Source organism: Python bivittatus, unplaced genomic scaffold, assembly GCF_059951505.1.
Source record: "Python bivittatus isolate LINGU-HERP-01145 unplaced genomic scaffold, Pbiv_v1 ctg000020_np1212, whole genome shotgun sequence".
Lineage (NCBI taxonomy): Eukaryota > Metazoa > Chordata > Lepidosauria > Squamata > Pythonidae > Python > Python bivittatus.
In genome coordinates, this window is record NW_028277030.1 from 87,939,516 (window position 1) to 88,204,270 (window position 264,755).

At 38.8% G+C, this 264,755-nt stretch overlaps 2 protein-coding genes across 11 annotated transcripts; both read left to right on the plus strand.

Annotated features, from left to right (window-relative positions):
* Window positions 1-578: 578 nt before the first annotated feature.
* TSNAX (translin associated factor X) lies at window positions 579-17,058 on the plus strand. 2 transcript variants are annotated; one of them, XM_025164527.2, is made up of 6 exons: window positions 579-682; window positions 1,934-2,035; window positions 2,522-2,636; window positions 3,397-3,527; window positions 13,434-13,558; window positions 15,386-17,058. In XM_025164527.2, exons 2-6 carry the CDS (start codon window positions 2,020-2,022, stop codon window positions 15,761-15,763), a joined length of 765 nt encoding a protein of 254 aa, XP_025020295.1. In that variant the 5' UTR covers window positions 579-682; window positions 1,934-2,019; the 3' UTR covers window positions 15,764-17,058. The 2 variants fall into 2 exon arrangements, with proteins under 2 accessions (XP_025020295.1, XP_015742985.1); XM_015887499.3 differs by having other exon boundaries at window positions 588-782.
* Window positions 17,059-25,459: 8,401 nt separating this feature from the next.
* On the plus strand, window positions 25,460-203,946 carry DISC1 (DISC1 scaffold protein). 9 transcript variants are annotated; one of them, XM_088143504.1, is made up of 16 exons: window positions 25,460-26,008; window positions 29,337-29,433; window positions 30,452-30,632; window positions 39,031-39,163; window positions 42,965-43,891; window positions 44,623-44,692; window positions 60,818-60,965; window positions 67,949-68,066; window positions 72,285-72,520; window positions 78,140-78,194; window positions 80,687-80,789; window positions 90,957-91,145; window positions 140,592-140,652; window positions 163,463-163,736; window positions 191,880-191,996; window positions 202,325-203,946. In XM_088143504.1, the coding sequence occupies exons 5-16, from the start codon at window positions 43,184-43,186 to the stop codon at window positions 202,472-202,474; spliced, it is 2,229 nt and encodes a 742-aa protein (XP_087999630.1). In that variant the 5' UTR covers window positions 25,460-26,008; window positions 29,337-29,433; window positions 30,452-30,632; window positions 39,031-39,163; window positions 42,965-43,183; the 3' UTR covers window positions 202,475-203,946. The 9 variants fall into 9 exon arrangements, 8 of the variants coding, with proteins under 8 accessions (XP_087999630.1, XP_087999629.1, XP_087999625.1 ...); XM_088143503.1 differs by having other exon boundaries at window positions 30,545-30,632; XR_015796634.1 differs by lacking the exon at window positions 39,031-39,163 and having other exon boundaries at window positions 30,545-30,632; window positions 191,902-191,996; window positions 202,325-202,460.
* Window positions 203,947-264,755: the final 60,809 nt, after the last annotated feature.

Here is a 264,755-nt window from a genome sequence, read left to right on the forward strand (position 1 = left end):
CATAGGAATAGTCTATTTATTCTTCATGATCTTGTCTAAATTCATTAGCCTTCCTGCTTACTATTAATTTTACTGCTCCAGCACACTGTTCATCATCTGTTTTAGAAACCAAGGAAACAAATCTATCTTCTAAATATTTAAATTTAATCTAGATCTTTCACTTTCCATTTTTATTTTCATAGCGAAAACCTTTTTTACTTTTGACTAACAAATTGTCATAATCTGCATATCCCACGTTTGTAAGTGTTTCAGACTCCCAGACTCCCATTCTGATTCCAGTTCTCATTCCTTCCAATCCTGCAGTTCTTAGATTCACTGTACACGCCTCACCCGAAGAAAAACTACGTTTCCCATAAGGTCTTGCGCGATTGTAGGCCTTAAAGAAGCACTACAGCATACAGGATATACCTCACGCTAATGCCTGATTCGGGAAATGAATGAATTCCGCTGCCCGCCAAAATACTTCAGTATGGGCTGATAAAAAGCCTAGCTCTTTCTCTGCCTTGGCGGAGTGGAAGTGTTAGTCCCAGCGGGGTTCGGCTTCGCAAAATTAAATGCTGCTATCAGGGATTGGAATAGACACCCCGAGAGTCTTGGGCGGGAGGGGGTCGAGGAAAATCGAGGTCCTGACAGCCACGGCGACCAAATTGGAGTGAGGGAGCACCGTTGAATCTCAGCTGAGGTCTTGACTGCGTCGCGCGTGTCGGTCACAGAATTCGAGTCTGGCCGAACTGGAGCTGCTGTCTCGGGGGACAGCGCGGACAAAATGAGCGGGAAAGAAGGTGGCGGTGGGACACGGGGAAGGGAGGGGCCCTCGCCTGAGGATCAAGAGCAAGGGTGCGGGGAAGGCCAGCGGCCCCTTTCCCCACCTGCTGCCTTTCCCAGGCTCTTTATTTTAGCCTCGGTTCTTCATTTCACATTGCTGCATTTTCTCGCCTTCTGTAATCCTACTCTTGTTCCCCCTAGTACAGTGTTTCATCCCCAACGGTTGTTAGGAAGTTTAGGCAGCAGTAACAACAACAAGAAAAAAAGCTTGCTGACCTTAAAAATGCATACAAGCCCAATTTCCAAAGGTTGCTTTTTGTGGGGGAGCTCTTGTGCCTGTAACAAATATGATGATCAAACACATCATGTAATGGGAGAGGCAGACACCTACCATGTGCAATATCATTCCTGTTTATACCTTCAGTCTAGGAGTTCACATGTCAGAGCAGTGTTTCTCAACCTTGGCCACTTGGAGATGTGTGGACTTCAACTCCCAGAATTCCCCAGCCAGCATGGCTGACTGGGGAATTCTGGGAGTTGAAGTCCACACATCTTCAAGCATCAGGGTTGAGAAACACTGTGTCAGAGCATAGCACTGCCTTTTCTGCCCTTCATTTACACAAGAATCATAGGGCAAGATTGGGCAACATGTATTTCTCCAGAAAGCAGATTTTAACCCTTATTCTGTTTTAATGGCCATTTCACTTGGAATGTATAGAAGTTAAATAATACTTGGAGAGGAGCATGCATTGCCCATGAAAGTGGGGAAAAAACATGAAATGCAATTAATATTACATTACTTTTATGATGCTTCAGTCAAATGAATTTAATAAATTAAAAGAACTATTAGTTGACCTTTTGAAACAACCAAAATCAGCTGACTCTGTTGCCTCATTCTTTTGAATGGTAAGCTATATCTGCTATATATGAAGTACCATTGCCTTGTTGGCAGTTAGCTCTCATCTTAAAAATACCATGAAACCTATCATTTCCAGATCGGTAGGCTGAATCCAGTTTTCTGTGTAAAACAGTGAATGGAACTGTGGACAGTTTTCTAGTTTCTTAAATGCCCATGATACAGATAACTCATGAAAAGTTGTGAATATTTGGTTTTTTGAGAAATATATTACAATTTGATAATACTTTCTTTTTAATCTTACACAAACAGGTGGCTTCAGAAAAAGGAAACATGACAGTTTTCCACATGGTCATAGGAGGGAAGAAAAAGACAGCATTAACTTTTCTTCATCTGTGATGACATCCTTCAGGAGTAAGTAATTTTAGAGGCATGAAGTTGTGGCTCACATATGTGAACTGATTACCTTGTCTCCATGCAGTTCCTCTTAAGCTATGATAGAAACATTCTGCACCATTTCTATAGTACAGTACTGTATTTGCAGACGTGGTTCCAGATGTCTCTGTGTATTGACTGCTTCATATTGTGAGTACTTCCATAAAAATTGGGAATTGCACTGCTTCTTTTCTCTATGCGTGTGAACTGGATATGATTGTTTAAATGTTTAAGTCAGAATTTTTGCAAAACGAATGAAGCTTATTAAACTATTTAGCAAACTATTAACATTTTAAACAGTAAAATTGTATTTAAATAAAGGATTAGAATTTATCTTAGTAGCCTTGTGAGTTTCTTAGAACACAAGAAGTCTGCTTTTGAACAGCTGTATGTTCTGTTGAGCTTGCACGTTCATATCTGTATTTCTAATATTGTTCCTTTATGCTTACCTGCATTCTTTTTCAGTATTTCAGCTGGAACTTGATACAAGACATGATAAATATGAGAGGCTTGTGAAACTTAGTCGTGACATAACTATTGAAAGTAAAAGGACCATATTCTTACTGCATAGAATTACCAAGTGGGTATCCTGTAATACTTAACATAAAACAAAGAGTTAGGGATGAAGGGAAGAAACTTTCTTCTGTATATTTTCAGACATACAGCAGGCCAACATTTTATTCCCTGACTTTATTTTTGGATGAGGGTTTCATCCCTTCCCCAACAGTGGTCAGTATTCTACTAAACATACTAATGGAGTGTTTTTTCTAAAAAAAATTAAAATTCATGCAAATCTTATCATCATTTATTCAAACCTTATCATTACATCATTTCATTCTTGTGTATGGATGGTGCTCTTGGAATATGTTATCTCTGATTTTGGAAAAAGAGGGAATGATGTTAATTCTCTTTCCCATTATTATAACTTATATGAGCTTTGGTATAGATCAAAACTGCACTTTCAAGATAATGCTATTATTTTGATTAGTATTTGGAATAACTAATAGATTGTTTTTAAAGTCATATGCATAACATTATTTAGAAGCAGCTTTTCTCCACTGAATTACTGTGGTAGTAATAGAAAATAGTAGCCGAAGTTTATACTGTAAAGGACAGCTACTCTCTGTTAATCCCAAGCATGTTTGCCAAGTGGTCTAACTCTTCATTAGAGAGACTTGGTTTATATATAGACAGATGCTTATTGTGGTGTTTGAAAAGGATGAATGTGATGCGTTTAAAGCAAACAGAGAATGGTCTTTGCATAGTATATATCTTATTGCTTCTTTGCTGTTGTTTTAACAATGGTCACTTTTTAATTTGATTGTATTCTGTGATTACAGTGCTTCCAATGTAGAAGAAATACTGACAGAATCTGAAGTCAAACTAGATCTTGTGAGACAGAAGATAAAACAAGTAGCACAAGAATTGATGGGAGAGGATGTGTATCAATACCATAGAGCTATTTCTCCAGGTATGTGTAAGAAATAAAAACAAAGCAAATGAAACTTGCAAGAGGGGTAATTCTAGATATTTCATCAGTCCTGATTTTATTCCATCAGGTAACATACTGATGACAGCTTTTGATTCTGTTACCCAGGGATAATGTTTGTTTTGATTGCCTTAAAATATTTGGATATAGGAATTTATTATATTGAACTAGGGAGAGACTTTGCATTGTACAGAAATCAGCTGGAATTGTTCTGTGCTAGCTAATTATTGGGTTACATTAATAATTTAATTTCTGCTGGTACTTACTTTATGTTGTCTAGTCCAAGAGCTGCAAAAACCAGAATATTTATTTAATTATTTAAAAGATTTAAATGACTGCCCATCTTATAAAACAGAACTCTGGGCAGCTCACAACAATAATAAAAACCACAGCGGTAATAAAAAAACCAAAGACAGTAAAACCAGGCATCTGACCTACAGTCTCCAGTCCAACAAACAATGCAGTCCTCAGGCTCCAGCCACACCCTATCCCAGTGACTTGGGGAAAAGCTGACCCTTTATGGCCTTCTGGAAGGCTAAAAGTGTGGGAGCCTGTCGGATCCCAGGGGGGAAGGTGTTCCACATGGTAGGGGCTGGTATGGAAAAGGCATGCTTCCTGAGTCCCACCAGATTTATGGGGTGGGACCTGGAGCATGCCTACCCTATTTAGCCTGATGGGACAAGCAGATACCCTCAGGGAGAGCTGGTCCTACAGATAACCTGGCCTCATGCCATGTAGGACTTTAAAGGTAATAGACAAGACCTTGCATTGCATCTGGAAAGAAACCAGGAACCCAGAGCCACTCTATCTTGCTAGGGTTCAGTTGGAGACAGTTTCTCCCCATCATCCTCACAGCTTCCAGGAACTGGGTCAGCAATGCCACCTTGGGTGGAGATATGTAACTGGGTATCATCAGTATACTGATGGTACTGTACTGTGTGCGCTGAACAGCCTCACCCAGCGGTTTCATGTAGATGTTAAAGTGGAATGGTGAGAGACCCGAGCCCTGAGGCACCCTGCACTGCAGGGGCCTAGGGCTTGACCTCTCTCCCCTCCCCAAAACTGAGTGTAACCAGCCATGGAGGAAGGAGGAGAACCACAGCAAAACAGTGCTTTCCACTCCCAGTCCCCAAAGCCAGTCCAAAAGATACCATGGTTGGATACTATGCCTTTTTGCAACTGAGCAAATTGTAACACAGTATAAAAATCAAGTGATTATTATGAAAGATAAGGCTGTGCAGAATAATCCATGGGAAAAAAGCCAGATGAGTGAATTCTAGGATATCCTTCTGTGAACCTGTGTAACAGCAAAAGCATCATACTTCTGTTGACATCAGTTGATACAAACATTTGATCCTAATCTAGGGACCTTCCAGGGAAACTAATTAAAAAGTAGAGTGATAAATCTGAAGCTCTCTGTGGGAGAAGCTGCAGAAGAACACTACATGGTTTCATAGTTTTACAGCTTCCACAAGTGGATTTATTTGATCAAGGAGAGCAAGTGTTTTTATAAGAAATAAATATGTAGACATTAAGGTGATTTAGCTGTTCACCTGTTCAATGCTACAAAAGGAAAGGGCTTCTCACAAATAAAAGCCAGATCCTGGGTCTGCACACAATTACTAATCACACAACAATTATTTCAGTTTGCTTTATATTTTTAACTTTGTAAACTACCTAAATTGGAAATGGGTTCAGCCAATACCAAAAAAATAAAAATACAGCAGGTCACCATAGTCAAGTCTCAATAAAGTACCAGGACTGCTACTTTTATACTTGGTGGAAAATAGTATAGTTAAATGTTGTCAATATGTAGCTTCTCACAGTATCTCTTACTAATTTAGTGATACTGTTAAATACTAGCACTTTATAATAAAATTCTAGGGTGTTCACTTAGTTCTTCTTCAGGAGTAGAAGGGCAATTTTCCCAAATTAATCTGTGTGAACGATTCAGCAATGCAATTATTCTAATACTTGGAATCTGTACAAAGTGCTTCTTCAAATACTTTTGCAGGATTTGATGAACAGCTGTATTATAATAATTAATAGATTCAGAAATAGGGAAATATCACCTCTGTATCAGTCTCAAACTACTAACATGATCTTAATTCCACACTGAGCAAAATCATGGCATTTCACAGAAATTCTTAGAAAAATACATTTGGGAAAGCACGATAAGGTACTAATTATCCAAACTGCCAGAACTAAATGAGTCTGATATTTACTTTGGAAAGCAGTAGAGTGCTTACAATAAATCCAAGGGTTTGTAGGCAGAGGTTAAAAGGTCACATTGTTAAGCAGTTTTTCAGGCCACAAGGCAGTATCATAGAAACTGACAGCGATTCAAGAAATGTGGCAAGAAGTTACTATTGGTACCTCTGTATTTGGTGTTTCGTATGTAACTTGTGCTCCCATATAGGAAGTTTTAGCTACAAATTTTAATCACAGGTAGATCAAGTAAGTTGATACTGATGAATGAATACCCAGAAGTCTAGGGACATAATTGATTTCTACTCAAACAGCTTGTAGGTAGAGTGCAGATTACTGCAGTGTCGCATAATTCTGTGTGTGTACACTTATCACTGTGCATCATACAAGATACAAGGCTCTTGCTGCAGACTTGAAATCTAATAAAACAGGACTCATGAGAGAAGGGGAACTGGAGAAGAAAAACAACAATATGCCAGATGTCAACTAGAAGTAGGCAAGGAAGACCATAAACAAATGAATAAGTAGATGAATTTTTATGTCTTATTTAATTAAAAAAAAAAAAAACAGATCACTAGGGAAAGATTGTTATAGGCCTGTGAGGTATTAAAGTAGAAGCCATAAAGTAAGAAATATAGTAGGACTTGGAAGATGAGGCTTAAAAATACTGATATTTTAGGATGAAACATATAGCAGGAAAATACAGACATTTAAAAAATGAAGTTTGTGCTTTAACACCTAGGACTATGTAACTGAAAGCAACTTGTTTTGCTGCTACTCATAGTAATTCAGTTTAATAGAATGTACTACCAGGTCCTAACATAATTCATTGGTTTTCCACCTGAGTTTTTCATAGCCCATTGAGGCCCTTTACAGGTACTTCCCAATGAATAGTCTGCTTACAATTGTATTTTGACATAAAACTATAAATTAGTCCTCAGTCTTTCATCAGAGTTGCAACATGTCAGACAGCATGTGAAAATTCAAGAGATTCAGCCCAGGGATCAAAGACTTCACTTAGACCAGGATGAGATAGACAGTTTCACAATAAGATTATCATCAAAGTTGTTCCAACCAGGAATTTGCTTTTTGAGGCAGTCTTAAATACCAGTGTCTTGCACTACCCATCTAGATGCCGTTGAAGCTATGCAGCCTTAATTTGCTAGGATCCATATCTGCAAAGTTTCAGCTGTTGTCAGCTTTCCCTGTTAATGGCTGTTGCTTTGCTAGCTTCTGGCTTTCTCCTTTGTTTCTGTACGTGTTTCCAATTTCAGGTCAGTGGTCTGTATTGGGTTTGGGAATGGAGATGCCCACATTTGGTCTTTCAGTGCTGGTATGATGTTTAGTTTATCAGGCTCTGAATTGCTAGGTTCATTACCTTGCTCCTCTTGTGAGAAAGACAATGTGTCCTAATGGTGCTCTAGTTACTGTCCTTTATCTTTCAGATATTTTAGTTACTTGGAAAAGACAAAAGAGAACATTGAGAATCAGTTATATTAGTAGACAAGGTCAAAGGAACTCATTTGGAACTGATAGTGACATCTAAAGATGAATCCCCCACAATGTTTGAGTGGGGAGAAAAGGGCCAGTATCTGCCATTACATTATGTAAAAAGTATTAACGAGATACAGGCTTTTATTGGTTTAAGCATTCATTTGTTGTAATATTACAATACATTTGTATTTTAATGCTTAGTTGCTGTTGAGTTAGGCTTGACTCCTGATTCCTGTATGGACAAATGCTCACCATTTTCATATCTTTTTTTAAATACTTGGTTTTATTTCTTCCATCTCCAATAGGGTCATTTGCAAAAATCCAGAAGATCACTAGATACAGGTAGTCCTTGACTTATGACCACAATAGGAACTGGAAAATTTGTTGTTAAGTGGTGCAATCTTTAAGTGAGTCATCACATGATGACCTGATTTTATGACCTTTTTGCCACAGTCATTAAATGAATATGTGGTCGTTAAGTGAGACATCACGTGACTGTGACTTGTGACCTTCCCTGCCCCTTCCCCATTGACCTTGCTTGTTGAAAGCTGGCTGGGAAGGTTGCAAATAGTGATCACATGACCACAGGAAGCTGCACCCGTTGTAAATGTACAACAGTTGGCCAGCGCCTGAACCATAATCATGTGACTGTGGGGACCTGCAATGGTCTTAAGTGTGAGGACCAGTCATAAGCGCCGTTGTAATTTCAAACGGTTGCTACATGAATGGTCATAAGTCGAGGTCTACCTGTAACAGCATAGAGTAACAATTTTCTGTATGCCATCTAATGGTTATCTGTATGTTTGTAGCCTATATATGGTAGCCCAGTCCACATATAAAGTGCCTGTGCATGCTTACAGTGTGGTATCCTTAAACAGGCATAAATATTTTATTAAGTTCAAAGAAATCCAAGAAGTATGTCTCACAATCATGTTGTCCTGTTGTTTTTAGATTTCCTAGAATGTTTTTCACTGGAGCCAGCAATGTAATATCCTCCTTCCTTTCAAATAGTTCAAAGGGCACAGTATTCAAACTATACGTTTTGTTGCTGAAATTATTTTGAGGGCCATCTGAAGCATTGAAAAGGTTCTATTTTGTATTCTTTGCAAGCAACAGCTGCAGCTTTTTGGAAAATAAGCATTTAAAGGTTTGATTTCGGAAGTCTTAGGGCCAACTTTTAATGAATAGTGTCTGAACTTTTAATGGTCAGCAACTGTAGCAAGACCATATTGGACTTCAGATATTTTGTATAGTATGTTACCCATTTTATGGTATGACAGTCAAACTTTCCAGAATCAACAAGACATTGTAAGATTTTGCTGACCTGCTGAGAAAAAGTAATTGAAGGTCTTACTTTGTACATACTAACTAAATTGGTTGTATTTAATGGCTTTATTTTATTTAGACTTTATCAGAAAATGGTGTAATAATAAAGATTAAAGAATTGGGTAATCTATTTAATTTTTTTTTAATGTAGTTACAGTAGTGACTGTAACAAAAAAATCTAACAAGGATGTGCAAATGTTTAGTGTAATAATCATGTATCTATAAATAGAAGTGCCATAAATATGATTCCTGGGAATATTGTTTGGCGTTGGTAGTTACGAAATGCTTTTTTTGGGGTTACTCCAAGCCACTGTTCTTTGACTTAAAGATAAAATAATTCTGGCAAAGCACTAAAGAAGTTCCACGTTTTCCCTCATTAAGACTAGTGCTAATGGCATGCAGAACATTTCCCCTAAGGATACTCGTATGAGCTCAAATGCTGAGTATAGTACTAATAATTGAACAATAACAAAAATGATGGCTGTTCTCTACACATTTCTTAAAGTACAGATTGTCCCAAGGGATAATTAAACAAGCAAACAAAGATATACTGAAATAACTAGTTAAAAAACAAAGGCAGGCCAACTTTTGCACATTGTTATTGTTATCTTTTTGTGGTTACTTTTGAAGTAGGTCTGTAATAAAAGATCTGTCTTTCCTACTATGTAAAGGATACATATCCTTTGGAATATATGAATAATTTGCCTTTAAAACTGCAATAGTGGCAGGAAAACATAAGAGTTATTTTGTACACTAGTTACTTTTGTTATTTTAATAGAGTTACACTGGTTGAAAAGGAAATTTTATTCAACAAAGGGAATTCCCATATAGTTCAATTCAGCGTCTTACATTAAAATAAGAAACCCAACTCTTCCGTAATGTAATGAGCCTCTATCATGAAACATGTGAATAAAAATGTGAAGATGACTGTTCTTTGAGTTGAATTCTGCTTTTGCTTATTCAGTGCTTGTTTATTTGGAAGTAAATCCTACGAAATTCAATAGAAAATCTGTTGTATAGTAAGTATGCATATGATTTTACCTCTGTAGCCTTATATAAGTCTTCCATAATCCATATACTGTAGCACCATTTCCATTTCTATGTACTACAAAGTACAAGAAAAACATAGTCTAGAATTTGACACAGGAAAAACAACAGAGGGAACTTGCTGATATAATTGAGCAGGAAATTGGTATCTGTGTTTGAATTATAGAAGGACATAAAAATGAGATTTTGTCAAGGTTTCATGAAAAACAGGTTTTGATAGAAATCTGAATGATGTAAGAGAAGTGGTGCCATACAGGTGCTTTGGGAAGCAGCTCTAAGCATACAGTATGAGCAGAAAAGGAGAAGGGGCAGAAGACCTTTGGAAGGTGTGTTGTGGAGCTGAAGAAGTAGAGATCTAGGCAAGGATGTATTATGATAGAAGAGAAAAAGGTGGGTGGCTTTTGAAAGTAAGCACTATCATGTCACAAAGAGATTTATGGAGGGGTATACTATGTGACAGCAGAATGACAGCCCAGACTGGATTAAGATCAGAGAATAGAGAAGAAATTCATTCTTTGAATTATGCGCAATTATCATCTTTTGAGGATTTTGTGGTGGCTGTGATGAACATATGGCAGGTGAGTCTGGATCTTTTTCTAAAAAAACAAATCATGATACAAGTTGCTTACATTCCTGTGAATAGACCAGGCATAGTAATATGATTGGGTTTCTTTCTCATTGACTTCTTTGCCTCTCCTAAAGTAGATGGATTTAATAAGTAAATCTTCACTAATGTTATATATACAGTATGTACATATTATAATGTGACCCTTCTAGGTAGCTTGTAGATGAGATTCAAGTTACTAAATAATTTGCCCTTACCAATAAAATCAAGTGGTGATTACTTTTATAGGAAAAGAAAATTTTAAAAAATGCTTTCCTAATCAAGAGGAATACTTTTTGTGTTATACTTCAGTAGAACTTGTGGCAAAAATAACTTGTCCTTCTAAGAAGCTTACAGCAGTTAATTTTACAAATTTAAATTAGGCTGAAAAAGAATGGTTTGTGCAAACTAAGCACCAACTTTGAAGTGCAAGTAATAATTTGAGCTTTGTTTCTTGCATTCAAACATTGCGAGCACAGTTCCATGTTAAAATAGAAGAAGAAATATTTAATGGCAAGGAAAACCTGTCAGTATTAACAATAGAACAAGGTTGCTAAAAAACCTCTGGATTACTTATTCTTCAGTATCTTATCAGAGTGGCAGTGGATTGACAAATGAATGCATTCCCAATTCTGATGTTCTAATAAGCTTTACAAAATTAGTGTCATATCTTTTTACCCTTTCCTGCTAATTTTCTTTCTTTAACTTTCTGAAAGCTGAAGAGAATAGGGCCAAGCTGCAAAACAACGATCAAGTTCTAAACAGGCCAGATTGGGGCAGGGACTGTGGGAAAAAAATCCAGAAAAAAATTCCCCAATGTATCCTTTTGGGACAGAGAGTTGGACACCTGCTCAGAATGTTCCTGAAGGGTTTGTTCTAAGGAACTCTCCCCCTCCTGGTCACATGACCCAGAGCAGAGCTACTATTAAGGGATGGAAAAAATTCCAGAAATCTGTTTTGCATGCTTTCCCTGCCTTGTTCTTTCCAACCTGGCGTAATATTGGAAACTGTAATCTGGATCAAGACTCTGCCTCTGGTCCTAGCATCTAGATAATTCTCTGAAAACTGGACAGAACAGGACCAAATTTGGGGTGCGGGAGAAGCTGGCAAAAGAAAGGTTGAGTTTGAAAAGGAGCTGAATCTGGCCAGGGGTTACAGAGCAAAACATTCCAGAAAAGAATGGTGGAGCCCTACGGGAGACACAGTTGGGCAGCAGACTGGAATGCTGCCAGCTGTTCCATCCTAAGTTCTACCCCCAACTCCACCCAGTCATGTGACCAGAAGATAGTATATGCAGCCTACTCAGTGTTTTCCAGTGCACACATACAGAAACAAACACAAAGATGTAACACTTTACTCTGTTATGCAGAAGAACATATAGATGCTTCCTATGACCACTTCTGAAAAGGCACTGGAAAGAATTCTAGAAGTCATACTCTGCATGCTTTCCTTATTTGTATACTAATTTTGTATTAAAAATAGATATGAGAGGTAAAAGAAAAAACCGTTGGGCAGTATAAATGTAACACATGTTAACACTTTGATTCAGTGTATCTGAAAGGATCTCCATTCTAAAACAGCATTTCTCCTTGCTGAGGAGGCGTTGGGAGATGCAATCATGGATTTTTAATTAGGTTCTCAACGTTTAGTCAGCAAATACAAACTATACATAAGTAGCCTTATAAACTACTCTTCCCAGCAGTGAGATTCTTAAGTAATTTTTTTCTTGGAAGCAACCCAAAACTAAGAGCAGGAAGATGTTGGATAAAATAGTGAAGTGGGATAGGGATTTTTTTTTTCACCTTGGGGATTATTTGTGAAAGTAACGGATGTCCTTCCATTAAAGCTATAATATATTTAAACATCCTTTTACCTGCTTAGCAAAAACACCTTATGTCAAGGTCTTGGGTCATTTTAAATGGCATTCCAAGCTGCTTTTTGTGGAGAACTTCTGAAATGCACGTATTCAATGTGAAACATTTAGTGTAATGAGGAGAATACTGTTAAATAATTCTCAGTGTAATCTAGGACTGCTCTGTGTGGAATATGGACAGTCTGTTTAACTGTGGGCACAGCTCATTACACTCATGCGACACTACTACTCCGTGAGTTGTACTGGCTTCCAGTAGGTTTCTGGGTGTGATGCAAGGTGCTGGTTACCACCTTCAGTGCTCTGCCTGGCATCGGATCTGCTCCTCCCCAGGGGGAAGGCATGTTCCCTCATTTAAACATTCCTATCTTATGGGACCTAGGAAGCTTGCCTTTTCGGTGGCTGCTCCTGTGCTCTGAAATAATCACCCTCCTCCCACCTGATATACAACAGGGCCCAACCTTGCTGGCCCTTAAAAACCAGGAGTTGGGGTCTAGTTGAGTGGAGTCCCCTTTTTATTGTTTTAAATTATCCTGTTCATTTTGCTGTTTTATATATTGGACTTTTTAAAAAAATGATGTATGGTTAGTTCTTTTTTGCTAATACTTATTTTTGTTGTACACTGCCCAGTCACATTGATTGATTGATTGATTGTCTTTGTCTCTCTCTCTCTCCCCCCCCCCCGCTTTCCTATTGTGAATTCAGTGAAATTATGAATGTAACATTACTTATATATTATCTAATGGCTGAATCCCTCACATTTTAAATTGTGTCTTATATACAGATTATATCTTCAGAAAAATGGAGGGGCAACCATCAATGAGCACCTATCTCCAGAATATTAAGATTCAGATAATTAAATTTGTATTTATAAAAACAAACTGAATAAACTGAATTTTGTTATATTGTTGTTTAAGTTCCTAAGCTAAGAACTGAAGACCAGCATTCAAATTTTTTCAAGAACTCAAAAGACATGCAGCAATTTATGTTAACTGCTTTTTTTCCATAGGGTCTCTTACTACTTTTCTCATGGTCTCTGTACTTGAGAATCTTTCAGTTATGCTAATTTTACTTCCAAGATACTTTACTTAGCTTGGGTAGAGAGCTTGGGTAGAGAGAAACAAACATTTGGATAGCGTGCTTTTCTATGAATTACTGCAATAAAGACTTTAAAATACTAATCATTGCAACTAAAATTGTCATATACATAACCTAAAAGAGTCTGCATCAACCAAAAAGTGGTTAAAAGCTGACATCCCTAAAATAGCATTTACATTCTTATTTTTATTGTGAGTCTCTACAATATAATAATATAGTTTACATTTTCCATTTCAATCAGGTCTTCAAGAATATGTGGAAGCTGTTTCATTTCAGTATTTTATCAAAACCCGGTCATTAATTAGCTTAGAGGACGTCAATAGACAACTGATATTTACAGAAGATAATAAAGAGGAAGAAAAGAAGGTATTATAAATAATCTTAACCACAACTTTCATGTTTCATTCATCATTTGTAAATGGGTATTATAAAGAATTGCTGTAGAGGATGGACAATAGGATAACGACGTGATTATGAAAGGTCTCCTTGTAGTTCTACTTTCTGCAAGTCTTTTTTTTTTCCCCCTCCCTGTTTCAGAGGTGGTTGGAAAAGCCTCACTTTTTTGTTTTAGAGTCAGGGAGAAACTGAAGTTTTGAATCTCTGATATCATAAAAATCTTTTTATTTTGTCACTATAACTCCTAGCATAATCTTAGGCTGTTTTCCTCCAAAATGCTACAGAGGCATAAAAGAATAGGAGCACTGGGAATGTATTAGGAGTGCAGCTGATATTGTGGTCCTGTGACAAATAGCATGAAGAAAAGAAAGATTCCTTTGGGATGATGCCTTTGGTATTTGAAACCTGACATGCAAAAACTTCTTTTTCTCAGTTTAATTCATTTTCTCTTGTCTGAAGGTTGGAATTATTTTTCCACTTACAAAATTGACATAAAACTTAAAAAAGACGCTTATGGGACTTATACTAGGGATACTATATTTGGGCTCCAGAAGTACAGGAAACTCTAATTCTTGTCTGCCAACTCATTGTCATCTGGTATGTCTCAGCCCATGTATGGAATCTCTAGCTTGCACTAGCACCAGCCATGGATGTGTTAGGCTAGCCAGCAGCTGCTAGCCCTTTCCTCTTCTCAAAATGAGTAACCATCCTTGCATCATTCTTGCAGAGCCTGGCAGAACAGTTCTCAGCTTCTCCTTTCTGTCCTTAAGAGTTAAATGTCTTTTGCCCTTCACATTTGAGATTTCCAGTCAATCAGATCTTGCTGCTTATAAACTGCATATGTCTAATCTCTTTTCTGATGAGAGCTAAGAATGAAAATTTCCATTCTCCTTTAGTTTCCTCCTTCATTGGCTCATGTAAACTTCCTCTGTGAAATTGACAAATTGTTGATCTTGCTTATATCTAAGTGTCTGCCAAAGTGACCAGTTTCTTGAGATATCACAGTCTCTCCCATAGTTGATCCTTGGATAATGAGTGCATCTTGAGGATCTGGATGAAATTTGTGGATATTTGTTGATTATGGGGTTAATGTTTTTTAGTTTAGCTCATTAAACGGTTAAACAGACAGTAATATGCATATAAGCACTGAAGATGTTACCTAGCCGGGTAATGAAACGTTTGCAAGAAAAGAACCAAGCTTAGAGAACCCCAAGGACTCCATAAACAGTAATATATAGAAGTTTACTACACAGTGATGATGATAAATATATAATAGTAGCAAAGTATTTATTGTTTTCAAAATATAAATAATGCAAGATAGAACTAGAAAACATACACGGATATACAACATAATAAGTAGCTTCTATTTGATTTAGAGACTCTAGCCTACTGCCTATTGGAATGAAGGGTTTCTGTAAAAGTTGTTGCAATCATTCTTTTCTAGCTGAGCTAATATTCCTTACTGTATGGTTGACAGTAAGATAATACTTACCTAGAGTAGAGATGATTATTCATGCCATGTAATTGTTGATGGCACAGGAGACTTACTATGTAAAAAGAAAGACTATTAATATTATGCCACCCAAAATAGACTTAATTTAGGTCCAGTGTAAAAGAGATGAATTAAGTTAAAAAACTGCAAGCCTTCCATCAAGGACAGTCATCCATTAAAAGGTTCCAAAGCCAGGCCACTTTCTTTCTAAAAATGCTTTTATTGAATTAATTTCCTGAATTATGTTTTACAAATTGCAGTTTCTCTCTGTTCTAAGCCGTTTTTGTATTCTGTTGTATTACTAGCTATCTTCGGATTCTCCCAGTAAGCAAAAAAACACCTGGAACATAAAAGTGACACCTGTGGATTATCTTCTGGGAGTGGCTGATCTAACTGGAGAATTAATGCGGATGTGTATTAATAGTGTTGGCAATGGTGATATAGATACACCATTTGAGCTGAGCCAGTTCCTGTGTCAGATTTATGATGGCTTTTCTTACATTGGTAACACTGGACCTTATGAAGTTTCTAAGAAACTCTATACTTTGAAACAGAGTTTAGCTAAAGTGGAGAATGCCTGTTATACATTGAAAGTCAGGGGTTCTGAGATACCAAAGCATATGTTAGCTGATGTGTTCTCCAGTAAAACAGAAATAATTGACCAAGAGGATGGGCTTTCCTAACCATACTTGGAATCTCACAACCCACAAGGATCAAGAACTACAGGATCAGGACAAAGCAAAGCCCTGGATTTGCTTATTAGAAATCTTAGCCATAATATATGTTTTAAAATTAGCTGAAGTAGAATATGTTGTATTCTAAAACTGTTACTGCATAATGATTTAACATGCCTATCAAACTCATTGCCAGTGAAAACGGTGTTTTTTTGTACAAAGGCCACCTCTTATATTCTGTACTTTATTATTGTAGGCATACTGCAGGTTACCTTAAACCAGATATCAGTGAAGGACCATAGTCCAGAATATACATTCAATATTACAACTATTTTGTTTTGTTGTTGCTTTTATCTAAGTGGTTAAAGTCTTTGATGTATAAATTTCAGAATGTTCTGGTGTTAAAATTAGTATGTTACGTTTCAAATGACTGAAAAGAAAGAGAAAGTTGGTTGAGTGGGAAAGAACCTGGGGGAAACTAACAAACTTAGCTTATATTATACTTTGGGTACTTTCATATCCCTGTTTGAATATCTTAATGATGGCTTTCTGTAGATAAGTTAATATTAACACCCTGCAAATTAAGCCAAGCAAAACCTAAACATGTGTAAAGAGTTTTAGCATAAGTAAGATCAGTGTGCATACCCAATTAATATAGATTTCATGGAAGGATTTGGATGAGCAAGCTTGAGAAGATAAAATAAGAAAAATATTTGAAATATGGTTTAAAACTGAAGTTGCCAGTATTTGCAAATTATGTATCTGTTCTATGTATGTTCTTCAGAAGATTACTGTTCTGTGTATTTAGTTAATCTCTTGCTTCAAATTCAGAAGGTTTCTTGATTAGCAACTCTGGCTTAGACCTTGACTTCCTTTCTGTGAATAGAATAGAATTAAATTTATAGAACAGGCTTTCCTGCTTCCCTTTTCTCTCTGTAAATCTGTTCCTGAGAACAGGGAACTCTTGGGCATGATGTGGAATAAATTATAAGAGGCCTATTGGTAGAAATTCCATGTATGAATTCAGAATCCGAGTCATTGTGTTCTGGGGGAAGTGTAAAACATAAAAGTAGCTGAGGACCCAGGCCCTCCACTATGCATGAACACATTGGAATTTTTACCACAGTTCTTGTTTCTATATTGCTGATATTTTAGCATGGCCTATAGATTCACAGTATAGCATTTTTTCCCCTAGCATCACCAAATTTCTCGTGATAAAAATTTAGAAAGCAGTGTTTTCCTCCCCTTATAAGGCTTAATGATGTTTCTACAGTTTATACAATAAACAAATGAATCTTGTAAAAGTATTGTTTGCCATCTGCTTTTTCTGACAAGACAGTCTATCCTTTTCTATGTCATACTTTAATGAAAACATTTTTTCCCTGACACTTTCCAGTTTGCCACCTAGTGAATTTGCCATGTAACTAATTTTTTTGCAGAAAAAAATAAAACTGTTTCTAGTGATAGTGTTGCTCTGAATGCTCATAACTTTGGATCAGCTTGCCAACCAAGATAAAAGAGGTATTTGCAGTTTGTTGCTTGTTCTCTTTGCAGTACATTATTTGAGGAGACATCAAAAGAAATACTTTTGTCTGATTTTTTTAATAGGTCAGAGGCATCTGTGGTTCCTCCTTTGGCAGTCACAAGGTTCCCTGCTTTGTCTGATTTTAATATTTATTTAGAATTTTTACCCCACCCACACAGGGATGGTGGCAGTGGCATGTTGCAAACAAAATGCCAAAATTTAGCATCTTTACAGGAATTCCTCTAGACCCCTCATAGATCCCATAAGCAATATTAGAAATGAAAATGGTGGGTAGCTGCAGTCAAGTGCTTTGTTTTGAAATCTGCCATCTACCAGAAAATAATAATAGTGTGCTAGGGAGGCAAAAGCTATTTTGGGGTCTAGAGGGGGTAATGATTAATCACTTTGCTAATTTGCTTTCTGGCAAATAGGTATTTTGTGTCTTGATACATCTTCCATAAGAGTCCTCAAACTTCCAAATTGCTCACTGACTCAAAACGTCCTACTCTTGAATTAGGTTGTTTGACATACATTTACCTAGGCAATAGGTAGTTATCTAGGCATAATTAAATACTGCCTTCCTGAATCTGATGTTTTCTAGATGTGTTAGATTAAAAATGTATTAAGCACAGCCAATATAGCTAAATACATGCTGGATTGATAGGAACTGCAGTCCAGTGTATAGGAGGCACCAGCCAGAGATTGGTAGTCTAAAACCTATGTAGAAGTTGTGAAATTCAAATTATTCTGTGAGGTGATGAGCAAACATTCCTTATGGAACCATGAGGTCTTTGGAAAAAGAAAGACAGTGTATACCTGAAAATTCTGTTCCGGATATATTGACTATGTCTGATTATTGCACGCATAGTTGGTAAAATATTCTTAGTGGTTCTCCACACAACCTATGTGGAGTTTCCACAATACAAGTTGATCGCTATCAGTAATAGCTAGGGAAGAGCACCAAGCATTCCTAGAAATACATCTGTCATACATATGCCTGCATCTGAGGTCAAAATAATGGTTGAAAGAAGGTGTTTTTTTTTTAAAAAAAGATTTTATTGAAGTTTTTAATAAACATAGTAAAAACTAATACAAACTAAACTAGAAGAAAAAAAATTCAGAAGGTGCAGAAAAGGGAAAAACAGAAAAAGACAACAAGGACAATAATAAAAAGTGGCTTCTAGCTTTCATTACACCGAGCACAAGCTAATATAACTCTTCACCCCTTTTAAAGTTACAAATAAAAAAAAACTCTTCTCCCCATAGCATAACTTTTATCTATACACAACCCAGAAATCATTACCTTTTCAGTCCTGGTTCAGCAAAAAGTCCATTAGGAGTTACCAGAAATATCAAACAAATAGTTTACCCCGGTCAAATAGTCCAACTTTATATTCCTTATTTTTGCTGTGCACAATCTTGACCTTTAAATCATTCCTATGGCATTGCAGGATTTGATCTTACATCACTCTTTGGCATTTACAAGGAGTCTTCAAAGCTTTCACCAGCCTACTTTGTAAATGCCATAAAGAGGCATCGTCCAGGATTTCTTGTCACAACTGTTCCATGTCCAGATCCTTTTCTTGATTCATCTTTTGTATTCCCATTTTGGTAATCTCAGTTTTGTCTTCCATGCCTTCAAACTCTATAATGTCTATTCCAGGTAAAAGTTTTTTAAAGTTTTTCTCATCATCTTCTAAAAGTTTATCCATTGAAATCTCTATCCTTTCTGAGATATTAATTATTAATATATCAGTCCATGTTTCAAAAAACTTTCTAAGATACGAAAAAGTTATAGCCGGCTTAGCCATTTTAACTCTTTTCTGTCTGCTCTTTCAGTTTCCTCTAGTTTCCTCTAGGTTCCTCTAGTGCAACCTTCATCAAGCCTCAATTCCTAATATAGGTTTAGTTCCATTTCAGTCATTTCCAATGCATATATTATTTAATTATATACTTTTTAAAATCTTACAGCAAAAATAACCAATATTCCAAATTTCTCTGGTCTCCCAATCCATTTAAAACTTTCTTAAATGAAAATCATTTTTTGCTTTTTGCCAATTGTATATTATTTTAAATTCATAAGCCACTATTAAAATTTCTTAAATCCAAAGAAGAAGGTAAAACTCACCAGGTATCAAGTTAAGCTCACTGTTTTGAAGGTTTCTAATATCAATAAAGTGGTTAAATTGAACATTTCCGAATGTGATTGGAAAGTGAGTTTGGCTGGCTTAGTGTCCTTATGAAAGGCTCCACTGCTACTGAGAGCAAAGATGTTGTCTCCCTCGGCTCCTGGCGCTCAAACCCATGGGAGACTGCTGTTTTACGGTTTCCTCACAAGAAGCTGCCATTCACAATGCTGATGGGCAATCTCCTGACCTCTCCTTCTCTGGAGAGATTTGAAGGACTGATCAACTTGCTGGTCTTTTGTTCTTCAAAGCAGTCGTCTCTGCTCATGCGTGGAGACGTCTTCAGTCAGCCATGACTCACACCAGTAGCTGAAAGAAAATGTTTTTGGAAACACTTTTCCAAAAAAGGTTTTCCATGGAAGAAATGAAATCCTTTGCCCTCCCCAGTCCAACCCTCAGGGCATGGCAACTGAAGCCCCCCAATACCAGAAGGCTGAAGAGACACCAGTCCCAAGATCAGGTCCAGAAGTTCAGGCAACAAAATGGCTGGTACACAAGTAAGCTCTTCATCTTGTTCCAATGTCCAACTTAACCATGTGGTCCAACAAAAGCTCTCACATCTCTCGCATCAAAGCAGAATCCCTGGTCACAGGCAAGATATCTCTATATATCAGCACCACCTCTCTTTCCCAGCCTTGGCATCTTGGCTGTTTCAGGATCCGATATCTTGGAGGGTAAATTTTTGACAGGGTAACATCTCTGCCCTCACCCAACTAGGTTTTGGGAAGAGCAGATTTGCCCACTCACCCACTGCCCATTCATAGATGAGCATGGATTTTGCTTTCATCAGCCTTTGGTCAAGATTCACAACAATCTTGCAACCAAGATGCCTGGAACAGCAGATCCTCATCCAGCTATTCCTTCCAACTATAACAACAACTTACCTTGGATAGAAATGGGCTTAAAAAGAAAAGTATGAAGAACAGATGTTTTTACTACATTCGTTTGATTTGGATTTTATTTCACATTTAGATCGTCGATGTGGAATTTGCATTTTTAAACTGGTTGGCCATATTTAGTGGCCCTAAAGGAGCCCATAATACTTTTTAAAAAGATGATTTACAAATGGAAAATGGCACAAGAGTTTTCCAGCTACATTAAACAAAAATAATGATAGAGAAGGAAGATCCACTCCTGATCACCAACGTCTCATTTATTTGGCCCTTCCTATACATGTTACAGGAACTTAAATGCATTTCAAATTTACATGACTGCTGTGAATATTTGGAAAAACGACATTTAAGTCACAAAACAATAAGTGGCAAAATGCCTATTTCTTAGCTTGTTTAAGTCTGAGGTTGATCATATGCTTGGTATTGGGCCAAAATCTAAGCATTGTTTAAACAGATGTTCTGCAAAAGTTCCCTTGTACTGTAACATTCTATATATTGGGAGCTGTTTCCTTTTAAGGAAATCAGTTACTTTGGGCTGCTAGAGCACTTTTATTTTAGAAGTAGTGAATTGAATGAAGCACATAACATAGCCTTCTGCCCACGCCCATTCTGTCTACTTAACTACTTCCTTGGGAATCAGTGTAAGTATAATCAGAGCCAAAACCCAAGCAACATCTTTCTTGCACGGCAACTGCTGAAATCTAGGGATTCTTTCTGAAAGTTACGTAGGTTACCTGGAATTTCATGTCTATAAATAGAATATGAAAAACATAATCTGAGAAAGCACTGGCATTCCCAAATTGTTCCTTGGAAAGTGCTTCCAGGAAAGTATTTTCTCTGATGCTTCGATTATATTTATATTTTACTAGTGGAACCTGGGAAGTAGCTTCAACATGGATAAACCATACAGTAGCTTGCTTTTTGCAGGCCATCTACTGTGTGGTTCACGACCACCTCCAGGGACGTTTAATCTCTCTATCTTTTTTGTAAAAAATTACCCTCCCATTCTTGGTTTTAAAATTCTGCAGCTTTTTTGCTGGGATAAACCACAGTATAATACTGTACAGTTTGAGTTTTATCTGTGGCAAACTAAGTAAAATTTCATCTCAAGAGGGTTCAGAATGAAAGATTTCCTGAAATGTTTTGAAATAATTTGTGGGCACCTTGAGAAAAAGATGCCACATAACATGAAGTCCATATTACACATATTTTTCCCTGGAAATTTTATATGTGTGTTTATATCAGTGTTTCTCAGCCTTGGAATTTTAAGTTGTGTGGACTTCAATCCCAGAATTCCTCAGCCAACATGCTAGCTGGGGAATCTTAAAGTTGCCAAGGTTAAAAAACACTGGTTTATATATTCATTCCATCTCTACATTTTTCCTTTAGTGCATATATGCAATAGTATATTGTTTTTAAATGGAACATTTTTGAGATGGACAAGCTTCTAAGCAGGAACCTCATTTTCTTCCATGAAAGTCTGAAAAATATGTTCTGTGTGTTTATTTTGCGCTGTCTATTCTGTGCCTTTTCTATGAGAAGCCCACATTGTTTCCAGTCATTCTGATCATCTCCTCTGGTCATATCACTGGGCAAAAGTGTGAAATGGACAACCTCAAACTCTTACATCGACTGGGTACAAAATGTGACGTTAGGTCTGCTTTTTAGATTAGTGGATATACTAGCACATTATTAGCAATAATTACTAATATTAGCACATACTAATCCATTGTTTGCTTAATCATGGCTTTAACAAGTCTTAATTAGTTGAGTTTGAACAATATGCTAATCTGTGAACTATGATTTACAAACCATAATGGCTGAGCTTATACAATATGAAAAACCCAAATCAAACAAACTACATTATGGCTTTGCATGATATATGATCCCTAGCCTATCCGAACAACAACAAAAAAGCGAATTATTTTCTTTACAACTTTAAACTCAAGAATTGGAAGTGAAATCCTATAAAAGAAAAAGAAAATTTACAGGAGTCTCATTATGTTGCCATGAAACTCTTTTTTTCAAAAACACCTCCCCTTTTCTTGCCATCTATAAGGCATTGCAGGGGTTTCTGATGCAGTCCAATAGTGACATCATGTGGACACTATTGTCTATTTCTTCAAGCTATTCTGTTTCAGCCTGCCTGGGATTTTAATTTTATTTTTTTTGCATAACTCCAATAAATATGCCAACTCCAATAAACATTTATGGTTCAACAGTCACAAACAAATTACAGGTAGTCCTTGTTTAGCAACTGCCTCATTTAGCAACCATTTGCAGTTATAACAGTGATGAAAAAGTAACTGCGACCAATCCTCACATTTATGATCTTTGCAGATTTATAAAGCAAAGGAAAGCTGAAGTAAGATCATAAGCATAGTTGTGGTTTCACTTAGTGACCACTTTGCTTAATGACTAAGTTACTGGTCCCAATTGTAGTTGCCAAATGAGGACTACCTGTATTTGTTTTTCATAAATAATGGAGTTTTCCATTCAATGCTGAAGAGAAACCACCAAGGCCAATTCCCTCACGATACAACTTCTCTTTTGTTTATGCAGTGTGAGCATAAAGTCCTGCCTACAGACCTACAGAATATCTGCCATAAGCCAGTAAAGCTACAAATTTCAGCCATTTAAATATACCTGAATATTTAATCCCCTTTTTTTCATTTCTTCTACCTTTTGGTTATAATATCCTCCTGCTGGCAATCTATGGTTAACAATAATTGCAAATGAACACTGTTGATATATAACACAAGCAAGATCATTACGGAGCTGTCTTACTTCAAGTCTTATATTGTACCATTAGTTCATAGGAAAACAATGTCCTGGTGAGAAATCAATTATTGGCCACAATAGAATAAAACACCTCCAGTCTCTGCTGTGGTCTGCAGAGCTGTGGGGCTGCTGGTTTCCAGCTACTACTTGCAGTGGGCAAATGGAGATCTGTTCCTCAGCGGCCTGTTGATCAACTTGACCATCTGATCTGTGAGGAACAGACTGGTGGTTTCCGTCTGCTAATGGCAATGGGAAGTCAGCAAGCTTGGGCCGTACTGCTGAGGAGGATGAGGAAGAGCCTTGCCCCGTCTCAGCAATTCTACTCTAAATCCAGGGCTTCCTGCAACAGGAAACCAGCCATCTGGAAGTAGAATCACCCACCAGAGGTGGGGTGCTGATTGACCACATACATTTTAGTTACTAAAACCTGTATTACTTGCCTAAGCTTTTTAAATGGTGGGAGTTCTACAACATCTGTGATCCTAAGGAACACTTTTTCCATTCAGCTCCATTGATTCCTCTCTCCTTCTGCTAGAGAAAGACCCATTTTTACTAATTTTCCTTCCCTTTTGTTGCCTTCTGCATACCAACTTTGTTTCAAAATATCCCCTACCTCAGTATTTCTCAACCTTGGCAACTTTAACGTATGTGGACTTCAACTCCCAGAATTCCCTAGCTGGCATGGCTGGGAGTTGAAGTCCACACATCTTAAAGTTGCTAAGGTTGAGAAACACTGCCCTACTTCCTGGGGCTGCAGTCAAGAAAAGGAAATCAGAGAACATGAATCCTGATAAAGGAACTAAACCTGAGAAGAAGCTCCTGCCAAGAGGGATTTAGGATCCGAGGCAGTGTCTCATTCTAGCTTGAGATGACGTCTGTGCATGACATGCTAATCACAAGTGTGCATGTCAGCATGATGTTGTCAGTTTCTTTATGTGCTGTGCGTCATGTCAACACCAAGAAACTGCTCTTTCAGGTTAGCATAAACTGCAAGCTGGAAATCAACAACCAAGATTTCAACCTCTATTGAACTATATACTCTTAGGATAGCATTAGCTTTAATCCTTTTATCCTCTCTCTCTCTCTCTCTCTCCCTCCCTCCTTCAAGTCCGTCTTGACTCCTGGCAACTACTGGACAAGTCCCTATATCCACAATATGGATATACTAATATGAATGCAAGACTCTGGACCTGAAAAGTTCCCAGAAACGAAAACTTAATACAAACAGAAAATGTGTAACTATATCCTTGCAACAGCTGTTACAGAACTATTGACAGAATGTTTGTGAAGCACATTGGAATACAGTATTTTTATCAATAAACAAAGGATGAACACCTTATACAAAATCTCCAGTACTGAACCCTCAAAATCCTGTTACAAACCTCCGAGAGTTATGCCCATTACTACTTTTAAGCTTTCCAGAAAGATTTAGATCAGGGTTTCCCAAAATGTGAGGTGTACCTCTCTTGGGGAGGCGCAGACAGAGTCCAGGGGAGGTGTGAAGAACCTTTTAGTTGTACATTGTAACAATAAATCCACCTTTCCCAAAATACTAGTTTCAAGTGAGTAACGTGGTGGAGGAGGCACAGACTTTGATTTTTTATTTTTTTATGCCTTTATTAAAAATAGGGTATCATTGTATTGTTCTCATCATTTATTTGTGTTCATTTTGGTGTTTGGATTTTTAGGGGAGCTGTGTACATTAAGATTAAGCTAAAGAGAGGGGTGATGGTGAAAAGTTTAGGAACCCCTGAGCTAGATGGCTAAAAAAATGTTGGATGGGTTGATCTTTATTGCTGTGGAAAAGGCAAGATTCTGCTTCATAATATGCATTTAAGCACCACCCAAAAAATAACTCTGCTAAGTATTTGGATTTATTCCTTTTACTTTGAAAATAAGGAAAAGTGAGAAATAATATTTGAATCAGTTCTGAGCAGAACAATTACGCAATACAGACAGGCTCACTTTTGCATACAACATTATTGCCAAGCAGGACTTAGGCCCTATATATTTTTCTTGTCAGTCTGGATACAATCTAACTTTCATGATTAATTTTAGTGATTGATCCTATGGATTCAGAATGCCCACATTTAGTTTTTTATCCCACCTTATTTTTATAAATAACTCAAGTTGGTGAACATACCTAATACGCTTTCCTCCTCCTATTTTCCCCACAACCACCACCTTGTGAGGTGGGTTGGGCTGAGAGAGAGTGACTGGACCAAAGTCACCCAGCCGGCTTTCATGCCTAAGGCGGGACTAGAACTCACCTTCACCACTAGACCAAACTGGCTCTAGTTTCACTAAAGTGTCCCTCTTCTTCACATGGTCAGAGTCCAGTCCAAGCCCTGGAAAATAGGTTGAAGGATGATTCCAGATCCTGGAATTCAAACTGGCTTTTAAACCTGGGAGGAATTCCTGTATGTGATGTGATGATGTACCAAAGATTAATGTGTGATGTTGAGGACCTCAACGAATCCCCAGCCCCAGGCAGTCAGAAACTCAACAGGAGCAGTCGCCTCCAGCAAAAAGAGAATTTCTAACCGTGCGGTTACTAAAAGCCTGGAAACCCTGGGACGGGGCGAGAGAGAAAAAAGGCGACAAGTTTGGGAAGGGCTGCGACCAGAAAGGGCTCTTCCTCTCCAGCCCCGGCGGAGACAGATTGGACGGCACGGCCTCCACCCAGCATTTGGCTGCCGCCCTGGGCCTTCCCGCCTGCTCCAGCGGATGCGAGCGGTTGTCCAGGGGCGGGGAAGGAGCTAAGGCCGAGCCTGGGATGGCCGGAGCGCGCCAGCCGCAGAGCATCTGCGGGGCCGGAAAGAGGTTCCAGCGCGCCCCAGCTCGGGCAGGACGCAGCCGATTCAACCAGGTGAGGATTTGGGCTTTCCTGGGGCGAAGGGAGGCAGGTTGGCAGCAACCGCGCCGTCGCCCCGCTGCCTCCCGAGCCACGTCGGTGGGCGTGGGAAACAAAATCGCCTTCTCCCCCGGCGACCCCGCTGCCTTCCTGGGCTCTCAGCGAGCGCCTGCCATGGGCGCAGCGCCGCCTCTCTTTCTCCCGCGGCGGTGAGAACAGCTGAAAACGGGACGCCGCCCTTCGCAGTAACGGCGGGAAGGGGAGGCTGGAGGGAAGCTTTCAGACGTTTGCTTTGCCACCGTCACTTTCCGTGGTCGTCCTCCGGTCGCTCCACCGCCTGACCGTCCGCTCCGCTGCCACCTCCCGTCCCTCCTGGGGCTAGAAGAGGGGCGCCAACGCAACCCTGCCTGGTGTGAAGAAGACGCGAAAGGATGTTGGGGGCAAAATAAACAGGGCGGCTTGCCGCTTTCTGCCCGTAGGGCTCCTGTCTCTCTAACAGTTACTGTGTTTTCAGGCAGCCTCGACCAACAGTTGCTAGCGGAAGCGCTCCACTTGTTGGATTTCAGCATTTAAAAGGATTTTAAAAGCATTTTATAGGCGCCTGGCTATAGAAAAGAAATGCTTTGTACATCCTAACAGGCCAGTCATTGCATTCTGCACCAATTTATCCAGGAATAAGTCCATCCTAGTTATTCGGATCTGTTTCCCTTTCCGTTTCAACAGAAAATGTTAATGTGTGGCTGGTACCAGGGAATGTTTGTGAAAAATAATGACAGTCTCTTTCATGCCAGGTAAATAGTTGAAAGCCTAACCTGTGAGGGCCTTTCTTTAACCTCTTTCTCCTCTTTACTGTTGTATGGTACAGTTGTCATATGAAAAATTTCCCAGAATGTAATGTCTAAGCCTTTCCGAATCTGGTGCAGCCAACCCCTAAAAATCAAGATGCATGAAAGGCTGGCCTGGACAAATTTGTTTGTACTCTTTCTTGCCCTAAACCACCAATGAGAATAACCAAGTGTGTAATAAGAATTGTACAGATAGAAAATATGCCTTACTACCATTCAGAGGAAATCAAGAATTTAGATATGTAGAAAAATATTTTTAGTATCTGTATCTTTTCCTCTATAAAGCTGACTTCAACTTAAAGCTGTGATTTTAGGCGTGGGAAGTGGCACACTAGAGGGAACTGAAATACTTTCTCCAATCTACTTCCGTTGTTTTCACAGCAGTGTCATGAAACTGTTTGTCAGGGAAAAAGAAAGTGCAAGATATGAGTCATGGATCTTATACATCATCTTTGATCTTAGATCAAGCTAAATCAGACAGGTCTTCAGCTGGCCTTGAGAAAAATATACAGATATCATTTCAGATGCAGCTTATGAACTTTTGCCGTGTGATCTGGTGTACAATTATGTCTCTTCTGTTATTGCCAAAAATATTTATCTGGAACACAGAGACAAATATGTCCACAAGAACTGTTTAAATCAGTGTTTCTCAACCTTGGTGACTTTAAGATGTGTGGACTTCAACTCCCAGAATTCCCCAGCCAGCCATAATCTGTGAAATTATACAATGCAGTCGAAAAGGACCTTGATCTTGCAGAGGCCAACTCTACTGATCATGTCAAATTCCTTGGTGAGGTAATCAAGTATTGATTTATATTGCCCTTTGCATTCTTAAAGTAACTAGTTCTTACCCTTGATTTAAATACTAAATATATGTTAACTGATTGCCTTGAGATCAATTTTTCTGTTGTCTAGTTGGAAGTGGTAAAAACTAAATTACAAAGTAGTATGTTCATCACAAAAAGTAGGGTTAATCAATTTCACAGAGTTTTCTGAAAGCGATTGCTGGATAGCTGTAAAATAGAACTGGTATTTCTGTTCCTGATATATGTATTCTCTCCCACCCTTTTTTTTATTCATGCCAAACAGTCCATAGAATCAAATTTGGAAGGGTCCAAGTATGGTTCCCTGCTCAGAGCAGGACATTCAGCTTCCATTTGAATATGTGCAGTGAAGGAGAATCCACAACTTTTTTGAGATCAACCTACTTTTACTGCCACAAAGTTCTTTTCCCCAACATTAAGTAATAATCTGCCTTCCTTTAACTTAAATCCATGATTTTGTTTCCTGCACTGTAGAATAATGGAGGATCTTTCTGATCTTTTGTGGATGATTGTCTCCACCTGTCCTTCTGAATGTTGATCTGCAAATTGTGGTAATAGGTTGAGTTCTCCCTCCCTCCCTCCCTCTCTCTCTCTTAAAAAAGAAATGCAACAGTTTCAGTGTTGAAATACAGCCTTTATTGGCTGCCTATCTTACTTTTCAGTTAGAAGCAAACCCTGATTATCAAAATTCTAGAACTCTGATATGATGGATACAAATTCCAAACATGAATTACTGGCTTCTAGAAGGTACTCCCTTTCTTATTCTCCCTCCATTTTGGCTTCCTTGCCCTAAGCCAGCAAGGGAGGGATTTTTTTCTCCTTTCTACCCATATTTTGTCTCAATGGGCTTCCTCCAGGTGGATAAAATTGGGCTGAGCACCCTGTAAAATTAGGCTGAGGACTACAGGTTGTTTTATATTTCTGTTAGTGTTGTCTCAATCCTACAGAGGGCATTCTAACCTTAGAATTACACTGAACTCTGCAGGTTTAGTTCTTGGATTAAATGTTCTGCTTTATGGATCTTGAACATTTATTTAGCATATCTCAGTGCAGGAAGCAGAAGTAATCACGTGATATTCTTATTAAAAAAAACTTTTGACACAGCCATCACAAATTGTAGCCAATATCTTTTGAAAATGTCCCGAAACATTTGAGTTTTTACATCTTCCTGTTTGGGTAGTCATGTGAACTGTGCTTATGGAGTGAAGAATTCTTCAAATAGTGGAGTCTTTACAGCTCGTTTTAAGCTTCTTTTCTCTGCTGCTCTTTCAGTTTCATTAATAGTTCCCTCAAGAGTCAAAAGGCTTTCATTTTGACAATAATGCCTACACTGTTCCTTTGGAATTAAAAAGTCTCTATCAATAGACTCCTTTGTATCTTCAGTGGAAAATGTTCCAGAAAGTCTGTAAGTCAGACAGATATTTTATGAAATCTCCATCATCTTATCTGATTAATAATCTAGTTTCTTTGGATAGTTTCATACCAAAATATCGCTTGGTTGAATAGTCATATTCAAATGAGTGATTAAGAGTCTTATCCACTGCATTCTAATTTAGAAGTAAATTCTATCATATTCAGTATTTGTTCCCAAATAAGTTTCTATAAGGTTGAAACTGGGATAAAAGGGTATTGTAAGTAGACCTTTATTGTACATTTGATCTGCCTTATTCTCAGGTTGGAGGTAGTGATCCAGACATCATCTTCTGATGAACCTGTACTTTCCCATTGCAGTTCCTTCCATATTTCTTCTTGCAACCAAGAATTTACTAAGGTAGGAAAGAAGAAGTAACAGAACTATTTTTAAACTTATAGTGCTAGAAGTTCTCTGTTTAGAAGCATACTTGATTCAGGTGAGGTATTTATACGGAGCTGAAAAATAAATTACAAATGTTTGTTATTGATAGAAGAAGAATCCATGACAATTGTATTTTTATTCTATTTAAAAACTTTCTTCTTCCATCTGAATATTTAACATTTACTTAGGATCTTAAGCCAGCCACCAGCAAAAAATTAGACACTTAACACTTTAAAATATTCATAATTTAAAATAAAAAACTGAAATCTGGAAAGAGCAGCATGTTATAATTACCACAATAAAATATGTAAGACATTCAAAAGCAGATTAAGAACCTGATTAAAAACTACACGTTAAGTATTAAATGCATTCTAAAAAGAAAGGTCTTTATCAGCTTCTGGAAGGCCACTCATGAGAAAATGACCTAGGCAAAATGTAAATGTTCTCTACAGATGAAGGCAGTAAATATATCTGTCTGATTTCAGAGTTTTTGCTTCATCTTATCTACTTAGATGGACCACTTTTGGGGATGCTAACTTCTCAGCTTCTCACTTGGTAGTATTGCTGTGTTTCAAAATGAGCCTTCATGACTTGTGATTTGCCAGATCCAGCTCCTTATCAGCCTTATATAGAGTTGCATGAGAAATTTGACCAATACTGATTTTTTGCTACTTATGTGGGACTGCATTGATTGGGGGGGGGCATCTGGGTGTGAGATAAAGCATGATTGGTTATCTGTGATCTGGCTTTTGATCTGCATAATGTGCAGGTTTGCCTTAAAGTATCTGAAAGAAAGAATAGCTTTTTGTTAATCTGTGTATAAACTGTGAAAATAGACTGTTATTATTTGCTATGTACAAATAAAGAACTGAAGCTAAAACGTGGGATATCATAAGGGTAAATAAAAACAACTACTTCACAAATTTTCTATGTGGTTTAGGAAAAAAAATCAATTTCCCTGGATTATGTGTATTGTGTTGGTTTCTCTTTACAGTATTGCATAATTTCCAAACTTGCGTGCCGAAGGCAAAGTAGACACGAATAATTGATGTGGATAATGAGTCCGCATCACTTCCCTCTTACCTAGGTAGCTGAGAGACTTCATGGGAAAAGGCCGTGTGGAGCAGAATTTAGATTCAAGCCCGCTAATTCATCTGCTGGACTGGCTTTCAGAGGTAGGTGCTGTTAAAGGGTGATGCCAAATGAACTTGTTGGTATTGATCTTCGCATTGTAAAGGTAGGCATAACATGGAAGACAATATGAAATGCTTGAATGTATAGCAAGAGATTTCATAAGACTTCTGTTCTTGTGTGGCACTTTTTGAGAAACTGCATACAAACAGCCTCAGAAGAGGTGATTGCAAACAAATAACCACAAACAACTGCTGCTAGCTTTTGTGTGTAAGGAAAAACAAACAATTAGCTATTGCTTTATTTGTCCTGCAGCTCAAGTGAAAGTGGTGGGATAGGAACAAGAGATAAAAGATTTAGGAACTGTAGCTGGGCAATTTTAAGTTCAATACCCTTGACTGGCAATTTATTTTTAACAATGGCAATATATTTTGAGCTGAATAAATATTGAAAGCGCAGTGAGGTTAACGTTAGTTACCTACTCTTAAAAATAATGAACTGATTCTAATTGGCCCTTCTATGTCTATCTTGTCCAGATGTCCAAATCTACAGTATAACCTCAGGGAACCCATATTCTCATTCAGTAATTCATATCTTTCTGTGATCTTTCTATAACTTGCTACTTAGGTACTGAAAAAATTGTTTAAACATAAATAAATAAAACATACTAGCTTGCAGCTAAAACAGCAAGTCTTTCATAAGCATCTAAAAACCTTTTGTCTATGCAAAGAATATGATGGTGAAGTCTTCTGCACTGTCTCCACATTCCTTCTTGTCATGGTAGATATATTCTCTGAGACAAAAAGGTAGTTCTGATGTTTGTAGATTTCTGTTTGATTCTTTCTATAAGTCTGAAGGACATCTGAATAAGTATGTGAGGGATGCAAAACTCCAGCCTCCCACAATGCTGGGTTTATAGGCAGATCTAATAAAGATTGAATCTAAGGCCTGAATGAGGATAGTTACCTTTGGGCTAAAACTGAATTTTTGACATTGGTGCATCCCTTTGAAGCATCTTGGAAACAAAGTAGAGCAAAACGTGCTGCAGAGTGGGCTTTCTCTCCCAAGGCTTGTGGGAATGGCTAACAGCAAGCATGGGAGATGCCGAAGCAGAGGCTTACTATGCAGGAAAATTGAGAAAGACTCACCGCAAGTCCCATAACCAGAATTTGGTTACATAATCTGCAGGCGGTGTGATATCTCAGACAGCCTAGTCTCCCAACGTATTGGACATGTTCACCCTGGCATGTTTTAACATCCTCCCTTCCGTGGTTCTTCAGAACACTCCACTCAAGGAAGAATTCAGCTCATACAGGCCAGGTATGATAGAAACATTGGCCCATTTCTTTCTGTACTGTCTCTTCTGTAGGGACATTGGTACCACCATTATTGATACAAAAGTGCCAGATGCTCCAGACGATTTTTACGTAAGCTATTTCCTTGCAGATAAAGACTCTAAAGTCATGTGGAGAGGCACAAAATTTTGTTTGGTAGCCAGCCTGCCATCATGATTTTGCAGGAAAGAGTAGAAACAGTGTGAAGATATAAAAGGGTTGCTACTATTCCATATTATTGCACTTTGCACTGATTTTATGTAACCTGTAAAATCTCTTATATTTTTTATTATGATTTGAAGCAATGTAATTCCTTTTTTATATAAACCTGAGACCATAATACAGCTTATTGAGTGGGGCCAACAATTTGCTGCCTTTTTGCATTTTTTGGGGTGGTTGAGAAATATTCTTATGCACATGTTAAAAGTAGGAATCACAGAATCACATGTATTAATTGTGTTTCTATGATACCAGTGATGCCCCTAGGAATTTTTAAAGAATTAAAAGATAGATAAGGACATGAGGGAGATAACAGTGGAAGGGAATGGAAATGAAGGTCAGGGTAACAATGGGAAAATATAGAGTATTTAGTTATAGTAAAGTGTTGAGTTTGATCAAATTCCATGGGCATAGTGGGCTTGGGGTAAGGACATAAGGGAGGTGGCCTCTTGGAGACATTCTCCAGGCATAAGATGCAGCAAAAAATAATGAGTCTTTTGTGACTGATCATCTTAAATAGCTGATACACTAGTATACAAATATAATATACAAATACACTCAGTATAAGCAAAGGTGTTTGGAGATAAGTGAAGTATCTTTGAAAAATGATGAAGAAGCTCATGAAAGATGATAAAGGAAAGAAGTTAGTAAAAGATTAAGAACAGAAAATAAGCCATTCTAAGATTTTAAGAGTCATGATATGGCCACAGTAACAAGAAAGGCAAATATATATATTTTTTACAAACTACATATTATTATAAATAATATAATTGGAAGGTTAGATTTATATATCTAATGGAGGAGAGAAAATAAAAATGGACACCCACAACAGAAAACTTAGAAAAAGAAAAAGAGTTATTTTTGGAGAAATTAGTTCAAGGGGATTTTTAGGACTTTTTCTCTCTCAAGGAACAGGTAAACTGCTTGGCAAGCTACTTTTGAAATTCTCTCAGATTTAAAAAAATTGCACAAAGATATCACCCATGTCACTTTCATAAGGTAAGTTTTTTGGAACTAGGTTAGATGCTCACATGGTTGTAGTAGCTGAGCAAAACCTAGTTTTTCAAGGATGCATGAAGTATTGTCCAAGTTGTTCATAATCCATATTCTCACCACAGTAATTACAAATACATGACTATTATATTAATAATGGTTATTCTCAAGGTCATTTAATTTTGTAACTGCTGATTTCTTTTATGTAGAGCAGCAGGGTTCAACTCAGGATCATGCATTAAATGGAGTGTTGTATTAATTAAATTTAGGTTTAATTTTAAGCCAAATTACTACCCAGGAAGTTATAATACAATCAAAATAGAAACAAAGAGAAGATGACTATCAAGTCTTGCTAAACTACTCCCACACTGGAGTGGCACAACTGTTAGCATGATGTCCAGGCAAAGTTGAGCCCTAACTTCTCTTACTTTTGGAAAGTAACTTCCCATTTTTAGTATATAATGTTGCCAAAGCAAGCATATTTAGAAAGCAATTACTGACCTTGTTTAGTGCTGTCAGCATATCGTGTCTTGGATGATGTAAAATCATGAGCATACTGTAAAAGTAAGTTTCAACTCAAGGCAACTGAAAACCTCTGAGTTAGGAAAAAGGCCTAGACATTAAGTCATACAAAGAGGAAGGAAAAGAAGGCCTTACAATATTGCTAGCAGCTGGAACACTTGTAAGGGTAGGACTCAGTTGTGATAACATAAGCTGTATCACCAACATTGCTCTAAGAAAGGAATCTAATAAACGACAGAAGGGATTTCTGGTAGCAGTTGGGATGCATTAGGATGGGACTGATGTTTTGTTCTGGAACTAGGACAAGTGACAATAATAGAGGCACATTTTTGGATATTGTTTACAGTATAATCCAGAGTCTTAATGGAGACGTCCAACTGAACTCAGTGAAGCTTACTTCTAAGTACAGTACTGTAAATATGGGTAGAGCTACAATTCCCTATGTGGAGCCATAGAAAATCTCTGTTCTTAATTTTTTTTTCATTATGTGTTTATTTGTGAATTCATATGACTCCTTCAATATAAAACTTCCAGAGTGATATAACAATTACAATAATGACTAGTATAAAAATCACAGGAAACACAGCTCTTATATTCCAATAGAACATTATTAGTTAAAATGTGCTATAAAACATGCTGAAATGTGAGGTTGGCAATTTCTTACAGTTTCCAAAGCACGGTATATTACAATCACTCCAAATCTGTCAAGTAATGTACATTGTCCAGAACTCTATTTAAAAAGATCAATTTCTGGATGTTTAGGAATAATTTCATAACCTTACACATATCAGTGTCTTTAATGGCATGTACTTTTATTGCAAACTCTCGTAAGTAATTAACATTGGAAATAATCACATAACATTTTAAAGGTAAATGTGCATGCCATCCACATGATTAACTATCAGGACTGTGGATCAAGTTCATTGGAAATTTCTTTTCTGGACTAAGTGTGAAAAGAAACTCTTTTTCAAGAGTATTTAATAGATATTAAATGATACTGTGAATACATACTTTTCTTCCTTCCAAAGAGGGGTCCTTAGCCTGCTTGGGCCAGTGAGCACATTTCAAATGTTAAGTACAAAAATGACTGCCAAGGTGGGCATGGCCAGTTATGAGACATCCACTAACCAGAGGGTAAGCTGGTGAGATGTTCCTGTCTATCTCTTTTAGCCTCTAAGGATACTATTTCAGCTTTCTCCTTCTGGGCAGGTAGGCAGGCTTACAGTCAAGAGCTTTGACTGTAACTCCCTTCTTTCTTATTTCTAAGAATGCCTTAGCGATATAAGCGAGGCTGAGAAACATGTTTGGAAATAAAGATTTTTGCTTGAGGATGGCACTTGCTTTATGGCATCTTATGTCCCTATTCTTTTTTTTTTAATTACAGGAATTTAAAGAGAGAGAGAGGTAGGTAGGTAGTAGGTAGGTAGGTAGGTATGCAGCCTAGTAGATGCCAAGGATGTGTTCATAAACCTGTTAGATTTTCAGGGCATCACATGGAGGATTCAGGTCTCCAAAAGTCTGTATAATGTACAGTTAGACTACCATATACTTTTATAAATGACATTCTGAAGTTTTATTTTATTTTATTATTTATAATAATATAATATATATTATATTATATATAATAATATAATATATAATAAAAATAAAATAATATTTTATTATATTAAAACTATAGTTTTATATTCTGAAAAAACTAATAGTTTTATATCCTGAAAAAAACCAAAGTATTTTCTTAATGATAAAGAGGAGGAGGAGGAGGAGATGGTTAACATCCTGCGAGAACCAAAGTTTTGGACACTGTCTAGGATTTGGATTTTAATTAAACTGAACTGCCAAACTTAGAGATATTTGACATATTGTCCTTGGTGAATGGTGGTTGCTGTGCTTGTCTTATTCTCATTACGTGCAATCACTATTGAGTTGCTAAGAGAAAATTACTTTCTATTTTGGTAAACTGAATTGTGGTTCCAAATGGACTGTATGTCAGATACTTAATTTGCAATATATTCCCTGGTGAAATTAAAAATTCAGATGGTTGAACTGAAGCCTGCTTCTTAAATTGATTATTGTCAGTGTGTTATCATGCTGCCCATTATCTGACTGATAAGCCTTCCACTGAAGTTCTTACCAGAGATTTTGACCACAGTGTATGTGCATGTGTGTTGTGTGTACATTTGTATATATGTGTATATGTGTAGGTATTGGAAACAGATGTGTCACTTATCAAACAGAGTGAGATAAGTGTGAATTCTTAAATGACCTATCATAACAGTGAGCCATACAAGCAAGCACATTCTACCACACAGACTTTTCTTTATTCATATTAATATTGCCTCTTAAAACATGGTTAAAAGTCCATTTTAAGCTCTGTCAAAACAATTTGTTCAGGTGTAGAGATCCTTGAGAGATTTTGAATTTGATTATCAAAACTCTCTGAAATAAGAGACTCCAATGGGCTTTGTGAAAAGTAGGCACTATATACAAAATAGGAAGTTGAACCCTTAAATTATTTTATATCAAGATGGAATTGGGAGCCAAAGCAGGATACAACAGAGGCTGGAGTATCATTATCTCCCAATAAAACTAAAGCAAAAAGCTCTTCAAGGTTCTTCCTTCATAAACCAGAATTTAAGAACACCTAATTTGTCAAGGAGATTATCCAGGGTTGCTCTATAGAGAATCGGGGATCCCCAGCTCGGTTCCTGATAGCTCCAAGCAGTCTTAAAGCATCAGTGTTCCGACTGTATTTTAATAATTCATGGAAAGGTCCAAACCATTGATATGAACACCTGTCCTTTAGTATGTTTGGTACCATTAAGTTGGGTTGATTCTGGTAAGTTTATGGATAAATGCTTTCCATCTTGACTTCTTCTCATGAAGTTCCAGTAATCTTTTTGATCCTGTCCCTCAAGCTTATTCACTGTCTTACCTTTGCCAAGCGCAATCATTTTTCTAATCCATCACCTGTTTCAACATATGCCCAAAGTGTGTTTCTACTTGCTGATCATTGCCACAAGGGATCAGTCTGCCTTTATCTGGTCCAAGATAGATTTATTGATACTCTCACAATCAATCATAGTGTTAGCTTAGTAATCAAATCCTTAATTTAGAGGCATCTGATTTTCTCTCACTATTTCTCAGGATCCAGATTTCACAAAAATTCTTTGACACTGGAAAGACCATTTCATTAACCATTCTGATTTTTCTTAAAACTGAAATGTAATTATCCTTCATGATCTTGTCTAAATTTGTCCTGACAATTAATAATTTCCTTTCTGCTTCTGTGGCACATTTTGTCTTTATTCTTGAATCAAAGAAAAATATCTACAACCTTTGCTTCTTCACTAACAACTATAAATTCACAAAGCAAGTTGTTTGATATTACCATTGTTTTCTTAGTGTTTAATATGAACCCAGATTATTCACTTACCATTTTTATTTTAACAATAGGCTCTTCTTTACTCTCAGCTAACAAAATAGCACCATCTGCATATTTCAAATAATTCCTAATTTCAGTCTCCAATTCTGATTCCCAACTGTACCTTTTTCCCAGCTTGCCATTCTTGTAACATACTCACTATATACATTAAGCAAATGTGAGGAGTCTCACTCCTTTCCCAATTCTGAACCATTCCTTTCTACTAATTTAATTCTTATAGTAGTTTTTTGTTCATTATAAAGATTCCTCAGAAATGTATTGTTGAAGGCTTTCACGGCCGGCATACGATGGCTGGTGTGGGTCTTCCGGGCTATGTGGCCGTGTTCTGGAAGTTTTGTTTCCTAACGTTTCGCCACCCCCAATCCCCCCCTTCCCCCCCCCGATCTCTATAAATACCCACAGAAGGGTCACATCACCCTGGGCACAGAGAGAACTGCTCCTGTCTGTGCTCCTGCACTCTGAAGATGCCGGTCACAGGTGCTTGCGAAACGTTAGGAAACAAAACTTCCAGAACACCGGCACATAGCCCGGAAGACCCACACCAGCCATTCCTCAGAAAAATAATTAGATGTTTTGGCATACGAAGTAGCTTTAACGTACTTCACATTCTGGCATGATGTACAGTCCAAAGGCTTGATAGTCAGTGAAGCAAAGGTAATTCTCCATCTTCTGTTTCCTACTGTGTTGTCCAGAGGTTTTCAAACTGTGGGTTGTGACACTCCTGGGGGGTTATCAAATTTATAAGGGGGTCATAATTGGGTGGTGCTTGCGTATGAAAAGCAGGATCGTTGTCAGTGCTCATTCCCACTTTGCCTGGACAAGATGGCATCTATTCTGTCCAAGCAAAGTCTAGAGAAAGCTGAATTGCTATCAGAATTTGTTCCCACTCTCCTGATTGTCCAAGCAAAGCCCACAGCAAATTCTAACTGGGCTTCAGCTTTGGGTGTGGAAGTCTCATGGCAAAAGCATCCCCAACTGGATTGCTATCTGAATTTGCTCCTGTTCTCCCTGGATAAGTTGGCAGCAAACTCAGAATTTTCTATAGATGTCACTATAAGGAGCAAATATTGATCCAAATACATGTGGCATGAGAAATGAGAGTAGCTGTTTCAAAAACAGGATTTCAGGAATTAAGCAAAACTAAGGAAGCTCATGTTTCCCTTTGAATATGGTTTTAAATTTATGTGTTGCTTATTTCTAATGAAAAGGTTTTGTTTTATAAAGTTACGAAGTTATGTCATTGTTTTATTTGATATATATAGTTTCAATTTAATGAATTGATTAAATTGATGATTTAATTATTAATCAATGAGAGCCACTTTGGTTTAGTGGTTAAGGCTCCAGGCTAGAAACCAGGAGACTGTGAATTCTAGTCTTGCCTTAGTCATGAAAGCTGGCTGGGTGACTTTGGTTGGTCCAAAAAAAGCAGACCCTGCTCATGCGGGAAAAATGCTAGGAAGAAAAAAAATCAATTTAATTACAAAAAGTAAATAATATGTTTATTTCTTACCCGACCCTAACTCCAACAAAATTATTCGTTTTATTAATGGGAGGAGGGAGGTCACAGAAATTCATTTATCATTTTAGGGGGGCAGGGGTTGGTATTGCAAAGTTTGACAACCTCTGATGTAATTTATTTGATTCTGGTGTTGCTCATTTGGTGATGTTTATATAGAATCTGCACTTATGAAGCAGATGTTGACAACAAGCAAAGAGTTGTCTTTGCAAACTTGATTAACCTATATTCTGAATCCAGTTCAGTTTCCTGTGATTCCAGGTTCCTCTAGTTCTCCAAATGTTGCATTCAAGTCACCTGTTTAAGTCACCTGTTTGGCTCATTTAAATGTTACAACCATGTCTGTACAATTTTATTGAGAGAAGTAGTTTGCTGTTGACTTCTTTTGCATCTGATTTTGGAGTTCCTTTTCCCAGGTGCATTGGCATCCCTCATCTCTGCAGAGCCCCACCTGCTTCACACCTACTGTGAATACTCTTAACTCCCCTCCCCTTCCTGACAAGGATAACTCTACCAGGAGTTCCTGTTCCTGCCAGCATTGCTCTCGAGGTCAGTGAAGCTACTGAGCCCTCCTACCACATCAAGATGCAGTCTCTGGAAAGGATCTATACTTCAAACTTGAATATTTATTTCCTAATTATATCTGAAGGAGTCTGATAGCACCTTTTCTGACTAACACATTTTATTAAAAGGTATAAGCTTTTGTGGGCTGTAACACGCTTCATCAGATGAATCACAAAAGCTTATGCCTTTCAATAAAATGTGTTAGTCGGAAAAGGTACTATCAGATTTCTCCTGATTTTTTTGGCTACCATAGACTAACACGGCTCTCCTCTTACAAATTCTAATTATATCTCTAATTCTATGTCAGTGTATGGTATTTCCTTCCAAAAAGTTAAGTGCTTTGGTCTCTCTTTCCTGGTACGTATAATATTTTGTTAAAAAGAATAACAACTGTTGTTGCTATTGAAAAAGGAGCTGAGACCTATGTGTGTTATTTGTGAGCAAACACCAACCTATTCCTTATACCCTATAGATTATTAGGACTATGAGGAAGGGATATTATATCTGGTATTCTGGCAAGTGGGCCACACTGTAGTTGCAAAATCTTGTGTCTTATTCTGAGAAATGGTAGAAAAACTGCACTTGTTAAGGTATGTTGTAGTATGTGAAGCTGATGTAATTTAGCAATTTTATTTGAAAATTCCAGTTGTTCACTGATGTGAACCAAATTGTTCCTTTCTTGTGATAAATTGGTCTTGCAGAGCCCTATATCCATTGCCCATGTCTCTGATGCCACTCCTTTTTTTATTATGAATTCTTCATCTTTTACTTTACTGCTCTTACTTTATTAAGAACTATTTGTTGAACTAGTATTAGTGGATATTTCAGCAATCTGATAGAAGGGCTGGGCATAATTTAGTTATGTTAATTATGTATTTTAAAACAAATAGCCCACAGATACTCTAATGAGTGAAGTTGTTATTGTTCATATTTTTTTTTGCAATTAAATAGTAAAGAAAACAATAAAAGTACACTATCACTGCACAAATAGTTATGTTTTAGCTGTTCGTAAATCCTGTATACATTTGTGTTTAGAAAATGGAAAGAGATTTGGAAGAATATGAGGAGTCTAGCATTAAAAATGTAGGCCACACAAGAATAAAAATTGCATTCTTTTTATTGGGTTGTAGATAAGAGCTACTTCAAACATGTACATTTAATTTATAATTCACCCTTCCTCCATGGATCTCAGAGTAACTTATATAGCCTTCCCAAGTGCTCTTCCATCTAAGTGCTAATCAGTCCAGATCTGTCGCATCATGTGTCTTCAGACTATGGCCTGCATTGCTGCTGTTGCACAAACCAGCAGGTTTGGATGAATCAATCAACACTGACAACTCTGTGCTTTTTTCCAAAGATTTTAATGTTTAATGTTGTGCTTAAATTCCATGGAAACAGGGGAACGAACTGGGAAGAAATGATTAGAGGATGAATGCATTTCTATGTTTCATGCCAGTTCCTGGTGTAGATGCTGTTTCTCACTAAAGTCTTGAATTCTGTTAAGTATTTAGAGGTCAGCACAATAAAATGAGCCTACAATTAAAACCAAAACATTCAATTGGCTTGCTTACACTAAAGCTAATTACAGCAGATGGTATCTTCTGGGAATAGGAAACTTACAGAAGGATCTTTCTTCTAGTTACAGTAGCGTGAAAAACATGAAGCCACTTACCAGCTGGTGTTTCTCCTGCTTCCAAAATATCCAGTGTCATTGCTTTTCTGAATGTGCATGTTGCTATTATAGCAGCCGTTAGGACATGGTTCAAGGGAACCTAAATTAAAGGAGCAAAAAAATTTTCAGGCAAGAATAAAGGGATGAATTCTTATATTTTACAGACATGAAGGGAAGTAATTGTTTAATTTCCTTTTGGTATGTGTGATCTTAAAAAAACAAACCTGAAGTAGTATAACAGTGGTCTCTGGAACAGCATCTGTATACTGTATTGACTCATAGCAAGCCTACATCTGATTTTATTGAATGCACTAATTCAATTCATTCATTTGCTGACTTCATTCTATAACTTGACTCTGAAGCTCTCTTAAGGGGAATTTCAGTTTAATTGGTGGTGTTTATATTTGAGAATAGATGGTATCCAGCAAGCCTGCCTACCTCTTAATGGAGTCATGTGGTAAGGGAAGTTTCTATAGCACCAGGCATTTGAAAATAAGGGGAGACTGTGCAAAGTTGAGGAAAAGATACTTTAAAAAAATTAGATATGACAATATTTTTCCCTTTTCTATCGCAGCCATGACAAGAAAGTGATGACTCAAGTTTGTCAGATGTTCATTGTTTGCTTCTTAGAGATATTTCATCCAAGTTCTATGACAAAGAATATTGTTGAAATGGTAGGAATTATAGAAGTTGCTGCAGCTGGAGGAATGGCCCAGTGACTCTCTAACTGGGGCTATTGAGAAGGATGAATTGAGGTGATGGGAGAATTGGAGATGGCTGGGTGTATATGCCTAGCAGTTTGTATGTCTGAGGTTGGAGGCATTTGGACTGCCTGGAAGCCAGCAGGATGAGGGTTTAAGGCTGTTAAAAAGACCTCTACCAGGTTAAATCATCTTTGTGGAACCCTGGAGAGAGACTAGCATTTATCACACAGGTTGGGATTCCGTGATAAGGCAGATTTGTGTTCACATGCCTAAAAGGTTTGGAGAAGCCCTAAAATGATGGTAAAGAGGCACATTGAAGCCTTGGGTAGAAATTGATTTATTTGTACTCTGTGAGTTGGGGCAGATCTTCAAATTTGGCCTTATATGCCTTTACAAAGAAGGAAGCTTGAATCATCTCCATTTGTTGTAACCGTCACACTTTTGTGGGCTACAGTCCACTTCTAAGGCTTCCATCAGGTATGTTAGTGTATGTGTAGATTATTATAATACAATACAATAATATAATATAGCTTATTATAATGCAATATCCTTGCTTCAAATTGTATTGTAAGGAATGTCTATGCATATGAATCAAATTCTTTTAATCTCACATCACACTGATGTTAATACCATAGTTTACATATAACAAAATAGATCATGTGGATAATTCTTTGATTTACAATCCAAAAATGTCAGTCAGAATATTGCAGTGCTTGCTATCAATCTCTTTAAACCCATTATTTCAAATCTTTATTTTGCACAATAGTTTTGCTTATGTAGGACACAGTCAGGATAAAATGGGTATTCAGACTATTTAGAATTAGTTTCATTGGTTTATTACCTGTCATGTTGTTTCTGTAAGTTCCATTTGCAGTGCATGATAAGAAGCAGCTTAAAATATATATATGTCTGTTGATATGCTTGATAATAGTACAAATGAATTGTGAACTGAATGTGAACAATTGAAAATGGAAAATTCTGGGGAAAAGCATAGCGCAATCCATTAGAACAAGGAGATATAGCTTTTTCCAGGCTGAGGCCTTGAAGTGATATGCTGGGAACCAAATCCCCAAAAGTAGTGAGTGAGACCAGAGCAAGTACATTTTATTTGGCTTTAAATATAATAAAAATTAAAGAATTAAATTATCATTGTCAGGACCTGTTTTTAATAATGTCCCCTTTCTATCTCATTAAAAAACACATTTTATTAATTACTAATTTTGAAGTCTCTATAACCCCGGGACCTCAATTCTGCAGTCCTGCTTTTTTTCCAACAGAATACAAGAAGATCTAATGTGTGCAGTTCCACTGAGTATGGTGTGACTTTCTCAAGTTAGTAATGGTTTTGAAGGCTGCCCTCTTATGTGGCAAAATACATTTGTGACCATTTTCCCATTCTATTTATTTTAGAGATCCAAGATTTTTCAACGCCTGTAGGTTTAAGAGAAGGTGGCAAAGGCAACCAGGGTCCTGCAAGAAGTTTAATTTCATCCTCCTTCTGACAGTGAACCAGCACAGCACACAATAAGGAACTTGTCCTGTTGTTTGAAGATACAATGTGAAACTGTCTTGGGATTATTCTATTTCTTGTGTGCTGTTTAGACTTCTTGCTGCCAGAAATACAACAGAATGTCTCAGGCCCATGCAGCAATCTTAACTGATTATCCTGCGATTGCCAACCATAAAGGAGATGTCTCACCTGCACGTAGCTTATCTGCATGGCCGGGCAAGTTGCTAGACCCTGTGGAGGAGACTTCTGAGGGTACTACTTCACAGAAGAAAGAAAGATTGTGTGCTCTGCATCAAGAGGAAGAGAACAACCAGGAGCCTGAAAGCAAAGACATGTCCTATGGCCCTTCCTGTCTTCAGGATTCTTTTCATTCAAATTTTAGTTTCATCCAGCTCTCACTAAATTCAGCCTCTGAAGCACGTGGTATTGCAGGTGCATCAGGAGGTAGGGAACTTAAAGAAACTGTGCAACTATGTGGAGTAGAGAAAACAGAAAGTATTAATGTCCACGTACCTGGAGAAGGCCTAAGAACTTCACAAACAGAACTGTGGGCTTCATATAGCTCTCGGTGTGATGAAGTTTGCACATGTCCCTGGGAAGCTGCAGAGGATGACAGCTTGCAGGACGGTGGGAGGCTCTCACCTTTCCATGCAAATAATGCATTTTCCTGTTCCATGGATTCTTTAGAGGCAACATCTGCTGATTCTTCTGTGACTTCAGGCTATGAGAGTTGTGGCATTGCTAGTGACCACAGTTGGGATTTTCTGATGAAGGAGTATGAACCAGTATTACAGGAATGTTTGATGGGCAATCAACGTTTAATAAAGGTTAGAGTACTCTTTGTGCCTATTTTGTGCGATAGAATTTTAAACAAATGTATACATTCAACGTAAAGCAATGCAGTAGCTGTTGTAATGCTTATTTTCGGGAGTGTTTCTACTGGGGATTTGAGAAGATGGTTATGAAAATGTTGGTTGGTTATAATTAGCAAGCAAAATAAGTTCTCTAATGCCTCCTTGACTTGTCTTCCAAATATCTTGAGCCTTGCTACTCTCTTTCTGCCAGTAGTTTATAATATTTGCTGCCCTTCAAGCTCATTTTAGTTTTCTCCCAGTCTCCTTGCTGTATATTTTCCTCCATCGCTTTTGTATCCCACCTGCCCAGTCTTATAGAAGGCTGCCTCTGCTGCTGGTGAACCTACTTAAATGGAATTATTACCTTTTGACCTAAGATTTCCTGGTTGATGCCTGCAAGTCTCAAGATGTGCAAAATAAGCAGTTTGCCCTATGTTTGATTTTGTGAATTTGTGAATAATGGGAAACTTGATTGATTTTTACATCTTCATATAAATATATTATGTTATTATATCATTATGTCTATTCTGTGTGCTCTTGAAACCTGTGTGTTCTGTGGGTGACAGAAATGTCCTCAGAAATAGGTGGGCCAAGTGGGATAAAATCAAAGCATTTGAACTGTTACGATCAGATATGCAATGTTAGATCACAATTTTTCAAAGCAACATACAGGAATTTTGCTCATGATCTTTTAATTAATACAGATAAAATCCTTAATGAGAAAACTTCAGAAGCTTCAGGAGAAAGCAGTAGCTGAGGATGACTATGAGAAAGGTATGTTTCTGACAACCAGTTGCTGTTATAAGTTGTTGTGGGCAGGCGAAGACCAGGATTCACCTCATGGCTCAGGCTGGTTTACAATAATTTGTTATTTGCACAACAGTTATGCAAGGTAGGTTAAAGAAGAAAATGATTTGCCTATTCCAGTGTGACCTCAGTCTGAATTCTCCATGCCTCAGAAGTAAGATCCTTAGTGTGTGAAAAACGTTTTTTTAATCATATCAAATTTATTCCATCTTACATGCACACGTCTATAGTGGACTTGAATTAATTAAACTAGTTTTGGGATTAAGAGCCAGTAAGGGTCAGGGTAGATGGGGGACCTTTTACTTGCCCATGATTTCTGTGGTCCAAATCACCGTCTTCCTATATGGCCTTTATTTTAAAAAGCATGTGTAGGTTCTGCATGTGCTAATCACAGTATGACAGCTGAAGGTAGTACCTAAAGGCACATCTGCAATTTACAGTGGGACAATCTGGCAGTGGGAGAGACACGAGGAAAGGCTGACATCCATTTCTACCCTCAGAAAATAGTTGCTGTCCTGTTCTGGCAGTGAGACAATCTGGCAGTGTGGATAAGCTGTGAGTCTCATGCAAGCCTAAAGGCTACTGGTATCAGAACCATAGTTTGTGTACTTGCAGATATTTAAAGGAACACTTGGAGTAACTTAGATTCTGGTTACTTTCCAAATAATACTTACAATCTAGATAAGTGAGTGAGAAATTCAAAAGGGATAGATTTCTTTCCCTGTTCTCAGCTCTACCAGTCTCTAAATCCATGTCTATTTGTGTTACCATGAAACCATTGTGTTCCCATGATCCTTTGGGAGGATTTTTTTCCCCCAATGGCAGTTGTTTGCATTCTGGAGTCTCACCTCTGTCTAAAGATCCATGCAAAATAGTGGCTCTATCTAATGCAAGTGTCTATTTGGAGCAGAATTATGTATAATTTCCAGAATTACTTTTGCCGCTTCATTTTTCCTGTGTCTTCAAGACTGATAAATGTGTTAATATTCTGACATTAAATTTTTATGTATTGTTTTATTGGAACGTACGCTACTTGAAGCACCATTAATGTTTAGTTTTTCCTAATGTTTTAACTCCTTAATCTACTTCTTTCTTTTCCTTCCTTCTCCTAATCTTGTTCTCAGTTTTTGTGACTGTTTTTGGATATTCTGTATCAGATGAGCAGAGTTCTCAAAATCTTTTGTGAAATCCACTGTTTGTTTTCAAGAGTAAGTGCTTTTCTTTAACAGAGCAGTATGAAGTATTAAAATGTTGCATTATTTTCCATATTCTCTGAACTTTCTTTAAAAATTGGTTAAACATTTAACAAATTTGTTTAAAATAGCAAAGTCACACTCGGAGGAAAAGTTGTTTGTTCAATTAAATAAGGTATGAATGAATCATTTGTCATCACTCTTTTGTGCACACTGCCTCACATTGACATAATCTACCTCTTGTCTTTCTTGAAGAGCAAGTCAGTATATAAAATCAGTATATATCCTTGCTACATTTAGAAAATCCATCAGATTTTTTTTTTTTTTTACAAAATGGACAGAAGCAAACTCTTATATAGCTATTTTTCTTCTTTTGGTAAACATTCATTTCTTTAGCAGACTAAATGCTACTTAGTAGTTTTCTCCCAGTACTTGCACATCTTAACACTTGTCTATCTGTTCTCCATCTTTAAGAAATATTCTATGAAGGTACAGCAGTTCATCTACTTGTTCTGATATTTTGCAATTTATGTAAAATTTGCAATCATTCACTCTTATTTTTCATATCAAACACAACTACCTTTATCTTTGATAACATTAATTTTCAGATCCATGCTCCTTGTTTTATCAAAGATTCCATCTAATATTTTTTGCAAATCATTCACATTCTTAGCCAACAACATACTGCATACAAAATATGCACACCTTCTTGTCTCCAAGAATTCATTATAAATTTACCCATGAATATAAGAAACAACCAAGAGGTCATCACATATTTTTGCTTTACTCTATGTTCAGAGTTGAACACTGGCAACTCCTATAGCCTTACTATTTTTCAACATTCTTATAGCTCCTCTGACTTCCTTTTCTTCCTTTTCTTCCTGAGCACTAACATTTATGGCATTTACTCTTTGATATATCAGTATTATTTCCTACAAATTCTAAAATACTCCTTCCACCATCCCCTCACTTCAGTTTCATCCCAAATAATTCCCTATTCTTCTTAGGACTTAGTTGCTCACACTGACGTTTTTATAGTAATAGATCATGAATAGAATACATAAAAGGATCTTTCGTGCATTTGTTAAAAAGCCTGGTTGGAGCTCTCTTAGCTTTGAGGCAATCTAAGTCAAACCAATACTGTGTGTGAAAAGTCTGATCTCTGGTCTTTGGGGCTGTGGCTGCTATAACAGCAGGTTGAAGTAGGTGGATTACATTAGAGAGATAGCTTGAAATTGGCTCCCCAGAGCAGATGACAATTGTGGAGTAAATCTGATGAGCTGGCTCAGATTTTAAAATGTTAAAAACCATTTCTCCCTGTCGGGGTGACTGTTTCATATGGATAGGGCAAAGGTCATCTTCCTCTATGATAATAGGGGTCAAATCAAGAAATAGTATTATCAGGAATTTGAATAGTAAATAAAATTCCTGGAAAGTGATCACTACCAGGACTATCTATAAACATATTCTGAATAAAAGGGATAATTTTTTGCCAAATTGTTATATAATCTATTAGGGAGAGATCAGAGCCAAGCCAGTGAGAAAATTCTGTTGGATAATCAGCAAGCATAGAACCATTCAGTAAGTTTAAATTCAGATTATTAAGGGATTGGAGCAAACACAAACATTTCCCACAGTGTCCTTATAATTTCATCACTTTTATTTTTAGTTCTATTCACTTGGTTGGTGCTCCTTGATTAGCCTTTTTCACCCATACTTCCATCAAAATTTGCTCTGCATTTTCTCTGCCTGTTTTAAGCTTAATGTTCCCTGCTTTCTTTGACTATATTCTTTGACACTTTTTCTGTCTGTGCACATAATGCAGTATTTTACTTTTATCCTCACTTTTTGCTGTAATTTTTATATATACGCATGCGTGCACGCAAACACATATTGCACATCCTCTTTTGTTATTCTGTCTTTTTCATCCTTTTTGTCCTTCCATTTAGTGCTACTGTACCTCTGTGGCACTCTGTAATATAATTATTTTCACTTTGTTCCAAGCAACTTCCACATCCTCTTTCCTTGTATCACTTTCCATTCATTATGTTGGAAAGGCATATTTCCTCTATTTTCTAACTTTTTTTTCATACAAGACGTGCACTTTTTTGCAGTCATATGTCTTTGACCCTCCTTCTCCTTCTCCTTCTCCTTCTCCTTCTCCTTCTCCTACTCCTTCTCCTTCTCCTTCTCCTTCTCCTTCTCCTTCTCCTTCTCCTCCTCCTTCTCCTTCTCCTTCTCCTTCTCCTTCTCCTTCTCCTTCTCTCCTTTTCTTCCATGTCCTTCTTCCCCACAAATATTCACTTTTGACCCTACTAAATAATGGTCTGCCTTACATTCAGTACCTCTCACCACTCTTGTATCCTTTTTTTCTTTCATTATAAATGACATAAATAAATTGAAATAAACCATGCCTTTTAATGCATTGTCTTTCCATATACATGTATGAATAGGCTGAGGCTTAACCCATATAGGCAAAACAAATGGGCCTTGTTCTGAGCATATAGCCAAGTATGTCAAATAGTAAGCATACTCATTCTCTGCATTCTCAGATTTCCAAATAGCCTAATCATACCTTCTGTACTCCCTTGTTCCACCCACCTCTTCATGTCACCCAAATAATAATTTTCTCCCTGGATTGTATTCATTCGGAATATTGCATTTTTACCCAAACTCATCACTGTTTTTTCCATTATCGTGGTTCACTGGAGTATAACATGCAGCTATTACCACCCTATAGATTTCTACTTTCCTTTGCCCTAACAATAACCTAGATGGCACCAATTCATACTTTCTGACCTATATTTCAGCCCTTTCATAATGAAATCTATACTTTTATTTCCTTGCATGTATTCATCAGTTGCATTCCACAAGATCAGGCCACCTTCCTTTGGTTCTATTTCATCCCTCGTCTTTCTCTTAGTTTCACAAACATTCAACATAACTATTTTCTTTCCTTTCATCTGGTAATTCATGCTCCTTAGCATTCAATTCTTTTCTCTTCTAAGTTGTAATTCTCCATATGCCTTAGTTTTCACCAGGTGTTCATAATCTTTTTGTCAATTGAGGCTTTCACATATTGTTTTGGGGAAGATAAAAAAGGTATAGACTAGTTTACCAGCCTTAGAGGCACCCTTGCTATGTGGTACATTCCCTGCCAATAGAAAAGACCATTTTGGAACATTTGAGAGTATGTCACAAAGGCAATCAGAGCTCCTTTTTACCCCAAACAAACTCATGGTATTCTGTGCAAACTAAGATCTCTAATGTAGAGACTACATTGCCAGCTCTATACTTTGACATACACTTTGGATACTAATACACTACCATTGGTTAATTTAGTTTTATAGGAAACCTATTTTGTCACAAACTTCATAAGAGTGATATTTTCACCTCATGTTTGTTCCTTCACTCACAGTTGTTTCTTTTCTTTTTTTCTTTTCTAGTAATATTTGGTATAATTAGCCCAGTGTTATCTAAATCACAGCTAAACGAGATGCCTACTGCTAAGAGAGATATATGTGTGTGGATGTCAATCATCATGCCTCTAATGCCTCTAACAATCTGGCTTACAACAGGCTACAAATTGCCAGTGGCTTAGTACTAGGGAAATCTTGCCTTTTCCTCCCCAAAGATATTATATTACTTAGAGATTGAATTAATCTACCTTCATGAATATTTATGACAGTTAGGAGGTATATAATCATCACACCCAAATCATTTTAATAGATAGGTTGACTGATTAGACATCAGTAATTCTTTAATTGATTATGTATAAGTGTGTTTGTGCACATGCAAGTTTGTATGTATATATCTTTTTTTCAGTCAACACGTGGTTTAATTAAAATGAATTGCACATTACCATGCTGAATGGTGCCCATGAACTCATTATCACTAATATGTGTAACAGCTTCGATCCTTTCCCTGAGCTTTGCTTCTTTGGAAAACAGTTAAGATTTTTCATATGCAGATATTTTCTTGCTATTGTATATGGAGTTCAGAGCATTAGGGGAAATTGATTTTTCTGCTCCTTCAATTTTAAATACAACCTATTTCATACATTTTCTTGGCAGGTAAAGTTCTATAAGAAAATGGGAACAACATTGTGCCTTGCTTAGCATAGAGGAGATTTTTTTTCTGTTGTCCAAGGATGTTGGAATGTTGTCATGGTTCATTATTCATGACAGAATCTGACAGCTCCAAGGTTAAACTCACCACTGAGATATATATATATTTTAATCAGAATATCTGTGGAAGGTGCCTGGAAAAGGTAGCTTGCATTTTTATATCAACTTGGAAGCTTATGCTTTTAGAGGCATATTTTAAAGTTTTCTTTTCACTTGGATTCTGACAATAAATGGATCTTAAAGAGCTATCATTTAAATGCTGGATATTTGTTATATTTTATACCAGAAATAATGTTAGCTAAAAAGCATTGATTATTGCCAGAAAGCATGGCTTAGTACTTACTTTATGAAGAAGGAATTATATGAAACAACGTATGCTCGCAGATGTAACAAATCTTAGCCAAATTTTCAGGGTTTTGCACAGAACTATTAGTTATAGTATCTCGACTCTTCCTCCCCACACTTTTCTTTTCAAATAAAACTAATTAAATAACCTTTATTTGCATCTTAGATAGTTCTGCATGGGAAATCCTTTGTGGTGATCAGATTTAAAAAAAAATCTGCTTCTATTATCAAATGCTTCAAAGATACTGTATTCTAATGATAGGATTTTCTGTCATGTACTAAGCCATAAATACTTTGGGGACCAAAAGTACCATTTTTTATTTTTATTTTTAATGAGAGAGAGAGAGAGAGAGAGAGAGAGAGAGAGAGAGAGAGAATATGAATGATTGAATGAGAATATCAGTCCTGGCAAAGGTATAGTGGTTAGTGTCTGGCCATATGTAAAAACAGAAGGGATGTAATTTATATGCTGCACTGCTGCTTCTAACAACAACTAAAACTAGGTTATAGTTCCTAAGAAGCTTGATCCATTGCTTTCTACTTTTCTGTGAAGCGAGAATGAAATGAAGTAAAATGGCCTCTTTAAAATATAAACTTGTAACCATTTGAGAAACAGATATCTGTGAGCAGCTAGGTCCTTATTGGCAGGTCTGCTCGTGAGGAAGAAGCTACGTATAATAGAAGTAGGAAAGCAGATGTCAGGAGGCTAATAGCTGGTTCAGATATCATGCTGAACCACAATTTGTTAACTATATTTGATCAGCACCACATATCATCCTAATCCATAAATTATGGCTTGTAAACCACAGAGGTTGGGTTCTCAAATACATTAAGGCAAAACCAGATATACAACGGTGTGGCTTTGCAAACCCAACAGTTGTTAGTCTAGGGGTAGTTGGTCTTCTGCATCTGATGCTGCTTCCTTAGCCTGCTGCTTGTTGTTCAAGCTCTCTGAAGGTACAGGATAACTCCAGCAAGAAATTCATTCCATGGATTCCTCTATTTATATTAATGACTGCCCTCTGAGTTAACCCACATAACTGATTAAAGCACTTACTGTCTGATTTAAAGAGAGGTTAGGCTCTGCTGTATGTTACAATAATTTGGCTTATCCACCTCTTAGTGGGTCCCTCTCCAGCAACCTCAGGACCACATTTTTGTCTTCCAAAAACTGGGTGAGTGAAAAAGAAACTCCTGGTACATTATAGCAGGTAAACATTGACTTGATTGTATACATTATTTACAGCGTTGATTTATTTCATCCTGCTGTTAAATATTTTTCTGTGTATTTTTTATATATAGCTCATATGATTGTAATCCTGAGGGAAATGGAGTTTCCAGATACAGTATCTGTATTTCTGAATACAGCATGTGAACTTTGGGTATGATCCCAAGTTCTATATATAAACTAACTGGTATCTATATAACCTCATGGTTGAATTTTGAAAATGTATTTGTGGGTTTTCTATGAATGCTGATCTAGCCTACACGGCTGAAATTCTGTTGGAAGAAAAACCCTGATGGATCAGGTCCATTTAATCATGTTTCTGATCATATCACTCAGTAGCTGAATGCAGTTGGTGGGATACAGTTTTGAGAAAGAAGCTCCTGAGAACACTGTCATATTGTATCTTTTGGGGGTGTAAATGGGTCAAAAAAGTCAAGAGGATGCCCAAGACCTCACAATTGTAAAAAGGAATGAAGCTTTGATTGTGTTTTTTGACCCTCCTGCAGATACCCCTGGTGCCCTTGAAGATTGTATTGATACTAAACCAGGTAGCAATGGAATATTAAGATGATTTATTTTAGTTATGTACTGGGTCATGCTACTCCAGGAATTTAATGCTGTGCCTTACATAGTTGGTTATTGCCCCCTGCAATTTGCTAGGATTATTTTATCAGTTTTACTACTCTTGATATTTACAGTTCACAATTTAGGGATGTCAGCTCACAGCTTGAAGGAGTTTAGATTGAAATTCCCACTGCTAGCTTCATGCAGACTGTCATACAAATAGACTAGCTTAATTGCTAGCATTGTTTTTCTTTGAAATGTTAAACTGTGAAATCTTATTTCTGCTTCAGGCTGGATACAGAATTAGAATGACCCAAAATCTGATTTAGAATGGCACCTCCTGTCATTATAGGACTACAGTGTTTTGATCTTGTCCTTGCTTAAATGCATACACTTATCCTAGTTCCAATAGAAAAGAATATATGTAGCTCAGGCTTGAACTGATGATGTTACCTAGGTGGGTAATGAAGCGTCTGCAAGCAAACAACCAAGCTCAGAGAACACCAAGGACTCCACTTATCCTAATTTATTCTTATGCTATGATGATGCAAATGTATGAATGGAAAAAATGTCTGCCTGCATCCTGATCATTTGTTTTATTTTAAAATAATAATGCTGTACAAATAAGTATGAACATGAATGTATTGAAATTGATTGCAGTGTGTGAAATGGTGTAATAAAAAAAAAAGCCATCCATGTTTGCAGAGTTCTAGGTGAATTTTGTTTTTGTTTTTAAATGTGTGGAGAATATATGCCTATTGATATCTTGATTCCTAAATTTTAACAGGTGCTTGGCACCTGAATTACTTGAATCCACTTGAAATTTGGTGTGCTCAGCACTATAAAATCTTAAAGTAGAATATCTAATTATTAAACATTATCAGAATGTTTAAGTTTGAAAATGTTTCCTCAAGGGACGTTTTCTTTATTGGAAAAAGTATTTTATTTAATCATGCCCACAGGGAAATCTTGATTATGTCACCAGAGTAAAGAATAATGATGTTTTGCAGAGGTAGTACTGCTGTTGTAACCTGCTCTTCCACCACCGTATCTCTAGGGAAATTTTGCAAATGCAATTATAAGAGAACTTATAAAATCAGCAAGTTTCTCAGGAAAATGCTATCCTTCTACCATGGTAAATCAGAGGAGAAAAGAAAAGGTTTTAATTTTGTGAGTGCTGGAGCTGCACACATGATACTTAGCTGTCTAATCAGAGCTGTTTCAGAGGATAGAAAATGGCAGCTTCTTACATAAGTTTCAGTTTGACAGCAGAATGCAGGTGCTGTAAATGATATTCCTTGAAGATGTAAGAGATGACCTTCAATAATATATGTTGATGACACAGTGTTTGACTTTAGGGAAACATCTTTGTTTATTGATGTCGACAGTCTCTTGTTCGTTTGATTAAACCACATGAAAACAAGGATATGGATGGGCAGACTCAGTAGTGCAGAGCAGTAATTTTATATTTGGGGTTTATGGGGATCATGGATATTAACCTCAGTTATGAAGCATACCATTACAATTTGTCTTCTCTTCAACAATTTTTTTTTAATCTTACAGTTACATCTACATACCAGTATGTGCAGTCAAACATCAAATGAAAGAGATTTTCCAAGTCTTAAAACAAGAAATACTTGAAATGTGTAGTTTTCTGTATTGAATTCAATTCAATCACCACCTTGGTTACAATAATTATTTTTGCTGTCTTGAAAAATACGCTTATTTGGAAATAAACACTAGTTTATTGTAGGGTAATTTAAAAGTAAAAAATAATAAAATGAGCTGGGGGTTTAATCATGTATACATGCCATGTTTGTTGCCCTTACCATCACATGGCTTTAAATCTGAAAGAAAGGAAAATAAACCATGGTACTCTTCATTATATGGAAAAGAAATCTGGATTGAAGTGTTGACTTGGTCCTGAACAAACATTTAGATGAGGCAAAAAATGGCGGATAACTTCCTTATCCTGTAAACGTTTGTTTTCGTTAGCAACAATTATTGGGTGGAACAACCTTTAGCAACTGAGGATGATGGCGTAGTGGAAGGGACTTTTTTCTGTTTGACCTTTACATAATGTGTCATCTCGTCCTAGAGAGCAATAAGAAGACACATTTGACAGATTTGATGGAACAGTAACCTGAGAGAAGTTTATTGTTTGGAAAGATGCTTTTGTTAAAATGGCAATCTTTTCATGTTATCAGTCATGACAAGATGGTTGATGGCACAGAAATGGCAACTGGATATGTTATTTGGAGACATTTTGTTTTAGTTAATAAGTTATCTCTGTTTTTAAATTGAAGCTCAGTTATTGTTTGCCAATATATTTGATGGTATTTCTTTTATTCAGAATGTTAGTGGAGGTGAGCCATGTTCATAGCATATTGGTCTGAATCTGTGGTAAATTCAGATTGCTTTATGGGCTCAGTACAAGATGTTGGTTTTGATTTGGGAACATAAGACTTTAAATACAAGCTTTTCTCTTACTATCTTAACTACACAATAAAGTTGTCCTCTCAGTTACAGTGGCAATGGGTGCACTGTTAGAAGACCTGCATATGACAGATTGCATGGAGAAAATCTATCTATATATGCTAGGAGTCAACACTTGATGGCATGTAATCAATCCATCAATCAAAGTTGTTACCATCTGGGCCTGCTTAGACTATGACAGCTTGCTTTGCTTTGTCCCAAGTAGTTTTTAGATACGTTAAAAAAATTTAAAAGTTATTTTGCTAATTGTAGAGCTGCAAGAAACAGCATGCAGCACTGTTGCGGAAACCAGTCCTACAGACTTGCCATGGTCCAGAGCTACAAAAGTAGACACTTTTATTTTATTTTTCAGAGTCATGCTTCTTTTGGGGGCTTAAGGTGGCTTGCATAATCACTGCAGCTTCCATAATTGCTGTGAAGATAACATTTCCCCATTTTATCTTCACAGCAATCCTATGAGGTAAGGTAGACAGAAGGATAGCAATCACCCAAGAGTAGGTTAACCGTGTGGCTTGAACCTCATTAGAGCCTTATGTTGCTCTCATTTTGATTAGGAAGATGCCAGATGGTAATTGTCTTCTAAGAGATTAAGTTAAGCCTTTTTTCTACCTTTTATGTGACTGTTTGTTGAATTCTTGATTGGTTTTTCCAGGCTAAGATCTCAACACCATTCATTTTCAGGAGGAACTATACGGGATTTATATTACGTTGAAATGATGTGGGAAAAAGATGGGTGGGTGACTTTAAATCATCAAGGATGACTACATCTCCTTGAAACAGGCAAGTTTTCATGACAGGAGAGAGGATGGGGGCATATGCATGGAGGTAAAGCTGGCATCTTGTAAGTGGTGAATTTGTAGGGATTTTGTTGAGCGAGAGAAAGAGAGAGGGGGAATGATCACAGTAAAATATGCAGGTCCCTACAACTGCACTTGTGCTTTAAAAAAACATGAAAGCTTTCTTAGGAGTCTTCTATAGTTATCTGTCTGCACAGTGTTACTCTCTTTTGATGTTTTCTCTAGCACTAACAGATCAGGGCTGCAAAAATCACAAAGACAATTAGATGGCAGTAAAAAGAACAGAAAACTCTTTTCTGCCAACTAAAGGTCATCAAATTTCTGCACCTTAGATCTGTTAATCCTAGTTACTTTCAATTTCTTGGAGATACTTCATGTATCTAATGAAAATGTTCACAAGCATATGATTTTCCATTTGGATCAGCCTTAGTTCAGATTATATTTTCATTTTCCTTAGCAGCTGGGCAGATTTGCCTTTTAAGATGTAATAATAATAGTAGATCTGAGTATATTTGCACAGCTGAGAGGATAAGCATATATTGTCAGAATGAAAACCAGTGATTGTGCTTGTAAGTGATGAAAGCATTGAGGATCTTTTGTCACTCAGTGGAAACAAGTATTAAATTTTACTTTGAAGAGTGCATATTAAAATGCTCTTTATAAAATTGTAATACTTCTGTAAAAGAAGAAAATGACACTTTTTAAATTGTAAGTTACTAATGCAAATATAAGTCTTTTTTAATTCAATGAAGAACTAATAATTGTTTTGAGGTTGCTCTTTATTCAGGCTCTTATGGTCATCAAATGCAAATCCAGTATAACTGATAATAATCTAAATAGATAATAATTTATTATTACTAATATCATCTAAATCTAAAGTATTCAGAGGAGGAATTTAGAATTAACCTGCTTAGAATATGTGGAATAGAATAGATTTTTGGTCTAAAGCAGCCTTCCTCAATCTGATACTGTCTATACATATTGAGCTGCGATTCTCTAGTCAGAATGGCCATCATGGGGCTTCTAGTCCAACTCTTCTGAAAAACATCAGATTAGGAGAACATTGGCCTGCCAAAGCAAAACTGAAAATAACTGACATTAAAAGTAACAAGGGCCACAGTTCATAAATGCTGGTTGCAAGGTTTTAGGGAACCTTGGGCAAGGCAAGTGCAGAAGCTGAAAATTCTTAATATTCTATTTCTGATCTTACACTCTTCAAAGAAAGAATTACAGGTAGTCCTTGACTTACTACCATTCCTTTAATGACTGTTCAAAGTTACAACGGTGCTGAGAAAAGTGGCTATGACCCGTCCTCGCACTTACAACTGTTGCAACGTCTCTGGTGTCATGTGATCAAAATTTGGATGGTTGGCAACTGGCATGTATTTATGATAGTTGCAGCATCCCAGGGTCATGTGACTGTCTTTTGTGACCTTCCCAGGGGGCTTCTGACAAACAAAGTCAATGGGGGAAGCTGGATTTGCTTAACGACCACATTATTTGCTTAATGACCACGGCAAAAAAGGTAATAAAATCAGGCACAACTCACTTAACAACCACATCACTTAGTGACAGAAGTTCTGGTCCCAATTGTGGTCATAAGTCGAGGACTACCTGTATGCTGTAGGGTCTTTGCTGGACTTGTGGTTCTGTCTTCCTCTGTGCCTGCCTTGAATGTCATGTTGGGCTCTGGGTTTAGGGATTGTCTGAGGTCCAGTGGCAGCCTTTCCCCCCAGGACCATTCTGGGTACCTTAGGCCTAGATGCCAGATGTCCGAACAGGCAAAGGAGGGAAAAGAGGACAAATGAGGGAAGCATGCACCATGTTTAATTCGGCCTAGGAGTTTGCTGGTGAAAAACTGTCATGAGTCAAGTGATTATGGAGGTATAATTAGGGTTGCCAGATGTCCGAACAGGCAAAGGAGGGAAAAGAGGACAAATGAGGGAAAAGGAGGACACACTAACTTTTTAGCTTTCTCGGTATCCATGACAAAAATTACAGCCAAAAAAACTGCAAAAAAAAGAAAAAAAGTACTCAGGCCTACATGTATATGAAATTACTTTTTCCAGTGTAAGGAGGACTCGTTTCCAATCGCAATATTTTTCCAACAAATCTTTATTTTCAAGAACATACATTAGCTTTTGTGAGGGCATATGTGTGCCCACCAAAAACATACATATATATAATAACAACAAGCCGTGGTTCACAGCAAAGCTTAAACAGCTGCATCATGACAAGGAGGAGGCCCATAGGAATGGGGACAGGATTATGTACAATCGGACTAGAAATGTACTCACGAGGGAGATTAAGGCGGCAAAGAGAAACTACTCAGTAAAGCTGAAAAGTCAGTTTTCAGCAAATGATCCTGCGACTGTGTGGAAAAGCCTGAAGAACATAATTGGCTATAACAACCCACCTCTCCTGATTGAAGAGAGTCATCAACTGGCAGACGACTCAACAGGTTTTATTGCAGGTTTGAGAATGAACAACTGTTATCTGCTGCTGCCAATTGTATCTCAGATACATCATCAGCATTAAATTTCTCTACACCTGTCCCCAATCCCCCGGGTCCCTTACCTCTGGTGATCTTAGAAAAAGAAGTGTGAGGTCTGTTTCAAAAGCAAAAGATTGGAAAAGCTCCAGGTCCAGACGATGTGACCACCTCGTGTCTGAAAGTTTGTGCGGAACAACTGGCCCCCGTTTTCACACATATTTTTAATAAATCGCTGGAGATGGGTTATGTCCCTTCTTGTTTTAAGAGCTCTACAATCATCCCAGTTCCTAAGAAATCCCCCATTGGTGAGCTGAATGACTACAGACCAGTTGCACTGACATCTGTGGTCATGAAGACCTTTGAGAGGTTAATGTTGGCTCACTTGAAAGCCATCACGGATCCCCTGCTAGATCCACTGCAGTTTGCTTACCGTGGAAACAGGTCAGTGGATGATGCTGTTAATATGGCCTCGCACTATATTCTGCAACACCTTGAATTTCCGGGGTCTTATGCACGAGTTCTTTTTGTGGCCTTCAGTTCAGCATTTAATACTATTGTACCAGAAATTCTTTACAACAAACTGATCCAGCTTACTGTGCCTGAGCATACCTGTAGCTGGATAATCAGTTTTCTAACAGGTAGGAAACAACACGTGAGGTTAGGCAAAATTACATCCAGTACCCGGTTAATCAGTACAGGTGCCCCTCAGGGATGTGTGCTCTCCCCATTGCTTTTCTCCCTTTATACCAATGACTGCATTTCAAAAGATTCTTCTGTTAAAATCTTGAAATATGCAAATGATACAACTGTCATTGGTCTAATTCAAAATGGAAATGAGTCAGCATATAGACGGGAGGTTCAACAACTGGTCTTGTGGTGTGGTTGTAATAACTTGGAATTGAATACATTTAAAACCGTGGAGATGATTGTGGACTTTAGGAAGAATCCTTCTAATACTCCTCCCTTTACCATACTTAACAGCCTAGTATCAGTGGTAGAGTCCTTCAAGTTCCTGGGCTCTATACTTTCCCAAGACCTGAAATGGACGTTTAACATTACAGCCATTATTAAAAAGGCACAGCAAAGGATGTTTTTCCTGCGGCAACTTAGGAAGTTTAAATTATCCCAGGAGCTCTTGGTACAGTTTTACAGGGGAATCATTGAGTCTGTTATCTGCTCCTCTATAACTGTCTGGTTTGATTCCGCAACCAAACAGGACAGACTCAGACTCCAACGGATAGTTAAGTCTGCAGAAAGGATAATTGCAACCCGCCTGCCTTCTACAGAAGAACTATATACTGTGAGGGTCAAAAGGAGGGCAGAGAGGATATCTGCAGACTCTTCTCATCCTGGATATAATTTTTTCCAACTTCTTCCTTCAGGACGGTGCTATAGAGCTCCATATGTTAAAACATCTAGACATCGGAATAGTTTTTTCCCTTGTGCCATTGCTCTGTTAAATACTACAGTGGAACCTCGGTTCACGAACTTAATTCGTTCCGTGACTCTGGTCGCAACCTGAATTGGTCGCAACCTGAAGCAAATTTTCCCATAAGGTTCAATGTAATTACCGTTAATCCGTTCTGGCGTGGAGGACAGGGGGGCAGCTATTGCTTGAAGGGAGAGTCCCCCTCCCTATGACCACGTGTCAGGGGCGGAAAATGGCCGCGGACCACGTGTCGGGCGGAAAAATGGCCGCGGACCACGTGTCAGGGGCGGAAAAATGGCCGCGGACCACGTGTCAGGGGCGGAAAAATGGCCGCGGACCACGTGTCAGGGGCGGAAAAATGGCCGCGGACCGTGTCACGGGAGGGAAAATGGCCGCGGATCCTGTTCGTGACCCAAGGCAGAGTTCGCGAATCGAAGCAAAATTTTGCAGCCGGAGCTGGTCGTCACCCAAAAGTTCATGAACAGAAGCGTTCGTAACCTGAGGTTCCACTGTATATGATTTGATATGTACTGGACAGTGGCTCTTTCTTTTGGAAAAGTTATTTTACTGGGCAGTGTTATTGTTACTGTTTATTAATTTTCTGTCATTATCCAAACGCACCGTTGATCTTGCTGTTCATCACCGAAGACAAATTCCTTGTATATATTTTAAACTTGGTCATTAAAGTATTTGTATTTGTATTGTATTGTATATGCTAGTGATAATATAGAAGCGACAATGACCTGACAGTTTCACCATTGAAAGGTATGGTGAGTCATGTGATCTATGGACTAGAGGGATCATATATTTTCATGGGCTGGATTGAAGCTGATTGCTGGAATTAGGAAATAAATAACATAAATCTAGGCTGTCGAGTCTGTCAACAGACAAGAAAAAGAAAGAAGCAGACAATTTACAAGGTCACAATACACAAAAGTTTGAATGACTACTGTTGTGAAAACAGTCCAAAATAAATAAAACAAACAAACAAACAAGGGACTCAAAAACTTTTGATTTTAAGGCTATGCCTGCCGGATGGAGGACATGAGGACCAAAGACATCTGGTAGCCCTAAGTATAGTAAAGTACAATACACTTACTCTTATAGTACAAATGTTTTTGTTTCATAGTTAGTGTGGACCATATGGAACAAAGGCAGCAAGTATTTTAAAGGATGGTTGCCAGCTGATAGGGCATCTATGCATCTATATATGTAAGTGTGTATGAGACAAAATAGCACGGTGTCCATATTTTTCAGCTCCGTTTTTAAAATTGCATCCATTTTTTAAAATAAAATCAGTTAAAATATTTCATGAATAAATGTTTTCTGCATATCTAATATCTCTTTATCATTTGATTTCAGACAAATTTTAACATACTGTATAGTATTTGATAATGCATTTCTCCCTTGTTTTCCTAGCTGATAAATTTAGAAGAAGACTTGAGGAACTGCACAAACAGAAATGTTCGCTAAACTTTCAACTTCCTTCACGGCATCCTTTGGTTAGCAGGTTCTTGGACAAATTCAGAGCCCACGTTCAAATGATGTTGTATGAGCGAATTCATAAGTAAGTGTGCAAAAACCTGATGCCTTTCCATATAATTATGTTGGAATTTGTGAATTCAGGATTTTAAGTAAGCATATGGTTGAAAACAGTGGGACATTGCACATGTTTGTGTGTATTGATCTATACTGTATATGCAAATAAATTTAATACAATATGTATATAGGAATCTGAGCTGGGAACTAAGATCTTACTTTTGCCATGAACTGCTTTAAGGCAGAGTACAACATCCAGCTTAATTTTCCTTTCCTGTCATATATAAATAACTCTCATCCACTTCTTGAGCGTTAATGGAGGCGAACTGTTTTGAATAGTATACAAATTTTGTGTAAATGCCAAGTGTTTAATGATGATTACGCTTTGGGGGCACAGTCCAGTGGGAACAATTTATTTGCAATCTTTATTGGAATATATATGCAAGTCCTAGAGATTTTAAAGTGACTTGTATAGTAGAGCATACCAATGGATTGTATTTTTACTAATTTACTGTTGTACAAATAGTTAAAGAACTTATTCTATAGAGCTGTCTTCTTCAATCAATTGCCAGACAGTTCTGTTAAGGCTATAGCTTCCATAATTACCAGCCAGCAAATCTAAAAGTTGCATTCCTGACACTTGTGAAAAACTGCTTTAGAGTAATTTTTAGATTAGTATCCATAGCAAAGTCCTGAATTTATTTTTTGTTGTACTTCTCCTTAACTGCCTGTGCCAGAAATGATAACACTGCAGTCCACTATAACTGCTTCAGTTCTTTCCCTCTCACTCTGAAAAATTAATAGTTGCAGTGAGAAAAGCAAGCAACCAGACATTTTTCATTGTGTCCATCCTTCTGCTGGATTTGCTGTGTGGTAGTCTGTGGACAAGTGAGGCCCTGAATATCAGAAAACCTTAAACTAAACACTTTTTCCATATGAATTTCCTAAATAATTTCTCCTGGCATAGGACTGAATGTTGAAAATCACTGAATTAAATACTGGAGAAATAGACCACTTAATTGCAAAGGTGTAACATTTTGTAAAAGGTACTCTGGAAATCATATGCGTGTATTGCAGCCTAATTTACTCTGAAAAACTTTTAGTTTCAAATATTCTCAGCAAATCTGGGGAATTCTGATGAAGAAATAATGGTTTTTCACTAGTTTAAGCTAAGCGTGCTCAAGTTAAAATGTTCTTTGACAGAACTCTTTGGCAATTATTATTTGTTTTATTGGCAATAACATTATGAGAAAAGTAAGAGAACTAGGATTCTCTATTTGTTTCCCTCAGAAAAAGAAATACTTGCTGTCATGGCCATGAAATATGGGTGTCCATGTAGGGCACAGGCTTGTGTGTGATAGTTTAAGGTAGATATTTTGGCTTTTCTATTTGGTTATTGGAGAAATGTCCAAAACTGGGAATCTGCCACTGAGTTTATACCTGTATTTTTTAAAATTTGTTGACTAGCCCATAAATATTTTCTTACTTACTGATATGAAGATTATAAATAAGGAGAGCTTCCTTAAATATTGAGAACATTGGGGTGGGATAAGTATATGTAAGGGACTCAAATAGATGAACTCATGTGTATAACAGGCAAGTGAACTTGTGGCTTCCTGCCCTGACTCCAAGCACACCCATTCTGCCTGAAAGACTACTGGATGTATCCAACTGTTGCCAGAATGCTTGAATCATACAATTAATTATGAATTGTATCTGGAATGATTTTTGCTCTTTTCAGGCCTTTGTGTGTTGGATTTTAGAATAGTGTATCTTATTCAATGGCATGGATATACAGTATAAGTGGAATATTTTGCCCAGTAGGTGATGGTAGAAAGTGTGATTATGCTACCAATTGGTATGTAAAGAATAATTAGATTATTTATCTGGCTGCATTAAATGAAACTAACAGTCTTTCTTGAGAGAAGATTTATTGGCATGATGGATTTCCCTCAATTAAAAAAGGCAACTATATCTTACTGTGTAACTCTGACATTGATCATCTACACAGAAGTACCACAGAATTGATTAGGCATGTTTAAAGCTATTGCATACAGCTCTGCAGCCTTACTCTTAATCAGAGACTTCTACTTTTTGCCACAGGACAAACCACTGGCACATACAGCATGGCATTGTGCCATGATTTAAGAAGCAATAAGTTATTGCTAAATGATAGATGGATAAATATATCAGGGTAAGCACTATAATTTGGCATGGTAATTATTATATTGATTTTTCTCAGTGGGAATAAGTTGCATTTATTCATTTGCCTGGGGTCACTAATTGGCATATTTTAGGCAAAGAAAATGGTACGGTGTACACAGAAGCAAAGCTCCTCTAGAGGGCATATAGGGAATGGCCTTGAAGGGGAGGAGGACAAGCCACTACCAAGGCTACTAGGGGCCTGAGCCTGGGCCAAGAAAGTAACTTGAGAAAATGTCTCAGACAAGCCCCTCCCGAGTTCACATGGAGATAAAGGGAGGGAAGGGGAAGCACATTCAGACTTGCAAGATTCTGTTACTGTAGCTGCTCTAATAAAAGTAGTCATGACCTACGTGGCATTGGTTTCTTAGTCTGGTCTACGTTATAGGGCTAACAGCTTCTTAGGTATCATGTTTATATATTTTATATAAAATATATTTATATATTTTTATTAGAACTTTTTACATAGATAAAAGATAAGCTTGAAAAAATATATAAAGAGTAAGAAAGAAAAAAAGATGAAAGAAAAAAGTGCAGAAAACAATATAGATAGAAAAGGAAAAAAGTATTTAAAGAAACGACTTTCGATCTTCTTTATAGCCATTAAAAACTTATTATCTCTCATCCCCCTTTAAGATTACATAAAAAGTCATTTTTATCCAGTTTCAACAAAAAATCATAAAGGGTTTCCAGCCTTTTATGAAAGTAATTCTTGTTTTATCCCTGGCTATCCCAACAGAGTAGTATCTTTTTCTGTTTAAATCTAATCACTCCTTCCAATTTGTCCATTGGAATGGTATCTTCTTCTGTTTGAGTTTATCAATCAGGAAGATGTGTTCTTTTCTCTCTTGCAGTTGTTGTAAAGCCTGGTCTCTTGTCTTCTTCTTGACAAAGTGCACAATCTCTCTTGGTACATTTCTTGATTTTACTTACCTTGTATTAATTTGGCTCACCTTGTCCATTTCTGCATCCAAGTCTTCTTCGTCCCACTCCAAAAATGTTGTTAAGACTTCAGCAACCCTCTCCTTCACCAGGTTGTTCTTTTTCCATTCCTTGGCTTGTTGTTTCTGTCTCAGTTTCCAATGTTTCTATTTTTCCCTTCATTGTTCAAATTTTTAATTTATCTTTTCTTCCATATTTGCAAATCTTCCTCCGATCTCCCTTCAACTGTAAGCAAATCTCTCTTAACAAATTCAGTCACTGACGCTGTGACACTCCCTCCAATTCTTCAAACATCCTTTGTAGAATCTCTGGTGCACAGATAGTTGCCGGTTAAGAACACCCAATTTAAGAATGAACCATAGTTAAGCATAGAGCCTATTGTAGCAACAGTTGACTTAAATACACAATGTTTTGAGTTAAATACACAATGGTTCGAGTTAATTACACAATACTACTTATACAGTATTATACAACAATAGTGTTCTGGCTTACATACAAATTCAATTTAAGGACAGACCTTGGGAACGGAACTTGCTCTTAAACTGAGGTCTAGCTGTAATCCTTATTGTTTGCTCTGTAATAATCCTCTCCCCTTCTTTCGCTACTTTCCCAGTGATAACCATTTCTCTCTTTTAATTTATAATCCAGAAAAGGAAAACAACAAACAAAAGACAGCCTTTTTTCCCCTTTTCTCTATATCCTTAACTCTTTGGTCCCCTTCAGCACTCCGTAGCTCTATAGTCTATAATCTTTTGTAATTTTCCATATCTCTCTGTTTAAAAAAGTCAACCAATCATTTCTCTTGAAAAATTTAAACAGATCTCTTCCCAATGAGATATGTAATATTTATTTAATTCAAGAATACTTTAAAGTAAACAATTTTCCAAATTTAACTTATTCCTTTATCCATTTTAAATTTTCATAGTTCAAATCTTGATAAGCTTTTTGCTTTTAATTATTTTTAAATCCTTATAGCTGTTTCTTTGTGTTTCACTTTAATCACATCCCTGGCCAAAGGAACACTCACCAGGCAGTCTAGTTGCTCTGCTGTTTAGAAGATCTCTGTAGCTTTTAAATTACTTGTAATGCAAATGTGCTTTAGAAAGTGGAGTTTGGGCGAACCCAGTATCCTTTAGCAGGCTGCACTTGAGGCTGGGAGCTTTATGTTTTTTCCATGTCTCCCAGTGCTCTTATCTGCAGGTTGCCCGCAGATTCCCTCTGGATCCTGTGGGTTTCCTTGCAAGGAGCTACCTTCAAGAGCACATGTGGGTGATCTCTTGGCATCTCCTTATCTGGAAAAGCTCTGATGAACCGGGCTTGCCACCTGGTCACAAGTCCCCACCTCAGCATCCTCTATGCTCTTTGGAGATATGTCACTTCACCATTTTTCTCTACCCAGAAGCCCCTTAGGTATCATGTTTTAGCTGGGGAATCACACCTTTTGTCTAACTCCAACTCCTAAGACAATTTACAACATTCGCCTCCTAAAGTACTATAATATATATATACATGTTCAGTCTTGGTCATTTTCTCTGCTAAACCTTTAAGAAATAATTACTTATTTAGCCTTTCCTAACCCCATCCTGGCATCTTCCAGATATGTCTGTCAGGTTCAGCCCAAGAACCTCCATGGGATGATTCTGGAATTGCTTAGTTACTTTATTAGCTTTTACCTGCTAGACAGAATCTCACCAGACTAACTCTAAGTCCCAAAGTCTGCAACTAAACACTATGAATTCCTTAGGGTGGTGCCAGTCTCATCCTCTTTGCTTTCACATGCTCAGGCTGTGGGCTGAGGAGATGCTTCTCCCCATGACCTTCTCATCCAAGTCCTCCATCACATCACCCCTCCCTCCACCTTCATCCTCCCCCTCTGAGTTCTCATGAGAGCTGGGCAGTGGTGATAGAGATGAAAGGGCAGGTGATGAGGCTCTGTCTGTGTCTCCTGATGCCTCCCCCAATCCATCTGATTGGTCCTGCAAAACAGCTACAGCATTAGTAGAATCAGCCCCCCTCCCCCCTATAAAATGCAAACTGGAAGTGGAAGGCTGCGGGCTCTGTGCTCCAGCCCTCTCCTCCCTGAAGGCCCCCACCAAACCTTCCTCTAGCATGCTGTCGATGCCCTCTGCTTGCTGTTTAACCACTGGCACCCCGAGCACCCCGTGAGGCTTCGGCTTGCTAGGATAACGCTGATGGAAGTCACTGACCAGCTCCAGGGTGTGGACGTTTTTCACATTCTCCCAGGGACACTCTGCCTCAGGATAGCCCTTCCAATGAACCAGATACTGAACTCCCCTTCCTCTCCTGTGAGAGTCCAAAAATTGCCTCCACCTCTATCTTGGAGCCAGAATCCAAGGTTACTGTGATGGGCACTAGTATGAACATCTGCCTGTCATCACCAGAATGAGCTCTCCTTAATTGCTTGATGCCCCCCCCCCCCCGTGAGCTCTGAAGAGAGGGGCTCTGCAAGTTTCCTTGCTGTGGCTCTGGGACTGAACCTGTGCGCTTGGTGGAGGATTGCTGCGTGTGCTTGGTCCCCGCTGGTAGATTCCTCACCAGACGTTTCTCACCATATGCCCTGGGACTCCACAGTAAAAACAGAGGTTCAGATCTCTCTTCTTTTGCCTCTCCTCTCCCGAAACTGCCTTTCTAGCAGCTCCTATTTGCATTGGCTCCCCCTCTGCCAATTCTGCTGTTGTGACACAAGGAGGAGATAGAACTGCCAGAGGAGACTGCAAGGCAGCAAGAGGATTGGAAGGCAAATATTGCTTTAAGTCCTCCAGCCTGGCATCAATTACTATACGGAGCTGATAGAGATCATCCAGAGTATTTGGAATGCCCTGATTTATCAGCTCACACCGAAGTTTGGGGTCCAACCCCTCCCGAAATTGGTCAGTGAGAGCCGTGTCATTCCACTCGACATCCCCCACCAACAACTTGAAATCTGCAATGTGCAACCTTACCAGTCTGCCGCCCTGCTTGAGCTTGTGAATATCCCAACAGGTAGTTAGTCTCCTTACTGGATCCCTGAAATGCCCCCTAAAGACACTGATGAAATTCTGACAGTTGTTGAGCGCCGTATCGCCTGCCTCTATTAGGGGGGTCGCCCACTTGGCAGCAGCTGCCTTCAATAAACTCAGCACAAAGGACACCCTCGTGCGGTCCGTAGGAAACTCCGCTGGTCTGCCATCCATGAACAACTCACACTGTGCCAGGAAGGTTCTCATCAGTTCCACCTCACCTCCATACTTTTCAGACATGCTTCCAGGAGAACACAACAACACCGGCGGTGGAGGGGGAAGCTGCTGGCCAACTTGTCCGAACTGCTGTGCTAATTGATCCATGGCTTCTTGTAGATTATTAATTTGCACATTGACTTGTTGATGTTGTAATAATGCCGCCGCCAAAAGTTGGGGGGTTAAATTGGCCCCCTGGGGATCTGTTGCCATACTTCAAAATTCCTCCCTCACGACGGGAGTAAGAGTCTGGCGAAACTGGTGTCAGGTTCAGCCCAAGAAACTCCACGAGACAGTACTGGAACAGCTCAGTTACTTTATTAGTTTGCACCTGCTAGAAAGAATCTTGCCAGACTAACTCTAAGTCCCAAAGTCTGCAACTAAACACTATGAATTCCTTAGGGTGGTGCTAGTCTCATCCTCTTTGCTTTCACATGCTCAGGCTGTGGGGTGAGGAGATGCTTCTCCCCATGACCTTGAACCTCCTCATCCAAGTCCTCCATCACAGTATTGGGCTGTATGTTGGGTTCATGGTCATTGTAATCCAATATATTTGAAAGTCATCAGATTGTTCAAAATTGTAACAAATATCCGTATGTGTATTAATTAATATTTTTGAACACTGTAACAGGGAAAGGAAACTTCTAGAAAAAAGTGATCAGAAGATATTAAGTCTTCCCTACGATGAAAAGATACAGGTTCCAGTTACAAAACGGGACCAGCTGCTTGAGGAAAAGAAGTGGATACAGGTAAGAATAATATGACGTACCTTGTGGGATAGTGTTGTGGAGATGTGTATGCATAGATAAGCAAATATGCTCCATAGTACGTATTTGTTGTTATATGATAAAAATCTTGAGTATGATCTATCTGTTAATTCAAAAAAACGGGGGGGGGGGGAGTTGTGACCACAGGAGTTATACAAATCTTTTGAAAGATATGTGATTGCTCAAAATTGAGGTCAGTGTCAGTTCAGCAAACTTGTTTTTATCTTACTATTTTTTAAACGTATTTATTAGTCTCTCTGTATTTTTTTTTAAAAAGTCTCCTGGTGGCTTGATAGACAGAACCATGCAGTTTTCTTGGAACATTATGAAGTAGTTTTCCATTGCCATCTTCTGGGATGTTCTTTTTTTTTTTTTTTTAATGTTTTTTTTTATTTTTACCACAAACACAAAACAAACATGAACAAACAAAAACATAAAAAGGCATAAAAAAGCATCTTCCATTTTATACCGTGTGTCAACCAGTTAAACTCGTTGGTGCCCCTTTCATAATCTTAAATTCTCATATCATCTATTCAAAATATACTTGTATACTTATCAATTAACAATTATTAATCATTCATAGCTAATCTATAAAATCATATATTACAAAAAATTTTAACTTTCAATAGGATTAGTAATACATTTCCATCTATCTATATCTAATCATTAATAAAAGCAAATCCCGTGTCATATAAAATTACTTATCTTCTTACTCTAGTTTCAAATCTCAGTTTAACTCATCTCTGCACATTCCATAATTTTCAATAACTTCCTCCTGCATAAGTACTTTTTAATTTTTCCAATTCTTAAGAGTTACAGTTCTAACCAATATCAGTTACAGTATCAATTACAGTTCTAACCAGGTTACAGTTCTAACCAGATTCTTCACTACATGTTATACAATTTTTAACTATATATCTCAGATTTATACTTTATTCCAGCGCTTGCATAATTTTGAGTTCACCCTTTTCATTCAATATCCCAAAATATCTAACTGTTCATTCCTTTTTCTATATTATTGGATAAGAGAAAGCAATAATAAATGTCCTTTTGAACATTCTGCTTTTGGAAGCTTCTGTCAGTTCCATCATTGTTGTATTCCCCTGATTTTTTCTTTAAACATCTCCAGTAGTTTCTTTCAATATTGTTTTACTTCTTCTTTTTGTGCATTCTCTTAGTACAATTTTCCATTATGATCTTGTATAATCTTTTTCTCACCCTCAGTGCCAAGAACAAATCTGTCTCTCTTCATTTATCAGTTGATTAACCCTTTTAATTCTCAGTTTATAGGCCTCACAATAATTCTGTTTAATGTTTCTGATTTCTTGTACTATTTCTTCCTTTTCCAATGATCCCGGTTTATGTTTAATTAAGTCCATTTTAGCTTTAATATCTTTTTTCTTTTTCTTTTTTTTTTTTGAGAATTTCTGCAGCTCTTCTTCCAATTTTTTATAGTCATCCTCAATAGTTTAAAGATCTTTTTCTGCATTGTGTTTCTCGTATAGTCTGTTATCTTGATAAACCTTCATTGAGTCAAAGGATTCTTTATCTTTGTTCTTGCCAAAAATAAGAGAAAAAAAGAAGCAAAAGGAGAAAAAAAAAAAAGGAAAAATAAAAAGAAAAGGAAAAGAAGGGAAAGGCTAAGCCTCTTTAAAAAAAAATCCATCTGGGGGGGGAATAGAGAGCAAAGCAGAGCTTCTAGCAGAAAAAAGAGCTACTGCCACTAATCAAGGCTCTTGTGACTAGCTCAAACTTTCCATCTTAATATTTTCAAAATCGCTTTCAACTCCACTTTCTTGTTTATAGTTACGGATGGCACCTGTATAAACATGCACATCCCACTATCTTTTTAGAAAGCACAGAGTCCTTGAGCGTGCGTCACAATGAAAAAAGAAAGCACTAAATCGAGCCTCTAGATGGCAGTGCAACTTTCTTTCATTTACTTTCTCTTAACTCCACTTTCCCCATTTCAAAGTCAAAAGATATAAATTTCTTATAACAATAAAGAAATCTTAGTAAAAAAAAAAAAAGGCTTAAAATAAAGAGTTATTGAGTATTAAAAAGAGAAAGCCAATCCAGTTAAAAATATTTTTTTTTTAAAAGAAAAACATCTTATCAATTCCACTAAAAAGGGAAAGTTGAAAAGAAAAATTTTCTCCCCCTTCTTTTTTTTAATAGGGTTCAATCTCGCCGCTTAATCCACTTTTCTTCACTTTTAAAAATCTCTTTAAGTTACTTAAGGTGTTCTCTAAGAATAGTTGAATAGTAAAAGTCCATCTCACCCAGTTGACACCCCTCTCTTCCATCTTCCTTTGGAGCTGTCCCGGCTTTCGCAGCCATTTTTGGCTGCCTCTCCTCCGCCGGCTTCAAGAGCTTCTCCTGGGATCGATCTGGGACTTGCGGCGTCCCTGAGATCCGCGGGACGCGCCCTTTGCATTCGCCATCTCTACGGAACGGCTTAGGTCCATCGGGACCGTCCGGGGGAGGAGATATCAGCTGCGATCCTGGGAGCCCAGGATTGCCCGCCGTATCGCCGCGACGCCAGCTCCGCCCTCCCCTTCTGGGATGTTCTTCAATTGCCTACAAGCACCCAAAAACCTTGGGATTGGTTGATTGAACTTTGATTGATTGAGCCTTGGGATTCTCTGCTAAGCTTCATCCAAGTACTAACCAAACCAAACTTTCTTTGTTTTGGAGACTAGATAAGGTCAACCAGATGCTGCTACCTTTTGAGATATTATTTATTTATTTTCCCTAAATTCAGTTGGCAATCAGTAATTAGCTAATAAGGGAAGCGGGAGGGGGGTTGAATATTGCTTGACTACTTTTTGTTAAATTTGATCTATTGTGTTTGTTATTCATTAATTATTTGAAAATTAGTGGAAAGATTCTTATCAAAATGGTATTGTTACCACCAGCATAGCTTCTACAACAGCAATCACCTTTCTATTCTTCTGGCAGAATTGGCAGTATCTTAAAGTTCATTAACAATAAATTTAAGCTAGAAGAATTGATTCAAAATATAAGCTTATGTTTTAATAAATGAGTATTTAAAAATACAGATGGAATTTCAGGGTTTTTTTTTGTTATTGAAGAAAAAGAAACCGCAAAATAAACAAACAAATAAATATCAGTTTATCTATTGGTCTGATGGCCAGTGCATTGTCTGCCCTTCATCATGAGCCACAGAATCCTACATTTTCTTCCTTTTTTGACATGAATAATGATTATCATCACCTAATCATTATTGGATGTTCAACTGTAACCATAGCTTTTTAGCTCATAAAAATAAGCACAGTAGGGTTTATAAATATATTTTCTATTAACTGAAGATTATTGAATTTCTGACAGAATTCCCAGATTGATAGTACAGAGAATGAATTGTTTGTGTTACAAGCCTGATTTTAGACTCAAAGTAGCAGACCTGATGTTGTCCTGATGACCTCTGTTATCTCCCTGACAGATGTTGAAGCATTAGCTAGTCTGTTCTCTTCCTGCTGAATCTTACAGGCAGGAGAATAAATAGCATATATCTGAGGCTACATAAGCGTAAATTGAATTTCTTCAGCCAGTTCATTGAATAAAGAATGAAAGTGGTTCATCCTGAGATACTGAGTATAACTGCAAAGTTAAATTAGGTTTTAAGATTTGGCGTGACTTCAACAATGTGCTTTTTCAGAGTAACTGCCTGTTGCTACTTTGAATTCATGACTTTTATCTTGTTATTTATATAACAAATAATCTACAGTCCTAAAAAAGTAGGCCACACAGAAGTCCTTATAAAAATTAGTGGATTTTGCATTAACAATACCCAGCAGTGTTAAATTCAGTCAGCAGAAGTGCAATTTTGGTCCTTTAAAGGATTGTTGAATCATTTATGAACTCCTTGGCTTGATGGTGAATCTGAATATTTACACAATCTGTTGTGTCATTTTAAAAGCATGATTTGATTATGGATTTGGATTTTTGTCTCAGAGTCTTGTGCCATCTGGCAGTACATACTGCCCATCAGGTGAAGAGGGCTGATTTGATTGATTGGCCTGATCTGTAAATGCTTTCCAGTCATATGGGACAGCAATGTGGTCTCATGTAGCTCAAGTGTATGTGAAAAAGATTTGAGTTTCTCTTACACATTCTGTATCATTCATTGATCAGTTTTTTCTATGATAAAGATATATAGTATATTCCTTCTCCATGCAGAAAGAAATTGAAGTTCTTAGAGCAAAGCTGGTTGTTCTGGAAGCTAAAGATCAACAGTTAAGGATAGAAATTCAAGAACAAGATTGCCTCATTCAGGACCAGGATTATGAACTGTCTACTTTGCTCAGCTGGGTATCACTCAAAGAACTGCAAACAATAGGCAAAGCCTTGGCTGATATTTTGGCAGCCTCCCATAAAATTCCATGCAGGTTGGATTTTTCGGAATCTGTCAAAAGGTACTCATTTTGTGGATTATTATTTTTTTTTGATAAACTCTGACTTATTCTTTTGCCTCATATTTTTCATTGTCAATTTTTAGGGTGCTACATTTAATGCAGTAACATATATAGGAGAAATATAGTCTTTAATTTTAGATTCCAATTCTCAGAAAATTGTTGTATGCATTGGAGTAATATTGATGTCAAATTATGTTTTATCTGGAATTGAGTTTTCTTTACTGGTAACCCCGTGAAATCATTCATTTATTAGAATAATAGAATCCTAGAGTTAGAAGGGTCCATTAGGCCACTGAGTCAAACCCCCTACTCAGTACAGTAACCCAAGTTAAATTATCCCAGGTAGATGTCTGTCTAGCCTTCACTTGGATCCATGCAATGAAGAGTTGCCCACTATCTCTCTGGGAAACTGTTTCTATCATCAAACAGCTCTTACAGGTAGTATTTGGTTAACAACCACTCGTTCAGCGACCATTTGAAGATTCAGCAGCGCTGAATGAGCGGTACTTACAACCAGTCTTTGAAATTCCAGGCATCCCAGCACCCCCACAGTCACGTGATCATGATCCAGGCACTTGGCAACTAGCTTGCACTTATGACAGTTGCAGCAACAAGCAAAGTCAATGGGGAAGCTGGCAGGGAAGGTCGCAAGATGCTCCTGTAAGTCACTCGAACTCTTGTGGCTTTTTCTCCCGAGGGGCCTGACTACGGAGTACAAGATCCCAGAGAGGTGGGCACCTGTGCACCCTCCCTCACACAGCAGCAGCCATCCCCAGCCCCACCATGTTCACACCTCACTGCAGCAGCCACCTGCCTGCCTGCCAGCCTGCTTGCAAACTTCCTGGGACTTGCGACTTCCTGCTGGCTTCCCCATTGACTTTGCTTGTTGGAAGCCAGCAGGAAATTGAGAGGAGGTGCTCACTTAACAACACGTGATCCTCGCTTAAAGATGGCAATGGGAACTGCTGGGATTGCTGTCACTAAACAATGTGGTCATGTGACATCACAGTTTTTGACTGCATTGCTTAGTGATGGAAATTCCAGTCCCAATTACCATCATTAAGCAAGGACTACTTGCATTGTTAAAAAGTGTTTTGTTTTTTTTAAAGCATGCAATCAGAATATGCTTTCCTGTAGCTTAAATCCATTATTCCATGTCTTAGGAGTGAGAGAGAACAGGTCTTGACTTGGCTGTCCTGCACTGAGCAATCTCCTTGTGGTTGAGAAAACTTGATTGTATTTTCAAATGCAACCAAGGCCCCCATATTATATGCATAGAGGAAGATATCGTTACTTCATTTTTCCCCTAACTGTGCTACCTTGTGGTAAAACAAATTGACGCAACATACAAAGACCAAACACAGCTAACTTTTTGAATCAACGTTTAAGAATGCTGGCAATACTCCAAACAATACAGCTCTTCAAAGTACATCAGCAGCAGTGATCCAAAAGGTATTACTCATACAAAACACACTCCTTCGTTTAGTGAGGGGGAACTTGCTCTGTTTGGATGTAAAAAGTAGAAACCACTTCTGAAAATCTTGCCCAGCAAATGGAAGAGATCAGTCCAGGCAGTTGTCAGGAATGAGGACTGACTTAAAAGCACACACAAAACACCCAGTGAAGCTACCCAATATTGCTTTAGAGGTAGGCACCTAGCAATTCAATTAATAAACGTTATAACACTTGAAAATGAAATTCTATTGGAACCCCTCCAACAACCTCCTTTTTGTTCCATTTTCATACACTGTATGTAGATTTGGGGCATGGATAGTATGGGGATATGAGGATTGGCCCATCCAAACACACTGAACACATACTTTTATGCCTTGACAGTAGTTTCAAGTTTGGGAGTATAGTAGTCACCAAACAAGAAAATAATGTCTTTTCTCTGCTGCTAGACATGTAGTGATGTTTCTAGCCCAAACATTGCATGGCCATATGTTTGGAATATTCAGGCAGTTAGAGCTGTATTCAATTTTTGTGGCTTTCTCTTTCTGCAAGAACTCTCTGCAACTGTTTTCCTTGATAGCTTGCTGTCATCTCTCTCTTTGTTTAATAGGGCTTTGCAGTTGTCTTTTCTGTTAACTTGTCCTTGAGATGTGATTGTTTCTGTTTTTGCTAATTCATGTTGAAGCACAGTAATGTTGACCGTTTTGCCTTTCCTTTGAAGCCACTGCATTCTCCATCAAGACATATACTAATAAGTGTCTTTAAGCTCCCTTCCTCCCCAGCTCCATTTGTTCAACTTTTGGATGCTCTATTTTTTGTTTGATTTAATGACTTTGATACATGACTTGCATACCTAATTCATCACACTGTGAAGCAACTAGACCAACACGGATACATCCCATAGGGAACCAATAATCTTTGAACGGCAGAAAAAAGAAAAGAATATTCTCTGCAATTATTCTCTGCGCATGCTATATCAATTGAAATAGCCACAAGTACTTAAATCTGGACAGATTTTCTAGGGAAAAAACCCCCATCCAGCTCTGAACATGAGTAAGAGAAAAGGGTATATACAATAAACAGTCAATAGCACCCATAACTTTAACTTGGAGAATGATATGCAAACTATTATTTGCACTTTTAATTTTATTGTAAACATTTTTTAAATATTTCCTATCGGTCACTTCTTGATCTGGGAATTCAAAGGATATTTCCAAAAGCTGCAATTTTCACCCTGAAATCCTGTAAAATAATTTAAAACCCATCAGTGGTGTTCTCACTGCTACTTGATATGCCACATCAGCTAGTCTAGTGGCGTTCCCCTTGTGCCTCTTTGACATCCGGCGCTTGCAAAGGGGTGCCAAGCCACCAAGCTGCTCCTTGTACTGATCATTTAAAATGAACTGTGGGGAGCTAGTATGATACAAAGTGGCTTACTCTGTTAGTGGAGGAGAAGGCTCATGCCAACGAGTGACAGAAGTCCAGTGCTTCCACTGGAAAATGCCATGTGTTTTTCCACCTGAAAGGCAGCAGGAAATAAATGGCTTCAGCTGCCCAACAGAGATGGAGGTATGGAGTCAAATGAGTGCAGAGCCAGTCTGGGAGCCATAGGAATGCTGCATGTGGAAGTCCTCAGGAGACATTTCTTGTGCTCTCAGCACCTTTTAAGATGCCCATGTTACTACTGACATCTGAAACACAGAACACAATACCCTGATATTTTCTTCTGTATCCCGAATTTATCTAGAAAATCACTGACTCACAGAATCTTGCTTAAATTTAGGAACCCAAATACATTTTTGTTATTTTTCACTTCATCTCTTCAAGGAGTCAAAATGATACAATATTCATCAAAATACATTATTTAATTTAATAATGTATTAAATTTGTATGCTGCCCAACTTTCAGTGACTCTGGCTTATAGTAATCAAAGAAATTACAATGAAATCAATAAAAGATAGATAAAAGATGGCAAGCCCAATGAAGCGAGGGGTCTCATTATCCCTTGCCAAAGGCCTGGGGGAAGAATAACAAAAACATCATGATGATGATGATGATGATGATGATGATGATGATGATGATGATGAATAACAACAATATAATCTTAAAAAGCTACTCCTTAATCTATGCAGTAGTGATTGATAGCAAAAGTGAATACTCTGGTATTGAGCCTAGAGTGGGTTCCCCCCACCCCCATGTTTTCTGTTTATTCACAAGATATAATTTATCCAACAAGTCTTTTTGTTATTATTTAATCAGTAAGGTACAAAAATAGACCAAATGGTACTATAGTTAAACAGTTTTCTTGTTAAAATATGAGAAAATGCAAGAGATTCACAGGTAGAAACTGAAAGTGCCAAGGAATTACTTGATGCCCTGATGGATTCACGTCGTGTTGCTGAAGGGCAAAGAAATCATTTCGTTCTTAATAGAATTTTGCTATATACTTTTCATTGAAGTAAGTTTCAGCAGAGAGAATCCCCTGGAGTATTGAACTTGTCTTCTTTCAAAGGAGTTGGATTAGATCTATTTTGAAGGTCATGCCTTTTAATGACATTTGGCGAAAGATTTCAAGTCTCTGGTAGAATCAAGAGTCCTCATTCCCATTCTGGAGTCTCTTGATAAGTAAAGTCCAATCCCTTTCTCAGTCTTCACCAGTCTCTTCCCATTCACCAACTGCTTATAGTTGCGTTATTTAGTATATGCAAAAGTTGGTTCCCAGATTGATAAAGATTTCAGGTGACCTTTATAAAAACAGCCAGTGACAAGCTTCCCTGTTACCACTATAGAGAAAGCCTCCTTGCTGCATTATAGGAAGGCTGTAAAACAAAATCCAAAAGTCTCTACCATAATCTATAGGGGAATATATTAGTTCTAAATTGAAAATAATTTAGTTGCTGAAATCCTTATATCCTCATCCTATTCATCTCAATAAATCTTGCTAAGGAGAACTTGTGCATGGAAAAAAATCACTTTCATTTTGGGGCAGCTGCCAAAAAGCCTGACAGTATATGTGGGGTGGGGAGAAGAAGAAGTATGATGGTCCCTACACTTTTGCTTACTTCTCCTTCCCCCTGCTATTAGGTTGGTATGATTTCTAGTGGCTCTAGGATAGGGAAAAAATCTTGATTAGGGAGGACAGGGATTGTATGTGATCAGAGGAGAGTAAATTGCTGCTTTCTAGCTTTGCCCCACACAGTGAGTTATTACCATGGCTTTGGCTTTCATTGCCTTTTTATCCTGCTTTTCCTTTAAAGAGCTTGAAACAGCAGAAAAGGCTGCCAAATTATTCCCTATCTGTAATGGTATGTGGGAATGACCTTGTGAGACAGGAGGCAGCACCACAGACTAGACAATGGTCAGATAAGAGGCAGCTGAGCCCGCAGAAGGAATGGAGGCGTGGCAAACATCTCAGAAGGGACCCTCCCTATTTTCTTAGACTGTAAAGGCAAGCGGGGAGAGATGTACTTTCGGACTTGCAAGATTCTGTTGATGTAACCTTACAGTAAAGTTAGAGCTAGTACTTCTGGGTGTGCTTCTTGCCTGAACTAACTTGCGAGGCTGACACTATTGTATTGTAGGTAAGCTGCAACCAAAGGGCTGCTGTATCACTTGGTCAGAAAAAGTGCAACTCTTACTACTGGGGAGCCTTTTCCCATTGACCAGGTGATCAGCATGACTAGCAGGAAAGTCATCCCCATTTTTGCTGCCATTAATGACAAGAAACAAAGCAGTCTTTACTAAACCATCAATCAGATGATGAGCAGCCATTGATCACTAGCGATTGGGTTCCTAGGGGCAGCAGAAGCCCATGATCAGGTGTGTCTTGTTGGGAAGAGACAGGAGAGGGATGTGTGTGGCTATGCATGCATGTGAAGGCTGCCCAGGTATAGATGTACCTGTTTCATCAGCTTCTGACTCTGAATCTTGCAATCTGTGTGACCTGCTTCCCTCCTTTGCTCTACCAGAAACTAGCCAAACTCTGCAATGACTGAAATAAGAACATTGTCAATAATGTCAAGTTCTTAAGGTTGCTGGTAATGCCATGAACTTATTAAAAAGTAAAAAGTTTAGCTGAAGTTGGTGGTGCTTCTGAATATATGTGTGATATATTAATAAATACTATCAGATTTTAATACCAATTTAATACTAATTTATTATTTCTAGGCTTCAAGAAAAAGAGCAGTCACTCAATATGTCCATGACAGATACTGCTGCCAAAGTAAGTACAATTAAACTGTTACTTTTCCCTGTGTATTTGAGGAACTAATGAGTCAATGAGTTACTGTACATTGGCGAAAAGCAGCAATCTGCCTTAAGAAAGGCCTAGCAGATTCTTCTTTTTGAATATCAGATTTGGTGACCTTACATTTAGGTTACTGTAACATGTTTTACATGGGGCTGTCCTTACTCAAAATGATTGAGTAAGCTGCAATTGATGATACAAAATGCAACAGCCCAACTACTAACTAGAAAGAGTTGGTTTAGTACAATGATGGCGAACCTTTTGGGCTGGGTGTGTCAAAAATTTGGAAAATGCCTAACTCTGCTGGCATGTCACCTCCCCCGAACAAAAGAGAACCAATTCTTTACATATTCATTTATTTAAAAAAAAATACAGTCCCATCATGTGTGGTGCTGTATATTATATAAAAAAATGTCAAATAATTACAAAAATGAAATATGAGTAAAACAAACTCAGTTTCTTTGGTAACTCAAACAGGGAGAATAGCTGTCAGGTGTTGGTGAACACTGGCGTGTCACCCAAAATGTTGTGGTGGTTGACACATGTATCATAGGTTCGCCATCACTTGTCTAGTAGATGATACTTGCCTTTGGCTCATTGCAATGGTTGTCAGCAGGCTTTCAGGTCTAATCCAAGATGCTGGTTCTAACCTATAAAATCCTGCATAGCTTAGCCCTTGGATTTATCTCCTTGCTAGACTCAGCCTGATCTGAGACAGGCTGTTGAGGGTCCCCACCCTTCATGAGTTGAAAGGAGTGGGGACCCAGAGATATATTTACTTTGTAGCAACCCCCACATTAGGAGCATATTGCCCTGGGATACAGAGAGCCACAATTATTCTTCTTTGGTAAGGCGATAAAAACCATTTGTTCCATCAAGCCTTTGGTTCAGATATTACTCCTTGTCTTATTTTGGGGGGCTGCATTTTAATTTCAAACTGATAAGTACTGAGCCACTTACATTCAGTTTTTTTTAACTACAAAAGCACCTTATACTACTTCCTAAGGGCCAGCTGAATTTAGCTGTCTCCTAGCATCTCTCAGCTAGACTGTTGCAATGCGCTCTACATGGGGCTACCTTTGTAGAGTATCTGGAAGCTATAGCTGGTCCAAAATGTGGCTGCGCGGGCAATTTTGAGTGCCCCAAGAATGGCACATATAGCACCTTTACAAAGCAAGCTTCATTGGGTCCCAATCTGCTTCCAGGTCCAATTCGAAGTGTTGGTTATCACCTTTAAAGCCCTACATGGCATGGGTCCAGGTTACCTGAGGGACTGTCTCACCCCCGTCACATCAACCCGTCCCACCTGGTCAGACAGAGAGGGCATGTTGCAGATCCCATCAGCAAGACAATGTTGGCTGGCAGGGCCCAGGAGGAAAGTCTTCTCTGCCGTTGCCCCCGCCCTTTGGAACATTCTCCCCCCAGATGTGCGGCAGGCCCCTAACCTCCTGGCCTTCTGGAAAGAATTAAAGACCTGGCTCTGCCAGCTTGCATGGGGTGATAACAACCTTACCCAATCCTGGGGGTGGCTAGCACCGTGATGACGCTCCCTGAGTGACTGCCAATTATTCTTGGATCTATTTATTTTCTATTTATTATCATAATTTTGTAATTTTAATTGATTCTAACTGTTTCATAAACCAGCCAGAGTCGTTTCTATGAGATGGGCGGTGACAAATTTGATATATAAACAAACAAACAAACAAACAAAGATTTGCACTAGTGAGAAATATGGACTCTGATTTAAGAAATATTAGCACAGCTGTGCCCAGTACGTCTTGGAACAAGATGCTATTCTAGTAGTTCCATCATGGCATGAAAGTAAAGAGTAGGGCTAAGTTGCCAGTCTGGTTCAAGTCTTTATTTATTTTGATCTTCAAAAGCAGGGAAGTGGTGTGCTTTAGATTCATGCCCATAGGAGCAGGGCTAGGTGTGCACCTGCTGGGGCCTTCTGAAAAAAGGTGCATCTTTCCTGGGCTTGCTTAGTAGCTGCACGATCTTAGGAAAATATGCATCTGAGTCCGGAGGTTGAGTTAAGGAAGTGCTGAGAGCACACCCATGCCTGTTCTGAAGCACTTTTTAAACTTTAGATCTGAAGCACAACACATTCTCATTCAGCAGTTACTGACAATTAACAAGATATTTACAGAAAGTTCAGACATCTGGGTGATTTACCAGCTTTGGCCTTTTGTCTGACATGTGATCCCACAATATCTGCTTCTCTGCTTTCTTCGTGATTATTTTTTCTTTGTTTTGCCCATTGCTAATGAAAGTGCTGTTTATGTTGGAAAGCTGTACAACTGTGGGGGTAAATGACTTGCCGCAAAGTTGCCCATTATTTCCTATTCATCTTGATTGTCTTATTGAAATGATACATGTCTGTAACCAAGACAACCCGACATGCCTTTGTATCTCCTTATGTTTTTATATGAATGAATTCCATATCAAGGCTGCCTGTCTCCATCTAGGTATGTACTAGTCAGAAGTTCTGCAGTACGTTAAGGAAAAAAATGAGACATATTGAGATTCAACTTCCAGCTCTTCTTGAAACTAAAATGCTTGCTGCATCAGGTAATTGTTGATGGAAAATGAAGATACTATAATGTTTCATGACAGAGAATTCTTCACCAGAAGTTGGATTCTTAAAGAAGTCAAAAGCAAATTCTTTAAGTTACTGTGGGCTTTTTTTGGTAAACGAAAGTAAAGGACATGAGGATTAAGACATATCTGGTGTACACTACACTTCTCTGTGGAATAGAGGAATTGGCACTTTCTTCCTCTTCAGATTATAAATAGCTACTGTTGCAGTGAAAATATCATTCATCTTCAGAGGATATATACATATGAATAATTATACACATATGCATAACGTTCATATACAATTCTTACATTAAGCTGTTAGGATTGTTTGCATTTGTAATAGCTGTCTGTGACAAGAACTTTGGATATTATATTCCACTGTTTTGGGGGGGGGCAGGTGAATGAAAAGTGAAAAAATAATGTGCTGCTGCATTGACAAAACTGGCAAACAGAACCTCACTTCATTAGGCAAAAAACAGCACTAGGAAGGCACGCATGTGTAGAGCAAGAATGGTTCAAGAATAGCAGAGTAATGTATTTTGCACACCTCCATGATGATACCTTTAAATTGTGGGTTTTCCACTAGCTAACATCACTTTGCTCAATGGTGTTTTTCAAGCTCTGAAATTTGAGATGAAATGAGAAGTATAATCAGCCTAAGAAATACACTTGAAGGAGTTCTTTACCTATAAACTCACTATAATTTGGATTTTCCTTGCCCCTTCTTTTCTCCTGTTGTTACCAGGCCTATTTCTATAGCTGATCCTCCTGCTGCCCTTATATTCCTCAAAGGAGATTTTGATAGAAGGGATTGTGTTGTGATCCTGATTTCAATCAAGCTTCCATGCATGATAAACGTAATCACACATTTAACGTAACTTATACAGATTGCCAACCTAAGTGTTAATATTATTGGATTGTGCTGTTTCCTTCTAATGAGTGGGGCATTAGACAGCCAGCAGGCAAACAAGCAAACAAAAAAACATATTTCAAAATGATCTAATAAACACAGCGTTTAAAAGAAAAATAATTTAAATAGCCTTTATTAGCACAATTAGGTGCTTTGTAGGTGACTGGGGATTTAAACCTAGGTCTCCATAGTAACCTAACCATTACCCCACACTGAATGTCTACATAATAGTGGATAGGATTCAGAATTCACTGTGGTTTTTGATCTGAACTGCATAGACCTGATTACCACAAAGACTTCCTGCTAGATACTGTATTTGTCTTGCGAATATTTGCCATTTTTTTTGCTTCTCATCTTAAAAAACCATGAAGTCTTTTAATTCAAATAAACTTTTCAGGGGTCAGGCTTTTTCTCTTTTACAGGATGTGATTTGTTTTGCATTAGTAATGTATAGACTGCACTTATTTTTTATTGTCATGTACCCTTTTTGGTGTACTATATTAAAGTGTTCCCATAAGTAGGAGCGGATGGCCAGCAAAGGGGAAGCAGGCAGGATGTAGTCTGGCACCGGGATGCTTTCCTGGGGCATCTGCTCTATGCCGGACAAGCTGCCAGGTGAAGGATCACATGTTGAACTAAACGGTACCTAATGTTTACCTCAGTGTTGTTACGTAAGTCTTCTTCCCACCCTTTCAGCTTGGACTTTTTGCTTTCAATTCTTCTTAGGTCCACATTGATTCTTGGCTAATTGATGTATGTTTTTTATGGCATGGCTATGGGCAGGCATGATCTTTGGGGAAGGTCAAAAAAGTCAAGATGGCATCCACAACTGCATGATCAAGCCCTGCCTCTTTTTTACATGGGTGGGGCTTCGATCACATGGTTGCAGCCACCATCTTGACTTTTTTGATCCCCTGGTCCCCAGGGATGTCCCTGGCTGTGGCCAAGGCTGGATACCAAACTGTTGTGTTCTAGAATCGGATCTTTGGACTTTTATTTCCCCAATCAATTACTTATTACATTTGTGTTGATTTATGTGCCTTTCCATGAAAGGCTACCAAAGCAGTCCACTTGATAAAAACATGTGCCACAAAAGAAGAACAAACAAGCCCTCCCCAATCCAGCCCAGTTAAAATATGAAATACAAATACTCCCCAGCAAAGTAAAATCCCACAGATTTGTTGTTGGTGACTACTTCCCGTCCCCTATGCTCTTGGTAGAGTAGTGGGGTGGTGAGATATTATAAAAGGGCCAAAATTACAGAAAGAGCATGCCAGGGAGCGTTGCCATGGTGAGCCAATGAGAGCGTTGCTATTTACTATCTTTTATTGGTTTTAATTTGTGGAGTGCCACAGATTAAGGGAAAGATCTCTGCTCATTGATTAACCATGAATGTCATGTTGTGTTGTTCCTCTGTAAATCCTACAACTCACAATATGGAGGTTTTCCTACAAGAAAGACCAAATGAAGAATAGAAAAGAAACATGGCAAGGCAAAGTATTACATGGCCAGTACACACACACACACACACACACACAACTAGCAGGCAAATCAGATAACAACAAGACCTGGCAGGAAAGTTGAAGAAAGAGACAGAGGGGCTAATTCTGGCTGCATAAGGCCAAACCTTAAGAACAAACGCATACAAAGCCAGAATTGAGAAGACAGCAACAGACAGCAAAGAAGCTGAAGAAACAGTGGGTCACCTAGTTAGCTGCTGCAAGATCACACAGACTGATTACAAACAACGGCATGACAAAGGAGCAACAATGGTGCACTGGAATATCTTCAACAAATACCATTTACCTGCAAGTAAGAACTGGTGGGACCACAAAACAGATAAAGTAATAGAAAATGAAGAAGCTAAAGTGCTCTGGGACTTCAGAATTCAAACAGGCCTGTCACATAACACCCCAGACTTAACAATTGTTGATAAGAAGACAAAACAGTCTGGATAGTGGACATTGCAATACCTGGAGACAGCAGAATAGAAGAGAAAGAACTGGAGAAATTCACAAGATATAAAGACCTGCAAATAGAAATAGAACAACTGTGGCAAAAGAAAGCAAAGATAGTACCCATTGTAATAGGCACCTTGGGTGCAATCCCAAAACATCTGGAGCACCACTTGAACACCATTGGCATTGACAAAATCACCATCAGTCAGTTGCAAAAGGCAGCTTTACTTGGAACAGCTTACATCCTGCGACGATGATACCTTTAACAGCATCAAACAACAACATCTGCCTATCCCAGGTCCTTGGGAAGGACTCAATAGGTGGGCAAAAATGCCAAATCCAGTCTAAACATCTGGCTGACTGTGTGACCAACAACAACAACAATATGTATGCTATCTGACTCTCAATGACTGAACAAAATGCTTCTGAGCACTATCAACGTTTTTTTCCTCAGCTTTTCTGGGAGTCATTTTCTTTTCAAGTGTTGGAAAAAGGCTGAATGCTTGCCTAACAAGACCTGACAAGTACATGGAGATGATGAAACAAGAAAGTCAAGCAATGAATACATTACAATGTATAAATCTGTCAAGAAAATGAAGAACTGTATTAATTAAATTATATTAGCTAGATGTTTCCCAAAAGAAGGTTTATTTAGTCTTTTAAAAAATAAAATTAGAATACCGTATTATTTTGTGTTTTTTAATCGCTGAAGCAAATTTATGCATATATGTTTAGAAAGGAGTCCTCATGTGGCATTTAGAAAGCGCCGATTTTAGTCGCTGTGATTGAGGTCAGGAGTTCACTGCTGGCACTTTAAGAGAGTGACATGCTCATTTCTTGATGAGTTTTTGATATTGCATCTTAGAATTGAAGTCACATTCCTGCTGCCATAAAATAATAAGAAGAGCAAACAAGGGCAGATTTGCCTCCTGAGCATATATTAGAGGCAAAAATGCTTATAAATTATTAACTGGAATATGGGCTTTATTTCATCAGAGCTTCAAGTCTTGATATTAAGTTTCCTTCTGGGAATTAGTAATCATTCAGTAAGCATAAAACTTTAATAATCAGGATACTATCTTCTCCCTGACCTCTCAGAGAAGAATAAAGTGACTTCTAATTACAGAACCTTGATTTTGGGATAGTCTAATGAAGGAATAAATGCATCAGTAGTTGGCAAGTTTCTTGGCTAAGAAACTTAAGTCCAGCTTGGAAGGGATGTAGCATGGCTGCCCAAATGTTACTGAAGTGCAACATTTGGCATCCCTGATAAGATATTATGGTGGCTAAGACTTATTGTATTACATTAATGATTATTATTTTAATGAATGGATGGATCATTTATTATTAAATTATTATTAATTATTATTAATTTATTAAAATTAATCATTTTAATTATTGCATTGTTATTGTATTACAGGGTAGGGAGAGATTGTCATAGAGAAAATCTGTATGGTTTTTCTCTATGTAAAAAATGACTTAACTGTCATATAATCAATCAATCATCAATCAAAAAGACTTATTGTAATCTTTGTTCATTAGATGCATCCATCTTTCCTCCAGGAGCTGAAGGTGGCATACAAAGCTCTGCATCCAGTTTTATCCTGGCCTCATTAGTACTTGAAGGTAGTTTGGGATGAGAGATAGTAACTGTTTGAGAGTCTCTCAAAGAACTTCCATGGCCAAGTGTAAGGTTAAACCTTGGTCTCCTTTGTCCTAGTCTAATGTCCTAACCACATCTCCGTGTGCTGAGGTCCATCAGCAGCTAGAGGACTGCGTATTCTCCATATAAAGCTGCCAAATAGAATCTGTTTATATGATCTGCACCCTTGATCATATATGAGATGAAATATGAGAATAGAGAAATCTGTTTATTGCATAATTTTATTTCCTTTTTAGGTTATTCCTTTATGCTTCTCTTTGCCTTAGCTCTAATTTATCTTATCATTTTATCTTATTTTATCTTATCATAAATGAAAAGTGTATGATGACTGATAAGCTGAAGTCAAAATTTCCAGAAAACTGTTTTGTGAAATACTTATATTTGGTAAGCAGCATGTAAATATTTGTATCTGAGAAATGATCTGGTTAGATTTTCACTTATATAGGAAGAAACCTTTTAAATGTTATGTAATTCATTAGGTTCAGTTTAGACATCGATTCAAATTTAGAGATTAATTGGAAGATTAGGTCAGATTACTTCATATTAGTCAACCTATTCTTTAAGATAAAAATTATAAATATATATTATACTTTTATATTTTTAAAATCCACCTTAAGTAACAAAACAACATACTTAAATAAAATATTCAGGTTTTTAAATTCAATTTTATTACCTCTAGATATGTACATGTATGAGAGAGAAGTAAGAAATTGTTTGCGTATATGCCAAAGAATAGGTGTGTTTCAAAGGAGAAAAAGAGAAGCATATGAGAGTAAACTTGGTTTGTAGGTGAAGTTTTGCTGTTTTACTCCTTATGCTCATCCATAATCTGATTCACCCATCTCTGGAAAAGTTTGGGAGGTATAATTTCCAAATTAATTTACTTTTTTGGGGATTTCACCCCATTCATTCCACTTTTTATTTTCTTTTTTCTCTATATAATAACAATTTTAAAAAAGGTTTAAGGATACCAGCCTTCTGTATTTAGGAAGTTGCCCATAATGTTTATTATTCCTATTTGTGGAAAAATAAGATTTTTAAAAAAGCACTTGAACCTAGTTGGTCTATTGTATAACTTTAAGGCAACCCAGAAGTAGATGACATGATGTATTTAGATGGTAGGGAAAGGATATGCTTTCTGGACTCAAGCACATATTGACTTCCATATACATTTTCTGAGGACACTTTAACAAATTTAAGAAATGTAATCATTTTGTATGTACGCAGTGTATGTCAGCATAACATGCAACTGAGCTTTATTTCAATTTTTCAATATATTCATTTTTTTAAAAAAATAGAAGAGATTTACAAGCTATATCAAACTGAGTAAAAATTTCAAAGTCAATATTAGATTAGTGCTGCCTGTAAGATTGATCAGAACCATTATTAAGATCAAGTTGATATTCTATAATTGTCAAAGGTAGCCACATAAGTCAAAATAAACAATTAATAAGACTTTCTATCTGATTTATATTTAACAACTGAAGCAAGAGCTAATAAATTAAAGCCTTATGTTTAGAGAAACCAAATTTTGGATTTGGTACAAGTCCATTTATAAAATTACAGTCTATAGTTTTTAAGTTGAATTAAATTCTGTATCAGACTTATTTTTCAAATATGAAATTATTTTTGACATTGATACATATTCCCACAGTCTAATTTGCCATTCTTCTAAAGAGGGGCATTAAGTATACTGGCAGATCTTATCATATACAAACCCAACTCCGTGTACTTTATAGGAATATAAGGTTTGGTGATGTTTAATAGAAAATCAGCTGGCAGGAAAGAGAATTCCACCTTTAAGATTTGTTTCATTTTATAATAAATCATCTTCCAGAGTTGTTGAGCTTTATAACATTACCACCAAATAAGAAAGAATGCTACAACCTCATTATTACATTTCCAACAATTTTTGGAAAACAAATGATTGATTTTGGGAATCAGTAGTGAAGTAATATACCAACAATAATACATCTTGTACCAGTTTTCTTTAAGTGTTATACTCATGCTAAATGTAATATTATCTTCAACTTCCCATTGTTGCATCTCAATTGTCTTGTTTAGATTCTGCATTCATTTATTATGCAGTCTTTAACTTGTTTGGTTTCTGAGCTGAATTTCAATAACAATTTGTAAATAGCCCAAAGAGATGTTGTTTGTATTGCATCGTTCTCCCCCCCCCCCCCTAAATTCAGTGAACTCTAAGTATTCTGCTTTATTTTTATAATTCCTTTTGGACTATGCTACTTATTTGAAGATACTGAAACCAGTAAGGTGATTTTGATGATCTCAAAGAGCCTTAAAACATTTCATCTTTGGAGTCCTTGGTGCTCTCTGAGCTTGGTTGTTTGCTTACAGACATTTCATTAGGTAATATCATCAGTGCTAGTGAGAGTGGAGTTTACTCCCTATTTATATACTATAGCTTGCCCTGACAGTATTGGTGGGGATGTGGTTTTCTTCTTGGTAGTTCCTTGATTAGGGCATTGTTTTCTGCTAGATTGTTTGTCTGGTGTTAATCCCTGTTTATCTGGTTGTTGGTTGCTGGAGAGGATGTGTTCTGGTCTTTTTATTTCCTTCTTAGCTTTTTTATTGTCTCTTTTGAATGGTGTGCAAATATAGTTTATCTCTGTGTGTATTTAATATTTGGTTTATTAAGATTAAGTCTTGCAATCTATATAAGTTATTATCTCTTCACTGAACATTTTTTTTAACATTTACCTTCATGAAAATAAGTGTTTAATATTGAAGTGATGGGTGATAAACCTGGTCTAATTCTTTTCTGTGTTTATCCTATACTTTTAGGACAAGGTTTATGACTAAATAATCTCTTATAGATTCTGCAGGTATTTTTATAAATCATCTGGGAGTCCTACTCCCTCAATAGATATAATGCATTCTGCATTCAAGTTAGATAGCTGTAAGTCACCGCTTGTAGTATAATATTGTCGTAGGTGATGATCCAGTCAATATGCAAACATTTGTTAATTATGTTTTTAAAATTACATACATTTTATTTATTTATTTATTTATATGTCAAATTTATATCACCGCCCTACTCCCCCACAAGGAGGGACTCTGGGCGGTTCACTACAAAACAATTTAAAATCAATAAAAACGTAAATAATGCAAATATAAAATATAAGTATTAAATACAATAAAATCCAAGAGATGGTGATATTATTTCAGCCTGTGACCAGATAATATCGGTCAAAGGTAAGACTAGGGAACCAGCCAACCCCAAAACTGATGATTTCCTACCATCCTATGGTTAACTAATCTTTGTCCAAAAATAAAATAGTAATTTGTTGATGTGAATGAATGGGTGTTAGTCATAAATAGGCTAATAAGTAATGGCAGTAACTAGAAAAGGACTAGTAATTTATAAATAACATCCCTATAATTTGCCTAGTTACAATGGTTCTTCCATTGAAAACCTTATGGTTACACAACTGAAATGTGCTTCTCCTGCAATGGTAATTCATGTCTTCATCATTTCTTGACCACAGTGCTGCAATGTGTTCTACATGGGGCTGCCTTTAAAGACTAAGCAGAAACTGCAATTGCTGCAAATTGTAATGGTTTGGTTACTAGTGGGCACCTTACACTTGTGCTTTAGACTCTACATTAGTTATGAGAAGATTTCTGGATGCAATTCAACGTGCTGTTTTTGACCTATAAAGCCCTAAAGGCCTTGGCATCTAGGTACTTACAGGATCACCTTCTCCTTTTTGAATTGGCCTATCCAATCTGTTTTTCCAGGCAGAAGCTTTTGATTATATCTCACTTCTGTAAACAAAAGGGAACGGAGGCCAGGATGCGCTGTTCGCTAGTTGTTGCTCTGGCCTTCTAGAATACCTCCTTAGAATTAAGACTTGTTCCATTCCTACTAGTATCCCAGAAACTACTGAAGATGAAACTTTTCCAAAGAACATTTGGTTGAATAGTTTATCTCCATCCTTAATTTATTTTATCTTGAATTAATTACCTTGAATTAATTATTGATATTATTTCAATTGGGTTTGTTATGATTTGTTTGGGCCATTTCCCAGTATCACTAATCCTTGTATTATTGTAGCTTTGATTGGTTATTGCTTGTTTTAATTTATTTCTATTTGCTGTGGATATTTTAACTGTAACAGCTATGTTTGCTGATAGTTTTATGACCCACTATAAGTTTATGTTGCTTTGAAGTAAATAATTTACCACTGTGTGCATCGCTCTTCTTCCTCTTATCTTTCCTCACAGAAACAATTCTGTGAGATAGGTTAGGCTAAGGGAGAAAGTGACTGGTCCAAATGTACCTAGTGAATTTCTGTGGCTGAGAGTTGGCTAGAATTTGGGTCTTCCCATACCTAGTCCAACACCTTAATCATTGAACCATAGCATGGCTCTCTGTGAACCTTGGGCTTCATCTAGAACTGTAAGCTGATGCAAGATTTTTTATTTATATATTTATTTGGGTCTGCTCTCAAAACTCTGTCTGCCAGGTTGCTGGGTTCTCTGTACACTTGTTATGCTATTGCTGAAGCAACAGCAGTGGCTGCTGTCAGCTGTCAGAAGGACCTTAACAACTTGGATACCTGACAGATTGTCTTTGCTATAACAGACTGGCTCTTTTGCTAAGATCATCAGCATGTGCTGAGAACTGCAGGATACCATCTTGTACAGGTAGTCCTTGCTTAATGACCATTTGTTAACAATGGTTTGAAGTAATGGCATCCTCAGAAAGGGTGCTTTATATGGCCTGTAAAGCATTTCCAGCTGTCGTAAAATGTCGTGCCACCCCCTTGCAGTTGCATGGTTGCATTTCAGGCACTTGGCAATCGGCTTGCATTTACAACCAGTTGCCATGTGCCCTGCACTCATGTGATTGCCATTTGGAATCTTCTCTGCCAGCTTCCCTATTGGATCTGGTCCCAGTTGTGGTCATTAGATGAGGACTACCTGTACTTCCTTGTGAGCAGGCCTTCTCAGTTGTGGTCCTTCACTCTGAAAGGTTCTCCAGCCTGAAATTCCTGAATATATAATTTAGGGATTTGTTAAGGAGTGCGCTCTCCCGTAGAGCTATCCCTGTAAGAATGCTATAGGTATGGTTTGGGTGTTTTTTTTTTAAATTCTCTTTTTAAAATTTTACTTTTAAAATTGAACCTGTCATTTTATACTATCTTATAGTATCTTAATTACTGTTTAGAGAGCCAGGTTGGTATAGTGGTTAAGGCTTCAGGCTAGAAACTGGGAGACCGTGAGTTCTAGTCCTGCCTTAGGCACAAAGCCATCTGGGTGTCCTTGGGCCAGTCACTCTCTCTCAGCCCTAGTAAGGAGGCAATGGCAAACCACTTCCAAAAAACCTGCAGGAACTTGTCCAGGCAGTCGCTAGGAGTCAAAACTGACTTAAAGACAATAAGAATAATAATAACTATTTGCATTTATATTTTAATAGATTGTCAACCACTTTGAAAAAATAAGAACAACAACGAATACATTAAATACATGTTCATTGCTCAGGTTGTATGTCCTATACAAATGATCAGCTCTTTAGTTTCTGTAGCCATCTATTTGAAAAATCGATGCTTTGTTTCTTCCTGGTCTTTAACTCTTCCTAATTTCATCTGTTGAATGCGCAGGAGGTAATTTCTGTACTGCTAAAGATGTTGCAGAAGAAATTCAATCATTAACGGCTGAAAGAGATTGCCTGGAAGGGCTGCTCCATGAATGGTCAACTCTGCATGCCAAAAATATCCAGAAACTAGAGAGAGTGAAAGAAGGTTACAAGAGGCTGAAGGAAGAAATGGAGCAAGAGGAGTTTGCATTTGGTAAGCAGAACAATTTGCCAGCTGTTGGTGTGATAGAAGCCTGCCATTTTCATGCAGGATGCCATCCAGTATTCTGCCTGATTTGACAAACAATAATCTAGTTTATATGATGTCTTAAAGAAAGATCTTTGATGGGCAATTCTGCCAGGAGCTTTGATGTATACTGCGTCGTAAGGGCTGTCAGCTTCTGTCCCTGTTATTCCTGAGTGACGTTTTTTTTGCTAGCTCTGTATATGTTGATGATGTAGCAAGCTTTCTCTCCTTTGAGTCATTTTCTCCTTGCCCCTGTGCTGAAGCCTGCTGCCTGACCCTTGAGATGGATTGCCATGGGCTTTGACAGCTTTGCATAATATAGTACAGCTTGTAAGTATGACCACACATGCTTCATTCTGTAGAAAAAGATAGAAGATGCTCCAGTCATAGCAAACCCAGCAGGAAATATTCAGGGTCATGGGGTTCTGTTCAGTAAGCATACAGAATAGGGACATAATTTGCAATGTTTGGGAAGCAATATGTTTTTTTTTTCCAATGTGAAATAGATTTAGTCAGTGTAGTAAACACAGTTGTCTTGCAAATGTAAACACGTTTAATGGTTAATTATATTTCTAATAATAGGAAAAGAGAAACATCAGAAATACAAAATCTCCTAGTATTTATATGGTAGCCACATGTACAAGAATAAGGATGAGATGGCTGGAAGCAGTCACAACTGAACCATTTTTGGGAGAAATAGAAGTAGCTGGAGTTAAAAGACATGAAATGGTCAAGATCCAAATAGCCAATTGTGTATTTTGGTGTTTTTGTGAAATTAGGCACTGGGCATATTTGTATAGTCTAGAGTAGGGTTCCTCAACCTCAGCAACTTTAAGATAGGTGGACTTCAACTCCCAGAATTCCCTAGCCAGCATGGCTGGCTGGGGAATTCTGGGAGTTGAGGTCTACCCATCTTAAAGTTGCTGAGGTTGAGGAACCCTGGTCTAGAGGGATTTTCTTTGAGTGGGATAGAGCAGAGTTCACTGCCAAGTAATGGACAGTAATTCTGCCACAGGAAGGAGGTTGGTTCATGCTTCCAGACATCTTCAAAACCTGAAGTGGTTTGGACAGATCAGATTATTCTTCGTTCTTGGACTTTCTGAGCAGCAAGTTGTATGAGGAAGGGGTGGTTCATTATTGCAGGAAAGAAAAAGACTATTGGGTTGATTATGAAACGAGATAACATGAGGGTGCTGTTAGTGCTTTTGTATCTGTGTGTGTGTGAAAATACACAATCTTCTCCAGGATTCATGTAAATGTAAATGTAAATGTACGTAAGTACAGCTGTAAATACTGTTATATACACAGTTTTAGGGAAACAATAAAAGATTTCTATGCTTAAATGTAAATATATAGAACAGAGACACTGTTTTAAGATTAACAATTAGATTAGGCTTACAGAAAATGTTAAATGTAAACTGCCTAGAATCAGTGGGAGTTGGGTGGCATATGCATTTAATAAATTATTGTTGTTGTTATTTAAATCTTTGATGATGAAAAAAAAAAGTTTTGTTATTTTTTCCCCAAAATATACTTGATAATTTTTTTTGACTGGACTTCCAAACTGCTCTTAAAAGTAGAACTCAAGGATTTTTCCTCCTCCCAAAATAATTCACTAATTCAGTTTTCTGTTTTAAAAACTGTAGTATTCCATTCCCAAATTAGTTTTGAAAGTTAGGATACTGTGTAGAACTGTTTGGGGGGCTATTCCTTCTGAGAAAAGGAAACTCAGAGCTTTCTAGGCATGGTTTGATTTTGTTTTTTTTTTTTAAAGTCTCATCACCCTTTGATGATTAGAGTATAAACAAATTGCAGAATACACTCTGCTAATATTCTTTTTAAAAAATGAACCTTGAATTCCTTACAATTCTCAAAAAATCTGAATCTGTTGCCTTGTATAATAGAGTGCAGTGGAGCACAAAATGCTGCAAGCAATATAAATAATTAAAAGTGTGCGATTTCCTTCCCCGCGCCCCCTCCCTTTTCACTTTTGCTCTCATCTACAGCATATCTTTCTTTAGGCTACGGTAATTTGTTTTTGAACTAATTGTATGAAGCGTATAACAATAAATTTAGTGAAAACATGCCTCAGGATTGTAAAAACTGACACTATTTACCATATGCTCATGTCTTTTTAACACGGCTGACTTTTGTTTTTGTTTTTTTTTAAATAATTTTAATTGGACTGTTTCTTGGAATGCTTTTTTCTTGATTAAGCATCTCTAGAGATTTGGTAAACCTTTGCTTTTGTTTATTTTTTATTTTAATGGGCCACTATATCATCCACAGTTGTGGTAGCTTCTAGGTGTCTGCTGAAAGTTGTTTGATAGGTAATATTTTACTTTCATATGGCGCTTTCTAAATTTACAGACTGCTTCATTTGTATCAGGCATGTGGGAGCTGTGGCCTTCCAAATGTTGCTGGACTATTTCTGGATTTATTGAACTCCTAAATGATCTACCTCTGCAGTCAAGCTATCTGAATAGCATTTGTATGGTACTACTGTGAACCATTAAGAGGTTGTAGAGTTTTTGATGATTATTAACTTCTACCTATCTAGTAATGAAATCTCATTAATAAATTGTGACATAGTCAAATATGTTGCCTTTCAGCAGATTTATAAAGCTGATAAACTCTATACAGCTCATCACTGAATAAAATGTAGTTAGATGTGATAACATCTGTATACACCCTCTATCATATTCAGATTTGCCTGGGGCTAGTTTGTATCTCTCTGTGTTTGCGTAATGTGAATAAAAGGATCAAGAAAAGAGGTATTTGGATACTGAGTTTTCCCAATGACTCAGAGGGTTAGAGATGCTTCACAAATCTTAATAAAGATTGTTTAATCACTTAATGCAGGTCACAGTATTAATTATAAATTTACCCAATCTGGGATTACAGAAGTTTCCTAATTTTGATAGTTTGATAGTTCTTATAATCGGTGTAGACAACTGGTAATGTGTACCAATAATGAATGAATTCTCCATGTAATGAAAGGTAAAATTTAATATATACAGGCATAAACCAACAATTCATTTTTCAATATTACTCCATTTTGTAATCTAAGTACTCCATTTTTAGTCTAAAGCTAACATCTCCCTTGAATTGTGCTTGATTTCTAATGAGTACATAGATCTGTCCACATTGTTTTCTTGGCCACAAAACAGAAGTAGTTTTGTTTATCTGTTTGTTCAATTTATATAGCTGCCCATTTCACGTATGTGACTCTGGGTGACTCATAGAGTTAAAACACATGCATACACACACACAAATGTACAACAAAATCATACATCAAAAACCATTTAAATGCATTAAAAACAATAAAAATGATTAAAACTATAAAAAACATAATCTGCAAGAGTGCAATCCAATTTACTAACAATATAGCCATTTAGTAGGTTCCACCCCACCACTACTGGATCCCCAGGCAAGTTGGCAAAACCAAGTGTCTTTCGGCCCTTTCTAAAGAAGGGTAGGTGCCAATTTAAGTTCTGGAGGAATGGTGTTTTCTGTAGCCTTTGTATTTACTTCCCAGTCTAGTCTATAGCTCAGGATTTTGTGGTGAGCTCCCATTTAAGAATGAATCAGGTCTGACCCTGGTCCCATCTGAAAGACCTTGGTTTGCCCCTGCTGCTTTTTATGCTTGAGTTGACTTGGTTTGCCAAGGCTCTACAGATCCCTTGATGGGGCCCTCATTCATGAGTGAAGCACCCTTTTGGAATTGAAGCTAAGGTGCTCCAATCCTTGATGCGGCTGCTTTGAGGTCCTGCCAAGGTCTTCTGTTCATGCCTATGCCTGCACAGAATTCTTTCCAATAGGATGGCTGATGAGACAAAGTGGTGGCTGCTTTGTTGAATGATATTAAAAAGTCTTCTCTGTGCCACTGCCTCCACCACCTGCAATTCTCTGGATTGGCTTTAATGACACCTCACTCCACCGATGGGCTAGTTCATGCCAACTTTCAGAACTTTTCCTTAAGGGAAATTAAAAAAAAAAAAAACTATCATCTTTCCACAGAGGACCAAAAACAAAGTGTGCATGGGTTTATTACTGAATGCATTTTAGTTGTTTCAAAAAGGGATGTTTGCAAGTAATTTTTATATTTATTTCAATAAACCCTTTCCCAGTCTGATCAGAGAATAAGCAAAGTATATCAGGAAACATTTTCAGCACTGTGGAAGTCAGTAGCAGAAGTTTGAGCTAAGCCTGACTTGATATTATAGGGCTGTAAACAAGATAACACTACTGTAGTGGGACAAACAACATCCTATTAGAATTATTTCCCATTACAGCATTTTCAACATTGCAAGATTTCACTGTGTACACATACTTTGCAGTTCCCAGGGACACCAGGAATCAAAGAAACTTCACTTCCTAAAATTTTCAGTGTTGGCTGCCACTGATGAAGAGAGTCAGAGCATCAAGATGGTCTGCTTGTCCTCACGGTACAAACATGAGGTGATGAGAAGAATATAGGAAGGTTGCAGGAGGTCTCAAACTCCACTGAATTCTGATAATTTTATTGGGAGAAAAGCAAGCTGTGTCACCAAACCATAATAGATGTTAAATGAAAACCTTAATTTTCAGTGTCCAGCAGATAACTGTTTTTTTTTTTTAAACGAGATAACTCTCAGATCTTTAAAATAGCTCTGAATAAGAGTGTGTATCTATGCATGTAAATGTGAAATATATATTAAGGGAAGCTGGGTTGGGAGAAGACAAGCATGGTTTTAAAATTGGAAGAAGAAGCATCAATAGCCTGCACTATGCTGATGACACTAGCCTGATAGCTGAAAATGCAAAGGGTCTTCAAGCCCAGGTACTAAAAGTCAAAAAGCACAGTGAAAAAATGAGACTAAAATTAAATATAAAGAAGACCAAATTAATAACAACAGGTAGAACAAGCAGCCTTAGAATTGACAGTAAAGATATCAAAGTGCTGGATAGCTTCTGCCTTTCAGGATCAACCATCTGCAGTAAAGGAACAAGCAGTCGAGAAAAATGCTGCAGACTAGCACTCAGTAGAGCAGCCATGAAGGCCTTGGAAAACATATTCAAATGCTGTGATGTGTCTCTACCTACAAGGATCTGAATTGTGCAAGGCATGGTATTCCCTGTGACACTCGATGGAAGCAAAAGTTGCACTTTAAAGAAGCAGGATACAAAGAGTATTAATGCTTTCGAACTTTGGTATTGGAGAGGTCTCCTGAGAATATTGTGGACAGCCAAGAAAACAAACTGATGGATCATTGAACAAATCAACCCAGAATTGTCACTTGAGGCACAAATGACCAGGCTCAAATTATCCTCCTTCAGAAATATTATACAAAGACCCAGCTCTCTGGAAAAGGCTCTAATGCTGAGAACCGTAGAAGGAAGGAGAAGAAGAGGATGACCAGCATCATGATAGGTAGATTCAGTTACAGAGGCAATGAATGCACCATTGGGAGACATGAAAGAACAGGTTAGGGATAGATCGTCTTGGAGAAAATCTATCTATGTGGTTGCTAGAAGTTGAAAATGACTTGATGGCACATAATCAATCAAATGAGAGAGAGCGAAATCTTGCTTTTCTGTTGTAGATGCCTTACTCTTACACTGATAGAAGGAGGCAGAAGTCAAGGGCATAGATTTAATCACATAATAATCACGGCTGGAATTTTAAATGGGACACATCATTAGTATGTTAATGAGGTTTTTTTTCCTTGCCAGCTGCTAAGCTTGCAGAAGTAGCACAGAGAAGTGGCTTAGCAAATATGTTTATCCTTTGATCTGTGTATGCCTTGTAGGGGAAAAAAACCCTGTGGTATATTTGAAATGTTTTACTTTCTTCTGAATAAGTATGGCCTTAGCTTATGATTTAAAGATCCAAAAGACAGCCAATATATGCAGTTAAGTCCTTAGCTCCCACTGCATATGAACAGGTTTTTCTCCTGCCAAAACCCCACCTTCTGCTTTCATTTCAGAAGCTCTAGAGGTTTCTCAGTGACTGCTCACACTGATGCCACAAGTTAAAGTATGTGCTTTGGATATCACCAAATGTAGTTATTTCAGTATGGAACAGAAGGTTTACTGAACTCCATTCTTGAGTCATTTCCAAACATGCAAAGGGATCTCCATGAGTCTTCAATACAGTTAACATATAAAAAGCAGGTTAAAATATTTTGTATGGTAGCTTAAGAGCAAACTGAAATATTATGGATTCAGGAACAACAGCAACCCTCCCCCCGCAAGAAACTAAAATAAGCAGGAAGCAACTAAATGTAAAATATGTTTCAGTCTCTCCGGATCCTCTGATGCTAACTTGAAATCATCTTTCTTCCAAGAAAACATGGTATGCCTGAAAATGCCAGTGTAGAACTACTGAGCCAGAATGCATTGCTGTTGCTCTGTTTTCCCACCATCCGTATTACATTAACTTTGCGAAGTCCAGCATTGGTGTGCTTATATGGCATGCTATACTTTCTTCTGGAAGAGTGTTACAGGATCAGCCTATTGTTGCAACAAGGTTTGTAGGTTCAGCTGTTCTGCCTTAATTAAAGTAGTCACAGTTGGAAGGGATCTCCGAGAAGAGCCTTCTATTTCAGGGCATCCTGTACTTGGAGGTTTGACCAAAGTCTAGTTTAATGATAAAGACCTGTCAGAGCAGGAGTGCTGAAGTGAAGTATCAACTTTTAAGAGACAAAGCAAGCACATAGTTGACCTATTTGGGGGGAAATTATTGTTTCTACTTAAGAGTTTTCTGTCTACATTGGCATATATGCACAGGATATGCAAATATTAGAGAAATGTGTCCTATTTTGTTCCTTTTTGGATAATTTGTTTCGTCTTGTAAACAATCTGCACTCAAAAACAATAAAGAGTTTAGAGCAGAAGTCCCCAACCTTTTTTAAGCCAGTAGGCATATTTGGAATTTTGAGAGCATGTTACAGACAGTGGCACAAAATTGCTACCATGGTGGGAAGGAAAACTAGAGAGATGTTCCCTACCTTCACTCCATGCCTTTCAAAAACTCTCTATTGCCTTAGCTTGCTTTCCCCTTTTTTTTCTGAGGAAGTGGAGTATACTTCCAAGCAATGCAGTGGGTTGCAGCCATCAACCATTTTATTTCCTAAGAATACCCCTGGAGTATTAGAGAATTTGTTTCAAAAATATATTATGCTTGAGGCTGGTGCTTTGAAGCATGCTACCTTCCTGTCAATTTATTTCTTAATTAAATTAATTTTTAAACAAAATCTGCTAGGGAGCCTTGTGGGTGCCAAGGAAAGTCTGGGTGGGCACATTGCACTCTTTGGAAGCAAATTAGGGATCCCTGATTTACTGCCTTAAAATGGCTCAGGAATTTTAGTTGTAGCTTAAGATGACTGTTGCTTCATTACTTTTGGAGTGCCATTTTGCCACTTGAAGTTGCAGAATTATGTCTTATGTTGACCTGTCCAAAGAAGGGGATTTACTAATTGGAAATGCCCTTTCATAAAACAAGTTATCTGTATCACTAGGGATGAAGATGGTGATACATTTACTTGTGATGTTTTAAAGGAATTTTAAAACCTTAATGTTTCTTGGAAATAATTCTTTTTTAATTCTTTGCTTCTTTGCTTTTAAGATACTGACCTGCTAAACTGTTTCTAGCCATCATTTTATCGTAATTAATTGTATGGTCAAAACAGACAAACTGAAGAGACAATGAAACAAAACAATATGTAGCTAACCAGGAGATACAGACAGAAGTGTACTTGAAAAGTAGTTACTAAGGTCGCTAAACTGTTCAGTGTCAGATATTGATTGCAATTGTTACAAATTTAGCAACTCTTCCAAAGAGATCCAGAGACCAATCCACCAAGAGGGTGAAAATGCTCTCTTTCTGTGAGCTGAGTATGAGAATGAGATGAGAAGGACATTATTATGTTGACTCACCATCCTGTAGGGACTATTTTTGTCAGTGGATGGCCCAAAATCTATCTTGTGTAGCACTGAATCTTCCTTCCAACAATGAAGATGCCAAATATTGTAGCAGGCTCTTCAGAAGATGAAAACTCTTCTGTGGGACAGGTAAAAATATGTGCTAAATATGTGGCAGTTCCTTACAACGTCTGGGTTAAGTTTAGGTTGTATGGAATCTCAGTGTCTTGGGATTTTTGTTTCATTTCAGACCAGGCTCTCTCAGGGAAGAGCAAAATCAGCTAGTGGGCTGTAGGCCATGATGTTTTAAATTTGTGAAAATTTCTAGTTATCCTGCTTTTTTAAAAACCCTTCCCCATTTGTGGTTCTAGAATCTAGATGGCAGTTTTCAAATTGCCAAGATCAAATAACTTATTTCTCAGTTCAACCCCTTTTCCTTTTTCACAAAGTATTTGTTTTATTCGATGAGGAGGATTGTTAGAGAAAATTCTTCTAAAAGTATCTGTGCAGCATTTGAAGTCAATCCTTTGGAGCATGTTGGGGCAGGAACGCAGCACCTGTCTGCAACTTCTCAGAGCAGCCACACCTTTTCCTGGAATTGTGTGGTTGCCCTCCGCAGCTGTTGTGGGATCCCAGGAGAAGAGGCACTTGGCCCGAAGAGTTACAGACAGATCCTGTGTTCTGAAATATCTTTTTTTCCTTTCAAATTGGAAGCACCCCTCTACAATTGATATGGCAAATGCCACATTATAGACATTATTATAAACTTCCTTTTTCTTCTGCTTCCACATTTCATAAGCATGACTAAAATAAATCAGAAACCTACATCTCTTTTGCCGGCTTGGCATCACACAATTCCTCCATTCTTATATGAATTCCTGGAACAGAGATCTACTAAATCTTTCCTTCTTTTTAACATAAAAAGTGGTGGTGGTGGGAGATAAATAAATCGTGACTCCTGGTGACTCCACTGGACATGCCCATATGTATAGTTTTCTTGACACTGTACAGAAATAGCTTATTGTTGTCCCGCTCTGAGAGTTTTTTGGACTTCCCTATAACGCTGGGGCTTCCTGGTGTTCTCCTACCTGCTGAGACTATTCTCTGCTTTCTCCAAACATTTCCAGAGCATTTCTCCATAATTTTTAACATTTTAAAATATTTAAACATTTTAATATTAACAACAGCAAACAATTTAATTTCCTTTCTGATTGTTTGGAGGAATGAATTACCTGTGTGGTTATTCTTGCCATTATAGGCTGGTATATATTTGTTAAATTTATATGCCACCTGTTATTTTGTATAACTCAAGGAAGCTTCCTTCCATTTTCCCCACAACAACAACCCTATGAGGTGAGTTGAGCTGAGAAAAGGCGTCTGGTGCAAAATCAACCAGGCAGCTTGCGTGTCTGAAGACTAGAACTCATGGTCTCTTGGTTTCTAGTTCAGCACTTTAGCTACTACACCAAATAGACTCTTCTTACATTATAGATGGGGAACTGGTTGCCCCAGCTATGGCTGAACCACCGTTCCTAACAGCTTCATTTAGCAGAGCTGAAGATGAAGACTGCTGGGAATTCTAGTTCAACACTATTAAGAAAACCAAATTACTCACCCTTGAATTAAAATTAGAAAAATTGTATTCTACCTGGCATTGTCAAAAGCATTAATCAGTGGAAAACTAGTTCATTTGATGTTCAGTTATTTCTAATTGTGACATTTTGCTCCTTTTTTTTTTTTTAACCACCATTTTCAAACATGTTACTGTTTCTGGTAAACTAGAGTCCAGATGTGATAAATGATACTGATAGGAGGTGAGAACAAAACAAAAAAAAATAATAAAGCACTTCTACAAAATGTATAATACAACCATTACAATGATTTTGTTAAAATGGAGGCATAATTTGCTCTTAATTCTAATTACAACATGCTTTGTTCATCAGCATTTTTATTCTTGCAAGCAAACAATTCAATATAATGAGAATAAAGATCCAATTGAACAAATAATCTGTCTTGTTTGTTGGATTAAATTGAAGGGGAAGAGGATTCCACAGATATCTCCCTTTTGCCTAGTTCCATTAATGAAATAGAAGAAATACTTCTGTTCATGGAAAAACAATCCTGTTAATGGAATATAACCCATAACACCCATTATTGGCCTTGTGAGTTAATAGCATTTTAGAGAACATTTAAAATGGCTTAATAGCATTTTCAAAGCACATTTTCAAGAAGCAGTAAAAAGAAACATACATTTCCCCTTGTTGGTTCTCTTGTCACTTCCACATGCACCTACTAATGTTACTGGTTCTTCCCAGAATAAGGGAATGGGAAAATTTCTGTATTACAATTAATGGAATTAATATGCACTTCACCCTGGCAGTGAAATGGTTGCTTTGTGTGAATGAAAAGTTAGTGTTTAGATGGGAAATTTCATCTTTCTCTGGGAAGATTATGAAACATCGGCCAGCAGGACAGAAATGAAGACCAGAAAGAACCTTTGGAATATGGCTTGTTGGGAAAAGAAAGGGGGGGGGGGAAAACCCAAGAAGAAAAGTTATATTTCTTGTATGATATAATACATCATTTATTTTAAAAAAATGGTATCCCATTTCATTGCAGGTAACTGCTTCCCATTACGAAACTGAGCATTGTTTCAGATCCACAAAGTGCATTTTACACATGATAATTCAAATAAAACATTTTAAAATTATGAGAGCTGAATAAGGTTCTTCCAACCCTCTGCAAACCAGTGTCATCTGGATGGCTTATGCAACAACCCCTCATCGTTTTATTTCTAAAATTATTTTCAGAGTCTGGAGTTCTTCAAAATTTTCCATACCTTTCTCACAAAAATTATAAGGTATTATGAGATGGTGATACATTGTAAGATAAACAATTTTCTGAAGATGAATTGATTTTCTGAAGATGATCTTCAGGGGTAGCTTGGATTTGAACTTTGATCTCATTTGCAGGAGACCAGTAGAGCTATATTTGATGCTTTTCTCCTAATTTTTGTCCATTAAGATGGAAAATAAACTATTTTAGGAAAATGAAACTCATATTGAAACAGCATAGACTGGTATGCAGAGATAAATAATCATGAAGGATGTTATTTTCCACCTTTTCTAAGACAAGGGACAGATTGATTTTCCCTTCATCTGCCAACTTTCTCTTTTAAAGGTTGTTACTGCTTCCAAACAATGTGACTTAAAATACAGTATTGCCCCCACCTGTAGCACTGGCAGACTTTTCCTTCTTTAAGTGTACTTGATTTTCTAGAAATTGGGCAGTTACAGTTTTCACCAAGTTATGCTTTCTTGATCACTTTGAAGCCAGTGTGATTAGAAACCTTAATCTGGAATTAGATTGCAGCCCTAGGCCATATGGATTCATTTATTAGTTACTTCTTTCTGTACAGAATATCTCTAATTAGGATACCAGACATCAGGTTATAGTCTGAAATAGACATTGTCCTTGTGATCCAACATTTGTTTTAAGAATTCCTTTTGCAAACTTGATCTGCCATGCTGATATTATTATTTATTTATTTATTTATTAAATTTATCTCCACCCATCTCCCCCTAATGGGGGATTTTGGGAGGCTTACAACTCATTAAAACAATAAATAAAAATACAATTATATAAAATCTAAAAGCTATATAAAACAATTACTAAAAAAGAAAGAGTCCAGGAGGCCGATGGTTCAGAGCAGCAAACACCAGGGCTCTAAGGGGCTAGCCAACCCCACACCTGATGTCTTCCCTCCCCATCCCAGGCCAGATGGCAGAGCCAGGTCTTCAGATCCCTCCGGAAGGCCAGGAGTGAGGGGGCCAATCTCACCTCCGGGGGCAAGATATTCCAAAGGGCAGGGGCTACAGCAGAGAAAGCCTGCCTTCTGGACCCCGCTAGTTGGAGCTCTTTTGCCGAGGGGATCCGGAGCACGCCCTCTCTGTGATTGGGTGGGATGGGTTGAAATCATGGGGAAGAGGCAGTCCCTCAGGTAACCTGGTCCCTTGCCATGTAGGGCTTTAAAGGTGATAACCAACACCTTGAATTGGACCCGGAAGCAAACTGGTACCCAATGCAGCTCACGGAGCAATGGTGTTATATGGGTCATTCTTGGGGCTCCAAAAATAGCCCACATAGCCACATTCTGGACCAGCTGTAGCTTCCAGATACTCTTCAAGGGTAGCCCCATGTAGAGCGCATTGCAGTAGTCTATCTGGGAGATAACAGGGGCATGAGTGACTGTTCGAAGGGCATCCTGATCCAGGAAAGGGCATAACTGGTGCACAACCCGAAGTTAATTATGTGCTTAGTACAAGTTTTTGTACTAAGATAAAATTATAGATATAGGTAGTTTGAAAATAAATGTTCTTTAGTATATAGAACAAATGAGATAATTGTCTGGATTCTGCTGCATTTTTTATTGTTAGTTGTATGCTAAATGTTCCTATGTAATTTTTTTTTCAAGCGGTATGCATTTTTGTACTTAACAATGTGTGCTGGGGAGGGAAAAGAAATTTCGCATTCTTTGTATAAGTGAAGTTATTACAAATTAGAAATTCAGTATTGGCTTTACTATGAAATGCACCTGATTCTCAGCACCTTCGTAACTAACTTTCTTTACTCTTGCCTTTGGTTGAAATTATTATGAGGAATAGCATTTGGAGTAATCTCACAGCAGGCTGACTGCTAGCTTCCCAGTGCTGTATCATTTCTGTTGAAGATCAGGTAATGTTTCTTATGTTTCTGTTCCATTTCAGGCAGGAGATTCTGTCCTGGGCGGAAACTGTAGCAAGTTTCAGCAGAGATATAATAATAATTCGCTCTCTAAATATTGTTGGTTAGATCCAAATGGTCCTGCTATAAACTTCTGCTCACATGGAGGGGACCTGTGTTCTGCCAAGTCCCATCTTGAAGAGAAATGCTATCATTAGAGCCAACAATGTCCCCAAGGTTTGCTGGCTGCTTTGGTACAGCTTTGTGTGCATTTGTGTATGGGGAGCACAGGAGGCCATATCTGAAAAGAAGAGGCTGAAAGGCCCTGTTCTAACAGTAAGGTTCTGTTTATGGTTGCTAGGATACAGCCACACGCACTCCCCCAATTCCTCTGTCTTCAGCTTTTAGGGCCACCCTTTTTTAATATGATGGTCTTTAAATGGAAAGATGGATTATTTGTGAGGGGCACAAAAATAAAATCGGAAGGTTTTTCAAGAATGTATTGAGAATGACAGTAGCTTTATATGGGTATTTTTTAACATTTCTAGTACATTATTAATTGCAATAAATGGATTTATTGAGCTGGTGTATGCTACAGACTCATCCATACCCACACCCATACGCAAAAGCACTAGGGTGGATTTTTTAGAAGCAGGTCAACTCTGCCAGCACTATTACAGTATGTGATGCACACACATCAGAAGCATTTGGTCCCCTCACATTCTGATAAGATACAAGCCATAATTGGTTAGGCTTGTATTATAAGACTGACTCTAGAAAATCTCAAATCTGACAAGAGAAACGACAATATATTGTCGAAGGCTTTCACGGCCGGCATATGATGGCTGGTGTGGGTCTTCCGGGCTGTGTGGCCGTGGTCTTGAAGTCTTGTTTCCTAACGTTTCGCCAGCACCTGTGACCGGCATCTTCAGAGTGCAGGAGCACAGACAGGAGCAGTTCCCTCTGTGCCCAGGATGAGGTGACCCTGTGACCCCCAGAGATCTGAGGGGGGGGATTGGGGGGTGTGGTGGGGGGGCTAGGGGGGGTGCTGGCGAAACGTTAGGAAACAAAACTTCCAGAACACGGCCACATAGCCCAGAAGACCCACACCAGCCATCGAAACGACAATAGTTAAAAATGAATAGGGAAACACCAGCCTCTCAAAGTAATGTGTCGCTGTCTTTATGGTGGATATTCTTGAACAAAGAAATATATTTTCAGTGTGAAATAGCTAAATGCCAGTTCATGACATTTAGTTCATATGTCCTGTGACTTGAACAGATATTTTTTTAAATACAAGACACTCTTTGTTAATCAACTTACCAGTACAAGATTGTCTATGGCGACACCCAACAACTGTTGGTTAATGCCCACTGTTAATAGGCAATTAATGGTGTCTCTACTGTTTGCATTTTGTTTCTCTTTGACCTCAGTGTTCATAAATCCTACCCTCCACAACCAATTTGTGTGAATCTGTTTTTAAGTCAGGATGACACTTGATGTATCTGATGAAGGTGGTAAGTCTGAGAAAGTTTTGCCATAAATGCACATGAATTTGTGCTGTAACTGTTTAACATTAGTACCGTGCTGGTTTGGTTTTTTTTTTTTTAATTGTTTCATCCTGCTGTCTCCTATGTGGATCATAGAAAGAAAACTAATGGTGAGCTTCAGTCTATTTTATGTTTTGTGAAGAGGCAGACATTTATAATCCATAGGGGATATTGCTTTTTCTGAATCAATTCTAGGAAATGTCAGCAAAATTATGTAGGTATGCTGTAGCCAGATTATTTTCTGAGGCTATGTATAGGGAGCACGTGACTTCCATGCAACAACATGAGACTGAAAAGAAATACATTTGATCTCAATTTTTGTATAAAGTTACCTAATTTGTACTTACCAAACATTTGTGCAGAATGTACTTGGAAAAGCCATACTTTTCAAACTTTGGATATAGTTTATAATTCAAAACATATACATAGACAAATGCAGTGCTTACAACAGGGAAAGGTGCACTAAAATGTATCACACTGAGAAAATTTAAACCAGGAAAAGTGTGCATATAGAAATTACCTATTATGAGAACCATTCACAAAAAGGCATGTGAATGTTTGTTATAGAAGTTAATTTCCACCAAATACATAAGTTTGTGCAAAAGTAGGCTGTAATGAGCTTATGATAAGGAATATAAGAAATGGAACAAAGCTGGCATCACCTGATTTGCCCATCTGTAGTTTACAATAATTATACTGGCTTCAAGTTCATTTCCAGACAGAATTCATAGTGCTTGCTGTATCATAAAAACTTAAATGAAGTATCTATGCCTCAAGAAGCTTTGTATAAGAAAAACATTCTTTAGTTAATCTAACCCAAAATTACTTAGTCTTTTGTAGATCCCAAGAGACATCTTAAATTGTGTGAGGAAACCCTCACAATACAATGGGGATCACCTGCTTCCAACGATTAGCCCCACTGAACTCTCAAGCTTTCGTACCGCATCTTTCAGTACTGCCAATATCTGGAGCACATTTTAGGATTGTTTCTGCAAAATGTGAGAAAGGGGCTTCTAAATAATTATGTTCAAACTGTAGAGCTTCTTAGTCTCTAAAAAAGGCTTGTCTAGGCCTTCCAGTGGCTTTTCTGAAAGCGTGGAACTCCCCCCTGCTTCATGAAAGGCTTGAGTAGCATTCTACCCTGGAGCATCTGAAAGAGGGCAGGGTTTTAAAAGAAGTCAAGATGGCAGTCAACTATGCAATGGAAGCTCTGGGTTGTGCATTTAAAAAAGGCCAGGGTTTTGATTGCACTGGTCTTGGCCACCAGTTTTATATTTTTAATCCTCTCCCACAAATGCCCTGGTTCTACCTGTCTCGTGCTCTTAGGTGAAGACTTAACTAGATAGGAGTCCACCTTATTGTGCCATGTACTGGTACATTTCAAGTGATTCTATGTTGATGTCTTTGATTAGTTTTCATTTTTATTTGATTATTATGGGCCATTTTCTTTGCTGCTGCAACAGTTGGATATTACCTTTGCTACTATACACAGAAAGCACAGAAAGTTAGGAAATACATTCAAATTACACACACACACACACACACTATAAAAGTCACTCTGTTCCATAAGGGCACAGTTGTTTTTGAAGGAATTTGTATTTCCTGTTCAGGAAAACATGTTTGTTTCAGTTTCAGGAAAAAAAAATGGAAGAAATCCAATTCTTCATCCTGTTCTATGGTATAGTGAACTGGAGTTACTCTAGGATTTGCTATGAAAGGGTTTATGTGAATGAAGTAGGCAAAAATATTTTTAAAGATATGATGTATATCCAAAAATAACTTTGCAAAGTCAAGATTGTATTGAGGAAAATTTGATTTAGCTATTTATTTTACTATCCTGGAACAGATTGCTGGTAATGTTGATAAAGTACCACTTTCCTATTGAAAATATCAACAATGCATAGGATTCAATAAACCTTTGCTTGATGTAGGTTTTCACAGTTGGTATCTGTTGGGCAGTATTGAGCTTCAAGGTTTAGTGACAATGGTTTAGACAGCAGATTTCCTGGCATTTCACCATCAATTGTGGCTGGCATCTTCAGAGGCAAGATGGCCTGCCATGCAGACCACAGGCAACTGAGCAAGGATCAACTAGACTCCCATCTTTATAGCCAAGTGACCTGACCTGACTTTATAACGAGGTGACACCACCAAAACAACCAATCAGGATCAGGCACAAAGAACCAATCAGAAACCAGCTCTCACCAACCTGCACCAATCCAAAACCAGCTCAACTAAACACCAATCAGAAGTCAGGTCACTTGGCTATAAAGACAGGAGGCCAATCAGTCCCTGCTTAGTTGCCTGTGGTTGACATATCTCACAATATCCTTTGAAAACAATCAAGGTTTCTCTCCTGCCAAGTAAGTATGAAAATGTGTATTTTAAAGTATTGTATATGCTAGTTATATTATTTTTTTAATTAATCCTGTCATAATATACTAAATAGAACATATTTTACTGTGGCCTTTGCTCATGTCAGGAAGTAAATTTTGCAGGTTCAGATTCTTCTTTATTTGGTGAATACAAAACAGATCTATTTTCTTTAACTCTAGGTGGGCATCATCCCAGTCTGTTTTCACTGTAAGAAAATACAAAGAAATGGACATTTTTCTATGCTAAATTCTGTATATAAACAGTGAAATCCTAATGTGTTGATATTTGGGCATATGAGCATTCCCACACCCACATATAATGGTACATCAAGGAGATTTATGACAATGGGAGTGTTTTTAACAACAATATTTATGGATGATGAAAATCACAATTAGGCAAATCAGAACAAGTTGGGAAAGGTCATGCGTGTTTGCTTTTTGTTAATATTTTCTCCAGTTACATAAACATTCTGATAGTCTGATCACACAGTCTGATAATGAACAATTAGGTTCTTGTTTCTTTAACTTTTTTATTGGGGGCATAAATAAATACATTTTTCAGTACGGCTTAATGTGGAGTTATGCCCTTGTTAGACTCTTTCTTTACCAGACCTAAGAGTGTACAGATTTTCATTTTTAGAAGTCTTCAGATGTTTTGAATGGTATAGCTTTCATTTTATTGTAACCTTTATGGTCCCTAGAAATATTCTACCTGACCTTGTTTGAAAGTGGCAAGGAATGTATAATTAAGGTAATAATAGCTTTTTAGACTAGGAGAAAAAGAATTACCATTGCCAGTTTTCTTGCACCAGAGGGCACTGTTGTTGCACTATGAATCAAAAATAAAAATAATTAGCAGATTAAAGGTGGATTTAGCCTATGAAGCTTCAAAGTTGGAGCTCATTTATTAAGTTCACATAGTTCTCATTGATTCCTGCAAAGTACAAGAGGAAAGGGAAAGAAAAAAAGAGGTATCTCTCTCTCTCTCTCTTTGCAAATTACATTCCTCCTTGTTAGTCAGACTCTTTCTCTTTCAAAGGCCTGTTTTCAGAACAATGAATGGTTTCAAATTACACTGTATTTTGGGGTTGATTTTGCCTTAATATCAACCTTGCTGTGATATTGTCATTTAAAAACTAATCAGTAAGAATGGCAAGAGAGGTGTTCATATCAAAAATTTCATGTTCATATGCTATCTGTATGAAGCTCCATGCATGGAATCTGTGCAATTTTAAGGAACAAAATTATTAATTTAAAATCAGATTTGTTTATATTGGATGACTTGTGGAAGATTCGGACATGTAGAAAATCTAAAAGGTGGAAAGCAAGAATTCTCTATTAATTCAAAGGTCTGGTGTATAATCTTGATGCTCTGACCTTTGTGATTTGTGTATGGTTGAGCTGCAAAACAGGTAATCGTCGTAACAGGTAATCATCATAACATGTTTAGACTACTGCAATGCATCCTGCACAGAGCTGTCTTTGAAGATGATTCAGAAGCTGTAGTTGGTCTGGATGCTAATAAAGATGAATAGCTAGAGCAGCCTAACCCTGGTACTCTGTTTGCTATATTGGTTACCAATAAGCTTTGGGGGCCAATTAAAAGTGCTGCTTTTGATCTATAAAGCCCTAAATGGCTTTTCAGAATAGTCTCTCTCATCCAGATTAGCCTACCCTGTGTGCACATTCCAGGAAAGGCTATTGAGAATCCCCACCCCTCAAGGGGTGAAAGGAGGGCAAGAAAGAGGCTGGGCGTACTCTTTCTTGGTGCTGGCTCCCCTCTCCCTTTTGAAGGGCAGTTAAAACCATACTGCTTCAACAAGCTTTGGGCACTGATGTAGGAAATGGGCTGCCTTCATTATTTTATATAGCTCAGAGATGTTACTGTTTTGATGGGTGATTTTTTTTTTTTAAATTGCCTGCTGTTGTTTTATAAACTGCTCAGAGTCTCTGGAAGGGGTACACATTTTTGTACATATATGTAGAAATAAAATGATATTCATAGATCAGTCCATGTTAAGAAAAGTCCACAGAGTCTAGAAGGCTTTTTGGAAGTAAAGGACATGATCTCTTTCTTCAAGTAGCTCTTTAGGATGCCAAGGCATCTTGGATGTATACTTTGAAGTATTTAAGTATGTACTTCTGCTTCCATTAGTCCATGTCCAGAGGTCTCTCAGATGCTATTTTGACCATTCAACTCTATCAGTGAGATATTAGTGATCAGCAAACATACATGCTTTTTGTTACAGTGATGTTTCTCTAAGAAACTGCTCTGAACCATTAGAATTAAGCATAAAAAGGACAAAGAATCAACCCATTAAATAGTTTATATTGTCCAGAAATTTATAGCAGCACATCATATATGGAAATCTTGCCTTTGCAAACACGGATACATTATTTAAACTACTACCAATCATCATGTCTATATGAAGTAAAAACATTATTTATGTTAACATAAATTCTATATCCTTATCCCATTGCTACTTGATTACCTAGTTCCTGAAAATGAGACAATTGTATAGTGTACTCCTGCAGCTTAAAGACACAACAGTCTGATTCCTGCTCTCCCTGATCTATAAGTGAAGACTAAAAATATGTTTTAGGTGATGTATTGCTGTCTGTAAAAAAAAAAAAAAATCAATGTAATTGCCTTGGACAATCATTTGTTTCAAAACCTATTTGGAAGAATATGTTGAATTATACATCTATTTGTTATCAAATTGTGGCTCTTTAGTTTGTTAGTACTGAAAGAAGTACCAGATTAGGGCTTATTGTACAGCTGTTCTTTCATATATTTCCAAATCCACTGTATTGATCTTACTGTATCAGAGTGCTGCAAATGTCAGTCGTTGATTCAGTGGTATATGTTATAGTTTCTTCTTGCAACCAAGGTCACTCTGATTCTTATCCTATTTTTTGTTGATTTTAACTTGTAAGGGGGCTCTTTCTGCTGGCCGTAGAGAGTGAATGATGTGGATCTGTTGTGAAATGTGCAATCCATTCCAAATATAAGGCTTGAGTACAGTAAGTACTTTAAAGGTTACTTTAAAGAGTAACCTCTTTACTTGACAATTCAAGCTTTTAGCACAGCTACAGAGATACATGAGTGCATATGCATGCATGTAAATAGACAAGAGGTTCTTGTAAAACTATAAACTCTGTAGTGTGTGTGTGTGTGTGTGTGTGTGTGTGTGTATCCTTTGAGTTAGTCTTGCAGTCTTGACTCCTGGCAACTGCTTGGACTAATCCCTGCAGTTTTCTTGGCAAGATTTTCAGAAGTGGTTTCCCCTTGCCTGGTTCCTAGGGCTGAGCGAGAGTGATTGGGCCCAGGTCATTCAGCTGGCTTTGTGCCTAAGGCAGGACTAGAACTCATGGTCTCCTGGTTTCTAGCCTGCTGCCTTAACCACTATACAAACTGGCTTTCAAACTTTGTATATAGATGGTTAGAATTACTATTCATTGTCAGCTACTGACATGGTAGTATCTTTAGTCCCATACAAAAAAAAAAAAAAGAAAATATCTGTAACTGCATAATTACATTATAAATTCCTTCTGGCTGAGAATTCTGGGAACTGTGGTTCCAACATTTCTGGAGGGCACTGGTTTGACATTAGCTGATTTACTGATACTCAGTATGCCTCTGATGGTTGCTAGGGTAAGCAAGGAAAAGGGGCTACCATAAATCATATCTGGTTCTGAGTTTCCCACTGGCATCTGATTAGCTGCTGAGGAAATGGACATTTTGATATATTACAAAAATGGTTGAAATACTCTTTAAAATCAGTCTCTGAAATTGTGGAAATATCTGTCAACCAATGATACACAATCATATTTTATTCACAGCTAGCTTTCAGAAGATGAAGAAAAGATATTCCTAACAGAAATTTAGAGAGAACCTGCATATTTTAACTGGCTGTCTATCTGAACTTTGAAAGAGAGAAGAAAGATTAGGCAGATCAGGATGCAGAGCTCAGTATAGACCAAGCCGTGCTGTTACAACAGTATTCATATCTTCAAAGAACTTGAGTTGTTTAAAGGTCAGAATGGAGGGTCATGCCATAGACTTCATATAAAGATGAATTATAAGAGGGAATATAGAGAAACAAATCAATAGAAAAAAGTAACTAGGAAGACAAAGGCAGCAGGGCTGTAAAGCTATCCAGTGTATTGAATGGAGTATCACATGTACAATGATCTGCCTGCTAGACAAAAGTTGTAGGTATAGCTCATAAGGTGCATTGCCACCAATGATGTACTAAGCTATGCACTTCTGAAAACCAAATGTGGCAGCTGGACAGGAAATAGAAAGCCAACATTTCTAAGATAGCTTTTTCTAAAATCTATCTGCTCCATACTGAGGACAAAGAAAAAAGAGGAGCATCAATATATGGATGCGAGTACAGTATAGAAAGAGGAGGGATTTAATCATTGGGGAAATTTGAGGGCAAGTGGGTCTGTACAATACTTCAGCTGGATCCAAACTGCTGACAATCAACATGAAAAGGGTAGTACAGCAATTTTCAGCAATCCTGGCAGAAATCTCTAAGGTGCTAAGGAACATCAGGTTCTGGGGAGTCCTTGGGGTTTTCTGAGCTTGGTTCTTTTCTTGCAAATGTTTCATTACCCGTTTGCAAGAAAAGAACCAAGCTCAGAGAATCCCAAGGACTCCACAGTTCAACCCTGAGCTACACATATTCACCTCTATTGGTAACATCAGGTTCAGAATGAAGGATGCTAAAACACTTAAAAGGGCCAAAAGGGAAAATTACTCTGCCAAAGAGAGTTGAAGAGAGACTTGGTGTATAGACCCTTCTGTGCAACTGCCAGAAGCATCAGAGCCAAGAAGGGAAAACAGAAATGCTTGGCTTTGAGGGAGATGTTGATTCAATGGGCACAGTGGAAACTTGGAGAGTGGAGAGAATCACAAGATCTGATTTCTTCACAGAATTATCAGAATGGCAGTATTAAGCCTAGAAAGTTATTTAGTACTCAGACATTCCCTTTTCCAGAATGTGTAAGTGATGCTGTTTTAGTAAGTGAAATTAAGGAAGCATCTAAAGAAAAAAGTGTTTTAATAATGGGCAATTTCATTTATGCTGAAGAAAATAAATGCTTCAATGTAAATTCTGGTCTCAACAAAACAAATACATTTTCTGGATAATCAGTTGGTCGTGAAATCCACCAGAGAGCTGACAATTCTGCACCTAATCCTATATGTTGCCCAGGACCTATCATGAGATGTACGTTTTTAGCTAATTAGAAACTGACTACCTTTCTATGTAAGTGGAAACTGTCAAGAAAAAGATAAAGTTTCTTTCAAGTGAAATGCAAGTTCTAGTGGTTTTGTAGATACATCCATGTTACCTTCTTGGCAACACATTTAAAGTAGTTTGCCACTGTTGCCTTCTAGGGTGTTTTTAAAATTTTCATTTAGCCTATAATGCTGAATGATCCTGGTGACCTCCACCCAAGTACTAATCAGATTTAATCCTCCTTAGCTTTTTGAAATCATGCATAGTTGGCTAGATGCTATCACCTAACTGGGCAATAGAAATTATATTTGACTTCAAAAGAAGAAACCTAAAAAATGAAAGAATTGGTAACAAGGAATGGGAACAAGCCAAAATGTGACAATGGATGCATAATATTACTTGTGGAGTGGAAAAAGTGGATGTAGAGAAACTTTTTCCCTTCCCTCAAAAACAAAAAAACAAAACCCATCATCCTAGACAATGGGGACATATCCTCTGAAGCTGAAAGATGGGAGACTGAAGACAGGTGAAGCGAAGTACTTCGCACAAATCATAGAGGAACTGTGGAATTCTCTAGACAAAGATGTAGCAGCAGTTCCCCAAAAAGAGAGAGAATTTCATGAAAAGTATCACTGATAATGGTTACTAGTTCTTTTGTCTATAAATTAGGTCAAATAACAGAGGTAGTGTCTTCAAAATCTGTTGTGGAGAAAGAGCAGCAGAGAATGCTCTTATATCCACATGGCCTGCTAGGAATCTAGTCAGCTGTTAGGGGAATATGTTGCTCTAGATTAGAAAGGTCTTTAGGTTGATCAGCATAATTTTTCTTGTATTCTATGAGAGAAAGAATAGGACACATTTTTAGATACAGTAAGCTTTTGGAGTAATGATAGTAGTATATATTATTGTAGAATAATTTTTAAAACTTAACAGTATTATATACTGGTGTCTTTTTCTTGGGAACATTTGAAAACCAAACATATACATGTATTTTTCTTCTATTATAAGACAAATAATAAAAAACAACACCTTCTGCCCGGTTATTCCATAATAGTCTGTTGATGCTAATGCAACCTGCCAGATATAAGTAGGGTTTTTGTAGTCAGAACAGAACTCACACACACAGCTCATTTCAATTTCAGGATTCACATTTCCTCATCCTAAACTTTCTGATGTGCTTCCTTCAGCATTTGTACTGTAAGAATATTTGTTATTATAAGGGAAGGAGGTTCACAATCTTCATGAGGCTAGTGATTCAGCATAATATAGTGTATTCTGATTGAGTTTCCAAAGTCTTGGGTAGGTGCTTTTCACATTATCCTAATAAAGAGCTTTATGTAAGATAAAGAGCTTTATGTCAATGCCTTTGGTTGACCAAAGGCATTGACAGAGCATGGTGGTCAGTATTCATGAACACATCCGTTATAGTCATGGCATGTAAGAGATTGCAACTTTGAATGTAAGAGGAATAAATTATAAAGAGCATAAATTATCAAATAAAATCATGGAGGAGAATCATAGAGTTGGAAAGGATCAGAGCAACATTTTGAATTAATATGATTGACTAGGAAAAATTATTCAATTTAGGTGATATAAGTGGATTGGTGCGAATGAGACGAGAGTACAGAAAAAGCAGTTGGGCCATTTGTACACCTGTGAATGAGTGAAAATGATGACTTATGTTTTGCTTAGAAAAACGTCTGTTAGTTTCAAATATGTGCTTTAAGCACAAGTTTATTGACATAAACACATGGAAAAGCAATGGATAAAAAAAGCATGGTTCATTTCACTGTTCATGATGAAAGAATAAGAGAATTAGTGAAAAATGCAGGGCTGATGAGAAACACTGCATATGAGACCAATCATTATTTGGTTTGGTCAAGACAGAGCTTGGAGGAAAAATGGACATGGAAAGATGAGAAAGAAACTAGAGTGAAAGTAGAATGACTGCAGGAAGAGAAACTACAAATTCTATATGAAAAACTGTTAGAAAATAGATTAATCCTCCAATAAAATGAATAAAAAGCGAGCATAAAGAAAAAGTATATGGAATTTTCTTGGAATGTAGAGTGTAGAATTATGTTAAAAAGGGCCACAGAAGTGTGTGGACCATTATGCTGACGAGAAGTATGGAAAAAGTGTTTGATGGAATGATGTGAAAGAGGCTATGGATAAAAACAATGCATGTGAAAAATAGTTGTTGAAAAAGATGAGGACAACAGAATGAAACTGTAAAGTGTGTATATAGTAGTGAGTAAAAGACTGAAGGAATGGTTAAGATTAAAAAGGCAGAGAAGATGCAAACTTTGTTTTGGAAGTGGGTGAAAATAACTGAACAGTGAATGGAATTAAAGATAAAAATGAGGATATTATTTGGGAAGAAGATGAAGCTAGGGAATGCTGGAAGGACTGTTGTAAGGATTTAGATTTATCCCTGTAGTCACCAAGAATCAAGATTGACTTGAAGAGGATGATAGTGATATGTCAAAGATTGGAATGGAAACAAATGCTATAAATGCTAGTGACCAAGAAGAAAATGATGCAAAGGAAATCATAAATGCTTTTTTACTTTTTTACTTTATTTTTCTTAAGAAATAAAAGTAAAAAAGGGGAACACGAAACTACAATTTGAAACATTCAAACTAAACTATGTATTGAGAAAAAACTAATTCAAACTAATAACTAACACAGATACAAAAAATAAATGGAAGAAAAGAAAACAATAAAGCAAAACAAAATAATGCAATTTATCTTTCTACAATAGAAGATTCTAGTTACACATTTATACAAAATATTACTACTCAGTTTCTAAACCAGTTGAACCTAGACCATACAGAATTGTATTGGCTGATCTTTTCTTTCTATCTATATAGAACCAATTCAGAGTGTGAGAACCAAATTTTATGTTAGGTACATGACAATCTTTATACATACATACATACATACATACATACATACATACATACTTACTTACTTACTTACTTACTTACTCACTCCTGGTGACTGCCTGGATTAGTCCCTGCAGTTTTCTTGGCAAGGTTTTCAGAAGTGGTTTGCCATTGCCTGCTTCCTAGGGCTGAGGGGGAGTGGCTGGCCCAAGGTGGCCCAGCTGGCTTCATGCCTAAGGTGGGACTAGAACTCAGCATCTCCCGGTTTCTAGCCTGATGCTTTAACCGCTACATCAAAGTGGCTCACAAAATGGGAAAAAGGATGGAGAAATTTTAAGATGTGCAAATTCTGGTAGAAAGATAGTGGGTTCAAAGAAGCAAAAATGGCTGCATATTAGTGCCTTCTTCTGCTTCTTTTTTATACAGGTGAGAATTGGGTATGTCAAGAGAAACATAAAATCAAGTTGAATAAAATGGGAATGGAATACAGAAGCTGTACATGTCAGGAAAAAAGAAGAGCATAGGTGAAGAATGAATGAGTGATAAATGAAAATGGATTGAATACAAAAGTGAGTAACTGGCACAAAAGAAGTAGACTGAATTTGACAATACAGAGAGAAATGAGGGTTAAAATATAAAACAAAAATATGAAGGAAAAGTGAATGGGTCAAGAGGAAAGGGAAAAGTGAGAAAGTCATGGTCAGATAAATGAAAAAGAGAGAAGTGTGAAGAGCAAAAGGGAATGTATTAAATGGTGTTGGATATGGTGGAAACAAGGACAGTTTGCAAGGACAGAAATGTAGAGCAAGGTATAGTGAATAGGCTTGGTATAAACTAGATTTAGTTAGATCAACTTTGTCTTTAATTTATTTTCATAACTACTTTTTACTCTTCTGCTGCATTTTGCATAACTCTGCTTACTCTGCAAGGGATTACTATGATGGATACTGTATGTATGTTTTAGGCATTTACATAAGAACAGTGATTTTAGTGGTCCAATTTGATTATTGTAAAAAGTACTAGGGATCATATATTATGGGAGGATATTTAATAATAGGCTCTTAAAATCACTGCAAGTCTTCAATAAGATGTAACTTCCTTGTACTGCAAGACTGATATAAATAATTTTCCCCCAAAGAACAATAGAGAAGTAACTATACATTAGAAAGCTAACCTTCCATACATTGCTGAACTAAAATTCCCACTTCCTTTTTTATCAGTCATACTGGTTGAAATAGCTTAGAATTGTTCAGCAATGCTTGGAAGGCCATTTGCTCCTGCTCCTGATTATTTCCATTTTTTAAATTATATATACCTATGACTGGATTTGGAATGTAGCATAGAGGTAGAGTTCAATGTACAAGGGCGCATTTGTCTACATAAACTAAATTATTCTTTTTAGTGTCCTCTTTGCAGAAAATTAAAACTCTATGATAGCTTGCCATTAAAAAAAAAAAACTCTTCTCAAGTGGCTGATTGGATGCATATTTATCCTGTTGGACACTGAGATCCAAAGTTGGTTCACACTGGAGGAAATAAGTTACGTGTCTACTTCTGTCATTTTCCCTTGTAGACTCAGTTATTTGGGAACTGTGCCTCCTAAAAGCTCTACTGTAGCTTTTTAGGAGACACAGGATTTACAGGGAAATAAAGGAATCAATTAAAAAGTTCATTCTGTCTCCATCCTTCAAAGAAAATGTCACTTCATGAATATATGTTTGAATCTAATGCCAGCACTGTTTGGTTGAGGAACTAACATGCACACTATGAACTAAATTTATGTGGTTAATATGCTGTGAAACCACTACTACTATTCATTGGCTTTCAGATTGTATTGTTGTAAAATGTTACAAGGAAATTGTTGTTGACTCAGGAGCTATGGCCTGTTTTTTTCTAAAGTTGGGAACAGCATCAGTTAGAAACATCTTCCAACCAAATCTTGGATCAGTGAAAGAGAAGGTTGTGCTAATGGCATTTCCTGGTGAATGTGGTGCTTTGCATGTGTATTTATCAATGAAACTATCATTCTTTTTGATACAGGGCTAAATTACATACTCAACAGGATATATTTTCCGTTCCTAAAAGCAACCAGGCCTCCTCCCCTTCTTCTCAGGGTAGGATGCTTATTAAACATACAATGCCTATATGAGTTCTTCTCCATAGCTAATAGCAGTTCAGGCTGTGAATTGGGGAAGGGTAATTTGGATAATTGATGTATGGGAACATTTTCAGTCCTTTCCTCTCTGTTCCATATCCTAACCCCATGCTGCTTTTCCGCAAGAAAATTGTATCAGGAAATCCAAACAGCACATAGTTTGGCAATTATATTCTGGTAAGCAACTTGGCTAGCAGTATTTTATTTACCTAATAAGGGTAGCAAATGGGAAGAAGACACCATTTTATTATAAGCCTATATATCCTATGTCCTACTAGATGGAAAGATTAGTTGACCCTGGCTGAACTTGAAAAGCAAAACAGGGTTGGACCACATTAGTGCTTGGATAATATTTGATGGGAGACCACCAGAAAGTTCCAGGGGCTATAGGATAGACTGGGAAGTTATAAAAACATCCTGGAAGAAATCAGTGTCAAACCACTTCCATATTAATGCCTTGCTAAGATAACTGTAGTACATAGATGTGTCCATGAAGTCAAGAGGAGCAAGCTAAACTGAAAGAAAACTTGACTTTTATACATTATGTGCTTTTAGATGAAAAAATAATTAAACCTTGATTTGAACTGGAAATTACATATGCAAACAGACACAGGTACAGGTGCATATACATATATACCAAACACATAGGAGGGAAGAAGGGAGGTATTTGTGGCTTTGTCAGGATGAATGGTGGTGCCATAAAAATTGGTATGTGGTGGTACCATAAAAATTGGTATGGTGTGGTGTGGGAAGTGTGTGACCTGGAATGAGTTCTTTATTTACCCAACATAGTGTTCTTATATGCATTTTCTTATAAAAACTTATGGCTCAAGTTCTTGCTATCTGCATCTTCTTCAAGAAGAGTCTACCCATCATTTATGTGAGAACTGAGAAGGTATGCTACAGATTCTGCCACCCCCTTCCCAGGTGGTTAGGTGGTGGGAGTCCAGAAGTAAGCCTTTTGGTGGCTGCTTCTCTGTAGAGGAGTATAGAGATGGCCTTGAAGAAATAGACAGCAACCATTAGTAAAATATGAGCTTAGCTTGGGAAAACAGGAAAGCGTGAGAAAGAAACTCAAGATTGCTCTGCCTTGACTCTCTTTGTATAAGAGGAAGAGAAAGAGAAACTGTCAAGATTCTGTCATTAAAGCCTATATCAATAAAATGGAGTTCTAGTATTTCTTGTGGTGTCTGTTTCCTGATCTGGTCTACCTCAGAGAGCTGATACTCTGCCTTATGGAACAGCTTGAACCCTGAGGTCAGGATGGCCTCTTCCCTGTTAACATTTAGGAAAGAATTAAAAATTATCCTCCTCTGCTAAGCCTGTGGGTATAGGATGCTAGATCCTGTGCTGCTGTTAGTTATATATAGGCTTATGTTGTATACGATTTTAGTGTTTTACTAGACAACCTGTGACCCATTGGGTCATCATTTCAGAGATATTTCCTTATCTAAACAGAGAAACAGAATGACCAAGAGCAAAAGGCAGTGGCAGCGTGAGTGACTTATGACTTGCTGCCGGCTTTCCCATTGACTTTGCTTGTGGGAAGCTGGCAGGGAGTGTCAGAAATCTCCCTCCCTCCTTCCCCCCCCCTTTTCTTTCCTTCCCTCCCTCCCTTGTCCTCTCTCCCTCCCTCTCTCCCTTCCTTCCTTCAATATAGGCTTGCGTTGTTTGCTTGATCCTCAGGAGAGTCCTGGTGAAGCCTCTTCCTCCTCCTCAGCTGATCCACAGAACTGCCTGCCACTTTTCTGGGGGGAGGTGGAACAAAGGGAGCTGCAGATTGTGAGGAAAACTGTACCCCTGCTCCTTATTCTTGTGTGTCCCCAAGGGCTCCCTCCCTTGAGGGAGGAAGAGGGTCACCCATCAACCACCGGCATGCCCCAGCCAGCCCTACTTCGCCAGCAGGCATCTGAGTTGCTCCCTCATCCTTCCCTCAACACCCACTGGTTGTTAAGAGATTTCAAATTTCTGACTCGTTTCCAAAGCAGTCAATTGCTGCTCACCTGTTGGGCCTTGCTGCCAGCCAATTGAGCACAAGGGATGGAGAGAGGCGGGAAAAAGATATGCCCATGATAATCACGTGATCTGGGCTGACCGTGGCAGCACAACAGTGCTGAAGTGGCCACAAATTTCAATTCCATGGGAGTAATGGGTCCCAGATTTTGGACACATTCTGTAAGTTAGCCCATTTGAGGTACCTTGGTTCAAAAATTGTTGCCCTATGATGCACCGTTTTGCCCAGTTGAAAGTTACAGACATGAGAGTTTTAGTAGCATGTAGGATAATTACCTATAGTGTTTTAATGGATTACTGTTTTTATCGCCTTATGAGTTTTTGGTTTTTATTATCTGTGAGCCTCCCAGACTTTTAGATTGGGGCAGCATCTCCATGTAATCAATCAATCAGATAATGAGATCTGTATTCTGAAACCTTGACTAAGATTTCAGTCTTAACCACAGCCAGTACTATGAATTCAGATTCAAAGCATGATCATTCTTATTGCTTTCATAGTTCTTCTATGGTGCTTTTCCTGAAGAAATCTCTCGAGAAGATCTCAAATATTTCTGAGGGTATGGTAGTGCTGGACACAAATGGGTATTTCAGGAATGCCTGCGATGTTGGCAGTTCTGCTGTAAATATTTGGGCGCCATACACATTTGGGCTGAGCAATAATGCTCTGCAACTTTAAATAGCTGGATGCCAATGAGAGGGTTCACTTATAAATATGGCAGTTGCGGCATGGATTTTTTGAATATAACCAGAAGCAGAATCACAGAAATGGCCATTAAACTGTTTTGCTTTAGGAATCTATTTATAAGCCTGGAAATCTGTAGATAAAAATACAGAAATAGTTTTAATAAGGCAGACAGTCAGGCTAAGTATTTTGAATATCCCGTCAGTTCTCATATAGTAGAATTCCCATTATCAATAGTCTAGTTATCTGAAACATGTCCCGCTCCCCCCACACACACTTTCCTCCTGAATCAGCTCTACAGAAATTACTGTACTGCATTTTGTAAATGGGGGTAAATTGCAGTAAACAGCCTATCCCAAAAAGCCCACTCATATTTTTAAGGAATGATATGCCAAGATGCATAAATTGGTCCTTATGTCAGCTGTGCAAAATTATTTTATTATAGTTGCAGGCCGACTCACATGGATGAAAGAGCAATGGAAACAAGGAGAAAAAACCAAGACAGCACAAGAATAGATAAATCACAGTAGTTGTGTCCTTTTTTGGCCACAATCTGTGATCACCTTTCTCTATATTTATGCATTTACAAACATTTGTATGCTGCCTATTCTCACAATTCTTTGTCAGATAGATAGGAAAAACATCTGAGTGAACAAGTAGTGGTACAGAATATCCACTAATTTCATAATTTGTATTTTACCTACAGTGTTAGCTAATAGTTCTTTAGGACTGAGAAAAGCAAAGCAAAAAACTCAACCTCCCCCCCTCCCCACACACATAACTCCTGACCCCAAAAGCATGATACCTAGTATAAGAATCATAGGAGATTAAAACCAGAAAGGAACAAATTGCCAAGAGTTGCAATGAACTCTTAGGAAAAACAGAATCTATAGCTCCCCATCCCAAATGTATTTATGACTCATGGGTGGTTGAAGTAATTTGACAATTTACATCCATGCACCTGGAGTCTTGCCTTATTTTTATACAATTAAAATAACTGCTTCAAAGAGAGAACTGTTTAGACTACTGACTGCTACTCACGGGTGGAGAATAATGTACTCCATTTATTTATTGATTACTTAGATTTATGACTACCTTTATTTCAGTGGAAGCTCAACCCCACAACAACCCTGAGAAATAAGTTGGGCTTGAGAGAGAGAGAGAGCAACTGGCCCACATTCACCCAGGCTAGAGCTGAACTCATAGGTCAGTTCAGAACTTGTTTTGCATCTCCCTGACTGTTGAGCAATGACTAAATTCAACCAGCTTGGATCAGCTCTTGCTTTGTCTTCAGTTTGCCAGCTTTCTTGCTTACACTGGCAGGACAAGCTACTGTATATAAACAGAGAGCAAACCCCACTCCTTTCTAGCACTGAAGATGTTACCTAGATGGGTAATGAAACATCTGCAAGAAAACAACCAAGAGAACCCCAGGGACTCCACAGTTATGGAGAAGTATAAAGGTTGATAAGCTCTAAAATGAGAATGGCATGTGGTGACATGGCTGATTATTGTCCTAATATTTGTAATGTGAAAACTGGAAAAAATGATTTCTAGGTCTAGCTTCAGACAGGGCTTTGGGAATCAAGCTTGGCCCAGAACCTTCTTAGGTTCAGACTCAACTTCTAAAGGCCTGAATGCTATAACAAACCTGTGGGTAAACTTGTGACTGTAGTTATTACTGAACAACAATTGCATACAGCATCCCTTACTACTGGCTATGGTAGCTTGGATAGTGTCCCTATTGCTCCCCTTGGGTCCCCCCATATACTTCCTCCTTCGTATTCCACTGCCAGTTGATTTTCTAAAATATGTCTCTGTATGGTAGGGAGAGGAAATGTTTGAGTTTAACAAATAAAAAGTCTCAGGGGAAGGAACAGGTTCTCTTCTCCCCATACAGAATGGCTAGGTTGGGCTACCGGATACTTAGCTACTGTAAGGGTAAAGTCAAGTCAGAAGTCCTGCTGGACTATAGGTAGTTTTAAAATTAAATTAAAATATATTTACCTGGAAGGGTGGCATAGACATTTCTTTAATCAATATAATCAGACTAGCATGCAATTCTTACAAAGCAAATTTATAGCACAACTTAGAGGGCCAAAACATTGAGTTTGAAACCCTGATTCTGCTTTCTATGGGAAAACTGATTGAATGCAATTCAGTATACTTCTAAGTAAATATGTATATCATGTGAACTTTTAACACAAAAGCATTGAAAGTTTGTAGGAAGATGAACAATGAGCTATTTCATTAGAAACAGAAATCAGTTTATGCACCAACAAACACATTCTTACTTATATTTATTTTCCTTAATTTGGGATGTGTACTTAGTATACACAATACTACTTATACAGTATTATATAATAATAATGTTCCAGCTTACTTACAAATTTGACTTAAGGACCTTGGGAATGGAACTCGTTCTTAAACTGAGGACTACCTGTACTTGATTTTTTAGCCTTATTTTTCTGTTTTGGAAAATTTTGCCAAATGTCTATAATGTTATGGTCATTACTTTTGCATATAGCATGCTGACTGAATCATCTGTTCCTAATTATTCTTAGAGTTTTTCACTGACTTCAGCAAATGTGCATGATCTGGGGAGGAAAAAAAAATCCATTCCTGAATGAATTCTGTTTTCTTCCTTCCCTTCTTTTCTTCTTTGTTGAAGTTCATTGTGTAATCTCCACATTGCTAATTCTCAGCATTCTGCTTTCAACATATTTCATCTTTGGTAGTCAGCACTAATTTGTTGTTTGGAACAACCCCATTTCTTTTAGATGTATTTCTGATATTATCTTCACTCAACTAGAAGAATAAAAGAGAGAGAGATTTTAATTATTTCCATTATGGGGTTTAAAACTTCACATGAGATTCAAACCACCCAGAAATGTGACAATGTAAGCTGTTGAATTAAATCATTCCACCCGTGCCTTTCAAATATTTTTCTTCCAGCAAACATTGTGCCTGACCCAGTGGATAAAAACGGGTCTATCTGAACCTCCCTTCTCTGATGCCCTCCAGGCACATTGGACTACAACTCCCATTATTCCCTGCCTGCCAATTTAAATGACTTAAATACCTCCAACATTAACCTTGTGTTGCCCTTGGTTTAAGCCCCTTCCATAATGAAATAACAAATTGGGGATAAATTCATTAATCTCACTTTTTCATGGTTTTGTGCCAAACACTCTTTGTAAAGTTGTGTGCACATGGAACATGGAGTACATGTATCCTTTTTTCCCAGAGTTACCACAGGGATGCACCCTCATCCAGAGAGAGTGGACAACGTTTCTGCACACTCACTTGGCTTTCCAAACCCACTCCCCAAGTGGAATTGAAATGAACACAGGGTCACATCGAGTGTACAAAGAGCCCTAGGAGCAACTGCAATTCAGAGTCAGTGCAGTTTTCATGTAACATAAAAGTACAGCACTAAGTGTGTTAGTGTGTGACCCTAATTGTACTGTGATGCCAGATACAGGAAAAACTAGTCCTATATACAATGATGCTACCTTTGAATGTATTGCATTAAGTGAGTGTTCTGTATGCTTAACGTGCACGCCCAGACCTTACTAATATGATGTTCACATTTTCTTCGTTTGTTTGTGGTTGATATTTAATAGAAATACCACAAATTTGCTCTTTCATTCTTCCATTCTTGCTATCTCAGCACCTGGTATTATGAGCTGTTTAATGTGGAATGTTCAGAGGAAGGCCCGGACAATTTTTTAAGAGTAATACCTGATATGAAAAAGCTATGTGGTTTTTGGGGAGAAGTAAATGAAGTTTTTCTTTCCTTTGCAGATTAAAATCTCATTCACCCCATTCCAGATTGGAACCACAGCATCTTAGCCCCGATTGTGTCCTGATCATTTATCACTGAATAGGAAGAAAGAACAGATATTACTTAAGTAACATTTAGTTTGATTCCTAAATTATTTGGGTTAGCAAGCTTTTGGGCATTTTACCGAAATCTCTTAGATCACTGGCAGGAAATCTTTTTTGTGTTGCCAGTTGAAGCCCAGTTTTTTCTTCCTATCATTTTCTGTCTCTCATTCTGTACCTGCCAGTCTATCCATTTCGGCTCCTTCCCCCACCTGTTTTTCCTGCTTCCTTGAAACAGGAATCTTTACTCTTTTCATCACTGTTTTGCCTTTCTTCCTACCCCCAATTTGTTCTTGCCACTTTCTTTTTTCCCTCCAGCTGTGGGAAAGTAGACAAAGTATTTCAAGTTGTTCCATCCTTTCTTTACATCTGCTGTAGGTATTTACTTCAGTCCCTGGGTTTATAATCCTGTTGGAAGTTGAGGCATTCTAGGTGTGCAGGTGAGTGTTCCTGAGAGTGGGAATCTAACCTGTTCTAGGATTAGTGAAGCAGGTTTTATAATTCTATCAGAAAGGAAAATTATTTAAAAGAAAGACATTATAGGGATAAGAAAAGGGTAGTGCCTAACTTACTATATCCTATCAGGAAGGGAGTCCAAGAGAATCCAAGAGCACGTGTGTGACGGGTGCCTGGGAAGTAGGCAGAAGGAAGTGACCTCTTTTAGATGGTGGAACCTGGAGAAAATTGCCAGTCACTGGGCTGTGCAATGAGGCTGGAGTTAATACCAGATTTCAGTTTGGTTGAATATTCAGTGTATTTAGAGGCAGGCAGTCTGTGCCTCACAATCTGCAGGTGACCTCTCCTGTCTCCCAAGAATGTGCTGTTGAAATTTGGTGGGAGAATGGCTGAACTGTCACCAGTGAGATTTTTTTTTCTAGAAGAAGAAGAAGAAGAAGAGGAGGAGAAGGGGGAGGAGGAGAAGGAGAAGGAGAAGGAGTGGAGGAGGGGGGGGGGATGCCTGGTAAGCTTTAACAGTGAATGAGCAATTTGAAACTAAGAGCTTTCTTGCACGGCAGCCTTAAGGCATTTGACTCCTGGAGGTAAACTGGCTGGAAGTGAAGCCATTTTAAGAAATTGCTTTCTGGGTTTCAGTTCCCTCCTCTACTTTGGATGTGGGGATGGTTTGATTTATTGTCTGATCAAGTTTTCTGAGGTCCCTGGTTGGTGGATTCCTCTGCTTTTTTATCTCCCGCCCATGTGGGATAGCACACACCAATTACTTCTCTTTCAAGAGTGGGTCTTTGAGGATATAGTTTCCATAGATAAATCTTTTATGTTGTTCCCATCCACATAATGACACCAATGTACTGTGAAAGATACACAGTTACAACCGTTCTGCTGTTCCAGCAGTGAACTTGTAAAAATGAAAAAACAGGTCTACCATTTTACTGTTCCATCAGTGCACTGATAAGAAAACAAAACAAAAATAAAAGTCTGTCCTTTCACTGTTCCACCAGTAAGTGTGTCTGTGTATATGTGAAAATATGTAACTGAATAATAAATAACTAGGACTAGGAACTGGGAAGCCAAGGGGAAGGGTGTTCTGCCACAGTCTCTGGTAGTCAGAGTGGAGGTGTTTGCCAACTGTGAAATAAAGAACAGTTAGCTCCTCTTGTGCCAGCGTAAGTCAGAAAACACCACATTTGATGCATAACAGGAAAAGATGGGGGGAGGGTCTATGGGCAAGGATAGATAGAGAACCTTGCATTCCTGCCTTCATGAAATAGTCCATGGTCAATACTTATGCTGGGACAAACTTGTCATGCAATCAACTCTCATCTTCCTTCTCTTAGTCTTTTCTTAAAAACAGATGTTACTTTTCCACTTTTACCCCTTCATGAGATTGTGTTACATGTTAACATGTAGAGATCATCTGTCTTCACGTCTACCTGGGTCTGAGAACACTAATTTGGATTTTAATTGCTAAATGTCTTTTTTTTTCTCCCACAACTCTTTTGGCTTAGTTGCTAATTGACCTGATGTTCTACTTTCAAATTTGTGGTTGTAACTCTCTGAACTAATTTGCACACTGTGTTTTGAACAGAACGTTTAATGCAAATCTAATGTTATATTAGCAAACGATGAATAGTTACTATTGGGGTTTGTACAATTATATGAGTTCATTATTACTGTCATTCAATATTGCAGATGAGAGGGGTAGAAAAATAATTAAGCAAAATAGTGGAGTAAACCCCATAATGAACATCAAATCAACATAGATTAAATCCTAGTAGGCTTAACTTGCGTTTAATATATATACAATCCTTTGGGACAGAGAATGTATGAATATATGTATGTCGAGAATATAGCTGCCAATTTAAGTGGAGGAAAAAAATGATAGTAAGAAAGTAATTTCTCCATAACTATTCCTCCTCTGCATGAAATTTGAATGCATAATATTAGAGTGAAAATGCTTTTAAATTGTTCTTCCGTAATAGCCCCTTAAATATAAGTTAAATTTCTGAATGGCTCCTTGGGGATTTAGCAGTATTAGGGCATTTCAGCATACCGAACTATGAATTTAACAGGTATAATTTACATGCTGATTTGGAAAAGCATGCATTCTAATAAGAAATCACTGTTTAACATAGTATATAAAACTTGATAATTAAAAATAATAATTAAACATTGCGTTTTTTTTAATTTTGTAGAACCATGTCACTTAGTGCCAACATTTTAAAAATCATCCAGTTAAATTGAAAAGTGAATTTAGCAGACAATTCTTAAAGTCTTCATTTATAGTCCCTTGAAACTAAAAGCATGACTGTCAGTCAAAAAATAAGCTGTTTCAGACTTCACTGTTAGGAACTTATAAATTCCTGGTTCATTAGCTCAGCCATGAGCTGTATACTTGATAGACTCTTCTCTTGCCCTAACCTGCTGTGTCCTTTGTCCTGAGTTATATAAACAAAAGCTTCCTGTTGCGTCTGAACCAGGAAATTGGGATTCATTTCTGTCTGCTGAGCAAGACATGAAACTAGTACTGGATACTGGGTTTCATATGCTAGTGAATAAGCAGGAATTGTGCAACCTAAAAATATAATACACTATATAATATGTATGTACAGGTAGTCCTCAATTTATGGCCATTTGTTTAACGACTGTTCAAAGTTACAACGTGCTGAAAAAAGTGACTTACAATCAGTCCTTGCACTTATGTCCATTGCAGCGTCCCCACAGTCACATGATCAAAATTCAGGCGCTTGGCAACCAGCATGTATTTATGACGGTTGCAGCATCCCAGGGTCATGTGATCACCATTTGCAACCTTCCCAGGGGGCTTCTGACAAGCAAAGTCAATGAGGGAAGCCAGATTCACTTAACGACTGCATGATTCACTTAACAACCATGTGATTTGCTTAATGACCATGGCAAAAAAGGTTATAAAATCAGGCGTGACTCACTTAATGACTGCATCGCTTAGTGACAGAAGTTCCAGTCCCAATTGTGGTTGTAAGTCAAAGACTACCTGTATGTATGTGTGTGTGAAAAAATCATTTTGAAAGCCAGTATGAAGTGATGGTTAATGTGGTAGACTAGGAGCAGGAAGACCCAGTTTCTAGTCTACATTCAGCCACAGAACCTCACTGGGGTGCTTTGAGCCAGTCACCTGTTTTCAGCCCAACCTATCTTACAGGCTTGTCGTGGGGAAAAATAGGAGGTGGGAGTGCTACGTATGTCATCTTGAGTTCTTGAATGAAAAGCAGTATATAAATTGAAGGAAGAAAAGAAGTGTAGGAGCAAGTAGGAAACATTCTAGCATATGGTTTGCTTTCAAGCCAGTCTGTTATTCCAAGACATAATCTGGTTTATTGTATTATGTGAACCTTTCCATTATTGCTGAGCATGGTTACTGTGATTTGTTCAACAAACCATGTTTTTAAGAATTGTGGATTAGCATTATGTGTAAACCTCAGGTTTACTCTCTGTGTACCAGGCCAAAGTTTCTCTTTTTCTCTGGCATCTGGCCTGAGGGAGGCATTACAGATTTATTTATTTATTTATTAACACATTTAGAACCTTTTCTTCAAATATAAAGGGCTTCTTGCTGATTAGTAAAAACAAGACAGGCATACTCTTAAGCTAAAAATATAGGACACAAGATGAAAAACGTATAGTTACAAAAAGGAAAGAACAGCAACAGTCTTGTGTCACCTTAAACATAAGAATATATGTTTAAAATACATGAATCATGTATCTATAAGTCTTCTATTCCATAGAAGGGACATATACTGTATCTCAGATAGAAAATGTATTTTCCAGTACAGGTAGTCCCCAGGTTAAGAACACCCAGTTTAAGGGTGATCCATAGTTAAGAACAGAGCCTATTGTAACAAAATTCAAGTTAAATACACAATGATTCGCATTAAATACACAATCGTTCAAGTTAATTACACAGTACTACTTATACAGTATTATACAGTAATACTGTTCCGGCCTACATACAAATTTGATTTAAAGACAGACCTTGGGAACAGAACTTGTTCTTAAACTGGGGACTACCTGTAATATCCATCCTGGCTTTTGGAAAGTTCCAAGCATTTAGCTGGGATTCGTGAAATTGCTTCGCTTATTCCTACATGGTCCTTGTTTTGATTCCCCAACCACCCAGAAACCATTGAGGGTGATCTGTAATTGTCTTGACTTTGGCTGATTGGAAATGCTGAGAACAATGAGCAGAAAGCATCACCATGGCCCAAGTTGCTGCAAGTCTTAGAGCAGCAAAAATTCTCTCATCACTCCAGGGACAGAAAGAAAGAAGTGAAAAATCCAGTTAGCTTGGCATTTGCATACCTACTTAAAGAAAAGGGGAAAATTAGCAACACGTTGTCAATGTCTGGGTTAGTAAGGGTGAGCTACAAGGCCATCAAGGCTGTGTTACCTTTCAGGACCTGAAGCTCAGGGGCTGGAGGAGGAGTGAGAGGGGTGTTTCCTCCAATAAGAATATGGTACCACCGTGTCTCAAAAAGAAAACACCATACATACAATAAGCAATCCAACAAATTCTACCTTCTCAGCATTTCAAATATACTGCAGCTGAACCAGAAATAATCTCAGCTATCCAACACTGCTGATGTTATACGAACACAAAGATGCAAAGATGCTATCAAACTGGCACAGAATCCTTGTACTGAGGTGCTCTTAGTGGAATTTGGGGCTTTGTTTCTCTTTGAATAGTTGACTGTGACAGATACCAAGCAAATTCATTTTTGAAACACTTCCAAATTTGAGAAGAGTTTTGCCAAGAGGCCAAGTAAGTCTGCCATTTCAAAAAACTAATTTGGATCCTGGCCTTGCATTAGGATTGAATGACCTGCAGAGAAATATGTTGATTTTGTAATTGTCCCCTGGTTTATGAGCAGATGTCATTCAACAGAGCCAAGGCTCTGGACTCAGAGTATGCTTCTGGCAGTTTAAAGGTTTAGTTGTAAACTAATTATGTTTTAATTATTCTAGCAAGATGCTAGGAAGCATGCCTCTCCATGGTATGTAAAATTAAAAAAAAACATTTAAAATAAATAGTTTAAATAGTTTAAACATTTATTTTAATGATTGATTTAATTCAATGTGATTTCAATGTAAACATATGTATGTGTGAAGTTCCAAAATGACTTTAATTTCAAAACATTTTCTAGCTTTCTTTGCTAAATTAGAAATTTTACAGTTTCACTGGAATTATAAAAAAGAAAAGCTAAGGTGATCGGTGTCTGATTGAGAGACTATTAGAGAATACTAGAACTATAGGCAAGAGTGAGTAATGGAAAAAACATTCTGGAAGAAAACAATGGAAATGTCTTCCATATTATTGCTAAGGAAACTACATGGATGTGCCCATGAAGTCACCAGAAGTAGAATTCAGCCCTAACAACATCTTTTTTAAAAAAATTAGACTTTACACTTCACTTTCTTTGCCACAGGATATTGGAACATATGCAAATGCTTTTCTGCTGTGGCACCCATGTTATGGAATATCCACCCCCCCAAAGTGAGGCTGGCTTCATCACTTCTGACTTTCCGAAGGTCCCTCAAAATCTGGTTGTGCCATCAGGCCTGGGGATGCCAAGGAACTGCTGAATTATTGAGGTGGCTACACTATTATTAACATCTCTTTGCCCAACATTGCTTCTCTTTCAGCTTTATTTTTTATAATTTTTCATGTTTTTAATAACAATAATAACAACAATTGTTTGGTATTTATTAACTAATTTTTTTTAGCTTTGTTGTATGCCACCCAGAGTCACTTCTTTGTGAGATGGGTGGCTGTATAAATTTGACAAATACATAAATAAGAATTGGCAATTCCAATTTATTTATTAAAATGTACATTCCCTACCTTCCTTTATGAAAATTCAAGGTATGCATCTAATTTTTAGACAGACTTACTCAAAAGAGAAGTTCATTAAAAATAATGGAATTATATTTCAAGGAAATGTGTTAGGGATTAAGACCTGAATACTTGATAGTTGAGTTGATCATTCTGTCAATCCAAAGTAAAACAAGTCAAAGTATATAAACAGTATAAAGCAAAAGCAGCAGCCTTCAAAAATCTGGGCAGCTGCAGTGATCCTCACAGTCATAAAATAATGTGGTGGGTTTTTTTACCTCATTAATATTCATCATTTTTCATTCTGATTAAACCTCTAGCCTGAATATGTAAGAAAGGAGGCACGCATTGCTGACCTGTAGCAAATAGGGCAAATTCTGAAGGACTGCTGCTGTCAGCCCTTCAAGGTAGACCAACTAGGAAAGCAGTTATGAATGCTAATACTACTTTTATTATAAGACTACAGTAACAGAATCTTGCAAATCTGAATGCGCTTCCCCCCGCCCTCCTTTTATCTTCATGAAAACTAGGGAGGTCATGTCTGAGATGCTTTCTCAAGTTACATTTCTACCCTGGACTCAGATTTCTTTTATCTGACTGTTGCCTTGGTTGTGGCACTTCCTCCTGTTCTTCACGTTTATCCCTCCTTCCCATTACAGCTGCCTGGTAGTGTCCTAAAAGAGTAGCCATGGGATCTTGTGGAGTCTTATTCTTCTTAAGCCAATCACAGCTGTGGCTTTTAGCTAAATCGGAATGGAGTGCTTGAAATGATCCACTCTAGAGCGCTTAGGGTGGGCAGAAAACCACTATGTTTGAATCATATCTGGAAAAAATGGGTGGGAACTGCTTTTGCAATAACTTAGGAATGGGAGGAGCACGATATTGTCTGTTCCTGCTCTCCAGAAGAGATAGATGACCTGTATAGGTGATGGGCTAAGCGGGATGTGTGAATATGCCCTAGAAGAAGCAACTACTTTCTGCACAAAGAACAGACTTTCAGAAGCCCTTAGAAGCTGGCTTTTACCTGCCACTCTCTCTGGCCACCGAGATGCCACGTGATTGTGTCTATTCATGTTCCATCGAACTGTCATGATTTATTGGTTGTCTTACATGAAAGCTGTCGTTTTAAGGATGTAGAAATAAATACCTTTCACATATTGTTCATGCCTTTCTGCAGCCAAAATTCCTTGCAATGGTGGTGGTTTTTCTTAACGTTTGTCCCACATGGTTGCAGGGCCCACTTGTTTTTATACTGTGCTTGCCTAGTTCTTACAAAATATTTTTACCTGTATAGAAAGTCAAACGGTGATATGGCCCTGGTGATGCTCTCTCATGGAAAAATAGCCTAAAACTATTTTGAAAAATGCCACTTGAAAAATACTGAAACTTAATTCAACTACATTTGTCTGTCAGTTTGCATTTGCATTCACTCTCAGTTTTGGTTAGTAATAGAAACTGATCTTTCATAGCCAGGGACTTTAGAAACTAGCTTTATTTCAGTATGAGTAGAATTCAGAAAGGTTGCTTGTATTTGTTGGACTGTTTGCAGAAATTGTTGCAGAAGTTTAATAGTGAAACTGAATTCCTATTCTGAGTGTTTTGATAGGCTTTATTTAGCTCTGACTTCTAATTATTGCACTCTTTAAGTTACTGTAGTAGCCTTATGGATGCCACACGCTTAACTGGGTCATGTGTATGCGTGTGTGTGTGGTGTCATCTCCAAAGCTGAGTCAATTGATCCAGCCAATAAATGCTTAGAAGAATAGTTTTAGCCCAGGACTGACCAGGGTTAGTTTAGACTAATTCCCACCATATTATGTGCATTTCTTAACCAAGGATTAACTTTCATTTCCATCTATGTTTGAAACAAAGTCCTAGAGATGCTGCGCAGAAGTAGATCCTTTCTAGAAGCTCTGCCTCTCCTTCCAGAGGGGGTAAAATTAAAGCAAGCAGGAAGCGGAGAGGGGAGTGACAGCCCTTTAGCCTCCCTTGTGGCAACTGGGAGCATGAAGAGTAAATGGTGATGGCTGACCAGCCCTGGATCATGGGCACTCACTCAAAAGTGAGTGAATTGATTGTGGGAAGAAAACAAGCCCATTGCATTGTGCTGATCTTGGAATTTAATTGTAAGCTGCTTTAGGACATGAGGGGACAGAAGGTGAGATAGAAATGCTTAAGGTAAATAGCAATTATCTCTTAATTGAGGTCATTCACACCTTTGCAGTACTCAAAGTATAGGAGGGTAGGAATAACTCAGCTTTACCTAATCTGGCGCCTTCTTGATCATGCAGACTGGGGATGATGGGGATGGAAGTTTATCACTCTTGGATAGCACTGTATACAACAGGCACCATGCCTGAATTCTTACCACATTTAGCCATTCCATGGTTCCCTATAGCTGTTTAAACGTGGAAGCTAGAAGGGCTATCGTAAAGATAAGGGGGTTACTTGGCTTTTTCTTCGACTGCCCCCCCCCAATTTCAGCATAGTTTTAATATCACAAATGTTTTCTTTTCTGCTTGCAATCTTTAGCTGTATTTTTATTTGCTTTTTTTCCCCCTTCGGCTTTTTCAGAAATGTACCTCTTTACATTCATATTTCTAACTCTCAGTCTACAGCTTTAGAGATTCTGCTGCTTATTACTTTTTAAAAATAACCTCAAAGATAAGTGTTGTTATAACTATCTTTTGTCTTTTGGCAAGGGCAGTTATATGCCAGGGCTTTTCATTGATTGAGACAACCGCTCTACTTCTATCAGTTTTTTATAAGCTATGATTGTACTCCTGTTTTATGCATGCTAGAATGGCTGGGGCTTGAAAACTCAGAAAGATCAGCTTCCTTCATGCATTTCTGATTGGTGTCAGCACTCCTGACATAACTCAGTAACGAATTAAGATCTTCTGGATGGGTAACATGGCAGCACAAAATGGCATGTTGTTCTCTTGGATGAAAAGGAGTCTCTGAGTGTCTGGAATCTCCCCAAATGCATAAAAGAATGTTGCCAGCTCAATGATAGCAATTCATGTCTTAAGAGGGGAAAAAGAAAATTTGGCATTGAGCTCTACCAGTTGACTTTTTCATTTCAGTTAATTGAGTTAATTTCTGGATTGGATGCTTCTAGCTGAATTTTACAAGAAAGCTGTTATATAGCCATTCAAGCATAATAGGATAATCTGGGATTTAACCCAAAATGGCATTTGGATGCCATATACTGGCACAGCAGTAAGTACCTTGGATGCACACGCAACATAGTTGTGTAGGTATGATATGAAAAAGGGTCTAAGGCTTCCATTGGTTAATGCAGGAGTGGCTCGCCTTTGAATGGCCCGCATTAGATTTAGAGGAGGCAGAAGACCACCAGGAGAAGGGGGATTTGTTTGTCTGATTGATTTCGATGCATCATGGGCAAAGCGTTGTGTGCAAATGTATACTTCAGCTGTAACTGCCGAAGAGGCAAGTGGATTATGTGAAGAGTGAGGGTTTTTTTCAACAGCGGGAGCAGCTGCATTAGAACAAACCCTGTTCTTCTCATCCAAGACCTAATTACCTTGTTGACTGAAATTGTATCTTTCATGTAAACCATGTAAGAATAGATCAATGGATTATTGATCTTAAAAGGGATGTTTTAAGTATTTAAAGTTGGTATTTTATCATCCTGCTACCCAGTTGTTGATTAGACAAAGAAAAAAGTTCCCCCTTCTCTATTTGATAATACAGTACTGGTTTGAGGGTTGTTGTTTTTTTTCTTTCTCTGCAACATCCATGAGTTGGCCATGGTCACAGCTTGTGGTATGCCATGTTTGGGATTCTGAGGATATGTAGGGAATAAAGGAGTGATTGGACATGTATCCTGAACAAGGAACTGGAACTAGTGGTCTGTTTTGGCCCTCTCGAGGTCTGTATCCTAGAAGCAAAGAACTGCACATACGGCTTTATCTCCCAAGCTTCACTGGAATTCTGAAGGAGAGTAGTACTAGCATTGTTTTGAACCTGAGTGATCCAGAATCCTAAGAAAAAAAAGATTCTAGATTACACAATACCTATATTTATGCTTATGCAAGTACTCTACAAGTACAGCTCTCCTTTAGACCTCTATATGGCTGAATGCATGGAGATTGGGGAGAGAAAGGGCACAAACAACATGCACATTCAAGTCTCCAGGTTAAAGCATCCCATTTATTCAGCTGAATGCCTCAAGAGAGATCAGGCTCTATCTTGAATTTTCTCATCGATTGGCAATCATCACCTGTTTTTCAAAGATTCTGTAGCTCACTAATTTTCAACTTGTGGTCCAGAGACCATTAGAGCTGGTGGTCCCTTGTGTAGATCTCAAAATAATTTTTTAGATCTCAACATAATTTTGACCTCCCTGCAACATGCTCTACACGGAGCTGCCCTTGAAGAGCATTCGGAAGCTTTAACTGGTGCAGAATGCAGCTGCATGGGTAGTAAATGGTGTCAGGTACTCGGCACATATAACACCATTGCTTTGTGAGCTGCATTGGTTGCCAATGTGTTTCTGGGTGCAGTTCAAGGTGCTGGTTGTCACCTTTAAAGCCCTGTGTGGCTTGGGACTGGGTTACCTGAGGGACTGTCTTCTCCCAGTTGTTTCTACCCATCAAATCCAGTCCAGCAGGATGGGCATGCTCCGGGTCCCATCAGCCAAGGAATGTTGGCTGGCAGGGACTAGGAGATGTGCCTTTTCTGCCATAGAGCCTGCCCTCTGGAACATTCTCCCTCCAGATATTAGGATGGCCCAACCCTGTTGGCCTTTTGTAAGGCCCTGAAGACTTGGTTATGTGCCCAGGCCTGGGGTCCTGAGTGTGTGAAGGGCCTTGTTTCCTGGTTATGTTAACATGTATGGATTGTAATATTTTTCTTGGCTGCTGTAGGTATTTAATTTTTAGTACTGTGATTTTAATTTGGTTTTTAATTGATTTTATGATTGTTTGCCACCCAGAGTCACGTGTTTGAGATGGACGGCCGTATAAAATGAATGAATGAATGAATGAATGAATGAATGAATGAATGAATAAATTTTAAAAAGTGGGAGAAAGGATATAATCAAGTCTCACAAGTTTATAATAGTTTATCATCTTGTCAGATTTGGGTCATTTGTTTAATTTTTGTGATTCTGCATATGCCATTTCAGGAGAGAAATATGCCTTGTGGCTTATGTGGTAATCCTTAAAAACTTTTGATGATGATCTGGTGGTCTGCATAAAGAAAAAAGTTGGGCACCACTACTGTAGCTCACATCTGGCTCCTGACCTACTATGTTAACATTGCTCTTTTATGCTCCTTAAGAGATTAGTACCGCTCCACATCTGTTCCATATAATCATAACTTCAGTTGTGTTAGCCTTCACTATTGAAAGTCACCTTAAACCTCTTTTTTTTGGACACCAAATATTTTTTATTAACGATCATGAATAAAGCCTAAAGACAGAATAAAAAGTTTCAGAGGAGTATACTTGTAAATTATAGAGAATGATTTTGGTCTCACTACAATTATAGCATACTAAATTTTCTGATTCAAGTGTAGTATCCTGGGTTAGATTCAAGCTTGCATGGACACTCTCATTTAATTCCCAGAGCTAATTCTGTTGATCTACCAGTTCTCTTCTGATTTTTTTTAAATAAGATATTTATCCTCCTGTCACTGAAAGAACACTTTAATGTACTCAGAAAACACTAAGTATGGCTCTCTGTTTTTTCTTGATGATTGCTTTGGATATTGACCTCTGCTTGTCTTTAAATATGTAACTGTTCACAGCCCTCCTGATTTTCTGTTTTTCCTAGATAGTTTTCTGACTTTGTGCACCTCTCTCTGGCCTTGATTACCTACTCTGGACAATGCCTTTAATTCTTTGGAATGTTACTCCTAGAATAGGAGTAGGAATCTGGAGTTGCAGACCGAGATTGATCTGCTTTGTCTCAAACCATTTAGAGAGCACCAGATTATTCTTGCAATAGCATATTTGTAAATATAATGTTTGGTGTGATACTCAGGCCTGTTCTGAGTTCTTGTGCTCAACTTACAAGGTACAACACATGGTGTGTGGTGTATTCAGATGGGTCTGTTAATTTTAGAACCCTTGGAATAACTCATAGCATTTTAAAGCAGATTTTCCTGAATTAATATTCTCCAGAAGTATTGGTCTACAATTACAGTATCATCATTATCAGCAAATGCTGTGAGGTTGTGACTGTGTATTGGTCTGGCTGCCTTTTTTCTATACAGTCTCATGGTGCTTTCAGCATTACAGTCTTGTTTCCAGAAAACTAAGCATAAAAAAGGCACTACTAGAAGCATATTGTATGTCTATCAAGGATGATTTTATTAAATGTATTATCTTCTTCCATCAATAGGTATAATATTTAGATGGATAGGTCTCTTTCATGGCCAGTAAGAGCTGAGCACATCAACTCTGGGGACAAGAACAGAAAGAAAGACATACAGAAAATAAATCTTTTGACATATACATAGAGTACAGTTGCATAATTCTCTCTTGTCCAACTTTTAGTACCATTACATTATTCTTTTCTTGACTTGATTTAGGAATGTTGGATTCCTATACTTTCCTTGAGCAACAGTCGCCAATTTGCATTCAGTTAAATCTTCATGTCAGTAGCTTGAAGACAAGCTAAAAATAAGGAAAATCCAGATATATTTTGTGGTATTTCCTTCAAATTATTGGTGGGAAATAATCTGACTGGTATTTTAAAGGGCTTTAACTTACTCCCTGTGACGTGAGAGAATCATATGATGTTCTTTGTCATTTCAGTTTAGATAAAACATTTGATGGAACTGTGTGTATGTCATATCTATGTTTCCTGGAGGGTTTTTAACTGACCTACTTTTGCTTATTGATGGTTTCCTACCTGGTTCCTTTTTGTCATTGAGTACTGCTGATTTATTAAGCTATCTGCTTCAAGGACATTGTAAAACTGCACATAGGGAATAGGACACAACTGTGAAAAGCAAGAATTACTATGTCAGATAATATCCAATTAAAATCCAGCTAGCACAGCAGGAGAAATTGGAACTAGGGTTTCTCATTCATGTAATAGAATATATTGAAACATTAGTTAGATACAAAGTCAGTATGAAGCAGTCCCCCTTTTCCTCCAGTTACAGGATTATTGCTGGTGTACATTAGAATGAAGGAGACTCTTATGCCATGCTCCAAGGCCGTATAATGATGAGATCAGGGCAGAGAGGAATGAAAGCTGGAGCATAAAGCTGTCTATTATCAAAGGATTTATCACATGTTTGATTGACAGTGTTTGCTATTTAAACATGAGTATAGGTTGAAAACTTTTTACTTTTTTACTTTTATATGAGACTGCCATGAGATTCAAGGAAGCCATTATGTTCTTGCCACATCTCAGTAATTTTAAAGTCCTGGATTGAACTGTGGAAGATAGAATAACGTTTAGAATAAGTAGGGGCAATTTAAATATACATTAACTCTGGTGTTATACATGATAACAGCAGCAAGACTTTTATATGCACAACAGTCGAAGGATTTGACGTTACCCGCAATTGGAAACCCCTTTTGGACTTTTTGCGTGAAACAGAAAAAAATGAAATTATGATATATGGGTTTGATGATTAGAAAAAATATTAGATGACAGAAAAAATGAAAGTTATGCTGGAACTCTAGAGTAAGAGTTCAATTTAAATCTATATCTATAGCTGTTGTAAAAGAAAATCGAAAGTCATTTCTTTATATTTTTTTCTTTTTTTCTTTTCTTTATTTATTAATCAAATTTGTATAACTGCCCATCTCACAGAAAAGTGACTCTGGGTGGCTTACAACAGTCCAACAGAAACAACATATACATAAACAATCAATGTATAAATATAAAAAACAATATTAAAAGATAAATATGATAAAAAACAAATGTACAAACCTTAGGCAAGATTGAATAAGGATAGGTAACTCAACAGTGGAGCCATCTAAGCATGTCTCCAATTCCCTGTGAGTCCCAGGCCTGGTGACATAATTAGGTCTTGAGGGATGTCTGGAAGGTCAAAAGGGATGGAGCTAATCTAATATCGGGGGGAAGAATGTTCCACAAGGTGGGCGCCACAGCAGAGAAGGCCTGATGCCTGGGACCCATCAAATGTACATCCCTAGCTGATGATACCCTCAACATGCCTTCTCTGCTAGATCTAATGGGGTGGGTTGATATAGTTGGAGAGATGCAGTCCCTCAGATAACCCAGTCCCATGCCATGAAGGGGTTTAAAGGTTAAAACCAGCAGCTTGAACTGGACCCAGAAGCAAACTGGCAACCAATGCAGGTTGCGGAGCAGAGGTGTAGTGTGACATGCGCTGCTCTAGGAGCGCACAAAACTGCCGATGCTGCTGTACCAGCCGAAACTTCCAGATACTCTTCAAGGGCAGCCCCATGTAGAGTGCATTACAGTAGTCCAATCTGGAGGTGACTAGGTCATGAATGACTGTAAACAGGGCCTGCTGGTCCAGGAACAGGCACAACTAGTACACAAGATGAAGCTGTGCAAAGGCCCTCCTAGCCACGACCACCATCTGCTCCTCAAGCAGGAGTCTTTCTTTTCTTTTTGCACTTTTAGCTTTGTTATCTCTTTCTTTATTTTCTTTTTTTCCTTTATCTTAAATACTAATTCTTGTTAGTTTTTATCTTTCTTGTTTAAAAATTTAATAAAGTTTTTATTTAAAAAACCTCTGGCATAAAGATGATATGCTTTATATAAAACATTTAATGTGAATTTTTTGTTTTACATTAGGCAGGCTGTGGACCAAGCAGGATAGACTTCCTCTAGCCCCTGGTAAAAAGCATGGTATAAGCATTTTCAAACTAAATTAGATGATATACTTTTAATAGGTACTAAATGGAGAAAAACTTTTAGCCAAACTGGAGTACATAACGCCCATGTCTCTGGATCACCAGAAGCTAGAGAAAGAAAAGCCCATCCTGATAAGTTTGTCTCCCTCTATCAGAAACATCAGACTGTTTAGTGGAGAAACACAGGTGGACATGGCAATCCATCTAATGTTATAGGTTTTCCCATTTTCCATCTTTTAGGCAGTGAATATGTTTCTTTTTCAGACAGGATGCATTCCTGAAGTGAGGGTATCTCTGCAATATTACTGATCCATAAGTGTTATGGACCAATTTCTCCATGTTTTTATGCAGATGCTTGGTAATGGATGTAGGGTGTTTAAATTTAATTAATACTGACATCTTAAAGCCTTATCTGTATAAATTATGTCTTTGGAGTGCTTAGTTCTAAGATTGTTATAAACATAGGACATATTCATTTTACTCTTGTCAGGCCATCATACTCAGTAGCTGGGTCGTTCTGTAGACAAACATTTAAAGCTGAAGAAAGACCTTGACGTGTATGTTCTCCATCTTTGGATAAACTGATGTGTTTCCTTTCATGTATCTTATTTCACTTGTAATGTTTAGCAGCTGGGTATTTCTGAGAAAGAGTTTTATTAAAGAACACTTATTTGTTTGATTTCAAGTCTGAAAACTGAATGGAAGAAAATTCCATTTGGAGCAAAATAAATAAAATTCTCTCATCCAAGCAATTTCTGTAAAATTTGTTATACTTTTTTTTCTGTCTTCTCTCAGTGAAAATAAATAATGTTTGCCTTACAGAGAAGAAGTTAAAAGAAAACACTCTCAAGTATATGGAAATGTTAGAAGAAAAACTGCAAAGGTAAAAGCATACTGCAATTTTTCAGAACTTTAGAAAATGTTTTCTGCGCTGATTCCTGGGTTTCAAATGTAGTCTATGTTGTTTATTTATGTGTTTAGTTATCTTGTCCTGGATATAATTCAAGGAATTAGTTTGAACCTCTAAGGTAAGATGCATATCCTTTTTTCACTGGGTGGGAGTTGCAGAGGACTAGGACATTACAAAGTCTCCAGAGTAGGTGGGTCAGGATTTTGATTTGCCTTTTTCTCCCTTTTTCTTTTTTTTGTTATGGTGATGGACTTCACTCCCCCTCTTATAGATAGGTTAACCTCTCAGAAATCTAGTGTACTTACTTGATATGATTTTCTACCCCAGTCCACGGAGAACTGCCTCCTTATATTGCTGAATGTTGATGGTGCAGTCTTGAAGACTCTTAGTTATGGATTGTGCATCCCTGCTATAAGGTGTTTGGGACAACAAACCTCATTATTATGAATTCAGTTTAGGTAACCAGAGAATGTGTCAGCATGCTACATGTGCCTCCAAATTGGTAGAATGTGGAGAAATCCTGGCTTGCCTAGAATAGCAGGGGCTTGCTTGGGGTAAAACTGGCATTTGCTCGCCCTTGTGGCATACTGGCCAGAATGTGCCAAAATTGACTGGTACTGTCCTTTCCAATAACAGGAATGCTGCATGTGGCTAGGGCTGGTAACAAGGGTGTCCTCAGGAGAGTCAAAGAAGTCAAGATAGTAGCCATAACCATGTGGTCAAAGCCCCACACCTTTTTTCTCTGCATTGTGATAATGTAAAGGAGGATGGGACTGCGGCCATGTGGCTATATCTTGACTTTTCTGTCCCCCTCACTGCATATACCCCTGGCTGGTAAACTTTTTTTATCTTACTAAAAAGTGTTATGTAAAAGCATATGTGATGGAAGGAAATTATAGATGAGAATAAATGGAAAGCTTAGCAAATGGTTCAACATTGAGCAGGAAATAAGACAAGGATATGGGATGCCTCTTTGTTGTTTAATACATTTATGGATAAGTATGTAAAGAATGCTTGTGGTGATGTTGGAGGTGTATTGCTTGGGGACATGAATGTACTTCTGTAGGCAGATTATGTTCTGTTGTTGGTTGAGAACCTGAATGATTTGCAGTAAATATTAGGATATCATACACAATGCAGTGAGGAGAATAAATCTGAAAATTAATGTGTTAAAGACCAAGATAGTTGTGTTTGATAGGGAAAAAAGAATGAAGAATTGCAAGCTATGAATAAATGGCAGAAAACTAGAGCAAGTAGTGTTTACCAAAGTTGTGTACATTTGAAGATGTGCAAATGTAGTGAAAGAAAGGTAATGAGTAGTATGTAGTCTGTTGCAAGGAATGAATGTTTACTAAAAGAAATGAAAATGGCTGTGTATAAGAGTATGTTTCTCCCCCCTTTGTTATATAGAAGTGAGAGTTAAGTATGCCAAGAGAACATAAAAGTAAGATGAATGCAGTGGGAATGGGTTTCTTCAAAAGAGATAGGATCAAGAATGAATAGGTGCTGAATGAATATGGATTGAATACAAAAATTAGTATCAATATGAAAGAAGTATGTTGAAGTGGTATTGTCGTAAAGAATGAATTGAATTGCAAAACTAATATATGAAGGAAAAGTGAATAGGTCAAGAAAAACAGAAAATGAAGAAAATTGTGGCTCAATGGAGCTGTTGAGAACATCAAAAAGAAAGAGGTGAGAAGTTTAACGATCAAGAAGAAATGTAAGAAGCCGTGTATAAGCATGGTGGAAGCAAGGGTCGTTTGCAAGGATGGAAAGATACAGGAGGTATAGTGAATTGTGTTGGTGTAAACTACATTGCAGCCATGCTGTGCTCATCCTGCAAGAACAGGTAGACCTCACTTACTGACTGCCTTGTTCAGTGACTGTTCAAAGTTATGACGGTGCTGAAAAACTAACTTTACAACCAATGGCCATATATGCAACTTTCATAGTGTCCCTCAGTCACATGATCACCATTGCAGTCAATATGCATTGTCCTGTGCCTGGTCTGTTGTTTTTCTCCCCACCCCTTGCAGAGCAGAAGATTGGAGAGGAAGGGATTACAAGAGAGTAAGCAGACACACAATGGGGAATACACTGGGCTGTTTGCGTTGTGCACTTGTCCCTCTAGATTTTGTCTTAAGCACTAGCACCTGGTAGTGAGATTAACCTGTAAGGGATCTTGGGTGGAAGAGAAAGTGAATTATAGTGGCAAAAAGTACCAGTTGAGGGGCAACTAGCAATCTCTATCTCCCTAGGAGAAAAGGAAAAGACAAGAAAGTAAAATCCTTAGCAACTCTGTGTAGGGGAATAGCTATCTCAAACAAGTGGTGAAGAGATGCTTCAGTCTCTCATACAGAAGGTCTGGGAAAACTGCCAAGGTCAATCACCTGGTTAAAAAGGTTGCCAAGTTCCAACTTAGAACAGTGTCTAGATGTTGAAAGGGAAAGCCAGAGATGTATTCCTAGAAAAGAAAGGAGAGGAGAAAGAAAGCACAACTTCTCTGAATCAAACTTGCTGCTAAGCAATAAAGAGAAAATTCACCAGAAAAAAACTGTGTAGTCCTTCTAGTTGGTTACCATGCATAACCTCATAGAATGCTATATGTTTTCTTTTTTCAAGTATGATAAAAACAAAGCTACATTTTCATAAACAATACTGAAAAAGACTTGAGATAGTAATCACCTAACCATGAGCTTTGACTCCTTTGACATGTTTGGAAGGTTTATAGATGAGGAATAATCTTTTTTCCAACATTTCCAGAATATTTTTTTTAAATATATGGACTTGGTCAAGAAGTAGAAACTAGGTGGGCAAAACACTTCAATTGTAGCCTTGGGCAAATGGGGCTTGCTTATTTATTTGATTGATTGATTGATTGATTGATTGATTGATTGACTTAGGCACTGCCTGATTCCAGACTGACTCTGGGCGACTCACAGTATAAACTATATGTACCGTTATAAGCTTGTACATGTTACAAACGGTATGTGGTATGAACTTGTCATCCCTTTCAGTACATTTAAGAATATTGTAGGTTCACCAGATGTTCTTACCTATTTATTTTCAGTTTTCATTTGGCATTCATTTAATTTAGGAAGGTTTGAAGAAGGTTTGATTACTTCAAAATACTCATATCACCATGGGGAATGGCCTGCAAGGCATTTTCCTTGCGTTGTTAGAGAGCCACTCAATTGTTTCAGTAGCAAGATGAGAAAAAGATGTGCAGAAATTATTCTGATCTACCACAGCTTCAAAAAGACAGTCTGTCTCTTAGAATTAATCTATTCCAGTTACTGATCTGTAGTTGTTGATGAAATTCTGGAGTTGGTGAGTCTCCATTTAACACCATATTAAAACTTATTTGTCAGGATAAGTGCTCTTATGTCAGGCCCATTGGCTTCACCTTCTAATAATTTTAACATTCTATATGAACATTTAGTATTGTTATACTGTCCCTATAGTGTTGGATCCATAGAGGATATGAAAGGGTTCAACCTCTCTGCTTTCTAGAAGGTTCACACTGAGAAGTGAATTGCTTGATAAGTGAAAGCTTGAAATGCCTTGTTTACTCTTTAGCAAAGAACCAGATGTGGACTAACACAATTTTTTCTGGGCCAAGGGCTATACTTAGTCTCTGTGTTGCATACTAGGGACTGCATACTAAAAATAATGGGTGGACCCAGGATGAAATCTAAATTTGATTTCATTTCATTTACATATGATTAAAAATAAGCAAAGTTAACATGGTCCCTTGTCATGTAGTTCATAGTGTTCCTCTTCTGACACATTCATGGACATTCAGTACTTTAGAGGTGGCCTTGGAGTCTCAGGTTGTGCAGCTCTGGATTAAAAAGTATCTATTTAACTTGAAATACTGGAAAATCCTCTATATCTGCCCCCAGTTACCCTTTTTTTTCTGCATCATTCAGCTGAATTTTTCCACAGTTCATTGTATCATGTCATCAAGTAATTTCCTGTTAGATTCTCAAGAACTTTGAAGATCAAGAAGAATTCTAGTCCTTATATCCCAGAAATATAGAAAGCAAGAAAAGAAAATTATTATTTAATCCTTATTCACATAACAGCTTGTTTCCTCTATTTCATTTTTGGAACTCCTGTGGAGATTAATCTTCTAGCTTTGAAGAGCTCTGTTGCTTCCCTCAAGGCTTTGGTTGCTTCTTAAATGGCTTATCTCTTCGTGTTGTGTTTCCTTTATAACAGGATTATCTAGGTATTTACATTTCTAAAAAGTTCTTCATATGGATAGTTGTTTTTTAGAAAGGGGAAAGTTGTTGTGCTGGTTTCTCTGTACTAAATATATAGTATATCTTATCGTCACTCTGAAGCAGCCAAAGGATATCTGACTATGTTATAACTGGTACATTAAATAAAGGTTGCTGGACTCACTGGAAAATAATATAGCAATTTGAAAGAAGGCAAATCTGAAAACAATGATGGTTTGTAAGAATACAAAGATATGGAAAAGTATAGTGAATTATATTGCTATAAACTAGATTTAGCTCTATTTTCTTTTTCTTATCTCATGCTTTTAATTTCTTTGGTTTACTATTTCTTATTCCTTTTCTGAGCTGGGCATAATATTGCTTACCCTGAAATCTGTAATATGTTTGTCTCTCTCTCTCTCTGTATACACACAGATGCATACACACACATATACATACATATATATACAGTACTGTGCAAAGGTTTTAGGCAGGTGTGAAAAAATGCTGTAAAGTAAGAATGCTTTCAAAAATATATACTGTAATTGTTTATGTTTATCAGTTTACAAAATGCAAAATGAGCGAACAGAAGTAAAATCCAAATCAAATCAATATTTGGTGTGACTACCCTTTGGCTTCAAACCAGCATCAGTTCTTACACTTGCACACTTTGTACGCTTGCACAAAGTCAGGGATCTTGTCGGATTAGAGTCAGGTATATGATTAACCAATTATACCAAGCAGGTGCTAATGATCATCAATTTCATATGTAGGTTGAAACACAGTCATTAACTGAAACAGAAACAGCTGCATAGGAGGTTTAAAACTGGATGAAGAACAGCCAAACTCCGCTACTAAGGTGAGGTTGTGGAAGAGAGTTTCATGTCACAGGTCATACACCATGGCAAGACTGAGCACAGCAACAAGACACAAATACTGCATCAGCAAGGTCTCTCCCAGGCAAAAATTTCAAAGCAGACTGGTGTTTCAAGATGTGCTGTTCAAGCTCTTTTGAAGAAGCACAAAGAAATGGGTAACGCTGAGGACCGTAGACACAGTGGTCGGCCAAGGACACTTAATGCAGCCGATGAAAGACACATCATCCTTGCTTCCCTTCGACATGGGAAGATGTCCAGCAGTGCCATCAGCACAGAACTGGTGGAAACCAGCGGGACCCAGGTACACCCATCTACTGTCCGGAGAGGTCTGGCCAGAAGTGGTCTTCATGGAAGAATTATGGCCAAAAAGCCATACTTCTGATGTGGAAACAAGGCTAAGAGACTCAACTATGCACGAGAACACAGGAACTGGGGTGCAAAAAAATGGCAGCAGGTGGTCTGGACTGATGAGTCAAAATTTGAAATATTTGGCTGTAGCAGGAGGCAGTTGGTTCACCAAAGGGCTGGAGAGCGGTACAATAATGAGTGTCTGCAGGCAACAGTGAAACATGGTGGAGGTTCCTTGCAAGTTTGGGGCTGCATTTCTGCAAATGGAGTTGGAGATGTGGTCAGGATCAATGGTGTCCTCAATGCTGAGAAATACAGGCAGATACTTATCCATCATGCCATACCATCAGGGAGGTGTGTGATTGGCTCCAAATTTATTCTACAGCAGGATAATGACCCCAAACATACAGCCAATGTCATTAAGAACTATTATTCAGCGTAAAGCAGAACAAGGAGTCCTGGAAGTGATGGTATGGATCCCCAGAGCCCTGATCTCAACATCATGGAGTCTGTGTGGGATTACATGAAGAGACAGAAGGATTTGAGGCAGCCTACATCCACAGGAGATCTGTGGTTAGTTCTCCAAGATGTTTGGAACAACCTACCTGCCGAGTTCCTTCAAAAACTGTGTGCAAGTATACCTAGAAGAATTGATGCTGTTTTGAAGGCAAAGGGCGGTCACACCAAATATTGATTTGATTTGGATTTCTTTTCTGTTCACTCACTTTCCATTTTGTAAATTGATAAACATAAACAATTACAATATATATTTTTGAAAGCATTCTTACTTTACAGCATTTTTTCACACCTGCCTAAAACTTTTGCACAGTACTGTATATATGAAAACATATCTGAATATTAATGCTGTAAATAGGTCAACACTATGCTGGCACCTAAGGTGGAAACTGTAAGTTTATTGTAGCAGCTCCCATTCAGTTTAGTTTAGTTCCATTCTTTATTACAATAATTGACTAAGACAACAAATAAAACAATAAATAAAATGCAATGGTTTGCATAGGAGAGAGAAAGAGAGAAAATAAAAATATTAAACGATAAGCATTATGCCAGTTGACATTCATAGCTCTTAGTGCTATACTACACTCAAGATTGCCACCTCAAATAAGGAGAATTTAATCAGCTATTCCTTGCAGGCAAAGTCTACAAGTAATTGAAGAACATTTGGCCATTTTAAATGTTGCATTTGATCTTGGTCAGAAAAAGAATGTAACTTAATATTCATCTAATACCTCAAAAATGTTACTAGAAAACTATATGGAATTGTCAATGAATTGTCACCAGGATTCAAGTCTGACCCAAAAGCCGAGAGAGAGAGAGAGAGACTAACCTACCTACCTAAAATGGGAATCTCTGTAAAAATCACAATAAACTTGGCATGAACTGATAATTCCACTGTTTCAGCTCTACAAGGACAGATAATGTTAGCACATGGATTTTCCTAAAAATGGAATCAAAAGTCTGCTGGAATGCTGCAATTATGATTGCACAGAAGAGATGGGGGTGTTCTTGTGCATAAAGGTTATAAAAGTATTCTTCCCAGATGGTTTTTAGAATGGCACTCAGGTTGAACGGGTACCAAATCCGTTCTAGCAAGCAGCTCCTGCTCTAACTCAGTAGCATCCATCATGGGTTCTCTGGTGGAATGGCACAGAACACAGTCAAGAGGGGAATTTTGTCTCCCTTTGATGTAGGAGAGAATTTATTAGGATAGCATAAATGAAGATTTGCTTTTCAATCATAATTGAAGATACAGGTAGTCCTTACTTATCGACCATTTGTTTAATGATGGTTTGAAGTTACGACAGCCTCAGCAAAGTGCTTTATGACCTGTACTCACATTTATGACCATCGCAAACCATTGCACCACCCCCCGCAGTCATGTGAACGTGATTTGCAACCTTTTTTACGACGGTCATAAAGCAAATCACATGGTTGTTAAGCAAATTCCAGCAAAAATGGCCATTGGGGAAGTTGGATTGGCTTGACAACCACATGCTTCACTTAACGACCATGTGATTCACTTAACAGCCATGGTAATTCACTTACGACCGTAGTAAAAATGGTTGTAAAATCAGGTCTGGTCACATGGCGACTCACTTAATGACTACCCTGGAAAATTGGTTGTTAATTTTCCAGTCCCTATTGTGGTTGTTAAGCGAGGACTATCTATATATCTGTTTATTTTATTTCTGTAGCTAGGCTTTTATTTTTATATGCTTATGTCTCATTTCTATCCTTCTCATTCCTTCTCTATTTCTATATTTAAGTTTTTCTTATCTCTGTACTTGTGTTTTAGTTTTTAATTCTATATTTGTGCTTCACTTATATCTTGTTTCTGTATCTCTTATTTTAATTTCCTATTTCCATGTACTTGTTATTTCTAATGTATACATCTATGAATTTCTCTGTGTTATTTCCACATCTTATTTCAGAGTTATACTCCTCTTTTTTCCTTCCGCTTTCTTTATCTTGCAGCTAGTTCTGAATTGTCCACACATGTGCTAATCATCAGAGTATAGCTGGCTCTGGCCTTGGTCTCTCCTCTAGTGGTGGATTGCAGAGAAACCCAAGTCTTCTCCCTGTCCAGCCTTAAATGCCCGTCTCTCAGTTGCCCTGGTTCCTTGGGCTGGAGGTTTCTACAGTGAGTGGGTCAGCTTCTGGTGCCTTCAGCTTAAGTTGCCACTGGGATTTCTGTGTCCCCTAATTTGTTGCTGGAGCATGGGGTTGCTACTAGCTCTTCATTGGTGTTATTGGATGGCTAGCCCCATAGAGGCCTTCTGCCTTCAGCCTCAGATTTTTCATCCTCTTGGTCTCTCCTTCTCCTTTTTAGTAATGTTTTTAATTAAGGTTTTATATATTTATATATTTTATGTTTTCAAGGTCTGTTGTGAATCGCCCAAAGTTCCCCCATTGGGGGGAGATGGGCGGTTGAAAAATTAAATAAATAAATAAGTAAGTAAATAAATAAATAAATATTGTTGCTGATGGGCTCTACCTTTACCTTAGTTCTGCCATTGCCCCTGGTCTGGCCTCTGCTCCATCTCCACTATTCTTGAAGATATTGCTACCACTTGGCTCTGGCACCTTGCTGCTCCCAACTCTTTGGCATCTTTGGCTGGCCTTCTGCATGCTAACTCATCCTTGCCAAGCTTTCTTCTCTTCATCATATTACCTTTTTTCCTGGGTCTTTTGTGTCTTTGGCTGCCCTGCTGATTCTATTGTTAATGCTCATCTGTCTCTGACACATCCAGATCTTCTTTCAGGATTAGGAGAGGTAGACTCCTCCATCTTTGGTCAGACCGAAGACCTGGAATTGAGAGGAGAGATAGGAGGGGCTTGTAATAGCTGCCATGGGGCTTTCTTTCTACGCACTCAAAGGGTCCTAAGCATTTACTACACTTCATTAGGATGGCACCTTGGTAATTTGATGAATAATGATCAGATTTCCATTTTGATCAGGAAAACTATACCAGAGATGAAGGGAAAATAGTCATATTTAATATTTACTAAGTGTCTGAAAATGTTGGTATTGTCATTAAAATTTTTTTTGAAATATTAACATTATATTTGTTCATACATTATTTCTGATATATGATTATTGCAAATTGTCCTATAAGAGGTTTTCTCTGAAAATCAGATTTAAAAAGTCCAAATAGGATGCTGTCTGAATATGCTCACATGATATCTGGAACCATTAATAGAAAGTTTAGATTTTTTAAAAATGTCCTTGATGGATCCCAAAATCCAGGCCTATAGTGGCCAAATTCCTGATATTCAATGAATATATGAAGAATGGTGCTTTGTTTTATATTCTAAGGGCAAAAACTGAGTATACGCAATGCGCCTAAGTCCAAATTAATTTAATACTATTTGAGTGGCTATAATGTTCAAATGAGCCTTTATGAGGAGTTTGTTCGAAAGTGGGTACACAACATTGTACTGCTGGTGGAAGATTCTGCCTTTACTGTGCCTTTAAGTGTGAGGAGATTAAGCCATACAGATAAATGCCACAAACATTAATTTCTGGGGAAAAGTAGGCATGCAGCTGTAATGACTTGTGGTCACTGATAGCTTTATCTGCCCTGATTTTGTCTAATCCTCATCACCATGAATTGTGTTAACAAATTCCATAAACAAATAATGCACTGTAATTTCTTCTGTCTTTCTGGAATCCTATGAAAATCAATTTTGGTACTGTTTTGAGAACAAGGTTTACAATGCTGAGGGTTGTTATTAACTGCTAACTCTTAAAAACTGACTTTTATCCTGTCTGGATGTGTAGTGAGCTTAGGATAATAAAACATGTTATTATTACATATAGCTCTATTTTTTTTCCTTTTTCCATTTTCTCCTCCCCATTTTGCTAGTGGCCAGTCAGCCTTGTTCTGTTGCCTATCCTGAGTCTTTAGAACAGAGGGATAAACATTCTAATTAATAAGTGATTTACTTAATTATTTATTCAGCTCTGTTGCACCCTCTTTTTTCAAGCTATTTACAAACAACTTCACATCAGTTCAATAATAATGATAATTATGATTATATCTCAATCATTTCTTCTAACTGAAAGACACCAGCAATTGTGTTTGTCACATGCTGTAACAGCATTCCACGATATCTCATGGACCAGACAGTGATGGATTCTAAATCCCTTATCAGTGCTCCTTCAGGGCCCAAACTGTTTTTTATTTGTATCAGTCAAAATAAATACCACATTTTTTGAGTGGTAGACATTTAATATGCCTTTGAACTGTGGTGCTGGAGAAGACTCTTGAGAGTCCCCTGGACTGCTAGGAGGTCAAACCAGTCAATCTTAAAGGAAATCAACCCTGATTGCTCATTGGAAGGATCGATAATGAAGCTCAAGCTCAGATATTTTGGCCACCTAATGCGAAGAGAGATCTCTTTGGAGAAGACCCTGATGCTGGGAAAGATTGAAGGCAAAAGGAGAAGAGGACGGCAGAGGATGAGATGGTTAGATAGCATCACTGAAGCAATGAGCATGAAACTGAGCAAACTCAGGGAGGCAGTGAAGGACAGGAAGGCCTGGCGCAATATGGTTCATGGGGTCACGAAGAGTCGGACACGACTTAACAACTAAACAACAACAACAAAGACATTTAATGTGGTTAGGTGATTATCCTAAATCTCAAAAAGATTATTTCCACTCAGTGAAAAAAGAGAGGGGGTGGAGAAAACACAGGAGGGGAGAACTGAGGTATTTAGTAGTCCTTCTTAATTCCCCATTAGAAATCATACAATTAAGTAGTGGGATGACATAACCAGTGGCAATGCATAAAAAGTGTTCCACAGCTCTTCTTCCTTGGAATATGGAGAGAGAGAAAATAAGGGAGTATAGGTTCTCATAGGTGCCAGTATTTGTGCTATACAGAAGTTTTGCTATTGACAATGATGCAAAGTACTTTCAGCTTTGGAAATGAATATAAATCCTCCCGCCTCTAATTACTTTCCTCACAATTTGTCTTTATTATTTCTCTTCAACCATATCTTTATTTAATTTAGTGTACTTACCAGTTCCTCCACATTGGTATAACTCTGTTGAGTTTGGAAGCAAGACACCGTGTACACGTGTCCTTTGTAGGATCTACAAGGGGTGTATCTTGCATTCATGTTTGGGAAATGAGCAGTGATTTAGTTTTCAGAGGCTGTGGCTAAATAGCTGCAAAGTTTGAACGTACAAGGCATAAGATTCTAGATCTGCCATCAGGTAACTGACTCCAAAAAGACATTTGCTCAGGCCCATAGGGAGCTCCAACAAGTTGACAACAGAGGGATATCTCAACAGTCAGCATTTATTTATTTCTATTTTATTTATTTACTATAGTATTACATTTCCATGTTTCCCAAACACTGATGGCAGTATTTAATTTCTTGGGCTTTGTAAGACAAAGTTGGCTAAATCAGGAACTGCCCAATTTGGTTTCTCTCATGTGTGTGTGTGTATATGGGTGAGAAAGAGAAAGAAAGAGAAAGGGAAAAAGAAAGAGAGGAAAAACAAACCCCCCACAGCTACTAGGTACTACCTTCTCAGTTGCCACATTTTCCAATCTGTGTCTTACCACCAGTTTTAGCTGTCTAAGTTCACCCTCTTGAAAAGGATGTGATTTCCTCTTAAGTATCACTTTTGTCCCCAAAGCAGAAATGGGACATGTTTCCTCCAGCAGACTGGTATTGAACTTGCATGTATACACCTGGTGGCATTTGAGATTGTAGAGCAGGCTGTGGCACCTTTCAGGGGCCCAGAGCTCAACAGACCTTCGAGAGGCATGCTGGGGACCACATTCCAAAATGTTAGGGGGACCAGAACAAAGAAATGATAGAACCTAGGCAAAAATTAAATTAATTTGAATTAAAATTAGATTAATTGAGGACACGTAGTTTAATTACTCCTGATGTATTTAAGAATTTCTCCCTTCTTTCCCAGTAAACATTCCAGGTGATTAGCAACTTGGGAAGGTCTCTGGATACTGTTCTCAAGACAGCAACTCATACTGGAGCAAGAGGGGGCCACTTTCTCTGGCCAAAAGTTGCATCGGAGCCTTTTCAGGGGTGTCTGCGGGGTGGGGGTGAGGAGGCAGAGGGGGAAAATAATGTGAAAGCCTTGAAAATGCAGTTGACGCCTCACCCCTTTCTATATGTAATGTGGGGTGTCCATTGCATGGTCACAACTGCCCTCTTCTGTGGATGCCCCTGGGCATACCAGGTGTTGCGTACTTGAACAGAACGGACAGAGCCAGGACAAAAACTCAGATTTATTTTATTTATATTTAATTCAACCTAAAGGCAATTAACATGATTACTCTTCAGCTCTTCAGCTGAAGAATTCCTTAAGGAAGGAATTATTTAATACAAAGCTGAGGAGCAATCCTTTAATAATTCCTTCCTTAAGGATAATAATTCCTTAAAAGTTACCATTTGGTAACAAGTTTGGGAAGTCTGTTGCAGCTGCACACAAGAGACCCGAGGGCTGTGTCCAGCTGAGTGTCTTTAGTTGTTCACCTCTGTCACCTCTAAGAGAGTAGGGATACAGGATTCCCGTTTAGGAAGACAGCTGTAAAAATGTTTTTGCTTCCATTCTTTGAAATTATACTGAAAAGTGAATTACAGTTGTATCAGCAGGAAGGAGATAGACAAGAAAGGCAGACATGAGCTTTCCTTCCTAGTCCTTGGGAGATCTGACTGCTTTTCCATAATCGTTCTCCCCTCTAAGGACAGCAGGTGGATAGGTGTGAAATAACCCCTTGTTCCCCAATTCTGGCAGGCTTCACTGCAGGATTTGGCAGGAAGGGGAGCAAAACAAGGTCCTATTTTCTTAAAAAAATGTCTTTGTTATTTTTCTCCCCAAGTCCCAAATTAATAAGTCCTGGAGTAGCATCATTGATTAACTGGAAAATAAAGAAACTGCACTAAACCATTTCAGAGTGTCAGAGATTCTATAATGCTTATATATTCTTTGCAAAGCTTCAAGTTTTCTTTATCAGCATAAGAAATAGGTCAGATTGTTGGACTCTGTGCCCTTGACAGGTCCCTTTGAAGTTTATGAAGTAGCAAAACACAGCCACCCAGTTCTTATTTTATTCTTTGATTCAAAACTGATCCAAGGTTGGCTTTATCCTTCCAGGCTATTGAACTGAGCTTGGATCTCCTGTTTTTTTTTTTTTCAAATCTTCTAAGAAATACTGTTTCCTTAAGACATAGTACTTTGGGATGCGTGGTTCTTAAATATATATTTCGAAAAAATCCAAAGAATTGCATCTGGCATATCCTCTTCTTACAGGAAAGATGCCCCACAACATAATATTCCTGATGGTAAAAAATATTTTGAAGGAATGCACAATTGTGAATTTAAAAGCAACAGAGAGGAAGTTTTTGCATATGGCTGAGATACCAAATGCACTCAACCAAATCCAAGACATCAAGCACACCCAATTCCAAAGTAGAGAAGCAGAGTGCCCAGAATCCTTTAGTTGTTGCCAGCATCTCTGGCAGCCATGACTAATGCTGAGGGATGTCCTAGATGAAATGGATTATCTGGATCCTTGTCAGTTCGGGTTCAGGACTGGGCATAAAATGGAGACAGCTTTGGTCTCACTGGTGGAGGATCTTTATAAGGAGTTGGATGGAGGTCCTTTTAGACTTTCAGTAGCCTTCAATAGCATTAAGTATGTCATCCTTCTGGTTGGTTAGGGATTGGGGTACTGTTTTGCAGCAGTTCTTTTCCTTTCTCAATGGCCAGTTCCAGTCAGTGGTGGTAGGAGGCAGTAAGTTGACTCAGTGCCTGCTGCTCTGTGGAGAGTGACAAGGGTTGGTCCTCTCCCCGCTTCCATTTAACATCTACATGAAACCACTGGGTGAAGTAATTCATTGATTCAAGATTCAGTACCATCAGTATGCTGATGATACTCAGCTTTACATCTCTACCCTAGGCCAGGCTGCTGAGGCTGCTAAGGTTTTGTCCTGGTATCTGGGAGTCTGAAACCGAATCATAGCAGGTTGGAGTTACTGTTTGTCCATCAGGATGCTTGGGCAGCTCCAGTGTGTCTCTTGATGGAGAAGCACTAATGCAGAAGGAGCACATCTGTGACTTGGTGGTCTTCCTGGACTCATGGCTTCTGCTGGAACAGTAGGTGGAAGTCATGGTTGGGGGGCTTTGCCCAGCTTTGGCTGATGCACCAGTTGTGGCCCTACTTGGAATAAGACAACCTTGGTATAGTGACTCATGCCCTCATCACTACTTGCCTAGATTACCACAGGGTGCTCTGCACTAGAACTCTGGTTCATTCCAACTTTGGCTGCCTTCTGAAAGCAGTTGAAAACAGCTCTTCCAGAGGGCATTTGGGACTTGATGCCTGCTTTTTGGATTCTTTGTTTTTTGTATGATTTTAACTGGACTGTGGATGTTTTAATGATTTATGTATTTCTGTAAAACTGCCAAGAGTCTTGTGGGATTGCTCAGGGATGTAAATGTAATAAACAAACATCCCTGCACTGCGGTTCAGCCCTCAACATTTTCACATCTGAATGTCTGAATCACAGGAACCAAATAGTATGAGATAGAGCTCCTTGTGCTTGTATGAAATTGAAAAAGACTGCCTCAGTAGAACTCCAGTAAAACAATGTTATGAAAATGTTTTGATTTAATTGTTCTCTACTCCCAACAATCCCATCTCCTGTCCAAAAAAAAAAAAAATTGTAGCCAGAAATTTGCTGGTGAGGAAAAAGTACAGTCCTCCATGCTGATAGTAAATGCATGGTCTCAGTCTTACTCTTGTTTTCACTAAAAGGATATCATATCATAACAGGCACTAGAACAGAGATGGGTATTCTGATTGCCATGCACAGCTCCCCCAAATATGTTTTGTAGTCTGTTTTAAAAAACAAAAGTTCCACAAAAGAAAAAAGGGAGAATTTTAGCCGTGCTCTTCCAGTGCTGTCAAAACCACCATGTCCTGGCCCTCTGAGCTCCCCCTTCTTTTTCTTGATACACAAAAGGAAGATAGTAGCACATTTGGGAAAACCTCATGATTTGTGGAAGATTTCTTTATTTATGAACAAACTTGGGGACCAACTACTCTTGGAGGCAACCTAAAACATCCAAATGAGGAGTAAGCATAGTCTGTGACCACAGAAGAATGAGCATATGTTTGGAAGAAGGAAAATGGTAGGAAGAATTGATCTAACAGAATGGCAGTATTTTGGGGAATGAAAATAGCCAGCTGACTGTGGATGGGACTACTTGTAATTTCTATGATTTATGTTTCTGAAAGGGTTAGAACAGTTCAATATGAAATACTTTCTCTGTATTGTACATTAGATAATATCCTTTAAAAATGATACAGTATATCAAATGAACCAATTAGAATGTAAGCTCTTGACAAGATGCCTTGTTGATTTCCTTATAGATTAGTTAATTTCCTGCCTTTGACAACTCCATTCTGCAAGCTTATCTTTGTCACCTTAGAAAGAAATCAAAGAAGAAACAATCAACTATAGCAGCCTCTCATTTTAAGTTTCCCATGGAGATAATTTAACTATAACACACTGATGTTGAACATTGATAGGAAAATGACAGGCTGTGATTAAAGTTGTGTCCTAGATGAAATAAATGTCTGGCAGATGAAAAGAATACCCCCCTCAAGAGAGAGAGAGAGAGAGAGAGAGAGAGAGAGAGAGAGAGAGAGCACTTAATTCCAATCCTTAACTCTTGCTGAAATGCTTTTTATGACTGTTATTGCTCTGTATTATGTGGTATGTTGTTTTTAATAACCATAATCAAACATCCATTATTGGATTCAGCAGTAGAAAAATTGCTCTTCCCCTTCATTTTCTTGAACAGCTTCCCAAAGTAACAAGAACGGTTACGTAATCTGTACCTCTCATAGAATCCAAGGAGCTGCCCTGCCCTCAAGATATTGATGTCAGCTTTTTTTCACTCTTAATTCTTTTGAGGGAAAGAAAGCCTTTTGTATGGCTATTTTTAGATTTCAATTTAGATCTCAGTACTTCTGTATTGTGCAGCCTAAATTCAGAAACAGCTTTTTTATTATTAGCCAGGAAACTGCAGATTCTAACTGCTGTTGATGTGTTTAACTTTTAGCAGAGAGAAAACATATAATCAGTCATTGAGAAGCAACTATGCAGTGTGTGATTTGAAAGCAAAAGGAGACATCTGTTTTCACAATATATTATTGCATTTCAGTTTGTTGGAATTTCCTCAGGTTTATGGCACATTATCACCCTAAATGTGGTAGTGCTTCCAAGATGGACATGGTATTTAGTAGCCCTTCCTATTATTTTTAATGAAAATGGCAACTCAATCCAAGTCTCTTGAAGAGTTATATGAAAGCTCTTCTTGGTGGAACAGTTCCAGAGGAATATTGGGTCAACAGAGAAGCTGCAAGGAGCCATGCTAGTAGGGTGTAATGCCTGTAGTCATCCTCTGTTGGAAGAAGCAGCAGTAGGTTGACAAGAGGTGAGCCAATTGTTCTGTTATATTAGCAAAGTTCTTGTAGACATGCTTCCCAAATATTTCCTCATGCGAAGCCTTCAGTATTCAGTTCTGCTGAAATTTTTATTTCACTTCTGCTTTGATATTTTAAGTATCTGTATCAATGTTGAACAGTTTCCATGCTGTTTTGTTGTTTTTCATTAATAAGTATAATTGTGAACTGAGTTACTTAGAACCCTAGGACAGGTAGTATATAAATGTTTCAAATAAAATGAATGTGTACTGTATATACATAGAACATAAAGTCCTACTTTTTGGTGCCTGCATACAGTAACCAAGTATATATTAATTTTATCAAGCATTAAAAAATAATAGGATCACCAGTTCCACTAATGGAGCCTCCTGAAATGCATTTTCCCTTTTGAAATTATGGAGCACATTGCGAAAACTCCAGTTCTATAGGTTCTTTGTTGTTGTTGTTGTTCAGTCGTTAAGTCGTGTCCGACTTTTCGTGACCCCATGAACCATATTGCGCCAGCCTTCCTGTCCTTCACTGCCTCCCTGAATTTGCTCAGTTTCATGCTCATTGCTTCAGTGATGCTATCTAACCATCTCATCCTCTGCCGTCCTCTTCTCCTTTTGCCTTCAATCTTTCCAGCATCAGGGTCTTTTCCAAAGAGTCCTCTCTTCGCATTAGGTGACCAAAGTATCTGAGCTTGAGCTTCATTATCAATCCTTCCAATGAGCAATCAGGGTTGATTTCCTTTAAGATTGACTGGTTTGACCTCCTAGCAGTCCAGGGGACTCTTAAGAGTCTTCTCCAGCACCATAGTTCAAAGGCATCAATTCTTTGGCGCTCAGCCTTCTTTATGGTCCAGCTCTCACAGCCATACATTACTACTGGAAAAACCATAGCTTTGACTATGCGGATCTTTGTTGGCAAGGTGACATCTCTGCTTTTTAATATGCTATCTAGGTTTGCCATAGCTTTCCTCCCAAGGAGCAAGCGTCTTTTAATTTCATGGCTGCAGTCTCCGTCTGCGGTGATCTTGGAGCCCAAATAAATGAAGTCTGTTACTGCTTCCATTTCTACCCCTTCTATTTGCCAGGAATTGATGGGTCCAGATGCCATGATCTTAGTTTTTTCAATGTTGAGTTTCAAGCCAGCTTTCGCACTCTCCTCTTTCACCCTCATTAAGAGGCTCTTTAGTTCTTCTTCACTTTCTGCCATTAGGGTGGTATCATCTGCATATCTGAGGTTATTGATGTTTCTCCCTGCAATCTTAATTCCGGCTTATGATTCTTCCAGCCTGGCATTTCTCATGATGTACTCTACATATAGGTTAAATAAGCAGGGTGACAGTATACAGCCTTGTCGTACTCCTTTCCCTATTTTGAACCAATCTATAGGTTCTACAAGTTTCCAAATTTAAAAAAAAAACGTTCAGAACCTAAATTGAATTTGATCAACTCAGAAATAAGTCAGCCTTTCCTGTTAACTGCAGGAAGGAAGGACAGAATTCTAATTTTCTATTAAAATCCAAAGAAGCTATGGAAACATATCTGCCCCTAAAAATGTTTAATTCACATTTGAATGCAAGCATAACTGATTTCACATGGTTGAATCTTGAATCAATTCAGAAACAAAAACTTAATTCTGGTCTCTGTGATTCATAGACATCAGTTATATGCCTGTTCAGAGTTCCATTCAGAACCCTCTGCTTATGGAATTGTTTGGTGGGAGCCCCACCCATGTATACACCATGCAACTAAGAGTGACTTCCACTGAATCCCTTTTCTGTTTTCAGCACATGCATCCTTGAACTGATTCTCCTTCATAAACATTATTTATGCTTTTCCCCCTTGATTTGTCAATTTTATCTCAACTCTTCTTGAAATCTCCTTAAAGCTGTTCGTTAAGATAACTTGTTCTCCCATTGCAGGCATCTAGCTTTTGGCTTCATGACATTTTACAAGTGCTAGTGAAGTAGAAGCAAACTTCCTCCCTTGTATGGGCATAAACTGTGCCTTTTTTGCCTTGGCAAAGGTCACACAGTAGACTCTTTTAAAAACTGCCAGGCATTTACTGAACAGGCTGGTGGCAATCATTCTTCTTGTATGTGACATTTGTAGGAGGAGAGCTGTGTTAATCTACAGTATAGTAGTAAAAAATCAGGAGTCTGGTAGCACCTTTTCAAATTAACAAATGTTCTTAAAAGGCAAAAGGTTTCATGAGTTGCAGCTCACTTCATGAGATGCGCAGAGTAGCTAAACTGATGTAGGATTTAAATTAGGGGAGTTGTGGGGAAAGAGAAAGCAAGTTGATTAGGCAGATGCAGATTACATGTGAGACAGATTACTAGTATCTTATCAATTAACAATTGTAATATGTTAAAAACCCATTGTGTTTGTTGAGATCTTCTGAGATTGTCTGAAACCTTTCAGTAGTTTTTTGCTCAATGGTGTTTTTAAAGCCCCATTTTCCCAAAACAGTCATTTTGAAGTCTGCCATAGAGTTTTCTGGGAGGTTAAAATGTTCTGATTACTTTGCCTTTTTTTGAGTCCTGATGTCAAACTTGTGCCTTTTAATTATTTTGTATAAAATTTGTCCCATTTGTCCTACATGGAATCCAGAGGGGCATTCCTGAAAGATGATGCCATATATTACATTACAGGGATGATCTTGTGTGTATACTTGTTGGGGCTGTGTTGCTGCTGCTGGGGGCAAAGTAGACATCTGGGTTTTTTGCAGGGTCTGGTTCCCACAATAGCATGGCCTCAAATTCTGCCAGCTAATCCTATCTTGGACTGACTACCTCAAAGGCAGCCTTTTCAGGTATCACAGTCTTGTCCTCAGGATTCTTCTCTGCTCCAGGGCATTTCTTTAGGCAGATTTTGTTCAATGCCATGGAACCATAAGATCCATTCTGTTTATCCTCCAGGAGAACTCAATGCCGATCTCTCTGTATCGGATAATTATGCATCTATGCCTCTTTCTGAAATCTCCTTCAATATTCACCCAATGATCATGTTGAGGATCAGCCACTCAGCTTCCATTCAGAAGTCCTCTATTCCAAGAGCAAGCCAATTGCTAGAGTGGCAGAATCCCTTTGCCATGAGGTTCAACAGTTTTCTCAGTCAGTTAAAGATCCAGTATATTACTTAGTTCATGATATCATTTCACCAGCCCTCATTCAGATGCTTCCAGTCTTGCTGAACACAGCAATAGATTGCTGGGGCAAATAGGCTTCTATGCCATCAACTTCTCTCTGTTCAAAGAATCTTTTAATCTTATTCCAATATGCACCACCTAACTCTGTTATATGGAGGTATCGTAATCAAGCTCTCATCACCAACAATATTCTGCCCCTGCATATAAAGATTGCTTCTTGGTCTTTTGGTAAAATCAAGTGGTATATATGCATGTGTGCACATGCATGTATAAATGATAAAGAGGGGAGAACACTGGACAGCATTGAACACAAGTTATACTTATGGGCCTGCTGTTAGGTAAGGATGATAGGATAATAGCAGGTGTCGTGGAAAGGGCAAGTTCCTCAACCCCTACTTTGCTTCTGGCTTCTTGTCAAATGGTCCTAAGTGAAATAATTAACAAAAGGAAGGAACTGCAACCCAAAGTAAATAAAGATGGTTAGGGAGTACCTGTCTACTCTGACTAAATCTAAGACTCCAATCCCAGAATAGTAACATCCTAGAGTTTTGAAGGAGCTTGCCATTATTATTCTCCTTTTGGTAACCTTTTCTGTCATCACTGGAAATCATGGAGAATGGATGTAGTGCCAAAGACCAGAAAAGGTCAAATGTTCCTGTTTTCAAAAACAGTACAATTCTGGAACATATTATTAACAGAATAGTCTGTCTGTGAACATTTAGGAAACAGTGCATTGCTTGGCTGGAGCTAGCACAGATTTATGGAATAAATCATGACAGACCAACCTGATACCTTTTTTGATAGGATAACTAGTTTAGTTGACCCCAGGAATGTGGTGGACAGGGTTATCTTGACTTCAGTAAAGCTTTGAACAGTCTGTCATGAGATTCTAGTAAAGAAGATGACAGAAAGTAGGCTGGACCATTCTACTATTGGATGCATACAGAGCTGGTTGAACAATCATACTCAGTGAGTGCTTTCTAAGCTGTGGGGAAGTGTTGAGCAGTATGCTGTAGGGTTCTGTTCTAGGTCCTATGCTATTCAATATATTTAAAAATGACTTAGCTGAGGTTTTAGAAAATATAATTATCATGTTTGTAGGCAAGACAAAGATAAAGGAAATAACAGTCACCTTAGAGAACAGTACCAAGATTCGGGGGATATTGACAAGCTGAAATATTGGGCAAAGCCCAGCAAGATGAATTTCAACAGGGGCAAATGTGAAGTCCTGTCATTGGATAGGAAAAATCAAAAGCATGAGGATAGGATTAGGGGGACCATACTGGATAGGAGTACATTCAAAAAGAATCTGGTTGTCCTGATGGATTAGAAACTGAACCTGAGCAAGTAGTATGAGGCAGCTACAGAAAACTCAAATGCAATCCTAGGCTATATCAAAAGAAACACAACACTTCAAAAAAAGTAATTCCTCCTCTCTATTTTGTATCAGTTACCTAGAATATTATATTCCATTCTAGGCAGCGTATTTTAGCAAGATCATTGACAAACTGGAGCATAAATACTTGGAGGCATTTGGTATATTTAGCCTGGGGAAGGGAAGACAACGAGGAGACATGATAGCTGTTTTCAAGTAATTGAAGGCTGAATGTAGAAGATAAGGAGTGGGGGGCAGAATTGTTCTAAGTTGTTACAGAAGACAGGGCAATGGGTTTTAATTCAAAGGATGTAGCTTTCCTTTGGATATTAGGAAAACTTTCCTAATGGTAAGAGTTGTTTAGCAGTGGAACAAACTGCCAGGGCAGATGCTTCACTCTACTTTGCTGGATTGGCAGGAGGTATATAAGCTGAGCATGGATAGTCATCTGTTAGGGATGCAGATTCTGCACTGGGCGGGGGCTGGATTAGATCATCTCTAATACCTTTTCCACATTTTCTATTCAGAATCTTAATTCTATGTTATATATAAATTTTTGCGCATTATAGTTATGCACAAGCCCCTTCTCCAAGGAAACTGGGTTGGCTATAAGAAAAATGCCAAAAAAGCCAACTGAGTAACACAAATTAGCATACTAGTTTAAAGTTCTTCAGAACTCTTCATAGGTAAGATAACAATAAAGCAAAAGGCAGCTGGAGTTGAAGGAGAGGACTGACAGATATTTCAGCCAAATGTGCATTTTGTTACAGCGTTGGATGGAATGTGGGAAGAAACTGCAGACTTGCAAATTGTTCCTCATCAGGAGCCAAAGTAGCATCAGGTTGCATCAGGCTGTTGCATGGATTGCTGAGAAAATTAAATAAATAAAAAAGTTGATCCCCTGGGTTTGAAACTGTTAAATCCAGCTCTTATACTTGAACCTGTCTGAATTACAGATATTCCCATATGTAGATAGTCATACCAAAAATAGTTCAGCTGGAGGTTTTCTTAATGAAGTAGTTTCATTTATATATACTCTGCAGAAAAGGATATGTAATAAGGAATTGAGTCTTACTGTGTACACATATTAAACAAATAGAGGTTGATACTTCCATATAATTATGTTCTTCCTTAGCTTCAAAACTATTTCTGTTTGTCATTAGGTTATGTTATTTTAACAAGCTTTAGCTGCAATTCTTATATACTGTTCGGTGTCCCTAATTCTTCTGAAATCAGAATGAGTCATTCTTCTTACTGGCTTCTTCAGAGAACTGTAGCTTTATATTTAATCCTGCATTTACAAGATGAACTCCAATGTTAACTTCTTTCTCCCTACCAAAAAGACTTCACCTGTGCTTCATAGTATTTCACAGTACAGTTGAAAGTGGATGCTCCCATGTTTCTGCCAAGCTCCCTTCATAGCGTTGAGCATTAGATCCTAATCACTATAGGCAGTATATATTTGAATGGGGCCAAGCTGGATGTTGTGAATTCTTGAAAGAGCTGAAGAAAAAGATGGAGGACAAACCAAATATGCAGCTCATTGCAGGTTTCCCTTGATGTTAAGCAAACTCCTTGATAGTAAGCAAGTTCACCAGAATTCATACTGAAATAAGTAGCTATTATTCTAAACAAGCTAACAAGGGAATAAATCTAATGAATCCTTTATTAGAACTGCTTTTATCATGGTAAAATAAAATTCCTTAAAAGAAATCAAGAGAGTCCTGAAGCTTTATATAAGACATGAACTTTTTTATCTAAGCAAATTACTTATTTTTATTTTGCCATTTCTTTCAGCTGTGGAAGAAGCCATCTTCTAGAAAAAATATGCGAAGTTGACTTAGAGGCCTGTCAGCTGTTGATCCATGGGTTTCTGCTCAACAAAAATGGCTCTTCTGTTTCTGAGGGAGAAGAGAGCCAGACTGAGGAAATGGAGGGTATGGAAGATGCCTCTTTAACCCTGAAGTGGGAACATTCAAAATGCTTTTCAGTTAATAGCTCCAAGCACGGAGCTTTTCGACACCCACCTATTGGAAGCAAACAACAAAGCGCACACTGCGAACTGAAAGAGGTATCAAAAGTTTTGTTTATTTGTTTTGTTTTTCAGTTTGTTTCCACTGGTCATTCTTTTCAGTTTTGATGAGGCGTGTTCCACTTTGGCCTATAAGCTACCCAGCCTAGTAAAAAGTGAAATCTATTATTTATTGGAATCAGTAAGAAAGGGATACTTGATACATTAGAGTATGTTGGCTTTCATTGATTATCATAATGCCTGGAGTCATCCTTCTAGCATGTAACCACTATATACAGTATATAGTGAGCTACCTCAAGTGGGAGGTTATTTCTCTGTGTGATTTCTTCTTGCTTTGTAGCTCATGTTATCCTTTCAGATGACAGGGGCAAGAAAACCTAAGCAACTCTCAGTTCAGAATCAGCGTGAGATGCTTGAGGGGCATTCCAGATGCTTCCCTGCCAGCCATTAGGTTCAGCCTTCCCTGTAGTCAGCTCTCCTCCAGTCTTCCCTTCTCTGCCACCAAAGAGCTTCCCAGCTGCTCCCCCTCCCACAAATTCCTGGCAAATTCAATCTATAATTGAATCTTTGTGTTCTGAAGTTCCTTACTGGCAAGCCTTAAACTCTAATTTGGCCAAGCCATGAACCAGCCCTTCATGACACTTTTTGCTGCTGGCAAATTTGGGGGGAGGAGAAGAAGCAAGCAAGGCTGGCTTGAAATAGCCCAAGTTTATTTATGAGCCAATTAAAATTTTGTAAGTATTTTGGCTTGTACACAAAAAGGCTATTATTTCTGAAATGAAGGTATGTATTCTTCTGTGAAATACCCTGTTTCTTCTACACATTTTGACACTTGGCAACAACTACATCATTATTTTTGAGTCTTGAGCTTGCTTGGAATAAAAGTGTAAGTCTAACACAAGTAAAATCAGAGGGCTGCCTCTGTGGCTTTAAAAGTGAAAGTGCCAGTTCTGTTTCATCCTTTCAAGGTGTTTCTCCTTCAGAAGGAGAATGTCCATTTAAAAAAAATGTTAGAAATCTTTTCCACAGAAGTATCTAAGATATATATCAAAGTTATAATATAACAGGAGAGAAAAGGAAAGGAATGGTAGAGCCATTCAGTACCCATTTAAATTCAATCACAGGGATCTTTTACAATGGTTCAGGTACAACCCTCAGTGTATCAATATTCTTTACATATTAGTAATTCAGAGAAACAATTAGCTTCTCTCACCAGCCATCGTCTTTCCAAAATGTTTCCTGGGCAGTGGGAAGTGCCAAGGAAGAAGAATACCTATTGGCATATTAGATGAAGAATCACCATTTCTTCAGAAAAATGTCCAGTTTACTCAGTCATTTCAATACTTTTCCAATTAGTTGTCAATTTATCCATTAATGCCATAGCCCATGTCTATTCTATGTATGGAGTAATCTCCATCTCTGAGGTGAGCTAGAATGGCACAGATTAAGATGGGTTTGCTTGACCAGTGCATCAGGGTTGGCTTGAAGGTACAGATTGAGTTTTCCAACAGTGGATCTGATCTGTGCTTTCAAAGAAGACTCTCTCAGGTGCTGGCCAGTCCTTTGGGTGAAGAATGCTTTGAAAGTGCTGCTGGTTGCTCCAATCAGTGCTTTGTAAAATGAAAACTACAAGTTTGAGAAAGTGAGTCTTTGAATGGATCTGACATTGTTGTGCGTTTATCATTTATTTAAAAAGATGGAAAATTGTTAGCTCTTAGCTACCTCAGGTTGAGGAGAATAGGGAGAACCACAAGTTAAGGGTATTAAGGTTAAAAGAGTGTATTCAATATTGTCAGTGCATTGTAAGGCCAATTGCTCACTTTTCTTTCGTTAATGGAATCTTAGTCTTCCTTCAGCTATAATTATAACACAATAATACGGGTGAAAAGTTCTGAATTATTTTTGGAGATAACTCAATTTATTTTACCGAAGCTAGTCTTCAAATCTACTTGTTACTGGTAACTTACTGTCTTCCCCAAAATTAAATGAATACATAATCAATTATACATGTAGCTAATGCAAATGAACTCTGGATTGTATAATGGTGTCTAATTATATATTAGTGACTGCCTGAAATTTATGAGAAGGCAAGCCACAAATACATTAAGAATTTCTGATCTGTCTAATAAATTAAGTTCTGAATCAAATTTCAAATACTATTTTCAGCCTTTCAGCAAAACAGAGTTTGGCAGCTTGTATCAGGCTTTTTTCAGAAAGAAAAAACTCCCCAAACACTTAGACAAACATAGCTGGGAACTGAATTTTTGTTCTTTTATGGCAACAGCAGCCACACCATGCAGTTGTCAGCCTCTGAGAGGCAGGAGAGGCTGCCCAATCAGTCTTCAAATACTCTTTAATGATGCCACCTCCTGTACAGTGAAGTGGCTGACTTCTGTTTCTCACACCTCTTTATCCTGTATAGTGGAGATGGTTGCCTATTACATCCTCTGTTCTGCTGTGGTAATTCCAATAAGCTAGGCTGGGACTCTCCTTTCACTAATGGAGCCCTGATATCATAAGATGCACATGGGACATTTTCATCCATTAACTGCAGCTGTTGATATTGCCTGCTATTCTCAAAACTGCAACACTGGTGTTAATTATACTATTGTTCAAAACTTGGACTATATCCGTGAAACAAACACTTAGAGAGGTGCTCATCAGAGACATATATGTACTAAAATCTAATTACAGGATTAGTCTGGACAGGATGCAGCACTTCCTCTGCTTTCCAGACGTACCCAATAATTCAAGCATGCTTTTGTCCTTTTTTAAAAAGCACTTAAAAAAAAAAAAGCATTGTGATGCAGCTACAGCCACCCAACATTTTTAATTGCTAGGACAGTCCATAGAGTCTTCTTGGAAGTGAAGATGATGCTGGAAGCTGGTGCTTTATTTTACAGTATGGGTGTGCACGAAACATGGAAAATATTTTCTTTGAACCTGGAAGAAACCATTGTGTTCCAGAGATTCTGCCAAACTATTCTGGGTCAGCCACAGACCGTACAACTGAAACCCACAGTGCTTTGATTGTTCCAGGCTTCAGATGAAACCAAGTCCAGATGGACAAGTAGGATACACCTAGTGCAATTGCCCCTTCTTTCTCTTCCCCTCAGTAGTTCCCAGTGTGGCACATCCTACTGCCCCTCCCCCAGTTTTCCCAGCTTGTTCCTTCCTTCCCATCAACCATCCCCAATGTCCAGCATGGCACATCCCACTAATCTCCCTGCTCCCTCAATCTTTCTAGCACCTTCTCTCCCTTTCCTCCAATGTTGCCAGAGCTGTCAATACCTGTGGCCCAGTAAATATCTCCACCATCTTGCCTAGCCCCATGACCTTCTCAGGGCCTTCCTTGCCTTCCCTCCACCTCTGATACTGCTATCACTGCTGCCAGTGTAGCATATCCCATTGGCTTGCCTGCTGCTCACCCCCCATTCCCAGCACTTCCCTATTTCTCTCTCCCCTGCCATCCCAATGTCTGCGGCTTTTTTCCTGTTCTTCCCAAACCACTTCTGCCCCAGGTAAAAATAGCCCCATCCCCTTCTCTGCAGGGACCAACATACCCCAAACAGATGCATTTTGGTTCAGTCATAGACCAGTTGAAACCAAGCCTGGAATGTCTTGCACATTCCCACTCGATATCATGCCAGGTTCCTATTTTTCTTAAAATTATTTTAAAAAGTAAGATGGATTTGGGAGGCTTGCAGGTGTCAAGAAAAATTCTCGTGGACACAGTGGTGTCCATAAACACACTGTTGCATAGCTTGCTGTACATCAGTATGGAATTGCATAGAGTCACACAAACCCTCATGGACAAGAGGTTACTTGACCATATGTATTATATAACCATATGAGACAAGGAGGTTACTTGACCATATGATTATGTAAAATTCCATAGTGATCTATACTAGAAAATTATAGTGGCCATAGAATGATGTATGACTTCTTCATGCTTGAAAGCATTTCTAGGACAATTGCCTGAATGATTGGCTTGATCTCAGACTCCTGGACCAGGACTATTTTGACCATCTCTAGCAAATCAGTCCTGCTCAGTCTGAGACTTCAACATTATCCTTACTGTCCGGCCTTTGAGTTTTGTTTCAGATCTACCTACGTACCTACGTACCTACGTACCTACCTACCTACCTACCTACCTACCTACCTACCTACCTACCTACCACCCCACTATAACCCCACCATAATTAAAATGACTTCTGACAGCTTACAGTCTGTATAACCCAAAATTAAAATCTCCATAGTAACAATGACTATATCAGCCCCCACATAAAAATGTAAAAACACAAGAAACAGCCAAGAAAAAAAAAAACAGGAAAAAAAATCAGAAAATAAGATGGCATTAAGGAAAGGCCTTTCAAAACAACTCTGTTTTTAGCAGTTTCAGAAAAACCCACAAAGAGGGTACAGCCTTATCTCCGTTGGGAGGCGGTTCCAAAAGCAGTGCCTTCTAGCCTCAGCCTCCTGAACTTCTCAGAAATGTGGGATTACAAGCAGATCCTCCCTAGCTGTTCCAATGAGTCAGGCCCATACTGGTTGGAGCAGATGGTCCTGTAGGTATCCAAGTGCCAAGCCATAAAGTGCTTTATAGATCAATACCAGTACCTTAAATTATGCCTGGAAACTAATTGGTAAGCAGTGCAGGGGCTGCAGAATTGGTGTTAAATGTTCCTAGAGATGAGCACCAGCAAGCATGTAGGTGAACCAGTTGTGTTTCCAAGTAGTCTTTGAGGGCAAAAAAGGGTTGACGTACTGTACATAGAACTGAGGGTAATCAAATGGCATTTCATTTAGCAAAACCATATTTTACTGCTGGATTCTATTAGTGTTAATTCAGAAGTAAGTCCCAAGGTGTCCAGTGTGGCTAACTCCCTATTAAATATGCTTTCAGTTTTAGTCCTTGGAGCCATAAAATAAAGAGTGTGGTAAATAGTTAAGAGGACCACTTCCAAAAAGGAGAGAATCTAGTAGATTCAAGGGATAAACAGTGATCCTTCTAAGAAAACAAGTTCACAATCCTTTTTGCCTACTCAGTTCTCTTTTTTCCCTTTCCCTAAAAGTCATATTGAGTTTGGGGGAAACAGTGCTGTGACATTAAACTGGTAAAGTGAATGGCTGGCTGGCTGGCTGAAGGGGAAGGACTTTCAGACAGGGAGAAAGGTTAACAAAACTGGCTTTTGTAGCTCTGTGACAGGACAACAAGCATGATATGTGGGGCTAAGTGGCCCTGGCTAAGAGGCTGCGGCCACAAAATTCCAGGTCAACTTTATAATAAGGCCTCCATCATCTGTGATTTAATCACTGATGAGAGGGCCAACCTCAGATTACTGAGGTCTGGCTGGTCCAGAAGGGTGTGTATGGCCCTTTTGGAAATGCTCCCAGTGCGGTTTCAGGTGTGGCATCAATCGAGACTCTAGGGCAGGGATGGGGGGTGTGGTGATTGTCATCTGAGAGTCTTTTAAGGCTTTCAAGGGTGCTGCTCCACAGGTTGCCTGATGTGAGACCCTGTTCATTAAGGTGGGCTCTAGGGAATAGCTGGGATTGTTGCTGCTGTACCAGCCTCCCTGCCTAAGCTGCTTGACTCCATTTCCAGATTGGCAGTGGAGTTCCCCAGACTTATGGTCTTGGAGGACTTCAATCTGCCTTCTCTGGGGTTGGGGTTGAGGCGGCTCAGGAGTTCATGGCTGTCATGACAGCCATAGGCCTATCCCAGGCCATCCAGAGCCTGACATGGACAGTGATCACACACCTGATCTCATTTTCCTGTTGGCGCAGTGGCAATGTGATCTGGAATTGGGGGAGTTTTCAGTGTCCCCTTTGTCATGCCCTGATTACCATGGGATTCTCTGGTACCATTATCCACTGCAAGGAGGCATGACTTATTAGATTGGTCTGCCCTCAGCAACTGATGGACCTGGATGGGTTTCAGAGGGAGCTAGAGGCTGTTCCTGCTGGTCTGTTGCATGGTCCATCTGAAGCCTTGGTTGCCACTTGGAATAAGAGGGTGGCCAAGGATTTTGATTGGATCACGCCTATGTGACCTCTCCCCTCTTGTGGATCCCATCACTCCTTGTGGTATATAGAGGATTTGAGAGAGATGAAATGGGAGAAGAGACATCTAGAGTGTCATGTTCAACTGGGGACAAACTCGATGGACATGGGTTACAGCCACTATCATGGGTTAGAGCCAGTATCAAGCGACAATCCTTCTCTGCCCTTATTGCATCTGTGGATAGCCATCCTGCACCCCTGTATTGGGTGACACATGCCCTCTTGGGTAGAGGGGGCCCAGAGATCCCCTTGTGGGATTGTGCAGAAGAATTTGCTCAGCACCTGTTGGACAGTCCTTGAATTTGCTTGCAGCTGGACATCAGCCTGTTGCAGGTCTGAGGGAGATTTCTGGGGAGAAGCCTTACCCTGTTATTGGGAACAGTTTGAACCTATTGGGCCTGAAGAAGTGAACAGGGTCCTGGGGGTGTTGTGTAAGTGGATTCTAGTGGTGGTGAATTCTTCCTTGAGGGAAGGTGTGGTTCCTTCACCTCTTAAGGAGGCCTTGGTTTGCCCATTCCTCAAGAAACCATCGCTGAACCCTACCATACTGGACCACTTTTGTCCAGTAACTAATCTCCTGTTTTTGGGGAAAGTGGTTGAGAAGATGGTCACGTAGCAGCTTCAGAGGACCCTGGATGAAGCGGATTACCTGGATCCCTTTCAGTCAGGATTCAGGCCTGGGTACAGGACAGAAACAGCATTGGTCATACTTTTAGATGATCTCTGGCAGGAGTGGGATGGGATTGTGCAACCATCCTTGCTCTGCTTGATCTCTCAGCGGCCTTCAATACCATTGACCATGGTATCCTTCTGGACCAGCTCTGGGGATTGGGGGTGGGTGGCACAATATTGTGCTGGTTCACCTCCTTTCTCCAAGGTAAATTCCAGTTGGTGGTGATTGGGGGGAAGAGATCTACTTCCTTATGGAACATCATGCCCCCTGAGGTCAGGCTGGCTCCGTTCCTGTTCACTTTTCACAAGTCCTTCAAGACTTGGCTATGTCATCAGGCTTGGGGGTCCCAAGGGGATGGTGAGTTGTTAAGGTGGCTCCACTGCTGTTAATATCTGTTGCTCTCTCCTTGCCTTTTTTTAATGGTAATATTAATTTTTTAATTGTTGATTGCTTTCTGTATTATTGTTTTTTAATTTTTTTATTGTGTGCCACCCAGTCACACTTTGTGAGATGGGCAGCTATATAAATATAATGAATGAAATGACAGATAGATAGATAGATAGATAGATAGATAGATAGATAGATAGATAGATAGAACGTGCCTAATAGTAGAATAGTAATGAAAGAATGCATTGGAAGCATTCTGAGAACCAGAAACTGGACAAGATAACAGTACAGTAGCTGAATTTTCCTAGGAGGTTTTTGTGGTCCATAATTCCCAATAAATTGAAGTAGAGAAGAAGTGGATTAGTACTGAATACAAAAGAAAGCATCTGATTTTGTAATAATCAGTAGAAGTATTCAGAATGGCCTAAAGGGTGTATACCATAGTGTTAAGTTGTAATGTCCTTTGACCTAGCATATGAAACTCACTCATTATTGTTTAGGATTATGTGTGACCCAGCTAATATGTTTCTTTCTCATTCAAGAAGAAAGAATAACCTTTAAATGATTCAGAAGAAGTGTTTAAGATCTCCTACAGGTGCGAGCACAGTATCTTTCTACTATTCACAAAAGCAGCCTGACTTTTTTCAGGCTTCTGCTGAAGCAGTGGCACCTTTATTCAGGCTTGTGCAGAAGCTTAACAAAAGTCAGGCTGCTTTCATGAATAGCAGTTCTTATACAAGGTCCAAAGCACATCTTCCAAATCATTTTGAAAGTATGAATTCCTGCAACAAACAAGCACTCTGAAACCCAAGGTACATTTCTGGTTCTTATGTGGTACGCTTTGTCTCTCACTCCTCTGTAGAGAAAAGGATCACCCTTTCCTTACAAAGGAAAGATGAAATTAAAGATTTCTTTTGGGAAAATATGGATTTCAGAAAGGTTCATTTCAGGCAGTTGGGTTGGTTCAGATTGTTTTCTATCTTATGACTTTCTTCTGTATATAGGAGTCTGGGATCTTTTTGAAAAACTTCTCAGTAAGAAATAATTTGCTTCAGGTTTGATTGTCCAATAGCTTTATATCTGAGAACAGCTATATCATTTCAGTGTGCTTACTTTCTGTCTTCATAGTATGATGGGACAACTTAATTTACCATTCTTAGGTAATGCAAAATTATATACATATATTTGGATCCCAGGAATCTAAGTAGACAGGTGGTGGAAATCTGCAGTCAGGATCTCCTGCAGAGTACCTATCTCCGGGTGTAACTAATACGTCCTAAATACAGGGACTGGAGAATGGTGCTGGGGAATTTGACTCTTTCCAAGTGCTTCGATTGCCATCAAATTCAAAAGCTAGGCATGTTTTTATACTAAAGATAAAAAATGTACCTATATCATGAAGGCTATATGCATTACACATTTTCCATTTCAAAGTTTGTTCCGCACAGCCTGAACCTTTTCCTGATCATGTTTATTTTGAAAAGGATGAATAGAATATATACATGGCGGAGCTCTCCAATATGGATGCAATAGTTTATTTTGTAGTGAGGGTTCATCTTACGTTGAGAACATTCTAAGATTTCCCTGCCTCCATGAACTGATACCCTAAATCTATGATTAGATAATTAACTATTCTCCTTGCAAAAGTCCTTGATATTCTGTTTGACTTTCTCATTAAGAGGCCGTAAGAGGATGGTTCCAGGAATTTGCAAATGAACTTGATTCCATGCACATTAAATATTCATTTTTGTCTAAATATTTTACTGTCTAGTGAGAAATGTTTTGACTCTTTTTCACTATCATCACCCACCCTTAGCAATGCTATCCAAGAAATCCCTGAGGAATCTAAAGGAGCATGTTGCTGACTGGAAACCCCTTATAGACCTTTTGCATGAAAATGAACTTATGCTTTATGGCTTTGATGATTAGAAAAAATAGATAATTAAAAAAAGAGAGCTTTTCTTTTTGTAACCATAGAGTAAAAGGTAATTTTGTAAATGTACTTATACTTGCTGCAAAGAAAATTGGAAGCTACTTCTTTCTATTTCTTTTCATTCTTCCTTTTTGCATTTTTTTCTTTTTTCCTTTCTTTCTTTACTTTATTTTATGATAGTTCTTGTAAGTTTTTATCTTCTTTTATAAAAAAAAATTCCCCTCTCACCCCTATGGGTGGTACGTGCCCTCCTCAATCTTGGGTCCTCTAAACCCTCTAGAGTTTGAGGGTTCTGCACAGTATCTTAGCTGTTCCTAGCACTGCACTCTTCTGGACAGAGAGCTCTGATGTTGCTCCTGGGATCTGTCGGAGCCACTCTCCCAGCTTAGGAGTCACAGCCCCGAATGCCCCTACCACCACTGGGACCACTTTGGGCTTTACTTTCCACATCCTCTCTAGTTCCTCCTTCATGCCCTGGTACTTCTCCAGCTTCTCATACTCCTTCTTCCTGATGTTGCTGTCACTTGGCACTGCTACATCTATCACCACTGCTGTCTTCTGATCCTTGTCTGCTACCATGATGTCTGGTTGATTGGCCAGTACCTGCCTGTCTGTCTGGATCTGGAAGTCCCAAAGGATCTTAGCGCTGTTATTCTTCACGACCTTCTGTGGAATCTCCCATCTGGACTTGGGGAGGTCTAGCCCATACACTGTGCACATGTTCCTGTACACAATGTCAGATACTTGGTTGTGCCATTCAGTATATGCTGTTCCTGCCTGCATCTTACACCCTGCCACTATGTGTTGGACTGTCTCTGAGGCCTCTTTGCACAGTCTGCACCTTGGGTCCTGTCTAGTGTGGTAGACCCCTGTTTCTGTGGATCTGGTGCTTAGTGCCTGTTCTTGTGCTGCTATGATCAGTGCCTCAGTGCTGTCTTTTATCGAAGGTACATCCCATGCAGGGGCTTGTCTTGCCATGGTACTTCCTCCACTTGAACTTCCTCCCATGTCTGCTGCCACCTCAGGCATTCTCTCAGCAGTTCATCTTTGGGTGCCATTTTATTAATGTACTCCTGGATGCTCCAGGTTTCGTCCAGGACAGTGGGTTTGACACTCATCAGACCCCACCCGCCCTCTTTGCAGCTGGTGTACAATCTCTGGGTGTTGGACTTGGGGTGGAAACCTCCATACATTGTGAGGAGCTTCCGGGTCTTCACATCGGCAGCCTCCATGTCTTTCTTTGGCCAGCTCACTATTCTGGCAGGTTATCTGATGCCTGGCACGGCGTATATGTTGATGGCATGGATCTTGTTCTTCCCATTGAGCTGGCTCTTCAGGACCTGTTTTATCCTTTGGTAGTACTTGGATGTTGCTGTCTTCCTTGCCTCCTCCTCATGGTTCCCATGTGACTATGGGATACCAAGGCATTTATAGCCGGTCTCTATGTCTGCTATGTGGCCCACTGCCTTAACTTAACTACCTTCCCTCTCTTTACTATCATCCTGCCACACTTCTCCAGTCCAAATGACATCCCAATGTCCTTGCTGTAGATCGATGTCGGGTGGATCAGTGAGTCAATGTCTCGTTCACTCTTAGCATACAGCTTGATGTCATCCATGTAGAGGAGGTGGCTGATGGTGATTCCACTCTTGAACTTGTACCTGTATCCAGTCCTTGTGATTATCTGGCTGAGAGGGTTTAAGCCTATGCAGAACAGCAGTGGAGACAGTGCATCACCTTGGTATATGTCGCACTTGATGGCCACTTGTGTGAGCTGTCTTGAGTTGACTTCCAGTGTTGTCTTCCACAGTCCCATTGAATTCTTGAGGAAGGTCCTTAGTGTCCTGTTGACTTTGTATAGTGCCAGGCATTCACAGATGCATGTGTGTGGCATTGAGTCATTGAGTCATAGTCAATCCAGGCTGTGCTCAGATTGGTTTGCCTAGACCTTGAGCAACTGCTCTATCTATGACCAACTGGTGTTTTGAGCCTTTGGTGTTGTTCCCAATGCCCTTCTGAGCTGTGCTCATGTACTGGTCCATATGGTTCTGCAGCTTGGCTGCTATGATGCCTGATAGAACTTTCCATGTTGTGGGGAGGCAGGTTATTGGCCGATAGTTGGATGGTGCTGTTCCCTTGTGAGGGTCTTTCATGATCAGCACTGTCCTTCCTTGTGTTAGCCAGTCTGGGTGGGAGCCTGCTGCTAGCAGCTGGTTCATCTGTGCTGCTAGGCGTTTGTGCACCGCTCTTTGTTTCTTTAACCAGTAGGTGTGGATCATGTCCAGGCCAGGTGCTGTCCAGCTTTTTGATGTTCTTGACCCGCTGCTGGATGTCTGCTCCTGTGATGGTGACTGGTTCCTGTTCTGGGAGATTGCTGTGGTCTGCTTTCAGGTCCTGCAGACACTTTGCACTGGTGTTAGGTGTCTTCTCTTCTCCCATATGTTCTTCCAGTACTGTTCAGTTTCACTGCTTGTGGCTCAGCTCTTACTGTGTGGTTGCAGTACACTTGCAAAGTGGGAGTACACTTTGGATGGTTCTTTGGAGAACAGGGCATTTATCTTCTTGGCCTCTGCTTCTCTAGTGTATCTCCTTAGCCTGGCAGCCAGTGCTGTGAGCCTTTGTTTAACAGTCTAGGGCTTCAGATGGGGTCAGGCCCTTGCATTTTTTCAGTTGCCAAATCTTATAATCTCCACACCTTCTGTAGTTCCACCAGCTGACTAACTTCTGTCCGAGTTGCCTTGATCTTAGCCTCCAACCTCATTTTCCAGGGGGGAAATACTGCTGTTCTTCTTGATCGTGTAGTCAAGCATTTCCAGGTTTACAGCAGCTGTAGCGTATACCAGTTCATTGGTTTGAGTTATGGTGGTAGTAGGGATTATTGACATCTTCTAGCATACTATCCGATCGTACTTCTCCACTGAGCCTTGGTAATCGGTCTTGAGAGTTGACTGTAGCTAGTTTATCCATGATCTTCTGCCTAATATCAGCTGCTGTGCTCTGCAATGGAGGGGGTGGCAGTGACATTCCAGCTTCAGATGTTGGCTGCACATCCAGTTGTTCTTCCAGGTCTTCTTGAGTCCAAGTTGTAATGTGGAGTTGGTCTATCTCAAGTTGTGAGAGCAGCTTCCTCTTCACTGTGTTGAAGCGCTGGGTAACTAGTTGTTTCTCAGTTAGTGTGGTTGTGGGTCTTCTGTCTATATCCGTTGTTCCCTCATACGTTTCATATATTCCCTCTCATTAGGTCTACTTTTGTAGTAGCATTCCATCAATTCCAAGTTCTCTTGTCTCGTCCATGTATGGTTTGTTCCAGTAGCCCACTTATCCTCAGATTGTCCTGGTTCCCCAATATCTGATGCGGACCTTGTTAATCCAGGCAACATCTGAGCTGGCATGACTCTCTTAGTTCGTGACACTCTCATTTTTGAGGTAGGCAGGTGAACCGTTAGGGGGTCTTTTGCCCAAGAACCCCTACTGGTAAGATAGGTACCAGCTGGGATTTGAATCCTGGTCTCCTGCATCAAAGGCGGTGTTTTAACCACTACGCTATCCAGCCGCTGAATATATTGTCTCATATATATATACACATACACACACACACACACACACACACATACATACACACACACACATACACACACACACACACACACACACACACACACACACATATATACATACACACACACACACACACACAAACAAACAAACAATCTAAAGGAGCATGTCCATGAGAACAAGGTAATCAAAAAGGCCATGTAATCATGCAAAAAAAATTGAATGCATAGACCAAGATGATATTAAGTTGATATGCTGTTGTGATTTTACATATAAATATTTACTAAAAACACTTTGTATGAAACTGCAGTGCACCTTTAAGAATGTGTTGAATGTTGTAGTCACTGTTTTTGTAGAGATATAGGGTTGGAGTAGGAATAGGAGAGAAATTGTTCAGTTTGTATTTGTACAGGAACTTACAGTAGATAATTTCACATTTTTGTAACAATGGAAAAACTAAACCTCATTTAATTGCAATTTCATAGGTGGCCAAACTTTGCAGTACCTTTTGCCAATTAAAAATAAAATAACTATTAGGGAAACCGTACATGCATATATACCTGCAAATAATGCATTCAAATAATGTACCAAAATATATTACATTAGGGGAAATTGCTGGCAAAAACTGTAAATAGTACTAAACTTGATGGCGGCTTATCTGTTAATTTAATCAGTGACATTATCAAAGTAAATATAGCCCATGTGAGGCTGATGTCACAAGGTCATGATCCTAACTGGATATGACATCAGCAGGTCATGACCCTAACTGGATATGATGTGCATGCCCCTCCTCTCCACATGATGCTGGACTCACAAGGTCATGACCCCAACCGGATATGACGTGTTCAACCTAATCCCAACAAGAAATGGGTGGCAGTCAGCCCTAGTCTGTAATTAGCTAACCAAACCTAGCCCTATATGTGGATTCATATAATTAACAGACCCCTAGGTTAAGCTGTATTTGGGAAGCAAACCCTATTTGGGCTTTGTGAAATAAATAATAGCCTAATGATGCTTTTAATTTTGTGAGTTTTAAAATCAGTGCCTTGAATGCTGGGAAAGGAGATCCTAAAATGCAGTCACAGACTGTATTTTGCCCTCCTTTTCTAAAAAAGGCTTTATTTCTGTGCAGTTTAAAATCACTCCCTCGAATGCAGGAAAAAAAGAACACAGCAGCCCAGAGTGATTAACCTAACCCTAACCCCCAACCCATATCCTAAGTGAAGTGAAAACCACAGACAGCTTAGCTAAAGCTAAAGACACATAGTTTGCAATTTAACCTGAAATACACATGCGCGCGTGCACACACACACACACACACATCCAGCCTCACGTTCACTTCGCTTAGAACTTAAGGACAGACCTTGGCAGCAGAACTCGTTCTTAAACTGGAGACTACCTGTACACTATTACTATTACTGTATATTAGGTAAAATTGCAAATAAGTATATTTGTGGCAAAAAAGTGCATGAAAACTCATATATATATATATATATATGTATGTATGTATATGTGCGTGTGTGTGTGCGTATATATAATGAAAATTTTACAAAAAAGAATCTCCAACTAATTTGGAGTTATAATTAGAATCTCTAGCAGCATATTTTTATTCTGTTTTGATAGCTAGCAACTGCTAATTATGAAGGTTGGAGAAGTGATGCTAGGGAATTTTACTTTTTTCCCCTAAGGTGAGCCAATTTCCCTCTTTCTCATTCTATTTATAATTTGAAGATTTGCAGATTTGCAAAACTGAGAAACTGAAAAAAATGAAAAGAAACATTTGCCCAAGGAAAGGAAGGACATACTGTACTAGAATGGTGCTTTTCCAAGGGATTTGGAATCTGATAAACCAGAAAATGGGAAGTTTAAGAAAACTAATCCTTCCATCCCCATTATTGGAAATTAATTTGTCCCATTGGCAATTCTTTTTGGTATTTTGCAATAGAGAATAAAAATAGAAGAGGTGACTAAAAGGGAAGGTACTGTTTCTAATTTTTAAAATAATAAATAAAATATTTGATAACCAAGTTTTGCAAAGTGGATTTCTTTTTAAATTAAGAGATACACCAGAGGTGTATTTTATTAGTTTAATGAAAAATATAATGATTATTTGGTAGTTCCCATTTCACTGAGTGAAAAGAAGTCTCTAAGCTGCAAAGGCTCTGTTACATTATCGGAGCAAAGAATAGCATGGTTTCCTTCATATCTTGTGCTATAAAAAAGCAGAAAATCAGCCTTAGGAATGTATATCAATAGGTCTTCACCTTCTGGATGCTTATGGATCATCCATCTGCAAAGCCAGCATTCCACGCTACAAGGACAGGGAAGACTTAAACTTCTCCACCTCCCCACCCTTCTTCAGGAATATAGCAGAGGCTCTGATTCACACCTGAAGCAAACCTCAACATCACAGGGAAAAGAATTTAACACCCAGCCTATGTAGCAGAATGAATACTGAATTTGAGGACATTTAAGGAGATTTGTTTTTTTATAAATACTATTATAATTTATGTAAGTTGGAAGTTATCTTAGTATTCTTTTTTTGTATTCTTTCTGTTTGTACAGTACCCTTGAAAAAGGAATACATTTTCGGAAACACACTGAGCCAAATATATGTGTGTGTGTGTGTGTGTGTGTGTCTGTGTGTGTGTCTGTGTATATTAGCTGGATAGCATAGTGGTTAGAATGCTGCCTTTGACACGGGAGACCAGGGTTCTAATCCCAGCTGGCACCTACCTTACCAGTAGAGGTCCTTGGGCAAAGAAACCCTAATGCTTCACCTGCCTACCTCAAATATAAGAGTGACATGAACTAAGAGAGTCATGCTGGCTTGGACATCACCCAGATTAACAAGGTCCATGCCAGATGTTGGGGAACCAGGACAATCTGGCAATAAGTGGGTTACTGGAACAAACCATACATGGATGAGACAAGAGAACCTGGAGTTGTGATGGAAGACTTGAGTGAGGAGGTCCAAGGTCATAGGGAGGGGGAGAGGAATCTCAAGCATCTCCTTAGCCCAAAGCCTGAGCATGTGAAAACTAAGAGGAAGAGACTGGCACCACCCTAAGGAATTCAGAGTGTTTAGTTGCTGTTGTTGGGGGTTAGAGTGAGTCTGGTGAGATTGATGTCAGGTTCAGCCCAAGAAACTCAGCAGGACGATTCAGGAACAGTTCAGTTGCTGTACTTTATTAGCTTACACCTACTAGACAGAATCTCACCAGACTAACTCTAACCCCCAACAACAGCAACTAGACACTCTGAATTCCTTAGGATGGTGCCAGTCTCATCCTCTTAGTTTTCACGTGGTCAGGCTGGGGGCTGAGGAGATGCTTGAGATTCCTCTCTCCCTCCCTGTGACCTTCGACCTCCTCGCTCAAGTCTTCCATCACAGGAATTGAGGGAATACTACTACAACAGTAGATCTAATGAGGGGATATATGAAACGTATGAGGAAACTATGGATGGATGGAAGACCTACGTCCACACTAACTGAGAAACAACTAGTTACCCAATGCTTCAACATAGTGAAGAGGAAGCTGCTCTCCCAACTTGAGATAGACCAACTCCACATTACAACCCGGACTCAAGCAGACCTGGAAGAACAACTGGATGTGCAGCCAACACCTGAAGCTGGAATGTCACTGCCACCTCTTCCATTACAGAGCACAGCAGCTGATATGAGGCATAAGATCATGGATAAACTAGCTACAGTCAACCCTTGAGTCCAATTACCAAGGTTCAGTGGAAAGTACCATCAGATAGTATGCTAGAAGATGCCAATAGAGCTCTCACGACAATCCCTACTACCACCATAACTCAAACCAAAGAACTGGTATACGCTATAGCCACTGTAATCCTGGAGATGCTTGGCTACACAATCGAGAAGAACAGTAGTATATACCCCCACCCCACCCGCCAGAAAATGAGATTGGAGGCTAAAATCAAAGCAACTCAGAGAGAAATTAGTCAGCTGGTGGAACTACAGAAGGTTGTGAAAATTAAGGATCAGACTCGGCTACTGAAAAAATGCAAGTAGAAGAAGTGCTGTGGCAAGAAAAGACCCTGCGTGGATGTACCATCTACAGATAGCTGAGGTAGCTGACACTGCGAAATCCTACCAATGGCTGGAAAGGGCTGGACTAAAAGACAGCACTGAGGCACTGATCATAGCAGCACAAGAACAGGCACTAAGCACCAGATCCACAGAAGCAGGGGTCTACCACACTAGACAGGTCCCAAGGTGCAGACTGTGCAGAGAGGCCTCAGTGACAATCCAACACATAGTGGCAGGGTGTAAGATGCAGGCAGGAACAGCATATACTGAATGGCACAACCAAGTAGCTGGCATTGTGTACAGGAACATCTGCACATGTATGGGCTAGACCCTCCCAAGTCCAGATGGGAGATTCCACAGAAGGTCACGGAGAATAACAGGGCTAAGATCCTGATCCAGATGGACAGGCAGGTACTGGCCAATCATCCAGACATTGTGGTAGCAGACAAGGACCAGAAGACAGCAGTGGTGATAGATGTAGCAGTGCCAAGTGACAGAAACATCAGGAAGGAGGAGTATGAGAAGCTGGAGAAGTACCAGAGCATGAAGGAGGAACTAGAGAGGATGTGGAAAGTGAAGGCCAAAGTGGTCCCAGTGGTAGCAGGAACACTTGAGGTTGTGACTTCTAAGCTGGGAGAGTGGCTCCGACAGATCCCAGGAACAACATCAAAGCTCTCTGTCCAGAGGAGTGCAGTGCTAGGAACAGCTAAGATACTGCGCAGAACCCTCAAACTCCCAGGCCTCTGGTAGAAGACCCGAGATTGAGGAAGACACACACCACCCATAGGGGTGAGAGGGGATTTTTTTTTTTTTTTAATTACTGGCACCTGGGATTGTTCCCTCTCTCCTTCATTGACTTCATTGTCAGTATAAAGTACAGTTTAGGAAATGTTTTCTGATAATTTAAGACAGCAGATGAAGCCATAAGCTATGCAGGGGGCAGGGGAAGGGAGGGAGACAAGAAGAGCAACAACTGAAACAACTGTGTGCTGCACAGTATGTTCCAGGATGAATACCCAGTTTTCATCCCTGACAAAAAAGAGGTGGCCTTAAATAGGCCTAGAGTCTCTAAAGGATTTGATGTGGCTTTCATCCCTCTCCGCAAAAAAACCTGTATTGCGTATTGCAATACTTAGCTACTCTTAGCTAGCTGTAGTGCTGTTGTCAGCACTCTGCAGAACATTTCTATAGATTAAAATAGCTCCTAGACCTGGGATTTGATACACAATATACGAAGGGCAAAGTGTTTAGGAAACTGTGTACCTTTATTTTTAAATTAATTAAATTCTGCATTTATAGTATAAACAATTGTATTGAGACTCTATGTTTATTGCTTTCTTTACTGAGAAGAAATGAAGGTCAGTATCTAAATATCCATAATCCTGTATTGTAAAGGGATTTGTTAATAAGATACTTGGCTATTTAGTAGTCTGTTAAGCATAGTCATACTGTGGATAATGTCATCCACTACTGTATCTACATTCTCATTTCATTACTGTATCTAACTTCATGCATAGGTGCTTAATACCATATTATTATTATTATTATTATTATTATTATTATTATTATTATTATTATTATTTTCTTAATGCATGTCTGCCACACCCCCTCCCGGTTGGTCACGGCCTCCCAGAAGATGGCGTATGGTTGGGTCCAAGTGGTGGTTAATGCCTCTTTGCGGGAGGGGGTGGTTCTGCCTGCCTTGAAGGAGGCAGTGGTGCACCCCCTTCTCAAGAGGCCATTCTTGGACAGTTTTAGGCAACTTTTGTTCAGTCTCCAACCTCCCCTTTTTAGGGACAGTTGTTGAGAGAGTGGTTGGTGCTTAGCTACAAAGGGCCCTGGATGAAGCGAATTATCTGGGCCCTTTTTAATCTGGATTCAGGCCGGGTAGAGTATTGAGACAACATTGGTCATGCTTGTGGATGACCTCTGGAGGGCTCAGGATGGGGTTGGATCTCTCAGCAGCGTTCGATGCCATCTACCACAGTATCCTTCTGAGCGGCTTTGTGGACTGGGAGGCATTGTTTTGCAGTGGTTCTCCTTTCTCCACAGCTAGTTTCAGTCAATGTTAGTAGGAGTGGGGGGAGAACTCAAGTTCTTCTTAAGCTCCTGCAATGTGGAGCCTCTGAGGGCTTGGTCTCTCTTCTCTTTAACATCTACATGAAACCGCTGGGGGAGGTTATTTACCAGTATGGGGTGTATAACCCAGTTATACATCTCCACCCCTGGCTGGGAAGGTGATGCTGCCACGCTGCTGATCTAGTGCCTAGAGGCTGTGAAGGTCTGGATGGAGAGGAACCAACTTCAACTCAACTCAAGTTGGAGTGCCTTTGGGGATTTGGCCCCCCCAGGATCTGGTGTTATGGCATCTTTGACTTTGGATGGGGTGGTACTCCTCCAGAAGGAGCTGATGTGCAATTTGGGGGTCCTCCTAGACTCATGGCTTCTGCTCAATGAGCAGCTCATAGCTGTGGCTAGGGGGTCTTTGCATAGATTCATCTAGTGCACTGACTGTGCCCTTTCTGGACCAGGAGGCTTTGCTCACAGTCACTCACATCTTGGTCACTTCCTGTTTGGATTACTGCAATGCACTCTACATGGGACTGTCTTTGAAGACCACCCGGAAGTTACAGCTGGTCCAGAATGCAGCAATGTTGGGTGCCCCTAGGTTCATCCATATTATACCCCTGTTGCACGAGGTGCACTGGCTTCCACTTTCCTTCTGGGTAAAATTCAAGGTGCTGGTTGTCACCTTTAAAACCCTACATGGCATGGGAAAAGGTTATCTGGTAATATATATATGATATCAGATAATAAAATAGCAGAATATGTATCACAAAATTCACTGGAATTTGCCATAGAATAGAATCTATGCTCATGATAAATTCAGCCTTGAAAAAAAATAATAAAGCAGTTTTTATTGTATAAAAGCAAATAATGAAGATATCATGATAATAAGAGCAATAGCTGCCATGAGTTTGAATGGAGTTGGTGGCATATAAATCCAATAAACAAATAATACAGCATTAAGATGTGTCTTTACACACATTTATTGAAGAGAGGAATCTAATCAAACAGTAATGTGCTGAAAGAGGTAAACAGCAGAATCAGATAAATGTTTTGATCAATGAACCAATAGAAGAGAATACATGTAGCTCAGGGTTGAACTGTGGAGTCTTTGGGGTTCTCTGAGCTTGGTTGTTTTCTTGCAAATGTTTTGTTACCTGACTAGGTAACATCTTTAGTGCTAGAATAGAATGGGGTTTGCTCTGTTTATATACAGTGGCATGCCCTGCCAGTGTTGGGGTGTGTGTGTGTGTTTTCCCTCTGGTAGTTCCTTGATTAGGGTATTGTTTACTGCTTGATTGTATGTCTGATGATAATCTTGGTGTTAATCTCTGCTTATCTGGGTGATGATTGCTGGTGAGGAGATGTTCCGGTCTTTTGTTTCCTTTTATTGTCTCTTTTGAACAGTGTGTAGTTGTTGTTTATCTCTATGTGCCTGTTGTGGGCTGCCTTGTCTCAATACCAAGCTTCCAGGAATTCCCTCGCATTTTTGGATTTAGCTTGGTGTAAGATGCTGACAGTTTCCCAGTTGAAACTATGGTTAAGTCTGTCCATGTGTTGTGAGATTAAGGAGTTTTCATCGTGTCTTGTGGCTGCTAGTTGTGTTCATGGATGCACTCTGCTAGCCTTCTGCCTGTCTGTCCCACATAGTGTTTGTTACAGTCCTTACACTGTATGTTGTAGATGACTCCTGTTTTTTTCTTCTTGGGCTACTGGCTCTTTTGGTTTGCTTAAGATGTTTTGGAGGGCTTTAATTAGTTTGTATGGTACAGAGATGCCATGTGATTGTAATAGTCTGTTGGTTGTTTCTGAGACATTTCTGATGTATGGCGGTGTTATCCTTTTCATAGCTTGTGTTGGTTGTGTTGTAGTCAGTTGGGTGGTCAGACACTCTTTGATGAATATTCACCTCTCTTGGTACTTTTTGATGAAGTTGCGTAGATATCCATTTTGTTGGAAGATGTTGTATAGGTGTTCTGTTTCCTTTTTCTGCTGTTCTGAGTTGCTGAAGTGTGCTTGTGCTTGTTTGAATAATGTTCCTACACAGCTCCTCTTGGGTTGTTACTTTGGTAATGGAGTATTTGGTTAGTGTGGGTTGTTTTCCGATAGACTTGAGTTTCTAATTTGCTGTTGTTTCCTCTGCTGATGAGGATTTTCAATGAACCTTCTGGTATAGTGAGTTACATGCAGTTGAATCAGGTTCATTGTCTGGCTACTACATGGACTAATGCTTGATATATTGACCTATCTTTAGCAATATGGCCAATAATTTATTGAAGCTATGTATCAGCATTATCTGTTGCTTCCTCCTTTTCTGGTTTTTTTTTCAATATTGCCAAACATAATGATTTTTCCTAGTCCATTATCTGCTTGCATCACATTCCCAAAATATGTGACCTTCTTGGTGATCAAGGGAGCAGTTAGCCTTTATTTGGCCCAGAACAGATTGATTGGTTTTTATTACAATCAATAGTACTCATAGAAACCTTTTTCAAATGTATAATTTGAAGACATCTATATTCTTTCTTTTGCTATCTGTGTTCAGCTTTCACAACAAAACATTACCATCGAAAATATCAAATTCAGTTCTTACATTGTTCATTATGAAGATTTTTTAGAAGAATAGTGTTCTGGCACATCTATTAGCCTTAATACACAGACCTTGCTGTAGTCAGTGAAGCAACTGTGAACTTCCTTGATTTCTCTTGTTCTCTCAATTATCCGATGTTGTGACCCTCAACTGTTTTTGAAATCTGCTTGATCATTTTACATTTCCCTCTCAGTGTATGGCTGTGCTCTTCTTTGTCATTGTCTCCATACAAATGTTTCTGTCATTCTAGAGTATTGTTTCTAAACAGTTTCAATATATTTTTTCCATCTTTCTTTAACCTCATTTCCTTCTATCAGATCCATTCTCTTCAACATTCCTATTTTAGCTGGAAATCTTTCATTTATTTTTCCTGGTTGTATGTTCTCCATATTTTGCTCACATACCTCTTTTGCCCAAAGCCTCATGCCCTTGCTCCTTTACCTGTTGCTCACAAGTGTCTGTCAGATGGGAGGTGGGGAGGGTCTCCTTGGCCTGCTACTTCAAATCTCCCTCCCTCCCTCCCTCCCTCCCTCCCCCCCCTCCTTCCTTCCTTCCTTCCTTCCTTCCTTCCTTCCTTCCTTCCTTCCTTCCTTCCTTCCTTCCTTCCTTCCTTCCTTCCTTCCTTCCTTCCTTCCTTCCTTCCTTCCTTCCTTCCTTCCTTCCTTCCTTCCTTCTCACACCCAGAGTTGGAAACTTATATATGTTATATATATGTCTGAACTAGTTCTCTGCCTCCTCCCCAAAGTGACTTTCCCTCCATTCTGTCCACTCTCCCATTCAATGATCTGTAGGGCTGGGGCTAGTTAACTGTAACCTGGAGCCAGCTGGCCTGGGATGAGCTTTCTGTCTTTTTCCAAAATCTCAGTTCCTGTTTACCCACCACCCATCTCAGCAAGTTCCATTTTCTGAAGCCTGCAATTTAGCTGCTTCTCTGCAGCCCCCTGGATTGTATGTTGTCTGTTGATACTGATCTTGTTCATCTGGTGATGTCCATGTATGGAAACTGCACTGATGTTGCTTGGAGCTGGTACCGGCAATAAATGAAGAATTCTTTTCGCATACAGTTTATTTCTTCAAATTGTAAGTCATCCAACTCATGCAAAACAGATTGTGAGGGAGTGAAGATGGGAAAAGTAGCTGCAGCCAGGCAGAAACACTTCTCACCCCATTTCCCTTATACATTCATTTATAAACTCAAACTTTACTCACAAGCATCCAAGCTGGTATTCCAGCTGCCTGTGATAACTGAGCCACACCTTGGTATTTTCAAGGATGTGCTGATGTCCAGAGACAGCCTCACCCTACCCAGGGTCTTAGCTTACAAAAACAAATGCTAAGACAAAGTGGGAAGGTGTGTGTAGGAGGAAAGGTGATAAGCAAACAGCATAGAGACAGGGAAGCAGAGGTGACATTTGGAGATTGGCAGCTATTACAAGCAGGCAAGAGGACTATCCTTCAAATGCCAAGACCACAAGTTATGGTGAGCAGCATATCCTGATGGGAGTCCTGCCTGGAGCTTGAAGCGTTGCCAGGAGCTCAGTAGCAACTAGAAAAACAACCACACTGAAGCAACACCTAATCCCAACTAGAGTACAGATAGTCCTCACTTAACAACCATTCATTTAGCGACCGTTCAAAGTTACAATGGTGCTGAACAAAGGGGCTTACAACCATTGCAGCACCCCCATGGTCACATGATTGCAATCTGGGCATTTGGCAACTAGCGCGCACTTACGACAGTTGCAGCGTCCCGGAGTCATGTGATTGCCATTTGCCACCTGTCCAGCCAGCTTCCAGCAAGCAAAATCAATGGGGAATCACATGATTTGCTTAACAACCATGTGATTCATTTAATGACCACTGCAAAAAAGGTCTAAAATCAGGCGTGACTTGCTTAACAATCACCCCGCTTAACAATGAATTTTCTAGTTCCTATTGTGGTCATTAAGTGAGGACTACCTGTAAGAACATTTGGAAAAAGGCAAAGCCTTTACAGACTTACAGACTTTTGCTTGAACTAAGTATTAAAGGACTGAGTATTAAAGACATATTTACATGGCAACATCACCTTGCAAGTCCTAGATGGGTGGAGAACAATAGTCTGTTGTTGGGGTAGGTTTGTGCGGCAATAAAGCATTTTGTACAGATTTGCTATGCTGTGGTATGTCCAGTCCTTGGGAAGTAAAGAACCCTCATGCAGATAGCCATATAAATCTAATAAATAAAATTAAAATAACTCTTTCATGATTTTTGTTGATCCAGTTCAAAGATCCCTGTGATTCCAGGTTCCTTTATTTTTTCATCTTTTGATCAGTTATTATATCCTTTCATGATGTTGCATCTAGAACCTTGCTCAGTGTCTTTTTCCTTTGGCACATATGGACATTTCCAGGATATCCCTTAATTCTAACAGATACAATCCTATCGTTAATAGAATTTTAGCTGAGCTCATACAACAGTGTCCTTTTTAGTATATTGCCATTCCATCCCTTTGTATGGAAGAGTATATATCATCTGCAGAAAGAACCTAAGTTATTACTTTGTTTAGCGAGCATCTTAATATCTATCTCTGTGAGTCTTTTTAAGAAAAGAGAATGGAAGCCTTTAAGACCACCTCTCATCAAGAGCAGTAGGAGTATGTAAACCTTTCTGTAATGGGCCAACCCTGAAATGGGCCCTTTTTACTTCAAAATGGATCATGTTGAGTGCACAAAAAGTGATCTGACTCAAAATGGGTCCATTCTGAACCCACAGAAGAGGCTTGTTTCAAGGTTGGACTTCTTCTGGACCATTCAGAGTGGTCTATTTTGGCTCCCCGTTGGGAAGTCAGAATGTATTGCCTCTTCCAATCCTAAGGAACATCTTATGGTTCATGTGAAAGGGAAAGAGATAAAAGTCCACTATCTTGTGGAAAGCAGATAGCATCTTCCTTTTGCTAGCAGCCAAGTTTTTCTGTTCTTGTCTACAATTGCCTATAATTTATTGCAAGGAGGCAATATGTTATAAAACCTAGAAGGCCTAGAAGCCTGTTTTTGTCATAAAAGTAGGGATTCAGCTTTACTATGGTATATTAGGCTCCCTCAAGGAAGCAGTTTTACTTCTTCAGACTGTTCAATTTAAAAATATTATTTTTAGTTAACAGAAGAGACTAGAAGAGCTTCCAGAGTGGCAGTTAGTTGCTTGTCATAGTAGGCCAGCCTGCCAGCTTTAGGACTGCTGTTGGGCTAACATGCTGGCAAGGAACTTTTTTCCTTTTCTATTACAAAGCAAAGCAGAATTCCATCCAGGAAACGTTTAAAGCAGTTTCAGTGTCACTAGCTTTTATATATAATTAGTAGATCAGGCAGATAAAATATTAGCAGTGACATTAATAGGCATAGGACCTGCTGAGAGGTATTTTAGTTCTCTGTGTTTGAAGTTAAAGTGAGAGGTTTTATGTTGCTTTTAAAGGGAATGACTCATAGGGGTGACATAAAGACGTAAAACAATTACTTTTTTATTTGAGCTATTCTCTGTTTTGCATGAGATTTGGTCTGTTAATTTCATTGGTTAAATCTGTGCAAATTTGTAAATAAATAAAATCATGATTCTAATTTTTTAAAGAAGAGATTATCTCCCAGTTATTAAAAAATATGGAATTGTCACAGCAAAGGTACTTTTCAAAGAAAATTTCCCATGTTTCATTAAATGGGCTTCATTTGGTCAATTTTAATTTGCAGGAGGTGGGGTGGGGAGTATCTTTAGGGCTCCTACTCTTGGGCTGGATTTGGGGCTTTTCCCAATGACCCACCTTTTCTAACTTCTGTTTATACACAAAAGGACTACTACAGTAAAGAGAGAGACAGAGACAGAAAGAAGGGAGAAAGTGCAGATGGGAGGAAATGATTTTCAGGAGGAAACTGGGATAAATCCCCAACCTTAATGAGTCACACATTCCAGGCCAAGGTCATAATTAATTATACATTGTATTTTTAATTGCATTTTTTCCAAAAAACATGTATGTATGTGTATATATATGTGAATGTGTGTGTGTGTGTGTGTGTGTGTATATATATATATATATATATATATATATATATATATGAGAATGTATGTGTATATATATGTTCATATATATAATTTCTCCTAATATGCCTATTTTTTTGTTTCCAATTAAATTTGAAATAATGGTGTGAGTTTCTTCTTCCGGAATATATACGTTTTTATTTATTATTCCTTAGTTGCTTTTATATCATATTTTTCTTCCAAGGAATTTAGATGAACCATATTTTATATTCCTGTCAGTTCTTAGTGGAGCTGTAATGGCTGAATTTACACAAAATGCTTGATCAAGAATAGAAGATCATTATATAAATTATGCATTTGTACATGCAGCTCGTTTGTTCCCACTCTGTTCCTTGTTGGTAGCACCATATTTAAAATAAATAAAATAATAATAATAGGAAGGATTTGAATAGGATGCAGTTTTACTCAGAGGTCCTGATTTGTAACTCCAAAACAAGCCAGGATTCATGAGTGAGAAAGAGCCATGATTTAAAATCTTCATTTGTAAAGTGAGCAACAAATCATGATCTTTGGTTTGGATGACATGTGAGAGAAACTCCACCTGATTTATCAAATGTGCAAGCAAGAAAGATCAAAGTAGATGTATTCATGGTAAACACAGATTCTCTTTAAGGCTGGTTTGTTATTCAGTGTATATCCAGTTGTTGATCTGATTCAAGTCATCCAGAAAACTGCATGGATAGAGGAGATTTGAACACAGGCTATATACTCTGGTATAATCTGAGATTTAAGCACTATGCTCAAGTATTGGTGATTTGGGCTTGGTGGAGGGAAGTTATGAGGATAGCAGACTTTTTCAAAAGGTCATAATGTTCACAATATCTAACTTTGTTTATAGCAACTAACATTTTCAAATCAATTTTGGCTGCCTCTACTATGATTGCAGTGGGAGCCTGACCTATAGCCATATATATTAACAGCCTCTATTTATAGTGGTGCAGTTTGGTTAGATCCAGCTAAAGCATTCAATAAATCAACGCTGGAATTGCAGCTCAGTTTCTATATTTATAAGAAATAAAACATTGCTTTGCCTATTTTGAATTATGATGGTTCTACTCTGCTAAAGTCCTCAGAGAGGAAATTATATGGGAGATACGTGCTTTCATTACTTTCACTGACAAATGTGCATTTAAGAGCTTTATCTGAAGGCTTTTCCCACCAACATGCAGTATTTGGTTCAAGTAATAAATCTGGATAGGTCATATTCTTAAATGTATAAGAGCTTTTTTCAGCACTGTTATTATTTTGTAGACTTGAGCTAACTTAAGGCTTCCTAAACAGTTATGGTAGCAAGCCCCTTGAATAACAGTCTGAGACGGGTATGCTTCCTGATAATCCGTAATCCAGTTGGCAATGTGTATTTTCAAAACAAAGAAAATAATTTCATGAGTGATTGCCTTGTAAATCTGTAAGAGAGCAACACTTACAGTGCTGACAAAGCTTGCCAGTCATAAAGGTATTTTCTAATAGCTTCCCAATCTTGGAAATTGCTCAGGTATTCCCCCCCCCCCAAATGCAGAGTCCTGCTGGGTATTGAATAACAATTTAACAGCTTGAGGGGTGAGTTGTTCATTGTTTTCTTTCATTCAAAGGTTACCAAGGACATTTACAGCCAATATATGGAAGATTCTCCCCCTCTTCTTCAGTCGGATTGTCCATGTTTTTAAAAGCTTATGCCATGTGACCTGTTTTAATAGAATTTTATGGGGCAGCATTAAATCAAATACAATTATTATAAGGTTCTATAAGAACCATTTTAGGGATTCAGAATGCCAAAAGTTTTCTTTCTAAACGTTGTTGCCTCCTGCAAAATCAGATGCCTGCCTGTCTGCCTGCCTGCCTGCCTGCCTGCCTGCCTGCCTGCCTGCCTTCCTTCCTTCCTTCCTTCCTTCCTTCCTTCCTTCCTTCCTTCCTTCCTTCCTTCCTTCCTTCCTTCCTTCCTTCCTTCCTTCCAAAAGAAGAATGAAAAACAGTTATATCATTTTGGGGGTCACTACAAAACTGTCAAGAAGAAAGTGGGTTTCTAATAATTAGACTGTGAGACTATTGTGTACAACCTATTTGTTTCTTATTAATAATACAGAAAATAATTAAACATGAAGAGAACCAAGGAAAATGTCAGACTGTTTTGTGTGAAATTGATGTTTTGTCATATTTCCCAAAATCACAAATTACATTATGTCTCTATAGACTTATGTAAGAGTTGCTTTGACTCTCAACAGTTTCAATGAGCAGAGCTATCATAATAATTTAGTGTGGCAACCATGGAATTGAATTTGCAGCAACGCATCTTGCTGCATTATTTGGAGATCAAGCACCAGCTTCTAAATTACCAAACTGTATAGTCTAGAAATAACTTTACCACCTTAATAAGAACTAAGGCTTAATCTCCTGTTGCATAAAATTCCAGCTAGATGTGTGTGGAACAAATCCATTGGTCCAATTATATATGAAACCAGTGCACGGCAAAGAGACTTGCATAATCAGCAGACAGTATGTATACACACATGCACACGCACACACATATGTGCATGCATGTGTGTGTGATGTGTGTTTATATATACACAAACACACAAAGAGGGGGAGATTACTTCTTTGAAATAGTCCTCCTTAGCATACTTTCCCAGCTAGCTCACTTCTGATATGTATTTGTGGGTAGACCTGTTGCCATAGTGTTTCATTTGATTCTGAGCAGGAAAATATCAAAGTTTGGCATCACTTTCAATTATGGTAATGACAACCAAAAGTATGACAACCATTTTCTTTTCATATTTTATATCTACTTACAGGAATTCAATATGCTTTCTACAGATCTCAGAGAAAAATGTGAAAGAATAAGCAAGAAGCTGATGTTCTTAGAAGACCAACTTCAGTTAGCATTCTTCAGCTATGATGAAGACCTTGTTCATATCCTTTTTTGATATTCTGTATTAATTACTCAAGCAGAAGTGGTGGCATTCAACTCATGTATTGAAACTTGCACTGCACGAATCCTGCTTAAGATAAATATTGTAGTATTGTTTCCTAAAAACAGACTAGCAAAATAATGACAATTTAAGAACACTGAATTGGACTGTTCAGTAAGAGCTTTGTAAGAGATCTATCAATATACTTTTGAACGCTACAGACTAAAAGGTGATGAATTCCTAGTTACGACATCAACTAGGAGACTGGAAAAGAAAGGCTTGTTTTATGAGCTTGCATCTACAAAAATATTTTTCAAGGGAAGCAGATTAGCTCATGCTGAGCATAGAGTCCCAGTAAATCACATAGTTATCTGTGCTCATCCAGTAAAAGCTCTTTATATGAGGTATTGGTCATTCTAGAAAACAATTGTGTTTTGTCCAGTTCTACTGAAAGATTCTCATCACTCATGTTGTCATTTTCCTCCACTATCCTAATTTTCATGCTGCTTATAATTCTTTCAAAGGCAAAAAGACATAAATATAAACAGAATAGCTAGTTGGTCCAGTCTGCCCTCAATATGCTGCTCCACCAGGCTTCTACTCTAGAAACAGGCAAAGGGCAAACTCTGTGACTCTTTCCAACAGATTATAGGACTTTCATTGGAAGAACCACAGGATGTTGCTAGAGACAATTTGAACAATTTGCCCATGCATTCAGCAGGAGGTAAGCCTGACTTGATGGCACTTGAATCAACTAATTAGTGTCTCAGGAGTGCAGCCTGGGAGCCTAAGGAAAGTATAAATTGCCTTCAGGAAAGAAGAATGTTATATAGCACTATATGCTATGTAGAATGAGGCACTTGTACTCCCTCCCTTTCTCTCTGTATTATCAGGTACTGTAATCCATGGATGATCAGGATAATGGTTGATTAATAGCTTTTATCCTCTTATGCTTTATTAGTGCTAGTGCCTTTCATCAACTCCCTTCAACAAATCTATTTTGGTTCTAGCCATGGAATTTGAAATCCAGCATTTAAAAAAATCTTATGGCTGCACCTTGTGATTCGTTTGTTGCCTTGCTGTCTTCATCCAGTAACCAAGACCCTTTCTTCACTTGTCTCAGCAAACTTTCTGTACTCGGGCATCTAACTTCCCCTCCGGGTTTCCCTCTGTGCTCACTCTTCTCAGCAGAGACTATGCTCAGCGTCTCTGGCCTCAGTGCCTCTACCACCTCCTCCTCCTCCTCCTCCTCCTCCTCCTCTACCTCAATCACCATAAACAATTATTATTAATTAGATTTAGCTCCCACCTTTCTTCCAAGAGTTACATGGGGGTCTCCTTTCACTTTTAGCCCCACAAAGATAATCCAGTGAGGAAGGTTGTGCAGAGAGTGAGTGAAGTCCCCCAATAAGCTTCCATGGTTGATGGTAGACTTGAACCCAAGTATTCCCAGTCCTAATCCAACCCCACTGTCCTGCCATTCCCAACTGGGCTTATGTGCCTCAGTGACCAGCTTCTCCATCGTATCTGTTAAGGAGTGGGGTGAATCAGCAGTCTTTTTCACAGGAACAAGCAAAAGGCTTGTTCGAGCGTGGCTGCAGTGGCAAGAGGCTTTCCAAATGTTGTCTTCCTTTTGTAGCAAATATGGCTGCACTGGGATTTTTGCACTTATTGCTTTGCATTTACGTAATAGTTTTCAAGTATTTTCTATCAGCCATCCAATGTAATACTAAATTACCAAATGGATCAGATGTATTCCTGAGCAGTTAAGTCCTCAGAGTCTATCAGAAAACCACTTATCTAGTGCTCTTTGAAACTGAATGAAATCTTGTCACTGGCTTGATCTAAATTAGGTCAGATTGAAAAGATGCTGGTTTTTATACAGCCCGTGAAAAGTTCATTTGAACCATTTTCATGCTAGTTGTATGGCATGCTAAAATATGAGAAATAGCGAATAGATAAATTCATGTTAATGTCAATTCTAATGTCTTGTTATTCCCAAACTACACTTTAATAATATCCTCAGAGCATCACCTATTAAGTGATAGAAAGCTTGTATGCATTACAAATATTTTGGCACAATGCTAGTTGGATGACTACTGAAGAAGCTCTAAATCACTAGTATGGAAAGTACTAATTTTGACATTCATTTTACAGTAATCAAAACATGTAACAATAGCTCAAATTAGATTATTCTAACTTACTTTATGCTGTTTATAATGTTTCTACTGTTAACAACCTCTAGAGAAAGAAAATGCACTCAGCTAAATTTGTAGAATGATGGATAGGAATGGGCCACCTGTGTAATTTTGTTCCTAATAGCTACTACCATCTTGTTCAGCTGAACAAGCCTACAGAATCTGCACCCATGTGGCACTTTTTTATGCATTGCGAACCCTGCTTTTCCATGGTTCTGAGTCTCATGGTGACATTGCTACTCATGGATGGCTGCATACTGAAGAAACATGCACACAGTTTTGCTGAGAGGAAGGAAGGAGAGCATTGTGTGTATTCCCAGTTCCCTTTCCACTTGTTGAAATGAATACATGAAAATTGCCAAGTGTATCCGAAGTAATTGAGTTACCAAATCGAGGGAATTCTCATCTACTGACAGATCATAGGATATATATCTTGGAACATAGTTTCCCCTTAAAATATTCAAGGACGACTTATCATGCATATTGCCCTGCATTTTTCCCCCTGTAGCAATGTTATAAAGTGCAAAAAGTTATAACACAATGGCCATTTAATTGCCTTCCAAATAAAATCCAAGAATGAGGAACCTGAAATTTCTGAAAATCTCAGAAGCCAACTGATCCCTGGGTAAAACTTGCTGAATCATTATGTGGCCACCTGTCACGTCGGCATATATGAAAAGTTGCCCAGTTAAAAATGGGAGGAAACGCATTCTTCTCATGAAAATATATCCTCAAGGAGAAAGCCTGATTATATTGGATGTATATAAAAAGGTAGAGCAAGATAAGAAGGAACATAAGGAATGAAAAGAATATAGGAAATTGAAGAAGATTATTTTAAGCTGCCTTTTGTTAAATCAGACCATGAGTGCATCTAGCTGAATCTACTGAGCAGTGACTAGCAGCTACTTGTCAGGCCTTCAGACATATTTTTCATATCCTACCTGGAGACACTGGGAGTTGAGTCTAGGAGGTGTGTCTACCCTTGCTATGGCCTATTCAAGATATTCAGGGAAGGCTAACTTTTTCTACAACTGGGGAGAAAAAACAACCTTTCTGATAGAATTTCTAAAGGTCTAGGTGTTACTTCTTAAGGATTAATTCATAACAAGATACAGTGGGGCAAAAAAGTATTTAGTCAGCCACCAATTGTGCAAGTTCTCCCACTTAAAAAGATGAGAGAGACCTGTAATTTTCATCATAGGTATACCTCAACTATGAGAGACAAAATGGGGAAAAAAATCCAGAAAATCACATTGTCTGATTTTTAAAGAATTTATTTGCAAATCATGGTGGAAAATAAGTATTTGATCACCTACAAACAAGCAAGATGTCTGGCTCTCACAGACCTGTAACTACTTCTTTAAGAGGCTCCTCTGTCCTCCACTCATTACCCGTAGTAATGGCCCCTGTTTGACCTTGTTATCAGTATAAAAGACACCTGTCCACAACCTCAAACAGTCACACTCCAAACTCCACTATGGCCAAGACCAAAGAGCTGTTGAAGGACACCAGAAACAAAATTGTAGACCTACACCAGGCTGGGAAGACTGAATCTGCAATAGGCAAGCAGCTTGGTGTGAAGAAATCAACTGTGGGAGCAATAATTAGAAAATGGAAGACATACAAGACCACTGATAATCTCCCTTGATCTGGGGCTCCACGCAAGATCTCACCCCATGGGGTCAAAATGATCACAAGAACAGTGAGCAAAAATCCCAGAACCACACGGGGGGACCTAGTGAATGACCTGCAGAGAGCTGGGACCAAAGTAACAAAGGCTACCATCAGTAACACACTACACCGCCAGGGACTCAAATCCTGCAGTGCCAGACGTGTCCCCCTGCTTAAGCCAGTACATGTCTGGGCCCGTCTGAAATTTGCTAGAGAGCATTTGGATGATCCAGAAGAGGATTGGGAGAATGTCATATGGTCAGATGAAACCAAAGTAGAACGTTTTGGTCTAAACTCAACTCGTCGTGTTTGGAGGAGAGAGAATGCTGAGTTGCATCCAAAGAACACCATACCTACTGTGAAGCATGGGGGTGGAAACATCATGCTTTGGGGCTGTTTCTCTGCAAAGGGACCAGGACGACTGATCTGTGTAAAGGAAAGAATGAATGGGGCCATGTATCGTGAGATTTTGAGTGGACACCTCCTTCCATCACCAAGGGCATTGAAGATGAAACGTGGCTGGGTCTTTCAGCATGACAATGATCCCAAACAGATCGCCCGGGCAATGAAGGAGTGGCTTCGTAAGAAGCATTTCAAGGTCCTGGAGTGGCCTAGCCAGTCTCCAGATCTCAACCCCATGGAAAACCTTTGGAGGGAGTTGAAAGTCTGTGTTGCCCAGCGACAGCCCCAAAACATCACTGCTCTAGAGGAGATCTGCATGGAGGAATGGGCCAAAATACCAGCAACAGTGTGTGAAAACCTTGTGAAGACTTACAGAAAACGTTTGACCTCTGTCATTGCCAACAAAGGATATATAACAAAGTATTGAGATGAACTTTTGATATTGACCAAATACTTATTTTCCACCATGATTTGCAAATAAATTCTTTAAAAATCAGACAATGTGATTTTCTGGATTTTTTCCCCCATTTTGTCTCTCATAGTTGAGGTATACCTATGATGAAAATTACAGGCCTCTCTCATCTTTTTAAGTGGGAGAACTTGCACAATTGGTGGCTGACTAAATACTTTTTTGCCCCACTGTACTATGCATTTCCCCACACTAAAGAGAGGGAATTCTGATAAAATCACCATGATAAAAACTCCACTCAGATCCAGTAGAATTAATTCCCAATTCATGTACTTGTGAAGCTTACACCATACACTAATTTGAATTCATGCTTCACATTCTTAGACATCTTGCTTTTCCTTTGAGAAATGCACAGTAGCTTAGGTAAGGCCCCTTAGGGGTGGTCTGCTCAGGTAATAGTATCTGTTCTTGGCTAAAAGACCAGGAGCAGCCAAAACACAGCACCTTCCAGCCAGATAGCAAAGGGACTCATTTGGCATAATTTTATTTTGTTCCTGATGGTTTGAACAAATGAAAAGAAGGATGGAAGGAGAGGAGTGTTTGTGTGCACAGGGCAGTTGCCCCAGCTGAGGACAAGGTTCCTGTTTCACATATTTGGGCAAACTGACACAGCCTCCTTGCCCAGTGTGAAGATGGCCGACTAGTTGTTTCCAGAGCGTATGTCTGCGTACCACTAATTGTGTCTCATCATTCACCCACATCTGAGGCAACCAAGGATGACTTTAGGTACTCACTCTGGAAGTGGCATTTCCCCTCTTACTCTGCTTCTAGATGGTACATGCAAGTAGTGTATGTATTTAAAGTTCAGTTGTTCATGGGACAACAGGAAAGAAGAAAAAAACGCAGTGCATGAAAATTAGAGGAGACTTTAATGTGGTAGGGCTGGAATTCTTTGTGGATGAGCTGGAATTTCAACCAAGGGAACTACTACTACTACTACTACTACTACTACTACTAATAATAATAATAATAATTTGCATCCCTTTGAATAACGTGCATTAAAGTTGTATAAACGGCAGCACAACCCCATTCTGGATGCATGGTAAGGGGGCAGTGTAGGGACACCAAGATTCAGGGTGCATCATTTCTTGCTGGCTGCAAGAGGGGGAGGCATGGCACAGCAGCTGTGTAGATGTAGCATTTGTGCTGGGTTAAGCTTGAAAAGTGCTTCAGTTTTGTTTGACTTTATATCCTTGCCCCATCACATAGGGATTCTGAATTCAGCAAGATCAACTTCCATGAGCAGAAGTTCACAGTTTTAGAGTGCAACCTGGCCTTGGAAGCTGATCTGTAGGGTGCTGCCTGCCAGAGCTTGTACTGTTCACATTAAGTGTTCATTGGCATGGAAAGTTAAATGGGCAGAGGAGCTGGCACACGTCATATTGGAAGTAGCTCTTAGCAGTGGCAGTCGCTTCCTCTTCAAAAGATGCAAACAGCATTTCTGGTGGCAAACATACACAAATCCTAGACGTTTTCATGTCTAAAGCTTACGTTAAGATGGATCAGTTCTTGCAGATGGCAAAGTAGGTTGCCAGTTCTGAGTCTGACTGTGACAAAATTGGTTTAATAGATAGAAGTAGGACTGCAGCTCTTAAAAGACAGATTAAAAGATTCCTTCTGAGTGATCCAACTTCCTGGTGCTGTCAAGCAAGCAGTTCTGCCAATATTTAAACACACTGTGGGTTTGATTAATAATTAAACTTCTATTAGAAAGAATAAATCCCAGATGCCATTGTTTTTCAGTCTACATTTTAATGGCACTGAATACTGGAATCAACCAGCCTGCTAGCAGGAGCTGACTAACACAACACAAATGAAGCCAGAAGCCAGTACTAATGCTTAACACTGAATATTTACCCAGGCCCACCAGGGATTTTTATTTAATATTGTAGCTTCTCAAAGCAAATATTAAGCAGTAGGTTTCACATTTGGCAGATGGGAAGAGGAGCAAACAACCAAATTAAACTGCACTCTTACACTTCCTTACTTGGCATAAGTCCCTTGAATTTCATGGGACTTACTTTTGAGTAAGCTGATATTGGGTTGTAGTAATAATGGTAAGGTTGTATGCATCCTTGCATCTGATCAATATATTAAGTTGAGCAAGCCCGCAAAAAGTCCGCAGAGTTGAGCAAGTCTGCAAAAGAGCCAATGGCTCTTAATCAGTTGAAAGTGTATGAAAATAATCTGAATTGTTAATTGGAAGAGCCAACAGCAGAGGTGGTGCATTTCTGGTGTCTAAGGAGCTTATGAGAGGTGTTATTTCACTGATAGGGAGAGTCCTAGCATTCCCAGTAAAATTAAATGGATTTTATATTGCAATTTCACAGTTATTTGGGGTCTTAATTAGCAGTTATGATTCTGACAGACAATTTGAGTGCTTGTAATAGTTTGACTAAAATATGGGTTGGCTCATTTAATCCTGCAGGTAAAAAGAATTCCTTTTTCACTTTGCTTCAAAAAGAGCTTCCAGTAACTTTCCATAATTGTTCTGAATTATTGATTGAGGCATAAGAAAAATATGTTGTGCATTTCAACTCAACTCCTTTTTCACCAGAGAAATTGCTTTCTCTGAGGATCAGTGTGATTGATCTGTATTGCAGAGCATTTGTCCTCAACCCATAGCTAATCCCTGAATCCTTGGCCATGTTAGCAATCACCTTCCTTGCTGCCATTCCCTGTTGATTTGCCTTCTCTTAGTGAACAAGGAAAAGGAACAGAAGCATCTATTTGCTTTGCCATTTTTCTGAATTGGGCCCAGAGGTAAAAAAGGAAGAGTCCTTAGGTCAAATTCAACTCATGCAGCTCTTTTGATAGTAATACAGAAGTGATTTGGATTGTCTTTTCCTGGGATGTTTTCTGACTTCCTAATCTTACCTACAACCCTGGGATTTCCTGGTGCCTTCTGAGCACTAACCAGGTCTAACCTTTCTTGCTCCTTTGGAGATCAGCTAAGGTCATCTTGGAGCAGATGAAAATTACCTGTGTCATATTAGGAAGATGGAAATTCACTGAAGTGGTTTTGCTCAGTGGTCCACAAGATTTATCAATGAAGCTTATTACTCACTGCTAACTTCTCTGTTTCCTTGAAAGCAGGGAACTGAAGCAGGAGGAAGTCAGGACCTGGCATTATCACCAGGTAAATGATCTTGTGTAAATGCAGGGTGGGGGTGGATCTTGTTGCACAGATGGATCACCATCATTTTGAAGAATGCTTGGTGTGTCTGGCAATCCCTTGTAGAACTCTGTACCCATTTTACTACCTCTGTAGAGTTATGGAGGTTTCATTGAGGTGCAGTTTATTTTCCATTTTAAAGATCTGAGCAGAATATTTCTTCAGCATCTTATTTGTATTTTGTCTCTCAAATGAAAATCTCTAAAAATTAGGGTGAAATTTTGCACAATGTTGAACTATATTTTAAAAATGGGGATGTTGACATATTATGAAAAAAAATGGCTCTACTGAGCCCAGAAATTAGCCAAGAGAATTGTCTTACATAGGTGGGGGGAAAATAAGAGTGGATTCAAGAGATGAGTATAAGTATCCTTATACTGTGGAAAATGAGAAGATGGAGCATCATGTTTCTATATGGTTTAAATTTAATAACATTTTAAAAGGGCTGAATTTTCTATATATTAATATTCCTCACTGAGATGTGCTATACTGTACAGATCTTCATTTTTTCTTTTTTTCAGTTTATTATCATTATTCTTTTGGGTCTATTATTACTGTTCTATTGTTTTTGTTTTTGTCTGTAATTTCATTTGTACAATAATACAAAATTATAAAGCTAAAAAATGGTGAAATTTTACAGATGCATACACACAAGCACACAATTTCTTTAAAAAGAGAGGAACTCAGCAAATGTATGTAAATTATGGGGGGGAGGAATCTTGAGAAAGCTTTAATAGAATCAGAAGCTGAAATAAATGCTTTTCAAATTGGTATATGGAACTGAGATTGAAAATATTTACATATATTTCCCATGATTCCCTTCCGATTTCCCCCATCTCCTTACTGGGAAAAGGTTTTTTTTTTTCCTTCCAAAAAACCCTTAAGGCCATATTTTTACCTTCACATACTTTTTTGGTTAAGGATATTGGAAAATACTGTGGGTAATTTCCAGTGTAGTTTGCCCCCAGCACACTCCTAGTCAGTCCATATATCCATATCAGAGCAAGCACACACACCACGCAGATCAGCTAGCAAATATACCTTGATGTTTATTTATTAAACATCAGCAAACATCAAAACGTTTAACTGGCAAACAAGATAAGGCAGGGAACAAATGAGGAGAGAGACATGAATAACACACAAGAATTTACATTATCCATGTATCTCTCTGTATCTATCAAAAGGCACAGAACTTTCCAGAGCCACTGGAAGCAGTGCTGTGGGTAATTAGCATGGCCAGTCCCAAAAGGAGTAGCCTATGGTTATTCCAGCTTTAATCCTTTTGTGTACATAATGACAGCAGAATATAGATGGAAAGGTGATCCCATCTTTCTTCTATACTGTACCATGAAAGAAACAATTTGGTGGAGGGGGTGAGATAGCCAATGAAGCAAGCTTCGCCTAATGGATCAGAAGTCTAAAGCAAAATAAGAGGCAGGGAGGCCAATCAGAAATTATTTGCACCTTATCTTCATGTTAAAATGTTGTCCAACATTTGGTTCCAAACCAAAACTTGCAACTTTTTGTTTTTTGAAATACAGTTGTTCTTGCTATACATAGAAATTAGCCATAATCTGATTACGTCCTTTCTAATTAATCTCAATTTGCGTTCAGTTCCATAGGAAACTGGTTAGTATTACGTAGAGTCATTCTGTACATATTGATCCAATTGCAGAAATAAGCCCGCAGAGGAAATACATTCTTATTTCCAAGACTGCAGAGCTGCAGTCAACACTCCTAACTGGGGGTACATGCTAATGAATCAAGTTTATGTTAAAGCAAGTGTTTACAATCAGAGTGTAACCTTATGTTCAGAATGTTTTTATTGCTTTCTATACATAAAAGGTACGGGATTGCATTTCATTTTAGGGGAAGCATTAGGTTACTTGCATATGAGTGTGCACAGGGGTGGAGGAAAGAGAGAATTCTATAAATGTGAACTCAGAGACAAAATCTCACGTTAGTTAAAATTAACATCTATAACCTGAAGTTCTGGCACAGTGACAAAAAAGTTATATTCATTTATATTCCTTTGGAATGGAGATCTAAGATTATTCCCTCTGAATAGTGGCTGTGATACTCTCTTTGTGTAGCACTTTGGGAATTACTGCAGCCATTCACACTTGCATATGCATACACATCCCCCCAGAATGCTGTTCATTTCACACCCCTTAAGCAAAAACACTACATAAAGCTGTTGGTTGCCTACAGGCTCAAGAAGACGGGGGCGGGGGGGAAGCTAGTGTGAAATATGTATTAATATTTAATCCAATCAATTTGGATGAACTTGATGCTGCAATTACCTAGCAATCCCCATCTGTTGTGCAGAATACAACAACAACTTATTAAATAACGGGGAGAGGGGAAAGGAGCTGCCAATTACCTTTCAATTTATTCCTTAATAAAGCGTATACAGTCTCTACAAAGAGAGATCCAGATGGTGAAGGAAACCCTCCAGGCCATGCTGGTGCAGCTTCAGCCAACTAAGGAGGCAGGAGAAGATGCTGCTGTAAATTTCCTTGGTGACAGCTGGTGTCGGGGAAAGCAAAGCTTAAAAGAGTGACAAGCAGGAAGACGGAAGGGAGATCTTTAATTCACGGCGCTTCCTTTCAAGAATGGAATACCATCTTAGCAGAACTCAAGAATCTTCACTGTTTTTGCAAAACTAATAACAGCCAAACCTGTTATAGAGCAGGGAGGTGGGACATAGAAGCTGGAGGTCTTCCCTGGGAAATAGTGTAGCTTGCACAATTCAACAGCCCAAATCTAGAAACAGTTTTCAACAGCATCCCATCCATCCATTCCTAAAAGTGGTAATTCCAAATGATCCCTTACAGAGAGATTTTGCTAATGACAACATGTTTACAAACCCCTTGGCTTGGTTCTTCCTGCACCTGCCAATGCAGCCTGAAAATCTGTACATTCAGAAATCATAGCATGAAGCTTTAAAAACAAAAACCCAAGGATGTTACAACCATGGGTATAATTCTATCTCTGACCCTATGACAGTGACATCTGGATAAGGTTGCTGGGAGACTAACTTTTTTTTAGGGACAGGGATGTGTTTTGGAGTGGTGGGCATTTCAGTATTAGAAAGCAAGACTACATAAGCTATGAAAGAGTGCAGCAACAATGAATGCATGAAATTAGATAAATGTCCAGACAGTTTAGACTCCATGAAAGAGCGTCTGTGAGAAACAATTTGTGTTAGCTTCACATCCAATAAGTGTTGGTGACACCTGCACTGTTACTTATCCAGATGCCACTCAGGACCACTGTAGATGGAAAGGGTGTATGATCAATCATAGTCTTTCCAGAGCACAATTATATTGTTTTCGGGAATCCAAAGAAAACATGATTTTCTAGGAACAGAGGCACTGGGTAACAGAATATCAATGTTTTCCCCACAAATAAGCAACATTGTTAAAAAGCACTTCAGATTGGGGTAAAATGCATTCTGTTGCATCTTTTCCTCCAAAACATGCTTAAGAGAAAAAGAGACACCCCCCCCCTGCAAAAAAAGCAAAGAAAAGGCTCCACTAAAGTGAAGCTGAAACTAAGAACCAAATTTTGCTCAATGAAATGAGAACTGCACATACCCATTGGCATTCTGTATAGCAGTGATAATTAATATCAAAGGATCACATAATTGCTTTTCAATTATTTTCATTTAGTCTTGGAAATTGAGAGCAAATGCATGTTAATTCTAGAGGCAAAATTATTTAAAGAATTAACCAGTGATTTAAAAAAACTTGAAATTGATGCTTAGTCTGATTAAAATATACATAAAAGTTTCAATGCTTTTTTAAATATAAATTTTTTATATAAATATATTCATTAGGGATACTTTATTCAGGATTTTTACAAACGATTTTTAAAAGCTGGTAGTACAGTATATAGTTTATTGTATGTTAAACTTCCAGGTTTTTAATCACATCTATCCAATTGAGTTTTATTTATATGCAATTTGTGTGATGTCTTTTGGAATGAAACAAAAAGATAGAACTTCTGAAATTCATACCAGCAGTGAACACAGGAAGTGTCTGTATTTTCTTCTGTGTAACAAAGTAATGTGTTGTAGTTGTGTATATTTTCTCCTTTCCTGTTGTGTTGCATATTTGCGTACATGTGCACACTGGGAAACATAGAGTGATCTATGGCTCAGGTGACTGAGAAGAGGAAGGAACAACTTAAGAATGGAGCTGATGCTGTCCAGGTGCCTCTCCTAGAGAGCTGTTTATTTTCTGGACTGTTTTTTTTTTTCTGGAATGCTTTTCTTCACCAGCCCAAGTTGGATCCAGCCTATTTTCAAATTCAATCTTTCTTTTGACAGCTTCTCCCATCACACCAAATTTGGTTCCATTTTGTTCAGTTTTGAGAGAGTGATTCTGCTGACGGGCTGAATTCTGAGCCCTTTTATATAATTTCTCTCCAACATTCTGTTGGGTTGGAAGAAATAAAAGTATCAGAACAATTCAATAATAGGGCTGATGAGCAAGTAATGACCAAAATGCATCTAGTTTTTAGAAGCAGATCTTGCTTCCTGCAGGATACTCTAACCACTATATAGGGTTATTCTGTATATCTGAGGGCAGATCAGAAATTTCAGTTAACTTATGAGGCAAAATTGTCTTCTTTTGTACAAACATTATGGGGCTTACAACAGCTCAAAGGAGTGGCTATTGACAGACGATCCTGGGAAATGATGTGTATCAGATCACAGTTGGAAGCGATTGAGTGATTGCACAAGAAAAAGGCATTTGGGGATGAGTGAGATCATGCTACTTCTGTATGATGGTACATTGATTATAACTGTAATCCCTGATTTTTGTTTTTAATCTTATTAATACTATAAGCTGCTCAGTGTATCTGGAAATGGAATGGCATCTAAGTTTTGATTGATTATGTGCCATCAAGTTGGTGTCAGCTGTTAGCAGCCATATAGATAGATTTTCTCCAGGACATCTTCCAACAGTTCACCCATTGCTGCTAAAACTGAGTCCATCCACCTTGCTGTCCTTCTCTTTACTTCCATCTTTCTAAGCATTATAAACTTCTCCAGAGAGCTAGGTCTTTGCATAATTTGTCCAAAGTAGGATACTCTGAGCCTGGTCTTTTATGCCTCAAATGAGAACTCTGGATTGATTTGTTCAGTGATCCATTTGTTTCTTGTCTAGGCTATCCATGGCAGTCTTGGGAATCTTCTCCAATACCAAAGTTCAAAAGTGTCAATATTCTTTTCTATCCTGGTTCTTCAAAGTCCAACTTTCACTTCAATACTGTGTAGAGGGGAAACCCTTGCCTGCACAATGCAAAGCTTTGTAGGTTTAGAACATCTCAACATCTGAATATTTTTTCCATGGCTACTCTCCCAAGTGCTAGTTTATGGCATATTTCTTGAATGCTGGTTCCTTTACCCCACTAGCTAGGTAGCTAAAAGGCTAAAGCTTTCTACCACTTCACTGTCATTTCTAAGGCTGGTTGCTGTACTTGTCATTAATTTGGTCTTTATATTTAATCTTAATCCCATTTTTTCACTGTGCCCCTTGACTTTTATTACTACAGCTTGCAGATTATTTGCATTTTTAGCTATCAGAGTGCTGGCTATTGAAGTTTCCTCCTCCAATTTTAAAACCATGCTCATCTTCCAATCCAGCTTCCTTCAATATATATTCCACATATACAGTACTGTGCAAAAGTTTTAGGCAGGTGTGAAAAAATGCTGCAAAGTAAGAATACTTTCAAAAATATATATTGTAACTGTTTATGTTCATCAATTTACAAAATGCAAAGTGAGCGAACAGAAGAGAAATCCAAATCAAATCAATATTTGGTGTGACCGCCCTTTGCCTTCAAAACAGCATCAATTCTTCTAGGTATACTTGCACACAGTTTTTGAAGGAACTCGGCAGGTAGGTTATTCCAAACATCTTGGAGAACTAACCACAGATCTCCTGTGGATGTAGGCTGCCTCAAATCCTTCTGTCTCTTCATGTAATCCCACACAGACTCCATGATGTTGAGATCAGGGCTCTGGGGAGCCAAACCATCACTTCCAGGACTCCTTGTTCTGCTTTACGCTGAAGATAGTTCTTAATGACATTGGCTGTATGTTTGGGGTCATTGTCCTGCTGTAGAATAAATTTGGGGCCAATCACACGCCTCCCTGATGGTATGGCATGATGGATAAGTATCTGCCTGTATTTCTCAGCATTGAGGACACCATTGATCCTGACCACATCTCCAACTCCATTTGCAGAAATGCAGCCCCAAACTTGCAAGGAACCTCCACCATGTTTCACTGCTGCCTGCAGACACTCAGTATTGTACCGCTCTCCAGGCCTTCGGTGAACAAACTGCCTCCTGCTACAGCCAAATATTTCAAATTTTGACTCATCAGTCCAGAGCACCTGCTGCCATTTTTCTGCACCCCAGTTCCTATGTTTTCGTGCATAGTTGAGTCGCTTAGCCTTGTTTCCGCCTCGGATGGAAATTGTGGCTTTTTGGCCGCAATTCTTCCATGAAGACCACTTCTGGCCAGACTTCTCCGGACAGTAAATGTGTGTACCTGGGTCCCACTGGGTTCTGCCAGTTCTGTGCTGATGGTACTGCTGGAGATCTTCCCGTGTCGAAGGGAAGTAAGCATGATGTGTCTTCCATCTGCTGCATTAAGTTTCCTTGGCTGACCACTGCATCTATGGTCCTCAATGTTGCCCACTTCTTTGTGCTTCTTCAAAAGAGCTTGAACAACACATGTTGAAACCCCAGTCCACTTTAAAATTTTTGCCTGGGAGAGAGCTTGTTGATGCAGTATAACTACCTTATGTCTTGTTGCTGTGCTGTCTTGCCATGGTGTATGACCTGTGACATGAAACTCTCTTCCACAACCTCACCTTAGTAGCAGAGTTTGGCTGTTCCTCACCCAGTTTTAAGCCTCCTACACAGTTGTTTCTGTTTCAGTTAATGACCATGTTTCAACCTACATATGAAATTGATTATCATTAGCACCTGCTTAGTTAATCATATACCTGACTCTAATCCTACAAGTTCCTGACTTTGTGCAAGTCTACAAAGTGTGCAAGTGTAAGAGTTGATGCTGGTTTGAAGCCAAAGGGTAGTCACACCAAATATTGATTTGATTTAGATTTCTCTTCTGTTCGCTCACTTTGCATTTTGTAAATGGATAAATGTAAACAATTACAATATATATTTTTGAAAGTATTCTTACTTTACAGCATTTTTTCACACCTGCCTAAAACTTTTGCACAGTACTGTAGATTGAATAAATAATGGGAGAATATACAGTCTTGTCTCACTCCTTTGGCATGCTGGAGCCAGTCTCTTTTGCCATTTTCCATCCATCCTATGGGTTCCTGACCTGTGTATTATATGGGTTTCACATGAGTGCGGTGAGATGTTCTGGGATTCCCATTTTTCTAAGTGCATTCTACAGGTTGACATGATCAACACAATTGAAGGCGTTTCTATAATCAATGAAACACATAGTGACTTATTTTTGGTATTCTTTGGCTTTCTGAATTACTCAGCATGCATCAGCAATAATGCCTTATGTTTCTAGGTCTTTTCTAAAGCTAGTTTAAACATCTGGCATCTCCCTTTCCATACAGGGCTGTAATCTGTGTTGAATGATCCTAAACATTATTTTGCCAGCAAGTGAAATTAAGGATATTGTAAGATAGTTTGTGCACTCTATTAGGTCTCCTTTTTTGGTCATTCTCCAGATTTGCTGGCATAGCTTGATTAGAACCATGACTGATTCTTCTTCTGTTGCATGCCATATTTCAGTGGGTATTCTATCAGTTCCTGTAGCCTTCCAACTTGGTAATAACCAGAGTGCTGATCTAACTACATCTTCCAGTACTAGAAGTTCTTGCAAGATGGAATATCTTCTAAGGTGTCTTGGATGTTGACACCTCTATTGTACAGTATTTCAGTACTTCTTCCATCTTTCTTTGATCTTTTAATCAGTTACCATCTGTCCATTGGCATCATTTACCTTACCAATTCAAAATTGGAACCTCTTTTTTTAGTTCAAAGACCTTTTCCCTCTTCAGTGTCTTTACAGATGTTGTTGTAATACTGCTTGTCTCTTCTAACAACTCTATGAAATTCTTCATTCTTTCCTGAAATCTTTGTATTTCTTGTTTTTGGTTTCTTTTCTGTTCTTGGCAATTTTCATCATTTTTTTCTGAAATCCAGTTTACTTTCTTCCATTCCTTGATCTTTGGCAATCTTTTTTCAGATTCATCCTTAACTTCTTTAATTCATTCCATGGTTCCTCTGGTTCTCTATCAATGAAGTTCAGGACTTCAGTGATTCCTGATGTTTTCCTTGAAAATGGTGGGTATGTGCTCAAGATGATACAATGAAACTGGTTGGCTTTTTTCTTCTGCTTTAGCTTAACTGGGAACTTGCACATGATCAGTTTGTGATCTATACCACAGTCAGCCCCTGGCCATGTCTTTGCTGTTATAAGTAAGCTCTTTCACCTCCTTATACCAATCATACAATCAAGTCAATTTTTATGTACTCCATCTGGTGATGTCCATGTAGAGGTGTCATTTTGGTTGTTTGAAGACTGGGTTAACATTGAAGAAATTGTTGGATTAGTAGAAATTGTTAAGTCATTCTCCTGCTTCATTTTGGTTTCCTAGGTCATACATACATCTACATTTTCTTCCTTAATATTTCCAACTTTGGCATTCCAGTCTCCAGTCACAAGCACCACATCTTGCTTGCATGTTCTGTCAGTTTCAAACTGAACTTGATCATTAAACTCATCGACTTCCTCTTCTTCTGCATTAGTGTTGGAGCTTAAACTTGGATAATTGTCATATTAATAAGTTGTCCACAAAGTCTATTATTTGATCATTGACTGCATTGTAGTCAAGTGATGTTATTGCTATAACCTTCCTAACTATGAAAGCAACTCCCTTCCTTCTTTGTTTTTTATGACCTGAGTAGTAAACTGTGATCTGACTGAAAATATTTGATTCCATTCCATCTCAATGCACTGATGCTTAAGATATCAGTGTGTAGCTGATTAATTTCATATTTCACTGTGTTGAGGTAAAGATAAGCTGCTGTATCATTCTCTTTTTTAATCTTAGAAGTACGAATCAGAGATAGGGAAAATATGTCTTATGAATATTGTAGGACTTATAACTCACACCACCTCTGAATAATTGCTATGCTGGCTGAAGCTAATAGAGTCCAGGAACATCTAGAGAACCCCAAGTTCTTTGTTCCTGGTTTGAGCACCTATACTTCTTTGGAGGTTGGTCTTTTAGGACATATAGGGCACTGCCTCACCAGGCTCACCTCTCCAAAGCCCCCCTCCCCCCCTTACCCCCTGACTTAATAATGAATGCATGTAATTAGCTGTCTGTCTCTTCTTTTGTTTCTCTGTCTTCCCCTTGTGAAACTCAGCACACATGTTCCAAGAATCACTAGCATGCAGAGTTCCCTGCCCCACCCCACCCCACCCCACCCCACCCCAAACGTACCTTAAAGAAGAAGAGAGGAGACAGAGTTTCTCACTCCCCATGAAGAGGCAATGGGCAAGAGAGGTGGAAAGGGAAGATTGACAAATCTAATTAATACATTCTTTCTGACCTATTGACCAATCTGGGCCCCAGAAGGATAGCAAATGTGTCTATCATAAGCCAATGAGCTATTCTACTGGGCTGTGTGCTCTTTGCCTTAGATTAACTGCTGAATTCTGTGGTTGCTGCTTTTGATTTTGATTTCTGGATGAGAACCATCTTCCATCTGCTTTGAAAAGTCCATCTGCAAGAGCTATGTTCTGGTGGAAAGGAATGAAAAGAAGCCGGGGTCTTACTTCATTTCTTTTTGAAATTCAGGAATGTTAGCAGTGGGAAAACTGCCTTGAAGAAGAACTTCTCCATTTTGGAGGGGAGGAAAAACTGAATATTTCAGGGGAGATTCTTGATTTGGTTTAGTTTTTAGTGAATACTAAAGAGTAAAGTGGTGGAACTGTGAAACAGTATTTACTTCCTCAAAAAAAAAAAAAGAAGTATAGGGGAGTTTGTTGAAGGAGAATAGTGAAATTCTTGCAATCTCTCTTACAAACTTTACCTTTCATGGCAGGCAACAGGTATATCTGAGAAAGAAAATTAGTTGAAAAGGTCTATGAGGTTATTTTAAGCAAAAGAATAGCAGCAGTTTGCTAGGCTCCATGGCCAGGCTCCAATGGCAGTGATATAGCAGCATCAGAAAAACCCAAGATGGCAGAAGTGGCCTTGTGATGCAAACTCTGCCCTTTTTGAATCTTTATGCAATGCATGTACCATTGGGGCAAGGCTACCCCACTTTTACCATCTGGCCTTTTTTAAACTTGTTTTTGCTTCTGGCCATAAGTTAATGAAATTCAGTTTTTCATCCGCTCTTGTGGATGCTGCTGCCTGGTTCTGAATCTAAAATTACTCTGTTGGAAGAGGACTAGAAGTTGGAGGAGGACTAGAAGTTTCTGACACTGCCTGAATCAATGCACTCTAATTTTGAGTTTGCATTACTTTTCTCCAAAAAAGGAAAAAAAAGTATGGACGTATACATATAGGAGAAGAAGGTTTCATAAATATTCTTAAATGTAGAATCTACTTCTTTGGAAACTTCTAAACTTAAAGATTTACAGAGCCTAGGCTCTCTCCCATTCATCTACAAAACATGCAGACCTTCTACCTCTAGTTGCTATGGCTCTAGGTCTTCTTCCTTTCCCAAGCAGAGATGGGAGGGTGATCAGCTGATTAGTCTGCCATTGCCATCCACTCAGTCTGCTCCAGAGTTAAGTGCCCTACAAGCCACCAGTCTATAGCAACAAGTCTAGAAACTGAATCTCAACATTTCTAACATGCAACTGTGTGTGATCTAAACATATGTCCATGATTCTACTATATCCAGTGGGATTCTGGAGCCAGCTTGCGAGAGTTGATCATTAGATTTTCTGGAATTTTACAAGATTGTTGAGAGCACAGCTGGGCCACGACTCCTAGCACACTGATCAGCTAGTGGCGTTGCACAGCAATGGCAGTGGAGCTGGCCAGAACCAGTTCTTTAACACTCACCAGCACCCCACTGATTATATCCCTCACCTTAGTTGGTTTTGACAGTCTCTAAATTGAATTAAACTAATAAATTTTCCCTACAGGAATGATAGACTAGTTGGTAGATAGGGATAGTGGCTTAGGACAGCCACAGTTTTTCCCAGTTTTTTTCTCAATTGAGATTCAAATATGAGCTAAGTAAAATTCATTCATATTAAGTCTTATGGCAGTGCTTAAATGGTCTTAGTGTCATTGCAAAGGACACTGGGCCAAAGCTAGGAGCTAACAGAGCCAGTTTGGTCTAGTAGTTAAGGCACCAGGCTAGAATCCAGGAGACTGTGAGATGTAGTCCCGCCTTAGGCATGAAAGCCGGCTGGGTGACTTTGGGCCAGTCACTCTCTCTCAGCCCAACTCACCTTACTGGGTTGTGGTTGTGGGGAAAATAGGAGGAGGAAAGAATACTAGGTATGTTCACCACCTTGAGTTATTTATAAAAATAATAAAGGCGGGATAAAAAAAATCTAAAATAAAGAATAGGCTCTACCTACAATTTCCTACCAGCCAGCCTTAAGAAGCACCAGTGGTTACTTCTTCTAACCTGCCTTCTAAAATTTACAGATGGGCCCAACTGCAGCAAGATTATTTTGCCCCAGAAATAATTTTCTCGTAAGTGGCATATTCTCTTCGAGTGTTCACATACTCTGATCTAGATTTACACAGTTGAATAGATTGAACGATTCATAGACATGCATACCTGGAAGCACATCTGAACCTATTCCTGAGCTCATTATGTTATAGAGAAACTACAGGCCACTTGAGATTGATTAGTGTAAATACATGCTGAATAGCACTTGCAGACAATAAAACTTGCTAGTATACATGGTGAGAAGGGAAATGTGTTGCCTCTCCCAGATTCACAGTGAGGAACATATGAAGATGAAATCATGCCCTCTTGTCATCAGATCTGCTTGGTGTTATCATATTCATGGCTGGGGAAGCATAGAAAAATGTATAAAAGTACTGAAAATGGGGTGGGGGTGCAGCTCTATTCACAATATACATTTCCCACGGTGGCTACTTTTGCATTAAAAATATAACTTCACAAACATTCAACATTTAATTATCTCTTAATGTGCTTTTAAAGGACTTACGTTTGTAGGAGAATTGGAATGCATATTTTAAATAGTTTTTTCCCTCACTTCTATCTCGTTAACATGATAGGGCTGTCCATTCAATTATCCCTCCTAATCAGTCTGCAGAATCCAGGCCTGATGGTCCTCCAAGATTTGCAGAAAAAAGAAGAAAAGAGCTCTTCCTACAAAGAAATCAAACAGTGCATGGGAAAGCAAGACTGGTTATGCTAATCAAATCTGGGTGGCAACTGTCTGCCAGTTTCAAAAAGGTTTATGGAGAAATCCCACACAAGTCTTGACATTATGGATGAGGATTATGTAAAAACTATGATGTGCAGTTCATTTTCATGAGCTCAAAAGACTTTTCCAGAGTCAAGTCTCTTAAATGTGCTTCGAAAAGTTGGCTGTTAGTTTGCTAGTGATGCACTTATAACTGAAACCATGCCTCCATGTCCTCAACTTTCCTATGCATATATCATTTCTAATAAGATGACAGTTAATCTCTGGACATGCATCTATGTGGAAAACTTCCAAAACCTGAAAGGCAGCTTCCAAATTGCTCAGGCATTCTTTAAATCAAATTGAAACAAATTATTTATAATGTTGATTTATAAAGTACTCTTCATTTTTTATTTTATTCATGAGCGGGGGAGGAAAGAAGTGGTATCTGTGGAACAGTCCTGTCTTGCATTACAAATATGGGGTTTGCGTTCCTCCAGATTTAATGCCTGCATTGAAGTCTCGGAGTTGAGAAGGGATTGTCGTTGCTGCTTTTCTTATCTATCATGTCAATTTTGGGTTAAGTGTACTACCTCAAAAGCACCATATGGGAATAGGTGCCAGGATGGCATACTACAGGGAACTTACTGTTTTCCATCTGGGAATGTCGGCCCATAAGAACAGAGCTCTACTAGTTTGCTTAGTCCTCTCTTCCCGTGGGTGAAATTAAGGCTCTGCAGGATGTCTTGTATCTCTGTAAAATATATATCACGGCTAAGAGTCTTGATCTGCATAGCCCCACGTTCTTTGCTCTTTACAATGAATTCTGTTCAAGTTTCTAAAAAGTGTTCCTTCTCATGCCTGTTTAAGATGCTATTTTGAGTTTCCTCCTGTATTTCTCCCACTTCATGCTTCAATTACTTTATCTTGCTCCCCATGCTTTCATTATGCTCTTGATGAACTTAGCAGTGACCTGATTACTTTCCAGTGCTTGTTTAGTGATAAACACTCAGTGCTAACCACAGGGGCCCACATATTGCTAAGTTCCTCAAAACAAATTTGCTATTCCTCTGGCTCTTGAAACCCAGCTCTGGAACAATTTTTTATGTTGGTAATGGATATAATTCATTCCAAAGCTCCACTGGGCATTCTGAGCACTGGGGTATCCATCTCCATCTCAGACTTGTGCTGATTCAGTGGTTCCTCGCAACTGTAGGAGTTGTAGAGTATGCCTGATTGTATCAGAAGAGGTTCAGTCCACATCAATAAAAATAAGAGGTTGCAATGTTTCTCACCACTTCCAGCTGAACATGGTGGATTTACTTGATTAAGTTATGGGGAATTAATTCTGTTTATGTCTTGATGCAACTGTCTGAACTTGGAGCACTCTTATCAGCAAAGATATACTCCATCTTGTAATCCACTTTTCTCATTTATACAGACAAGTATTATTTAATATACTATTCAAGTCAGCTGTATGCAAATAAAAAACTATGTCCTCTGTGAATGGATCTGCAGTTAGTAATTGATGGCTATCACCCATTTGCTGGATTAAAGGCCTAAAGCTGAAGATATTTCATTCTCATTAGGATCACAGCCTTAATCTTCAAAATTAAGGTCTATGCATTACTTAAATAAGTCTGATCCACTAAATTATTTGATATAAGTAACTTGGGAATATGCTGTCTAAAACTGAGTGAATAAAGACAATTAAACTTCATGCTGGAGATGTGTGGATCCATTTCCCAATGTTATTTCTCTTTCGATTAAAAGATATGGAGGGCAAATAGTAGAATTGTATAGTTGGAAGGGGCTCTTAAGCTATAAGCCCAACCCCCTACTTAGCGCAGAAATCCAAATTAAGACATCCCAGATAGAAGGCTGTGTGCCCTCAGTCAGAACACATGCAATGAACAGGAGCCCACCATTATTCTCAGTCATTGCTTCCACTGTTGATCTGATTAAATCTTACTGTCAGGAAGTTTTTTTGTTTTTGAACAATTCAGTCATAATTTGCCTTCCTGTATCTTAAATCCATTATTCCAGGTACTGCACTCTGGAACAAGAGAAAACAGGCTTTTTTCTGTGTGACATTCTTTGAAGTATCTGAAGAATGCTCACGTACCCCATCCCCTCAGCCATCTTTTCTCATGGCCAAACATACCCAGCTCCTCCAATCTCCCCTCGTAGGAGTTAGGTTTTATTCCCCTCATCATCTTTTTTACGGTTGCCTGAACCTGCTCCAGTTTGTCTGAGTCCTTCTTAAAGTATGGTGCTTAGCAGTAGAGACACTAGCTGAGGTGGGGTCTAATCAAAGCAGATTAAAGAGGAGTGGCCGCCAAACAGATGAAACTGTAGGACTGCAGGATGATGGGAGAGTTCTAATTTATCTTTTGGGTCACAACACTCATCCAAAATCCTCTGATTTTGCTATTATTGGAATGAGGTCCAGTAAGAACACACAACAAATGGTTGGCTATCTAAGGCACATAAAGCATGTCTCCACATTACTAGTTCCCTTACTTTACTAAAAGCTGCCAACAGAGAACATTGTAAGACAGCATGTAAATGTGTCCCAAAGAGCACGAAGAGTATTTGACAATATTACTATGTGCAGTAATACCTTAAGGAGTATTCATCACACATCTGTTGATATATAGGCATCTGCTCCAGAGGCGCTGTGTACAGGAGATTAGGCAGGGTTCTAGGATTAAATTGAGAAACAAATGTTGTTGGTTGTGTGGGTTTTCATTGTACTGCATTGCACTGCATTAATTGGATTGCATTAATCTAATATTAAATGTATTAAACCATGGTGCTGAAATACTAATTTTCAGAAGCTGAAACTAATATCAGTTGATATATATTCCTATTTCATATTATCTTTCTCTGTGTTAATTTATATGGCTGACTTTTTAATTTTTCCATTTACTTTCTCCTGGATCACAATGAATTAACAGACAAACCAATGGTTATTACTTTTCTAACTCTTCAAATAACAAAAAACAATACAATTTCTATACTTTAAGACCTTTATATTGTTGGATTCAAGTTCATCTAACCATGGAGCTCCCTGATGATGTCGAGCTTGCCACCCTCCATTTTTTGTGAGGATAAAAGAAGGGGAAACCCTGTGTCCACTGCACTTGGTTCTCAGAGGAAAGGTACAATATCACTGTAATGATAAATAAAAATAAAATATGATTCTGCACAACTCTGCTGTTTGAAGAACATTATTTTTTAAATTCCAAGAATTAAATAATTTAAAAAATATTTTTAAAATTAAGAGTTTAGTTTTTGAATTAGAAGAATAACAAAGCCAGTTTTAATATGGGTTTGCTATTATGGTAAAAGTTACCAATCTGCAATTTTCAGTCACCCCTATGCCTTCAGGTAAACACACCAACTTTAGGGTTACAGATAGTATCTCTGACTACAGTATATATCAACATGTATCGCAGAGAATAAATTGTTCAAAATGTCAGTTACTCCTCAAGAATAGATACCATTATCTTCATGAATGCAGGAAAAAGAATCTGAAAAATAGACTTGCATCAAACTGGGGCACAAACACGGCTCACCAATCTCTTTTTTCCACTGGGTCCTCACAACGTTGTCTTCATCCAATATAATGTGCCAGCCCATAGTGGGGGCAGCCTTCAGCCATCCCTAGCTACAGTATACTGGCATTCAAGTCAAGTTTCCCTGATGATCCTGACCCAAGTTTCACTAAGGACACAATCACCAAACATTCTGTGGATGTTGTGGTCAGACGACCCCAAGGGGGTGGCGGGGATACAATCAACTTCATATTTTTTGGTTGGTGCTGGCACCCCTCCTTCAAGTTCATGGACTCTGCCTTCCAAGCAATTTTGTTTTGGAGAACAGGAGAGTCCAGCTGTTTTGTGCTGGGCTCTTCCCCTGTACCTCCATGGCTCAGAGACTGGGTCAGCTGGTGCAGCAGCTGGGGGTGTTGCTCAAGGAAAGGGCCCACAAGAGAGAAGGACCTGTCCTTCTGCTCTTCATGGCATCCTCTCCCCTGTACCTGTTAGCTGTTGTTCAGGCTGCTCCTGAGCAAGGGGAGCATTCCCCTCCCCTCATAGCCCCAGCCCCAGCCCACATTAAGGAGAGCTAATGGTGAAAGATTTATCAATGGCTGGTGATGATGTCTGGTAGGAGGGGACCAACCCATTTGTTAATGTGTCCTGGCCATAAAGGAACAATTTCTTGGCATCAGGCCTATGGTAGAATAGAGATCACCAGCAGGGGCACCCAGTTATGTGTGGTAGTTTTCTGCCAGCTCAAGGATGGGGGTAGCATTTTAACTCAGCCCTCAGGAAGTGCCCTATAAATAATGAGAGAAGAAAAAGAATAATGCTGCTCTTCAAAAACACAGAATGTTTTCTTTCTGCTGAAGAAAGATGCCCTCAGGATTTTGACCCTTTCCCTAAGCATTCATTGACATGGGACGCTTTCTCACAGACTACACACCCTGTGCTTTTACCACCTTTCCTATGCTGCCTTTGGATAATGGAAATTGCTGTCCTCCACATTTGAAGAGGACCAGCTTGGGGCCAGTCTGTCAATGTAAGTTAGGATTGCTGGAGGGCATAGTGTGTGCAGATATGCAGTCCTTGGGGGCATGGGCCTTTCTGAGGACCACTATATGTTATGATGTTTCAAGAAAGCATAATAACAGTTACAATGAATGATGTACTTCAGATCTAGACAATAGCGTGCAGCTGAAAAAATAGACATACTACACACTACACTTTGGCTTAACATGTACAGTCGTGTGAAAAAGAAAGTACACCCTCTTTGAGTTCTATGGTTTTACATATCAGGACATAATAAAAATCATCTGGTCCAGCAGTTCTCAAAAGCAGGTAAATACAACCTCAGATGAACAACAATGCATGACATATTACACCATGTCATCATTTATTTTACAAAAAGAAAGCCAAAATGGAGAAGCCATGTGTGAAAAAATAAGTACATCTTACGATTCAATCATTGTCCCACCACCATGCTCAGAGAAGTTGCAAAAAATCCAACACATCTCAGAATCTACAGGCCTCAGTTAGCATGTTAAATGTTAAAGTTCATGACAGTACAATTAGAAAAAGATTGAACAAGTATGGTTTGTTTGGAAGGGTTGCCAGGCGAAAGCCTCTTCTCTCTAAAAAGAACATGGTTTGCAAAGTTGCATCTGAACAAATCACAAGACTTCTGGAACACTGTTCTTTGGACAGACAAGACCAAAGTGGAGATGTTTGGCCATAATGCACTGTGCCATGTTTGGCAAAAACCAAACACAGTGTATCAGCATAAACATCTCATCCACTGTCATGCACGGTGGTGGAGGGGTGATGAGTTGGGCTTGGTGTGCAGCCACAGGACCTGGGCACCTTGCAGTCATTGAGTTGACCATGAACTCCTCTGTATACCAAAGTATTCTAGAGTCAAATGTGTCTGTCTGACAGGTAAAGCTTGGCCGACATTGGGTCATGCAACAGGACAATGATCCCAAGCACACCAGTAAATCTACAACAGAATGGCTGAAAAAGAAAAGAATCAAGGTATTGCAATGGCCCAAAGTCCAGACCTCAACCCGATTGAAATGCTGTGGTGCGACCTCAAGAGAGCTGTGCATAAACAAATGCCCACAAACCTCAATCAACTGAAGCAATGTTGTACAGAAGAGTGGGCCAAAATTCCTCCACAACAATGTGAGAGACTGATAAAGTCACACAGAAAATGATTACTTCAAGTTATTGCTGCTAAAGGTGGTTCTACAAGCTATTGAATCATAAGGTGTACTTATTTTTTCACACATGGCTTCTCCATTTTGGCTTTCTTTTTCTAAAATAAATGATGACATGGTGTAATATGTCATGCATTGTTGTTCATCTGAGGTTGTATTTACCTGCTTTTGAGAACTGCTAAGGACCAGTTGATTTTTATTATGTCCTGATATGTAAAACCATAGAACTCAAAGAGGGTGTACTTTCTTTTTCACACAACTGTAGTTTCATGTGGTGGTAAATGCTTTTTTGAGAGAGGTGGTGATCCTGCTGGCTTTGAAAGAGGCAATGGCCTACTGCCTCCTCAAGAAGCCATAACTGGATCCAACAGATTGGAACAATTTTTGTCTTGTCTCCAACCTTTCATCTTTGTCAAAAAGGTTATCAGATTGCAGGTCCAAAGGGCCTTGGAGGAAGCAGACTCTCTGGACCCGTTTAAGGATTCAGGATGAGATACTGCACCAAGACAGATTTGGTTGTGCTTGTTGATGTCCATCGCCGGGATGAAGGTAATGCATCCATCCTGGCTCTTCTTGACCTTTCAGCACCTTCAATACCATTGACTATGGTATCCTTCTAGAGAAGCTCAGGGCGCTGGGAGAGGGAGTTATGATGGCTCTCCTTTCTCTGTTCCAGATGGTATTGGTGGGAGAGAAGCAGTCTATCCTCTCCCTGCTTTTTAAAAAATATCTATGTGAAGCTTTTGGGGGAGGTCATCCATTGGCTTGGGCTTCAATATCATCAGTACACCAATGATACTCAATTGCATATCTCTGACAAGTGAGGCTGCCAAGATTCTCTCCCAGTGCCTGGAAGCTGTGGGGGACTGGATGGGTGTGTGTGTGTGTGTGTCTGGATGCGGCTCAACCCTCCCAAGCCCAAGTGGCAGCTGTAGATTTTGAGCTCTCTGGATCCTGGGATTCAAGATTTTTCATCTTTGGTTCTGGATGGGATTGCACTTCCCTGCTCAGACTTCATGTGCAATTTGGTGGTCTTCTTGGACTGACAGCTAGTGGTAGCTATGGCCTGGAGGACCTTTGCACAATTTTGTCTTGTGTGCCAATTGTGTCTGTTCCTAAATGAAGAGGCTCTGCTACCTGTCACTCATGTTTTAGTCACCTCCTGGCTGGACTATTACAACATGCTGTACATGGGGACGCTCTTGAAGACCATCTGAAAACTACAGTTGGTCCAGAATGCAGCATGGGAAGTTACGGATGTAGCTTAGTATGCCTGTGTAACACCACTACTTTATGAGATACGCTGGCTCCCTACAGATTTCTGGGTGCAATTCAAGGTGTTGGTTATGACATGTAGGGTCATGTCAGCCCTACATGACACAGGATAGTATCAGTCCATCCCACATACTCTAATAGGATGGACATGCTTCAGGTCCCTTCCCTGAAACAATATCACCTGATGGGACCCAGAAGGTGTGCCTTTTCCACTGTGGCTCCCACTCTCTGGAATGATCCCCCCCAATATATGGTTGGCACCTGCTCTGTCAGCCTTTAGAAAGGCATTACAACCTGGCCCTTTTCTTGGGCTCTAGGGCCAGGATGATTGGAGTCCCATCTGGAGGAGGGTAGTAGTGGTGAGTCTCTGTTTATTAAGCATTTAAAATGGATTTTAGCTGGAACTGTTCATTTTGTTTTCTTTGTCTTTTGGTTTATTGTAACTCACCCAGAGTCCCCTAGAGTTGGGTGGCCAATAGATTTAAATATAAATAAATAAATATGAATAAATAAATAAATAAATAAATAAACAACAATCTGAACAGTAAGACACGACTGATTGTTTTCAGAACTGAAGTCCACAATTACAGTTTAGTCATTAATTAGTGGGGAGAAAGGCGAACATTTGTGTTATTTAGCTTTAAAGGAAAACAGAAAAGTTAATGCCACTGCATCTCTCCTTTGAGGATACTATCTTAGGCATGCTCATTTATTCCATTTAGAAGAAGCAGCAGCTTTCAACTAACAGCTGTCCAATTTTCCATGGGTAGGAAAATGATTTTCTTTTCCTCTAAAATCCTCATTTCTGAATTAAATCTCCAAAGAACATCCAGTGACTCTGATGATCAGACAAGCACTGTTCCTTGATCCTTTCTTTGGGTGGACAGTCCAACTGCCCCAAGATGGAAACAAAATCTGAGTTTTAACTGGGAAGGACATCAAATGTGATGCTAAGGGCACATGTATCTGAATTACTGTATGTGCTGCCACAATGCAGTGTAATAATTTCTGCACTATTTGACTACAGCCAGCAATACACAATACAAATAGAAGCTCCCAAGCCACTGATTTTTTTTTTCTTTTCTGATCTGGGGAGCCCACACATGTCAACCTTTGCCTGTTATCCAAAAGATCAGCCATCAGCTGGCCTTGGGGGAGCCAACAGCTATCTGTTCTTGACTATTGGCAGTAGAAAACAGCAATCTTTATTCATATTGCTGGAGGACAGGGTTTTAACTGCTTATGTGGAAATTGCTTCCTTGATCAGGATCAATGCGGGGCCGGGGGGGGGGGCAGTGTAAAAATCTCTCTTGCCCACACCAATTATGATCACCCTTTTTCCCTTGACTGCTAGAGCTCTGTCTCTGAGGATATTATTATATATATGTTGTTAACAAGAAAGAAAGGACAAAAGTGTGTGTACCCACACTGTTCTTGGACCCATCCATCACTGTTCCACTCACTGCCAGCTGTACTGCAGATGAGGCCCTCAGAGATTCCTAAGCTATTTTACACCCCCCTCAAAAAACAAACAAACAAACAAAAAACAGAATGTCCACATTTGTCTTAGCAGAACTGGACCCTTGCTGCCCCATTCTTTCCTGTGCTACCATGGTAAGTCCTGGGCTATGAAGAAGAGCTCCATTATCAAGCTCCTGCCTTAACCAGCTTCCGTCTTTGGAAAACCAGCTAACTGCCTCACAGGGTTGCCCACCTCCCAACCCAACTTAGTTGAGTGCTGCCCTGGCCCTCAGGCCCTGAGGTCCCCAGAGTATCAGATCTTCCTTGTACATGACATGTCATATCTCATTTTCCCACTGAACTATTTCACCTCTAACTGGTCATGCAACATTAATCCTGTCAAAATGAAGAACATCCCATCTCTCTTTCGGAATGGAGACCCTTTTTTATTCACCTCTTCTCCTCTCTCTCTCTCTCTCTCTCTCTCTCTCTCTGCAAGCATGTCAAGAACTGACAGCAATGCTTGGGATTTCATCTCAAATGTTCCCAAGCCAATGTCCCAATCATAGAACAAAGACAGAAATAGTTGTTTAGTCATAACAACATGGCATTTAGGGAATTGCATGGCCTTGCTAAGCTGCATCTTCTTGGAACTCATTCAAGCAAACTTTTCAGTAGCACCAAGCTGGAAGCCCAGTATTGATCAGTTCTGCTAGTATGTCAGTGTTTAATAACCCCATTAAATATAACATTGAATTTATGTAGTGAAAGAAATGAAAGACTGATATTGCCCCTGGATGATGGATTAATCACAATTTTAAATTAGTCTTTGCTTCTATGAAGTTTTAATACACAAGGCAGCCAGGGGTGATCTGTCTATAGAAGATCTATTGAGGTGAGTTGCTAATATGCAGCAGGGTCATTAATTATTTTTTTGCACAGGTGTTCCTGGCAGGATATTTATGGCACTAATAGACATTTTCTTGTAACAGACAAAACCCATCTTTTTTCCATTTACCTAGTAAATTATAATCAGGATATTAGATAGAACATTTTCTATCTATCTAACATTTCCATTTTAAAGTAGAAATCATTTCAGTTTATTCAGCAGAAAAAAACAACATTGTCCAGGATTCTGCATGGGGAAAAATCAGTCTATTGCATCCAGCAAAAAACAGTGTTGGTGGCTGGCATTATTACAGTCTCTAAAATCTCACAAGAACCCTAATTCCTTCTCCATATTCCAGAAGGTTTGTTACAGACTCTCTGTGTCATTATAATGGGCCTCAGAGACCCTCAGAAAATAGTACAAAAGTTCAGGAGAATGGCACTTTAAAAGGGGAAGAGGGATTTTATAATCTTCCTTTTGTCCTAGCCGGATTGCTTTCTGTTTTGATTTAGACTGATGATGGTGCATAAGTCAGGACATTGTACTCTGGAAGATGATGGATTTCAATGGGCTCCCAGCAGTATGACTGACCCTTAGGTTGATGTTGAATGTAGGGATGATCCAAGTAGTTGATGTGACAGCTCCTGAGTAGAGCTTTGAAGCCCTTTCATATTTTTCAGTGACTAATCTGGGAATGAAGAAACTGAGAGTAAATAGAATACTACCAAGGCCTTGGGAGGAGGAGTGATCACTGCAAAAAAGCATTATTTTTCCCTCTCACCATCTTTGTATTTCCTGAATATCATCCAGCAGAGCTTTTTTTTAGCAGTTGGGAGGTCTTTTAAAACCACCCCTTTGGAACTCTGAGACATTTTGCGCAGGAAAAAAATGCTATTATCCATGACCTCTTACATTCTGCATTTGATATGATAGTCCTGGTATCTGATGTTCTTTGTCATCCCTATATTATTGGGTGAAATTCAGTTTGTGGAGTCTGAGGACATTGACAGAGTACTTGGAAATGTTCGACTTAACAATTATTTGCTCAGTCTCTGCCTCTTGATCATATCTGACATACCTGGGAAGAAAAGGCTCACTGCTTTATTATTATTATTGTTATTGTTATTATTATTGTTGGTCGCACACTCAGCCAGATGTTTAGACTGGATCTGGCATTTTTATCCACCTATTGAGTCATTCCCAAGGACCTGAATAGGCAGATGTTGTTGCTTGATGGTGTTAAAGGTATTGTCGCAGGATATAAGCTGTTCCAAGTAAAGCTGCCGTTTGCAATTGACTGAAGGCGATTTTGTCAATGCCGATGATCTTCAAGTGGTGCTTCAGTTGAAGGCACCTTCCCAATCCCAAGGCACCTATAACTATTGGTACTATCTTTGCTTTCTTTTGCCATAGTCGTTCTGCTTCTGTTTGCAGGTCTTTATATTTTGTGATTTTCTCCAGTTCTTTCTCTTCTATTCTGCTGTCTCCAGCTATTGCAATGTCCACTATCCAGACTGTTTTGTCTTTCTTATCAACAATTGTTAAGTCTGGGGCGTTATGTAACAGGTGCTTGTCTGTTTGAATTCTAGAGTCCCAGAGCACTTTAGCTTCTTCATTGTCTATTACTTTGTCTGTTTTGTGTTCCCACCAGTTCCTGCTTGCAGGCAAATGGTATTTCTTGCAGATATTCCAATGCACCATTGTTGCTACTTTGTCATGCCGTTGTTTGTAGTCAGTCTGTGCGATCTTCTTGCAGCAGCTAACTACTGCTGTGGTCCGCTGTTTCTTCAGCTTCTTTGCAGAAGTGGCATTTGCTGTCTGTTGCTGTCTTCTCAGTTCTGGCTTTGTATGCATTTGTTCTTAAGGCTTGGTCTTGTGCAGCCAGCTTGCTGGCTGGGGAATTCTGGGAGTTGAAGTCCATACATCTTCAAGTTGCCAGGGTCAAGAAACACTGCATTAGATAGTGCAGACAGAAGAATGGTATAAAGTACTTCCAGTTCCTTCTATCTTCCAATTATTCCTTTATTCAAGCAGTTTTTTCCCCCTGCATAGAAACAGCTCAAAATTCTACCTCTCTAAGGGCTTTTCTACACCACATATTTAAGCTGCTTGTGTTCTGGGTGTAAATCTGCTAGAAATGAAGCCAACTTATGATATCTTTCCAGATTTCAACACTTTCCTCCACTTCGGCCACAATGGTGTGTTTGGCCCAGACTCTACTTACCACAGTCCCTGGAATGGTGAATTCCATTGCTCCTTTACCCTTCCTGGAATAGAAAAGAAAACATCACAAGCAAATGGATAGCAGAAGTCAGGAAACACAAGTTTTGATGTGTAGCAGAAAAAGGCAGGTGGAGGTTACTTTCTCCCTGTTGTGTTGGGGGCAGCAAAGGATGATGTTGCATGTTCCTACCATTGAAAAATATAAATTGTATTAAGATATCTCTTGTATTAAGATATCTCTTTCTAGTTTATAATTTGGTCCATATTCTGATCCTATTTATCTCTTTCTAGTTTATAATTTGGTCCATATTCTGATCCTATCTACACTCTAAGCAGCAGAATCTGCAGCGTGTATGTGTGAGGATATTGTACATGCCCCCCTCCCCATCTTACAGATTTGGATTCCCTCCCCCCGCGGATGCCACTGGCTCTCAGCTTTGTAAATGTTCTTCTCAGACCCAGAGAGTCTGTAACAAACCTTCTGGAATATGGAGAAGGAATTAGGGTTCTTGTGAGATTTTAGAGACTACTGTATGTAATAATACCAGCCACCAACACTTTGTTTCCTGCTTAAATGTTTTTGCTGAACATTTCTGAAATATTTAACTGCTTGATTGCTAATGAAATGCCTACTGAATAAGTTTGGTCCTCTTTTCTGGCATTGAACACCCATACTGCAATCAATTGTACATTGGAATTAAAGCTACTCGACACATTTTATTTTCCACCTTTCCCTTTTCTCTTGCATAGATGCAAGCCTGGCCTACGTCACAAAGATCCCTTAACACAGGTTCCCCATAGGTAACAGTGGTAAATGGAAATAATACATAAATACCATGAAAGGGACTTGATTCCCTCTCAGAGATGTGGGCAGGTGAATTCACCTGAATTCAGAGTTGCCCCTAGGGCTCATTCTCAGAGACACTCTGAGCATCCATTTGCTGAGTCTGACCTGATGGGCCAAGATTCAGTAGTCTTCAGCCAATATTTCTTTAATCAATGTTTTATTGCCTTTTAATTAATCACAAAAAGGAAAGAAAAAGAACAAAATACAAAGGTAATAATGATGGAGATACATAAATTGTCAAGGAGAGGAAAAAAAAGAAAAAACACATAAAAAGCACTTTAACAAAAAAGTGAAAGAAATACAACAGAGGGAAAAAAATATTATATGTCATTATAACAATAAACAGTTACAATTCTATATGTACTTAGCTAATGCTAGCAGTATTCAAGTATGTATATATTTCTAATACATTTATCTATCATTTTTTTAGCCTACTGCATTTTGTATAAATGAGTCCCGTATTTCATTATAATTGTCCATACAAAGTCTACATCTATAGGCAATCTGCTCGTAAGTAGCAAGTGCAATCAGGTCTTTAATGCCTTGAATAAATGAAGCCATACATTTGTCTTTCCAATGCTGCAATAATTTTGGCCATAGTAACGGCACAGAGAATCTATTTGTGTTGTCTGGTTGTCAAGTTCTACCTGGTTGTACTAGGTATATAGTTCAAAAGAATATTATCCTCTGAACATTTTAGCTTTTGTTGCACAATCATATTTATATAATCCACTACTTTCTCCCAAAACTTGATAAGTATAGGACACTATAGAAACATATGTTTTAAAGAAGCATTATCCTTATTACATCTCCAACAAAATGCTGTTTTTGACAATCCTTTTCTATACAAACATAGTGGAGTCCAATAAATTCTAAATATTATTTTTTGTTGTAGAAGTCGTAATTTGAGGTCCATTGACACTCTTAAGATAGAAGTTAAAGCACTCTCCCATTGTCTAGACAAATCTTCTGCCAATATAGCTTACGACTGTCAACCAAGGCCAGCCAAAACGTGCAGATCCTGGAGCTGGGCACAGGCAATTATCTGGGCCAGATTCAATGAAGTAAGCTGCCAAGAACCCTTAATAGTTTTAACCCTGGAGGTAAGAAGCAACATTTCTTCATCCTTGGAAGCTGTCTTGTTTGGACGAAGCCAAAATGTGTTGCTTATATTTTGATTACAAGACACTATCATGCTAAAAATAATAGTGAGCCTGTTTCTTTTGGCCATATGTCCAACAGCTGGTTCGCCAATCACACCACGCTCCATGCCTCTGGGGCAGCCCACGCCGAATTCTCATCTGCTGGCACAATAGCCTGGCCATATGTGATCCTGCTCTCTTCCTTTGGTCACTATTTACTCACAGTAGGTGACTCACGGGGAATGGGAGGGATCACACTGCATTGGAAGCTACCATAACAGTCCTGTTTGGGAAGTAGTCACAGATCTTCAAATGCCTTAGATTTATGGCTTCCCTAAAGACACCACAGCAGATACAAAATACAGGGGACATGGAATAAGCAGGAAGTGCAGCGGCAATCTGGCAAGACGACCACACTGTCTTCCTGAGAGACTCTCAGCATGTTGTGCTGAATTTACTGGACCAACTTCTGAATAAAAAAGGAGAGGGCGAGGTGGAAAGTTTTAAAAGTATATTTTTATAAAGTTACTAACCTCTGTGGGGGATGGGATTTTATGAACCCTCAGGCTTATTCACTATATGTTGTATTGTGCTTTACACATAATTTGTCTGAAAGACATATATTCCATCTTATTAAAAATAATCCAAGGCAACTACATAAGACATCAACTTGCATTTGTGCTATGAAGTTAAACCAGTATTTATTTACATGATAAAAGATTTATAGAGCATGAAATGTGTGAAAAGGATGAACACCAGATAGCACAGACTGGAAGCCAGATAGAAAAAGGATGAATAACACTTCAGAAAGTTAGGTTCAGACAGTTTTGACATCTCCAGGAACTGCTGGGGAAGATCCTGCTTTGAAGCCCTGGACACAGACAACGTGACCTATATCAGGTAGCTCTCAATATTCCTGAAATATTTTTTTTCTCTGCGCTACACCTTTCTTTCACGACAGAACATCAGTCCTCCTTAGCATACAACCTTGAAATTCTCACCACAAGAAAGCAGCAGTTCCTAATGGGACTTTGTGCCTCTACTCAATAAGATCGTGGTAAAGTGGAATTACAGTATGAAAGGATGTAGTCTCTTGGGTGTGTTATGTTATCTCTTTTGATGACTACAAAGGCACAACCTTCTTTGATGTAGATCCCAGACCAAGTGTAAATAATTGTGCAACGCTCCAGCAAGTGTCACTTGCATCAATTAGTTTGGCAGGTGGCTGTCCCCCCTCAATGTTGCCCACTTGCTGGTTGCCAGCAGTTGACTTCCTGCTGTATTTTCCATCTGCCAGATACTTTCTATCTTCTTTTTTGGTTACCAGTCTATTGCTTCGCATGGAGCACTCCTCCAGTCATTTAGTTGTAACTGACTAGCTCCTGCATGGAGTCTGCAGCGAGGGTGTCTTCTGTGTTGTAACAATAGTTTCACGTGCAATGTTTGCTACAAAACTTAATAGGACATAGTGTTGGTATAGAAGCAAACTGTTTATTTACAGTTACTTAGAGGAGTAAGAATCTCAAACTTCAGATAATTCACAGGTTATTAAATAGATGATAATAGCTTTTGAACTCCAAAATGTTTCTGATTAATGCCATTAACTTAAAACAGATATGTTCCTTTTATAAAAACAGTGGGGAAATATACCAAACTGCAGATTTTAGATCATGTGAATAAGTCAGTGAGAAATATATAACGAAGTAGAATTCTAACAGTGCAAAATTTATAATAATTGTTGCTACAGTCCACTTTTCAATATATAGAACTTTTACAGATTCATTTTCATCTCTAGGAAATATATGGTCCATCTTTATTTATTTGGTTAAAATATCTGTACACCACCTGTTCACCAGAGTGTTTAAGGCAGCTAAAAACAAAATAATGCTATAACCAATAATAAAAACATAAAAATAAAATATTTCAAAAATTAAAATTGCAGCACTTAACACATTGTAAAAGAATGAAAATTAACTCTTTTTCTCTCTCTGTCCCTATGTCCCCACTCACTCCACAAATTTCAGCAACAACTGAAGGGGGAGATAAAACTTTTCAACATGGCAACTTAGGGTGACCTAACAATATTTTTCCTATTAATTTCATGTGACTAATGTGACTATCACATTAACACGAATTGGAGCTGGGGAATTTGGACATTTGAAAAAAATGAAAACATAGCATCAGAATAAAACGTATGATACAACACAATTGGGATCTCACATCTGCCTTCCTCTAGTTCCTCTTATGCACCCAACTCCTCCTTTGGCTACCTGGATTGTGTAAGTACCATATCCTTGCTATGATATCCAACTGGTCAAACTTTGGTTTGCCCAAAGCATTTTGTTCCAAACCAAAATAGAGAATATTGTTTAAACCACGATTCTATAATTCTGATTTGAATGCAAAACAGAGTTTTCAGTAACCATGGTTTTGCTGATTCAGCCAACATGGTAAACTATGTTTATCCTCAATCATAAACAAAAGAACATCAGGAAGGCCCCGCTGGATGAGAGTCTGTCCCACATTCAGTCCAGCATTACAAACGCCTTTGGGGTGCTCAGGCTGAGACTGAGCCTTCTGTTGCTGTTCTACTGCAATTCATTTTTGGAGACAGGTTATCCCAAACTCAGAGGTAATATTGAATCATGTCATGTCAGCCCATTGATTGGTTATCAAACAACTAGAGCTGGACATAGATGGCCTTTCAAAACTCCATCAAATTAATGGGCAGAAAAATTGAGTGGAAATTTTCTCCAGGGGAAGAATAATCTCCAACCCTTTCTCAAGGGAGGACTTCTGCTTAGTGGTAAAAACATCACTCCTCCTGAAAAAGCACCCTGGAGTTGTTCCATCGTAATGTCTTTTTCAGGATTGGATTAAAGCAAGATGAATCAGGGAGGCTGCAAAGATATGCTAATTGTACCATAGATGTCAGAACATTCCCATACTCCACTTGACTACCACCTCACCAAATGTCCAAGGTCACCAAAAATCTCTTCCCTTTTGAAAGAATTTCTAAAGCAACTTCTCTTTCATAAGACCAACCCAGTGCAAAATAATTTAACTGCCCAAGCACTACAAATATCTCTGTGTTTCATTGTTCTGAGTGTTGTGCAAACCTTTTATTGGTGGGGCACATGTCACCACACTTTTCTCTTACACACGTTGATCTTCTTTTGGGTTCCCTTCAATCATATCTTGAATTAGTCCAGTGCCACCAATACTTTTCCAGTGCCTTTTTCAGTTCCATCCAATATTTTTGTATTGCCCTTTGCTTTTTTATCAAGCTTTGTGCTATTTCGAACGTTTCAGGGTTTTCTCTTCCTTTCAGCCCATTGTTCCTATTTTATAACCATTTGGACATATTTTTAAATTATAAATTAAATGTGAAAATAATAGCAGCCACATTTATGGCATGGCACAATTATTTATTTTTTTTGGCTGTTTTTAAGCCAAAGACCAGCATGTGAAGTTAAGGGAAGGCTCATGGAGCTTTAAATGAGGGAGCAGTGGAAAAATGCAATTTAGTTTCCCTTTAGCAACATTAGTCCCAGGCTAAGAGGAGATGAATGGCTTTGGGTCTTTCTCATCATAACAGTCAGAAGCACTGCTTGAGAGAACTCGAATAGGCAAAGAGATTTGCACAGCAGGAGTGAGAGTCACAGCAAGGCTCCAATGAACATCTTCAAGACTAAAAAAAAAAACCTCAGTGCATTTGAAGATCCTTTCTTAGGGCAAGCTTTTAGACTTCATGGTAACTATCTCAATATTCACAACACAGGATAAGCAGACACCGTTGTTCATAAAACAAAGAGAACTCTGCTTTTGGCAGGCGTTCCAGGAGCATGGCACTTTCTTTATAGCATATTACTCCAAGCTAAATGAGACTTGATGTTGTTCACGTAATTTGGCCTTGGGTGACTGTTGCTTAAGTAAATAAGTAGCACAGGTGAGTTAGATGGCGACCACAGCATAGGTGTCATGGGGGCAATAGGAATTTTCCTCCCACTGCAAATAGCAGACTCAAGGAGGATTAGCTCTCAACCAGATCCCAGCAGGGGCAAATGGTGAAAGCCCTTGCCTCAGCATGCCAAAGGCCTGATCTGGCTTGCTTCCCCGTCCTCCAGGCCAGTGTTTCTTAAAATGAGTACTTAAATAAAATCTATAAACTCAGCCCTAGTTTCATCTTCAGCATGGATTCACATTAAGCCATGGTTTAAACAACTATAGTTGAATAAAACATGATTGGTTAAATACAGGTAGTCCCCAGTTTAAGAATGAGTTCTGTTCCCAAGGTCTGTCCTTAAGTCGAATTTGTATGTAAGCTGGAACAGTATTATTGTATAATACTGTATAAGTAGTATTGTGTAATGAACTCGAGCCATTGTGTATTTAACTCAATTCATTGTGTATGTAACTTGAATTTTGCTACAATAGGCTCTGTTCTTATCTATCTATCTATCTATCTATCTATCTATCTATCTATCTATCTATCTATCATCTATCACATTTATCACATTTATATAGCTGCCCATCTCACAAAGCAACTCTGGGCAGCTATGGGTTGTCCTTAAACTGGGAGTTCTTAACCTGGGGACTACCTGTATGCTAAGCCATGAACAATAATTCACAAGTTCTGAAACCCCAAACTCAAAAAGCACATTTAGGTGTAATTTAGTGCAGTGTGTGAATCAGACCTGAGGACAGCACTAGGGAGCTCGCTGGGAGCTCTGAGCAGTAATCATGGATGGTTCAATGCTTGGGGAGAGGGTTCTCCACCACCTTTATTGGCCAGTTTTCTCTCTGATAAGGATCCAAGTGATGAGCAAACAGGAAATGCTTGACTAGAACTGATAGTGATTACAGAAATGGAAGAAACGAATTGATTTATTGGAAAGAAATAAAATAATTATTCAAGAAAAGCCTGCAAAATTCTTACAACTTTCAGAAAAAGTAGAAAGGAGAGAGGGGAAGGGAGGGGAAAACCTGGTACATCTGGTTTGGGGGGTGAGTGGGCACAAGTTCATGGACTGGCCTAATCCATATAAATGTAATTATCCTCCTTTCTAGACTTCTGAAATCACCAATATTACCTCCACACAGAAGTCTGATCATACCTCTAATCCTATTATTCTGATCTTTATAAAGAATACCACTGGAGGTTTCAGTGAGAACAATTAAAAAAATAACTGGGAGGATTTAGGCTCAGCTGAGTCTGGCTTTTAGATGGCATGAATTTGAAAATCAGTGTACTGTTTTTCCTTAGTTTACAGAAAGGCCCACAGGAGAGATTAATGGAAAATATTAATATTCAGAGGAAATGGCAGCAAGCTGGTAAGTAAGAGAGCTCGTTCACAGTGAACTGAATCACTCTGCTCTCTTTGGTGTGGGCCTTACTAAGCGGTCTTCTAGAGTAGCATTCAAGAGCAGCAGCCAGCCATGATATGAAACCTGCCAACAGCAAAGCAGTGATTGGCTGATGCTGTAAATTGCTAACCTGGGTGATCTCAGTGTGTAGGTGCTGGGAGAAGTCACAAACCAAGTGAGGATATATCACCTCACTCAGGTTCTGAGCATAAATTGGCTCATTTCGAGATTGCTTAGCTGCTTCCCACCTTGTCATGATTTGTTGCTTAAGAGAGTCTGCTTCTTCCAGATATGACACATCAGAGATATACAGACTTCCCGCTCCTCTCAGAGACATATGCTTCAGGCCCAATGTAATGGTTTCTTTACTGAGACATGTTTATTTTTATAGGGAAACATAGAAAAAGACAGAACTTCCACTGAAACTGTGTAACTGCAAGCATTAAATAGCTGTTCTTGTGAAAACAGGAGTGAAGCTAAAGAAAGGCATTATATTTTACCCAGTGGCCCTCAGAACAATAATCTAAAATGATTTTGCTCAAGAAGCAAACAGTGTGCCATCATCCCTTTATATGATGATAATCGTCTCTCTCTCTCTCTCTCTCTCATTCTCTCTCTCTCTCTCCTTCCTTCCTTCCTTCCTTCCTTCCTTCCTTCCTTCCTTCCTTCCTTCCTTCCTTCCTTCCTTCCTTCCTTCCTTCCTTCCTTCCTTCCTTCCTTCCCAGCTTGAGGTCAAAACAGTGGTCAAGTGAGAACCTGATCCTGTCCTAACCCTAACCTTGTTCAACACCTTAGCCACACCTCACTGGCTTTAAGTTTGATTTGTACTGGCCCAGAATCACACCCAAGTCTCCCTTGTGACAGGTGAGAACTCTACCAGTGAATCACCAGTGTTTCTGCTGTAACATTAATTAGATGAACAGCAGACGCCCAGCAGATTCCTTCATCACTATTAAGTAAGAAAGAGAGTTGCTTGTTATAGGATGAAGCACTCAGCATTCAGGTTCCAATGCACAGAAATTCTCACCATGATTTGGACGGGGTTGGGCACTTAACCTTTTTTGGGGTCCAAGGTTTCCATCTGAATGTCTATCTATTCCCTGAATCCAAATATTAGAAAATTATGCCTTTGGTTTTCAGCAAGCACAGTCAGAGGAAGTTCTGAGGTAGGGGACACAAAAGGGGGCTCAGGGGGTCTAACCTGGTTTAGGGGACAATTGAGAGTCTTATTCATCTTATTTCTGGATTGGAATTTAAGGTGGTCTATTGCTGGGAATGTTTCTCAGCAATTTATGTTTCCAACTCATCATAGGATTCTGATAGCATCAGAGTAGAAAACTTTTTAGTTGTTGTTAGTCTAACACTGCTGAACAGTCTTCTAAATCAATTCAATAGTCAGAATGTTCTCTGTTTCCTTTCAACAGATGGTCTTTTCCATTATAAGTGCCAGAATAACAGCATGATCAAATGGTTAAATGTAAAACACCAGCCAGTTTCATATTTTATCCCCAAAATGAAAAGGAAGTTCTCCTTTCTTTCCATCCAACAGTAAAACTGGATATGTCAGTTTTTCTGCAGTTTCACTACAATTTTAAAATCAGCCTATCAGAAGCACCACAGATTAATTTCAAGCCTAAAGCTGATGCAAAGCATCTTGATTAGAATAATATTTACTTGTCCTCATATGCTTTAACAAAGAGATATATTTTCACAACTGTTTAAAAGCAAGCTAAGGAGGAGATGGTCTGAAAGTCCAGGGGCTGGCTGTTCCATAAGAGGGGCCAGCACTGTGAAGGCTTAACACAGTCCCTGTAGATGACATTCCATTGGTGAAAGGACTCTTAGTAAGCCCTTTCTCCCTGATATTGTTGGATGGGCAGATTCAATCTGGAGAACATGGTCTGGAAGGTATCTAAGTCATGTAAAACTTTAAAGGTGACAACCACCATCTTGCATTGTACCCAGAAATTAACTGGCAGCCAATGCAGCTCCCATAGTAATAGTGTTACATGAGCGAAAGCCAATAATTACTCAGGCCACTGCACGCTGAACCAGCTATACCATCCAAGAGGTCCTCAGGAACAGCCTTATGTAGGGCGAATTGCAATAATCCAGATGCAAGATGACAACGGCATGCATGACTGTGCACAAAGCTTTCTCTTCCACAAAAGGCCACAACTGGCACACAAGATGCAACTGGATAAAGGCCTTCCTGGCTACAGCCCCCACCTGCTGCTCAAGAAGGAGCTATGAATCCAGAAAGACCCCCAAATTTCAGGCCAGCTCTGTCCAGTGAAGCCCAAGCTTCTGTCATCTGTTTTTATTCTTCTCCTTGCTGGAAACTCTTTGACTGTGTTTTTGAGAATGGATGGCTTTATATAAATAAAGTAAAATAAAATAAAATAAAATAAAATAATATACAAACTAATCGAGTCTGATGTGCAGATTAGATAGCTAGTCATAAAATGAGTCACCAAAAAGCCCTGTCCTTGAATTCAGAGTCATTCCTGTTTACACTGAAACTGTATTAAAAACAATATAGGGAATACTACATTTAGGCAAAAGGAAAAATTTAAGGTGGTCCTTCCCAACAAGTTGAGGGAGGAGGGAATTTTCCATGATCATACTGTCAGGAATTTAAAATGACCTTTCCATGTTAAAGGTAAATGATTAGAAGACAAATTACTCTTCTTTTCAGGTAAATATAGTACCTCATAAATCAGAGATGGTCCAAGTATACAGTTCATATTGTCCTCCTGGGATTTTACCACAGAAGCAGGAGATCACATAACCTCTTTTACTTCAAACTCTTACCCATACAAAACCAGCATTTAGCTTGTTCTGAAGGTACAGATGGACTAATGTTCCATATCATTCTGTGTGTAATACAGAGTAAATATATACATGCAATATAGAACTCCTATAGATTATGGATTTTGTTTATTCTCTGAATGTTACCGTTAATGACATTTTTCTTTTAGGGCAGGTAAAAAAGCTACTTTTGTACTTGCTTGATGCTGACATTCCAATCTCCCTGAGATTCCTGGGGCTATTTTGCTATATGGATTTCAGGACCACTGAGGTCTTCCATTTATTTGTGGCTTTTTTTATAATTCACATGGCTTTTCTATTGTTACTTCAAAGAGACCTGCGGCATCTTAGGAACAGACAAATATATGATGACATGAACTTTGGCAATCAGAATGTAATTCTGGTGCAACATTTGACCTTTTTTTTTCCCCCTTACAGAGATCATTCACTGTGCAACTGCACACACAAGAGAATAATTACACAAGAATTTGCCAACACATAGTCAAACTAGATATAGATTTGCAATACCTGTGTGCAATATGAGTTGCTTGTAAATGCTGGGTAAGGCAACCCAAGCCATTTTGTTACTTGTGACAAATCCCTATATAATTCTATAGCTCGGCAGTGCCCTGTAAGCCTGAATAAATCACATTTTCTTTCCCAGCATGTATCTCAGACAAAAATCTCTATTCATACAACATTTTACCAGTGAAAACTGGTCAGCACCTTTATCGTTCAACTGAAGGGTTTTGCCACTAGATAATTTTCTGATTTGCTGGCTAAACTTCTGATATCATCAATAGGGTATTTTGCTTGACTGGCCCAAGAAACAATTACCCCCAAGAGTCTAACATTCACTTCTTTCTACTTTCTATGAAACTATAAGAATCAGAAGGAAGAGCCTACTTAACATCCAAGCAGGATGCTAAGATGCATTCTCAGATCATCCCCTGTGGATTGAAATATGCATATGTTTTAAAGATCCCACTCAAACAGGTAATAAGTGATTGGCATAGTTAGACCGATTTCATTACTTTTCCTTGGAATTATCTAGGTGTGACAATTGCCTTCCATCTTGTTTTCCTTCTTTTCCTAAATAAGTGCCTTATTTATATATCTAATATTTGTCTATCCTGAGCATGAAACTGAGCAAACTCAGGGAGGCAGTGAAGGACCAGAAGGCCTGGCGCAATATGGTTCATGGGGTCACGAAGAGTCGGACACGACTTAACGACTGAACAACAAATTTGTCTATCCAGATTTAGAAGATTTCCTCACATGCTGATTTTTTATGACTTTCACAAAGCTTGCAAATTCTGTATTTTTGGTTTGAGACAGGATAATCCAAAACATCTTTCTTTCTCTTTTTTTTTTTAGGTCTGGGCAGAAGGGGACAGGGCCAGAACTTCCCAGCAGGACAGGTTAGGATGTGTTGAGAGGTCCAGCCTAACTGGTGGCTGTCTATCAAACCAGTATTTTTTTACCGGGGAACTTTGGAAGAAGAAATCTGTCAATAGGGTAAAATCATCCCCAGAATCATGAATCATAAAAGCTACCAGATCTGGGCTGTAAATATCCAGAAAACCACAAGCAGGTAGCAGAGACAGAAAACTCTTAACTTGTTGCTACCATCAAGTAAGTAGCATACTAAATATCATACTTGAAGAAAGAAGTAGTAGTAGTCATCCTCTACTACAAGCAGTATGCTAATTTATGGGCTCTTCACAGCCAAATTAATATGCATTTCATCTGATTCTTGAGCTGGCAGAAATGTATGCCACCATAATTTGCAGTGCCCTAACAGCTGAGCTCTGATCTGCCTCTGTGACAAGGCTGATGAGTGAACCTGTCTTTACAGCTTTTCTGTGGAACAATCAAAAGGCTGTGATCAGTGGATTCCTCTGGCATTGTTCGTCTTCCCATCCAATGTCACCAACCAGCCAGAAAAAACATCACTAATCTCTCTTCTTTACATGTGGTGGGAGAATTTGAGCAGATGCCTGAAATGGAAGCTTTAGCTACCTTTCAACTTGCCTGACTAACCAGTTTTATGTGTGGATTGCCACACAACTTGCCATCCAGGCTGTTTCTGAACATGGGCCCACCAATTTTCCTGAAGATTGCAAAACTAGTCTAGCTGATAGATAGGTGGGGCAGAGGAAGTGTGTGAGATGAGGTGGGAGGGATCTTGCAAGACACAGCAAGAAAGCTCCCTCCCACTTGATGTATCATCCAAGCTCCCTCTGCTTCACCTAGCATCCTTCCTCTGCTCCATCAATTTATTAGCCTACTTTTGGATGCAGGTTTTCCATTCACTCAGATGACTGATAGACCCATGATCAGAAATGGCCCAAGTGACAGGCCACAGGACAGAAGAAGGGTTGCGAGGAGCACTGAGGACACTCCCTTCCACCTTACTCCATATCCCTTGGCTGCACTTGTGATCTGTCTGAGCTAAAAAGAGAAATGGATAAAACTCTTGTCAATTTCGCTCAACTCTCAAAGATCCCAAATTGATAAATGTCGCAAGGGAGTGACAGTGATGGCAGAGTGGCCTTGGCCCAAGCACTGGAAGGTTCCCATAGATTAAGAGAAATGGGCTCCCATCTCCAAAGTAATGAAAACAGTTAAAAAGTGCAGCTGTGCAACCTCCCTTTTTGGCAGAAACAGTGCAAAATCTGTACTTGTTTGCATTACGCTTGTTTGGGACAATGCAGCAGTGCACAGCTGGCAGTGCCCAGTTTAAATTGACCTTCCATGCAGAGGATGCAAATCCTGTTTTTTAAAAACAGGTTTACCACTCTTTCAAAAGACCAATAAACTTGTTAAAAGAACAGTAAATGTGCTTCTAGAAGACCACTAGATCTTAGATCCCTATTATACTGTAAAAAGTCCACTTAATAATGCCTGAACAGTACCTTGTGAAGTGCCCATCAGGCATTACATGGGCAGATGGCTTTGAGGAAGCCAAGTGGCCATTCTCTCCTGCAGCCCAAGTCAGAATGACCATAGAAGGAAGTGGCCATTGATCAGTGTTGTGGAGAAAATGCCCACTTAAATTAGGACTCAAAGGGATTGGAGATAGATGTCAGAGTCACAGCATACCCAGACTCGCTCCTGCAGACTCCCAACATTTAAGGAGTCCCTACAGCACTCACATGCCTGCAATGGCCAAAAATTGCCAATGGCAGCTAGGCTGTTTGCATCCCCAAAGCACCATCCCCAACATTGTCACTGTAAAATGTTTGAATGGCAAGACGTGGGTTGGGAGAAGAGGAAAACACTACTGTACTTAAAACCCAAATAGCTAAAGATGAATGTAAGCTGTCTCAGAAGTGGATGGGGGATGAAATGAAGGGTACATTATGAGGATGTGTCTTCAAAAAACAGTTAGTAGGGTGTCTTCATGCCACGCTGAGCAGAATGTAAGGCTAACATGATGGAATGCAGGTCAAGAGGGATGGCAACCACAGCTCTGCCCTTCAACAGAAGCAGCAGCAGAGGAAAGGTGTGTGCCATCCCAATTTTCCATCTCTCAAGTTCTGACACCTGAGTTGCCTGTCTCACTCTGGCCAGGTACTTACAACACGGCTGACCCAGTCATCCTTTCCCACCATAAATCCCTTCCGTCTTTTGACACCACACAGAGTTGGGGTGACTTACCCAATCTACCCCTTTCTGTCCTCTGCCCTATCTTTCACAGAACATCTCTCAGTTTTTATCTCTGTCTTGGAACCCGGGGGGAACAGCTTTTCCTAAGTCATTTGCAAGATAAAGATAACCAAAGGACTTAGGTAAGCTTGAAACAAACTCAGGGGCAGTTTAGTTAAACCTAACTCATTCTGGTTCACTGTGGGTTAGTTAACTGGGGTAGGGTGTTCACATTACACCCTCCTCCCAACTTAGCTAAGCATGTTGTATGAACTGGGCCAATGTCCTTTAGGAGAGTTGCCCCTGTAAGAGTTGATATTAAAACTTATGAAGTAAAACATTCTGCCTAGAAATTATCTTATGAGGAATGGGACAGGAAGTAAGTTAAAAAAAATAAATGTAAAGCACATGTCACATAATTTACAACATGTCACATTTCTAGGGCAATTATTTATTTAATTGCCCCAGGCTTTTCTTTTAATTTAACTTCTAAGTGTATCCAACACCAAGTGTGCTTTGTTTTAGAAAAGCAGCATGCATAGCTGAGTCACAAAGGCTTGAGATTTTTATAGAGCTCTAGTTTTGCATTGCCTATGAGAAAACCACAAAAACCTAGATTCAGATGGACTCCCTATAAATCTTTCGACACTGCATCACTGCTAGAAATGCTAAGCCAACTTGGATGCAGATAATCCACAGAAGCACACCATGATGTTAAGCTCTGTAAAAATAGCTCTAAGTCCAAAGTTCAGAGCAGATGTCAGCCTTTGAAGAACTTGTCAAATACAAGTGAATGGTTCAATTCAATTTCACATTAACAAGAAAACTAAATGACAAACATAAATGGGTCCCAAACTGATATGAGGTGGGGGAAGCCAAGCAGCATTCCAGTTCTTTACACTTCCACCTTTAAAAGTACTTTTTTTTCTTTGTTTGGACTTGACTGAAGGAGGAATGGAATATCAACTGAAAGCACAGAAAGACGTGCCCAACTGATCATCAGTGTGCTTGAAGTAGAAAAGATCTTTCCTCTCCATGATCACAGACAGAGATCCAACTTTAATTTCAGAAGGAAGACATTGGAATGTGCCTGTACACTTTCAGGAGGATAAACACAATTTTGAAAACGGAGAAGGGTTCCTGAAAAACCACTGAGTTTCAAATATATGAATTAATCAAATAAGTGGACCACATTGAAACATATTATCTCTTAAAACTAAATACACCAAGTTAAAAGGTTGCTTCTCTGTGGAGAAGAACACACAGACACATGCAATATTTATCTTTGGGCAATGACAGATACTGTGTCTCTTTTACCAAACAACATTTTCCATATCATACAAATATTCTGCCTTCCTTTTGAAAAGTTCTGTGTGGATATCTGGTTAATGAGTTTACTTAATACCCTTTCCTCTGTACAAAACAGCCTGGCAGAAAACTTTCATTCCAGTTCATAGTAATTCCTTTAGGCAAATCAATCTCTCTTATACCCCTTCCCAGATATATTGGTTAACAACTTCCATCTGAGCGAGACCAGGTCTTTTCACCTATATTACCATCTAATGAGAGGCCAAAGGCCTTCACGTAATACCGGGTGGTCCTAGGTTTCACCAAACCTGTACCCCAGGCTCCAGCAGAATCTCACGTCCTCATGCTATTGCAGTTTTGAGAAAGGCAGAGCTCTTGAGCGAGAATGTTTGATCTTATTTCAGAATGTTTCTGGTTAGAATTTGAAAAATAGTCATTCCCACTTGTTAGACATGTGAGTCAAAGCACAAAGAGGCATGTCAAACGTGAGTGTGTGCATGAGTACATGTACATATGTGTATTTGTGCCTTTGAGTCAGTGTTGACTCCTGGCGACTGCCTGGACAAGTCCCTGCAGTTTTCTTGACAAGATTTTGGAAGTGGTTTGCCCTTGCCTCCTTCCTAGGGCTGAGAGAGAGTGGCTGGCCCAAGGTCACCCAGCTGGCTTTGTGCCTAAGGCAGGACTCGAACTCCTGGTCTCATGGTTTCTAGCCTGATGCCTTCAGCACTACACCAAACAGGCTCATATGTACATATGGGGGAAATGAAAGGAAGATTAAGCAAGAGTTTGTTTCTGATGAGTGGAACTCCTTGACACACTATTTCTCATGCATTTGCAATCCAGGATTCACTTGTCAGGCTTGTAACTCAAGAGAAAGAAATGGAGACCCTTCTCAAGGTAACTGGATTCAGGAGTGAAAAAACCACATACCTCAAGTAAACAGAAACAGTTAAGGTAGCGTATCCTTTCTTTTTTCAGTTTCCATGTAGATAAGGCCGAGACCCAACTAGAGAATAGTTGCTTATTTCGAAAGGACTGTGGTTTTCAGCAAAGTCCCAGAAGCCATGTATTACATGCTGGGCATGGCACAACCTCAAAAGCCACCCCCTTGACTAGGACGCAGCTGCCATTTTTTCCCTTATTCTCAAAAGATGCCCAGAGACTGGAAGGAAGTCTTTTGCTTCAATAACCAACTTGGCTTTTGACCCAAGATGGGTTTGAATTCTTGTTGCCTGACAAAGCACAGCCAGCACTTCCCCAAGTTAAATGATGGCATTTATCAATCCTTCTATAATAAAGCAACATCTCAAAGACATTTTTTTTCCTTTTATGGGGAAACTCTGTAGGGGAAAGGCAAGCTCGTAGCTGGGAGGGAAACAATTTCTAAACCAGCCCAGAGGGAAGTCCCAGATGGCATCAGCTTGCCCAAACTTGAAGGGGACAAAAGAACTAGATGGGGAAGAAGCTGCTGGGAGTTGATGAAAGCTGAAAAAAAATGCAGCTGGAATGTGTTCTCCTTTGGCTTGGTGGCAGCTGTTCTTGCCTCAGCTTCCAATTGAAATCTCTCAAGCCTGTGTCTGCACGACAAGGCCTCTGCCTCTTCCCCTCCTAGAGTGAGGGAAATGGAGCAGTGGCCCTTTTAGCACTGCAAGAGGAGGACAAGCTTAAGGCACCTTTTATAGTCTTACAGAAGATGGCATTTCAACAGCTACAATTTGCATGATAAAGGCAGCCCCTACAACCAAAATTGCAGGATCTCTGCCCTCCCTCCTTTGCATTCTAGCTGCTCTACTCCAATATAACTTTCTAAAGGAACAATAGAATGAATAGGGGAACTATATGCTGCTGTATCCTTGAACAAGGGTTATTCCTTGATTAGTGAAATCATGACAAGAGACATAAAATGCATCCGTTTCCCTCTGGTTTTAGAAGCCTGTAGCTTTCTCAGAATCCTACTGTGTACCTCCAGTTTTTTATTCATTCTGTTTAAAGAAGTAACTTTGAACTGCTTTCATTCAAACTTGGCAGTTGGTCACCTTCCACCAGCCCGTGTACATGAATAGCGCCTGCAGTTTTGCTGCATCTCTATTAAGGACAATCAAGGTGAAACAAATACATGGCCGTTCTAATTAGTAATCTACAAGGGTACACCAACAATGTTCTTCCTAGATATTCTCCCTCTAGTGGCAGGAGTAAAATGTCCTGATCTGCCTTCAAGCAACTATCTGGTAATATCCATACCAAAACCAAGGCTGCTGGACCTTCTGTTTGTTTCCTGCAAGCTTTTCAGGAGCTGCAGCATGCCATTTCCAGAATCAGAATCCCGGTACTTCTTAGTAGCCCTATCTGTCAGAGAATGTCAGCCCTTCAAGGTAGGCCACGTCAAGAATCAAGAATGGCAGGGATCCTAGAAATGCTCTTTATTGTAGAAGGTAGAATAACAGAACCTTGAAAGCATCTCCAGTTTCTCTCTGCCTCACCTTACTCTTATACTAAACAAAATCAAGGCAGGTTTATTTTGATGTCTTTCTTTCTCCCTCTTCCCTCTTCCTCAGGACTGTCTAATCTCTTCTGCCAGTTCCCCTTTAATGGTGTGCTCCTTCTTTCCCCAAGATCAGTTCTACGTTCCTTTATAGAACAAATATGGTGTTCTTTTGCTAATAGTAAAGGTCCCAAAGATTTGTGAACTTAAGACTGCCTTTTCATTAGCAGGAAATTGAAAATCATTCAGAATTCCCTTTGCTGGTCAAGTCCCAACCTGAACATTATACAGTATGGAGGATAACTGTATGGTTACACAACTACAGTATAATGTATTTGTATAGTATTTCTAATAACCAGTAGCTCCTCCAATACAAAGATACTTTTATCTTTGCATGGCAGTTTCTATTATTTCAGAATTGCAAAATTACCGTAATATCCCACACACCTGTGCAAAATATTTCTTTATTCCTTTGGTAAGAAATGTTCCATCATCATGACGTATTTATAGTTGCCATATATGTTTTGCAAACAATCCTGGATAACTTTTAGAAGGCCATCTCTAACCAGTCTCAAAAATTGCACAGCCTGGAGAAAAGCAGTCTTGGTCAGATTTTTGGTTGAATACCTTATCTGAACATCATCTTTACCTGCTATTACAAAAAGCTGTAAGTATGTGTCTATCAAAATAATGTCTAGTTAGGCCAGAGGAGCTATTTATCCAGACTTTTAAAAACTTTTTTTTTTTACCTTTTACCATATTTATGAATGCACATGTTAACTCTCATGCTATCAAGAACATAAATAATTTAGGTATGGAAGGTATACCTTAATGTGTTCCTCTGTAGGGCAAACAGCACTGCGTGTGGGAAGACAATTTAAAAAACAATTTCTAAATACATTAATGATTCCTCCACTCCTTGTGTCAATGCCTTAATCAGCCATGCTGGCTGGGGATTATGAGAATTGTCATCCAACCCTTCTGTAGGATACAAAGGTGGAGACAGTACCACAGAGAAATCCAAGGAAGATTTCTTACTTCTCTGTTGATCTGACCACTTATGGGCAATGTGTGAAAAACACATCATCAGCCATCTTTCACACACCCTCATATCTGAAATTAACTCCCATGTGCTCCATCTTAATTCAACCAGGGGCAGCAAAAACATGACTTTAACATTTGGAGCTACTAAATGTGCAAGATGGCCAGGAGCATTCTCGATGACAAGCCAAATCTTGAGCAAGATTCTTGTCTGTCTGCAGTGCTTTTTCACCTTAGGAACAAACTGATGAACCAGTTTTCAAAAAATGCTATTGTGATCCAGGCCTTTCAGCTGGAATGCGAAGACACAGGAAAACAAGCAGGAGTTCAGCCTGTAATTGCTCACCGTATGAGCCTTCAGCAAAAACATATGCCTATCTTCTGCGGTCTTAAAACTGGAATGGTCTTTTCTTCTCTGGAAATGCATATTCTTTTTTGGCATTTTCTTCCAGAACAACTATGTCTCACTGACGTGAAAGATTTGCTATTCCACTGTTATCAGTAGGTTTTTATTAATACAACAGGATAAATATCTGTTGTTGTTGTATCAGTAATAGCAGTTTCATCACTCATTTCCTCACTATTATAATCAAAACGCTACCTAAATCTGCTAAACCATTACTAGCCACAAAGTCTGCATTATCATCACTGTGTTTTTTCTTGACATATCTGAAATAACTTCCAGCCTTAACTTAACTAAGCTAAGTGGCATGATCTGATCGTCCATAATGTTAGTAACTTTTCTATCTCACTGACAGCACATAACTGTTTTATTATCACAGCTGACCTTAAAGGTACCAAACCTTTCATATGTTCTTTCAGCATTCACTGTCCACCAAAATGATATTCACTGTAGTGAATATCTCACTACAGTAGTGAGACCTGGTTCATAAGCGATGGAAGACAAGCTTTGTCCTCCTTTGTAATGCTTTGTTTTTTTTTAAAAAAAATCTGCTCTAAACCCATCACTTTATGCTTATGAGCTGGTCATGCACTCTTGCTATTACTTGAACGTTTTCTGCTCATAACTGCCATGGAGTTATGAGTGAAATCACCCAGGAAATTATGAGATAAAGCAGCAGGAATGTGTGGCTGAGAGAGGAAGGCATTTGCTCACTGAACCACTTTGCATTGGACATGTCATACCAAATGTTACACACCCAATGAAAATTTTAGATAGCGCTATGGAAACATTTGCATAAAGCTGAGTTAATATAAGACATCTACCATAACTAGGGAGGGGCTTATAATCCTTTTGTTTCTCCTTGCCATGTGTGTGCAAACATGATCTGTACATGCATGAGTAAAATAAAAAAAGATTCTGTAACAAAGGCAAATAAATTGTTCATGAATGTCCCCAAATGTCCCATTCTAAAGGCTGACCCTGTTGGATAGTAATTTAGATCTGTATCTTCCATGTTCATTACCAGCTCATTGCTTGACTGGCAGCCAAAGTTCATTTTTTATCTGCAATAATGGGGGATTCCCCAAGGAGGCATGAATCCACCTGATCGCTCAATTAACTAATTAATTACAATTTAATATGGACATCTTCAAAAGATCCCAGACCAAGCTGCCCCTAATGAAAAGGTACATAATTCAGATGGCATGTTTAGAATTATCCCCTGGGTTCTTGTATTAACACTTCCGTTTCTTTCCTTTTATGTGGAGTGAGGGGATTTTGTTATTCTAGGATTGATGGCTGGGGTGGAAGCAGTGATTGATTGATTGATTGATTGATTTGCAGTCTTCTATTGGTTAGCTGGAGGGACTGCTCACTGGCTTATGGTATCTACTGTGTTCCAAGACTAGCAAAAGTCAAAGCCAGGTTTGTTACATTTTTATTTTTGCCTTTCCTCCAAAAGCTCAAGGTGGCTTATATTAGCGTGTTCCTTCATTTGATCCCACAACTGTTACCCTGGAGGAAGAATGGAAAGTCCAAGAGGGAGGTTCCATGGTTAATGGTGGACTTGAATCTGAGTCTCCCCACTCTTAAACCAGCACCATCACTACTGTGCCACTCTGGTTTCAACAGACTTGGAGGATTGGGAGAATGGCAGCATGGAAATGTGCTTAGTGGCATTTCTGTGGCAAAATTAGACAATGTATGCAAGCATTCCTTGTATCGGAATACTCATCCAACCCCATTTTTAAAAAGCAGGACTTGAGATGGTATTAGATTCAGACCTGTCATTTAATTAGTTGACTATTCACTAATCATTTAAAAGGGAGGCATTTATTTCAAAATGAAAACAATGTCAAATCAGCTGAGCTGATATCTCCCTCACCTTCTCTTAATACGCTTTAATTGTGTCTGCTCTTCATTCACCGTGACATGATTAAAGCTTCCTCTCCATTAAGATTTTCTGAAGATCATTGAGCAAAGTCTGGCAGACAGACATGACCAGGCAAATGAAGAAATACAAGCCTGACTCACTAAAGCCCAGATTTCTTCCAGGCTATGAGCCACGGCCCTAGTTTGCCTCCCTGAGAAGAGCAATGGGTCAAATTGGAGAGCAAACGAGGAAAACCATAGCATACCTTCTAAAGATTCTTTGCTTATCCAAATGGTGCTCCCATTAAGAACCACATCCCCATTAATATATGGCAAGGATGCCATATATTATATTAATTTGACTTCTACCTACCTCCATTCTCAGACTCAGTTCTTACTTCATATATGCCAGCTAACCCTTGTAAAGATAAACAGCCTGCACTTGTGCAGATGTTCCTTCATCATCATTGGTGCTTTATAAGATTATGGTAAGGGCACAGGATCATTTGGATGGATCAGGAGGGTTATATTATCTCCAGCTGAAGAAACTCTGGAGCATTTCTATCTTCAGCATCTCCAGGTAGGACAAGAAAAACATTTGCAGGAATGTTGGAGAACTGGGCCTGTTGGTATCAACAATCTAAGGACAAATGGACAAATTGTCCAGTGATTTTCACCTGTGCCATCTTTTACTTTTTATTTGTGCTGTTATAGTACAGATGGTTGTCATTTATCTTTTTAATTTATGATGCTCTCCATATGTTGTTTGTGCTTTAATCTTACAATGGACATTTTAATTAATTTATTTTTTCACATCTTGTACACTGCTAAGAGTCATGAGATTATGGCAGAATAGAAATTCAATGAACAAATGAAATAAATAAATTCAATGCCTAGATTTGGGCAGCTGGGTTGGGTAGCTTGTGGTTCAGCATGGCGCAGGACCCCAGCCATTGTTTTAAATATCCTGTGTCCAGCCATTATATGTTTGATTTCACGTTAAGCTGTTATATGCTTTATATATTTGGATATAGCACAGTACATGAATACAAAAATAGCAAGGATATTTTGTTAACCTGGGTTTAGATGACATATAAACCCAGTCAAAGTACAGCAGCTTCTTTTATTTGAGAAAAAGGCATGGCGTGGCCATCCTGACTTTCACTCTTGATAGATTATCTCAGCAAAAGAAAAAAAAGGGGGGGGGGTTAGAAGCAATGGAATGGAAAAACATGGGAGATTTTCAGCAGATGGCATTGTCTGGATTTCGCATACATATCTGTGGAATTAAGAAAGTGAATTGTAGGACCTGGACAACCTCCAGATATTTGTGGTTTGAAATCACATCAGCTCCAGTTTAATGGCTTGGGGCAAGAGACTGTGGTAGCCCAAACTATCTAGAAGGCAGCAGACTGTCTACCCCTCTGGGAGCACCATGGGGCACGCAGCAACGCAGAGGCAGAATCTGGCGGAAGAAGACTAGATTTGGTCACTTTGAGCTGTGCTAGGCCTATGCCGCTCTATTTTTTAATATAATTTTAATTGGAAAAGAATTTTACACAGAATTTAAAAAATTACTGAAACTTAGAAAAAAAAATAGAAAAAAAAGATATAAAAAGATAAAAGAAAAAGTGAGACACAAAGAAAAAGATATCTAAAGCAGTGACATCCGATCTTCTCTGCAGCAGTTACTAGCATGATTATTACCATTTTCACCCTCCCAAATTATTTATCTTGGTTCCCTTCTTCCTATAAGCAACCCTTTTCCAAAATCCCAAAATCACCAATTCGTTTTTGTCCATTTTCAGCAAAAAGTCCAGTCTTTTTCAGCAGAAAGGGTTTCCAGTCTTTTATAAAAGTAATTGTTGTTCCTTCCTTAATCAGACAAGTCAGTTTAGCCATTTCAGCAAGTTCTCCCATCTTCACAGTCCACTCCTCCATTGTGGGTATTTCTGTATTTTTCCATCTTTGTGCATATAATAGCCTCCCTGCTATTATATAAAACCAATTGTTTTATATAAAGTCCATGAGTCTTTTCTAATTGATAGTCCATATCTCCTTGTAAAAAAACCTCTGGTTTCAACTGAGTATTAAATTTTAAAATTTGTTGCATCATTGTGTGTATTTGTGTCCAGTACTTTGCCATGGGCATAGGCCACTCTTCAAGAAATACCTTTTAACATAACAAACTAGAGGATCTAGTTAAATTTATCTGTACAAAGCTTATTCCCTGCTCCTTTTTAAATCTTGTGGGTCTCTTTCACTCAGCCCTGATCTTGGAGGCAGAATATAACTCAATGGTGCAATACCTACTTTGCATGAGAAAGGTTCCAGATTCACATACTGCCATCTCTAAACAGGACTGGAAAAAGAACTGTCTGAAATGTTGGAGAACCATTGTCAGTCAATGTGGAAGGACTAACCAGCATATGACAGTGACCTACGTTCCTCTCTCGATTCTGCTGCATCTGAAACAAAGACTGCTGTTCTATCAAATAAGGCTGTTGAATGGCCTTAAACCACTAGAGGACAGCAAAGAGCTGGTTTTTTCTCTCTCTCTCTCTCCTGACCTCTGGTATTTGTCTGCATTTCTGCAGCCTAAATCAGTGTTTCTTGCTGGCTAGGGAATTCTGGGAGTTGAAGTCCACACGTCTTAAAGTTGCCAAGATTGAGAAACACTGGTCTAGATTGTCCAAGACAGCCAGTGTGGTGTAGTGGTGAAGGTATCAGGCTAGAAACCAGGAGACCCTGAGTTCTAGTCCTGCCTTAGGCACAAAACCAGATGGGAGACCCTGGGCCAGTCACTCTCTCTCAGCCTTAGGAAGAAGGCAAGGGCAAACCACTCCTGAAAAACCTTGCCAAGAAAACTACAGGGACTAGACCAGACAGTTGCCAGGACTCAACACTGACCCAAAGGCATCAACAAAACAAAACAAAACAAAACAAAACAAAACAAAACAAATGGTCAAAGTCTTATATTAAAATTTTGTTGCAATGGCCTAATTCCTAACTCAGAAGCCTGGCATGCTAAGGCCAGAACTGTGCACATCTGCTGATATGGGGAAATAAGATGTGGCAGGCCCCCAGCCCCAGAACTCTGAAGCAGGCTTATCTGTCCTAATTTTGCTGCACCAAGGATGAACCAGGCCAAAGGCGTGCTTTTTGAACACTGTCTTGCAGTACCTCTAGGTGGCAGCAACTCCAAATAGAAGCTTATCGGTGAAGTTCATAATCCCAACACACTTGTTATAAGGACAAAAACATAGCATTATTTTCTAGTGCCCCTTGGAGCTCAGAGTTTGGGGAATTTTAGCCCAAACCAGCATAAGATTGCAAGAATTTGGTGAAAGGAATAATCTCCACTCCCTATCTGGCATTGTTCAAGTCAGCCAAATGCCCCACTCCAAGAGCTACTGGCCACTAGGAGGTGAGAACTACACAACCCAATGACCGCAAATCATCTACAATTTAGCTTAATATGTTGTGTGTGGAATTAATTTAGTAAACTGTGGTTCAGTTAATGATAGGTAACTATGTTGTTCAAACACAGCTATACCATCTCAGCTCATTTTCTAAAAGCCAGGCATGGGGATGGCTGAAGCGGTTTAAAAGACAAGTGGAAGCAAAACGTTCATAAAGCAGGGTTATGCTGCTGTGAACTGAATGCTGAATAAAAAACCTTAGCGCTCTTTGCTCTTATTTGGAAATTGTTTCTTCTGATTATATCCTTAGAGTCTAAGAAATGGTTTAGCATAGAATCTTATCACTTGGTGACTAACAACCAAACATATCTCTTTATGAAAGTTCTAAAAAGAATTTAATCTCTCACTGGCCGTTTGACGCATGGGAACGGTCACACAGTTGAATGAGTGAAGGGTGCATATTGTCCTAGCAAGATATATACAAATCCCAATCATTAAGCCTTTAACGGATTTCATATGCAGGTCAAGAGACAGCTGGATAGTTGGATTTGCAGCAAAAGATTTCTATCGTGGAGATAAGTCCTTTTATATTTCACATGAATAGTAAATCCTACAAAATGCATATACCCTGCCTCTCTGGAAAGGACCCATTGCTTTCGAATTTGGTCTGTTAAATGATGTTCAGTTACTTATTGCTTTAATTTCTTAATGTGGGCTTTACTGCTGGCCTTTTTGTTTTCACACTTCTCTTGTTTGTTCTTTTACAGAAAACTCTTAAGTAGCACCCTGGGGGCAGATTAGACAAAAGGATGGTTAAAATATGAATCATAAAACCATTCTGTAATTAATGAGCAAAAATAACAACAACACTGCTATGGTATGATTCCCCACTCCACTGAGGGTAAACTGCTTTCTCTAATGTTTGACTAAAGCAGGCACATATCAGCCACAGTGTTATATAATTTCACTGGATGCCGTTCTATACAGATGGCTGCAATGTTCCGGCTTACAGCGTAGTGTATTTTCATCTGTTTATTCCATGACATCAGATTTAGCACATCAAGGCAGTTCATTTCCCATGGGGGGGATGGCCATGCCTCCAGCACCCAGACAGTGCAGCCAACTTCAAAACAGAACCATTAAAAGCACCAGCTACAAAGACAATGCTTAAATCATGGTAAGTAGCAGCAAGGAACAGGCTCCTCCAGAGTTCAAATGAGAGACCAGAGTAGCTTTCTAAAAGGCCTTAATGCTGTAAAATGGTTTTGATCTTGACTGAAAGCACATTGCGATCTAAATGAACTACAAAGACAGAAGAACGTAGGCTGTCTCAGAGACTGCATTTATTAAAACCAGCTTCAGGATCCAGTAACAAGTATCTTTTTTGGCAATCTCCCATTTAAGAAGTAAAAGGAATTGGGCACATTACTAATTTCACACCAGCTGGCAATGAGATGAGAATGAAGGCTCTGTTGAAGTGAACAAAAGTTACAGAAACTTAAAGTAGGAGGCTACTTCAGCACATCCAAGGTCTTTTGCAGTGATCATGGGCATGTTAATTACCAGTTTCCAACCACACTTTGGCTCCAATACGTGAGATGTTGTTGCAGCCATCTTGCTATAGGTTCAAGTCAGTCTTGATTGGTTGGCCGTAGTCAGAGCTGGGCACATATGAAATTCTCTACTCAATTTGTAAATAAGGAAATTGGCTGGATGTTTTGTTTTGTTTCTTCTGAATTTCTTCAGGGGAAGAAATCTTCCCTTGAGACAGAACTGATGGGTGAAGAGTTAGAGATGCTGCCAATGAGGTTTTACAGTGAAAGATAGGATACCCACCCACACCTCTTGACTACCTTGTAACTAAATAAATGCAAGAACATTTCCTCTGAGATTCTGCATTCTGAAATTCTCTTCTTCCAAAGAACTGCTAGAGCAAATGCTTTTTTTATCAGGTTTAATGAGAACTGGTCAAAAAAGAAATGGCCAGAAATGTCTCTGCCCACCCCTCAATGTAAAGTCAGCCTTGGCTAATTAGCCAAAGTTTCAGGACCAGTCTTAAACATTTATATGGACAGGCCCTGGCATGGTTAGCTTAACCTTGTTAGTGTTAGTGCTCAGAAAGGCTATTGCCAATCCTACCACATCCAGAAAGGCTCTTGAAAGTGTTGCAACTAGCCTCATATCCACCACCAATTTGATCTCATTTTTCAGGTTCAGTGCACAGCCACGGGCTGAGTACTAATTTTGGACCATCTAAGACAGTTTCCACCCATCATGGATCAGAGCCAAATGGCTCACTAGTTCCCATTCAGAAGCACATTACCCACTACAGAAAAATATCTGGTGGGAGTGAAGAAGGTGAGTGATTGGCAGTGTGTGGCAACCACATACCATCATCCCAGCTTTTAGCAGGTAAACCCAATTTAAAAAAAAGCACCCTAGTAAAATTTTGGGCTGAGTCTTTGATCCTGGCTGTCTTTGGTATTAACTGTGATAATAGTACTGCAGGAGCAGGAGGAATTGGGCAGTGTGTGTGTAGGTATGAGTGTATGTGCCCCAGCACAACTGCCACTTCATTAAGGAAACACACCACTGTGATGTCTTGCCCCTGCCTGCCCTGTTTGGAGACATCCCCATTCACTTTAGTGCTGGCACAAGAACAGAGAGATCAGTGTAAGCTGAAAAGAGAGTAGGAAGTGGGAGCAGCTAGCAAGATGTATTATAGAAAGAAAGCCAGGAAGTGCCAGAAGACAGGGTGAAATCTGGAGCTTGGGTGGTAGTTGAATGTAGAAGATTGCTATCACCCATTGCTTCCAGACCAGAGTTTTTGTGATGCATGACAGCATTTTGATTTTCAACCTGCTATTGTTGCATCATGTCTACTGAAATCCAAGCAAAAAGATTGCAAAGCTACATTCAGTTCCCCAAATTCTGCAAAGGGTAGTGGGTTATAAAGCCACCTGAAAAAGAGAAACACATAAGCCACTTGTGAAACATGAGTCTGGGACTTCACCGTACCCCATGCTGAGATTCATGATGTACAAGGGCTTATATAGGTACTGTCAATCACAGCATCAGTGCAGAAAGCCAAATGAGTATAAAATCCTCTTGAGCGTTGACAAGCTCTTGGCCCAATCAATATAATCCAGGGACAGACAAAGCAGCATATACAGAATTATGCATTCAGAAGATTTTGCTGCAATGGCATTTGCCAGTGCTTCTGTAAGCTTTGAACAGTTAGCTCATTATTTGGATGTTGTTGTTGTTTTGTTTGGGCTCAGGGAAAGACTGCTTTCACAATGGCAAATGCTGCTTTAGTCTCAGTTACTTGTGATTTGCTCTGTTGGATTTATCCCTTTAGGACTTGAGAGACAGAATACAGGCTGGGTGGTGGGGTAGAAGAACATACTGTAAATACATTGATGTGCACTAAGATAGTCCACTGAATAAACCATGTCTTTATTTGTCATCACAACATATTGGCAAATAATCAGCAACGGAACGCAACTCTAACACCTGACAAGACTCCTAATGGGAGCAGAGGCAGAAGACACAACTTTGGTGGAGTGACACTCTGCAGAGAGCCCATTGTGGTCTTACAGTGACCCTGCATGATTACGTTTTTGTTAGTTTTATATCCTGCCTTTCCTCTAGGAGCTTAAGTGAACTACACATTACTCCTTCCTCCTATTTTTCCCCATAACAGCAAGCCTGGAAGGAAGGTTGGCTGGGAGAGAGCAACAGGCTCAAAGTCACCCAGTGAGCTTCTGTGGTTGAGGGTAGATGAGAACCTGGGTCTCTGGCAACACCTTAACCACTACACCGTCCTGGCTCTGACTCCGCTACACTCAGTCAAGGTCATTTTAAACATATTAGGGTAGTGAATGTTTGATGTTTATTCATTCAGTTCAGTTCAGTTCAGTTCAATTCAAATAGTTATTTTGGTCATTACCAGCATAAAATCATATTACAGTTATCAACATTTGCAACCATTCCAGTATGAACTATCTGACCTGTAGGTTATGGACAAATAGTACAAAGCTTTAAAATCACGATGCCACTAAGATTTGTATGTGAAAAATTATAATTAAGATTTTATAAAGTACAGTATATCATATAGTACGATATAAATGTTAATATATAAAAGCTGTGGAAGAATGACAAAAGATTAGAATTAGTAACACAAAACTATGAAATTCTGTGTTTTATTTTAACTGTGAGGAAATTTTCTTCATTGGAGACCATCTTCAGAGGTTTATGAGGCTTAATAGTCTGACAAACTCCTAAAAACAAGAAAGAAAGTGAAGCTGTTTCAATTGTAGGCTAAACTAGGAAACTGAAAAACACCCCAGAAGAATGCAACGACAAACCACATCATCCCTAACAAAGTCAGCAGGGGCTGTGCATGACTTGAGGGCATCTTTACCTTTTGATTTAAGCACACTGTTACAGCAACCTGAATCTGCTGGGAATGTTTTTACCACCTGTTTTCCTTAGGAACTGTCTTGAAACATATTAAGAACAGCTGGCAAAGCTCACATCTTGCCTCACCCTTACTGCAGAATTTTTCCTGGGTTTGGGACTAGGAGTGCCTGCTGGGCCTCATTAAAGCCTTGCTAACTTTCCAGCAACATGATGGCATCTGGACAAGGTGTGAATCCCCATGCAACCAAGCCTATATTAGGGGTGGGCTTAGGTAGCCCCTGCAAGCTGCCTTTTCCAAGCAGTGTGTGTACCCTAGGTCACCCCTCTCACATTGCTCAGCATTTCTGTAGAGTGCTGGGTTATCCACCTGTGTGCTCCAAATTCCTCAAAAATATTATAGGAAGCAGGAGGGACTTAAGAGAGGTAAAATATACAAATCAAGACTAATGCATATATATATAGGCACATTAATGCATATATAGGCACACAGCACAACCAGGCACCGGGCACACATACAATAGAAGAGAGGTTCCTTTCCTTCTGAAATCCATTCAGAACTTTTACTTCCCCAAGTTTTTCCTTGAACGAGGGATTATACTGCTCAGATTTCCAGTTGAAATAGCATTTTGGAAGGCTATTTTAACTTTTGCAGTCCATTAAAATGAATTAATATTAGACTTTTGTTTTGAAAGATGGCCTGGAAAATATTTAAATTAAAAAAAAACAACTAGTATGAGATCAAGCTGCTAGGCATGAGTGCCTTGTGTTACACAAGGAGGGAAGATGACCATATCTTTGGCAGGTGTTGCTCAGGTCAGAGTGGGGAGACTTTTTTGGCCCAAAGGCCACTCCCTCCTCCTACCCTGTCTAATTATGAAGTTGCGAACTCTGCCCCACAACAGCTCTGTCCCAGCTCTGAGACAACCCACTTACCTTTTACACAGGATATATCCATTGCACTGCCAGCCTGCCCCTGAGGCAGGGTGAGGCTGGGTCAAGGTGTTTTCCACAAGAAAATGGAAGAAAACTTCCTATTCTATGTTAGAGGAGGAGGAGAAGAAAAAGAGGTTGGCCATGTGTTGGGTTTCACTTGGTCCACTGCAGGACCATCCCCTCCCGTCTGTATGGGCAGCTCAGTGCCTCCATGGCCATGTCTGCTTTGATGCTGGAGAGACCAGAGCTTGTCCAAAAACCAATGCTTTCTTTTTATCTTCCAGGCCAGGGAATGACCTTGTGCCATACCTTCCCTGTACCTGCTGTGTAGCCTGCCACTACCTCCCGTTCCCACCATACTAATCTTCCCACCTACAACCTCCCTTACCTTCCCCACTCACACTTCTACCTGCCTGCCGCCCAGCCCAGTGTGGACCCTTTTCCTCTCCCCTCCTCTGTACTGTCCCATACCTCTGCACTTGCTGGAAAGCACTCCTGCCCCTCTGATGACAAGAGCTGCAGTTAAATGCTGCCCCTGTGTGAGGGCAGCAAATCTACTGGCCCTAGTCCTAAGGCACAGTAAGAGGAACATTGTGGGGGCAGCAGTTTTAGGAAAGACATGCTTTCTTCCTGCCTCAAAGATGGGACAAAGCACACCTTCGGGTCTGTCAGGACCTGCCAACAGATTTTTTTGTCCTTGTACCACAGTCACTGTAGAGATGGGAGGCCACATAAATCAAATAAATAAATAAATAAATAAATAAATAAATAAATAAATAAATAAAGTGGGTGGGGCTGAAATTTTCAGTTACTGTTTGTTTTTTTGGTAGAACTTTTGGGAGGGGGCTAAGAGGGCAAATGTGTTCCTAAAAAAAGGGTTTCCAAAATGTTCAGCTTGCTCATTTTGGAGGCTCTGAGAACTGCAAAAGCAAGGCTGGGAGCTGCACATATCCTATGGGCTTCAGGTTGTCCTTCTCTGGCATAAATTGCAATAAAGCTGCCTTCTACTGAGTAAGTCCATGTGCTCCAGTCCTGTCAATACTGGCTGGTAGGAGTCCTGCAAGGTTTCAGGCAGGCATTTTCCCAGTCTTATCTAGAGATGCTAGACACTGCAAATTCAGGTGGAGCTGTGGCTATCTCTGTATGCATGTCCATGCAGTAGTTTGAAAAGGCTTTCAAAAGCCTCCGCTGAGAGCATTTGAGTCAGTCATCAATGTGACAAATCAGCAAACATCTCACTGCATGCTAAAGTAATGTTTTCCTCCTATAGGTACCATCATTTCTTACAATTCCTTGTGTTATACTGAGAAACCAAACAGTGCAAAGCAAAATAAATGAACCTTGAGAAATCTGTACTTCCATACACCTGAATCTCATGGGAAGAGCTTGGGGCCCAGGAAAGAAAGAAAGAGAGAAAGAGAGAGAGAGAGAGAAGGGGAAAAAACGTTATTGAAGGAGTGGAGATAATAGCTAAGAAGACATGTCTTACATTCACCATATTTTCCTCCCTTCCCCTGAATTAGGACTTCTTTTCGTCCATGTTCCATCTTGCCTAAACAGCCTCTTCAATTGCTATAATTCTATATTTCAATATGCCACTTTTTTGCATTGCATTTAAGATACATGGCTTCTGATTCTTTTATACTATTTTCATTTGCACACCTATATCAGTATCTCTATACAATTTACCACAGAGTTTTTAGAGCAGCCCCAGGCAATCTCCCTTCCCCATTTTTAAAATAGATTCACCAAGGGTCATAATGGTAGTGATACTGAAGTTACCCTTTGAGACAGGAAAAGAGAGAGATTCTTTATACATGTTAAATGCAAATCCATGAGGAGATAAGTTGTTTAAAGTGATGAGATTATAGAAAATGCAAGAAGCCACCTTTCTCTTGAGAAATAAGGAAATGCATATTCTGCAGGTTCGTAATAAAAAGTTGTGGCATTTGCAAGCATACCTAATTTACTAGAGAAAGGTGTTCCCATTGCAGGTCTGATTTTTATAGATGAAGGGACTCTAAAGCATTAGAAAGTCAAATGTTTAGAGCAAGTTAAAGCTGCAAGTGATATTTTACTCCTCATATAATAATGTGTTATCATGATAAAATGGCAAGACTTTTTCTGTTAGTCCCTTAAGCTTCTTAAGTGATAGATTCCAAGGTTTTAAAAGCAGACTTACATCAATGCAGTCTTGGCCTGGTAGAACTGGAGCCAAATGGTCATGTAACAGAGCCAATGTAACAGGTTCAGATTATAAGTGAATGGCAGTGAGCAGATCTTGCTTGTAGAAATTCTTTAGGCTCTACACTCCAAACAAGTCATCCATATGACTCCTAGTATATAGCTAATAGTTTGAAGTTAGGTTCACACATTGCACTAAGCCATACCATAATTTGTTTGGTTTTAGCTTAATGCATTGTGTGAACCCAGATTTCGTGATTTGTAAATCATGGGAAGAAGATACCTGTTATATTGGTTGGTTGGTTGGTTGGTTGGTTGATTATGGGCCATGAAGTTGGTGTGTGTCAGTGATCACTTATATTTTCTCCATGTTGATGTGTCCCCAGGCTGGTCCTCCACAGTCTTCCAATGATGCATCCATCGCCATTATAACTGGGTCCCTCAACCATGGTACAGGTCATCCTCTTCTTCTCTTTCCTTTCACCTTTCTCAGTGTTATGAAGTTCTAAAGGGAGCTGGTTCTTTGCATAATATGTCCAAAGTTTGATAATTTGAGCCTGGTTATTTGTGACTTGAGTGAGAATTCTGGGTTGATTTGTTCAATGATCCATTTGTTTGTTTTCTTAGTTATCCATGGTATTCTCCAACACCCAAGGTCAACAATGTCAATACTCTATCCTACCTGTTTAAAGTCCAACTTTTGCTTCTAAACAGTGTCACAGAGAAAACCATTGCCTGCACAATTCTGATCTTTGTAGGTTTAGATAGATCTCAGCGTTGGGATGTCTTTTCCAAGGCTTTCATTGTTTCTCTACCAAGTGGTAGCCTGCAGACTAGCATTATTTCTTAAATGCTGCTTCCTTTAGCCTTGATAGCTGATCCTAAAAGGTAGAAGTTATCCACTGCTTCAATATCTTCAGTATCAATTCTAAGACTGGTTGCCATACTTGTCATAAACTTGGATTCTTTATATTTAATATTAGCCCTATTTTTTCCACTGTGCTCCTTGACTTTCATTACTAGAGCTTGCAGATATTTGCATTTTCAGCTGTCAGAGTAATGTCATCAGCATAGCACAGGTTATTGATGTTTCTTGCTCCAGTTTCAAAATCATGCTGATCTCCTTCCAGCCCAGCTTCCTTCAATATATATTTCACATGTAGGTTGAATAAATAAGGGGGAAATATACAGCCTTGTCTCACTCCTTTACTGACCTGGTCCCGGTCTGTTTTGCCATGCTCCGTCAGTACTGTGGCTTCCTGACTTGTGTATAGATTTTGCATGAGGACAATGAGATATTCTGGAATTCCCATTTTTAAACACATTCTACAATTAGACAAGGTCAGCATAATCAGAGGCCTTTCTCAATGAAACAGATATTGACTTCTTTAGGATATTCTTTGTCTTTCTTAATTATCCACTATGCATCAGCAATAATGTTTCTTGTTCCTAAAGCCAGCTTGAATTTCTGGCAACTCCTTTTCCATATAGAGCTCTTATCTGCACTGGATGATCCTAAGCATTATTTTGCTAGTATGTGAAATTAAGGCTATTGTATGATAGTTTGCATAATCTGTTAAGTCTCCTTTCTTTGGTACTGACATACAGACTGACCTTTTCCAATCTGTTGGCCACTGTGTTGTTCTCCAGATTTGCTGGCATAGTTTGGTTAGAACCTTTACTGATTCTTCTTCTGTTACTTGCCTTATTTCCTTAGCTATTCCATCAGTTCCTGTAGCCTTCCATCTTGGTAATGATCAGAGTGCTGATCTAACTTCATGTTCTAGGACTAGAGGTTCCATGTCTGTTTTAGTCTTCAAAGTTTTTACAGATGCTGTTGTAATACCGCTTCTTGACTCTTCTAACAGCTTTCTGAAATTCTTTGTTAAGTTCCTTCCTGACATCTTATCTTTTTTGCCTTTGGCTTCTCTTCCCTTTTTGGCAATTTCCACCATTTGTTCTGACATTCAGCTTGCTTTATTCTGTTTCTTCTGTTTCTTCATCAGCCTCTTTTTATATTTGTCTTAACTTCTTTGATTTCATTCCACAGTTCCTCTGGTTCCTGATCAAAGAGGTTTAGGACTTCAAAGTGAGTTATAATGTTCTCCTTGAAAATGGTTCGTATATGGTCAAAATCATATTGTAAGAACTGGTTGGCTTTCTTCTATTTATGTTAACTTGGCACTTGCAAAATGAGTGGTTCATGATCTGTTCCACAGTCAGCCCCTGGCCATGTCTTCGCTGTTATAACTGAGCTCTTCTACCTCCTTCTACTAATAATATACTCAATTTGATTTCTGTGTCTCCATCAGGTGTTGTCCATGAATATAGGTATTGTTTTGGTTGTTTAAAGCAATGAAGAAATAATTAAATTAGCAGGAATTGGTATGTTGTTCTCTGGCTTTATTTTGTTTTCCTATGTCATTTTCAACTATACTTTCCTCCTTAATATTTCCAGCTTTCTAGTCTCCATCCACAAACAGCACACCTTGTTTGCATGTTCTGTCAATTTCAGACTGAAGACCATAAAACTCATCAACATCTTCCTTCTTCTACATCAGTAGTTGGAGCACAAACCTGGATAATTATCATATTAAAGGGTTGTCCACAAAGCCTAATTGATGTTGTTTGGTCATTGATTGCATTGGAACCAAATACTGTTCTTGCTATATCCTTCCTAACTATAAAAACAACAGTGTTCCTTCTTTGTTTTCCATGTCCTGAGTAATAAACAATGTGATTTTCTGACTGAAAGTGACCTATCCCACTCTGTCTCCATTTTCTGATACATACTATGTCAATGTATAAGTAAATTAATTTCCTTTTTCACTATGTTGAACTTCCCCATGTTCACACTTCTTACATTCTATGTTCCTACTGCAATTCTGTATTTGCAGCTTCAGATGTTCTTTTCCTGCATGACAACATCAGAAACTAGATGTTCCAAAGGCTTTCTTCTAGTCACAAGATAAACACCATTGCTACTCTGAAAGATCCTCAGCTCTTCCTTAGTAGCATATTGAGCCCTTCATCCAGCACTATATCATCAATCACTTTATATTCTCTGTCCATGTGCTTTTCTTAATACAATATAGGAGTGGTTTACCATTGCTTTCTTCTGTGCAGTATGAATTGATGCCTTTGCCTGAACTTGATTGTTTGCTTGCAGACATTTCATTACCCAACTAGGTAACATCAACAGTGTAAGTGAGTGTGGGATTTGCTCTCTGTTTATATACAGCAGCTTGCCCTACCAGTGTCAGGGGTGTAGTTTTCTCCTTGGTAGTTCCTTGATTAGGGCATTACTTTCAGCTTGATTGTTTGCCTGGTGTTAATCCCTGCTTACCTGGGTGTTGGCTGCTGGAGAGGATGTGCCCTGGTCTTTTTGTTTCCTTCTTAGCTTTTTGTTGTCTCTTTTGAATGGTATGTAAATATGATTTATTTCTATGGCTGATTTGGCTGATTTATTGATGGCTGATTTCTCTGAATGCCAAGCTTCCAGGAATTCCAGGAATGCCAAACTTCCAGACCACCTATACAACATCTTCCAACAAAATGGATACCCATGCGACTTTATTAAAAAGTGCCTGACCACTCAACCCACAACAGCACAACCAATACAAGCTATGAAAAAGATAACACTGCCATACATCAGAACATCTCAGAAACAATCAACAGACTGTTACAACCACAAAGAATCACTGTAACACACAAACCAACTAAAGCCCTCCAAGACATCTTAAATAAACCAAAAGACCCAGTAGCCCAAGGAAAACAAAAACAGGAGCCATCTACAACATACAACATAAGGACTGTAACAGCCACAATGTAGGACAGACAGGTAGAAGATTAGCAGAGTGCATCCATGAACACCAACTAGCAGTCAGAAGGCATGATGAAAACTCCTTAATCTCACAACACATGGACAGACTCAACTATAGTTTCAACTGGGAATGTCAGCATCTTAGACCAAGCAATTCCAAAAATGCTAGGGAACACATCTTTTCCAGCAGCCTACACCCAGATAAGTAGGAATTAACACCAAACAAAAAATCTAGCAGAAAATAATACCCAAATGAAGGAACTATCAAGGAGAAAACCACACCCCCACCAACACTGGCAGGGCAAGCTACTGTATATAAACAGGGGGCAAACTGCACATTCACTAGCGCTGATGATGCTACCTACTTGGCTAATGAAAGGTCTGCAAGCAAACAACCAAGCTCAGAGAGCACCAAGGACTCCACAGTTCAACCCTGAGCTACAGATATTCTCCTATATTGGCTTTTTACACTATTTGCTATTGTCTAGAGGGGAAAAATATTCAATGCACACTGCCATGCAGTGTTTATTAGCCACACATTTCCTGTTACAGAAGAGTTGTAATTACAGTAACAAGGTTTTCATCCTCAACATATACAACCCCCACCTATTTTTCTTTAGAATCTGCTATTTTCAATCACAGACCCAAATGAAGCATCTAATTATTAGAACCATGTTGTTTCTTGGCAGAACACCGTTTTATTTTTCCACCAGGCTGGAGGCGACTGAGTCATTTATTTTATTTTATTTTTTAAAACATGCCTGACACAGTAGTTTCCTTGTTCTCCTATTATCCAGCAAGCCAGAATTCTAAACAATTCAAACATAAAACCAAATGATGCTGGAACACTCTACCCGATCCTCGAGGGCTTCGAACAAGGGCTAACCTGACAATAAAAGCCAGAGTAGCATTGTGTTCTAATTAGATGCTAATAAATAAATCTATTCATGAGGGTTGCTGGATGTTTTGAGTGTCTGCATTCAAAAAGAGCCTTTATAATGAATCAGTATGGTAATTTCCACTACCCAACAGGGCACAAGAGGCTATTCTTCCCTATTTCAGCATATCCAGAATGATTGCTTTCTTTATGTCAAACTGTCGCAGGCATATATTTCTAAATAAATAAAATTCCAGGATGTAACTGAAGTATTCAGGCAAATTTTGAGAGCTCTCTTTTACAGCAGCAGACTCAACTTTTCTTGACCTTGTTTACCAAGTAGTTGTCAAGGAAACAGGGTCAGATTATTTTATACAGCCTTTTTGTCCTCTGTCTGACAGTGCCAGTTTTACGAAGGGTTTCTAAATCTGAAATTCTCAATGGCCCACCCGGGGTCATGCTGCACGATCCAAGAGGTACAGCCAAGCCCAGCCCAGCCCAGCCCAGCCCAGCCCAGCCCAGCCCAGCCCAGCCCAGCCCAGCCCATCTGGCAATGTTGCATCACTAACCCAACAATGCCAGGGTTGCCCCAAATGGTTGCTTGGAATGCTGGCCTAATTAGGCTGGAGCTGTTGCTAGTAGGTTACGTGTCCCCGCTGGAATGTTTCAGTTTCAGAATGCCTCCACGTTCTTAAAAAGTGCATCTACTCCTGGTCTGTTTATAACAATGTCATGAATGAATACACATTTCGGCTGTTTTTTTTTTTTTTTTAATACTGTAATGCAATCATTAGTGATTTGCTGTATTTACAATACAACCAAGTGCCCCCATTCTGCTGTTATTTCAGGCTGCTTTTTTTGTTAAACAAAAAAGACCAGTTATTGCATGTTTATCGGGAAGGCTTTGCAGGAACACAGCTGTGGTTGTGTGGCTATTCCTACCTGCACAGCTGTGCAAATGTACACTGAAAAATATACTAGAAAAAGAAAATGACCCTGTTTCCTACCCTCTCACTAATCCCACTTTGATTCCAGATCTGAAATCAAAGAAAAGGAAAGGTGAAGGGATGACATAGTGTTAGGTGAATGGCCCTAATTCTCCAGATGTTTCAGAATGCAAGAAATGGATCCACAGACTCCGTCTACACTTTTTTCTAAAGTGAATTCAAGGCAAAATGATTGCAGCAAGTAGTTTCCAGCTCTGACCAATATCCCTTCCTTTTAGGACCATGAGGCTGAAAACGCCAACATGATTACACATACTCAGGGCTGAAAGTTCCACAGCTATGCCATTCCCTGCCAATGTATTTCCCATGTTAATGACAAAAAGGGACGATCAAGCATGCCAGCACTGTAGTTTATGTATGCAGCTGTCTGTTAGATTTGCATCTTGCTTTAGCCAACCTTGGCTGATCTCAAAAAGCTAAGGAGAGTTGCATCTGTTAGTACTTGGAAAGGAGATCACCAGGAAGTCCTATGGCTGGAAGTCAATAAACACTCTGAAAGAACACAATTGCAAGCCATTTCTATATTGCTGCCCTGAAAATTACATAAATGTGTCCATGCGGTCACCAGGAGTGAAGCTCCGCTTGAAGGAGACTTTTATTTACTTTCCACTCAGAAACTCAAGGCAGTGTATACCACACTCTTTCCTCCTGTGATTTCCTCAAGACAACAACCCTGTGAGGTAGGTTGGGCAGAGAAATAGTCATTCAGTGACTATTGACTGAAAAGGGGCTTAATCTTGCATTGTCTTGGTCTTGGTTCAATAGCTCCCCCACCGCTACTGCACATGGGCTCTCTTCAGTGGTCTCCGTGAGCATGGCTTGATCAGGCAGGAAGCATTCCCCATTGAGGGAAATATTTCTTAATGGTCCCAGAAAGAAATTCTGGTCTAAAATGAAATGAAACCTAAATGACAATTTATGCATAGATGTTGTTTTATCCAGGAAGTTTAAAAATAGTAGTCATAAAAAACACCCCAGACAATTTCCCAAAGGCTGCCACCTTTAATTCAGACAATATTCCTCTAAATAGGAATGAAACAACCCAAGTTGTATGGGAAACAGAGAAATTGAAACTGAGCTGCTAACATGTTGGCCCAGTTTATCAGGACCTTTATAAGATTTCCCTGAATTGGGAAAAAAAATTGGGCACATCATGTGGAAGGCAAACAATATAGTGGTACATTCGTGAATAATTCAGCATTTCAAACTGAGAAACTGAAAAAAGCTTTCAAATGATACATGACTGGAAAAGTTAGGATTCCTGCACACAGACACACAAACAAACAGGGCTAATCCACAGTGCTCAATTATCCCATCACTAGAACGGGTCAGCAATCATTTTGGGAGAAGAGGAACAGACATCCAGCATCCTACCATTGCAAATATAACCTCTGGGAACATTTTTCTGCTGAAGTTTCAAAGTACTGTTTTTCATCATATATTGCCCTAAGTGCTTTTCTAAAAAAAAAAAAAAGCTTTTCTAAAGCTTTGGCTGGTGTGCTTTACTTGATTACAGGGGGGTGAAACCCTTCTACCTTGAGTGACCAGAAAAATGATGAAATAAAGCGCCTCTGGACCTATTTAAAAATAAAAGGCCCAGGAAAAAAGTAGCTAACTCAGCAAAACAAAAATTACAATTAAAAAAAATGTTTCTGCTCGGTTTCAGAGCAGCAGCCTTCTGTTTACAAGGCAAGTGCTACAACTATTGTGCTATCATAGCATTTCTTGTAAAAGTAGCTCTAGAGACCAACAGGTCAGTCATTTTTGTTTTGTTTTTATTTTAAAGCTGGATTTGTATCTGTGTATAGCAGCATTTTGCTACTGTATATACAAAATCCAATTTAGAAGTGTGTATATATGTACATATATACAGGGTATACCCAAAGTCAGGGCCCATAGGCCAATCACAATGTGTTTTATTAATTTTTTTTTCAGAGAAAATATTACTGCACTTAGGGACATTCAAAGGTCATGCATCACACAAGTAAGGAAGATTTGGAAGAAACTAGCAACCAATTCCAACATTTAATGTAATTTATATAATAAATTCTTATGGAATCTGACTTTTGGTACACCTTGTGTGTGTGTGTATAATCTTTCTGTGTGCACAGACACACGCACACTTCCATTAAGACTTGCTGATGGGAAGGAAAGTGATTGACCACTGCTTTCCTGGAACAGAAAGGTGGAAGGCCACAGCAACAGCCACAGGGAATTGTCCAATGGAAGAAGTGTAAGCCTGATGTCTGCCCTGAATTTTGTGCAAGCTATTGGCAGGCTTGCTTCTCTTACGCTGGTGCAAAGCCCAGGCAGCACAAGCACAGGACAGGAGCAGCTTAGCGGGGCAGTGCAGATATGCCCAGAGAGAGTTTCAACAGATAAAGTAACAAGACAAATGTGTACTAGACCAAGTTTAATGACTCAACCCTTTTGTAGGCATCCATCCTGTCACTCCAGTACAATGTGTTGTTGGTTAAGTATTTGCCACTCACCCACTTAATAAAAATTTAGTGGCACTGAAATATGAGCAGCCAGCTGAGCTGCTGCAACCACTAGACTCATAAGCGGCACTACTTAATGTTTACTCACACCGCGCAACACAGCACATTTCTTGGAGCATGTAGGGCAAAGCAACCGGGGGCGATGACTTGTTGGGATTAGAAGGGGCATCCTCACTCTGTTCTCACACTGGTTTAAGATATAGCAAAGGGGGCTTGAAAGAGACATGTCATTCGGATCATGTAAATGTGCAGTTTAAGTTATTTAAATCACTTTATAATTACAGGCTAAAATGTTTATTTCTTCCCTACCTTCGTTCAGTTCTTACGCTTTTTCTTTTCCTATTTTTTGAAAAAGCCTCTTTAAAAATTAAGAAATGTTTTCTCGTTCCTTAAACACGTGATTTAGAAATCAAGCTTCCTCTTCTGAGCACGTTTGCTGAATACTGACTGGAAAACCTGAACTAAACCTAAAACAAAAATGGAGGGATTGATTATTTTACACCACAGCAATAACAAAAGAACTGGAAAGAAAAGAATCCCTGAAGGCTGAACTCCCTGGGCCCTAGGGCACGCTTTGGCTTTGGTTACATGGTTAAGGCAGAAGTATAATAAGCATGTGAAAAATCATTAATGGAGTCTCCAACTTTTGGAATCATGCCAATAGATCAAATATATTTTAGAGGGCAAAATTGCTGCCTCT

Excerpts from the sequence above, each read along its gene's own strand:
- TSNAX (XM_015887499.3), top strand. Across the intron at positions 2,637-3,396 it reads TTACTGCATAGAATTACCAA|TGCTTCCAATGTAGAAGAAA; the intron begins GTGGGTATCCTG and ends CTGTGATTACAG. Across the intron at positions 3,528-13,433 it reads CCATAGAGCTATTTCTCCAG|GTCTTCAAGAATATGTGGAA; the intron begins GTATGTGTAAGA and ends CATTTCAATCAG.
- DISC1 (XM_088143504.1), top strand. The coding sequence starts at position 43,184 with ATGTCTCAGGCCCATGCAGCAATCTTAACTGATTATCCTGCGATTGCC. Across the intron at positions 43,892-44,622 it reads GCAATCAACGTTTAATAAAG|ATAAAATCCTTAATGAGAAA; the intron begins GTTAGAGTACTC and ends TAATTAATACAG. Across the intron at positions 191,997-202,324 it reads GCTATGATGAAGACCTTGTT|CAGTCTCTACAAAGAGAGAT; the intron begins CATATCCTTTTT and ends ATAAAGCGTATA.